This window comes from Papilio machaon, chromosome 9 (assembly GCF_912999745.1).
Source record: "Papilio machaon chromosome 9, ilPapMach1.1, whole genome shotgun sequence".
Classification (NCBI taxonomy): Eukaryota; Metazoa; Arthropoda; class Insecta; order Lepidoptera; family Papilionidae; genus Papilio; species Papilio machaon.
In genome coordinates, this window is record NC_059994.1 from 5,090,008 (window position 1) to 5,378,365 (window position 288,358).

At 32.8% G+C, this 288,358-nt stretch overlaps 6 protein-coding genes and 2 long non-coding RNA genes across 13 annotated transcripts; 3 read left to right on the forward strand and 5 right to left on the reverse strand.

Annotated features, from left to right (window-relative positions):
• The first annotated feature begins 714 nt into the window (after window positions 1–714).
• Window positions 715–19,779, forward strand: LOC106711872. The gene is made up of 5 exons (XM_014504291.2): window positions 715–891; window positions 17,160–18,641; window positions 18,764–18,939; window positions 19,086–19,300; window positions 19,426–19,779. The coding sequence occupies exons 1-5, from the start codon at window positions 852–854 to the stop codon at window positions 19,676–19,678; spliced, it is 2,166 nt and encodes a 721-aa protein (XP_014359777.2). The 5' UTR covers window positions 715–851; the 3' UTR covers window positions 19,679–19,779.
• Window positions 19,780–22,416: 2,637 nt separating this feature from the next.
• Window positions 22,417–38,461, reverse strand: LOC106711865 (sex determination protein fruitless). 4 transcript variants are annotated; one of them, XM_045679524.1, is made up of 8 exons: window positions 38,219–38,457; window positions 37,252–37,403; window positions 34,336–34,473; window positions 34,150–34,251; window positions 32,067–32,297; window positions 31,289–31,483; window positions 31,008–31,122; window positions 22,417–22,765 (listed from the first exon to the last, which is right to left on the reverse strand). In XM_045679524.1, exons 2-8 carry the CDS (start codon window positions 37,375–37,377, stop codon window positions 22,524–22,526), a joined length of 1,149 nt encoding a protein of 382 aa, XP_045535480.1. In that variant the 5' UTR covers window positions 37,378–37,403; window positions 38,219–38,457; the 3' UTR covers window positions 22,417–22,523. The 4 variants fall into 4 exon arrangements, with proteins under 4 accessions (XP_045535480.1, XP_045535477.1, XP_045535478.1 ...); XM_045679521.1 differs by lacking the exon at window positions 22,417–22,765 and adding an exon at window positions 24,947–27,427 and having other exon boundaries at window positions 38,219–38,454; XM_045679522.1 differs by lacking the exons at window positions 22,417–22,765; window positions 38,219–38,457 and adding exons at window positions 24,947–27,427; window positions 37,525–38,182.
• A 3,524-nt stretch (window positions 38,462–41,985) lies between these two features.
• On the reverse strand, window positions 41,986–46,094 carry LOC106711864. The gene is made up of 3 exons (XR_001357049.2): window positions 45,925–46,094; window positions 45,565–45,668; window positions 41,986–42,075 (listed from the first exon to the last, which is right to left on the reverse strand). It is a non-coding gene; the product is annotated as an uncharacterized LOC106711864 (long non-coding RNA).
• Window positions 46,095–50,454: 4,360 nt separating this feature from the next.
• On the forward strand, window positions 50,455–127,110 carry LOC106711863. The gene is made up of 8 exons (XM_045679478.1): window positions 50,455–51,913; window positions 54,230–54,447; window positions 120,814–120,901; window positions 124,100–124,987; window positions 125,128–125,240; window positions 125,393–125,601; window positions 125,701–125,830; window positions 125,942–127,110. The coding sequence occupies exons 1-8, from the start codon at window positions 50,455–50,457 to the stop codon at window positions 127,088–127,090; spliced, it is 4,254 nt and encodes a 1,417-aa protein (XP_045535434.1). The 3' UTR covers window positions 127,091–127,110.
• Window positions 127,111–130,538: 3,428 nt separating this feature from the next.
• Window positions 130,539–139,168, reverse strand: LOC106711867 (protein wings apart-like). The gene is made up of 14 exons (XM_045679518.1): window positions 138,592–139,168; window positions 136,417–138,377; window positions 135,759–135,947; window positions 135,393–135,497; window positions 134,755–134,898; window positions 134,339–134,460; window positions 134,132–134,258; window positions 133,608–133,823; window positions 133,063–133,258; window positions 132,673–132,791; window positions 132,259–132,416; window positions 131,869–131,981; window positions 131,455–131,639; window positions 130,539–130,891 (listed from the first exon to the last, which is right to left on the reverse strand). Exons 1-14 carry the CDS (start codon window positions 138,749–138,751, stop codon window positions 130,637–130,639), a joined length of 4,050 nt encoding a protein of 1,349 aa, XP_045535474.1. The 5' UTR covers window positions 138,752–139,168; the 3' UTR covers window positions 130,539–130,636.
• Window positions 139,169–175,379: 36,211 nt separating this feature from the next.
• LOC123721231 lies at window positions 175,380–189,363 on the reverse strand. The gene is made up of 3 exons (XR_006756184.1): window positions 189,107–189,363; window positions 185,391–185,393; window positions 175,380–175,390 (listed from the first exon to the last, which is right to left on the reverse strand). It is a non-coding gene; the product is annotated as an uncharacterized LOC123721231 (long non-coding RNA).
• LOC106711860 (homeobox protein abdominal-B) lies at window positions 182,948–258,985 on the forward strand. Of its 3 annotated transcripts, XM_014504272.2 has the most exons (7): window positions 182,948–183,065; window positions 205,962–206,008; window positions 226,691–226,750; window positions 245,189–245,281; window positions 250,711–250,757; window positions 253,422–254,024; window positions 257,909–258,985. In XM_014504272.2, exons 4-7 carry the CDS (start codon window positions 245,271–245,273, stop codon window positions 258,301–258,303), a joined length of 1,056 nt encoding a protein of 351 aa, XP_014359758.1. In that variant the 5' UTR covers window positions 182,948–183,065; window positions 205,962–206,008; window positions 226,691–226,750; window positions 245,189–245,270; the 3' UTR covers window positions 258,304–258,985. The 3 variants fall into 3 exon arrangements, with proteins under 3 accessions (XP_014359758.1, XP_014359759.1, XP_045535172.1); XM_014504273.2 differs by lacking the exons at window positions 182,948–183,065; window positions 205,962–206,008 and adding an exon at window positions 214,914–214,975; XM_045679216.1 differs by lacking the exons at window positions 182,948–183,065; window positions 205,962–206,008; window positions 226,691–226,750 and adding an exon at window positions 229,339–229,358.
• Window positions 198,826–200,453, reverse strand: LOC106711856. Its single transcript, XM_045679479.1, has 5 exons — window positions 200,309–200,453; window positions 199,879–199,998; window positions 199,379–199,600; window positions 198,976–199,132; window positions 198,826–198,903 (listed from the first exon to the last, which is right to left on the reverse strand). The coding sequence occupies exons 1-5, from the start codon at window positions 200,405–200,407 to the stop codon at window positions 198,848–198,850; spliced, it is 654 nt and encodes a 217-aa protein (XP_045535435.1). The 5' UTR covers window positions 200,408–200,453; the 3' UTR covers window positions 198,826–198,847.
• Window positions 258,986–288,358: the final 29,373 nt, after the last annotated feature.

Sequence of the window (288,358 nt, forward strand, 5' to 3'; positions counted from 1 at the left end):
AAAAAGTATAAAAAGAAACAAAAAGGTAAGATAAACGTAAAGGTAACGGAAAATATCAATGCAACCACGTGGTTATTTAGCCAATTATAAAATAGATACCAACAACGTAATTACGTGTCAAATTCATATTCACAAACGACAACAGCTACAAGTACAATGCCTATTTGTCTACTGTATGTTAATTGTGAGAAAAGACTCTCTAAATTGTTGGTTTTATTCTCATCTTTTTGTGCGCGTATGGCATATTACAGACACCATATTTTAGGCTCTATATTCAGGATATATTTAGTACTTTAAAGACCACCTTAATGTAGACATAAATGTTTATAAAAAAAAGGGAATAAATTCATAAATTATGCGAAGGAATGATATAAACAGTACAGATTTTTACCATCGATGATAAACATACATGAACAACATTCTAATGATTTTAAACTAAAACAATTCCGTGTAATCTCCGGATCGATTTTGAAAGAATTTTTACGGGAACGTATCTGTGGCATGCGGCAATATTAAAGTAGAGGCGACCAGTAGTATATTTTTAATACAAGGATAAGTTGAATCGAAACTCATGAACGTCACGATGAACTTCGATTGTATTGTTTAACCACAACTAAAAAGTTGTAGTAATAGATAAGTTTTTATTTTTTGAAAAGTATTATGCACACAGCTCAGTTCGTCGGTATAAACAAGGTCTGGTTTGGAGCGTAGCCGGCTGTATGCAGTTCACAATTCATTTGTACCGCGAAGCGCGCCGCACGTATGCGCGAGTTCAACACAGCCTGTATTCAAGTGTTTTACGTAAATAAATATTTTGCGTGTTATAAACTTTGGATTTTATTAATTTAAATATGGAGTACACATTTTGGTCTCGGATGTTTATATTATGTGGTAAGTATAAGCATTATTTAATTAATTTGCAAATTTAGCGCGAAATATTTATTTTGTATTTTTTACGTAACTACTGTAGATTATTATTATTGTTTATTTAGGTCAATCTCTGATCAGAGTTTTAATTATAACAAATTTTTGTTCTTGTTTAATATCATCCCAAAAAGTTTTTCTCTTGTATTAATAATTTTTTCGTTCGTACGTGATTATTTTTATAATATAATTAAAAATACATCTTTGTTACTATCAAATGTAATAGTTTTCATCCCATTGCCATTAATAAGTAGCCCGATAATTTTGAATCCTCATATCAAAACAGACATATGTATTGTTTGAAGTAATAAACATTGACTCAATGCCCTCGCCATTTGAAGCCCCTGACGTTATTACTACGTGCCTTAAGCCGTAAGTATACTACAATAATTGCTACGGTATGAAGTTTTTAACACTGCCTTGAAAGCGTTTTCTATTTTCGTGTCTCTTAAATTTGTTGCTAGCAGTACTCCCGTCGTATTTCAGGGTTACTTATTATGTCTCTACATTCCGGGTAATCTCCGGAACGGCTGGACCGATTTTGACGTGAATAAAGATTTTTTTGGTTCATTCAAGTATTTTTCAAGATTTCAAGGCAACAGATTATCGAAAAGGATCTATAAATTATACAGAAAATAATCAATTATGCATATGTTTCAGCAAAATAGAGAACGTAAGCAAATAAGCTTGTCAAAACACACGTAAAAATATAACGTAGCGTTGACGTACGTTAGAAACGGTGTCTGAATTGATTGTTACGAGTGCGGTCTCACACTTGAACTTGTCCTCGTAAGAAACTAATGATTTTTGTCACGTTTTACCTGTAGGCTTTGAAAATTTTCGGCAATAAAAATAATTGTATTTGAAGACATATCCTTTAAAATTATGTTCTGGATATCACCAAAGTTTAAAATTCCAGTACGTCCCCGTGTCGAAAGAATTAAGATACTTATAAGGTTTTTTCGTTTAATATGTTCTTACTATTTTATATAATTTTTTTAAATCTTTGTTTTCAAAAACATACACATGTAACTTTGCCCGAAGGAAATGTTATGTTTTTCCTTAATGCAAATTACGCGAAGTAAAAGTGAACAGCGAAATTTTCCAAACTTCATCTTTACGTAAACGTCAATAGCCCATGAATAAGGTAATTATGTATAATTCCTGTTTAATCCGTCGTAAGGAGCATGAATTAAGCCTGTGTTCATACGCGTAGTAGTTATGATGTAATTACGGATTGTAGCGTAACAATATGATAATGTGGATAAGTAAAGTGCAGTCAGGGGCATAACAAAAGCAATAAATTACTACAGATTATCATGTTAATTTTATTTTATTACGGTACGAGGCAAACACGATCAAAAAACAATGAAAACAGATTTTACAGTCGAAAAGTTTTTTGCACGTAGATGTCAAAGTTCCAGTTACTAAAGCAATAAGTGCCTTGTACTAGATTGTGTTAATCCATACTAAATCATGTCACAATTTCAAATCGGGATGACGAATAGTTGACATCTAAACCTAAATTTAAGAGAAAATCGTAACAAGGATAAGTTTTACTTTGGAAATTGAAAACGTCCAACTTTATACCGCTCTTGAATAATATAAATATAATAATATAAATATATATACATATTGTGATTGTCACCACATCTGACGTTAAATTATTCTCACCACCCACGAATAAAACCAAAACAGAAGCGGAAGCTTTGTTAGACTTAAAAAAAATTGTCTTTTAGTTTGTTGAGACCGTTTGGGAAGACCGTTGGTCTCACGACTATATTTTTTGGGTCAAGAACTTTCATCATACTTTTGTCCATCGGTGATACGTATTTGTAGATGGCAGTAAATAAGCTTTAGTTTTGCGGTATTGACTGAATTTAACACAAACTTTACCTTGTTTTCGCATTGGGAGCGTCCTTCACGTAACGAGTACGCAAAATACATCAATAGACGTAATAGGTTCCGCGTGACATAGACACAAAATTATAAAGTCGGAACGTAATGTCCGCGGGAAGCGTCACTTTCTCCTCGCAGGTCCACGACCCTGTCGACCTTCGGGTTGCGGATGCTTTGCCGCCAATTGTGTTTTTAACGATCGTGTTCGAACCTGACTCTAGAGAAAACCGATTGCGAAAACTTTAAATTTTTAGTTACGTCAATGAGTTATATACATATCAAAAAGAGATTGCGTTCATTAGCAAAATGTGATATGTTTTTAAAATGTATCTTTATAAAATATACTTTTTTTAATTAAGGAAGGATGTTATTATTGCATTAAAGAAATGAACATAAAACATTTCACTGGATAAGATACACTTATAATAATAATAAAAGCTTTTGCTAGAGGTCGCAAATTTTTTTTGATGTGTGTAACGTACGTGGTTCTACGAGTAGAGTTGGTACTGTCCTAAAAAGAGTCTTGTTGGTTGGCCATAGTTTTGACTCGTCTATGTTACCTTAATTTTATTTTAAAACCACAGTTTACCAACGAAAACGTTAGAAAATTTCGTAGATTTAAAATTTTACCTACAGACAGATATTACGTTAAATATGTAGTAAAAATTCAGGAACTATTCGTATATAAATCAAGTTAGATCAAGAACATTAGACATAGAACGGGTACCGTTATTATGTCCAATGTTCAACAATTAATTCTCGATTTGTGTCTAGCGTCGCAGCGTGTCGGTAACTTCTTACAGTATCACCTGCGTTTTGGTTCGCGGAAAATGATCGCTTTGCGCATGTCAGCCAGTTTCCGTGTTCCATTCTCGTGCTAATCGTTATGACGGACGTAAAAGTCGTAAGCAGAGCTGGAATGACGCCAAAGTATCGTACTGGATTAAACAATTGATTTGTTATTCAAGATATACTTATTGCTTGTCTAGAGATAGTTGGTGCTACAAGAATTTTAAAGCCTATCGAATAATTTTATCCTTATAAGACTACCTTTCATTAATCTCTTCTACAATTTGCACAAATTTTGGCAATAACATATTTTTTAAATGTATAGGCCAGTTTTCTCTTTCGATACAATCAATGAACGAGTAAAAAGAAGGTTATTATGTTGGTCGAATAATATATTGTTTTGAAGAAACACCAATTTCATACCTTACTTAGCAGTTAGAAAGGACGGTTGGATTTACTAAGCCCCGTGTTGTAGGCGCTAAAGGTACATTGCACAGAGTTACAACATATGGCTGCCCAGTTCATTATTATTTACATAGATTAAAGTCCGCCGAGTGACTTTTTTAGAACACGTTACAAGGATCCTGTCGAAGGTTCGCGTTTCAGTAAGGTTTTTAATTTGGAAGCACGTTTTGCCCTTTTGGGTTGAAGCGGATGGGGAAAAAATAGCCTTAGCTAAATAAATTACCTTTGAATTTTAATCACGTGACAATTTTCTCGGTACCTATTGGATTTATTAGGTACTGTATTAGATTAACCAATAAATGCATTGCAAAATTTTCTGGGCCCGGTAAAGTCTTGAAAGTGCAGACATTTACGAATCAACTTAAAGAAGTAATAAATGGAGTAATCAATGAAAAAAAAATATAATTAAATAACAACACTGTGGTATAAGGCTATAATATGGCTAAGCGTTTTAATTAGAACATAAAATTGTTAGTTGAATGCTTATAATTTTAGCATCGTGATTCTCAAGGTTTAAGCATAAAAAACTTAGACAATTTTTTAATTACACATTAGCTTAAACATATGTCGACTTTTTATCGCTCGCTGATATTAGACATTACCGGACTCTGACGCGGATTTTTGTTAAAATATGATTACTGTAATACGATTATGCGTAAGCTTTCGAAATGAGATGTTGACAAATAAATAAATAATTACTTTTACACAACACAGTTTTAGTGAAGGTTACAGTTTTAGGAAGTTATATTTGAGGGTAAAATATACTCTTTTATAACCACGTTCACAACCATAATATCAATCAAATCATAAAATCAATATCCGGTCAAAGAGTTAAAACACGTGTTTAACTAAACAGTGTCACAGTAATACTTTACGTAACTATATTTAAAATAGACTTAATATAAACGTTAAAAGGCTAATTAAATCATTTTTAGCGAATAACACTGTAATTAATTGACGTTGTCTATTTATAGATATATAAATACCGGGCAACTTAGAAATGCCATATGCTAGCAAGGACGTATCCTTACTTAACGCAATAACTACGTGATTTACTTGTATATCCTATAAGCACTACGACATAGTAACTACGTAATGTACAGCCTCATTAGTATATGTAAATGGTTAAAATAATATTACAAAACAAGTGAGCGTTTTAAACCACAGTTGAAAGGTAGGTAATTTTTCATTCAGGAACTGAGTGTTCACCTCATTTACGTATTATTTCAAGTTCATTTATAATATGCTTGGTTAAACATTAAGTAGGCATATAAAATTAATTAATTATGTATACATTTAAATTCAAATTTCCTATTATAACAGACAATATAATGTAGAAGTTAAATTCAATTAAATACTTAAAAACATACTATACTAAATCTACACAGTATCGTGTGTGAATCTAAAAGTAGTAGTTTAACATTCAATGATAACACTGGTCTGCAACGAAATCCTCCTTTGAATAAAAGTATGATACGTTTAAAGAGTTTACCATCTTCAATCTATATCTGCTTTTCGTTTTATGCTATCACGTGTAATTTTTTTTTAAACGTTGATTTTAGATTTTTAGAAATTATGTGATTTTTTGCTATACTAATTTTACTATACTATGTTATTCTTGCGTTAAAGCAACTTTAATTATTTGAGATTGTATTTGCACACAAATAAACGGTGTACAGTGATAGAAAGAGAGAAAAATATATTATCTGACGCTTTTTAAGCGAATATGAAACAAAATTATATGTGAATATGATGCTATTACTGCAAGAAATCAAAAATTCACAGTACGCATAGAACATTTGTGTTGATCTAAAATTTGTAGCAATTTTAACTGGACTGCAAGGTGGATTTCCTCATTGCAGTCCATTTAAAATCACCAAATGGTAAATACCAAATTTTGTGGTTTTTTATGTGAGTGCGACAGTCGCGCAAAATACAAACACAACATAGTAAAAAGCTGACCACAAAGAACGTTTTTTTTTTTTTTTCAAAATCAAAACCTCTCTAAGTTTGACTCCTGTATCTAAAAATGTAAAGGAATATCCTTTCGTTCCTAGTAAAAAAAAAATTCCACCACTTCATATACAGCTGGGTATTATGAAAAACTTTGTGAAAGCCCAGTACTTTCAGTACTAGAAAACAAAGTTTACCCGGATCAGGCGAAATTAGAAGAAGGAATTTTTGTAGGTCCCTAAATACTCGAGCTTATGAAGGACTTAAGTTTTAAAATAAATTTAAATCAATTCGAAAAAAGGGCGCAGACTGCTTTTGTAGAAAACTTGTGCCAAAATTTTCTTGTAAAAAATCAGAACTATCAAGAAATCAAACAAGAACTTCTTATTTCCTACGAGGCTAAAAAAAGTAACATGTTTTTTAAAATTCATTTTTTGCACTCTCACTTAAAATTTTTAGTTTTCGAATCTCAGAACAGTATCTGATGAAGACTGTGAGAGGTTTCATCACGATATTTTGCACATAGAGAGGACACAACGGGAAATGGTCCGAAGCACTGCTTAAACTCCATTATAAAATATGAAAAGGAAAAAAACGACTAAGTAAAATGGGATTAACAACTAGTAATGATATTGTCATTGCGTTTTAAAGGTTGTGTAATAGTGTACATTAAACATTATTTAAGTAATTAAATGAATGATAAAAATTTCATATTAAAAAATTGTTTTTCTTAAAAATTCTATACCAAAGAATATATACGTGCTAGAAAACATTGAATGATATATTTATGTTCAGTATTGTTGTATCAGACAAGATAACTGCATAACATTTGAAGGAGAGAAAAAAAATTTTTTTTTGCAGACCAGTGTAATTAGACATGCACGATGGACTTGCAATTAACTGACACTAGCGTAATGTAAATAAACGTAAATCGTGTGGTATGCCACAAACTGTTGGTGCCGACTCTCACCGACAGGTTGACTATCGTATTGCAACGGACACGAAATGAAAAGAGAATCTATAATTGTATTGAATACACTTTTGATTGTTGCTACAAGAAAATTATTTTAACTTAAATGGAGCTGTAAGAAATAGGATCTGTATTCTTTATAAGAATATGCACATTTAGAAATTAATAAGAAATCGTTTCTTTACTAAGAAATATAAATATTTCTATAGATACATTTTCGCACGTTCGAAAATTAAAAAAAAATATCTTACTTCTTACTAATTCTTGCTAAAATTTAGATGCGAATGCTTAAATGGATGGATGTCTGTTTGAAGGTATTTTCAGAATAGCTTAACGAATTTCAATGAAAGGTATATAGAACATAGTCTGAACGAACACAAAGCCTACTTATAAAGTTTTTTTTTAATTCCGTGCGGATAGAGTAGCGAGCGACAGTTAGTTATTTAATAATAAGAAATAGTGATAATAAAAATTTAGTGTTTTATATTTTAATTCTATTTTTTATTGTTCATACAATAAATAAAACAACTTAATTCGAAGCGCTGTCGTTTACACTAGCAGTTGCGCGTATTCGTAAAGTCCATACGAGTCGTATTCGCCGGCCAGAAAGTAAAAGTAACGTTATATCCTTGTAAGATACCTTATTTGCACAGATTGGTATGTAGGCCTCGTATCGAATTTTATGCTTTTGGTAGATTCAATTTGCAAAATTTTAAATTTTAAAAATTACCTATACACTATTATTGTTAACGTTTTTTTACTGTCATCAGGAATCTAGGGAATCAGCCTTTGTCCCACATAAAATTTTATAGTTTCAGTATATTTTACGAGTATAGCCTTTTTTGCGTAATATCTTTTAAATAGCTATATCGAATAACGGTGTCTCGCTATTTAAAATTTTTAGCTTCATAAAATAAATAGCTGTTAATACTGATCTGTCAGTGAGAACAAGGTCGACTGAATTATCTTTCCGATAATAGTAAGAACATTAGCTTTGAATAATGTGGGAACAATTGTATAATGGCTGTATTTAGTGTCAAGAACTTTGTGCTTGAAGCTGTCCGTATTCATATGGATGACGTAGATCATATGTGTTTGATGAAATTATACGATTATGTGTATTATACGATTATATGTATTTCAATATTTTCAATGTTAACTTAAAAACTTTCATGGAATAGATCTCGTGCGATACCGAAAGAAATAAGAAAAAAAAACTCGTTGTAATAGGGAATAGTTTTCAATAATCATTATTAAGATGTTCAAGTCAACAGTAAACTAGAACAACAGTATAACAGATGCCAGGTGACAGAGATTAAGAGTTTACTTTCTCTTGCTCGTTGTGCAAGTTATCGACAAAGACTGGACTATTTAAGGAATCTGGTTTTAATACACTAGTCTAAAGCCACATTAGTAGTAATATCTAGAAGAAGTAGTACATTGATAACAGTGATAAATAAATTAACAGTCCTTTTGTTACCTAGGGGGAAAGCAGCGGATTTTTAATTTGTACCGAATTTTTTGTGTGCATATTATAAATGACAATCCTTATTTCATAGCACCCGTGCCCATTTTACAAAGTGGACCACCACTTTATGATTCTGCATATTACTTCGATGATACGATGGCAAAATGATGCCTGGGTTAAATTCGAATTAATAGACTATATCACAGAAGAAAAAGTAAGAAAAATTGTGAACCTTGATTTGTAAATGTTTGGTATTGCTGAATGTACACCTCTTTACTTGTAGAGAATTTTAAATTCGAAAATTAATGTAAAAAAAAATAATGATCTATATTTCAATAAACAAGGAGACCTAGATATGATTAAAAAATTGTCGATGAACTGATGACAGCGTAACGGTAACGAACATTCCAATTTCATAATATTATCTTATGTAAGTAACAAGTATTAAGTAGAAACAAAAACTTGCAACACTGTTCTGCATAAAACTAGTTTTAAGACTGCAACGAGATGAACCTGATTCAATTTTGTATGCAGTTATTGGTTTTTTCATTATATATCACTAGCTTTTACCCGCGACTCCGTCCGCGCGGAATAAAAAATAGAAAACGTAGTAAAAATTATCCTATGTCCGTTTCCTGGTTCTAAGCTAACTGCCCACCAATTTTCAGTCAAATCGATTCAGCCGTTCTTGAGTTATAAATAGTGTAACTAACACGACTTTTTTTATACATATAGATTACATATCATTATTTTTAAATTTATAAATAACAAATTAATCAATCCATATCATATTAATTGCAATGGATTTATATAAACGATGATTGCAACGGCAAACGGTATTGCCAATTATGTAACTAATAAGGATCGGTTTTAATCTCACCTTGATATTTATCGTGTATTTTACGTTCTCCTGACACATTATAATGACCGGTTGTAGTTCATAAAAGAAAGTGTTTCAATGTGGCTTATATTTATCACATAAGCAATCCGTAATTTATTTACATTGTGTAAATATAGACATAAGGTATTATAGAGTTGTTTTTTGATTCGAAAACGATCGATGGTTTAGTAAAATAACATCCTACAGTCATGTGCCAGATGAAATTTAAGGTACTCGCATGGATACGTGTGTTAGTAAAATTTTGCGCGATTGACAATAGTCAAATGTTTGAAAAAAAAAAAACGTTTTAAAAACGTAATATTCAGAATCTGAAAATTAAAATTGAATTTCCTAAAACAAAGGCTCAGTGCAGCGATTGCAAATAGCAATCTGCTTTGGTCGAATTTTGTACTGTAGATCTGATAACGAGAGCGGGATTGTGCAGCGGTGACAGCATGGTCCAGTTGTGTTGCAAGCACAGCTGAGCTTGTCGACAGCCCGGCGTTGACCCATTGAATATAATCATGACTATTAACTTTAGAACACAAAGTAAAACATACTTTGTGATTTATTGAATCCTTATGCTGAGATTGATATCTTTATCGCCATTACAGTCGTTACCTTCCTGATCGTACCACTTTTACGCAACCCACCCATCTCTTTTTTTTACTCCTACGCCTACCGTTGTACATTGTACATTCAAATTTAAAGTTCTCCTTGTTACATGCATTTCTTCCTACCTCATAAAATAACTATAAATCCTGACTTCTTGATCATAAATTTAATTTATTTTTTTTTAATAACCACCACAGCAAATTGCCGATAAATTGCAAATTAATATTATTTTATTTACGGTCTACCGCTTCAATGATAGATCATTTATCGTATCGTCAAAAGTAGATCATATCAAACGTTCCATTGCAATACGTTTTTAATTGCCATGTAGATATTTTATTACTAGCCAGCTATTAAAGCATATGGAAAAGAATACCTCAGTTTCATCATGTCTCGGAACAACGAGTATAGAGCAATATGCAAAAGAAATTTTAGCTAATTGTCATTGACAGCAATAACTTAGAAGGTTACAATATATTTTTAATTCAAAATCGAATTACATTAATTTTATTACATAAAATTTAAATTAACCGTCGCGTCGCTTGTTGTAAGACAGTTGTGGACCTCAGTTTCCAACAGAGACATAATATGGGTAATATTTGTAAAGAAAATTGCAAAGTTCAAAGTTAATAGCTATTGTTATCCGTGGAAGCTTGCTATATCCATAAATAGTTTAATTAGGATATTAAACGCAAATTTAACACGTCAGTTCTTCATGTCTAAAAAGAAGTAAGCATTACTTCTTAAGAGAGTTATTAAAACCTTGACACACTTACGTATACGATGCAATTGCGAGTGTAGAAAATTATGTTTGTAATGGATTCGATTGCGTAAAGATGATACGGATTGTTTGACTATATATTTTAATGTCGTATAATTTAGATTAGCTGTAAAATTATAAAACTTAATTGGAATAAACAGAAGTAGCAATAACCTTAATAACATGCACTTAAAATTATGGGAATGAAGGTGACATTTACCGTCGTTTCATTTATAATGAACGCATGTGAAAGGTTAAATTTAATAAGATTCGTCGCAAAGTGCATTCAAGAAAGTCAAGGGAAACTCTGAGAACACGATACCGTACAAGTTTGCAATTCTTTATGCATTGTTTTCAGGATTACCATTCAGTTGGCACACGAAAGTGACATTTAGTATGCAAGCATTAGAACATCTAGACAAATCTAACGTACTTGAGCGAACATTAAGGAGAAATGTAAAAATATGTAAATTAAAACCGAAATTTGCTGCACAGTGCATTCAAAATAATGAGAGAAATTGTGATTAACATTTTTAACTTTTATCAAATTTCTCAAAATTATATTGGTTGACTGTTATTAGCTTTAAACAACAAGCTTTATAGCCTTTCAAATTTATAAATTACAAATTATTTAATTTTCTAATTGTCTAAAGCCCGCTACACACCTTCAGCTACGCGAATAGCTGTACCGTTAAACAGCGCATTTTAAACTAAAAGTGTGTAGCGGGCTTAATGTTTTTCTCGTAAACATGGACTAATTAAACAGGAATAATTCGGAAATATATCAATGGCACGACTCCACTTTCATGTGTATCTTATTAATACTTATATTAAACACGAGGTTTGATGGAAATTTAATTGACATGTTCGTTTTTATCATCTGTAATTCATGGTTTGTCTTAACCTTATGGTAATCAACTTTCATTTCTTTGACACAGAAATCGGTTTTGAAAAACTAATAATGCTTTTAGTGGTCAGAGACAAATTTAATCTAATGAAAATGCTAAGCAAGCAATTGTGAGTGTAAAGTTACTGGACCGGTATATAAATAAGCATTTAAGGGATCGTAAAAATGTTTAATTTATAACTTGTTTATTTTGTCACGCATGTGAAATAAGAAAATGTATGTGGATTGCATGAAACGCAATGTTACATCAAGAGACAGTTCTCAATACGCAAACAGCATGTTGTAATTATGTTTACATTTAGACCGTACTATACGTTCTTTACAAACCTTAAACGGACAAGTAAATATTTTAAAATTTGTTTTCATAGAATTAATTTACAATTATTTTATTATGCTGCTACTTTACTACTTTAAAAATGAAATTTTCACGAGCTCAACTTTTACTCTCAAATTTTATTCCAACAACATTTTTCATTCAAATGTCTTAATTAATGATGATATTTACTGTATATAACACAATGCTGGTCATAAGCAAATATTAGGTCCTTACATATGAAATTGGCGTTTTGTATGGGAGGAAAAAAAAGTCGAATATTTTTTAATATAATATATTTAATTAATCAAAGTATGAACCATTATTTTCTATGCACTTTTGCCATCTCATAGGTAGTTCATTGATCCCTTTACTAAAAAAACCAGTCGGACGGGAATCAATAAAATCTTTGAAGGCGATTTGGACTGCCCCATCGGAGTTGAATTTTTTCCCTTGCAAGAAGTTATCCAAATTTCGAAAAAAATGGTAATCTGTTGGAGCAAGGTCCGGGGAGTACGGAGGATGTCTTAGACTTTCCAATTGAAGCTCTTCTAATTTAGTAGCCGTCTGTTGCGCAGTGTGTGGTCTAGCGTTGTCGTGAAGCAGCAGTGGCGTGGAGCGATTGACCAGCCTAGGTTGTTTAGCCGCTAGCTTTTCTATCATGGTTTGCAATTGCTGACAATAGACATCAGCCGTAATAGTCTGGCCAGATTTGAGAAAACTGTAATGAACAATACCGGCACTAGTCCACCAAACGCTTACAAGTAACTTTTTTGGGGTTAATTTTCGCTTGTGGCAGGATTTGGCTGGCTGGCCAGGATCCAACCATTGCGCTGAGCGCTTCCGATTATCGTAAAGAACCCATTTTTCATCACAGGTAATGATTCGGTTTAAAATACCTTCATTATTGTGCCGGTTTAGTAATGTAACGCAACAGTCGACGCGCGTTTGCCGGTTTGCTTCAGTCAATTCGTGAGGTGCCCACCTTTCAAGCTTTTAAATCTTCCCAATTTGCTTCAAGTGAATTAAAACAGTTTTATCACTAACATCGCAGCCTGCAGCTAACTCGGACGTGGTTTGCGATGGATCCGCTTCCACAATAGCCTTCAACTCTTCATTATCAACTTGAGTCTCAGGCCGTCCACGGGGCTTGTTCTGCAGATCGAAATTTCCAGAACGAAAACGTTGGAACCAAAAACGAACTGTGTTTTCTTTTGCAACACGACCGCCATACACATAATTCACCCTTCGAGTCGTTTCCGCAGCACTAGTGCCACGGCGGAACTCGTACTCGTAAATAATGAGATATTTTAAGTTTTCCATTTTGTAAAATGAGTGACGCAGACAGAAAAAAACAGAAGAAAAAAAACAAATGAATGACGGTCATCGAACCACAAATACATGAGTCTATAGCTGTACAAATTTGAATTTGGAATTCCTTACCAAAGAGGAGAAATTCGTGATTAAAGTGGCCAGTACGAAAAACGCCAATTTCATATGTAAGGACCTAATATGTAGAATTTATATTAATTATTCTTTTGTCTTTGTAAATACAGATTGAATGTGACCGATCAGAAACTCATTGATCGATAAACACAGCGTATTATGCAACGTATTGTGGCGTCAATCCACCATGTGCTCGTGAATCACTTTCACTAAAAAAACAAACGCTTTCAATGATTTCGACTAAGCCCAAGCGACAGAGAGCGTGACGCGTGACGCGTGACCCACGACATTTTTGTTATCACGTTGATACATTAATGCTTACCATACAACATACATACCATTATGTACACGGTTTACTAACGAATAGAATCATTTTTCTTTATCTCACCTTTAAAAATGATGATGAGTAAGACAAAGATCAATTGCAGATCAATGACATAGGAGAGAAATAATGCCAAGGCATTTACTTTTAAATTACTAAGTTGATTACCGAATAATATAAAAATATGGTAACCAGGAGCTACTCTATTTACTATAATTAAATTATTTTTTTAGCCGACTTCAAAAAGAAGGAGGTTATCAAGTCGACTGTATTTTTTGTTCAACGTCATATCAACTGTTATTTTTTTTAATTCTTCACAATGTCGACAGGAATGTAAATATAAAATTCAAATGTTTCTCATACAATTAGTTGACTGTAGTGAAAGTGATTTCTTTAAAGATTTTTTTGTTGTCAGGATGTAAAATTTCCGTCATTCAAAGCGGATACCAAAGCTCGTTTTTAATACCACCAGTCAAGAACTTTGCGGTAGCAAAAAGACAAAGTTTCTTACGATTTCACATCCGTCGATCGATTTGATAACTATACTAATGTACGTGTATCTAAATCTGTAAATAAAATCGTTTACAAATGTATCTCCCACAGAATGTGTGAAAGTTATTTCCTCCAGTTTAATCAACATCTAGAAAGTTGTCGTTAAATAGTTATATGCACATCACATAATAATTATGTCTGTATGTTTTTTATAGATATTAGTTTAACATTATATCACCATCGTCTATTTGAAAAACAACGGAAACTATTAAATCCGAGGCCCCAATACATAACTAAATACTAATAGCAAATGTTATGTAGAATTTTGTTGTATTTGTTATAATAATATAATATTATTAAGAGGAAAGATTTGTTTATTTGGTTGCATTGAATAGACTCTGAAACCACCGAACTGATTTGAATAATTCTTTCACAGTTTGGAAGCTACACTGTCCCCGGTTGACATAGGCTATATTTATTACTAGATTTTTTTTTAATCCGCGCGGACGAAGACGCGGACTATTGTTAGTTAATAATAACATAGAGCTTAATTTTCATTAAAAAGCAAGGGTTTAAGTTAAAGAGCGATTCTATTATAAAAGTAATGTTAGGTTATTGAACTATGTTTTGTTCTTTTATTTTTACATTTTAATCTTGTTTTCATGGAATTCTAAATCGCCACTATCGAAAAGTTTTAAGAAAATTTATTTTTTATTAATCAGTAATAATAAGGGGTCATTTTTGTTACTAATTTGCATTAAACATATTCTAATCTGTTTGTTAACTTAGCGGATTTCCTTATTGTTTATTTATTGAAGTAAACGTACTTAGTTGTCACGAATTACCCTTGATATTATAAATTAAATCCACAGTCCAATGTCAATTTTGAACCTCTAGCCGATACAGAAAACATAGAGATTCAACGGTATTTAGTTCTTTTATAGCCAAAAAAAGCTATAAAATCGAAGAAAAACTTGTAACTTTTTATAACATGAAGGGACGCATGAATTTTTTAAATATATTTTTTCCCTTATTCTTAGACAGTAAATTATTTAAGGTACAGAATGAAACTGTTGTAAATTCTCTGGCATAATGAATTACACGAAGTGCAACTAAGGACAAGCTACAAAAAATCGCTCTATGATATTATGAAAGTGAACAATTCTGTGTGTGAACGTGACAAAGTGGCACAAAATAATTTTTTTTTCGAATTACATTGTAACAAAGATAATGAAACGATCAAATTTGCAAATAAATCAAAAATTATGGTAATAGTCGCCAATATTCGTGAGTAAGATATCATTTATATTAACTCTCGTGACATTATTAACTTTAATAGATAACCTTTTATAAATCGTGACTAACAAAGCTAGCTAACTTAGATGGAAATCACAGTTTGTCGTTGACAGAAATGTTTCGACAATTTTTTAAAATAATACTTTGGAGTGAGATAAGTTGATGTAAAAACTCAAATATGAGGTACACAATTCTTAAGAGATAAATAATTTAAACTCTCAAGAAATGAATGTAATTCGTTGAAGTCTTTTCCAAGGAAATTCTTGCACCGTCATATACATATTCTGAGGCGCTTATAATAATAAATCGAGTAACCTCTTTTGTTACTGCAATGACTCATGCATTAGGATTTGCTATAGATAATTTTGACGTATCAATGAAACTAAATCCATTACTCTTACCGAATACATCATGGATAATAATCATATACTTAATAGTTTTTGAGTAATGTAACTAAAGAATGTAGTTAATTCATTCATGGATTTTGTCATTTGCTTTGAAGTTTAATATTTATACTGAATTTTTCATCAAAATGTAATGACTTGTAACAGCAATTAATAAAATTATTTTGTTTTTAATTTGATTTATTTCATACAACAAGAGTAATGAATACACAACGGATATGCTTAGTGTGCAACCTGAATCATAAATATTTCCTTTCATGCAATCAATTTAAAATAAATAGATATATCTAGTTTCTAGACTTATATCCTTTTGAACTGTATAGTTTTTTCATCGACACAGTAATCCACTTGACAACCTTGTACAATAAAAAGTGTGACAATGAAATATGACCAACGTAGACGTAACAAACGGTTCCGATCGAATAACTTTTATTATAAAATGATATCGGTCGGACCTTGGCGGGTTCGTGTAACGAACTCTTGTTATTAATTCCGCCATTCACAATACGAAATTACACTTTTATTTTTTAAGAATCGAATTAACAGTGTCTGTTCTACATTTTAAGATCAGAATCTAAATCTAATCCAAGGTCAAAGTAGGTAATAGAATTTTAGTATTCAGTAAATTATTATTTTTTAATAATTTAAACTTATGTGAACACTTGTACCTTAATATGTTTCAAGGTAATGAAGGTACAAACAGAAAAATGCACTAACATACTATAAATGATATGCGATGCATAGTAAGTAGGCTAATCGATATTTCCAGCTATGGATCCGGTATATAAATATATTCTCGGAGCCATGTCCAATAATGATGATATAAATTGCTATTTCGTGAGATAGTTGTATTTCTTAGGCAGTAAAGTGCATAAGAAATGTATTTGGTTACGCTAAGTATAAAAATTACTAAATGTTTTTATGTTCTATCGAAGTTACTTATTATGGGCAATAAAAACGTAATGGTTACGACTGTAGGCAATGCTATGTAATAAGTACTAATGATGAATGAGATGATTTAAATTTTGCTTTATCGATTTAACAACAAAAACAGTTTTCGAGAATATCAGGTCGTTTGCTAGTTGAATTGAGAGCGTATTTGGTTTATAGGTCATTTCATGTTGCGAGAATAAATGGTTTGAGATCTAAATAATCAGTTCTATGTTTACATATTAACTGTGTGTTACTCTTTTTTAGTTTTAAAGAAATAATAATTAAGGGATTTTTTCTAATATTTAAAGTTTATATTATTGCAGTTATCCCGATTATCGTAACTTCAATCACAATATCCCCAAATGGAAACAGTCCCGAAATCAAAATGGTCGGAGGAGAGAGAGTCGACTTACAAAAAGGCTTTGTTCCTTCTAGAATAGAAAACGAAGGAAGTAATGTGAGGAAAAATCTTGAGAAAAATAAAAATCTCAGAATTAATTCAACAAAATTGGCTATAAATGAAAGATACAGACGATTAATACCATATATGACGTTTTACTACGCCAATGATCTAGTAGTGCCAACAACAGAGGCCTACAACAAAAAGAACGTTGAAGTAGAAAAGGCGCAAATAGTAGAAGCAGGTACACTACAATCTCAAATGCAACATGGACCGAAAATGGTATATTCTACAAACCGTCATCACAATATACCAAGATATCAAGGAAATCGTTTAACACACTTCAATATCGCCTCAGCAAATCCTACAAAGATATTTTATAGTAAAGACGGTTATCCTATAGTTGTACAAAATGTACCGAAACTAACAAGTCATTATAATCCATCAATATTAGATCACCTTGTCGCTGAACATGATCCTAGAAGATACGTTGCAAAAGAACCTAAATTTTCCAATGTACAATACACTTCGGCCAGAAAACCATACATAAATGTCCATCACAGCGAAGAAAATGCTCAATACTACTTTCCTGAAAGAGATGATATAAAATACAAACTTGTGCCGTATGATCAAACCCCGCCTATTAAAAATTTGCCTCAAATAGAATATGACAATGCACCTAAGAAATTTTATAACATTCCTTCAGAAGATCTAAACGATTCAGTATACATTAAACCCAGACCTCGTCCGCAATATCATTTTGATGAATTAAAAACTGAACATGGCAAAAATAGAAAACCTCCTGCTACAATTTCAGAAGTTTATTACGAAAAGCAGAATCCTTTGCCGATATCTGAACCTGTGATTGAAACAGGTTTTAAGCCTATTATAAGTCAAACAACAGAATCAGCTAATCCCCTATCATACACACAAACATTATCCGCTACAGACCTTAATCATTATGATGTTGAAAAACCTCAAGAATTACAAATTGAAAGCGGACCTGCAGCCTTAGAAGATAACGAAAAAACCCAGTATGAACAATACGTCGTCGAACAACCAACATACAAACCGCAACCCGAAACTGCTAATGCTATAACACTTGCAGATCTTTTGAACTCGTTACAGTTAAATAAATCTATCCCAAAACCAATTACAAAAGAAAATGTGGGTTCATCTATACGAATTTTATTACAAGCATTGAACGATTTGAAGGGAAAACTCCAACAAAGTGAAGTAGACCCGCCAGTTCTTAGTTCACCTACGCCATTTGTAGCTCCGAAACCATCGGTTACTACAGTAAAACCTGTAATACAAACTACAACTAGCCCTGCCATTGAAGATACCGGTTTAAGCGAAGAAGCTTATTTAGCGGAAGTCGAAAATCCATCACAACATTTAGACGGTTAGTTTTACACTATTTTCCAGAAACATTAAAAACTTGTTAAAATTTGACCACATTTCTTTGACGATGTGAAATTTTATGTATTATAATTTGTATGTAAAATGTATTTATTGGTTTTGCAGATTATACAAGTACCAGTCAACGATTCCCTCTACCTATAACATCCGACGAAGAAGGCGGTACACCCGGACACCCTGGAATTGATTATCCTATTCTTACAGTGATACCACAAACAAAATTCGATTGCAAGACTCAACGCTACAAGGGCTTTTTTGCTGATCCAGAAACAAGATGTCAGGTGTGGATTTAACTTCTTATAACAATTATCAGATCATTCATTTTCTGAATCTCGACAAAAAGAAAGAAAATAGGCTTGCTACGATTGGGGACGTTTACGTACACATATGTGGTTAAAGGTCTAATCGTGATTTTTTCTGCTTTTAGGTATGGCACTACTGCGATTTAAATGGTGGTCAAGCTTCATTTTTGTGTCCAAACGGAACTATATTTTCTCAAGCGGCTCTAACCTGCGACTGGTGGTTCAACGTCAAATGTTCTTCGACAGCGCAGCTTTATGTTCTCAATGAAAGCTTATACAAGTATATTTTACCACATTCACCGAAGTTCCCTGAAGATTATAGCGGACCATTAGTTGACAAGTAAGTAACTTCAGTTATATGAAATGGTATTAGCAAATAATAGTATACAATTTTGGTTTATGTATATCAGATGACGGAAGTGTATTTAGAAGAAATGTTCTATAATAGTTTTCTTCACTTTTCAGATATTTAACATTGAAGTTTAAAGAAATGGAGGAAGAATTTAAAAAGAACAAAAACAAGAATAAGCAGGGTGCTGAAGACAAAATTGACAGTAACGAAGATGAAGATTCTAAAGAGGATGAAAAGGATGTCTCCGCAAGCTCAGATGAAAAAGAAGATGAAATAGCAAAGAAACAATCAAATACAGTGAGCGAATCCAGCGTCATTGTAGCGACATCAGGTGCTAGCGGAAATGTCCAAAGGTTAGAAGACTAGATTAAAAGATGCGGAAAGTTGCAGGATCAATTAGATCTGCCAATATGTTAACATCAATGTACCTAATGAGGCAAATAAACTGTGATAGTTTAACTTCTTTATTAAGACTTTCTTCGTTACTTGTATATTTAATAATTATTTAAAGTTTAATCAATGATGTGTCAAAAATATTAAGTTTTATCTTAGACAAGATTCTTGAGATTATCTTCTAATGTAATGTTATTAGTAACAAGCGAAAGCTTTTGCTAGTTTAATACTGATATTACGTTATTTGCGCGTAAAGTACAATATAGTGATGCGATTCGTACTAACTGCAAGTGCGTTTTGACCAATGTTCCGTTAGGCCACCGCCGTTCCACTGCCATGACTGCAAGTTATTTTATTGCTACAAACACGCAAATTAACATTAAAACCTTCGTAAGTTTCGCTAATTATAAGAAGAACTAAGAATAAAGGTTTCTTTGCTTTTGGCCAGCTTTAATTCTTATATATTTGTTTGTATAATTATGTTACTTGAATAAGTCTTAAACATGTATGTTTCTTCACGATTTTTTCGTCCATCACCAATCAAGGTATTAAGGCAGCATACCAATCAAAATGCCTCATTAATGGATAATGAATATTGTTGGAAAATATGGCCATGCTCTATTATTTAGTGACTACCTTTCTCCAGTTTAGGACGTTAGCAAAACCCAAATATCGAGTTAGAGAAATTCGGTAGTTGTTAAAATTGAAACGTGCCATTTTAAGTCTTTAAGTGATGATCTGAAACGATTTTTTATACCTGTTTATTGGTATGAGTTATCAGTTAAACACACCGCTCGTTTCTCTTTTTGTTTTTTGAATAACTGAAAATAACTTGAAACCATATGACGTCATTGTGTGATGAATTTGTTATAAGAATCTAATGGGCAGTTTATATGTAACAATGAATACATAAAGGTTAGAGTATCGAAGGCAAAATAAATTAGGTCTGCCAAATATTTATAGATTTTGGTTATTTATAAGCAAATTAAGAATACCACGTTATTTAGAGTTAATATTAATGACGAATATTATTTGTACAGTTTTCATTAAGTAGCATAGGTTATAGATGAAAATACACAACATTTTTATGATGAACTCACCATTTTTTTATTGTTTTAAATATCCTAAATTTTTTTTACTATCCACCTTTTATTCTTTAGTAAACAACAAAAATCATAAAAATCTATGTGAACTATAAGAAAATAAATTATTTTAATTTTGTTGATTGTAGTTTTATTATTATATGTGCAAGATATTGATACTTAGCTTAGACAATCTAATTCAGATAAACTGGTTTGAAAATGGTGACAACAGTATATAAAAATTCATAGAACTCTGGATAAATTTATAGGGGATATAAGATTTACTTAGGAATAGGAAGAAAAAGGCTTACCATCTATAAAGTTTCTATGTGAAACGATGAAAAGGTATATAACTTATACATTATATGTTCAAGGTAAGATAAAATAGCGCTAAATGTTCCATGAATTTATTTACAGCATCAAATAGTGGTTCCGTATTAATACTAATTAAACTAGTACAGGTTTTGATTTGAAAGTCTCCAATATTCTGATAAGTAGATAAAGAAGCTTCGAAAATTAAATTAAAATTAACAAAAGAATGTCGATAAATGTTTAATTTTAAAAAGATTTCTTTAATTTTATTACATTCTTAGATTAGGACTTTTAACACCAAGTAAATGTACTTATTTCTATAAAACGGTTAGATAATGTAGTTGAAATATGCTAAAGATGTCATTTAAATATGCGGCGCAGGACATGAAGAGTATTTACAAGATAATGTTACATCAAGCAAGTTGTTCTATACAATATTAACATTTATTCATAATACCGATGTCATTGGACCATTAAAAGCTAAACAGTTAGTTTTCTGCAGACAATACTTATACAAAAATATAATTTTGGGATGAAATGATTCTTAAGAGATAAGTGTTTTAGTACAGTTTTAAATCGAACGCGTTGTATAATTTTTAATTTATTCTAATACGTCATTACATTAAAGGAAAGTTACACAAATTTGGCCTATATTGGTTTAAAATTACACTACATGACACACATAAGACCTTGTTTAATTTTACCATCATTCACAAGTTGTTGCCATCTCAGTCTTAAGCGTTTCGCACCATTTTAAAACATTTATTTTGCAACATCAAGTAATTGAAAACGCCGTTTCAAATTCTTAATAACACATAGAAATTACTAGTCTAAATAAGCTTCGCTTTTTAACCTGGTCTAAAAACCATACAGAAAAGTCGCTCATCGCAGTACCTAATAAAACGTAACTCAATTTACAAATTATACATACATAGTAACAACCATATGACCGATAACATTATCATCAAATTTACAAAAAAATTTAGTCTTAACAAAGTAGATAGTAAAATTAATTTTAATACATCCCTTAAATCCTCTTATCGATAGCTAAAAGGTAAGCTTCTTGAAAATCTTATCGAGTTCATGTCAATTTACCCTGTAAGTTATAAACATACATACATACTTTTTGAATATCGCACTTAACTAGAACAATAAATAATGCACGAAAACGTGCAATAAATTACCTACTGGTTTAATAATATTAATGTAAAACGTTACAACCAATAAAATAACGTCAACAAGAAATAAAACAGTTACATTTACAATACTTAAAGAAATATGTATAAGTGTACGTGTTTGTGTGTGTGTAGTGTGCGTGTGTGTTTCATGTGTGTGTGTATATGTTTTGTGTATTCGTGTACGTATTGTGTGTGTGTGTGTGTCAGAGCAAGGTAGAGGTCGGGGGCCGTTGGTGTGTGCAATGCCTAATGTTTGAGCAGGAGCGCGGCGTGCTTAAGGCGCAGGTGGGCGCGCAGAGTGTCGATGCGGCTGTACGTGGCCGGGCAGTAGGGACAGATGGAGCGCTGCGCGGTGTGCGAGTGGAAGTGGTGCCAGCGGTTGGACACCTCCTTGCCGCAAGATTTGCAGCGCCACAGTGCGGCGCTTTCGGCCGCCGCAACGAACATGCTGTGGTACGAGTACTGCACGGGAGCTGTGTGCGGCCGCTCTGCGAACAATGACGTCACGCCTCGCCGTCACCTTACATGCTCCTTGTCCGCGCAAAGCTTTGTAGCCGCCAAGGCTTGGGACCGATTGCTATAATACATTAATCATACGCCACATATTTTTAACAAAGATTCAAACCAATATGGAATATTAAAGTTTTGATTTCGCAATCCTTATTAAAATGTATGAGCAATGTGTAGGATTGAGTAAAATTGCGTCCAACTATTTCTGATTACCAGGCGCTTTTAAAAATGAACAAAAAAATCATGTATACTCATGTGTATTATTTTGGTAATCGGTAATTTTCCCAATGGTTTCAATTTTGGTAAATGGTAAGATATAGGTTCCTTACAAACGGAACGTATAATGTTTGGGTATATATTTCAGCGGTTTAACAAGATATAAACAATTTCAATGTTGTTGAATTAACTTTTGGTTCGTTTATTTTTGTAAGTGTTCAAGATAGAATTTGCAACAGCACACTTGCAAATAGTTCAAAAGACTATGGTCTCATTTAAATCTTTGTTAAAATTGAGAAGCTTTTTGAATCGGTCTCGGTCTCCAAATCTTGGGTTTTTTTTAAAGAGATCAGCAATACTTTTAAGTCGTTTATTTGACAGTATGGGCGCATGCATGCTCTGACATGAAGTGTTGCTGCTCCGTGTACAATGACAGCTAAATGTGTCACAACCCGGCGTCAGTGACCGACATACAATGAGGATGGGTCGAGTGACACGCACAACTGAAACTACACGAATTGTAACATAGCACAATTTAATGTAAAAATTAGTAATAAATACAACAGATAAATGCAGGAGTTTGCAACATGTTAAAATTGCATTACATAACATCAATGTGAAATAAAAAATTGCATTAACTGATTGCATAAAACAAAAAAAAAATCAAAATTAAACTTTTAATGGAGGCATCAAACCAAGATTATTTAAAATTATATCATAGACACAACAAATGTTTCATAAAATTTCATTTAAAAATATAACAACAGCAATTGGATAGTTGTTAGGTAGATTTGACACCCCCGCCTATTAGTATTTATACTATTGATACACGACACTATAACAAATTGGCTAATGTTAAAAATAAACAAAATAAACATAACTAGACCATTGCTATCCTGAAATAACCATAGCGCTCGTCCTGCACTCCATTGAATTCCGAATAACACCACATCGCCGTGATATTAAGAGGCCTTTATTATTATACAATAAATTGGAATATTCAATTAGATTGGCCAAATAAGTGACTAGGTCATATAGACCTTATTTTCAATAAGACTAAATTTAGTAATTCGTTAACCTTATGTGTAAATCCATATGGCATAATGTTAGCTTTCAATAAGTCCAATTACGTGGTCATTATATATTTATTAAGTTGCACACTTTCTGAAAGCTGAAAAGAGATCAAAGGGGTGATATTTTCTGAGCCAAACGATGTGATACTCCAAAATATTCTGGCCAGACACTATCATAGTATCCTAACCTAAAATATCTAAAATAATCTATATTACTAATCGATCGATTTGCTATAGCAAATTCAATATTCAAAATTGGTCTCGAGTGACAGTAATATACAAAAAAAAATGCATTCACGATTAGATGAAGTTTCGGGCGCGCGGCCGAAGAACGCCCGGCGCCCGCCCGTATCGGATAGCTATGATCTATTCATCAACAAATAGACTTTGAATTGCGCGACAATAATAAATTATTAAACATTAACTATTACGATTGGCAGAGGTAAACAAGCTAATCCTTAATATTACCAGCTATGAAACCTGTACAACACCGTAACCCAAACTGCGTTCTCTACCTACATACAAAATAGGAGAAGTACTTCCGTTTAATATAAAAACAACCTATTCACTATCTCGCTCTCTTTCTGCCTCTCTTACCTAATTGCTAGGAAGAGATAAACATTACTTTAACAATACAATTGAAATTAGAAAAGATTTACTCTATTGCAAGGTAAAAATATTTAAATAGAAACTAAAAGAAGTATGTACTTCTTAACACATAAAAGGAAAAATATTATATTTGCTTTTTAAAAAGCCGCTATTTGGAGGTAGAAAGTAAAAATTATTAACTTTAATAAAAAACAAAGTATAAATTCTCTTTGTATAAATTAAATTAAGGAATTCTATACTTATGTAAAAATATAAAAAACATATTTGCTGACATTTAAAGTTGATTGGTAGATGTAGAAATGAGAAGTACTTCACTATGTAAATAAAAAAAGTATTAGCTCCATTTTCGGAGACATTCATTACTTTTATAATATCCTTTAGTTTGGTTACGTAATTAAATAACTAGTAATATTGCACTGAGTATGAAATGCTATCAAATAATAAGCGCCCACGACGTACGACTGGTAAGTTATATAAACATCTTTTTTATCACTAAAATAAATATTAAAAAATCTTTGTGGAAGAAACGTTTGGTGATATTTGCATACCCTCTCGGGACACAGGAGCTTAGTGCTTATATATCAAGTGGGCCCCTATATTTAATAAGCAAATGTAAATCTAGTTATGAGTTATGACTATTAAAAAAAATTGCACAAGTGAAATTGCATGTTCACAGCTACATAAAACAGCATCGCCGCCACAACTTAGGAAATATGAAAAACTAAAGAAAACGGTACATACAACTGACATCTACTTTTTGGCTGAGTTGGATTCGATTTGTAAAAAAATCTCTTTATTATAATATATATTAAGTCAATTTGAACGTTTAAAAAAACGAAGGTAAAATTTCGAGTGATACTGTAATGTCTATTGGCGCGACGTGAACGTCACGTAAATGTGACGCAACGGACGCGACCGCAACTGGATGCTAGACGCCTTACAACAATGCAAAGTAACTAATCGTTTAAAACATTAAATATTACAAATAGGAGTCGAATCGTAGCGTGTTAACACTCTTGGTTCTAGCACCATTCCATTTTATCACATTTCAGTTACCGTACCACTCTAAGTGTTTAGCTAAAAATGTAACAATCTTAAATCTTAATTGAAAATACATACATAAACGCTAGGTTAGTCCCAATCGTAGAATGCCAATATTGGTTACTAAATGCGCAACCCTCGAACGTTCCACCCTACCTTAAAATAATTGAAAAGAGGTCTTCGACCTCAAGCACCGTTCACATGTGGGCTCTGGCGACCCTTTAAATCAACTAAACGTCAAAACATCTACCAACGATAAAATTATAAAAAACGTCAACAACGTTAACGACTGCCTCTCGCAGTGTATCGACTGCCGACTGAACATAACTAAGTCGCGAAGTGTTACCATATAGGTTGGATCAATAAAAACAAACAACACTGATAAATCATATACATACGTCACATAAATATAAAATTATATTAAATCAGACAATAGAATATATCTAAGTATAAAAAAACAATCTCCGTAAATAGATCAACTAGTCTAGTATAAAAAAAAATCTTTTCGTATGTTTCCTTAGGCGCTATCCGTTAATACATCACAAATCCTTAATAATTATCCATCTTGCAAAGGCCTCATAGAGTTACAAATGCATCTACACTGAGATTCAGTCAATATTTATATGTCGTTGACCGACGACAGATCACAATCTCTTGCCAGTCCTCTCAACCTGCCTGTTGTCATTCCGCACCACTCATAGGATATAACATAAATACAATTAGCTACAGGAAACTCAGAATTCCCTATCTAACGAATAAATAAAACAAGACGATGAATGCCCGCTTATGGGCAGCCGTTAAATAGCCAGAATAACTTCGCGGTCGCACCGCTACTCGAATATAGTGTATACTCCTTAAATAGCTTAAGATTTCTATTGATATAATATAAAAAATAATATGGTAATAAAAGTAACATCATATTATTGCTTTTGCCCGTTCCCGTATAGCGATTGGTATAGAAAAAAATTTGCTTACCTACATTAATAAACGCTTCGATTTATTAAGCGACATTTAAAAGGATTTACGTTTCGTTTTTGAGAAACGTCTAACAATTATAATATCCATTGATAGGATTCTTATAAAAGGTCACACTGGGGCAAGTCAAATGCACAACCGAGACAATACTAAAACGAGTGGCCCATCGTGGATGAGCATTAAGAACTGAATTTAAGGCCCGCTTAAGTAATAGCACTTCAGCTTAATCCTAAATAGGAAAGTCAACGCGAGACGGTCCATTAGAATGCAAACACACGAGTCTGTCCGCCGGAGCGGGGCGGGCTGGCTGTGCGCGGGCGCGCGCTCACACGGCGTCCAGGCCCAGCCAGTACATGGACAATCAATCGAAGCTCGCATCGAGGTGGTTCGCGAACAGCGGCGCCGCGTGCGTCGCGTGCGTGCCGTGTGTCGCGTGTGTGGCGTGCGCGGCGTGCGTGGCGTGCGCGGGCGCGGACACCGGCGGCGTGGGCTCGAACTTCCTCGTGTCGGGGTTGTACGCGGGGTGTTTGAACTTGCAGTGCGTGCGCAGGTTGTCGGAGCGCGTGTACGTGGCGCGGCACAGCGGGCACTCGAAGCGGCCGGGGAAGTGCACGTGGTAGTGGTTGCGTATGTGCGTCACCACTTTGCCGCACAGCTTGCAGCGGTGCAGGTTGAGTGCGCCCGCCACCCGCTCGAACGTCAGCCGCATGTGCCAGCCCTTCGAGCCTGCAACCACCGAGCCGTCACTCCCACCCTCGCCGAATGCCGTGCCATGCCGCAGTGCCAACTCACCTCACCCCTATGTACTCTTACAATACGCTACGATGCGATTATGAATGATTCGATCGATTACCTAATGCAAAGTTATTAAGAGAATTATATTCAAATTTATTCTAAGTAATATTTTATTGGGATACAGACCATTTCGGTAGTCGGATCTACGGTCTTTTTTAGCACGCTATTAATAATCATAATCTATTGCAAAGAAATTAAAGGACAAGAATGATTTGATGAAGGTTCACTTTAAAAAAAAATAGGAAAATAATAAAATAAATATTATTAAAAAACTTTAAAAACCAAAATTACTAATGGGAATAGAAATTTGGATTTCAAAAATATTCAGTCATCATTCATAATCGCATACTGCTAACGGTAAGTTGTTTGTTGGTTCTGCAGCATTTTATTACACGTCTTTGAAATAATTAGATTTTAAAAATTACGATATCAGTTAGTTTAATACAGTAGAACCTAGAATAATCAACCTTACATATGATTAAGTATTTATAAAATATAAGTACTATATTTTAAAAGAAAAAAATACCACTTTTTACTAGTCTTACAAAAAATTACAAGAGAATAGATATATCGAGAAGGCTAATATGTCAAAGTTCTACTGTCGGTCACCAAGAAGTTATTCAAAGATCGACAACATAATATTAGCACTAGGTTTTCAAAGCAGCATCGAAATTAGTTTGTAAATGCTAAACTATGCTTCTCCTAGCACTATTTTAAAAGCGCTCATTAATTAATAAGAAAGTCCATTAATCATATTTTATATTATCAACAAAACCTCCGAAATAAAGTTACTTAAAAATAATCATATTTCAAGAGATTCATGCAAAAATGAATCGATTATGGCATTTGAAGAAATGGTGTCTGTTATTTGTAAGTGTTGTTACAATTGCATGAAATGTTAATAATAGTTTCACTTTCACCAAGCCGATAACAGAATGCGATTTGTTTAGAAACAGGTTTGCTGTAAACAAAACGAAGCATGGAAGAGGATGAAAATGAAAAGAAAATAAGTATAAATAAAAAAGGAATATATTTGCAACGAACACACAATAACGATACTTACAAGTTAGTTGTTTAAAAATTAATAAATTATTATTTATAGAACGTTGTCCCAAAATACAAAATCAGTCTTGAACGCTTTGTTGTTTTCAACATTTGCTACGAGGAACAATAAGAGATCATAATATCGCCAGTGCGTCATAGCGAAGGTAGGATGTCATTTTATTGCTCTCATATATTGTACAATAGTACATTGAATTCTCATTTTTTTTATAATTTAAATGGATACGTCTTTACTACGTCAAAAATATATAGAGCACAGATAAAATGATATCCATCCCATACTCACAGCTCGTGTTTAAAAATGAGTATACTATTAAATATAAAATTCACCCTGAGAAGCTTCAACGTTACATAATTAATAAGAAATTAAAAAAAAAAATCAGTTGAAGCTAAATTAAATTAACATGAATATGATATCACAATTCTGAGATTTTATCACTATTTAATAATAAAATAAACTAGACCATGTCATTTGCTTATTTAAGTGTTAAACCAAGAGGTTTGTGAGATTTTATTATTAAAAAAAATAATACTGAAAATAGAAAGTTAAATAGCTCAAAGCCGAGTTAAATTTAGCCATACATTTTATACCCGTGTGACTATAGCTTACTGATTCTTAGCAGACATAACAAACACTAGTGAACCAAAACTAACATTCCGTTTCAAAAGAAAAACAACATCTTTTTACTCTATCCTTAAATAATACAGTGCTTGTTATGACTTGTTATAAAGAAATGAACACACCACACCTTATTACTAATTACAAAATGGAAATAGAACCTGTGAAAGCAATTCATGTTATAACAAAGAAATGTTAGTATGGGATATTTGGTTTTAGAAATCTTATAGCTATCTCTTTGGAGTATATCATGTATATATTACATACGCCTCGTTAGTAATGAATTTATGATTTAAGTGCAAATTCCCACAAGCTTTTACTTTAATTTGTAACATAAGTAATCAATTTATTTATGAACTTTTTATGTGACTATTTTTAGTTTAAAATTCATTGGATTACACACAAAAGAGATGCATAGATAAAACTAATGACTGTATCTAATATTAAAAAAAATTAAATACTACCCTAATTTCACGATAGAATCACAAATATAACTAAATTTCATTAATGTATTCCTTTAAAAAAATCCTATGTATTGTAAGAGATTATTATGCATTGGTCGCTTTTCAACATGTTGTTTGAATATTTGACATATTGTCAGATCTCAAGACGGAACAATGTTTCATGCGCAGGTGCCTTTTTAAATTATCAGCTCTAGTCAATATAATTGGACACAAGGGACATTTATGTTGTTCAGGATTGTGAGATTTCATATGTTTCTTTATGTTGCCAACATTTTTACCACAAATATTACAAGTCATAGGAATACTGTAAGGTTTGTTTTGATTTAGTGCCATTTTGTAGCTTTTCATAATGCTCTTAATATTCGATAATTTGTTGAATCGTTCGGGAGGCTTACTGTTTTCATCAACGCCAAAGTTTTCACCTGTAAGATATGTAATCGGTTCACTTCTAAGTTTATTTTATCGCATGCTTATTGCCTTCAATACACGTTCCTTCAGGTAATTTTACGCATTACATTATTTCCATTGTATCCATGCATACCTCAAAAATTCATATCAAACCTAATCAAAAAATTTACCGTTTGTTTACACCTAAATCTTATTATACACAATTTAATTTACACACACTTGTAATTATACGGAAAAAACTTTACACGACCTTTACTGGGGGAGCGCCAAATCTTACGCGATTTTATTTTATAACCACACCGATTTCTTCGATAACTAACAAATATATAAAAGCCAAAGTAATATAAAAAAAGCTATTAATAAATGGTTGGTGCAAATTAGAGAAGAATGATAGAAGCAAGAGTAAAAAGATCATGCTGTAAGGTGTTAATGTCATGCCCTTATAAAACAAACACATTTATAAGTAAATATTTGGAACTATAAACATTTCTTATTTAGATCGATTTATGTTTCCAAATATTTACGAAGCAGAATATCAAAAGCTGGCAACACAGAAAACATATAACAGATAAAGAAAACCTATTGTGGCAATGTTTAAAAGGTCAACATTAATTTATTAAGGCTTTAATTTTAAAAAGCTTTGCCACAGATAGCTCTCCTTTCCAAAGAGATTCAGACAACCACAAACTTTATTATGAAATAAATATATTTAATTTGAATTTAAATATGTTCATTATTTGCCCAATTGACAGGGTAATGTTTTTTGGGTATATGTTCCATTACAATCTCCGGTAACCTAAACAATTTAATGCATATTAAAGTATGAATAATAGTTGATTAAAGAATGGTCATTTGAGTTACATACAGTACAGCAGTCGGGATGATTGTATTTATTAACTATTGTTTGTCTATTATTGTTAATGTTTGTGGTCATCTCATAAACAATGCTGCGACTTACCATCGATGGTGTCAGTTTGATCCGGGTGAGGCTGCAGCATGGTCTCGTTCTCGCTACATTCGTTACCAAGTGGGTGCTGAGTCAACATAGATGCCATTTCATTAACTCCCATTCCCTGAAAACGTCATATTTCCCATATAGTATAGCAATCAATGACAAAAAAATTTAAGCAGTAACCTTTTTTAGAACATCCCTTTCCTTTTCTTTTTATACTTTTTATAAAAAAAAATACAGGTAAAAGATAGGTCGGTAAATCCTTCAATGAAACATATAGGACTGACCGTTAGACGTGTCTGGTCGAAGTGCGGGGGAGGGTGAAGCGGCGCGGGGTGAGGCGCGGCGTACGTGTCCGGTTCCTGCTTGACGTGCGCGTGCGCAACGAGCGGCGTCAGGCGCTGCGGCGTGTGCGCCGGCGGAGGAGTCGACGGCTCCGACCCCGACCCCGTCGACCCTCCCTTACCACCTTTCGCGTGCGACTGTACACGTACACAACAGACTCTATTTACCTCTGCACTGTACTACTCAACTAAATAGTATGCAAGTATACGAGTAGTGAGTCACTTGATATGCCAAACAAAAAGAACACGATTAAATATCAGAGACTTCGCATGACGACAGCACTTCACCTAACATTGCTGAGAGGCATGTCTATCAAATTAGCAGTTATAAGAAAACCTTACGAAAAATCGTAAGCTAATTAATAAGCTAAGTAAAGTTAAAACATTTGCTTCTATACTTCGAACAAAACAACAGATACAATGTTTTAAAACACTAAATGGTGAAGAAGGTGATGATGTGAAAATTGAAAGATAACACATTGTTTAAGTTATGTCTACTGGAGCTGTCATACATGATATAATATTTTTTTTTTAATAGACAATATTTATACATCAAAATCTTTACTAAAGTCAACATAGCTCACATAAGATTGCAGGTGTTAACTGAAAAAGGTCAGCAGGGAATTGACTTTTGTACCTTGAACTTGTATTCTTAAGACTAAAGTGATCAACAATTGAATAGATAATAGGTAAAGCGACACATTGTACTAATTCCACTAACCTCGTAGTGCCGGTATGGTATGTCATCGTCGCGTGGCAGAGATGAGTTCTTCCTGCGCCGCTTCTCCGGAGGTGCGGGGGGAGCGGGTGCATGGGGTGCATGGGGTGCGGGAGGCGCGGGGGGCGCGGGCAGAGGCGTGCTGCCGCCGTGCGCGTGCGCAGCAGGCGGGCTCGCAAACTCGCCGCGAGACAGGTTCTCCGCACTAACTGATGGTGTCGACCGCTCTTCCGTCTGCACAATATTTTTTATAGTTTTCTATAATCGTAACGCAAGTCAAATTGTAACGCTTATGTGATACGTTGCTATTAAATGCAATCAAGACAAAATAAAGAGATGTAACTAGATAACTAGTTGTGAGATTAATAGATAGGCTAGCATTTTCTAAATACCGATATGCAATGATTTCCATAATTTTGAGATAAATGTTTATTCCGTTTTGTTAATTAAGTGGTGAAATCCCTCCAACTTGATAGCTCAGACGACCGATATAACTTAAATTAAACTTTTACTGTTAATAATTCTTTTATTATAATTTATTCAGACTTTTAGGAGAAGTTCCGTTGTGTCATTAATTTTATTTTTATTGTTATTCTTTCTAACGGTTTTTTAGTGTGTACTAAAATTTGGAAGTAAGAGGAAAAATACTATTTATTTATCATGTACTATCTGCCGTTAGCTTTTTAATACCAGTAATATTATCATCACTTACTCTTTTATTTGCAACATTAATTCAGCCAAAACAGATTGAGAATAAAAATATATTGTTTCCTATTTAAGTTCGGCAAATGGTTTGATATATTTGATTCTTTCGACATTAGAAACATTCCTAGAGATTAGAATCCTATTGGTGGAATGTAAATTTTAGGTCGTCTGATTACGTAGGTCATTTTATTCTTATTTGATTTACCTTAATAAGTTTTTAAGAGTGTTTGCTAGTAGTACACTATCTATATACTATCATGCTACTATCTGCATATATACTAAGATAAAGTTGAAGAGTTTGTTTGATCGCGCTAATCTAAAGAACTAAGATTGTTTTTCGAAATTATTTTTGCCTTTGGCTCATCAGGCTTTTTAGGATAGTTCCTTCTTAGACAATTTTATTTTGAAAAGTAAGCAAAATCCATATAATTTGGAGCGAAGCATTTACTATGTACATCTATAACTTTTTATGGTGATCACTAGACTATTATTAAATTACGATATAAATGTAATAATTCGACGGATACTACATTTCAATAGCCTTTAAGGTGGTTGAACGCTAAATATGTCTCAAAACGGGCCTAAACTATACGTTCTGAGAATTACAAATCGAATATTTTCCATACATTGGACTATCAAAGTCATTAGATTGCAGTAAATATATAATGAGGACTCGCAGACACGTCGAACGGAATTTCGTTAAATTTCAATGTTTTAAATTTAGCGTAACGCTTGCAAATCAACCGGTTTGTGCAAACTAGTTCATAGAAAAGGGTGCACGTGTGCTACGCGATTCTAGCTGGCAGACTCTCGGCTTATCATTTGTCACAAATATCAAGGCCACGAGAAAATATGGCGCGTCAACAAGAGAAAATTCCTTAATGCGCTTATAATTATTTACTAAGACGATCTAATATTTTGAGCTGCACTTATTAAGAAGAAAACTGAAGGATGCAATATCAGTATACGTAATGCACATCCGCGTTCCATTTATACCATAACTGTATTTTGAAATAACAGTACAGCAAAAGCTAGAAATGTATAATGTTTTTCAGATATCTTGGCGGCTCTTAACTTCGCGCGAGTCGCTGTAGCGGGGTTTATGACCTTGGGCAGTCAAGATATTTGAAAAGCATAATACCATAGACATGATGATTAAGTTAAATATTAGTTTATTTGTCATATCGCGTAAATATTGTGAGATACAAGTTATTTCATTATAAGATTTAATTAACCTTTTATTGTTGGGACACTTCCCAATTTGCATTTATTAAATTATTATTGTAACCTCATATCTATATGCATCAAAAATTATAGAAGCAATTTTAAAAATAAATTAAAACAATAAATATAAAAATAATACTAATTTAATAATATTTACCTTAGGATTTAGTGTATTGTTTTCTGTCAAACCTCTAACTTGTAAGCTTTCAGCAGTCTTTAGGAACATAGGTAGCATATTTTGGCCAACATTTACTTCACCCTGAAATAAATCAAATATTAATCAATTAAAAATTCTAATTATTCTAAGTGTTATTAATATTATATTTTGTATATATTATGTTACCTTGTACATAAAATCCAAGAGCGACTTCATCTCTGAGAATCGCACATCTTTTAAAAATATTATGGGATGCGGATGAGAGTTCTGCAAAAATATGGTCTCAAAGTATGGAGAACATGCTGACAGAATTGTCTGGTGAGCCTGCAACAATTTGTAACACCTATTGAATTTAACAATACCACAAATTCTGTATTTACATATGTAAATATATAAAGACTATAATGTTTACATTACAATCTATACTAACGAATGTAATTTAATGAGTTACAAAAGAAATTTGAACATGTAATGAACTGTGAGGGCCTTATCATAAAAATACTTAGACAATGTTTCAAATAGCTTTAACATACTCTTATATATGTGACATGCAATCTTTACCAATAAATAATTGTGGTGATACATATTTATTGTGAAACATACAACCACGTTGACGTCAATAACATCAATCTGCGGCGGTCAAAGGGTTAAAACATGTGTTTAATTAAACTGTCTAACAGTATTTTTTGGAGTAACGCAGTTAAAGTCTTAAGTTTAGACACTTGTATATCTATTTATAGACCAAAAAAAATTGTTTTTTTGATAAAAAAGTTGTAGTAGGCTTGATGGTAAGTTTTAGAATTTCGAATTTAATTATGGCATTATGAGTTTAATTTACAGTAACTATTTATGATGTTTATAAAATTAATAGAAAGAAAAAAAAATATTGTATTCTGTAATTCTTTTCCTTCAACTGCTCAGGACCGACATACCAGGACTGATTAAAGCTATGGGTACCGACTACTTCAAACAGTCGATGTATCACTGCCCTAATTTATTTAAAGAAGCACGTAAACTTTGGTATTAGATATAACTGTAATACCAAATTTATTTATTTTTCAAAGAAATACATTGCTATTTATAGATTTCTAAATATAATTTTTTATCTATATTTAGAGAAATTTAAAACTCCTCTATAGTTTTTGTAAAATGCTTTTTGTCAGTATGAAAATGTTAATTAGCCTCCTTGCTCATTGCCGCGTAAAAAGTACTGATGATCTTAGTATGAAAATTACTAAGTAAAGTAAAAAAAATATATTTCCTTAGAGGAAAGATTTGATTGTTATTTGTTTGCAATGAATAGACTCCGAAACAACTGAGCCAATTTAAAAAGCTAGCCTATCCCATGGTGACATAAGCTATATTTATTACTAGATTTTTTTTTTATTCAGCGCGGACAAAGTCGCGGGCAACTGTTAGTCTCCCTATAAGACAAACTGATAAAATAAAGCTGGCCAGTTACAAAATTTAGATTTTGTTCTGTGTAATCACCAAAAATTGTCTGGCAATAATTGGAAATTCTATCCCAATGTATCAAATAAGGCACTATAAATATTTTTTATTAATCAATTTAATACTTCTATACATAAAGAACTGTTATAAACAGCAATAAAATGAATTACAGTCTGCCAAAATATATGCAATAAATTGGTCTTCTAGACCCTAAAACCAGACAAGCAAGTGTTATAAAAATTAGAAAGTTAACAACATGCAGCTCTTATGCAGACTACCTAACATACAGGCAGCGAATAGCACTGGCGACCTACAAACTAAATTGCATTTTATTAGCATAAAACTTCAAACTTTCAAAATTCGTGAATTTTAATAAGTCAAAGGAATAAATTGTTAAGTTATAACAACCAATAAATAACAGCACCAGAGAAGATGTTATTAATGAATTGCACAAAATAAAATTTCATATTAGCATCTATTGGCACAGACAGACAATCACATTCAATATGTGTTTGTCTAAAAATAGAATATTTTTTAAGATCGATAGACCTTTTGCATAACATTAATTTGTTATTTTGGATTTCTACTTCACAAAATATAGCAATGCCAAAACGGGGTTTGGCTAGTATTTAGTTATTTTAGTAATATAGGATATTTCTTGACCTGAGATTGAAATAATATCAGAAATTTCACGCACATTATTTGCGAACCTAAATGTGTTCATTATCAGGAGAATTTCCTGTGGATTAACATTGCTTTAGACTATCTGATGAAATAGATTAGAAGATAAAACAATTACAAACAATAATCATAACCAAAGAATCAAGTCGCTGGTCACTAGACATCATCGGGAAGGGTACTACTGATATCACAGATAATAGACCGGACACATATTCTTTGCTACTGGGCGAAGCCAGGGCAGGTTGTTAGTTAAAGACCTTAACAAATTCAATTATTTCCCTTGAAAAGCATACAACCTGTGTAGTTTATGCAAATTATATTCAAGATTTTAAGACGACACAACAAAAAACAATTTGTGTAAGAATAACCTTGCAGAATTAGCAAATATTTGAATATATACAATGTAGTCTGCCTTGATTTAATGGCTCATATGAAGGCAAATTAGAGGTGATTATGATTTTTCTGGGCTTCTACTATTTTATATTTTAAGTATTCTTTTGATCATAGAAGAAAGATTGAAGTTATAAAATACAATTACTATACTAAATTGAATGATTCATATTTATGAATTAACAGCTTAAATGTAAACTGTATTATAGATTCTTTGTGTTGTCTGTTACTCAACATTGTTTACTATTGTATGCAATTTGTTATGACATAATAAACAGCTGCTCTAATATGTCAACATAATATATTTAATTCATGAATGCAAGCCATATATCAACATGACAAATACAAATAAATATCTACATGTCACTCTATCAAAATTTCCCACATTTTTGGCAATATTGAAAACATCATTTTACATGAAAATTAAACAAATATAAAATAATTTACAAAGATCATAATAAATTTACTTATATTCTGGAACAGAACCTAAATTTTGGAATTGAAGAATTAAATTAAATGCCATTATAATGTAGAGTTAAGTAAGTATGTTTACAATTAAGTTTAATCAAGTTAACTTACCTTGACCGTTTCCCCATCACAGGCAAGAGTGACATCGCATAGAGCCTCACGCTGGAGCAGGCTTGCAAGCACATCAGTCAGATTGGTTGGATGGTTGTTCCAGCGCAAACAGAATTGCTGGTCCATTGTGGGTGCTAATGTCAGTGACCGTGCTGTAAACAATCACATTTTAACTCAACAAAATATGTTTACCGCCAGAAAGCGCCACAGAGAATTTTCAAATTTAAATTAAAAAGTTAGGAATGTTGTGTTGAAGACTTAGAAAATACCTACACCCATAAACCTTGGTAATAGCTAAATCTTCTGGGTAATTAGACACGTGCGCTGTTTATCAAAATACACATTAAAGCCACTATGTGCAAAAAAATCGCGGCCATAGGGCTTAGACAGTAGAACGCAGAGATGTGACATCAGCGGCTCGAATTAATAGGGGCCGCGGGCAGTGAGCTTACTGTACTCAAGATTGACAGTTAGCCCGCCGACACATATCTACTTGTTGCATGCTCCAACCGAGACCCCTACATTATGTAATTTAACTCCAGAAGACACACGGCGGGGCCACCGACCCTACGGGACGCGAAAACCACTAGCCGCCTCTATAAAACGAGTTTAGAAAAGTAGTACCGCTGGCCAAAAAAATCGCAACATGCTGACACCGTTATAATCGCCAAGCTGGATGTGCCAGTTGCTAATCAAACGCGTGCTTTCAGGAATTTGTAGGTGCACTATTATTGTACTTGTTACAGAACATCACGCATGCCTTGAAATTGATGATCGAAGGACAAACGGGATTTCTAAACGCGTAGTTGTGTCAACTTTAGCTATTCGTAGCGCCATTTGCCGATCCCGTATCTCAGTATCTTAAAATTATCAATCATCAACGAAATTTTCTCTAACACACCATTAATTCACTAACACAAATCAGAATAAACTTCCTTGTTCACAAAGTCAATAATTCCTAACTCACCATTTGCAAAAATTTTGCCATCACAAACGCCACCCGACCCCTACCTTGCACTGTCTTTTTGACCACACACACATCTCGATTTCCGTGTTCACTCACGGCACCTCACGGCCTTCGGAATATCTTTCACATCATAATCGGCCCGTATTCGCAACGCGAACTTCATTCGTATCTAAGCGTGGCGCTAAATTTAAAATTTGCAACTTTAGTTTGTAGCAGACGAGTGATTTTTGTAAGTTTTCTTTTGTTCAAAGTTTTCTTAAGCTGAGAATATGTATTATCTATCATTTAGAACAGTAAAATTATTAACATACTCTTTAAAACAGCTAAAACGTAATTCGTGCAAAATCCATAGATACCGAATTGAGGTTATGTGATGTAAAAAATAAAACGGAATTTACGAAATACTTCTTTAAAGCCTTATTATTTTTTTCAATTATTAATGATTACGTTAAAAACAATGTTTTTTTCATCACTAGAAATAGAAATACCAAGTAACATGAAAATTATTAACATTGGCCTTGACATTTTTGTTATCACAAATTTGCAGATTCGCACATCTACCTCGTTAGCGCCATCTATCAGCTAGCAATGGGAATCAAGTATGTTTCGTGTTTTTGAAATTCAAAGTAAGATGGCGCAACTAAGTTTGCACGTGTGCGAATACTTTTGTTTAGGACAACGACCTTTATCTACATTTGCTTGCTTGCCTACTTCGTTCAGTTTTTACGACACGACATCTTTTAAATTATTCGTCATGTGATCATTGATTGCTTGGATATGAAAAAATACAATAGGTTTGTTAGTTAGTTAATACAATAGTTGGATCATTAAAAAAACACTCTTAACTTTCCTAAACATGTAAACATGTATAAAAGAATACCTACATAATAAATTTCTAGTCACAAGTGTTACACCTCCAGATACATACGTGATCCAGGACGTCAGAAGCTTACACAAAAGCCCAACAACTTGTGACTGTAAAATTCTACAGAAATAATTAATTTTTGTATGTAACGAATTAACGATATATGTATTATTTTTAACTAGATTATTTTTAATTGCGCGCAGACGATGTTGCACGCAAAGGCTACTTTAAAATATGACCGTTTGTGTTTCCTTAACCTACCCACAAAAAATTACATTGAATTGTCTCGCACACCTACTGATATTTCGAAAATCGGTTTCATTTTGGAACGTTGACTTTATATTGAACATACATTGAGGAGGTTATAAATTTACTACTGAATGTAGTGAAATTAAGAAATAGTGACAAAGTACTTAATGATAAAAATTGACTTTTTCAAACACTTCAACAACTAACTATGAAAAAAAGGGATTTGGTTCCGGTTTACCTGGATCTAAAAGGTAAATATTTTATTTTATTCTTGATAAACATAACCATATTTATTATAACGGTATTTTAATTGAAACCACACACTCGCGACATAAATATGTTATTTGTCGAGTTTTGTTTATTGCTTTAATATTGAACTGTTCTAAATAGCAAATGGCTTTACATGAGTAAAATGTAACTACCTATAAAACCTGGATCACGTTATTTAACAACTAAAAATACCTGCATTTAGCTTTAATGAGACGTGTTCTGAAGTAAACATATAATTTATTTTTTAATACCACTTTTTTGATATAGTTTAAGATTATTTAAATCGCTAAAACTCTACAAAATAATTATTTTTTTAATATATTAAGGCATACACAAAATAAAATACCAAGCAGGTTGCCATTACATTTTAGAAATAACTTTATAATATATCAATGCGTGTTTAGTTTTTTAAAGTAATAGTAGATTGCCAGCATTGTGAATTTGGTCCACAGAAATACACCGTGCGTGCCAATTTAGAAATGTGTAACGCCGCCTAGATAGAACGAGACGGGCGACCTCATAATCATGAGTGGGTTATTGAACTTGGTAATAAATAAATCAGTGTATGGGGCATACGGCATACCGATAGCAGAAGATTGAATTTAGACCAGTCCAGATATTTAGATAGTACATTTTTGATAGCGAAGTCAAAAAACAATGCAGGTATTTTGACAATATTATTTGTACATTACATACATCGTTTGTAGAATAATTTATTAAATTTGAAACATATCCCCCCTTCAGATATATCTTCCCCTCCAGAAATACAGCGTAAAAAATACATTTATAGTGATAAGCCTATTTGAGCTGGTAAGAGAAGCGACTCTGTCGCGGTTAGTTCTGTCAGAAAGTATGTAAAATTTACATAGACATAGAAAAGGACAAAAAGGAAAATAACATGACAAAACAGCTACAGTACAAGGATCTTGACACTTTTCTGACATTCACAGGGCGCTAGTGTGCTATTATAATTTAGTTCGACTTATGCCCACCGGGTCAGATAAGTTTGTCGGTCTTTAATTCCATCGTAACATTCCACAACTTACAACTGTTAGTCTTGAGAGCGGGCAATGTCTTCTTAAACAAAAATTATTGAATAAGGACGAGTGGATCTTGTGGCCAGTAGTAAATCTTAGCAAGGAGTTTAGCAAAGCTTTCCGTTGATTATGATCGTGATGAGAGTGGCTGAGCGTGTCAGTCGGTAATGTAATGCAGTGCAAATGAGTCAATCTCGACGGGGCCGGGTGGTCACAGGACCATTAGAAAATCGATTCGTTCTCAACCCCATCTACATCTACGTTAAACCATTTCGATTGTCTGGATAATGGAGAACGCGAATTTAATTAATTATTACGTTCAATGTTAGATTAATACTTAACAATGCTAGTGCATCTACACATATATTCTGTAGATATAGCAACGGTACGAAATATAAGTAAGTAAGTAAGTAAGACCTAGAGTCCTAAACATAAGATTCACAGATGAAAATTGAGTATGAAGGTGAATCATCTTGTTAACAAATCTTAGAATGGTTAATGAGGATGCGTGTAAAACTGTTTGCAAAACTTGTTAGTCAGTCGTCCTTAAAAGATTTAAATTTGATCTAAGCGTTCGTTTTGTTTCATGGTGTCAAAATAACCAATAGGTCTTGACACACACAATTATAAATAGAACGAGATTACTCTGATATAAGAATATCACCAGAATGGAGGTAAGATCATATATATGTATTACTTGTATAATTCGATAGTTCATCGTCGGTGTTGCCGGCAATCTAATAATGACGTGAGAGGAAAGTCACGACTTCACTTAGTTTTCCAATCTAAACAATAGAAATTCATCGGGTGCGCGACCCGCGGGACGCTAATCCATCTCTATGTAAATTATGCTGAAAATAACAACTTGTACCTCATCAGGCGATCATAGCGCGTGCTATTATGGCACTTCTCTATTTTTCATTTGCTAGCTTTACCCAAAAATAACTTTTGACAGGAGTTTTAAATGCGATAATGAAAAAATCATTTTTAAATTTTGTGTAGGGATTACAGTTTCATATCATTCTTTGCTGATTACTCATTCGATTGTGGCTATTAATGCTTTATTTATCATTTTATAAAAGGTATACTGGCATCAGTATAATAAAAGTCTTACTTTTTGAACATTAGCAAAACTTTTTCAATCGTTTATTTGCCTTGTACTTATTACAGGCGCTTGAGGATTTACATAGTTTAACTTTTTGACATTTAGCTATATTTTTTTACATAGTTATTAGACTTACATAGTTATAATAGGTCTATTCTTATCTCCAATCAATATATAAACAGCTTAACGCTGTAATATACTAACCGTAGCCGCGAATAAGAAATAAAGTTGCTTTCGCGGTAGCAATGCGCGCACAGCACATCTTGTAAACACATCTGGTTCTCGTAGCAGTAGTTGACCTTGTTCATCTTCTCACAGGCTGTGGAAAGAACTAAACATTCTTTTATTGTAGGACACGAAAACATGTCCTACTCACGGTATTCGTATTATAGAATGGGAAAAATAGGATTATAAGGATGAGAAAGGATTAAAAATATTAAAGTACTGATACATAGATCTGGAATAATATGGCACAAAGCTCTCTCCCTTTTAGGATAATTCTATCATAATGTCGAGTAACATGTCTTTTCATAGTTACCTGAATAGTTAATATTACTTTTAGGTGGGAAATGTTATTATTTTTTAGCGTGTAACGGGAATTTTGAATCAGCGACAAATAAAACGTGAAATAAGTATTCCCGCGTAATTAACCCTTTAAATTTAGGGTGACACTGAAATCTGTGGTGCAGTGCCTTTAAGCTTGTAATGCAGTGTGGCGCTACTCATGACCGCGCCACATAAATTTCATTAAATGCAAGCGTACACGGTCGCCCGTTCACTCTTACATAGTGAAAAGTTTCATACTGACGGAAGAACTTATTACATAGTTTATATTAAGTTACAGTTTCGAGATTTAAATACTGACCGTTTATATAAAACGTTTTAAAATTTGCTGAACCCAGTCAAAATAACGTCTATTTACCAAATGTTTGAAGTGATCCTTCAAGTTTAAATTTTTATCAAAATTTTACAAGTTTATTTATTTTTAAAATTTACTGTTGTTCTAATTTATTTTAGTGGATTTTTAAACTAAATAAATTGTGCCTCTTTTTATATCATGGAGGTGAGAGGAAATAAGAGAGGACAGCATTATATATTTAGTATTCGCTTTGCCGTCGGGTATATTCGCTAGCACCTGTAAAATAAAGTTTTCGATATTAATCAAGATATAAAAAATATCGATTGCATCTAAATCAATATTTTAATTTTGTTTTGACTATATTTGCTATTTTTCTGCATTTAATAACAATGTGTAAATAACATAAACAAAAATGAATGTACATGAATATGTATATGTATACGTATATGAATATGTAATGTATATGAATACATGCAAGTTGTCGACCTATCTAGTTGTATAATAATATAATAAAGTGTTAAAATAAAGTTGCAAATTAATATAACCACAAAACTATCGCTATAAAGTAAGTCAAGTCAATTCAACAGCCGGTAATTTCGTTCTCTGTGACTAAATTATTAATATTTTAATTTCACAACCTATTTTTTCCTTTAGGCCGTATTTTATTATTTGTGTAGATTTTTCTCCAGAAACGTTGAATTGAACAACCTGCGGAGGTTTACACAAAGTTCAGTCAAGAGACGCCTCGCGGTTAAAAGCGATGCCGAGCGAAATATGTTAGTAAATAAGTACTTTGTAAATCAAATATATGAATTTTAATTTTAAATGGTGAATTTGTCAAAGTCAGACGGTTTGCTTAAGCGAATGCTATCAAAGGCACGAATAGTTACGCATTTTGCTTCCAACTTGTGTCTGCAAAATAAGTAGGAGCTATTTTTCATTCTAACAGTATGTTATGTTTCAAAATTAAATTATTTAACTGAATAAAATACACGATTTCTGTGAGGCCATTAATTTAAAATAAAGGTATTTAATTGAATTTTTCATGTGTAATTACATGACCAATGAGTTGGATGTATTAATTTATACAACGATTTAACATAAAATCGGTACGCCTCGTAATTTTACACTTCTTTATCATTATGATTTAAACATAGTCCATGTGTCGCGAACTAGCAATTAAACATAAGGTAATTGAGGTGCGGACATGTGTTGCAACGATCATATGCATTTCACTTTCCAGTAAGAAATTACAGAATAAAACAGACAAAAGAAGCAAAAAAAATTGTGGTAAGTGACATATGCTATCATAATAAATATATGTATACAAGAAGGAATGTAAACTATTGTACAGATCTGTGTGCTTTGTGTTTGAAACCATTTGTAATCATGAAAGTAAGTATATAATAAGGTCGGAGTACTTTATAAAAAAAAATTGAAAAAAGTCTAAAGTTTTAATCTAGTAATAAGAAGAAATATTATTTATAATGTTCCTATAGCCCCTTTGCTGGTTCTTTCAGCTTTCAACACCTCGTAATTAAAGATTAATATAAAAATTACTTCAGGTATTTTATTGGAATCCCCAGTACGCGTCACACTTGAGGATGACAACCTTTAATTACCTTTGCAACCGTTATTAACTGAATTGAAGACGTTTTCTTTAAAATCTTTCAGGATGAAACCCTCTTATTATACTTATTGGAAGCAATCACAAATACAGAGACGTTTCACTGGTTGTATTTTAACTGGTATTATTCAATATATAACGAAGGCAGACATTATGCATGTTCTTCGTTTAGCCGAATGGGCACTGTCGAAATATCTTGGAGCGTTAAGCTTTATTCAAAACACATTCAAGTTACATGAATTAGGGAACGTATGTTGATGCTCTTTTGTTTATTAGACATACATTGTATACAGAGTATGTCTAAGTTTCCGCTCTGTCGCTAATTGATCTGTTGTAACTAGGCTTAGATGATTATAATAATAAACATGAATCAAGCGAATTGATGTTATATGCAAATCTTTATCTTTTGACAAATTGTTTGTGTTCACTATAGTGTGATCTTGGATATGGATCCGTAGTACCTGAACATGGTCGATCGCTGATTTGTAGGTTACTAAATTAATCCCAGCAATCATCCCTATCGTGTTATCACGGTTTATCTTTTACTTAGACGTAAAAATGTGTATTGCGAATATTTTACAGCTCGCAGGAAAACTAGTAAGTGCATCTGTAATTGTGTCGATATTTGCACTCTATATTTATTCATTCTTGTATCGTTCGCTTTCTTCGATTCAATACACAAAGCGTCATAAGAGTAAATTTAAAAATACCTACATACCTTTGCATGTCTCACACGCATGTTTACACGTTATACATTTCCTAGGTTAATTTATAAAAAAAAATATGTCGCATGAGCAGAAGACCAATTGGGTGATTGGCCGTTATGTTTTATGAATAGCTTGATTTTACGAATTTTATTAATTTGATCGTTTACCGGGCTCATAAGTCTTAAATTAAATACAATATAGTGCCATATTTATATGAAATAAGAATATTTTTATATAATATCATAAATAAACAAGAACTTTCTAGAACGACTTTTCATTTTACTAGGTTTTTAATAACTTGCTTTGATGTAAGTTTGTTCTAGACAAATTTTGTAATCGATTTTAAAGCAAATTTCCGATGAGCCAGAAATTTAAAATTTTAATCAAAGTTAAGAATCGCATATTTTTCATCGTAGGGCGTTCTAAATTATTTCCACGTAAAAGTTAAATGTAAATGAAATAAATAAAATAAAAAAACTTAATTAATGTAAATGAGTAATGAAGAAAAATAGCAATTGTTGTGTAATTTTTAATTTTTAGAATTTAAGAATATTTTATAGTTTACAGTTTTAAATGTATAAAACATTCGCTCTGTTGCTTAAATATGCAATCTGCAAGACAACTCACCTTTAGTAGTTAAATTCATTCGTCCCCCTTCACCGTTTGCAACCAATCAGTACCGATTTACGCTGGCTGCGTGGTTATTAATTTTGGTATGCTGGCTAATTACCCTGCGAATTTACGAAGTATTCATTCAAGTATCATGTATTAGCAGCACGTGTGCATATTTGTGTTTGCGGTTTATGTAAGTGTACACCGAGGAGGACAAATGTAGCACCACTCCTTTACATCGCATACCAGGCGATCATAACTTCTGAAGAGCTTTTCGGTGCTTATGATAGTGTGTGCATGTTAATTTCGTAGCTGGTAGTTGCTTTACATCTGTGTGTGTTTCATAAGGACTTATTAGTGTGCTCTTTTGCTTACGTGTCCGTGTGTTGCCTCAGTGACGTAACAGACGCGCTTTACTTGGAGTTGAAGCTTGTTTGCCATGCTTCCGCATAGTTTGAATGAGAAGTAGTTATTCGTGCTTTTGCATGTAAAGCTAACGAAATCTGTTTGATAGTGTTTCACGTATGTACCGAATGTGAATTGATATTTTTTGCCTTTGATTCAAAACTCTTGACGTCTCTTCCCCGTGGGTACCTGGAACAAAATAGAAATATATAGATATCTATATTATTTTACATTACGTATTATACTTTACTTGATGGTATAACACTTAGACTAGTTAGTTACAAAATTAAACTCTTTAGTTGAAAAATTGGTAATACAAATAAGAAATGTGTTTAATTAATTAAATTATTATACTGGTTATAACAGTTTATTTGATAATTATAAGTAATGATTCATGTAACATAAGGGATTTGCTCTTGCCAACGACAAGCATTATTAACATGCGCATGTTGATAATATTGATGTTACAACGGAGAATCTGAATACAGATAGTTATGCTATTACATAGTTAAGGTTAAAGCGTAGGATGATATAACATAGTTACTAAGTCCATAAATGGCTAGACTTACTATCAATACTATGGGTTGATAACTTAGATTTTATAAAATCAAATATTATGTAAAAGCTCAATGTTTATTTGCTATCTTCAAAACATTACTTTACGTTAGACATGTATTTTATAAGTAGTCCATAGTATCTTTCACTTCGGATTTTTTTTTGCAGACAGTATTGTATACAAACATTCACTACAATATAATCCAGTGGAAACAGAAAGTAGAAATAAACTTTATTGTTTCATTATCATGTAGTACACTAGTAGTAATGGAAAATACCAAACAATATTGGTCGTCCAAGACAGTTTTATATCTGCTGAATAAGGGAATTACTCAAGTAGGGCTACATTAAAAGTAACAAAAAACGCCAATCATGAGTGCGTAGAGGTGTGAATTTCAACGACAAGATAGAGGTGTGCTAAGACTACGCCAAATAGAAATCCCTAATCTCTGCCTACCTACTATTATTAAATTGTAATGTTAAAATAACTAATTTTAATATTGTTAGATGTCTTGATTATACAGCAAACTGTATCGTTGGTGCAATTAATTCAGAGCCTCGTTAGTTGACATCGAGATGATGGTATAAAGGTGGTCTTGATAGAATTATCAAGTTGCGTGGACGTGACGGTGCGCTAGTGTCGCCACCGCGTCAGTTACAGCGATCTCAATCTATCCACTCGATCCATTTACTTCCGCTTCCCTCTGTCCGGTGTAATGTTATTATCGAGATTTGCATGTCACAGTGTATATTGATGCAAATTCAAATAAAGCCATAGTTTCAATATAACGAATTTGTAATATGTAAATAAAGGAATTGATGCTACCGTAGGTGAAAAATCTATTTTCCTATGTGACTAGCAGTTTCCAGCGACTTCGTCCGCTTCCCAACAGTGAAAGAATTTTTCAAATCAGTTCAGTGGTTTCGGAGCTTATTCAATACAAACAAACAATCAAATCTTTCCAAATTATAATATTAGTATAAATGGACCATATACAATATTTCTTTTTGATGTATATAAGATATGCTTGGTAAGTTTTTACATAAAAATTTTGACAGTGAAAAACGTAAATGAATTCACTCAAATGTAATATTTTTGAGAAATCAGTCGGATTACAATCGTTACTTAAGCACAGCTTAAGTTATAATAATAATGTAATGTAATACTCTATAACGTATTACATTATATACAGTTAGCTCTCAAAAGATCTTTAATTAATTGCTAAGTGGTTTTTAGATCCACGTATCTGTCCTGGTTTCGCAATTAAAACTGGACGGGTCTTTTATTTCGTTGCGAGGTACACAATTTAGCTGTAGCAAAAAGCTGTAACGAGAGTTACATAATGAGAAGTCAAAGCTTTAAAGTTGCGTTATACTAAAACTGTGCTAACTTGTTGGAACTTTTTTATTGCGATTGTAAACTAGTATGCAAAAGGCATTTCATAATTTAATTTCCTTTGTTCATTTCATTGTAAATTATACTTTTAATTTCTTGTTATTTAATTAATTAATAGAAATTTTAATTTACAAGTTAGTTCAAATATAACTGTGTTTGGTCTCCATGAGTTTTTATTAAAATAATTGTGATGGTAGAGACGAAATATAAGTATGGTCTTACATTAAAATTATATTTAAGTATGTTTTTAAACTTTAAAATGAAACAAAAATAATTGACTGACGGTTCAAAGGCAAACTAGGATATCTAGCCCGGTTAGAGAGGTGCTGCTATTGCTTGCTTCTGTCAGAAAATATGTAAAACCTTCATGAACATAGAAAACATGTGAAAGAGTCGAGTACGAAAACTATGTCGTGACATTTTCGGACACTGAGAGAAGGGCACTAGTAAGCTATCTAATTTAGTTGGAATTATTTTGACACTTCATATCCCTCCGTATAGTACGACAAACGTGTCTGGTCCGGCAAGAGAGGATCTGCTATCGCGGTTAGTTCTGTCAGAAATGTAAAATATATTTAAGAATGGAAAATAACAAAAGAAAAAACATAATGAGACAGCACGAAACAGGCCTAACACTTTTTCGATATTGACAGGAGGGCGCTAGTGAGCTAGCTAGCTATACAATTTAGCTTGACTAATGCCCCAAAACTTTGTCGGTCTCTAATTAATGTCAAGATTGATTTGTAGTAAATTATACATTTATGTTTTACATTATTAATCACGCGTGGTCCATGCATTCATGGAGATGTATACCCTCTTGAGATGACTGATTAAGAGCTAGGGGAGGTCTCCGTATAACAAGCTTTACAAGTCGTTCAAAGCTATTCAGAGGTTACGATCAGAAAATATTATTTAACTCCCTTCGTTCATAAAACTACTTCAATTAAATCTTATTTGCAGTATTTAAATACAAGAGGGTAGTAATTCTAACTCAATCTTAAATGCACAAAATATCTGTTTCCCTTTATTAGTTAATTAAACAATAATATTTGTTCTTAATAAACATTATTATTGTTGTTTTTTATACCATAAGGTGGCAAACGAGCAAGCGTTTACCTGAGTCAGCGTAATCAGCGATTCGACCGCTTACCATAGACATCCGCAATTGCAGATGCGTTGCTTACCTTTAATCGACAGAGGAGGGGACATACTAAAAGAGGATATATCCTATTCCTATGCGTCCCCTTTTCCGTCAAACCCACTTCCCCTTCCCATCCTTTCCTTATAAATGGTAGGAATGGAAAGTGGACTAAAATCAGGCCTTCGGCACCACACTCAACAGATGAAACGCGGAATTGCTTTCACTTCATGCCTGTCTTCTGTGTGATCGGTTACACCAGTCGACACGGCCTATTCGTGCACCCAACAAATATTATTGTTGCGGATCTACCACTGTTAAATTATAAGTCAATAATTTAAGGAAATTCCTCTACGCTGCAAATACATTTATAGTTTCATTTCTTTTGATATATCAATCCACCTTCTGTTTTATAAGACAGCCAGCCATTAAACTAATCAGAGTGGTTGTTAACAATTTTAATATTATAACTACCTCCATTTGTTTCCTTGCTGTGAAGTCATAAAACCCTTTAAATGTTTAATTCGTATCACCTCAGTTACACAGGCTCGTTACACAACGAGCTTCGTGCAAACAGGGGTTCCCCTAATAGAATTAGTAAGTCCCCAGCCAGCCGCTCCCCAGTGTCAGATTATGCTACAACGTTTACCAGATCGACATCACTAGATTATTAATCTGATTAGAAGCGACTCACCTCGGATTTTGACTGGGGATTTGTATTTAAAGATTTATGTTTATCTTGAACACAATAGTGAAATGGCCTGTCATTCTTTTTTAAAACTTTAATCAATGAATGTATTAATAGTTTTGTCGTGTCTGAACTGCTGCTACAAGTCTATTTTCCAACGTCCAAAGTTTCTTCTTCTACGCGTAATAAATCTCGAAAATTATAGTGATTGTACAATGTTACATAATGGGCATAACTTGTGATATTTATTTTCAATTGTACATCAACCAGTTAGCCATTATCTAGTTATATCTTTCTCGTCGCATTTATTTAAATTTTAACCCTGACCTCAATAGAGTTTAGCCAGTAATAATATGGAGTGAACACATGATCGATTAATTACTGTATTTATTAGCGTTTGGAGTGTAAAATTCAAGTGATACAAATTTCAAATCACGTTGGAAATTAATGCTAGTGAATAAACATTAAGTGCACGATTTTTATTAACACATGAAAAGTGATATTTTTTTCTGATATTGTCATTAGTTATTTACGATCACCGGCGACTGCATCAGTGTAGAATTAAAAAAAAAAGTATATATTCACGCAAACAGCTATACATTGCGGCCACTGAATCCGACACCTCCAAAAATATATGGACTGCCAAAAATCCACAAACCTAACTGGCCCTTACGTCCCATCGTGAGTCAAATAGACTCACCCACTTACAAAAGCTCACGTCACATGGCAAGCATATTACAGACGGTGACCGGCAGAACAACGAGCTTTGTAAGAGACTCAAATCACTTTATTCAATTGTTGAAGGACGTCAAAATCCAAAACGACGAGATAATGGTGAGTTTCGACGTGGCGTCTCTATTTACAAATGTACCGGTAGCGGAAACTATAAATATTATAAGACAACGCCTTATATCACACAATATACCTACTGATTACATGAGTTTAATAGAGTTCTGCCTTACGAGTGGCTATTTCCGTTGGCGAGGGGATTTTTACCTTCAGATGGATGAAGTGGCGATGGGCTCGCCAATAGCACCAGTTGCGGCTAATATATTTATGGAATACTTCGAGGAGGAGGCGTTGAAGCATGCACCTTTTAAACCCAGATACTGGTGGAGATACGTAGACGACGTGTTCGCTATAGTTCCCAGACAAGCCGTCACTCAACTACTAAACCATTTGAACGACGTACATCCAAAAATCCATTTTACTACGGAGGAGGAAAATGAAGGAACTCTCCCATTTTTGGACGTACTAGTGAAGAGGGAACCTAGTGGTAATCTAGTACACACCGTGTATAGAAAGCCTACACACACGGATCGGTACTTGAGGGCGGACTCTCATCACCATCCATCTCAGCTATCTTCAGTGCCGCGCACGCTTATAAGTCGCGCAATACGTTTATGCGACACTCAATTCCTGCAGGCTGAATTGACGCACGTACGGCACGTATTAGAGAGCAATGGATACAACTGGCGACAGAGTTACCGAATAGCGAACACGACCAGCAAACCACGGCCTCAGGTTGCAGAGCGGGTCCCGGTCTATTTACCATTTATGCGAGGGGTTACGGACAAAATTGGACACCTGTTACGCCGTAGGTTCAGCATCAGGACAATTTTCCGCCCAATGACACAGATCAAACAACTTCTGCGATCTCCAAAGGACCGGGATCCCCTAGATAGTCCTGGTGTCTACGAGATCCCGTGCGACTGTGGTAAAAGTTACGTCGGCGAAACGGGGCGCAATATAAAGTCGAGACTCTCTGAGCATATCCGCAGTATGCGTAAATTAGACGGCAACACCTCGGCGGTTGCGGATCACGCACTTAACTCCGGAACCTCGCATTATATTAGGTTCGACAAAGTTAAAGTGCTGGCCCGTGAGAGGAACTTCGTGTCTCGGAAGCTTCGGGAGGCTATTGAAATAGGTCGTCGACCTAATTTCAACAGAGACAAGGGGTGGGCTCTGCCGCGTACATGGGAACCCGTCTTAATGAACGCGGCGCGACACAACATCAACAATGCTGAAGACGATATTGTGGATATAATCAGTACATTTTGTGCCCCCGGAAACGCTAATAACAACACCAATACTGCTTTGGTATCAACCTCGTCAACGACGCCGGCGCACCCCGCGCCCCCCGCCCCCTCAAGACGCGCCCTAAGAGCGCAGGCGCGCAGTGAGCGACGGGCCGCGTCCGCGAAATAATACCAATCCCACTCACCCTGATGAAGAGCCCCCGTAGGGCTCGAAACTAGTCGGTGACGACACCGGATATATATACGTGAGTGTTTTAGCCGTTTCTATATAAGTTAGCTATACATTCCAGTCAAAATCTAGTCAAAATTTGTCTGGTTATTTTAGAATAAACACTTATTTCAATGTCTTTATCTATCTATACCTATAGATAGAGAGCAAAATATCTGTACTAAAGTTAAACCGTACAAATTATAAATGTAGGTAAACAAATGAATCTTGATGCGTAGAGGCATATCTGATTTAATTGCGTTATTGACCATTTAGCCTGATTCGAGTTACAGGTAACATGGCACAGCCGCCGGCGTTGCGACAGACGAGCCCCGCCGGCCGCTGGCAGAGGGGACGCATTGCCTTATTTGCATAACAAAGGCCTACGAATATGCCAACTGATAGATTTTCAACATGATTGTTATGAAAAAATCAACATATGTATTGTATTTCGCTTTAGAATTGTTTTTAATGTGATAAACCTGCGCCGTAAGCAAAGATATCTGCAAATTTAACGGAAAAGTGTATGTTTTATGGTCAAGCTTTTGGTCAAAAATACAAACGTAACATGATCGATATTCACGTTCGTGATATCGATACTGAAATATAAGACGATTGGTGATGATCATAGAATAATTTTGAAGTGTTTGTTTTAAGTCAAAGAAGTTTGGAAAACGGAAAAAATTATGAAAGAGGCGAATAAAAAGCCTATTTGTTTAATGAGTCTTCGTGATATATTAAATTAGGAATATTAACAATCCGTATGTCATTCGACTGTACATATCTACTTAGTCGGAGCACTTCGCGTCCTGTGACATGCAAATCTCGGTGATCGTATTAAACCGGACACAGAGAAGTATGCGAAGTCAATACGGATTGCTGTAACAAACGGCACGGCACGCGCACGTCTGAGATGTGATAAATCCATCATAATTCTATTTATTTCAATTTTTGTACAGTTGTATGTACAGTTGTCAACATTTAATACCATTCCATACTTTTTTGAACACTATTTTTTAAATCATTGTGTATGACAAAATAAATAAATAAGGTTCTGTTAAGCCGTTCGGAATAACTTTATTTACAAACACAGACTTAAAGAATTATCGTTAGATTCAGAGTAAAATTATCGTATTTTGAAAGTATTTTATATTTAATTAATTGTGTCAGATATACGTATTCCAATCTATGGCAATTAAATGTCAGATAGGGGTTAATTTTAGGAATTCAAAACTTTACCGAGGAAGGAACTATTGATTACTAGCTGTCGCCCGCGACTTCGTCCGCGCGGAATTAAAAAACTTAATAAGCTGCCTTGTGTTCTTCTAGACTATATTATACATCTGTGTCAAATTTCATCAAGACCCGTTGAGCCGTTCCGGAGATACCTTCTAACATCCATCAATCGATCCCTCTATCCATCCATATATTCATTTAAACTTTGTTATTTATAATATTAGTATGATACAAGGAAGGAATTAATATAGTTAAAAAGGTTTTCTTCGATAGCAAAGATCTTTTTAAATATATAAATAATAAGAATTCTCTTTTAGGTCTTTTCGTTGAATACGTTAGTTAATTCATTACTTAGTCCGTTTGTTACAATGAAATTCCAGAGCGATAATTTGACCTACTTGGAAATGTCTGATTAACTTGAATTTTATGCTTGAATAGCTGCTGCCTACTTCCTACGTTTTTAACAATTCATTATGATATCGATCTTCATTACATTATTTTACATTTTAACTCATATACAAAAAAAAAAACCAACGAGAGCCGAGTGTCTTTAGCGTTTGTACTTGTCCTATTTTATGTGCATGTACTAATCTTACAAAATATAATATACCCCATTATTTACATTTATAATTACCGTAGTACAACCCTAGAATCAAAGTAAAAACATGTTATTTTGAAGTACGGGTAAGTCGTAAATATGCAATACTCAGTAGGCTAATTTTTAGTCTGCAAAAATAGTTTTAAAAATGTTCGACGTAAATGAAGTAAAGAGGGTTTTGCTAACTTTGCCTAACGTGGATTGTAAAAAATGTTTTACTTTGTGATGTGAATTAAAAGTATATGTCGAAGTTGCGTAGCGTCGGAGAAAAAAGTCACGAATTGTTTGCAACGAACGGTAGTGCAACATAGATTTGACGCAAAATATTTTATACTCGTAAAAAAAAGAGCACGTCCATTTGGGGATAATAATATTAGTTTAAAGTAAGATGTTACACTATTCTTACGCTACCAGACACTCCCTTAAATGGTTACATATTCTGTTTTGCCATCAACATCGGACTCTACTTAATGACGAGCTTGAGTCCTGAATACCTGATCCTATATCTGTCTATTCGAACTATCGTGTCGGACGACAATTGTCAGAAAGCACTTGGTATTGAATTCCTCCACATACCTTCTCACAATTTACAAAACTACTACAGTGAATATTTCGATGAAGAAGGATCACTCGTATAGGTGTTAAAAAGTATTATTACGAGTATTTTCAGATTTAATGTCAATATATATTAATTTATTTGTATTAAATTAATTTCATTATTTTCTTTCCGATTTTCGTATTTTATCCCAATCCATCATTTCAGTTTCCTTTCTTTTTGACCATGTAATTTTAATCCGTATCTTTTTAAATTAATTTACTAGATAAGATAATTGTTCTTAATTTATTTTTAACACCTATACTCTTTTTGTACTTTGCATTTGAAATAAAGCAACAAAAAATGCCAAACCTTTATTCTTCCAGTAAAATAAAAATGATTAAAACAGTAGAAAAATATAATGAAATTCTACTAATTAGCATTACATAATATCTGTGCAGATGTACTGTGTACATATTCGCCTTCGGCTAGGTGTACGGGGCTTTACGTTGTTTATTATATGAAAAGGTTCAGTAGTTGAATAAAAACTCGATTAAGAAGCGTCTAATCGTTGAAGAAATAATTTTTCCTTTGCAATACTCATTTATTGAATGTATTTTTCATTAACGTCTATTGAATTGCCCGTGAAAGTAATTTTCACCTGCACTTACCATGAAATAAAATGAAACACTGGTAAATCAAGGAAAGAAAATTAGTATGATTTGGGGTAATTTAAAATACTAATGCTTTTACTAATATTTTATAAAATTATTAGTATTTTCACAAAATTCAATCAATAAGTAGAAATAGAAACTATATATTTTTTTTTGTTGATAAAATAAATAAAAAATAGAGATGGTACTTCTGATAAATAGTCTAATTTAGGAGTTGCGATCGGTACAAAGCCTCACGATGAAATATTTAAGAAAAAAAATTACTGCAATATACATCAACATATACGAGTATAGAGAATTTCTTGAGTATAAGTATTTTACCAAATCAAACATAACATTAGTATAGTACCAATATATCTAACAATATTAATTAATAATGTCAAAATTCAGATAAATTAATATAATGTTTTATTATAAACAGAAGTTTGTCAAAACAGACTCCATAAACTTTTAATTAGCTGTTATAGGACCAAACGAGACAAAGACGTGTCGAGCTCTTGCGTGCTTCAACAAATACGCTTGCATGTCTTTTTACCTAAGGCAGACAGTGAAAGCAATTGCTATATTTACTAGTGCATAAATATAGTTTTAAGCCTATCGCCGTACGCTTATTACGACAATTGTTAATGCATCGCAATATTTAAAACTCAAAAATAGAATTATGTTTTTGTACGACTTTTACCTTAATAGATGTCGAAAGACATTAATAGTGGTAGACGCCAGCAACAACATCTGTTGTACGAATTGGCCAACTCGCCCAGTAAAATGCCACAACCACACAGAAGACAGGCATGAAGTTGAAGTGTGCTGCCGGAAGCCTAATTTTAGTCTAGAAAGGGAAGTGGATTTGACGATCAAGGGGACGCATAGAAAAAGGATATATCCTCTTTCTGTGCGTCCCTCCTCTGTCGATTAAAGGTAGGCAATGCATCTGGCGACTGGCAACAATCGCTTCGCTATTTAGGCGTATTCATGTGGCGTTTGCTCGTTTGCCACCTTATGATATTAAAATAAAAAGATCGAAAAAAAAGGCACATAAACGTATTGGTGTGATTTAATTTACAATGATCTTTTACCAAGAGTTGCAAGATTAGTCTCAACTATATTATCAATCTGTTGTGCTTACGATACTAAAAATCGGTTACGTTAATATTTTTTATTTTTATATATCGTTTGATTTGAGGTTATGCGTGGTAAACCGAAATCGCTAACCGCACAACGCACATTCATTTATTTACATTTGGATTGATACATACTTAAATAGGGAAATTCAACTTTCGGGACAGACAATCATTTAAACTGTTTAATTTAGGTTTAAAAGTCAATAACTAAATAAAAATTACACTGGACTGTATATTTTAAATTACAAACGTGAAGTTTAAAGTTTCTAAAGCATGAAATGTGAATTCACAAGTTTAGATATCGAATATCTAAATAAGGTTTTCAAAACGTTTAAAAAATATTGTCCTAATCAAAATTTCAATAAAGTAATTTTTGAATGAACGGTTAAACTCAAGTTAATTAAATAAGTAGTATTTATAAGGTAAATGGAACTACGGTAAGATTGTACATAAACGTACATAATATACATATTATCTAATTAAGATTTATTATGTTAATTTGTTTTCGACTTACAAAAGGGTCGTGCGCGTTGTTCAAAAATAGACAAAAAATATTGGATGAAAAGATGGACAATGGGCACAATCATTGTCCAGTTTGTCGCTCCGCGAGTGTAAAAACGATTCGACTAACTTTATTAACACCGGGTCAGTTAACAAAAAAAAATGTATTGGTATACCTACGCTAGTTTTTAATTGTTTTTCTGTATACAAAATAAAACAAATATAAGTAAGGTGCGTGTTTATCTCACTGAAATGTGTAAAATGTTTGTATGTTGTGTGTATTGTGGATATGTGTAGATTTTATAATTAATTAGAACCAATAAAACCATTTTGATTTAAAGAAAATTTGCAATACCTTAACTTGGTTTATTCTTTTGTTTTGCTATAAATAACCTAACGTTTTATTTAAATATTATAAGTTCAATCTACATAATTAATAGAAAAAAGTATTTTGTTCAATACATTTGTGACAAGTTCTGCTGCATAGTGTGTCATTGCTTGTTCATATGAAAATGTGCTCTGTATGCATAAATTACGATACCAAATTATGCGCATATATAGATGTTTATGATCATCTTTCCGATTCTCAAATAGGTCAGGTAGGCGGACCTCTCGTCATGATTGACCTAATTTCATGTCAGCAAAAATAGGATGTAACGCAGGTTACACAACGCAGCATCGAAGTGAAAAAAGACGGCTTTTGGGTCAACTTTATTTCAAAATGTTTGCATTTTCTCATGTATTGCTCGTACTTTTTTTCTAGTATAAATATATGTTTTTTTTTAATATTGGACTATGTAATTTTAAGAAACTCCAGTAAATAAAATGAAAATGTGAAACAGAACGTAATCTAAGAGCCTAGATTTAATACTTCCATCACGTCTGTAGCTCCTAAGAAAAGCGCTCATGTTCAGCAATATCATTCGAATCCTTTTCAAAAGAGTTTATATAAAGAATATGAAGTGATATTACATTTAAACGATATTACATTTAAGCTATCATAAATCTGTAAGAAGGCCAAATATTTTTTTGTGTTTTTTATTTTAATGCGCAAGACATACGGATGGACAGATTGTTTTGTATCATTTTATGAATATGAATACGGTAAAAAGAGTAAAATTTACACTTTAAAATACATAATATTTTATAGTTTTAATATCTCTTGAAAGTATATAAATATAACGTTAGCCTAAATTTAAATATGTATTGCTGTTAATATGAATGCATACAAAGTATTTACAGTAAGATATATTAATCAGGGCAATCGCATGTCAATGTAAAGCATTGTTGCAAGTAATTACCGCGAAATTCCACTGTCTTCTTCTTCATCCTCTATCTTTTCATTCTCTTTGAAAAGAAGAGGTTGGAAAAGTACAAGTGTTTAAGTAGCCTGAAATCCACTGCTAGTTGAATATCTATTACGTCATTTTAATTTTTTGTTAGTAGTAATACACTTTTTTTTTTATATTTTAAGCATTACATTCGTACCTATCTCTTACTTATACTTAAATATAAGTAAAAAATCTATTTTTAAGTTATTCATATTTAAATCACGATATGATACGATATACTTGTATTTGTAACAATGCAACAAAATGATTGGATGCGTTGGCCCGAAAAACAATAGCCACAATCATGGATACTGTTTGACACTTTGTGAAGCGAAAACAAAATTTAAACATAGACTAAAACAAAATATGAAAAATGATTAGCACTTTTGTTTCATAATTAAATGTATAATTTAGTTGATTTTAATTTTCATATCAAAATACTGACATCATTTGCAATTAAAAATAACGTATAAACATTTAACGTAAAACATAAAGTAGTTATTACATTAAAAAGGTACGTTTTACAAGAAAAATGATCCGTCGCCACCGCCTTAAAATTCTTTTAGCTAAAGGAATGGTATATTTAATTACGGCACCTCGTAACTGAATGTAAACGCTGCCTTTTATGTAGGCTGCACTAGAGGGACCTGAGGAAGGAAGGTTTTTTATAGTTTTAAATGGGAATTGAGTAATTAATAGGTTTAAGCGACTATGGTAAATTAGGGTCGTGAGTCATTAGAGACGTTTTATAGACAAAGGACTGCATATTGTAGAGATTATTATCAGTTATTTTATTTCAAGGAAAATCAAGAATTGCTCACAATGTTGTAACGTGTTCCTTTCTTACGAAATAACAGATTTTTCATTGATGTTTTATCGATAAATATCTTAAGAGAGAAAATTTGTGTAAGTCTTCACAAAGTGACATATAAAGTAAAAGTTGTTTATACTTTTTTTTATTTTTAAAACAAAAATACTCAACAATGAAACATTCACAAACTTAAATTAAGTAAGAAACAACAGCGAACGCGAGTGACTCTTAGCATTAAAAAAGCACTCAAAATGTCTATGACTAGTGAGTGACGGATGGACTTTAGTCATTTTTAATGGACTGGGAGAACAACGGATGAGTATATTCTTTTTTAAATCCTGCAACGCAGAAAATGTTTTCTTAATGTATTGTACGTTGTTATTTTTTCAAGCTTCACCACTTGGTGTTGTAACGAGTAGCCGCGTCCTACATCCGCTGGGTTGCGGCCTTGAAGACGAGAGCGGTCGAGCATCTAGTTAGAAAGTTTAAATGACGTTATTTACACACAAATACAGACTTCATTCATACCATCCCAGTGCATTGTATATGATGATCCACATACCTGCAGATTTATGAGGTTAATGAGTATGAGTGAAACAAAAAAACTGAATGTATTTCATCGTTGTTTTCTTGATCGTGAGTTGTTCACTACTGACACACCTGTATAAAAATATTTTATAACGTTGTCCCTTTTATTATCTTTGATAAAATTGATTTAGTATTTTACAGGTACGTGGATCACCTGAATTAGATGAAGAAGCAAACTATGAATGAAGCATGTATTTTTGTCTATATTTTCCGTCATTGTATATGTATGTTGACATATTTCGTGTGTGAAGGTACATTTACAAAGTACGGTAGAAGACAATGAATTATATATTACATATAAGAAAGACAAGTCGTCATTAAAGTCGTCCAGATTCTTTCTACTTTTGTAAATCTAATGATTTATATATGAGTTAGTAAAGTATTCTATCCGTTAGTAATATTATTACGTGTTCTTGAGTCATTGTCATTGGTTGATGTTTTTTCCTTAGAAAACTAATTTGCATATATCTTGCTTTACCGCTATTTTTATTGCACTATTTTATAAAACGTTCTGTAGCTCCTTAAAAGTTCCGGTGTTTTAAGATAGCGTTCTGATACTTGATTGAATATTATATTTTCATGATATTAAAGGCTCAAGGAAATTGTTATGTTGAAACATTTTCCTACAATCTCGATATTATGTTGGTATAAATGTATTCATTTTAAAGATAGCTTTTTCGTTTTGATGAAAATGTTTTTATATAATCACAACTGACAGAAACAGACAGATTTACTCAACATGATTTTCTCGAATTACTATTTCGCTTTTTTAAATGCGAGATAATTTAATATTTGCCGTTAAAATTAGGAAGGAAGTTTAAAGTGTATCTTTAAAAATCTATGTGACAAGTTTGAGCTTTGCTTTATAAACCACCGAACTAGCGAATAAAAATTAAATTTTTTATTATGCGTTTTAAGTTTTATTTAGAATAACAGTCTGACATCCGTAACAATAAACGAACATGAAATACTTTTGGCAATACACTTTGGTATCGTTCTCCATTTGTTTTTAATTTTATTTTTAGAGCTCCCGTCATATTATAATGTATGTGTGTAATTTAAAATTATAAATAAGAATGTATCATAAGCAGTAACAGAAAAGTACTAAATTTATGAACTCTCTTACTAACATGGAAATAAGACTATCCATGTCCATGTTAGTCAAATGTTTTGTGCGAAAAATATTATCTTATTAATTATTAATATTATTAATGCGAAAGTTTAAATGGATGGATAGATGGATGTTTGTTTGAAGGTATCTCCGGAACGGCTCTACGAGTCTTGATGAAATTTGACCAAGATGTAGAGCATAGTCTGGAAGAACACTGGCTACTAATAAAGTTAATTTTTAATTCCGCGTAGCGCGGTCGGACATATTAAGGAAAGAACATATGAAAATATTTTATACTAGCTTTTTCCCGCGACTCCGTCCGCGCGGAATAAAAAATAGAAAACGGGGTAAAAATTATCCTATGTCCTATTCCTGGTTCTAAGCTACCTGCCCACCAATTTTCAGTCAAATCGATTCAGCCGTTCTTGAGTTATAAATGGTGTAACTAACACAACTTTCTTTTATATATATAGATTACATAACGCAGCCTCTTACATTATTGTTGGGCACGTATATAATGCATATCGACGTATCTAACGTAGCATTTTAACTACTGAAAATGAAATTGTGATTATTGTGCGGATTCTTCTTTTAAATAAACTTCGGAACCAGCTAATGTTTTATTCCACACGTATATGTAGACTTAGGCATTTGGCGGCATTTCAAGAAATCAGTTTAAGGGTTCACACTTTATTGAACTAGACTAGCAAATAATTGAATTAATTTTGTTTTCCTAATTCCATAAATTTCTATGATAAACATCAAATTCTGCGACACTGTAAATTATTTCCTAGTTAATAATTATTTTATAAAATATGTATTTTAACTCGACGTGAATGGAAATAAATTCTATGTGTATAAAAGCGTTGATGTTCTTATAGATGGAGAAAAAAACAGTTTTAGGACATAGTTGAAAACACACACTGTATTACTCGAAAAAATATATTTGGACACTTTTTTACTTAAAAGTGTGTTTTAACGATTTCATCGCCGATGATTGATATCATGAACGGCAACGTGGTTATAAAAGATCAAAACTGCTTCTGGTATAAGTACATACTTTGTTATTTAATTGTCAATATCGCATTTCTTAAGCCTACGAATCATATTTCCATAATCATGATTTCTGGTAATATCTATTAGTAGCGTGAGATAAAAGGCTTGATATTTGTTTGAGCTGAAATGTAATTAAAATACCAAGTTTTTTTGGTTAGGCCCACAATGTCCGCCTGTCTCTGTGGCACTAGACCTGGAGCTTCCGTTACAAAAACTAAGTACAACATTAGATATGCAGTATTAAATTTGGTTAGCTAAACTAGACATTATTGCTCTATTGTTGCGAAACTCGTGATAAGAGAACAGCGTAACGTCCTACACTCGACCATTATATTAACATACAAGTGCTTATATTGTTTTTACCGTGCTGAAAATATCTTTATATTAAATCAAATAACTTACAAGCACTAAGTATCTAGTATCAGTAATAATATATAATCGTGCCATTACAGTTACATTATTTAATATGTTTCTAGTTCAAGCTAAAATAAATATTTTTCAAAAATGTTATTTTATTTAGCAATGTCCCCTAGATTCATCGGTGAATTGCCTGCTAAATGTCAATCACAGCCGATATGTGCAAGTATCACGTACTTGACCGTTACGCGTTACCGAATTTAATTTATATCACCACAGAGCAATGCAGTTTAATATAATTAATAAATTTGTCCGATAGATGACGCTGTATTCACTCACTCAAAGAGTCCGCACTTAATCAACTGATATGCTCTATGGCTGACAAATATTTTACTATCTAACAAAATGCAGTGGATAAATGCACAACGCACAAACGACTTGTAACACTTCTTAAACTCTACGGAATGTCCGCAAATTTTATTTTATAAATGGAAAAGAAATAATAATACCGAATATACCACAATAATAGCTTGTAAGATGCCGTTGACTAGTAACTAGTCCAGCACCGCAGTCGTGTCGGTAATTCAGTGTGAATCGCTGGATGTCGCGACATCACTTAGTTTTTATAGAGTTTTGGCAACCCTATTGCAGTTTGCCTCGAAGTTAGAATTTCACAGTAGCACACTGAAGCGGTCCATCTTGTTTATTTTGTACTGTAGTATATCGCTGTAACCGCCAGTTCACGGTCACATGTGAAGCGGCTTGATTGCAAAGCCTTTACGGAGTTGCATGTATTACGTGACAAACGCTTTGAACGTAAGCTTATTGGAAATATACAACTTTTACGTATACATTTCATACGATAAAGTACAGTAACATAAGTAGTACAATTTAAAATATACTAACGTAATTTAAACTCATCTTTTAGATCTTGAAGAACTTAAAATGAAACAAAAAATCAGGGAGGCCAGGTTAACCGTGGGTTTCTAAGTCCGAAATCTCTGTAGAAAACAAATCGTCATCCATGTCATTATCTTTGACAAAACAGAGATAACAACAGAGATTTTGGCCTGAAAAATCCACTGTAAGTGTTTCTTATTTTCTATAAGAAAACCTTTCAATTGCACTCAATTTTCAAAATGGAAGAAATTCAATAAAAAAATTAAAATAATCGGTCTGCACCCGATAAATAGAAGCTTTAGCTCAGTGCCACAATATAAAATAATCCACTTTTATGTTTTGATCCGCTACAGAGTCCATGAGACAAATTTTCCACTTCAAAGTTCTCGCAAACAAGATCGTTTACAGCGACGGGAGAGAGGTACCAGGAGGCCAGCGCTCGCGAGGGAGTTACTTTACACGTGCCGCACGCACACAGCGGCTCCGCGCCTGTGTGCAGTGCACACAATTACAGACGTGGTAGACTGGAAAATGCATTTAGCCGGAAAAGATGCAACAAATCAATAACTTATCTATAACCGTAGCTCGTCAGCATAAGTTTAAAAATTAATCTCCGCGTTAAATTGTAACACGAATTAGGTCAGGCTTTATGAAAGTCAGTTATTGAGGATTAAATAAAGGCTTTTTTCAACGCGTCTGCGAAACTTTACAACACACGGGGAAATGAGAAAATACAACTCACTCGTAAACTATAAATGCAATGAAAACCTCCGAGTGAAGGTCTCGACTTTCAATCTAAAGCGCAGTTAACGACTTTCTAGCTGCGTTTCCGGATTTATTAAGCAATGTAAGCTAAAGGAACGAAACGTGAAGCTTAATTAGTAATTTGATTTGAAAAAAAATCTGTGCCTTTCAATTTTCCAGTTAGCTGTGCGGTTCAAACTTGTTTACAGGAGTTTATACGTAACTTTGGTCGGGGTTTTAAAATTTATTGAATTCTTTGCGCCGTTTATGAATTTTTTATATTCTATTTTGTCATATTATACGCTTTGCTTTTCAAATAAAGTGGTTTAACTTTCGCATATTATGATTTTACCATTTGCATAAACTTTCAAAGCTATCGATAAGTGTTTTTGAAATGGTTATGCAAGTTTTTGGATATGTTTCCCTATTTTTGGTAAATATTTTTACCAAATTAAATTATAGGTAAAAGATAGATTCAAAGCCTTACGTCGTAAATATAATAAATCATCTAATGATCGATTATCAAGTAATAGAGCCAGTAGGCCTTAGTAGTATTCAGTCCCTGGTATATGTACCTATAGGTACATGATTGTTACGTAACCAATGCATTGATTTTATGCTCACTGCGCACACTAACAAATATCACTATTCAAGTTCACTGACAATTGTGTTTGCTACAGTTCTCCCTCTTGATTCAAAAGCTCTTTGAATTTATAATAATTTTTATTTATAGGTAAAATTGAATTTTAGATTAATTTTTTAAAGCTAAGGCTTGACCAATATCTTTGATGATGTGAACGAAAGAGTGTTTGTAAAAAGTAATGGAAAATTTACGTAAATATAAAAAGAAAGCCAGAAAGAAAGTCGTAATTTGACAAAACAAACACTACAATAGTTTTTCGCATTTTGATAACAATGCATTTTACGCCGTTTCGGGTTTCCAGGCAGCAGCTGTCGTTTCTTCATGTATTTCTATTTGTAAATTCGTATTTTGTGACGAACAGTGGAGCTTATTTAGGTGTAAGTAGTTGATATAATTCGTTGATGTGTGTAGGTTAAAAGCCTATAAGTCTAAAACCCTAGTAATAAAAGTATGAACCCTAATTATATAAAGTACAATTTTTTCTTTTAGTGCAAATGTAATACAAATCTTCTTCCTAATTATATTTTGAGGAATTTAGATGGATTTGAGATCGCATCATGAATTTCTTTGGAAATAATATTCTGATGTATGAGCATCACGAAGGATTTAAATAAGGATATCCTTTGAATACATTATTTCACCAAAACTCCTTAAGAACTCTATAGCTTCGCCTTCCATCAAAGTTAACAGTGTGTTTTTTTCTGTCTTTGATTGTGGTAAAACTGTTCTCAATTATAAAATAAGAGGGTTACTGTACAGTCGATAGCACCTATGAATAGGGGCCAGGTCGTTACTCCAGTTATATTAATCTTAGTAGCATTATAAATGCGAAGGTTTAGATGGATGTTTTTTGAAGTATCTGGAAGAAGACATAGTCTACTTATTACGTTTTTGTTTTAATTCCGCGCGGACGGAAGCTGGTATACTTATACTCTGTTTTTGATTTAACTGTTTGATTGGTCGATGAAGTAAACAAAAAACTCGGGATTCCCCCGCGTATAAACTAGAACAGCCGTTAGACCTTAATACGTTTTAAATTGTGCGTAGGCACATAGGCCCTTTTACTTCAGCGAAAAATATCATTTATTCATGTAAATTTTTATTTTTAGTCCATGTTTTTAACTAAACTAAAAGTTATTTTCTAACATAAAAACGTAAAAACCGTCAACTTGTTACTTTGGCCCTTATTCATATGAGTAATCGAGATTAGTGAAGTTACCAGTTGCTACTTTCAATTTTAAAGTAAAACTGAAAGTGACTTGAATAAATCCTACAGAACGGACGGTATTCAACCATCTTTCCGTTTCGAAAGACTTCAATTTTAATATTTATGTTCGAACGTTTTATACATGTAAATGCACTGTAAAGTAGCCAATATGAGTGGGTATTGTTCAGATCTTTGCAAGTATTGTTAAGAAACTATAGCAGAATATTTTGCATTGAAAATTAGAAGCTATCCATAAAAAAAAATATCGAAATCGTTTATGAAAAATAAACCATAATAAAGTTGAAAAATTGGTTCTAAATATTTTAGGCCCTTAATGCGAAGCGCGAAGTACCGGACACAATTTTTATACGTTTTTTTTTATGGGAAAAGGTTGGTAACGGTTTACTTGATATCTTATACTACTTCCTTTGTCATATTTTCCCAGATAAAGTTTGTGTCAGAAAACGCAAAACCTTTATTTATATAAATATCCCTAGGAAGACCAAACGTTTGTCTGCGCTTTGATTTACAGATACGGCTTATTTGTAAATGGCCTGTCCTTATAAAACTTGTGACTATGTTTTTGTTAAGAAAAACCTAGCCTTACAATTTAAGAGATGTTAAGATTGATTACCAAAATATTTATGCATGAAGAACATGCTACAAAGTTTCATGCCATTTCAATAAAATATAAGAGAACCGCGACCTCGCTAAACAATATTGTGGAATGGTCAATTTGTATGTAGCCAGAAACCTCCGGGTGCTTAATAAGTGTTGGAATTGTGACAAACAACGCGCGACCGAAAATTAACAAGTTAAGTTACAGTTAACAAGCGCCTTGTTTGTGTAAACTCCGCTAACTAGCTGTTTTTACGTCTGTCGGGATGGACCCACTGAATTCGTATACGTCCCGCGTCCATAAACTTTCACACAATTGGTTCAACTAACGTAAATGGATAACGAGGTTTCCTTAGGGTTCGCTTGCATTTATAGACTAAAATTGTTCTAAAGTTTCGGCAGTTAGCTTATATATTTGTTAAAAAGTTGTACTCGGCTTGTTTATTGCTATTTGTCACAATCCCGTAGCCTAGATAAGCTGATATTTGATATAACCGGGAATAAAAATGCCAGATTTAGTGTTATAACACCACTTTTAAATTTAAAACAATCACACAGTCTCAAATTCATTCAATCTAAATAGTCTTTACATATATAAATAATTATTATGGTAACTGGAAACTCACATGAAAGCTAAGCAAAAGTCTACCACAATCGATATAAATATGTAATAGTGTATTTTAAATATTATACATATTTGTAATGATATGAAAACTTTCAGATTTTTTAGACCTGACATGTAATAATAATACATTTAAGTTAATGTTTAAGTTTAATTTAATTATCCGATAATAATGATCTTCAGATTATGATTTTCAATGTAAGGTTAAATTTATAACTCTGATTACGGATTTAATTAAATAAACTTGTTAATTGTGTTGTAAATAATGCGCGTGATACGAAATACAAATAAAAATGTGTATTGTTTTGGCTATTTACGTAGCACGTGCTCGTTAGCCTGCGGACAGATAATTGTCGAGTCGGGTACGCGGTAGTGCGGTATGAGCACGTACTGCGTGCTAGCTTACCGCCGCTGTAAATAATACTGCGGATTCCTTAATCCGTTTTTCAAGGCACCCCTTTTTAATTTGCTGTATTGAATCTCTGCTTTAATATTTTTATTTACAACTTTAATTTCATATACGTTCTTTGAACTGCTTAAATCTAACAAAATTGTATTGAAAAATATTGTAAGACAGACAAAGAGTAAACCGACAGAGGAGTCAATATGTCTTTGTTTTTAATAAAGATTTTCTACAGCATTGGAAACTCACAGTGAAAGATGTCGTTACTCGATTTATACATTATGCGTTATCAGTCTCATAAAACTAATTATGCATTCAGTTAGAATTTATGTAGTTTTAATACATTTTATTACTTTGGTGCAAGTCCTTAATTAAAACTTATATTTTATATCATCATCCAAAGTTAATTTCATGTGTCAAATAAAGTAGGACTATTTTATTCGGTGTCTCAAAATAAATGAAAACGGTCTGAAGTTAATGAAAAACTGGATGACGTCATTTAGAGGCTTTGTATTGGTCTATTGCAGTTCTGTATAGTTGCCTGTTTGAACTTTACACGCCTGTTACATAAGACCGCGATATGAACTCTTTCAAGTGGAACGCTCGATTTTTCGGAGCTTTATTGAACTTTTTTTTGAGATCCCGGAAAACTTTGTAATTTTCATGTAAGTAGGTAATTTCGCAAAATGATGTACAAAATTCTGCATCTTAACTTCAATTACTTCGAGTACTATTTATAAAGAAATATGAAGAAATTCGATTACTTTTAATTAAAATATTACTTTAACAAAGAAAATAATACTGTAATTAAATTTTAACATACTGTTATAATAAAGTGAAGCTTACATTTTCTCTAAACTTTAATTTTGTTATTTCGTAAGCTTTAAACTTATTTTAACTATAAATTTAAGCGGTAAAATAGATTTTGGAATAAATTTCTTAAGCAATCTAGGCTCCTTGTAACAATAAACGGCTGATGCTATCAAAATCTTTATTAAATTCCTTCCGCCAATATAGACGTAGAGGCTCTGTAAACGGCTGTCATCTGACCTGAGAACATCGTTACACTCTGACGACGAAATATGCAGTGTTATGATAAAATTCAAGAAAGTCAGCCTTTGTATCCACATAAAAAAACAGTTTGTATTTTACTACATACTACTACTATTTTCTATTCAGATCGGGAAAAAGGTGGATATAAAAAAATGTTTAGACTAAGTTACTGTTTCTAACAATAGAATAACTTTTAAAATCGGTTGAGTACTCTTTGAGATTATTGAGGATAATCAAATATTTTCTCTTCATAGTATTATGTGATGTGAAAGTGATAGCAATCGAAGTTTGTAGCTGTGTTTGATTTTTAGCCGACTTCAAAAAGAAGGAGGTTATCAATTCGACTGTATTTTTTTTTTTATGTGTGTTACCGCGAAACTCCGCCCCTGGTGGTCCGATTTTGATGAAAAATATTTTAATCGATAGGAAGTGCTTGCAGGTGGGTCCCATTTTTTTGTTTTTTTTTTAAATAACTAGAAGACTAGTAGACTTTGAATATAGCTTCAAAATTTGTTGTGAAACTTAGGGACATTTTTGCTTTCAGCGCTTACGTAGGCTAAACTATAGGACCTACATAAAAATGATGTATGGCGAATTGTAGCTGTTTAAATGTGCTAATTAAAAGTCCGCGATAGCATATATCTATATTTTATAGTTTTCTCACAATAATCATTTTTTTCTTCAGAAACATCAATTAAATTCATGCCCTATTTCCGACGCTATTATTCGAGTTCAGTATTAACCCTTATGTAAATAAACATGTTCATTATCAAGAGAATTTAATGTAGATTATATTTGCAATTGAAACTATATCATTCTGTCTAATAGTTTAGGAGATATCGTAAGAATAAAATTACGCGGAAACGAAAAATGCTACACGAAAAGCACAATTTTGCTTTCTGGGCTTACGTAGGTCAAACTATATGACTTACATAAAAATGATGTATGGAGTAATTATAGATCCTTAAATTTTCTAAATAAAAGTCTTCGGTGGCATATATCTATCATCTATGGATGTCTCACAAAAACCATGTTATTGTGAACAAACTTCGATTAAAATGCACACGAAAAACAGCGTCGTAAGCTTACGGCGCTATTATATTATATTCGATATGAATCCTTATCCAAATAAATATGTTTGATGGCTAGAGTATTAAATGCAGATTACATTAGCCTTTAAACTATGTAATTCTGATCAATAGTTTGGGAGATATTAAATAATTAAAAACTACGCGCATTCGAAAAATGCTACCTGCGGCGCGCGGCTGGACAAAATTATAGGCACGCTACGATGTATTAGTTCGTTAATTTTCAATTTGTATACCGATTTTGATAATTATTTCATTGTTTAAAGGATAAGTGGTTATCTGCTGCATTCTAAATTAGTTTTTGAATTGAATTACACACATATCAAATAGGAAAGTCCTTTTCTTTATTTGTCTTATTTATGTCTTTATACGTATTAACGAAATTTGTAATTGAACTTCAAATTCACTAAAAATTGTGAAATAAAACAAAAATTTTAAGAAAAAAAAATAGCCGACTTAAAAAAAAAACAATCTCAAACAAAATGCACTCAAAAGTAACCTAAAAAAAAGAATTTCAAACAAAATGCACTCAAAAGTAACATAAAAAACAATTTCAAACAAAATGCACTCAAAAGTAACCTAAAAAAACCAATTTAGAACAAAATGCACTCAAAAGTAACATAAAAAAACAATTTCAAACAAAATGCACTAAAAAGAAACAAAATAATGTCATGAAAACTCTCTAAACTCTAGTAGTTAGTAGTAGGGGCTCAGTTTTCCGCAACTCCACGACAAGCGCGTATTTTGCGTGTCTCTAAACTCTAAAGAAAGTTCTCTTCTTTCTTGTAACATTTCTATATTGTATAATTATTGTTATTTTGGAGTCGGTTTCGGCCTAAGTAGGGACATAAACGTAAGTATGTCTAATACATCTCAAATATAAAATTTTATCTATTTACTTCGGCCGACACCGACTGCGAAATAACAATAATTATATAATATATATAATATATAATAATTCATTTATTGCAAACTGTATTACATTGTTATAAAGTTACAAACATTTATAAACAGCTACAACACAGTTAGATACCCCTTCGGGCGTGCAATATGATGATAATGATGAGGTATATTTTTGTGTAATAGAATGAAGTAAAGAAACAAAAACAGAACAAATACAACAAGAGCAAGAACTTGGGAACGTCTATCAACAATAATAATAATAATATAGTTAATAAGTGTAAAACACAGACGCCTTTTTTTTTTGTTGATAAGTGAATTGCAATGTTAACAAGAATTTGCTTGCGGGTCGGTCAAGTCCGTATCTATTGCCACTATTTAGTTTTTTTATAGTTAAAAAATCATGCATCGAGTAGAAGGCTTGATCTAACAACCAGTTTTTTAGATTTATTTTAAAAACTTTACCGTTCATAGATTTTATCTTAATTGGCAAATGGTTAAAAACTCTTATAGCAGTGACATATGCACTTTTGTAATATATTTGACTTTTTATGTTAGGTAATTTAAGGTCATGTTGGTGAAAAGGACGTAAGTTACGGCTCTCAGCAGATTTAGGTTGAAAATAATGATGATTACTTTTTGTGAACAGACATAACTCCAAAATATAAATGCAAGTCAGCGTTAAAATTCTTTTTTCTTTAAATATACTTCTTAGGCTTTCTCGGTTTTTCAAACTATATATTATGCGAATACATTGCTTTTGAAGTACAAATGTTTCTTGAATATTAGTTGCATTGCCCCAAAAAACTATACCGTATAAAAGCAAAGGATACACGTAACCAAAATACGCATTCTTTGTTACACATACTGATGTTGATCTCGATAGTAACGAGAGTACATAACAGTAGCTAGATATTTTCTTATTAATTTTGTCTACATGTAGTTTCCAACTTAAATGTGGGTCAATTTTTATGCCAAGAAAATTTACGTTGTCTACTTCTTCTACTTTAATATTATCACATGTTATGTTTAAGTTAAGTGGAGAAGTTTTATAATTCCTTAAATGTAGTATTTTAGTTTTAGATAAATTTACCGAAAGATTAATAGACTTGAGAGACGTTATCATTAATTTTAAGGATTTATTAATTTCATTTTCAAAATCTACTTTATTTAAATTTTTACCTGAGAAAAAGACAGTAGCATCATCTGCGAACATTACACACAGATGTTTGGTGACGTTAAACAGATCATTGACATAGATCAAAAAGAGAGCAGGACCTAATATGCTACCTTGTGGTACACCGAGATTTACTTTTTGAAGCTTAGATTGAACAGTTTCAATGCTTTTTGTAGTTTTATTGTAAGTTGTTAAAATAGTTGCTTGATAGCGATCCTCTAGATAAGTCTGAAACAGTTTAAGGGCGATTCCGCGAATTCCCAGATTTTCTAGTTTCATCAGTAATATTTTATGATTTACGCAATCAAATGCCTTAGACATATCCAAGAATAATGCTACGCTTGAGTTTTTATCGTTCATGTTTTTCCAAATGTCATTCATAATTTTAAATATAGCTCCTGATGTATTTTTACCCTTTTGAAATCCGTATTGATTAGTATTTAAAATGTTATTTATTGCGAGAAAGTTCATTAGCTGATTACATATCACCTTCTCAAATATTTTTGAGAAGCCTAGTAAAAGTGCTATAGGTCTATAGTTGTTCAAATCTTGTTTCGATCCCTTTTTGTATATGGGTTTGATGAGCGCAGTTTTGAGACAACTGGGAAATGTTCCTGTTTCTAGCATCAAGTTGACTATAAAAGTAATAGGTTCAGAAATAAAAGATATACTTTGTTTAATTAGATACATGGGAATATGATCGTATCCATAACTGTTTTTAGGCTTTAAGGTATGAACAATTCTTCTTATGTCATGAGTGGTTACTGGTGACAAGAACATACTTTTATAGTTAGATACTTTGTCATTAATTTGAAATGAATTTGGATTTACGCTTTTTTGATTTTGCGTAATAAACGTATTGTTAAAAATTTCAGCTACATCCGTTGCATCTCTGTAGATTTGATTTTTATAATGAATGCTTGGTACGGAGGTGTCAATAAGGTTATTTTTATTCTTTATTAAGTCCCAAGTTGCTTTTATTTTATTAACACTTGATTCTATATAATTTATACTGCTTAATTTCTTTGATTGTACAATAACTTTTTTTAATGTTTTTTTGTAAGTTTTGTACCTATTTGATTTAGTAAATAATTTATTTTTAAGTGTATATCGATATAACCTTCTCTTATTCCTAATGGAAATTTTAATTCCTTTCGTTAACCAGCTCATTTTCTTTTTTTGGGAAATTTTAATTTTTTCTATGGGGAAACATAACATAAAGATTAAATTATAAATATCAAAGAATGTTTTGTAAGCTGAATTTACATCAGTCTTTTCATATACGTCACTAAAATTTATTTGAGATAGATAGTTGAGAAAAATTGGTAAATTTGTTTTGATGTTTCTTTTATAGATATAACACGTTTTATTTCTAAAATTAATGTTGCACGGTATTTGAATGATTTGAGCAGTGTGATCAGATAAACCCAGATTTAGAACTTGGGATTTGTATTTGTTCAAATTTGTAATGATATTGTCTATACATGTTGCAGAATAAACTGTAATCCTAGTTGCTTCTTGTATAGTAAAATGTAGGTTATATTTTAGTAATGTATTAGTGAAAATATTTGTTCTAGCGTTTTTTTCCAAGATATTTATATTAAAATCACCCGCTATAACTATTTTATTTTTAACACTGCGTAATCGTACTGTTAGCTTTGAGAGTAAAGTATCCATTTTTTCAATAAACATGTTAAAATCACTATCTGGAGTTCTGTATACGCATATTATAACAAGGTTGATTTCAGTTAGTATTATACCACATATTTCAAAATGGACATCGACTGACAAGTCACAAAGATAATCTAACTTCTTATAATTAATGTCATTTTTAATGAAGATGCAGACACCCCCTCTACTTCTAGATTTTTTAATTCTTGAGTAGTGTATATAATATATATATATATAGTGTATACAATATAGACATGTTACAAGAAAGAAGAGAACTTTCTTTAGAGTTTAGAGACACGCAAAATACGCGCTTGTCATGGAGTTGCGGAAAACTGAGCCCCTACTACTAACTACTAGAGTTTAGAGAGTTTTCATGACATTATTTTGTTTCTTTTTAGTGCATTTTGTTTGAAATTGTTTTTTTATGTTACTTTTGAGTGCATTTTGTTCTAAATTGGTTTTTTTAGGTTACTTTTGAGTGCATTTTGTTTGAAATTGTTTTTTATGTTACTTTTGAGTGCATTTTGTTTGAAATTCTTTTTTTTAGGTTACTTTTGAGTGCATTTTGTTTTAATTTATATTTTAAATATATACTAAGTTTATATTTTCAGCCACAACGGCATATTAAGTGCTGAAAAATGTAGTGCCTAAGTTTAAGAATTTATCAAAAAAAATTGCAATAGCATTTTACTTTAAGCCTTAAACTACAAGTATTAACTATGAAAATGTCAGATTGTTCGTATTTTTTATTTGATTATAGGGTTATGTAAATGAAAGTTTGGTTGTGGTGACCGTTGCCAATATAAATTTGTAACGTATTACATACGTAATGCGGCCGGGGGCGGCGCGTTTTGGCAAGAAACCAGTTCGCTGTTTGTGGAATGGCTACTGAACGTAGATAAGATTTTACGAGAAAATTTTACAAAACATTACATACAGATAGCTTATTTCGCAAATTACTTCCAAGCGGAACGACTAACACGTATTCCATGAAAATGTCATGATGCAATAAGATTTAACATTTGTTCAACATCCGCATTATAAAGCGTCAATGTGTCGCAGTTCAGAAAAATGTTTAAAGTTGTTACATTTGAAGGTTCAAATAATTATTTTTACAGATATTGAATCTGAAATAAATTATAATATGTCACTGAAATTACTCGAGCAACTTCCAAAACGAACACGTTTATGACATTGTATATGGCATTTTTTTGACTTTCTTATGACAAATATCTTAACGCTTTTACTTATTTTAAAAGAAAATCGCTATCGTCTATCTATCGTCACCAAACATTTAATAAGATTATGGTGTGATATTGAATTTCGCTCAATAAAACAAGTTGCACATTAGTGAAAGTCCGGTTTTGGAAGTTTCTAGATTAATGCCAAGACTGTGGCGGATAATTTCTTGAAGTATCCGAAACCAGCGTGAAGTATGCGGCGAATTTGACACAATCGACGAACTCTGAACAGACCACGTCCGCAGATTAAATTATAGTATAGCCGATAATAATTATAACTGGCTGTAAATTAAAAAAAAATCAATAAACTAGAAGAATACAAATCGACAAATCACTCGTCCAAATCGGTTCAGTCGTTTAGGCTCTGGGCCGTCACAATAAAATTTACATACATGTACTTAACTCACATACTAAGAACTTATATACGCGCGAAAAACATAACCCCGTTGTGTCAGTTGGGTAAAAAGCGATGATTTTAATATTACTAAATTATAAATTAATATGTTAAATGTCAAATTAATTAAGAACGGCGTAACTCACGTATGATTGTTGATGAATGTATTAATGTTTGTCGATAAAACTAGAAGCTACAATGATTGACTTAGACTGGAGAACAGAATTTGTATAGTTTTTAAAGGAGTGACGTCAAAATAATACGACAGCGATGCAAACATAGTTATGTAGTTACACGAGAGAGCGCTCGGCTAATTAGAGCGCTCGGAAGCTGTAAGTTTCCCTAAGCGGTGTGTTTGCGACTTTGTCAATTGACATTCCTATGAACATCTTCAGAAAATTTATCTTGTATAAATTCTTTTTTTATTTTAAACAAAATTTTTGAACATACACTATCATAAGTAATAGAAAAGATATGTTCTTAGAAGCAGCTCCCGTTTGTAATTTGCCTAGGCAAATTGTAAAGACTTCGCAGATTGGTTATCGATCGAATTTATTCTCAAATTAATGTGTTACTTGTGATAAACATATTTTTACGAAGTATTTTTTTAATCTGTAAAGCCTCTAATATTCTCAATAGACATTGACGAAGATCAAAATGTAACTTTGTTACTTACCTTCATACTCATAACAACTTATGTCAACTTACGATACAAACTTGTGCATAACTAAATAAACTCAAGTAACTTTGTCCTTGTTCCAACATGTGGTATTTTCTTCATTCATTGACTTTGATAGGAAGAACATCGTCACATTTTGTGTGTATATTTCATTTTAATCTAATCTTACATAAGATTTTTACTTTAAAGTATGGTTCTAAAAATATTAGAAGATTTTGTTAATTTAAAAATATTTCTACCAATCGTTTAAACTCAACTCGTGATGTAAGGATCATATTTTTGTCACCTTAGGAAATTTACCGGAATATGAAAATAGCATTTTAACTAAGTCATCAAAAAATTGTATACAACCCCTTTTTCTCTATGTATTAATGTAAAGTAACTACACAAAAAGATAGTAAATAACTGCGGAGAAATCTTTATTTTATAATTTCTAAATTAACACTATATACCTTTTTTCCACGTGTCGTTGATTGAAAATAAATAACTATCTATGTAAGCCTTTTGCACAGTGCTTTAAAGTTTGCGTGATTATGAAAAATAAATACTCGTTTTTAATTATATTAATACAAAATGTTGGTTTTTAAATTAGCTATGAAATGTTTTCTATTAACGAGTATAAACAGAAAATGTACAAAGTAATAATTAACAGTCAATGGGAATTGAAAATATATAAATAAGTTTGGTGAACGCACTGCGAATGAACTCTGATTTACATTTCTGCAGACATGAAAGGTTATTAATTTTGTAAATTACCCGCCGAGATTAAAACATGAGAACCACAAAACTGATTCAACATCTAATTACATAAAGCTTCAAAGCTTAACGCAGCCAGTCCACGCACAACCTTTTAACTCGAGTTTTGTTAACAGTTTCAAAATGTACTGTTTTTATATAAATGAATTTCTTTTATCATTTATCATTAAATTATGTTTGGTTTTTTGTATAGTACCTAAATATATTATTTGACATAAGAACGGCTGTTGACAGAAACAAAAGAAATTCGGAGAATGCAAGCGTGACCTTTAACGATAAAGTAGTGATTTTGATTGCTTGCGGTTTGTGTGATCCTATTTTTAAAATCTTGCTGTCGCTCGCGACTCCGTCCGCGCGGAATTCAAAAAACTCAACTCCAGACCATGCCAAGTTTCATCGAGATCCGTCAAGCCGTTCTGGAGATAGCTTCTAACAAACATCCATCCATCTTAACATTCGCATTTAAAATATTAATAAGATTGTCCATACATGTTAAGAATACTTATCAGCTTCTACAAAACTTGATGTATCTTGTCCTCAATTGAATAGACGTTGCGTGGGCGGTTGTCACATGTTAGACGTCGACGTCCATAATGTGACGCGCATTAGTTAACATCAATGTTATTGTTCTTGCTCCCTTGATGTTATGATAACAATATCTTGATATGACGGCTTTACAATAAGCCATTGAACATCCTGCAAGAGTCGATAATGAAAGACCTTACAAATTTTCTAATCATTAATATAATAGAAATTATTTACTGAACCATATGTTATATAAATAACGTTGAAAACGTAATAAGTTTTTTTGATGTAGAAAAAAGCTATGCAAGCACATTTTGAACTTTGGAAAAGTTTTACTATATTAGGGACTCCTAAAAGACTCTTTCTTTTTACTAAAATATTATTTAATTAATCTGTCCTGTCTTAAGCCCGCTATACTCTTTAAGTTTTAATTGTTTTAATTGTTCAGTCGATCTGTACAGTTCAAACTTACGTGTGAAATCAAAATTGAGAACTGTACCGTAATGAATGTCATATTATAGATGTCACTTGTATAACCGACAGTTAAGATGTTGTCTACACAAGTATAATTTAACTTAAGCCCGTTGCATACGCTCAGTTTTAACTGTACAGTCGGGCGGTACAGTTTACGTTTGAACTGTACAGTTAAAACTGAAAGACATACTTGAATAGTTTGATTGTACAGTTAAAACAGAAGGATTGTAGCGCGCTTTAATATTCCTGTTCTCATGTCATTAAATAAATTAGCGTCTACATAGATCACGTCATTGCTACCATAAAAAGGTTTTGGTTCTCGAAATTTGCACAAATTAATTTATGCATTTTGTTACGAGTACAGTGTAGAATATTCAACAAGGCCCTGTTAAATAGCTTGGTGACTGAAACGTTGCTCTTATCTTTTACTTATTCTGTGTTAAGTTACGAAAGTTATGCATGTTAACAAAATTGACCTTATCCATAGTGCTAAATTACTTATACTAAATGATTTTTATAGTAAGGATGAAGCCCAAACCATTACTAGATTTTTTCTTTTATTAAACTTACCATGTATTACTAAGCTAATATTTTGTCACCTAGTCTAAATGATCAGCTCCATTATATTGTTATTACAATCTGCGGTTAAAATATAATGAGATATTACAATCTGTCGATAACAGACCTAGTTAGTTTTTTTACAACACTATTTAAAAAGGCAGTTGACCTAGTCGTTATTGTAAAGTGAAAGGATGTAAAGTTTTAATGAAATTCACGAAACAGAAGAATACAAAATATTACAAATATATGTTTAGTAAAGATTTTTATTATTTTATAACTCAACTAAATGATTTTCATAAACAATAAAAGTAACCTTTATCTAAACTACGTAAAATTTGTTTCGTTATAGACCTTTAATTTTATTTTTTAACGTTTCTATCTTTGTATAAAACGATACAAATGTAATCATAGTTACTTTTAACCAACTTAGGTCGGCGCTTACGTAGCAAAATTGAGTGTAACTTAATAAAGCGAGAACTAACTTTGCTCGCCTTCCCACATCTCGTATTTATTTACTTCGACATAGTCGCCGCTGACGTCACATTGATTAAATTTCCATTGATAACATACATAGAAGACTTATAAATATTTACAAAAATATCTTTCTTTTTCAATCTTTTCTTCAAATTCAATGAAAGAGCTTACTTATAATAACACTTCTAAGAAATATTTGAATAGGCTGTAAAATAATAGGTATTTCAAAATCATACAGTGGTCCTTGTGTTGTTATTGGCGAATTGTATTTTTTTTAATTTAACGGCTATTTGCATTTAACATCACATACATATTGTATTGATAAATAAGTAAAACCTATACATACATATTAATTATACATAAAATTAGAGAGTCTGTATGTAATATCTAGAAAAAAAATCATATTTTGTACACGTGATATATTTAAGTTGCTGATAACGAAAAACCAATTTTTAACATTTTGTCTATTCGTCTGTATGTCTTTCCGCAAGGCTACGTTTGTTTCGGGTAATCTCCGGAACGGCTGGGCAGATTTTGAAGGCACTTCGACGAAAAGGTAGCTGACGCACACGGGCCAATTATAAGGCCACTTTTTTATTCCGCGATGATGAAGTCTTTAGTACAAATTTAAATATTATGCGTGGCTTACTTCACTGTGAAAAAATAAATGCTAAGCAGTGCACGTTACTTAGGAAACATCTGGAAACTTTGATATTTATTTAATTTTAAATATACAATATAAACTATTCGAAGTACTTCAGCTTAGTTGATCTTACAAACTTGAATCGTAGTTTCAAGTTAGATGTCATTCTTTTTCGGTATGTAAATCTCAACGTTAACTTCTCTTGTATATCATTTTTGAACCCGGAATCTTTGTACTTATATTTATAAAATACATATCATGTGAAAATTAATTTCTTACTTTTAACATATGGAACTGTTATCATCAGAAAATCTATAATGATTTAACTTATTATCAAACCAGAATGATTTTTTAATATTACTAGTATTCTAAAATTCTTAAGCTTACGTTCTCCTAATTTTTCTTATTGTAATTAAAAAAGTATCGTTTTGTGTCGGTACTATGAAAACTAAAAAAAAAAAAAACAGCTACAACAAATATTAAACAGTATCGTTGACTCACAGACATTTACAAGTGCATTCATATTTATAAAGGAAATTAATTGTTAATATTAGGTCCTTACATATGAAATTGGCGTTTTGTATGGGAGGAACAAAAATCGAATATTTTTTAATATAATATATTTAATTAATCAAAGTATGAACCATTATTTTCTATGCACTTTTGCCATCTCATAGGTAGTTCATTGATCCCTTTACTAAAAAACCAGTCAGACGGGAATCAATAAAATCTTTGAAGGCGATTTGGACTGCCCCATCGGAGTTGAATTTTTTCCCTTGCAAGAAGTTATCCAAATTTCGAAAAAAATGGTAATCTGTTGGAGCAAGGTCCGGGGAGTACGGATGATGTCTTAGACTTTCCAATTGAAGCTCTTCTAATTTAGTAGCCGTCTGTTGCGCAGTGTGTGGTCTAGCGTTGTCGTGAAGCAGCAGTGGCGTGGAGCGATTGACCAGCCTAGGTTGTTTAGCCGCTAGCTTTTCCATCATGGTTTGCAATTGCTGACTATAGACATCAGCCGTAATAGTCTGGCCAGATTTGAGAAAACTGTAATGAACAATACCGGCACTAGTCCACCAAACGCTTACAAGTAACTTTTTTGGGGTTAATTTTCGCTTTGGGCAGGATTTGGCTGGCTGGACAGGATCCAACCATTGCGCTGAGCGCTTCCGATTATCGTAAAGAACCCATTTTTCATCACAGGTAATGATTCGGTTTAAAATACCTTCATTATTGTGCCGGTTTAGTAATGTAACGCAACAGTCGACGCGCGTTTGCCGGTTTGCTTCAGTCAATTCGTGAGGTACCCACCTTTCAAGCTTTTTAATCTTCCCAATTTGCTTCAAGTGAATTAAAACAGTTTTATCACTAACATCGCAGCCTGCAGCTAACTCGGACGTGGTTTGCGATGGATCCGCTTCCACAATAGCCTTCAACTCTTCATTATCAACTTGAGTCTCAGGCCGTCCACGGGGCTTGTTCTGCAGATCGAAATTTCCAGAACGAAAACGTTGGAACCAAAAACGAACTGTGTTTTCTTTTGCAACACGACCGCCATGCACATCATTCACCCTTCGAGTCGTTTCCGCAGCACTAGTGCCACGGCGGAACTCGTACTCGTAAATAATGCGATATTTTAAGTTTTCCATTTTGTAAAATGAGTGACGCAAACAGAAAAAAACAGAAGAAAAAAAACAAATGAATGACGGTCATCGAACCACAAATACATGAGTCTATAGCTGTACAAATTTGAATTTGGAATTCCTTACCAAAGAGGAGAAATTCGTGATTAAAGTGGCCAGTACGAAAAACGCCAATTTCATATGTAAGGACCTAATATTTACAATATGACGTAACACATTTAAAGTGGTCTGGTATGATCTATTGTTCCCAAAATTTGATTGTTATACAGTCTTGTATAAGTCATAGTTTTTGCGTTTTTGTCGAAAATTTTAGCTTTGCTTGGTAACATAACATAACATCAGAGGGTAATTTGATGATTGCGTCGGTGTTTACAAGAAAAGAATGATGGGTCTTGAAAAGGTAAAGATCTCTTTACCTATTATAAATTACCCTTTAAGTGTCTTATTTGCTATTCATGTTTTCATCATCAAAATAAAAATAAGATGATTATAAAGTAGAAGGATGTGGAGTAATAAATCCTTTTACAAAAGAAAAACGCGCTTGAAGAACTTTAATTATCACTTTATTGCAAAAGTTTACAATCAGAGAAAGTCCAGTTAGTTTGTGTAAAGAAACTAGCTCAAGCTCATTCTTCTATGAAATGCTTCTCAGTGCTGTATTAACTTGGAGGTAATAAGGAAAAAAAAAGGAAGAAAAAAATTTAAAAAGCGCGTAGCTGACTTGTACGTTACATGTCTACAAGAAAGGAACCTGATGAAGCGAAGATTCTTTTTTCAAAGCACTTAGTGTTTGATGTCAATCCACCGTGATGGGAAGTGCTGTAGTCCATGATGGTAAACACGCTAACCTAAATAAAGCCTATTCAGTCTTGCCTTTAAGATACCCAAGACTAATCGTCGGGGAACATGCTGCCTACAGACGATTTCTGTCTTTTGATGTTTGCATTATAAACAAAGAATAAGAATGCTTTGTACGAATGTGCGGAATATCAACAACGTATGGGGCGGTAGCTCCCTGTGCTTCTTGCCGACTTACTTTGGTATATGGGAGTAGAAAGATGACGTTACAGACGGCCATTTTTACAAAACTTCATAAAGGACTTATATAATAAGTTATGTTATTATTGGGTTGCACACAATGTTATGCGATGTTCGAGTCTCGGTATTTATTATTATGTACATATCTAACAAACTTTCTGTGAAAATTAAGTATAAGCGATGCCATTAAACTTCCATCTTTTCATAAAAGAGTTGGCTGGACAAAAACAAAAGCTAGTTCCATTGGTACAACAGTAGAAAATTAACGATATTCTTACACGGTAACACTATTCTTATTTATATTGAAGGTAAATCGAGATAAATTAATTTATACACTACAAATTAATTTCAGTCTACAGACCGTAACTATACATGTAATATATGCAAAATCTTTCTTATTGTACTAAAAACTTTGATGACATTTAAGGAATATATGTTAAAAACAAAAACTCCTACTTCACATAATAAGATTTATCCTGTTATATTTATAATGTGATCAAAAATCATCAAAGTCTAAAAGCTAGTAGAATATTCGCATGTTTATCATATGAATTATAATTTTGAAACCTTACAGACAACATACATTATCTATGTATGTTGTCTTTCAGTTTTTATTTCTCCGTCCATTTCGAGCATGTTTTAACGAGATTAGGTACATCATAATTTGAATTTCCGTATTTGTACTGTAAGTATTAAGTAAATTAGAAAGGTTCTTTTATATCATAGTAATTTTATTATATTCTAACAGTTCTCATACAAAATTTATTTTTTATTTTCTTAACTTATAAACGTCGGATATGTTTAAAATTGGACTATTGACAGTGTCAGTTTTGTCAGTTTTGTGGATTTTTTCTAGATAACCTTTTCTAAAAGCAAGACTTCGTAAATTATTTATGCATACGCTGTTTGTGGCCACTCCACCGCGAATGATTCAATCATGATCGGTTAACGATTTCTGCACCTTTCCTCTCCTAACCAAAAAGGGTACAGAGTTCTGCTTTGGTTTTTTTTTTGTTTTATAATAGTTAATTTGTATTTGTAGCACATTCGTAAACGAAATACTCTGATTTATTTTTGAAATTCGTGGGTTTTTATTTAAAAAATGTAAAATAGGTCGGAGCATAACGCAGGTCTTTTTACTGATTACAAATAATCTTTTGTCGTATGTACGCGAGCAAATTTTAAACAAAGAATATGACAATAGGGAATAAAGTGGGTAGTTCATTGTAATGCTCGTAACTTTTACACAATGAAAAGTGGTTGGTTGTCTTGTCGTCGAATATGAGCGGCCTTCCACGATAGTTCGATGTTGGATTTTAATTTATGGGACTTTGTCAAAGAGTTAATTCCTCTTTTTCGTTGAAAAATTTGAAGCGGTGTAATGATTGTTAAAATTTTACAAATATTTATTGGTAATTACGAAAGTTAATATAACAAGTATGGAAAGATACGAGTATGTACATTCTATTAGCCTATTTTATTATTCAATGCATACAATTACTATATTGTGCACAGTCTACACCTTCTTTATTTTTGGTTAAAAAAGGGTATATAAATCGAAACAATCATGATTAACTCACCCATATTTTTATACTTTCCTGTGAAATGCTAAACAAAGATTTAATAATCTCCTTCTTATACAAACTTTATTCCATAAACAAAACAAGTTTCTTAGAGTTATATTACGAGTATGATGAAATATTTATTATGTAAACAACTCGTCGAGTCTAAAGCGCGGCAGTTTTTAAATCTATTCAACGTTAAAAAACAAAAGCTTTACTTAAAGCTTCAAACTACTAACGATGTACGCGCTCCTCCCGTACGCATGTCCCTGTAAATGAGGGCAGACGACGTTCGTTACCATGTAACTTTGCATACCTCGTCGCTCTCTACGTGCATGTTATTTAGCTAAGCAGTGCTCTGACAATATTTTGATGTCCTGGTACTTTGTACAGTCGCGTTGATTAGAAGTATATGAAAAAATACTTTTTCTTTTTACAACAACAAGAGACAAAATCAACTTTTTTAACTTTCATTTCAACTTTAACTTTATTAAAGCGTCAACACGCTTTAATAAAGTTAAAGTTGAAATTACACAATTGATACTTTACATCGTATAAATCAACATTAAATCATATTAGCAATGTATTAAAGTTAATTAGTGGTCGCAAGCAAAGCTTGTCCTGTTGTATGTAATAATCGTAATTTGTAATTGTAACTCAATCGGAGGTGCATATCAAGTTGGCAAAATTCCACGACTGTTCCCCCACGACGTAGCACTGCGCGAGTTGAATTTAATTTATGGGGTATCAGCGACAACAAGTATTGCAGCTCTTTTAACAGTTGCCACTTGAATATACTCTGTACAATGTAATAAAGCAGCAGAATTCGTTTCATTGTAACCTTACTCTCAAAATCTAACTTCTTCTTATTGTTCCTCTATGTCTAACGATGGTCAGTTCCTCATAGGTATCAAAATCTACGATTCATTTTTAAATAATGTTTTAGTATGTAATGTCGAATCGGAACCTACGACCCCATGTTCGGATTCGTAATTACTAGACTATTGACGCTTTCAATTGTTATTGATGTCCGCATTCACTATCAATAAGTTATTAATGTATCAGAGTAATCAACATTAAAATATGTTTAAATTAAAATATATTGATGGTAGAGAAAAATTAATCTCTCACGGGGTAATTTAAAAAATACGCCGCTTTAAAAAAAAGAGGAGTGAGTGCATAAAGTTCATATTAAGTGTATTACATTCACACTATGATGGCGGAATATTAATTTTGTAAACTACTCGTCGAGATTAAAACACGGGAACCTCAATCCAATTCAGCATCAAATTACATAAAGCCTCAAAGCTTCTGACTGCTAACTACGCACGCGTTTCCACGCACACAAGCGCATATAGCCGTGTAAACGAGCGCAGCCTTCGTCGGTACAATGTAACTATGCCTACGGAACGTTCTATCTATATCACCGTTCCGTTCAGGGGCGCACACTGGTTACGGTTCATGTCTGCCTGGTACTTCTTTCAGGAAAACGTTCAGTTTTTAACGTTACTGATGTATTTTGACAGTTTAGGCAAATCTAAAACATTTTTTTTAAAGTTTAAACTTTAATGGCTGTCAGCTCATAAATAATACTTAACACAATTATTTTGCGCAGTTATTACCAAATATTTAGTTGGAGTATAAAACACATTTAGTTAGAATAAATTTCATTGGTTTCTTACATAGAAATATGTAACTAGTTACTAAAATGATCTTTTCAGAATTCAAGGAATAAGTTAACCTTCGAGAAAGAGGTCAGAAATTGTCAAAAAAGCTGAATATTGATGTTGCTTGGTGTACTATTAAAATTAATTATTAGTTTGAGATTTAATTTCACTATTTAAAAAAGCCCTGAACAAAAGTTTTATACATTAAGCAGCTCTATGAGTCACGTATAAAGGTAGCACTCCTCACCTCCAGCGCTTAAAAGACGAGGAAAGCCGATTACATTCGGACTACATATTCCCGCGCGCATTGTGGCTCTATTGTAGCGACAGCTTTACTAAACGGAGGGAAGTATTTCATGTTGTGTTAAAATTAAACGCGGTTTCATATTATTTATTGTATATTATTTTGTAAGTGGATATTATTATTTCAAAATTTTAATTAAAAAAATGCCGTCGCAAGTATTTTGTATCAAAATAGTTATCGTTTTTAGAGAAGGAAATGCGACTGATGTAATTTTTTTAATACATATATTTAAATAAAATTGTATTGTCTGTATGTAATATCGAAAAAAAATTATTTCATACACATGATGTATTTGCGTAGATGATAACGAGAAATCAATTTTTTATAATTTTTCTTGACTGTCTATATGTCTGTCCACAAGGCCGCGTTTGTTCCGGGTAATCTCCGGAACGGCTGGACCGATTTTGATGCGACTTGGACGGACAGGTAGGTGTGACGCACACGAGCTTATTAAGACTTTTTTTAATTCTGCGCTGACGAAGTGTCGAGCGACTGCTTATTAAACTGTAAATTTGGTATTAAATTTATTATCTCAACTGTACTAAAGATTTGTAATGATTGTTTCTACGGCGTAGCACATTCTACGACGTAGCAATAGAAATTATGTTAGATTTTACATAATGTAAAATCCATGCATTACATTGTCTCTGTATTAACGACCTTTTGGTAAAACGTTTAACAGGTAATAATGATTCCAATGGATAGAGTAAACTTTCAACAAAGGTTTAATCCGCGATTGCCTAGCTGCCGCCGGTACGCCAACCTATCGGAAGATTTAAGAATTAATTTAAATTGTAAATCGGAAAACGATTTTTGTAACAGTTGTTATTTTTATTTATTTTGATATGTATATTTTCATTTTATTTGTTTTTAAAGTCGAGAATAATATTCGTATAAAATTTAACATATTTTTTAATTTATTCAATAGAATGTGACGATTCAAACATATTTAACAAATATCTTGACCAAACAAAATTTGACAGAAACCCTGCGCATAAGGAGTAGGTCTAAATTAACTCATACGCTGTATTGTTAGTTTACGTTAAAAAACATTGTTGTAAAAAGGAAGTAGCTAGTTTCGAAGAGGAACATTTAAAAATAAAAACTCTTTTTAAATTGACGTGAATACTTTCATAAATCAATCCTAAACCAAACTTTTGAGTTAATAGTACCCAAAGTTAACACATCTTATGTGCTGTAATAGGAAAATGCGGAGGCGGGCACGTGGGTTTACACTTAGGTAAACCACATATTCCCAGTAGCAATGCTCCGATTGAAAGCAATATTTGTACATAGAAATTCAAACTATTACACATATAACTGTTTAGTTCTATTTCTATATTTAATCAACACTAGTTTCAGTAACATAATAAGAAAGAAATAAATAAATAATTTATTCAATAGAAAAGGTGTTCATTCGGCGCGTATTGCATCGGATACTGCAGCGCCGGTTTCAAATGAACCCTAAATTAGGAGAATAGTATACTTATAATCACCAAAAAACAACAAAAAAGAGAAAAAATTGCATTCAAAATTAATACTCAAGTCATACAAGAAGAACTTAAGAGAAAAATAGAAAACTTATACGAACAAAAAGAACACACTGACCTAAAATGAAAAAGAAACACCAATAATTTATTGCACAAATATTAAAAAAAGTGTTGTCAATTAAAAGTGTTATATTATTAAGCAATAATTTGGTGATGACCACATACGCTACATTTTTGTGGATTGTAATACGAGTATCACGTTTTATTGGCAGAATTCCAATCACACGCAATCTGCTAGGTTACAATTAACCTTTTCCGAATTATCTTACTAATATTATAAATGTTTGGATGGATGGATGTTTGTTTGAAGGTATCTCCAGAACGGTTCAATGAATCTTGATGAAATTTTGCACGGTTGTAGAACATAATCTGAACACATAGGCTACTTATAAAGTTTTTTTCATGCCGCGCGGACAGAGTCGCGGACGACAGTTAGTATATAATATTTTTCTTTATATTAAAAGACAAATGAGCGACGATTCATTGGATGCTCAGTACAGTAAATTGTGACAGTTTACGACATCAGAGTAAGTTGACGTTCTTAAAAACAGATATGATAGATATTTCTTAAAATCATCATTCACTCAATCGTCCATTTGTTTATTGTTTACTACAGTTTAGTAGTTTAGTAGAGTTAATATGAGTTGTCTACTCTGTTTTCACTTCATGTACACTCGGCACAACAATTTTTTGTCTATTGTTACTTCTTTTTCATGGCTCACACAGCCTTTTCATATCCTGTATCACGAAAAGATTTTCAAGAAATAATAATTTAAGTCAGTTGTGGTCAGGTATTTTAAACAGTTTAAAATAACATAAAAGTGTCGTACTGCAGTTTTACAGTACAGTTGTAGCGTACCGAAGCGCTTTACAAAAAAAGATACGATTGCAATTCAGTTCAGTTCAGTTTGTAAAGTTGGTTTGAGTGTGAGCCAAATTGTGTAAGCATGAAGACAACGGGCCTTGTATTTTATGTAATTATTTGCTTTCGGACTTATTTATCTTTCCTTTCACGTTTGGGTAATCTTTAAATGTTAAAAATACAACGTCATTTTTGTCTTCCACCAACCTATCATTGCCATTAAAATAAACACATTCGAAAACAAAAAACAATCAATTTTAGTTAGATTAGAAAACCTATATGAATAGTAGAAATTAAAGTTAATTTTTTCTTTTAAATTTTTCTTACAGTTTTTGCTTGGTGTCGAAATCTTATCGTTTTTAATTTCTTTTAATTTTTAATAACAAGTGTGTAAACTTGAGACAATTCATAACAATTTGTTGAGAGCCTCAACGCCGAGTATATTTTTATTGTGCATTCTCTTCTGGAAAATAAGTCAATTTAATATCTTTGACTTAATTCACACTGGCTTTTACAAGAACTTTCTCTGAATCAAATAATAGTAAAACGTTGCAAAGTTGAGACGACAGGAAAAACTCTAATTCGAGTGTTATCCAGTATCGAGTTCGCTTTAGTATTTAAATTTTCAATCGACTTTTACATGAGCTTTTACTTATCTGAACAATGGAGAAACGATATAAAATATTAACTGTGGTACTTTTATCGCTATTACCTTAAAATTTCTATTCACCTTCTATTGTGACATATTTTAATTTAAATCAGGATAATTTAATGTTGATTTAAATTCCCTTTTGCAGTATAAAAATTGGACAAATAATTTAGAAAATATTACAACCACAAACAATAAGCGTAACCAAAAAATCAGCTTGTGGGCCTGTAGCGACCATGTTTACAAGGTTTTTACTACTAAATCAAAGGGACATCAAGGGGAAAGGTAATGAAATAACAGAAAAGAGATCAGACTTATATTCTTTGCCACCTTGGACAAGCGGGGCAGATCGTTAGTAATTAATAAATTAAGATATAATTTATTGAAACAATTAAAATACGATTAAATCATATTCAATTCATTCTATTAGTAAATGAACAACAGAATTGCTGAATTCGTGGTTAATGCACTCAAAAGTCTGATTCAAATTTATATGATCAATTAACGAAAGTCGATTTAAAATATTTTCGACGAGTATCATCGGACAACAATTTCATTAAAAGGTTCCATAATAATCTGAAACGATCATAACAATTGCATCACGAAATAATGAATTAAATCACAAAATAATATCCATAATACGTTGCTCGAATTGAGTGTAAACCGCAGCCCGAATGACATTTAATTTTAAACTATCGACTGGTCGGAGAAAAAGTGATTTTCGTCGGGCCTCTGAGAGGCGATTAAGTGGAGAATGAGGGTGCGTAGGAGGGCGCGGGAGATCCAGCTGCCAACCCGATTGTAAGGCCACTCGGAACCCGGGACGCCTGTAATATCCGCAACTTGCCGTTTATGCTCGCCTGGTACTATTTGGCATTGACTCGGGGGAGATATCTGGCGCTTTTGAATTAGCATCCCTTAAACTTGTGTACACGAGGCGATGCTAAATTGCAGCGCAATCTTGGTAATTTAAAAATTGTAAAACGAGAGACTTTTTTCATAAGAAATATAATAACTATGAAGGTGAGCACCCATTGCAAAAATTAATTAAAAAGTAACCTGATGACAGTTTTATCTTTTTGATTAGGTCGTTAGTGTGAAGAAATTACTTTACAGCATGTAAAGTAATTTCTAATATAATGTTTACTTAATTATATCTAACCATTTAAACTTTAACTTTAGATTACATAATTGTTATAAAATGTACAAATTAATTAATTTATGTGTAATCAGAAAGAGAACTGAAAGAATAATTTTATAACCATCTGACAAAATGTTTCACAATTTGAATGAATAACCTTTATTTTTATAGACTACACAATTATTATCGTTTTTTATTTAAGAAGATGTTTAAAGTGATATTTTATAAAACATTATAAACTTTTTAAATGACTGGAGTAATGCTGTATAGTAATAATACACTTGAAAAAAATTTAATGATTTCTATGTCATAGTTTATTTTTATTTTAAACTAGCTTTTACCCGCGACTCCGTCCACGCGGAATAAAAAATAGAAAACGGGGTAAAAATTATCCTATGTCCGTTTCCTGGTTCTAAGCTTCCTGCCCACCAATTTTCAGTCTAATCGATTCAGCCGTTCTTGAGTTATAAATAGTGTAACTAACACGACTTTATTTTATATATATAGATTTATAATTAAAAATCATGCTTATTAAGTAATCTCTAAAAAACAAACAAATATTTACTAAACGGACTTTTGTATAAATTTGTTTAACTCACATCTTAAATAAACTATTTAAACTATTGTACTGGATACATTTAAAACAGTTGTAAAAATAAAATTAACGTAATAAATATGTCTGTGTTGTTTATTACATCTGCTTCATCATCAGATATGATGTCTTGGTTCATAATGTTTGATGCATTCAAAAATCATGAAGTGGTTACAAATCGAAAGAGAGAGTAGGGACACGAAAACCCGCTTTCCCACATTCCGATGTTAAAAGGGAAAACTGCTTTAACTTCGCGTGCCGAATTGAAAGGGACGGTGATAAGGAAACTGTTAAAGAGCGACCGCGAGGCAAATATATTGTAAGTGGAACTTACCTCCTCGGCTGGCTGGTAACCTGGTAGAACGTTACAAGGCGCGTAAGGTTCGCGGGCAGCACGGCGGCTCAACGAGCGGGCTATTGCGGAGGCTCGACGGCGCGGACTGGAAATGCATCGCGTATCGCTGGGGGTGGTGCACTGTGCAAGCGAGACTGCAGCGCCCGCCCATTCGCCTCGTGCCTCACTTTCCCGCCCTACTGTTCTTGAAAACTTGCGCCACTTAACAGGTGGTGTGATGCGTTAATTACACAATTCAATTAGTGTTACACGCCGCGAATTGTCAAGCTTTACTTTTACTGAAAGTACGTAAAAGTCCCGGTAAAGAAAAGGCATTGACAAAACTTCTCAAAAAAGATCTCACCAAATCCGAATAGTCGTGACTGATATCTAAACGAGGTCTGATGACGATTAAATATCAAGTCTGTTTTCGTTACAAAAGCCGTGGGGCCGGGCCCGCCCGCCCCCGCGCCGCCTGTCGCCGAGCGCCCGCCCGTCGCCGCCGACACGTGTAGCGAATCTTCTTCTTTGTAATTTTTCTTTAAAGTAACCTGCTATTAATACAACATGTCAATATTCGTTCACTAACTTTAACACATTTAATGTCTTTTAAATGAAGGAAAGGTTCATTTAAAAGACATGTTATTTTTATGTTTTATAAATAATTAATAAAACGTAAACATAAGGATAAAAGTACCAAGTATTTATATAATAGTATAAATAATAGTAGGATGACTATCCACTTCTTGTCCTCTTTTCACTGTGTTGAATAAGAACATTTCTTTTTATTCAAAAAACAGTTAAACTTTCTTACCTTCAACACACAAACCTCTATATTTTTATTTAAAATAGAAATTCTATAACATGTAAAAATTCTACGAAAGAATCTTAAATAAATGAATATGCATTTTAGATAATTACAATTTACTTCTATTCGACAATTTGCCTCACTACACCTGTCGCAGTTTTTCGACATTTTCTTTTCTATTTATGAATTTGTGACTCTTTATACTTGAATGTCTTTGCTTTAAAAACTGTTATTTAATAACAGCACTTACGTTGTCTCCGTCAATAAAATTCAATTATGGAAGTTTTGAAGATCTTAAGTTACTTAGCAATATTTGCTTTTAACTTCATATGTTATTTAAGTTTGCACAATTTTAGTCTTTTATATGATAGTAATAGAGGCAAAGTAAAGCATTATTTTATTACTATCTACTAAGTTATGTACATTTTTTATTAAAAACGCTATTTACATTTTGATTTTTTTTATTACCTTACGTACCTGAATTTAAATAAAATGCTTTAATATGCAATTAAATGTGTTCTCGATATAAACATAAAATAATTAACTTAGACATCGCTAAATTAGTTGTCGAATGGGTAATAAAACTAGAAATGCTATGTCATTTAGGCAAAAGGCTTTGAAAAAAGTTTGAGCTTTTACTGCTTATTTGTAAATGTTTTTTTTATTTAATTTTATACATGTATTAATGTTAAGTAATGATCAACGCTAGCCTACATCACTTGTGAGCGTAATTATGTCACACAAATATTGTTAAACATATTTCATACGAGCGACTTAATACACCTAACGCGTTACCGTATCTATAAATTGAATCGACGGTGCGTAAACCATCCTTGTCTAAGAAAATAATCTTAAATACAAGTATAATCATGAACTGCTTAAAGCTAATTCAGTTATAAATACCTGATGTTTAACGTTTTTATTCATTCTGGGTAATTTACAGCACACGTGATGATATGACCTTATTGTAATAGTACTTTACAATTTTTAAATCTGAATTTTATCGTTGCTCTTTTGACCATGAACCAGCATCACCGTTAAATATTCCAAACGTGAGTTGTGAAAACAAATAAACTTTATAATCAATGTAATACCACTTTAAATTGTAAGTGTATTCAGTCAAATGTAATACTTTTACCGCAGTGGAAGTCTACGACATTATTGAAAAAAAAAACATACTTGATTTCTAATATAGTAATTTCTACCGTAGTAAAAAATTTAAAAGTAGATTTTTGATAAATAAAAAGTATATTTATGTTTGACATTTCTAAAGAACTCCAATGCAGTTTTTTTTTTAATTAGCTAGTTTATTGAGGCACCGTACATTAAAAGTTGAATGAAGTCGATTTCGAACCAACAAATTTTATATCAATCAGAAAAGTTTTAAGAACCTCAATAATAACTTTTAATTTTTTTTTGCATTTATTTGCGAAAGAGAAAATAGGAAATTTTCAACTATGGAGGCGAAAATCAATATTATAATTAATAATGTTTTAAAATGTAGCTAATAGCATACATACTCAGTTTCGTTACATTTCTGTGCAGAGCTATTATAGAAACTTGTATGAAATGATCTCTGAAATTTCATCGGTGACCAATTCTCACCTAAACTTGATTCAACGTCGTTGATTTGAATTCCGTACAATAACAAATATCCTTCTATTCAAAGCACTAGGGTTGTCAAGTCCTATATGAACGTGCAATGAAAACATCACTATGTTACCACTCCTTTCATAAATACCGTATAAATTAATACTATTCAATAGAATATTCAACTATTTCTTGTGTCTTTAGTTTTCCTTAATGAGCATGTTGGTTACCAAGACGCTCGGTAAAACAAATAAAAAGAAGCTAAATGAAACGACTTACAGAATGAGTCCTTGGCGTATTTCATTGAAGGACTTTGAATAAGATACTGTGGATGAAATCAACATATTAAAATAATTGCTACGCTGAAGACGAAAAACTTAAGTATATTTTTCTGATATTTCAATTGCGCATTATACGTTTGGTTTTCATTTTATAAAAATCTCTGACATATTTTTGTCTTAATTGAAATAAATAAACCTGCCCTTGTCCCAACAGGAGTCGGCACAGTATATACTACTCTTTCATGCATCTCTATCAACCTGATAAATAAACCTGCTGATGAATATAAAAACACTGCATTAGTTTTAATAAATGTAAACGTAATAAGGGAGATAAATAAATCCCGAAGCTGCAACTTTAATTGGAATGAATCGATTTTTGTGCAAATGTATCACGAGAAAATTTTGTAATGGCACTTGTTGGAAATTTTTTATTTTTTTTTATTTTAATCAATATTACAATCTATTTCGTCGACATAAAGTTCACATTTGATTTCTTTTATTGGTCGTGGATCTGATTTTTATTTACAAATTATAACACGATCGGATGTAATTATATTTACGTAACGCTGCACCCACTAATGAATATCTATACAAGTAAAAATGTAGTCTATTTATAATATGATTCGAGTGTAGATTTTTATGTAACGGGGTTTACGATTATGATTAGGGGATACGAATTTAGCTGTTGGTTTTGAATGGAGTGAGTGACTCTTGTTTAACGTTTTGCTAAACAAAATAGAGACTATTTTGTCAGAGAGATTGAAATAAATGGCAATATTATGTCAATAAAAAGTCTCTGCAGGTTGTACATACATGTATACACAAACACTTGGTACATGTACGCGCAAAGACGTCAAAGTAAACGTTCACTAAATTAAGGTTATAAAATTAGTAAATATAACATTATCCTGATACTCTAAGTCTGTCGAGTGTTCACTTATAAAAGTTTGACGTTTTGTTTTTTTCTAGAAACATCAACATAAAAAGATGCGTTGTAAAAATTAGAACCAGCCAACGAATTAATTTAATCGTTGGGTGTAAGTACTACAACTGTAATAATTGTGACAGTAACAAGTTATTAGCAAAGTTAAATTTTTAATTTTAAAATACGTAATAAATTCTTCATAGTAATTAATACCTATAGATAATTATTTGCTGAAAAAATCAAAAGGCCCTTTTTAATCAGTTTTAATTTCACTGTCCAAAAGCAATTCATGTGTTTAGTCAGCCCTTCCGTAAGCACACTGATGGGTACGCAATGAATAGTTCCCACAAAGATCGCGGCCGTGATGCCCGAATCGGGCTTGGTTATTACGGCCTGAAATTAGGCGGCCGATCGCAGCCCGAGGCACCTACACATAGAGCTTTATGCACAATGGCTACAAAATTGACTACAACTTAAAAATGAATCCTTAACTTTAAAATAAAGAAACGAAAAGACTACAGATGATGCAAAGAAGAATTGAGTCTTAGTTACGACCATTCTAACACTGAGCCTATATATGTAAGACTTAGATTTTACTCTTCCTGTTGCTAACTAGGCTTACATATGTACGCTAATTGAAGAAACATTGAGGATTTATGCTGAACTATATGCTTTCGTTTAATTTTTTAAATTCAGACGAGTAAGGGAGACTTTTAATATAAAATTAGTAAATTTCTTCTTTAGCAGTCTTTTCATATTGTGAAGTTATACAGTAATAATATGAAGGCTGGACAATGATTATGGTGTGTAGTAAAAGTATAACGTTACCTTTGTGAACGTGCCTTAGACTATCAGTTCGTTGTTGCCATTGTTACCATTTAAAATCTATTCATAATAGTACCACGACAAATCAGCTTAAAGATAATTCGTTAGTAAAATTGCGTGTACATTTGTAGCAATGCAATCAATTGCTGTTAATATTAATCCGTGACTAAGCGTAGTACTTAATGAATACTATAGTGTATTACTATTACTAACATATATTTATAGTTTTTATAGCGGATTTACACAAAAGAATGTACTCGTATAGGGTTCAGTTCAGGTCAGGACTACGAGTATATATATTCTTTTGTATTTAAATGGCAAAATATATTATAACCACGATTAGAAGCAAACAAAAATGCATTAAGGCGATTTGTTATTTTTTTGCGATATGATTAATTTTATTTCCTTATTATCTTTTTGCATTCTTGTTAAAAGGAAAAGTTTGTAAATAAAATGACAAAAATTATAACTTCACAATAACGTAACAGTTACTTATTCAATTATTATAATGCATATTTTGAAAATATGAAAAATACCAAAATGTTTTCCGCATAAAAATTAATAAATGAGGAATATCAATGAATAACCTGAGAATAAAATATTAATCGCTCTAAAAAGTTTTTTTTTATTTATGGCGTTCCCTCGGGCGGGATCCGCGGTTTACATGCGAATGTAATTCGAAAGCTTCCAATCATCGAACGAGTTCCGCTTGTTGTCCCGCTAATTGGAAAGTGACAATCCTATTTCGATGATTACTCGTGTCTGCGTTCCACTTTACCAGCATAAATATGTACGTACATTTTACGATAATATTTGTACTATACATGCTAAAGAGCGCTTGATCAGACCGGACCAAAATATATACGTGCAGTTTCAAATTTTCAAATTTTCATATTTCATAAGTATCATAAAGTCATCATCATCAATTCACTATACGTCCCCACTGAGGGGCTCGGAGCCCACCCTAAGGAAGAGATGATCATCCAAAAGCTTAAAGCAAAATACATATAATGGGGAGCAATATGAAGATAAATTTATATTGATACTATGTATAAAATCAAATATACCTTTGGACATTCATACGGTCTTATAAAATTGACGTTATCGCATGTTAATTCTTAACCTTCATAATAATATATAATAGTTACTTTTCGACAGTTATTTTTACATGTTTTAGATACAAATATCGCTTTGAAAATGAAGATTATTCCGAGGATCATAAAACATCTTTGTTTTTTGGGAATGTTTTGATATAATATATTTGTATGTATAATCTTAGACAGGTATTAATCTGGAAAAAATACTATTTTACCAAAACCGTTACGCTGCACGCGGTTATGACTAAATGTCATTACGCTAAGTCGATTGATGCTTGCTTGTTTTGAATGGTAATGAGTAGCACGGCTCACGTGGCCGCGGGCGGGTCCACTTACCACGGACACTCGCTGTTCACGGCCTTATTGTCAATTACCACGCAACATCCATGGAAATTGGTCATCGAGATTCCTGTTTGACTATTAAATGGCCTAATATTACTCTCTATTTAAACGTGTATTTATTGTCTTTGACAATTAGCTGTCTATGAATATTAAATTAGTTTATCGATATCAATCAATAGAAATCACTAAACAATTCTCAAATAAAATAACAAAGAATCTCAAGAAAAAAAATACAATTATTGCTGTATAGTCCACTAACAAACGTTATGAGCTGATACTTTGTTTGATTTTTTTTTCAATACTTGCTACGATATATAATACAGTATATCAAATATTATCGTTAATATAGCATACCTTTAATATGTTATTGTTAAAGTTTAGGCTAAGTTTGTTTTTATTTTTGTATGATAATTTATTCTTTAGCCTTAAACAATTAACAATTTATAAAGACTCCTAACAATTACATAACAAACTATTTAAAAAAAAAACTAAATCGTAAGTATGAATGTCGCCAGTTGGAATAGGATTTTCATTTTGCAATTAGCGATTTCTCGCGAAGTGTCGGCCCGCAACCACAGTGCCTCGCAGAATGGAAATGACGCCTTTCCTTTTACAATTTCAAATGTAATTGCAAAAAATCTATTTAGTTAAACGAGCAATGCAATAAAAAACAAATTCATTTAGAAAAAAACTTTATTACAATACTAGTCTTTACATATCATGATAATATCCATAGTGTAAACATTAAATACTGTAATTTTTAGAACGCGTATAAGCAACCCATTATTGTGGCTTTCTTATATTAAAAATACCTACAAAATACAATGGTAAAGGTATAATAATACAATAACAGACTCCCTTAGTGGCCTTTAATCCACCTCAAAGTCTATTTGAGATAGTATTAACGTATTCGAATTGAAAACGCAGAGCGAACGGTTGACATGAAGTAAAATAATCTAGCGGTGAGTGTGCACTCGACAATGGCTCGAGTAAATGAAGTTGTTCGAGATAATTACAACGTTCGAGTATCGGAGGAACCGGCTCTGTTGTCGAAATCAATTAACCTTTGATAACTACACTGACGTAAACCCCAGTTTTTCTTTATATATAACTGTCAAATATTGTTATGATTATTTTAAAAATATTTATACACTTTAAAATCAGCTTTATGACTTATTATATCTTTACATATTGTGAGATGGATTACCTTATACTTAAATAAATCTTGTTACAAATCTTATCATTTGAAAATAAAGCTTTAAACTCATTACTATAACCTCTAAGATAAAATAAAAAGAAAATCACATTTTTCTCATCTATTCAATTTTGTTTAACATTGGGTTGATATTATTTTGCTCTTAGCATCCTATTTGCATCAAATTTTGATAGTAATACTTTGATATCTAAACATAATATTTCTTCAACGCATGTGCGTGGTAATTTGATTCTAATCAAGGAATCTAAGGAAGAGGTCGTTTACAATTGTTGGTAAATTCCTGCCCCGTGAGAGTATCTGTCTTCATAACAGTCTCGAATACTTTACGGCGTCAAGTGACGTGCCCGCTTCATTCTTAACTCCTGGTACTTTTACAGCGTCGTATCCAACCCTCATAAAAACCATAATTAATTCTGACAGCGAAATTTGTATTACGTTCGTATTAATACTAAAGATCTTAATGTCCCAAGTTTAGTGCATCGTTCTTAGCTTAGAGCACGCTTTTTATAAATTATTCATTTTAACGTATCCACAACATAAGTTCTACGATTTCTAGCTTTGTTTTACTATTGGGTATAATGTTGAATTTTCGTTTGTGTAAAAAGACAAAAAACCCATTTGACTATATCCCTCTAAAGACGAATCGGAAGAGACCTCTCTCGGCGAAATTCGGTTCATGTGTTTTAGCTAAAGGAGGTTATAAAAATGTGACATGTACACAAATGTACCTGTTAGTCGGAAAATTATTGCCTCCTTGTAAAAGCGTACACTGGTTCCAGATTCAATTGGTACATCATTCTACAATAACGTATTTCTGTTTCAAATGATCTCAGCGCAGTGTTTGCGGTAATTGCTGCGTCGGATCCAGCCTGCACCGCTCTTTAGACTCCTCTCTATGCAGCTTTGTGTTGTGGTTTTGATTCATCACGACTCTTGTAAGTTTGGTTACACGGAAAACATGGAATCAAATATTACGATCGCTTTAGTGTTGTTATCATTTTCAATCTACACTAAGGAAGACTACTTAATGATTCTGAGTGAGTCTGAGATTCATGATATTGAATTTGAGAATTGTATTTCGAAATTAATTAAAGTTTAGTAAACTTTACATAAAAAACAAACTTTAAAGTTGTACTGGGCAGTTTTCTATAAGAAGCATCCATTTGCGCACTACACAACTCATTAAAATGCCAAAAACACTTTGTTAAATGTTATTTTGTTAAATATAGTAAGTTTCCATCGCAGTCAGTTGTGATGTACTGTACAATTCATCACAGATATAATGCTCCATTATATTTTTTGTTAATTTTTTTTTCTTTATTTTATATTTGATTTTTGAGCAAATCGAATCGAAAAGTTGATAGTTTGACTGAAAATTATTACGACAGAATGAGTGTGTCTCAGCTCTTCACCTACTTGCAACATTAAGTAAGAGGGGTGATGCGCTTGCAAGAGGTCACGGCCACGGCTCGCGAACACTATTTACAAGCTTTTAGGCGCTAATTTTCGTCGTAAATTTCGAGTCGTAAATTGATATCTCTTAGTTTAGATTTCTCCTACATGGTGGAGAAATCTAAACTAATGAATTTTAGTACGACAGTAACTTAAAGTTTTGTTTCATAATAAACAAGAGATATCGTATTTCGATTTATTATTTGACCTCGATACAATCATCATTGTTAACGTCTTCATACATGTATGTTAGTATAGAGATAGGTTATAATACTTTGTCGAACACAAGGTCTATGCAACAGCAATATAGACAGGTGATTGTTGCGCTGGTGCAGATGACGTTGTAATTATTGTGAACAGAGCTACCTCCTAGATGAATGATGTAGATTAAACAATGTCTTTGAGAATTATCTTTACCAATACAAATAACACAAATTGTTAACAATTGTTAGAAACACAATAAGCATAAATATATTCCACTTACTATTTTTCGCCGTAAGACTGTTAAAGTTTTTTTTTAAGAAATAGGTTGTTATTATTTTAATATTATTTTTTTTTGTTCACTTTATCACTAACAACAAGATATAGAAAATCATACCAGGATCATTACTCTAATTTACCAACCCTTCGGGACCGAAGAGCACTCAATGAGGCCAATCCTAATCTAAAAAAACATCAACGTCATCGTTAGTGAAAAAAAAAAATTCAACAGGGAAATTTGTAAAATAGTTGATAAAATAGTTTCATGCCGTGATTTTAAGAAACTGTGTCATTTACAATATTTAGAATATTTAAAAATACTAATAATTTTCTGTTTTAAAGTTTAGTGGTTGTGTTATTAATCTAAATTTAGAATTCTACATCATAAATTTAATCTTTCTTTCTGGAACACGTAAATTTTGTTAAAATCTACTATTAAACGATAACATAGGTTTTTGGGGATCACTTAGGGAACTTATAATCATTGGTTATCAGCAAGAGGTTACATTTGTTCTTTTTTAATCGCAAAAAACGTAAGTGTGTTTTTATTCCGAACGAGTTACCTATGTCATTGAAAAAAATGGAACATGTCTTTTGACCGTGGATTTCAGGGACCAATCCCGTTTAAAACATACTGTTATCTCTGTTTTGTCAAAGACAATGACAGGGATGACGATATGTTTTATAAAGAGGTTTTGGCCTCAGAAACCAACGGTTAATGCTTCCGATCCAAAGCTTTCTAAATGTATTTATAAAAACAAAAACAAAAGTATATTTCATAGGGAAGCCGCGTGCAAACATCTGACTAATAGTCTATAAAGGTTTCGTGTTCAAATATTTTGAAATACTCCCGCTGTTCACACGGGAATGCACCGAACCAATTTATTCTTTAACATGTGCAAGTGAATTTAATTTTAGCGGATATCAAAAGTAAATTAACCTTTTACCTTCCTTTATACTAAAAAAAAATAACACAAATTAATAACTTACTTGTCTATAATTAACTAAAATAAGCTTGAAATCTAAAGAATCCTTAAACAGTGTTTTTTCTACAATGTTTGTATTATGCAATATTTTAAAATGTAAAATTTGAGTAGCCGTTGGTTATTTTTTTTTCTGGTCGTGGTCGGATGATTGAACAAAATAACTTACACTTTAGTTACTAATTGGATGGCATCATTAACCAGTAATCCAAATTTCTGGGCAGAACAAAGCCAGTTTTCACGAGGGAAGAAATTGATTACTAAATTAACATATACACACATTCTACATATGACGTACACTACGAGTATCAAATTAAATCATTAAAATGCCTTCAACTAATTTCTCACATAAAAGTTATTTTTTGAAAAAAAAAAAATTAATACACGACACAATATTCAGAATTACGCAATTAGTAGGTGCTTGACATTCGTGCATCGTTTTCAGTAATACCATCGTACTTCTTAAAAGATAAGTGAGTTGCCATACGAGCGATGTACCATGGGCGTGGTGCCGATATGTGATGCTTTCCAGTATAAATCTGAACTTACTCATGGTATATCAAAACAATATCAGGCTCTACAAGGCAGTTTTACGCTAGGCAGTAAAACAAAGCATGTAGCTTCTCTAACTTTTGGTGTGACTTTGGCGAAATATACGGCGGTGCCGCAATTAGCCACTATCGCAACGATCGTATGGCATATCTCTACGGCCCGCGAATCCATTTGTGCGGAAATAAGGTCGGAGCTTGCGCTAATCTGTAACACTAACTGATGATACATTTATATGAATAACTCTCCTTTTTTGCGACGTCAAATAAACGAATACTTATCACGACCTGATTCAAAGATTGACGATGAAAATAATGCTAATTGATATCAAACGAAATTAAAAGTAGTAGTAGTAAAGACAAATGCTAACATCGGCAGCAAAATGTCTTTTATACTATACGTATTATATCACGTATCTGCGCTAAAATTTTAGCATTGAAAATTGTGCCTTTTAAAAATATATAAAAAAAAAAAAAAATTTGTATTTTAATTGTACTTTTGTACTAATATTATAAATGCAAATGTTTAGATGGATGGTGGATGGATCTTTGTTTGTAAGTATCTTCGGAATGGATTAACAGATCTTGATGAAATTTGACACAGATGTAGAACATAGTCTTGAAGAACACAAAGGCTACCTATATTTTAATGTCGCGCGGACGCTAGTAAAACTGTACAATAAGCGCGATCAAAGGAAAAAGGTATTTACGCTTCTAGGGTTTATACGATGAGTTTGATAGTGCTGCCCATACAACTAGAGTACTGTTTTTATGTCATTTTAATTAAACATGTATTACTGAATAATATTTAACACTTGTTTGTGAAATTTGTCGTAAATTCACTTTGATTCTCCAAGCCCTCTATAAAGACAAAGTTGGTTGAGAGCTGCCGGCCTCAAATTGTTCTATAGTTTTATTAAACTTACCATAGCTTTCAATGTGTAAATGTATAATAGGGTGGGTCAAAAAAATCAACTATTTTTTTTTTTACAATTAATACGGAAAAATGGGTTACTAGGCACCTTAAAAAAATTCTCACCAAATATGAACTCTTAATTTTAATAAGAAGATCCTCCGCGTCGCAGTTTTTCATTTTTTTCTCAGTCCAATAGAAAAAAATTCATTCCTCATCATTAATTGGTCGTACAGAAATTTTTTTTTAAGAATTTTGTAAGAAATTTAATGCTCTACAAAAAAGGTATCTTATGTTTTTTCCGTAAACCTCACCATTTCACTAATATTGAAGATTTAAGATTGATTATTTTAAGTCAAATGTCACTTTTGTTTATGAATTTTATAACTCGACAAGAAATGGCTATTATTGAATGCGCAATAGAAATTTTTGTAGCAAATTAACTGCTCTATAAAAATGGTATCATATGTTTTGGCGATTAAATTAAGCGTTCAAAAGATATTCATCATCAAACTTTCATGTATACCGATTTTAAGAGTTTTTGATTAAATAATCGAAAAATTTCAATTTAATCTATCAGTTTTGAGAAAATTTACACGAAAAAAATTTTTTTTTTATCAACTGAGAAACTTCAAAATGTTTTTCAAGCTTTTTTTTATGTGTAAGTATTTTTATCTACATTTAAAAAAATAAATTGTACATTATTATTTTTTTTATTGATAAATGATTAACTAAGCGATAAATAATGTACAATTTATTTTTTTAAATGTAGATAAAAATACTTACACATAAAAAAAAGCTTGAAAAACATTTTGAAGTTTCTCAGTTGATAAAAAAAAAATTTTTTCGTGTAAATTTTCTCAAAACTGATAGATTAAATTGAAATTTTTCGATTATTTAATCAAAAACTCTTAAAATCGGTATACATGAAAGTTTGATGATGAATATCTTTTGAACGCTTAATTTAATCGCCAAAACATATGATACCATTTTTATAGAGCAGTTAATTTGCTACAAAAATTTCTATTGCGCATTCAATAATAGCCATTTCTTGTCGAGTTATAAAATTCATAAACAAAAGTGACATTTGACTTAAAATAATCAATCTTAAATCTTCAATATTAGTGAAATGGTGAGGTTTACGGAAAAAACATAAGATACCTTTTTTGTAGAGCATTAAATTTCCTACAAAATTCTTAAAAAAAAATTTTCTGTACGACCAATTAATGATGAGGAATGAATTTTTTTCTATTGGACTGAGAAAAAAATGAAAAACTGCGACGCGGAGGATCTTCCTATTAAAATTAAGAGTTCATATTTGGTGAGAATTTTTTTAAGGTGCCTAGTAACCCATTTTTCCGTATTAATTGTAAAAAAAAAAATAGTTGATTTTTTTGACCCACCCTAATGTATAATGTACATTCCATTAAAAAGTAATTGCCTAAAACTTTTGTTCTTTATTAGAAGGTTAGCCAATTTTTTTATTTAAACTTTAATAACTGATATTTTAACATTTATCTAATATATAAAATTCTCGTGTCACAGTTTTTGTTCCCGTACTCCTCCGAAACGGCTTGACCGATTCTCATGAAATTTTGTGAGCATATTCAGTAGGTCTGAGAATCGGCCAACATCTATTTTTCATTTTTTTTTTAACTGCGCGCGGACGGAGTCGCGGGCGACAGCTAGTCTAATATATAAACTTCTCGTGTCACAGTTTTCGTTCCCGTACTCCTCCGAAACGGCTCGACCGATTCTCATGAAATTTTGTGGGCAAATTCAGTAGGTCTGAGAATCGGCCAACATCTATTTTTCATTTATTTTTTTTTTAACTGCGCGCGGACGGATTCGCGGGCGACAGCTAGTTATCTTATAAAATGGTATTTTTGCGCAATACACTTTTCTAATTTTCCAACTTTAATCGCATGATTAATAGGACCAGGTCCCCATTCCACAACAAACAAAAAATTGCGACGGATGTTCGTGACTATTTCAACATTTGAGTTAATCCCTGCGTGGATTATTACTTCGAGCGACGCCTACGTTATAAAAATAGTTTATAAACAAATGATAATACAAATTCCCTTTGGCCGTGTATCTGTGAATCTACTACTTGAATAGCGGACTTTTACAACACGAAATTTAAAAAGTTACTCTCGCACTCATAAGCTACATACCAGTAAAATTCCCGTCAAAATTGGTCCAGCCGTTTCGAACGGACAGACAGCCAGAAAAAAATTAAAAAATTAGGCTTTCGTATAAATTTGTGTGCACGAATAATGTTTTTTTTTCGAAATAATATACAGACACTTCAATTTTATAAATATATACTATTTTATATATATATATATTTATAAAAAAAAAAATGAAAAATAGACGTTGGCCGATTCTCAGACCTACTGAATATGCTCACAAAATTTCATGAGAATCGGTCAAGCCGTTTCGGAGGAGTACGGTGACGAAAACTGTGACACGAGAATTTTATATTTTATATTAGATGTATATTTACACACTTACAAAGGAAAGTAGAACATACTACACAAAATGACTTTTATTAAAAAAAATCCAATGATCAATTAGTTAACCATTTCATGGCTCGTCGGATAGAAATTTCAGTCAGTCAGATAGCATTTTCTTGTCGTTGTCTACCTTCATTTTTATGATTATCAGCTTTTAAATCCGATCTACATTCAGAAAATTAACAATTATTTTACGCATTGTTCGAAAAGTTTTGCTAATTGGTAGCTTAAAATTTGGAACAAGACATTTGTGTCTCATTATTTTCGTTTACACAAAAAGGGATACTTAACTCAGCGTGTTTCCTTTTTTTAGTTGAACAGAAATTAAGGGAGCACCGTTAGTAGGGATGAAAAAAATGACGTTTAATGACATAAGTAAAAAAAAAGCTTTAGATATTCGAAACAAAAATGAGAGACTTTAGTTGTAAAGCTTTATTTTTGTAAGTTTTGTATAATTTCAATTTCTCTGTATACATTTACATGACTTCTGTTCCTTTTAATTTCACTGAATCTATTTCAATAAAAAAGGTGCATGTAGAAATAAACTAATTAAATAACGGCTTAATAAAGAAAGGAAATAGAATACTAAAAAAACTTATCTGCTTACCTTCGTAGACAACGACTACGATGTAGGCGGATGCAGAGACGGCGTAGTCGTCGTAGCGAGATTAATGCTGCACTGTAACAACAACATTGTTATTTTAATTAGAAATGTCTGATTTTACATTTCTATAAAAATAATATGTCTAACATTTATAGAATTATTTATTGTCCAAAATTTTCTTTCTGTATTAATTTCTTTCTTGCAAACATAATTTATGAAGTTGAATTAAATTATCTCAGTGGTATGAGCGATGATTTTCTTTCTCCTTAAAACTGTAAATTCTTGACATCAGCTTTCCACTATATATATTTCAAAAAATAAATATTGAATGCAACCAAAATCTTTTATTTTAAAAACAATCAGTTCTATCATAATCCGTTAACTAATTTTCCTTGAAAGAGTCACACCTCCATTCAATCATTTGTCAGAATCATATCTACTCGTATAAAATTATTGGGTATGTCCTGTAGCGAAACAAAACAGATGTTAGAAACGACGTCGGTTTGTTATTTCCATGAAACAAAACGTATTAGAATGAATTTTTAATTTGTAGACACAGAAAACGTGACGTATACGTTACCGTGCTTGGGCATAACAACCAACTTTTAATCGACTTACGTATTTGTGCGAGGGTCAGTCGTTGTTTCACAATTGTTCGTCGCGACCAGAGAATTGAACTCAAATTAACTTTTCAGAAACCTGTTTTATTTGACGAACAGAATTGTAGTTACTAGATTAATTTTTCAGAAAATTATCGCGTAACGTTGATTTTGAAGTCATCTCGATGGCCGTCCAAAAAGAACCAACCAAAAATAAAATCACAGTTCTTATACGGGTTTGTTTAACTTTACCAAAAATTTTCGATTAATCAAGAGGGCGGCAACGATTCATACTTGTATTTCTAAAGTACTTGTATTGTTTCATCATTCGTGAAAACTTTCCCAAACCATAATATATCTTTTATTAAATAAATTGTATTAAACTAAAAATAAATTATTAAAGTCAGTAAACAGTTTCATCTTAATTATATATTCTAGTTGTGAAAAGTGGCGTAATGGCGAGGCCTGCAATAAGACGGCCTCCACGCCGTCACTTCTTTACAACATCAAGTGACGGCCACGATAGTTACATAATTTTGTCGTCTTACATTTTAAAGCACAATTTTAATAATCGTGCTCACTTTTGACCTATTTCATTAATCTGATTTCTCATTTACTAAAAATCAGTAGAAGTGTAATTTTATTAAATTTGTGTCGAAAAAAAATCCAACTCTTTTATTTAAATAATTTGAAACTTGTTTATTTAACAACATCAATAGATTTTTAGCTACGATAAAGGATTTAAGAATGTTGATTTGTAGCGCTCTGAATTTTCATACACGTAGTCAAAGTTATTGTAAGTTATAATGTTCATAGACTAATCTCACTTTTGCAGTTCTCGACAAACTTTGCACTTACATTGAGTATAGTCAAAGAGACTTTAATGGGAAAGTATCGGGCGTGTAAAATGCGTATTTTATGTTTTTCATCTCCTTTTCTCAGCACCGTTTAATGTACACAGATTTTTACTAAAAATATATATAAGTGGGATAAAAGATGAAGTCGTTTATAAGTTCTACAATAGTTCTATGTATAGAAACAGACTTAATGTCAAATTTAATTCCTACATTAATAAGCTCTTGAACAGTTGTCACATATTGTCAAACGTTTCCCCGTTTAAGGAACTAGCTAAATGTATTGTGTTATTATTCTGCGCTTCGTGATTTCGCAGACAACTTCCTGCACGTGTGCGCGCCAACTTAATAAAGTAGCTTTATATTTAATTCTTATTCATGGCTATGATTTTATACTTATGTTCAGATTGATTCATCAAATGTATTTAATATATACAAATCATTAGTATTTGAATTAAAAAAACAAACAGACAACTAATAGTGCGGAGTCTTGCTACAAGTTTAATATGTTATCTGTTGCTCAGAGTAAATTCATAGAGGATCTTCTTTGTAAGTCAGTCACTTTATGAATTTTTATAAGTAAAACAAAATATTACTATTATAATGAAAACAGTTAAAATGTAAATCTCGAAATAGAAACAGGAAAAAGCAAAAAATAATTACAAGTCTTCCTTTACAATTTCACTGGACTAACAATTCTGTCTTATGTATGTAACTTTTAATTACACAAAAAGTACGGACATTTCTACATGCGAAGAGCCATCTACGGTACAGTGGCTACGCATCGTAGAGAGTGTCTACGATGCTACGAGCACAGTGTATGTGTGTACACGATTACGAAAACAATACCTGACTGGTCTCGTTACCATTCACTCTGACAACTCGTTATTTTTACTATCATAATATTATTCCCTTTTTTCTCTCTTATTCACCATTTATTAAGCAAATTTGAATATTTTTTTCTAATATCCACCATCTAAATATGATTTATCTTTGTAACAGGTAATTTAATATCCTTTTAGTAGTTTAAATCCAGTTTTTTAATTGCAATTATTTTAGGAATAGATGCAGAAATAACAATAGTTTATTTAATAGATTTTTTTAAAATTTTAACGATAATTTTTTCTCTATGCGATGGAGACCCTAAACAAAAATAATCTAGTATTTATAAAACTATACCACCATAAGGGGTTTACCTACAATTTTATTAAAGCCTTTTGTTTGCATGTTCTAAAGCGTTATATAGGAGTGAAAATACACACTAAAGGATTATTTTCATATGCACGAAAGTGTCGCGTATCTATTTATTTTTTGGAATATATCCTGTGTATACTTCCAGCATCACAACCGAAATTCGTTATACTTTCACTGTTCTTTAAAACTTTTTGTATTGTATACATAAGGAACATAGTTATTAAATATGAACGAACGTCAGAGATTCAGATCTTGAAAAGAAACAGTACAGAGAAACGCACTATCCAATCTAGCATGTATATTCTAGTGGCAAACAGTTATCATACGCCGAGTCCTTTGACGCACCGACTGTACCCGCAACGTATTTGATTTGATACGATCATGTTTTCAAACTAAATATTGTTTTATTATTACTACTCTTGAGGTATACATACTAGATAAATGTACAGTCGATGTCACAAAATGAACAATCTTAAATTATTAGTAAATTCAGATTAAACTAAATTTAATTTTTACATGTGAAATTTTGAACCAAGTAATTTATTATGGGAAAAATAAAATACAAAGTCCCCTTTTATTTCCTCGTATTTACTTTTATTTCAACATATTAACAAAAGTGGAAATTACGAAAATATAATTTATAAAATAAAATATGCATTTATCTGAGCAAAACAATACTAAGATTAGAATAACAATATCAGAATTTGTATTTTAATTCGATGAGAGGAAGGTAAGACATCTCCGGCGAATGCAGTGGATAATGAAATGATGCTTATCCGGATTGAGTCGATCCATGTAATCTCCTAAGTTGCTTGAATTCTTAACTAGACGATTGGGTTTTATAACAAGTTTGTACGAAACAAATACTATTGCATATTTTGTTTTGCCTCAAATACGAGTATAATCGAAGAACGACATGTTTATATCATATCTTGAGTAATTGACGAGATATCTTCAGGTGTTATTTCAAAATGTGCATTTTATGTAATATAGCTATTCAGTCGTTCGTTTTAGTAAGTATTAAAAAAAGCAAGCGTTAGATTTGATTTTCCTCCTTAAAGTTTTAAATGTGCAGTTAAAGCTAAATATGTAAGAATTCTGTCAAGTGAAGAAACACAGAAAATAAATACGGATAAGTGCGATATTGGTATTCATGAATTTACCCGAAGCGATTTCCGAGTTCTTGAGATAGTGATCGTAAAGCTTTTCAAACTGTTGGTTTGATTAAACTGTTTGCAATTTAAATTTAAGTCCTTGTCGTTTCCTTAATAATTATTTAATTACTATTTGCATTTTGATCGAAAAATCACTGTAAGATACATTATTTTTATATGGCTTTTATTTTTTACGGCTTCAACTACATTATCGCCACAATAAGGATATGCTAGAGTCTAATTCAATTCTAAATTGAATTACAAAAAACATATGAAAACATAACATAGGTTTCATGTCTTCATTCATTCTAAATGTTTACAAAAAGCTGCATAAATAAAGAAATTTTTAAATAAATTGATTATACTTTTTTAAAATTAAAAACCGTTTCTTTAAAAAAGAAAATAAGACATTATAAATCTTCTTTTTATTTTTCTAAATTGTCAAAAATGGCTTCAAATATTTTTTGAAATATTACATTAATTTTTCGTATCGAAATTAAGTTCCGACTAGGTGATTAAGTGGAGGTCCAATTAATTAGAGAGCTGTTGAAAAATGAAATTATTTCAAAATTTAAGGTAAAAATGATAACCATAATTTTGGAGTTATTTAAAATGACTTATTGGTTTGTTATCCAAATCTTAAAAAGTAACATTGATTTACTTTAAATTCAAAATTAGTGAGCATTATAAAGTGTAAAATATTACACTAACTTAAAGTAGCACTTAGCTCTTCTTTGGTGTAGTTAAAAAATAGTAGACAATTCAGTTTAACAGCTTTCCTCTGACTGCACTTTCGGGCGGCGGTTCAAAGAATAGCACTTTGTGAAAATTTGGGAAGCAGCGTCTCTTCAACGTGAAAAGCTTGAGTCTCTAAATTAAAACATGTCAAGTTACCGAGCAACTAGTACTCAGTTTAAGCATTAAAAAGGGTGCATTGTTCTTTTTACCTGTTATAATCTTTCTTGCCCTTATTTGAATTTTTAATATAATATTTACAATTGATTGATCAGAATCGTCTTTTATTATTTATTGTATTCTATTTTTGCTTTGTTATTAACACAGTATATTCGATTGAAGATCGTCGATGGCTCAGGCGTTAAGCACTTGACTAGCAATCTGCAGATCCTGGGTTCGAATCCCGCCATGTACCGTGTTTTTCGATTTTCTATTAGCATATTATGTGCATGTATCCGACGTTTTTACTGTGAAGGAAAACACCGTGATGCAAACTGCATATATCTGAGAAGAAATTCAATGATATGAGAAGTCAACCAACCCGCAAAGGGCCAGCGTGGTTGACTATGGCCTAGTCACCCCTAATTTAAGGTAGGCTCCGAGCCCCTCAGTGGGACGTATAGTGAGCTGATGATGATATTCAATTAGGAATTGGTTATGACTATGGTCAATGGATATAAAAAAGTAATTAGGCTATCCTCATTTGCAGTTACATTAATTCATAGGAATACCTTGTAATTATTACTCGTGTATAGGAATAAGCTAAATTATACTTTGTGCTCTTTCACCATCTTTAAATTCGTAATTTACCATCAAAATACGCAATGCAAGATTAACAACTTGTTTATTTCCTAAAAGTTGCTTAAACTATGTATTTCATGGAAGAATAAAAGTTAATTAAAGAGCTTGTCAAATTTACCGGAGTAAAATTGCTTCAAATGAAAGCTTCTCGGGATTTGTTTAACTTACATAACTTCAAAAGTGAACAACTTTATACTTACACTAAAGTTATCTTCTTTAGTTGCGTTATAGGTAGTATAATAAAGTTATACAAATAAAAATCACTAATAATTTTTTGTTCGTCATCAATTTTCGTTAATTTCATCAAATTTCGATGAAGAACGTAATTTGTGAATTTGATATCCAAACAAACAATAAAAAGGAAACTGTAAATTCTTAAACACATGCTAACCATAATTTTCCTCCCTTAAGGAAACAATAAAGTTTGACTACTGTTGAATAGATTGTACGTTTTACTCTTAAAACTAAAATTATTAATATATTTTAGTCTTAAAATTGTCATCAATCTTGTATTCATTTATTTACTTATTTACTGTATAATACAGAATATTAAACGTAATAACAAAATATGTAATAAAAAAATAATAGTGTACGGGCTACAGAATTCCATGATTATCATTGTTAAAAGTGATATTAAAAAGCGGTTTTTAATAAATCAAGGTTCCTTACAATAATAATGATTTTGTTTTGTTTTAGAATCGAAAGAAACTTAATATAGTTGTTTTAACAGTACAACAGATGTATTAGTTAATTCAAGATTAACTGCGCTACTTTCCTGTTTATAGACACCAGCTCGCGGCGGAGAGGCTATTAAAACTTTGGAATATTTCGCGGGAACTGTTTAAAATCCACAAACATAAACCCGAACGGATTCTTTCCTTACAGGCCCGAAGCCCGCTCGTAAGTGGCTCGTTTCAAAGTGGTGTAAAACAAGCATATCGTAAGCTCGCGCGGCGCATGTGCTCTCGTTAAAAAATAAAAACTCCTTTAACCTCCATGATTTTCTTCTCTTTATTTTCAAAAAAGGACTTAAATGAACTGAATTTATGATTTTGTCAAATTATTCTTTGGTAGTACGAGTATAGTAGGTTTGTATAACTTCTTTAAAGTTAGTACTTCTTCTAGAATTGTTTATGAGTTTTGGGAACGACTCAGTTATGAGTTATTTGAAAGATAATCGTTTGAGTCTTCTTTAGCTATCTTACAAGAACCCTGTAGTTGGAACAAAATTGGATGACTTGTTCAAGTTAAAACTTGTAAATGAGACATTTCATGTAGAGACTCCAAGAAGTTTTTGCGGCGATATTTTTGGGAGATAGTGATAATAATTTTTGGGCTAGGTATACTTGTAATTTTTAGCAATAGACTTACCGTTTTCTCTTTTCAATACTAAATACTTAAATAGATGGTTTTATTTGGTTTGCTATCGATTACATAAAAAATATTGGATTCACCCACAATACCGTCATAATGGAAGAGTTTTCATATAAAGAGTATCAAAATAAAATAACTATGAATATACAGGGTATCAAAATATGGTGTGATAGAAATTTGCATAAAGAGATAAGAACCATCAAAGGATTGCTTGCGGAGTGGTTCACCTGGAGAACATATTTAAGTTTTCATGAAGTGAGGAAATGGAAAATAAATTGGATTTGAATAAGTATCTTAAAACTATACAAGATCTCTTTACTTTGTTTCGTTGTAGGTTTAAAAGGATTCACATAATAATTTACCGCGGGATGATAGAGAATTGCTAACAATTATTCTCTTTGCTGTTTTCTATCAGGAAATGCCTTAGTAATTATGATTAAGCCTTTAATGTTTCTTTGTGTCTTATTCTGCGTTTCAATTATAATATGAGGAATTGCAAAGTAAAACACTAGTTATTAAGGTAATTTTGAAGATATATATTACTTTTAGTTCCCCACGAGTATTTATATTGGTGAATTGGTACCAGCATGAAACTATCAACATATATGTATCGAGGGCGGCTATGATGATTATGTACATCAATGCTTAGTGAAACTTTTATCTTTTAAACATAAATAAATGTACATATATACATGATGAACATAAGGCGATACATTTAAAGTAGGTATTAGTTTTGCATGAGATATTTAATAAAGATCAAGTTTTGATACAAAGAGGAAAATGTATTAACACGGCAACTTCAGCCGGCGCGCCCGATGAGAAGTTTCAAACATTTTCAGCGGAACTTTTCTATATGCGAAACGGTATTGAAAGCTCACACAGAGATTAGCGTGCGCCGTGAAAATGAACGCTTAAGGATTACTCCCGCGCGAGTGTGAAGTTGTCTTGTTATAATGCGACCATTGTGCACTTTGCTATGAAAAATTTCTGCAAAAGCGAGAAACGCGCAAACCTGGAATATTTCCGTTACCTGATGCCGACGATACGAGTTGTCGCGAAATGTTCGTAACATTTAATTATGCAGATGCATTTCGCTTTCTGACACTCTTTTTTAACGTTCATCTACACTCTTTTAAAGGGAATTTAAAAACGATTAAAATTATAGTCATTTATCAGGATGTGAGTCAAAGACTATCTAATTTATTTGGATATAGACACTACACAATAAGAGGTAAGCCTATTTCACATTTACCAACAAGTTAATGGAGTGTTAAGAATTTTTTTTTATCAATAATTCTTATACATATATGCGACATATTCAAGACGTAAATATTAACAAGTTTCTGTTATTTTATTTTTAGCACATTTCCGCTAAATATTAACATTCTGTCTCCGTATTGACGTGTTTACGTCGGAAGCGATTTGCATTTATACATACTTAATAATGGAAAGTACGTTGAGTTCTATATCTTGCGACATGATAATTTATGTGCATTAAACTTAATTTAATTTAATTTAATTAATGTCATAACTTATTACAAATATCATCTCCATTAGTTAAATATTATTTACAACTATTAATGAAGTCCGTTAGACTTTTCAAAATCAGGTCGAGAGAAGAAAGCACACTTTATCACAATGTTTACAGTATTGTGCTATATTTTACTAAGAAACTAATACTGTTTGAGATTTGGGCTTTTTATATTAGGTTGAACTTATTTATAAAAGTGTTTTAGTAAATTCTATTTTATACTAAAATAATAAGAACTTTTTATTTCGTCGGAATATTATTGTAGGTATTTCCACGCTATCTATTACAAAAATATTTTTTAAATCATACATTACATAATATTAGGACAAGGTAGAAAGCTTGGAGACCCCCCTTAAAGCACCTCTTTTTGCTAGTAATAATTACATTCTGTCTTTCTTAAAAATATTAATCCACAATATTATTCCGATATAAGTGTAATTATTGCAACGTCTTGGAGTTGTGAAATTTTCTTAATATTTACTTATGCTTAGGGAATAAGTTTATTTCAACACAAACATCTAATAACAAATAATCTAAACATTTGTTGAGGTGTTAACATCGAACACGTCAATGAAGACGAGCCACACTAGGGGCTAACTAGATCTTTGAGCATAGTTTGGGCTACGGTTTGATCGTATTTGCACTCTGCTCACTAGTTAGACTTCCATTTGTCGATAGCTTCTTTGTGTTTCAGATTTCAAACTTGCTAACTAGCGGAATGTCACTGGATTGTGCAATTTAATTGATTAATTCAAGTTTGGTGTGAGATGAAGGTTGTAAAAAAATACTGACAAACTGACGACTGAAAACTGAACGCATGCTGTATGTAATTTTACTTCTTACTAATGTTATAAATGCGAATGTTTGGATGGATGGATGTTTATTTGAAGGTATCTCCAGAACGGTTCAACGGATCTCGATGAAATTTGGCATCGATGTAGATCATAGTCTGGAAGAACACATAGGCTACTTGTTATGTTTTTTTTTAATTACGCTCGGAGGAATAAATTTTAGTAATAGATCATAAGCTAATAATTTTATTATTTTTAAAGTAATCCTTCATAAAGCACAGCAAAAAAACAATTTATGGTTATTTTTCAGACAATGTTACTATGCAGGGAGCATGTTTTGACACAAACTGGTTATAAAACTGACCTTTTCATTTGAAATTTATACCGTTAAAATTTTTATAGAGTGTTTTGGGTCTTATGGTATTGACAAAATTACCTATTAAATTTCTACGCATAACTTGTTGTAACATTGCGTTATTATTTATAATATTATTCAACGGTGAATTAAAAAAGCCTAGATGTTTGCAATTACCACACAAATTTAACGGATGATAGTTTGGAACTGTTTTAGCTGAGATATTCAGAGAACCCAATAACGAAGGATTTCTTAATAAATTACTTCGAGTATTTATTGCTGTTGCTTCATTCGAAGAATAACGTCTTCTTGAAGGAATATGTTCCATTGGAGAATGATTTTCATCTTTCGTTTGCTTTATCTCAAGCTTTTTATTTAACAATTCTTTTATATCATTTTCATTTATAGAAGGGATTTGTTTTTTAATTGATGTCAAAACATCAGGAACTGTTTTTTCTATATTAACATCGTTATTAAATGCCATAGTTTTCTTACTTTGTATTAGTTTAGGTTGACTTTCAATGCTTGATAAATCGACAAACCCACTACTCATATATTGCTCATATGCCGGGTCATTATTTTCATTTGAATCTACAATGACAGGAGTTCTTAATTTGTGCTCTTTTTCTTGTTCTGGTTTGTTTTTATCTATTTTGTTTTTTATCTCGTGTAATATTTTCTTTAAGACATTTTTATTGTTTGTTGAGTTTAAAATTCTTTGTATATTTCTTTCGATTAAACTTTTTTCTTGATCAACATTTATTTCAGATTCTTTGCTCTTATTTACAGTTTTAAAATTATTTGCATAAATTGTTGAATTTGGCTGTAATGTCATATTATAAGTTTCATTTGGCACCAATTTTAAATATATAACGTTTGAATCATTCATTAATTTTGTACGAGCGTTATTTTCGGATTCTCTGTATTTTATATTTTCCTGTATAGGTTTAGTATCCGTTTGTGCAATCAACTTGTCTATCAAAGCGGACAATGCTTCAGAAGTTGCCGATGTTTCCCAAGCAAAACAATTCGATAGTGAAAAAATTAAAAGGAAACCTGGAAAGAAAATGTGAGAAAGGAAAGTTAATAGACACTTTAAAAAAATTAAAATTAACATTATAAAAAAAAATGCCTTACACCATATTGATCTCATGTCGACTGCCGAAATGAAATAAAACGATATTTTCTTATTACCACAATCTCTGCGAATTAACTCCTGTCACGCGTGTTAACTACGGCATTAATTAAGAGCAAAATTAGTAACACTTTGCAACAACACGTAAAATACTTAAAAAAAGAAAAAAATGAAAAAGGGTAAAAAATAAAACTTTGAACATGGCATTTTATGAAAAATTGTAAATAGTCTTTACTGTACGGAATCAACTATAGCAGGCAATAATAACGAATACAAATAACCACAGGGGGTTATCTAAATCTTTCAACAATTTTAAAGCATTTCAATTAACAGTTTTAATTCACACGAAAACATTTTACAAGTAAACGAAAACTGAAAAAAGCAATCTTGGTTAGCGTTGCCTTGGACGGCATCGGCATCAAGTAAACAGCCCGGCTCGTCCTGCATTTCAATCGACTCTATTTGTATTTTATTGGAGACGACTCGGTCCGCGGCGACACAAACCGAAGCTTTATGTTTTATTGAGTTCTTCTATGAGGCTCACTCAATAATGGACTTTGATATTAACAACGCTGCAGTTTAATTACTTCTTCCGTTCGCTTGTATTGTTCGAGATTGTTTTTTGGTTCCGTTGTTATTAAGTGTTGTGTAGTTGAAAACAGCATAAATATTTTAATAGAAATCGTGTCCTTCATTGCATCAAACTGAAATTTAAATTAGCTGTTAGAATGTGACAAATCTATATATATAAAAGAAAGTCGTGTTAGTTACACTATTTATAACTCAAGAACGGCTGAATCGATTTGACTGAAAATTGGTGGGCAGGTAGCTTAGAACCAGGAAACGGACATAGGATAATTTTTACCCCGTTTTCTATTTTTTATTCCGCGCGGACGGAGTCGCGGGTAAAAGCTAGTATTATATAATATCTAAGCATTTGGATTAAATTTAAATTGTCTAAAACAGCTCTTATCGTAGCCAACATGTTGACGAATAGTTATTTTAGAGTCGCGGCCGGCGGAATAATTGAGGTGTACATTTTCACTTTGTTCCGTTCCAATCGATTAAAATCGCTGTACCTCTTGTACTGCATGTCCAGTGTTTACTAAACGATTTGAACAGTTGGACGGTTTGCGCAGCCGAGCGCACAATTTTTTGTATGCGCTTCAGTGTTTCATATTCATAAAGTATTACGAAAAGTTTGCGCCTTTTTGGATTTATTACGTACTGGTGCACGATACCTAAGTTCATTGAATAAAAGGAGACGTATCTATTAAATACAAAAGTGATTCAGATTCAAAAAAACTAATTTACTTTAATAAAATTTGTGGTAACATTTTGAGAGATTATTGTATGTAAATAAAAAGTAATTGATTATGTTGTTTTCAATCGTCCCCGTCTCGATTAGTTATTCAAGATATTAATCGTAACGCAAACTTGGCTCTTTAACGTCTAAACATTTAAAGTCTCGTGGCAATTTAAAATATATTGGCTACTGGGTCTCGCGACTCGTCGGTACATTTTACGACCAACTAATAAAATTTTTATCGTGTAACAGTAAAGAAGCAATCAGTCCGCTGGATATTGGCTGGCAGGGCCCGTAAACACGTGCACTTTTATGTACGTCCGCTGTTCCCACCATCTCAACATTTCGACGTTCTTAAGATTAGCGTTCCTTTATATGTCATTTATGTATAACTGGAAAACGAATCTTAATTGAAGACATTGAAGATTCTTAGTTGGGTTACTTACAATAGTTTGACAAAATTGTCTGAAATCGCAACACTGTCTGAACGCATTCACAGTTTCGATATAATTTATGACATTACAATGACATAATTGTATTATAATAACAATAAATGATACTGTTGCTAGGTCAGTAAGCGGTGCACAAATACGATGGGTCCTTGTACCAAATACGCGGCGCTATGCAATGGGCAGCGAGGCTGATATCCCGCGGACGGGCGCGCCGGCACGCACACTGCACTCCGTTTGACCAGGACTTATCCACGTATACTAATATGTTTACTCCTCTCCTACATCTCTGTCAATACACAGTTATATCTCATAACCGACTTGTTTTATTATTATATATTGTAAAATGAATTATTGAAATATAAACCCAACAGTGACGTGGTTACTGCGATATTCTCTAAATTTTTAAATGTAATTTCAACATGTTTCAGACAATAAATATATTTGATTGTAATTTTTTTCAGTGTTTTTTTCTTATTTAAGATTTAAACAATAGCACTTTCTTGGAATTGAAATTATCAATTTTATGGCATTTTATATAGCTTCAAGGTGCCATTTTGACAAATAAAGTTAAAAGGTGTAGATTAATCTATATATATATAAAAGAAAGACGTGTTAGTTACAATATTTATAACTCAAGAACGGCTGAATCGATTTGACTGAAAATTGGTGGGCAGGTAGCTTAGAACCAGGAAACGGACATAGGATATTTTTACCCCGTTTTCTATATTTTATTACGCGCGGACGGAGTCTTGGGTAAAAGCTAGCTAGCTGTGACATGTTTCTCTGAACAGGAGTTAAAGCCCTTGTGAAGCCCCTTTAAATGTTATTAGATTTATGAAAGCCAATTAAAAGTATTTTTGCGAATGTATTCTAAGAAAAGTGTCTGGCTGACTGACGACTTATTACTCTCTGCAAAACTTTAGTCTGCGCAGATCCCATACCATATGCATATTATTTGATAAGTGGAGAGGTTTTATTACGAGCCAGACGGACGCGGCTAAGTACTGGAGCATTTCACGCCGTCTACGATATACGACTGAAATTATAATACACTTACCTTAGCGAATACTTTTAATATGGAAGCTTTATGATATTCCACTTCTCGTTGGCATTGTACTTTTCGCGTGTAATTTAGAATTTGTAGTGATAAAAGTGAGGATATTTATTTTTTAGAATTTTCATATGCTTCAATTTGCTGACAGTTTTGAAAATTGTCTTACAGAAATTAACCAGTAGATAAACATATTTTTTCTTTTACATAAAAGATAATAACCCTAAAGTACTTAATTAAGGTAAGAGGTAAGTATTAAGGTTCTAAATTTGAATGAAATAAATTTATTTCATTTTCAAAATATACAAGATAAATAATTAAATTATTATTTTATTTATTCACGTTAAATATTCTTGTAAACTTCTCATGGTAATTAGAAAAATATTCGCTTAGCAATTCATTAGCATTTTCAATATGTCAACCGTAAGTAAAGAAAACAATGTTCCTGGTTGAAAAGAAAAAAGCGAGCACAATGCTCCGCGTTGCTGTACAAGAAGAAATTAGCTGCCAATTTCATCGACACACTATTATAAGTTAGGCCATTGTTTTAACGTTTTTAAAACTCGTATGAAGTTGGATTAGACGTACTGTATTTGCATTTGTTTAATTTTCATATTATATCGAACAATTGTGCTCGTGAAAACATTTTTCAAATATTAAAAACAATTAAAAAAATTCTTCTTTTTATAAAATTTTCATTGAATTGGAATATATTGAACGATAGTTGTGCTGCTTAACCAAACTAATAATATAATGTGAGGAATCAAATATTGCTATTTTTAATGTACAAAATAAAACAAATCTTCACAAATTGTAATAAAAGTTTTCTTTAATGACCTACTTTATCAGACGTTAAATATGTAGGTCAAATTTCTCTAAACTCTCTCACAAACATCAACAAAATTTACAGTAAATATTCACGAAGGTTCGAATTCAATAGCACGTATTCGTCTACTCAGATTCAATGTAACTCCAAAGTATGTATTAGCTTCGGGTGGCATGTTAGCAGACGCGATGTCACGCATCGCAAAAATCCAAGTAATTCCTACAACGAAATCGTGTTGGAAATTCCTATATTCAAATCTCGGGTGGCGGTGACACAAACGTTTGATTTAAGTTGGCATTAGAACCGAATATGACAAATGTTTTTATTTGATTCATTTTGTTGATATAGTACAAATTCTTGTGTCAAAGATGATGTGTCCATTTGACCCATCTCAACTAATATACATATCATCATACTAAGTCTTTATGTACTGGTGTCGGATATCAAAACACTTTTAAAAGTTATCAATATTTTAAAATTTACTTTTCTTTGAAGGTCCAATCCCATATATTATAAATGATCATTTGAATATTTCATCAATGCAAAAGGTTTTGACAGCGACAAATAAAATTGCAGTGTGTTTAATGAATGTTTGATGACCAAATCATCAAAACGACCGACACACTCAGAGATGCGTAATGTAATAAAGATCGCGGACGCACCGCTTTGATGGATCAGCCATCGTTTTTACCATAGCTATTAATTTCATAAATAATTAATACGTCACATTCGGAACGGACGATGGGGCGAGTGGAAATACATTCGACAAATTGACTGAATACCGCAATCGGGGAATGGCTAAATACCTGCTAATGATAGACCGATTAAAGCTTTCAATGACATGTCTGTATCATCACGATTTATAATATTTTTTGACACTTTTTACAATCATTACCTTAAGTATGTGTTTTTAATTGTGATTGGACTCAATTTGAATCCAACGTTTTATGTAATTCGCACCGTTCATTTTCTTTCTATTATTGTGTAACATAAAGGTTAGTAATACAAGTATAATTGACTTGCTTGTGGTGGCAACCCCATGCAGGTTTCCGCTTACATCAAAGATATATTATATTTTCTCCACTTGCTACACACTTAATTTTCTTTAATTTAGTCAGTCCATCAAATTGATTACTTACTGAACTTACACAATTTATAACATATCAATGAGCAAATAAATTCTGCATTTAACGAACGTATAATATACGCCTTTTTAACCGTCAGTTTGCACTGCTGAAACACTTGTCCAAAAACATATCATTATCGATGACTATATGTTTTTATACAAATATTTCGGGAATGGAAACTCACGTAAATTACGCAATGTGCGTGCAACACGCGCGACCCTCGCTAATCAAACCTCATTACGTGTATTGACTCACCACTCTCAGTTACAATCATTTCTGTTGGCATTCTAGTAATCATATTTGTCATCGTTCGACGTACGTTGCACGCTTCACGTCAGTTCAGCCAAATTTTAGCTCATGCATTGCTCATACAATAAATTATTTCAACGCTCCTAAGTCTAATTGATATGTAAATAATTTAGTGATTAAAAAAATAGATTAAATAACTTCGTTACAATGATATGGCAAGAGTGGGTAAAAAAATTATAAGAGAGGGCAATAAAAGCCAAACATAAATCATGTTCACATAATATAACTACGCAATTATTAGATCAGTGTACATTGTCAAAATCAACGCAAATAAATTAACTTTCAAGTGTGATATTATTACAATGAAGTTTACAAAGTGTTATCAACATTTTGCCAAATGAAATAGACGGATAAATTTTAATCGAATCGTTTTGTGGGCGCACGGCAAAATTTGTACAAACAAATTAACGTTAGGTGCAAATGGAAAATTGTACAATAGAGAAATATGCATTTTAAATTTTAAACTTTTATTAATAATTATTGATTTATTTACAATTTGGCGATGTAAATGTTTAAATTCATATCTAAACTAGAAATACTACTGCTGCGACCTCGTTTTCGAGTTTTGCTTGAAGTATCTAAATTCAATCTAACAACAATTTGACTTTTTTTATTTCTTTTCAGTATGAGACGAAGCGTGACCACGAACTAGTCCCAGTTGCACCCTACCCGGGAGGGTCCCCAACTAGTCGGAGCTTACTTTGGATTGCGCGTTAGTTACCTGTTATTTCATAAGTTTATTTTAATTCCCTATAAACACTATAAACATAGACTAACCATTCACAGAGACTAAAAGAGAATTGAGAGGTGCTTTTAAATATTTCGTACAAAGTAAAAATTTGATAAAGTTTAATTTGCAAAACGAAACGGGTCCGAGTTGGGGCAACAAAAACTATTAATGCAGCCTCTCACGGCCCGCTGGGCTGTCGGTGCGTTTCGTTTGATAATTTCCGAGCGCGGGCGGGCTTTAATCAAATGAACCACTGCCCGCCTTAGGCCACTCCAGCCGCCCGAGGGCACAATAAAATTTGTTCCTCGATTATCGCACTGGAAAGACTATCTGGTTCAGTTGTGAGGCCTTTATGGCTCTTTTCTCGCATAACCAAATTGTTAGAAACCAATTTGAAAAACAACATGGTTTTTTTCACCAGTTATGGATACAAATAAAGCTATTTTAGCAAAGGCATCTAAAAGGGGAAAAAATACAGAAGAAATTATAAAGTATGTGATGGCGCCCGTAAATGATCCTTGATAGGCACACGACATATTGGCAATCGCCTCCGATGGTGGTATGTTGGTGATCCAGTTAGCGTCTTTTACAAAAATAATAATTTAATACAATTTACTATCAACAGTCGTGACTCCTCTAACTCATAGTTTGAGTACGATGCGTACACAATTTATAAATACAACATGGTATTTTTGATATTTACCGAAGGATGTTGCTAGCAGACTACTACTAAATTAAGCCCCACGGCAATTCCGCATCCGTCGTAATAAAACGCATGCAAAGTTTTTCTTTGCTAAGTCCAGCGACCGCGGCCTGGCGAGCGGCGGCGGCGGGCGGAAGAGAAGCAACAGGCTTGATTAAAACACGTATTTACAGAACGCACGTCCTTTTGATACAGATGCAATAAACGCTCGGCGGGTCAGCGATAGCACCGCTTCCGCAATAGTTTTGCTTATGTTTATGTATGCACATATTGAGTTTAACCAAACATTTTTTTACGAATCCTACCATCTCGTTTGGTTTGAACGATAAGGTGGCCATATTAAATCTACGATGTGTTACAACTATGAATTTTTGCATGTAAACATTGCGTTAATCAGGTTTTGAAATTAATGTTTGAAATTTTTAAATGAAAATTTTTAACACGACAAAAATATAAGCTAGATAGATACGTTAAAAAAGAATCTTATACGAGACGGTAATTTATAGCAATGTTAAGTGATTTCTTCGCTTCACCCTTACAGATAACATTACACAGATCGTGAGAGCGACTAATGATGTTTAGAGATACGGATTAGTTGACTGCGCTCTTATTTCCTACTCTGTGCATCCGTTCATTTTAATTTAATTTGTTTTTCTAATGCAAAGTTTCCAATTTAAGTCTACAAGCTCCTTTGAATGTTTTATTTAAAGACAAATAATAATAATAATAATAATTTTTATTTAAAGACAAATGAGGTGTCATTCCAAATTTTTTTTTGCAATAGACGACTCTACTCCAAACTAATTAATTTATGTTTTAATGTTGGTAATCACTACAAACGTTACTAAAAAGTGTAACACTAAAAATATTAGTGTAATTTTCGGTATCAGTCGGTATAAAAATTGATCGTTTTTGGTCCTACCCGCATATATGGGGTAAATTAAACTTATTAAAATCTTCTGAGTTACGGTGCATTTCTGCAGATCGCCTTAACAAATATATAAGTCAGCGCATTTTACGTCTGTAAATTATAGTTTTACGACCGAAAATCATTTTTATGTTTTCGGTAGAATTTAATATCGCAGCGTCTATGGTTCGCACATTCAATATTTTATTGCTCTGTAATTTTATTGTTCTCTCAATTTTATTAACTATTGAATACCTACTTATTTTCATGAAATGACGGCATCAATAAGTTTTTATTTTTATCGATGCAGTAATGAAGTTAAAAATTACTCAAATAAAATATATTTTTCATTTAAAAAAATCGGAGAAAAATTACTTAAAAATCCCCATTTATAGATTAACATATTCACGCTCATCTGTAACATAATGTAAGTAATTTTAATATTGATCTAATTTAGAATACCGGACTTGACAATTCGACAATTCTACAATTCGACAACATTGCACGTTGCATATTTTTGCATAATTTATTATTCCGATTATTTATAATTTAATTCCTTAACCCTTCAAAATGGTATCCTCGATTCAATCTATGTATTCTAATTATAAGAACCAATTTTTCAGATTTCATATCCTTTTATTTTTAGATTTCGGAAAAGAATTAATCTCACGAAAAAACAAAGCACAAATTGCTTCAAGAGCTCGTTTCCAGAATCACTACGAGTATTCTTTTGAAAAACATGTTCAAAGGAGTTTACAGTTTTAAAAGCTAAGCGGTTAATTCATTCTTAATAGAGCACCTTTCCACTCTTTTAACTATTTTCATAGTGAGCCCCGCGGGGTTGTTGTATGTTTTCCTTTATTATCAAGTAGTAGAGGCGAGCGAGTCTGCGAGCGCACCTAGTATACCTAAGAAATGTACTTGCAATTTACTTTATCGCCGAATTCAAGTACAACGTTCTCGTACATGCAATATGATGTGATGACATTTGATAACGTCAATTCTAAGTCTCATTTGTTGCATGTCGATTCCAATTTTACAAATATATATACATATATTAACAGCTTTTTTATGCTGCTGCGAATTAGCATGTATTCAAAATTAATCTCATCTAACCGAGGGTTCCCAAATGCCACCATATCTTTGTCAAAACAGAGGTAAGAATATGTTTTAAATGGGGATTCTGGTCTCAGTAACCCACGGTAACTCATAGACGCTTACCAAAAGTTCTTATGACCAGTAAATCACTCAAGTGTTCAACTAAGTTTGGGGCTTTCAATTGTTACCGTAAATAACTTTGAAATAAACATTATCCAAGCGAAATTAGAGGTTCATCGAAACCTTTTGTATCTCACAAAAACATTTTTTTTTTACTCTATGAAGTAATTGATGACAGTTACTTAGCAACCATCGCTACGAAAAATAAACAATTAATTAGTTGCTCAGTCCCTTTTTCTTTCATCTATTTAAAGTAATTTGTAAACATTTTCTCGGAGTTGTTTCTTTGTAATTAATTTAATTATAAAAGTGAAAATGGACGGAAATAAAGTGATAATCTCCATATCCCCAGAGCTCGGAGGTAAAAATGGAACCGCAGGCTGCCAGTGCGAATTGGGTCGCGACAAATTATTGACCGCACCGCCATACAGTCGGTGTCCCATCCAAGACGATGTACCAAAATCTCGATTTTCCACCGCCCCCTGTCGTCGAGACTTCGAGCAGTACAAATGCCCCGTCAGTCATACACTGGTCACTTTCAAATCTCCCATGCATCCTAACGAAATGTTCAGCAAAGTCTTCCCAAGTAATACACCTATAAAATTTGTAAAGCGTAAATTGGCAAAGCTGCTATCCATTTCAAACAGCAATTTACTGCTTACTATAAATAGGAGCATACTTAAGGAAACTAGTTTGCTATCCAACTTGAAAACTGACGCTCACGGCAATTTGACGATCGACGTTTACACAAAGGATTCCGAAAAGTTTGCGTTGTCATCCATACCCAAAGAGAACTACGTTCATGAACTTCTTCAATCGATCTTACCAAAGAAAAAGGCTCTTCCTTTTATAGCAATAAAATTTAGAATACGAAATCAAATGAGCATTTTTACTCGATCATATCACTCTGCTATAAAAATCCACGAGATTAAAAAGAATTTGGCTGGACTATTTCAAGTAGCTCCTGATAACCTTGTACTACTACGCGGTGAAAACCCGCTGAAAGATCGAATGGCACTTTTGGACCTGGACTATAACAAATACGGAATAGTTGAAGTCGAATTACTGACAAAGGACAGTAAAAAATTGAACTTGGACAAGTTGTATAAGGAAGTGCCATCGAACGATGTATTAGCCGTGACAGTGCCATTTGGTACCGGCTTAAGGCAACTAAATGTCGAAGTATTCTCAAGGCCAATTGAAAAACCTTTTCTGGGTGGTTTTAAAAATATACACACAGGTGACAATCTTATCTCCTACACGAAATTAAATATTTTATAACATAGCAACCACGGTAGAAAAATTGTTAACTGCAAAATTCTTAATAGACAAAAATATATTTTAATTAGTAAATAATATTAAAAAACCATCCCGTTTTAGGTGTTATATATCATCATGCTTTCACACAAACACCTCAAAAGCCGGAGAAAGTATCGCCGGAGAGAAAAAACTGCAGAGATACTCAAACTGCTGAAGAAATCGAAAGAGTTCTGGTAGGTTCTCAAATTTTTTGGCATAATCTCATGCCACATTTAACTTTGTTAAATGTGAAATTCCATTTCATAAATGATTTTTGCAAGAGCACAACGCTTTTTAGTAATATATAAATCATGTATTGATATGGTTTTTTTTTTTGAACCCATAGGAAACCAGTTACAGTCAAGCTACACAAATGGCCAATGAGAAAGTGTATATTCCTAGTGTGACCGATAAAATTATTATTCCTAAACGTTATGAGACTTACGAAGAAATGATAGCGAGGTTGAACCACAAACATTACGCATCTATCATACAGCGCGCCTTCCGACATTACCAGTTTAGACAAAAGGTAGAAAAATGGCTGAAAGAGTGCAAGTACGTGTCGCAAAGTTGACATTGTTTTCTTTGTTGTTGCTTTCGACAGAAAATTGTTTACTGAAACTTGATTGAAACCTTATTATATTTTGTTTCCAGAGAAAGAATTAGAAGGATGCAGGAAGAAGATAGACTAGAACGCGAGGCTATGGAGAGACGCTTACGGAGAGACCTCATCACGAAGACCTTTCCTAAGACACGAGAAGACTTCGATCAGCTTTACGCAATGGTATCATGATATTTTCTACACATTTTTAACTTTACATCACTTTTGTCGTAAAGTTTTTCATGTTGTTTGTTGCTAAATATATAAAAAAACAAACATTGCCTTTTTATGTAGGTCGACCGGTGGAAACATGGAGAGATATCGAGAATTTCGCGGCTGCATTCAAAAGGTCCCAAAATTGCAGAATTTACTTTGCTCCTAGACAAAGAAGTTGAACTGCTGCGATGCATCGAATCTTACAGACTTAAAGTGAGGGAAGACAGTCGTAAGACAAAAGAGAAACAGTTCTTAGAGGAAATATCAAAACCCGTTGCTTGGTTTGGCAGAGACGGTAAACTGATTACGATGGAAACCATAGAAATACAGAAAGCGAGAAAGCTTAAAGAATTGTATAATTCCTTTTTACGTGACGACTTGGAGGTCAACGAAAGGATCGAGCTTCTCGTCGATATGAAAGCCGCACTTCAAGAATTTTCACATGACTTAGTCGACGAGATCATAGCTCTGTTGGATAGAGAGTGCGACCTTCTTGTAAGAAGATGCGACGATCATCAATTAGAATTTTTAAGACGAAGGATCTCTGCAAGTGTATTACAGCTAATTAAAACGTCAGAGCTAAATTCGGGCGTGACGAAGTGTAAAGATATTAGAGACTACCAGAAGATGGAGGAAGGAAGGCTGTATTTCTGTGAAATGTGCCATCAGGTTAAGTTGCACACAGAATTCCCATTGAATGCAAAAATGAGTGGATTCCTCGTGTGCATGTCGTGCTCTTGGAAGGACGTCACCGAGAGACTTTGGATCGATATGACTCCTTACAGATTCATTCTTAGAGCCGTTCAGCGTGATGAAAGACGTCGTAAATGCTGGGGATCTTTGGCATTCGTCCTACAGGAGAAAGATATATTCTTCATTGTGGAGAAACTCTGGCATTCTCACTCTGCTATCAGCGAATGTGCTGACATGTCACAGTTGAGACTGTGTCGTTGGAACGTCGCAGAGGATTGGTCTCCGTGGAACTGTTTCCTGGTTACCGTTGAAGAAATGAAAGTGCATTTGAAATTGGAAAATCCGGAGGCGGTATACGATGAGGAGCTGGTGAGTAAGGTTGCAAACAAGCATAAGCTCGCCCGCGCTAACTTTGAGCAGTTGATATCAATCAACAAACGTTTTACCGAGAGCGGCGACTGGCAAGGAATTCGGGCACCTGCAGTCGCACATGTCAACGCCGTTGACCGCATTACTTTGGGTAAATTTGTATAGCTCTTACTTATATAAATCATGTTGATTTTGTAGATTGTATTTACATTTAAATCGATTGTTTTGTATGTCAAATGAACAGGCATGAAGGAAAACAATCGGGCTTTTATATATTAAATGAAATAGTAATGGCCATTACCGATTGGTTTTTATTGAAATGCTGTAATGTCCTGTGTTCATTTAGCGCTTTCGTATTTTTCTTTTGAATTAATGTATAGAGATAGCAGACTTTGCACCGCTTCGCTATTTAGGTCTCTAATACAGTGGGCCTAGCACGAATATTCGTAAGTACGTTTTCGTAACGCCATCGACAAATTTTGTATTAATATCTGTTTAGCGCCCCTACCGGGCGTAAAGTACACTAAATAATCTCATATATTTTGACATATTTTATCGATGACATTACTAAGACGCTTGTCGCAAATATTTGTGCTAGGCCCTCTGTTGGCTGAGATTCGAATCTTAGCCGTCTAGAGTACGTTCGCATAATCGCTGTTTTCATACAAACTTCAATATACGCTTTACAAATAAAATTATATAAAATTATTTAATTTTTTTCAATATTATTATTATTAGAATTATTTTATATTAACTATATTATTTCATTTTAAAATTAATAAACACGTATAAGAAGATCAGTTGGTTTAATTTACATATGGGTATAAGAAAAACAACCAAAGTTTAATGAAATCGTTCTTTTAATATTTATATTTAATACTTTATAACATAATTACAAGTTACATTTAAAATAATAATTCTCAAGATATCAAAAACCTCGCGACATTCAAACAACATATTTTAAATTCAAACAGGCGTGTGACAAAGTATTTTATAACGAAATGCGTTTTACATCTAACCTTATCAAATACATAGCGCAATAAATTACATAAATATAATTTTAGGTAATTAAACTCATTACAAATACACAACAAACTCTAAAAGTATCTACCTAATGAACCACCCAGAGAAATAATAAAGCCTTAGACATCTTTTACCCCATTTGGGATAAACAGCGACAGACTTAAGCTTATTACAGTCCAAGTTTGATAATCGAACCCGAACCCTATTTAAAATATCTCAAGGATACAGACCAGAAACACCAAAAAAAATACATAAAACTAAAACTACATATTCAGATGCAATCTAGAATTAAAGCGGTCATGTCTTAAAAATTAAGTAAAGCTGTCTAAAAAAATTTTTTTTTGACTAACATTGTCCGATCAAGTTAATAAAAAAAATCATAAATTTAATCACTATAAGCACATTATTTTTCGTCTGTCTTTAAAAAAAACCTAATATAAAAATCGGGGCAATTATACTAGCCCCTGAAAATATGTATAAAAAAAAACAAATTGTGACAAAATTTTAGTTATTATTTTAGCTAAGTAACAAGTATATAGCCATAAATATTCCTGTATACTTAAATATAATCTAATGGCTAATATTCAGACTATTTCCGTAATAACAAAAAAAAAAAAATGCCCACTATCTCAGTTAAACTGTTTGTCATTTCAAAAAAAATTTACATATAGCTTATTGCTTACATTTATCTTGTGTTAATCTTCAATTCAAAGTTTTTCTAATGAATAAATATATAAGAAGTGAACAGACAGACGACAAGCAATGTATTTAAAGTGCAAATCAATTACGGATTTGCTCATAAAATTTACGACAAAGTACGTAAAGTAATAAAAAAAAGAAAATATTTTCAAACCACGACAACTCTACAATGGACTTTAGAAATTGAATATTTTTTATGTGGCAATACTAAGGTTTTGTACATGGCAATACATATTAATAATGCTATTTTTTTAGCCGACTTCAAAAAGAAGGAGGTTATCAATTCGACTGTATTTTTATGTGTGTTATTTCTGTAAAAGATCACTTTTATGTCTTTATTGAAAGAGATGTTTGATGAACAGCTTTATCAAACATATTTTTCAAACATGTTTGATCGTTTACTAAGCGTTAGTGATTTAAATGGATATCATACAATTTTTTTTTTTTTACTCTATTCCAAATTATCGTGGTTTGACTATATTAAGCGTTTAAAATACAATATGTAAATCTCAAAACAATAATCTAATAATAATTTTTGATCATTTGAATGGCGCAATTAGATAGACGGAATCATGAATCAAGTCACATCTCGGTCATTTATAAAAATAGATTGTTTTCTTTTAAAACAGTCACATAAATGATGATCTTGAGACTATGTCATTTTACAACAAAATTACAACCAAATCATCTGAAACAAGAAACATGACAAAATTATATATGTATATGTTTACATAAACTATGTCTATTATATATAAACATATACAAACAGATTAATCGGTGTTTTATTTTTATACCTAATTTAATTCCAACATTAGATTGTCCTAGAATTATTTATCTAAGCGATACTCGCGCCATCTAATATGTTTGTACATAAAATACCAAACAATTTCATTTCGCTAAACTTTAAGGCAAATCCGATACGACATATGTCTAGATCTAAAATAACTTCAACTAACCTAATACATACAAAGGAAAGTCTATCAACGTTATCTAATTTATTTACAATAAAATTGTGCCTCAAAGTAACATCCGCAGATAAAGTACAAGGTGAGAACAATATTCACACGAGAATTTTTTTTTTTTTTACCATTTACACACTTAACACTACATTTTGCACTTTCAATTCGCCATTTGCAGGCTTAAACTCGGAATATCTCAATTTAATCAAGATCATAACATAACCCGATACACGATCAACGTTTCTATCTAAATATTAATCTAAACAAAATATATTTACACATTACAAAAGGAATATAGTTACAAAAATGTGGTTCTCACATTAAAATGGCTCATTACATATTAAAATGGTTATTAATGTACATACATTTTTTTTTATTTGGTTCATATTTACACTCACCTCTGTTTCCGCAGTTAAATGCAGTCATACACACAATTTAATAAAATGTCACACAAATTCTCTTTTCCTCGTTATAACTGTTGACATTTTTCTTCCCTTTACCGTTTCCGACATAACATTAATTAATTAGTGCATTTATTTATTAAAATATAATGTGCTTTTTCAAACTAACTATTGAAGATAATTGTTCGTAGACTAACAAAATACAAGCACTTTTATCGACCTCATAGAATATTTTAAAGAAATCAAGTAATCTTACTCTTTTTTTTAGGTTCAAAAACTGTGAAAAAAGAGGTATTTTGTCCCGTTTAATAATATATAGCATCTAATATATAAAATTCTCGTGTCACAGTTTTCGTTGCCATACTTTTCCGAAACGGCTTGACCGATTTTGATGAAATTTTTTGTGCTTATCCGGTATCTATGAGAATCGGCCAACATCTATTTTCATAACCCCCCCCCTCCTTTTTTTTAACTGCGCGCGGACGGAGTCGCGGGCGACAGCTAATATTTTATATATTTAACAGACCATGTTGTGGTCTGATTTATTTAGATATTACAATGCTACAAACCTGATTTACTTTTCAAATGTGTCAACATGTTAAATTATATAAATGAGTCTGTATATTGGATCAGTGGTATCCATCGACCTCCATAGAAGATGACATTCTGTCAGAGCTGGACGAGGAGTTCATGGTGTAGTTGAGGTTGCTGAGAGACATGTCTTGTGGCAGATCGGTACAGGGTTGGTAGTAGTTGCTGTATGGGCGAGGGTACTCAGCTGGAGGCTGCTGCGGCGGATCCTGCGAGGTCTCTTTGTCGCTCGTCTCCATAAACTCTATTATCCTCTGCGTCGCTTTCACATGAGCGACAATCGAAGCTTCCGCCTGGAAATATAACGAAATTTCGTTTATTAAATGTTCACTGCAATGGATTTATGAATTAAAAAATTATACGATATAAGATTTAGCAATTTTTTTTGCAATCTGTATAACTTGTTAGCTCAATCGTGATTAGTTTTGAAATATAGATCTTTAAATAAAAATAAAAACACAATTGAAGTCTGCCTGATGGTTAAAGATACGTTCATCCGATCACATGGTCGCGACATCAAATTTATATTTCGCCATTCCGTTATTGAATTGTCACAAGCCTAGAGTTTTTTTTTATAAGAAAAGGGGGCAAACAAGCATGGACATCTGCAACCAGAGGAATCGCGTGCGTTGCCGGCCTTTGAGATGGTGATACGGTCGCTTCTTGAAGGACCCTAAGTCGTAGCGGTTTGGAAATACCGTCGAGGACAGACCATTCCACAACGCGACAGTACGCAAACCGTACGGTTGTGGATTGCCAGCCATCGGAAGTTTAATTAGAATGGTTATAAAAAATATTAGTGAAATTCAATTAATCTGCTTATGTATTTAATTTAAAAAAAATGGTATATACTCACGCTGGCAGTGAGGGAGAGGAAGGTGTAGTACTTGCGCAGGGTGGGCAGCAGCGGCTGGTAGCGAGGCACGCGCGCGCGCACGGCGGCGGCAGCAGCGCGCGCGCAGCTCGCCGCGTGCCCCAGCAGCAGCGCGATGTACGCGCACACCATCGTGTGCTCCATGTGTGCACCTGCACGCGCCAACACTACCGCAACACAATTAATGTATCAAGCATACTAAAGATATAATAAACTAAGTGTAATTTAAATGACAATTACTGACTTCCAATTCAATAGTTAGTAAACCAAAAAAACTTATTTGGTTGACATTTTATATGCTGCAAATACCTTACATATCATAAATCATTAGTATATGTAATTTTGACAACGCATTTCAAAAATTAAAAACTATCCTAACCTTTATAGTATACTTACATTTATCAACAGTCTCTGCAATATCATCCACAGACTGCTTCTTTTTATCTTTCTCATCATCAGTCTCTTCTTTCTCACCGTCAAGTAGTGCATCAGTGTTTTCTTCAGCCCTCCTGGTAAATAAATATTAGTATTATAAATATTTTACTGCAATATTTTATCTTTCAAGATACCTAGAAAAAGTGGATACTTGTATTATATAGTACTAGCTTTTACCCGCGACTCCGTCCGCACGGAATAAAAAATAGAAAACAGGGTAAACATTATCCTATGTCCGTTTCCTGGTTCTAAGCTACCTGCCCACCAATTTTCAGTCAAATCTGTTCAGCCGTTCTTGAGTTATAAATAGTGTAACTAACACGACTTTCTTTTATATATATATAGATTTACCTTGCGAGCTCTTCTCGTTTATAAAACAAATCAACTATGAGATCCAAAGCGGGTGTGTTTGTTGATGTGTCCTCATTATCAACTGTTATGTGAACATCCAACAGCTTCTGTGTATTACTCTCATTGTTTTGCACCAGATTTATCAACAATAGAAGCACCTGAAAAGTATAACGATTTCACTAAAATAAAATAATGGATGAATATCGAATTTAGTCCATAAGATGAACCTACCCTAAAAAAACTAACCAATAATAGGAATTCAACATTAATTCGTTTCCATTTATTTAATTCCTACGTCTTATTATGTTTTATGACTAAAGCGATTAATTTGCAAAAATTTAAAAATTAAAAAAATCGTAAACAATCGAAAAGTTAATACAGTATTAGTGGCAAATAAATAATAAAATAACTTACACAAACACTAAACTCGAAGTTATTGTTGTCAGGTATGAAGCAGCCTTGATTGTTCAACATAATCAAACATGTCTCCATTATATACGGCTGCTCGCCGACTACTTGAGCGCCTATCGACGCTGTAAAACAATTACAAGTTAATTAATTATATTTATTTATAACCACGGATACTGTAAACCGATAAAAATCATACATATGAAATTTAAAGGTTAGAAGTAATAGCGTGAGTTAAGAAAGTTTATATTCGAAAGAGCCACAAATTACAATGGTAATGGCAAATGACCATGTTCCTGGACTAATTTTCTTTAGTCGAAGGAATTTTGCTTCAATTTTATATCACGTAAAAATTTACTACAACAGTTCTAAAGATATACGTAGAGTGTTACTTACCGACGCTGCCGAAGCTGTGCGAGAGGTTGACGAGCACCTTGAGCGCGGGCAATGCGGCGTCGAGCAGAGGTGGGCGCAGGGCGGGCTGCGCACGCGCCTCCATCACGCAGCGCCGCAGTAGCGCGGCCAGCGTGCGCGCACCGCCCAACGGCTCACCCACCAGGTACACCTGATTATCTTCGTTCTGCTGCGTCACCTGAACAGTACATAAACACTTATATCTGCTTCCTAACATTTATATCTTGTAAACATACGTAACTAAAATTTAATTAATAGTCGCTATGAAAAATCGATGACAATAGTGTTAATTCCATGGCAATAAATTTTAAGTATTTTTATATTCCTGGTCATGCTGTAACGTAAAGTCGCTTTACAATGAAGGTAATCTTTTTATGCCGTATCTTTAAAATATTTGTTTTATTACAGCGCCATCTTTTAACTGATATAGAAATCAACATGAGGCAAATTTTGAGAAAGTAGTTTTTAAAGGTTGTCAACATATTTAGGGACACAATTTCCTGCCTACATTAAAATATAAAACTCACATTCTCCAAGACCCTCATGCACCTATCAGCTTTACGCAGTACATCGACCTCTGCGCTGGACCAGGATGTGGCTGGCGCTTGCAGGCGAGCAGCGCAGTCCTGTATAGTGCGCACGATGTGGTCCACACCGCCCAGCACACGCAGCTCCTCCTTGAACCACTCTCCCGCGCGCTTAGATGTCAAAGATAGTAACGTTTCCATTGCTAAGTGACCAACCTGGAAAAAACGTAATAAACATACACCTTTATTTAATCCATATAACTGCATAGCTTATAAAATATTAAACCTAAAAAAATGGACTGTGACGTATTTAAAAGACATTACTGTCGTCCATAATTGTCACATCAAAATTGTAGCAGACAGCCAGAAATTCTTCTTACATGTTTTGATTTCGATGTTCTTTCAAACATGAATCAACAATCATTACAATGATGAGTACAAACTTATGTAAATCGTGAAAATAATTTGATATAAGAATGCAAATGCCTATTAAAAAACCTTTTAAAAATGATAAAACGACTTACAGTTATATTCTCCAAGTCCAAATGTGTCGCCTTTCCTTGGCTCTTGATCTCAGCACACAACTCCCTGACCCTTTCTTGAGTTTTTGCAAGTTGTGCCGATGTCAACCCACAATCATCCAAAGCATTCCTGAAAAGGAAACAAATGTAATCATATTAAGGACTATCGGTTATTATATACGGTTACTTTTTATCTAAAATGCTACTCACTTGTGAGAAACATCAGATTCGAGAAGATTCAGCATAAGTTCTAATGATTCTCTGTCCAAGTCCATATTTAGACGATCTTGTGACAGCACAAACATAACTGTAGCAGTACACAGGCCAAGACTCTGCAAAAAAAAGAAACATTTAAATCATATTAATGTTTACATGTTTTATCTGTGACATCTTTTACACTTTTAAAAGAGATTATTTTGTTCACTGAAATACAATTTTTTTTTAATTGAACAAAAATTCAAAAATTCAAAAAATTCAAAATTCATTTATTTGCCAAATTCCGTTCCATTACAAAGACCTTGTCCATAGCAGTATACTATTTTATAACATCATCAGCAACGTAGATTCCCAATAAAAAAAAATGACCCTTAAATATTTTCATAGTTTAGTATGGCTTTTATACTAACTTGATCATTGGTGGCATCATGTAGAGCACTGAAGAACTTCTGCACAGTGCCGTGTGCTCGCAGATGCATGCGGAATGCGGGCGCCGTGCACTTGCTGGCCAACGTGATGGCCGACAAGCAACGAGTCGACATCGGATTGTTGTCCTGCATAAATATTTATATCCACATAAACAAAACTAGTAATGTCAATACATGTCATAACTTAAAAATAAATGTGGTGACAAGCCAGGTTAAAAGTGAAAGAAATAGTAATAACTAATTTATTATAACAACCACACCTAAGATCTTGCAACAATATTTGTTGGGTGCACAAATGGGTCGGGTTGATCATTGCAATGCCACAACCACACAGAAAACAGGATGAGTGTGGTGCCGGAGGCCTAATTTTAATCCTCTTTCCCTTCACACCGTTTACCTATTATGAAAGGATGGGGAGGGGAAGTGGATTTGGCGGAAGAGGGGACACATAGAAAGGGGAAATATCCTATTTTTGTGCGTCCTCTTCTCCGTTGATTAAAGGTAGGCAACGCATCTGCATTTGCGGATGTCTATAGGCAACGGTAGCCTCGCTATTTCGGCACATTCAGGTGGCTGTTTACTCATTTCCCACCTTTTGATATAAAAAAATAATAACATACCTGCAATGCATCTAGAAGGTATTCCACATCATCATTGAACTCTTGGAACTCCCCAATTTCTTGAATTTGATGAGCTTTCTTTACATTTCTTACAACAGTGTAATACTGAAACCAAGAATAGTTTTAATGTATTAGACATTCAACACCACATAATTTAAAGCATTTATTGGATAATGCTTCCTTCAAAACCTTTATTTTGTTATTTCAATGTTAATAATGAGTAATAAATTGTATTTAGTTAATACTTTTTAAAAATGGAAATTAAAGTTTATGTTCAAAATAACTGACTAATATTATATACTAAATAATGTAATATATCAAATACTAGAATTGTATTCATTACTAAATGTATTTCATAATACTCACTTCTTTAGCTTCTTTGGCACAACGAACACTTGTATAAGGCACACCAGGCTCAGCAGCATCAATTTCAGCTATTATAGGATCAGGAGATCTGTATCTTGTGACTCTAGTTAAGGCTTCAGGTACTTGACGGACGGGATTACTCACTTCTGGGTTTTCTGGCCTGTCCGGTCTCGGAGTCTCATTCCCTTTCTAAAGAACAAAAAAATATTTGACATTATAGTCAAACAATACAGTAACTTATAGTTACCTATGAGTATATATTAATAACTTAATAATAGATGAAATTTTTGACACCAATTGCAATCTTTACCAAATGTAAAATAATAAAATGTTATTCTAATTAAAGATATGCATTTAAATTACTTTATTAAGGTAGCTCATGGATTAAAAAGTAAATATAAAATTAGAGTGTGAATGTACTCTATAAGTATGTAGTATTTTTAAAGTCCAACAAAGCAGTGTTAGGGAAGGTCATGTTCATGACTTGATGATGGTCAGTACATGGCAACTATCCAATCATATTTCATATTAACATTTCATGCACCAGCATGCCTAAGTTCCCCTTTCATGCAAAAAAATATTATTGGCATGGAATATGTTAAAAAATTTAAGTAGATATTATAGTAATAAGTAATTATATATTTTAATCTATACTCACATCATTAGCCCACTGATGCCTGTACAGGTGCCGCCTTTTTCTGGCTGGTAATGGAGAAGGGTTATCATTAACCAGAGACTTGCTCTTAAATATAGAGCCTTTCTTCTTTGTTATAACTAACTTGACACTTGGCTTATCATCTGTACCATCCAGCTCATTAACCCCATTTGGAGCTTTAAAATTATGATCAGCTATGTTTCTTTGTGATTCTTCTTCCGAGTTCTCATTGGGACAACTATTGTATGCAGAATCTGACGATTGAGTTGGTGTATTGTGATCTTCATTTGAATCTATTCCTTGACTTTCCATTTGACTCCCCGATTGAACATCTGATGGATGATTTCTTTCCTCATGTTCCAATGCCTTTTCAATCTGAGATTCTCCTTCCTTTTCTTCCTGAACTCCTCCATCATCTTCATAATCCATATCATCACTTCTAGGCTCATCTGCCAAATTTTCATCATCCTCATCATGACTTTCATCAAGTTGTGGCACATTTAAAGAATCTTCAGGAGTTGCAGATTGAATATCATTAGTAGAGTTCACTTGTTTATGTTTATTCTTTTGTTTTTTATTAACTTTTGATTTTTGCAAGTCATTATTAGGATCAATTTTATCATTATCACCTGACAGAATGTTGATCAGATCATTGTCATCATAATGAGATTCTGCTTCTTTTTCTGTTTCTGGATGAATCTCATTCATATCATTAGTGTCTGGAGTTGCTGCTACATCGAGTCTTCTCTTACTCTTTCTGACATCTTTTTTAATATCATTAACAGTCTTTGTAACATTTTTGCTTGAGACTTTTGATGTTAGCACATCTAAATAATCATCATTTTCACTGTAGTTAATGTTCGGCCTATTTCGTCTAGACCTACCCTCAAGTTGTTTTGGTTCAGGTAAAACGGCCTTAGATTCAGATTTAGGTTTTGTTGTTGAATTAGTAGAAATTAACTTAGCCAATTGTGCCTCTACATTATCAGCTTTTATTTTGCTGTTTGACTCCTCCTCATGAATGGGTGAAGCTAAAGTCTTATACAGATCATATGTATCAGTGCCTGGTAATGGAGAACTAGTTTTCTTAAGGGGTTCATCATCACTATTTTTGTGATGACGTTTATGAGACTTGTGGTGTCCTTCTTTTTTATCCTTCTTCTTTTCTTTCTTATTTTCTTGACTAAGAGAAGAACACTTTATTGTGATTTTAAGGCCTTCATGCTTAGGTGAACAAATTGTTTCCATTGAAGGACTCTTTTTATGATCCAAATCAGAATGCATGTCCATAGAAGAATGTCTATCAGATCCAGGAGATGTAAATCCTTCATTTGAGTCTGTGCTTACTATTCTTGATGTACCTTTTGATATTCTGAGTACAATAGGTGGTGGTTTACGTTCCTCATTTGATTCTTTACTGGTAGAGGGGCTGACTACATCTGTTACTGGCTTTGCTGGCACTGGACTGGAAATTAATGGACTAGCTTTGGGTGACTGTGATCTTGGTGGTAGTGATTCATAACGAGTCATATCTGGTATGGGACTGTTGCTACCATCCTCTGCATAATTTATAACTTTGCTACGGTTACGCACTAAATAACGTTTATTTGGTGGTTGTGAATTGTCACTGGTAGGCTCTTCTTTTTTGGAAGCTTTAGTAGCCACTGTATTTTTTTTAGTTTTTGTTTTTTCCGAGTTACGTCGAGGTAATTCTGGTGAAGAAGAATCTCTATTATATCTACATCTTTTAGTCGATTTCTTTTCCTTAAAACTTGGCGGATGTTCTGGTGAAAGTGGTGGTACTTGTTGGGGTGCATAAGCTATTTGAGGGACAGGTGGAAAAGTCTCAGCATTGCGAGATTTAAAAAACTTCTTCGGTTTTGGTGGTGGTTGTTCAGTGTCTACAGCTGGCACAGTCAAAGGACTATTTTGATCTTGCACAGGCTTTTTTGCATTGTTATATGCTGTAATAAAAAAATTTAGTTAAAATCTCCATAATCCCACATGTTAGTAAACATTACATAAAAATATTCCAACTAGACAGATGTTACTTTCACTTATGGTTATTGTGTGCAAGTACGAAATTATACATTTAATATTCCTATATTACTTTGCTCAATAAGGAGATAACCCTGATTTTAAAAATAAACATCTTAATGCTGAGCTTTTAATACATACCGTAAGGAGCGCTTCTGATTGATGTAAAACTGGTCATTCCCCATTTGCCAACAGTTCCCGCTGAACGGGCAGCTGAGGGACAATTGCTGTTTTCTCTAAACAGCGCACTGTCCAGCGGAACAGCCACGCTGCCACCTCGGCCTCTTCCCCAGCGTGACATTCTGATAATTTCATCAAAAACGTTGACACCTGCCTTAACTCCGTAAAACGATCACTGCTCCAATTGTCAAATTTGTAATCGGCACATGTTGTGTAAGTAATATACGTATGTTTCAACTCAATTTATCGATGATTTAATCAAATCGCATATACTAAGACTTAGTAATGAAATGAAAACACAGTCCATAAAGATAACACACCCGCCATTTTTACAAGAGCTGTATACTTTTTCCACCGACCCATTCGAATGTATAATTCACTGATAACTTCGTCTTCACTTTAACGAAACTTACATTACAATTACCAATTTTCTTTGTAATCTTGAGGTAGTTATTTAACGTTGATTGTAACATTAATAATAACAAATAGGACACAAACTGCGATGTTGTCATCTCATAACAGCAGCAGCGCCATATTGGTAAAGCAAAACAAGGAGAATTGTTAGCCAATAGGCGCGCACTTCAACCCATAGATAATGCAGTTATTCATTATGGATTACAGATTATAATAAATAACAATATTTGCTAGAAAAAGTTTCCACTAAATACGTACAAAAACTTTTTATTGTAATATATATTTTTTTAAGATTGTGAAAAGACTACGCTTGTTAAACGGTTAAACTTAACGTTATCAAAAACTGAAATGTGTAAACAAGGGGATTTTTGAGCTTAAAATTATCATATCGAAACTTGGAACCAAAATCAAGTACTTGCGTCAGCGACCGTACCAACGCCAAACTCTTCGTAATGCCTACGCTATACAATGTTCCCAATAATCATAAAAGTAAAATTGTTTGATTAGATCATTAATAGAATATTAGATTTAATAGTTCGAAGGGCCTTCTATGACTTGATTAAAAAAAAATAAAGTATATCAGTTACTGCCTATTGATAAAAACAACATAATAACGTTACAATCATGCATGAAAATGAATAATTATAAAATTAATTAATATTGTTAAATACAACTAACTTTCGCCCGCGACTCCGTCAGCGCGGATTGAAATAAAATCTCGATAAGTAGCCTTTGTGTTCTTTTAGACTATGTTCTACATCTGTGCTAAATTTCATCTCGATCCGTTGTGCCGTTCCGGAGATATCTTCTGTCAAGCATCCATCCATCTAAACTTTCGAATTGATAACATTAGTATCCATGCACGTCTGCCATCTTATAGGGAGTTCATTGACCCCTTTACTAAAAAAAACGTGGGGCCAAGACTGAATTGGTAAACTATCTGAAGGCGGTTGCCGCATCGGATAGAATTTTTTTCGCGTAAGAAGTTATCCAAATTGGAGGTTTGAAGTTGGAGAAAGGACCGAGGAGTACCGTGGACGTCGCAGGCATTCCAATCGCAGCTCCTCTAGTTAGCTGCAGTGGCCTAAAGTGATTGACAAGCCTTGATTGTTTAGCAGCTAATTCTTTCCTCGCGGTTTACAATTGATGAAAATAGCCTGCGGTAAGCGTTGTACCAAATTTTAGAAAACTGTAGTGAACGGCACGCGGCACTATTCCAGCAAACTCACAAGTAACTTCTTACCACTGTTGAAGGATTTTTATTTTTCCTATTGTTTTAAGTGGACTAATAAAGTTTTATGTGTCACATTGAAGTCTAAGCAACTACCGTTGAAAAATCAATGAAAAAAGATCCGCTTGCATAATAGCTTGATTCTTAGTTGTCAACTTTGCCGTCGGCCTTCGAGCGGGCCTGTTCGACGGCCGAGATTTGAAGCCTGAATGTCGAAATTTCTAGATCCAAAAACGTACCTCCTTAGTTTTCTTTTACGATACATATAATCGTTAATCGTATATATCGTTAATCTATCGAGCCATTTCTTCAGCACTGGTGCAGTGGTACTCGTTAATAATGCGATATTTCAAGTTTTCCTCTGTGCGAGATTAGCGACGACACGATTGAGGAAAAAAACATATACCTAAATTACTGGTTCCAAAACGCCCTCAAAAATTGTTCACTTTTGTATAACGCATAAGCGGTTAAAATTATTACAAATAGTCACCCTTATCACCTTATAATGGGAATACGTCGAATTACCAATAAGTATAGGTATAGGTAAGTTTGTTGTTAGTTAAGCTTAATCCTTGCATGTTGGTTTTCCCAGTTTATAAAATTGTTTATTACAAATGTGTTAAAAAGGTGTGATGTCGACAAACCACATAAGTGGTTTGGCGGGAACGTTTTATGTAACATTATTGTAATAGTTGAAATGATAATAAAATAAATAGAGAGGCAGATGGTAAAAATTGTAAACACGCAAAAGTTGTAGTCATTTGTAGAAATTAGATAGTATACCTAAGGCTTGGGCCATAATGGCTCGGCGGTGATATTTTTCTTAAAAAAGCAGAGAAAAAACTTGTTTAATCAATTTTTTCTAAGCAATACTCAACCAAAAAGTACGTCTGCAATGACATTTTTGCTGTGAATGTACATAACTGGATCCGTAGTATTCTTAGTGTCTACATACTTGATGAAGGCGCATATCTTCACATCCGGACGATGAGTTTGCAACATAGTTGTAGAAATATAATCAATCGTTTATAATTAAACTTTAGACGAAACATAGGTACAGACTTTTGAAAGAAATTCGGCAGCAAGTTCAATTCAAAATTTTTATTCTTATTACTTTTTGCAACGTTTTAACTAGAATATCTTCTTTAATATAAAGCCTATAAAGGATATTTTGTTCATTTTTTACCTACGGACGGGGACAGAATTTTGGATTTTGTTCCTATGTTTATTCCCGGTCGTAAACGACGGTTGCCATCTTTTACCGCGCTATCAAATTGGCGGGGGCTGTAAAAATAGCACAGCGCCATTCGTCCGACGGCAATAAAACTGAAAGGTCCCAGCGACCCTCGCTTTATCCCCACGCGGACAATTTAATAGTTTTTCATTACTCAAGTAGAGACGTCTATAAAAATAAGAATAAAGTACGCCAAGAAAATTGCATGTCTTGCATAATGCTGCGTGCCTATTGCCTTCCCTGGGATCGTAAACAGTATTGCTTTTGGGGTTTTATTTCGTTCGGAATCATTCCTTTTATTGTACACATATACAATGAAATCAATAATGGATTGTAAAATCAACGGAGACACAAGATTTTTTTGTATTTAAAAGAATGAAAGGAATTGCTGAATTTAATGCTTTAATGGTTTTAGATGCAGTTATGGAAAATTTAAAAATGAGATTAATTCAGACTATACTAGACTCTATCTTCTTTGAAATGTCGCATTTAAAACACAAAACATATTATTGGAATTTATGATATATAAAAAAATATTTGAGCAGATAAAGCATTTAATCAATGCAAAGGGAACCTAGCCTGAGTTCTGAATAGATTCGTTTAAATCTATCGTTATTCATCATATTTTTGTATGAGAGCTCTCTACCTTATATGTATGGCAACAGTTTGATTATTATCGAGTAATGATTGTAAATTATCGTAAATGTGATATGTGATAACTACAATTATGAAGCCTTATAACTTATCAATTTACTCTTCCAGTGGATTTCGTGGACGCAAAAACCCGACGGATTCGCGGACTAAGTCTGCGTTAAGGATATATAATATTTTGCAAACCCCGAAATATATAGCTATTCATTTGTTTGTATTGAAAACTGTTTTTTTTAACATCTTATTCTTTTTAAATACGCCAGCCAGCATAAGCCAGGGCTCCCTACACAAATGATTTAAAATGATCCAAATTGACAAATGATCCAAAGTTCTCTTCTCAAACGCCGACAGGTAATATTATGCCTACAGTGCCAGATCTAAGTATAATTTTTACTGAACTCGGACCTATACTTTTAGTGTTGATCACCCATATCAGTTTAAATCAGAATGAAATTGGAGGCAAATGGTAGAGAGAAATCTTTATTTAGTTATCTGCAGTAAGCACATAAATAACATTTATGTGCTTACTGCAGATTTATGTAGTAAACAGCACTGTACAGTACACAGCAACATTTATTTATTTATTTACATGGCAGACTTACAGCTAGAAAACAAACATAAGCGTATTCTTATATATACTTATACATAAGCGTACCGTATGCGTCAACCAATTACAGGCAGAATACGTGTGTGGTGCGTGCGAGCTCCAGTTTTAACATACTGTGCAAGAAGCATGATATAGACCCGTTTGCAACTAGTGTGTCTTCAGCGAGGAGTTGCCTTAGCCGAGATTTTTTCAAATAACTTGAGCAGTGATTGAATTACTTACTTTTATATTTCCTGTGCTGACTGACAAATTAGTTAAGCCAATGCTATAAGTGTGGACTTGTAATTAGCTGTATGTTAACTATCTTGTTTATGATACTGTTGTTTTCTAGCTGTAAGTCTGCCATGTAAATAAATAAATAAATGTTGCTGTGTACTGTACAGTGCTGTTTACTACATAAATCTGCAGTAAGCACATAAATAACATTTACATAACTAAATAAAGATTTTTACATATGATATTATGATTTTATACTGATCAATAACAGCATTGAAATTCAATGTTAGTTAGTTAATTGTAAGGGCTCGATTTCCGCAACTCCACGACTGGCGCGTTTTTTGCGTGTGAGCAGGATCTGGATTCACTCCAGCCAACCCAACTCTCCAAAGAATCCCAGAAACCCCTTGATGTTGTCAGTGATCTCTGGAAGTGTTCTCGGTGATCCGAGATGTTTTACCCTGTATTCATGCACTGCTGGGCAGTGCAGTATCACGTGAGATGTTGTTTCTTCTTCACCCATGCAATCTCTGCATTGAAATTCAATTCAAACATTTACTATTCAGTTAGCGACTATAAACAAACTCAGTTTTTCTAACAATTGTAATAATTTAATATAATCAGTTATCTTAACTAGCTATTGTACGCGGTCCTTACCATTAAAAATAAGCAAGAACGTTTTAAATTCCAGTTTTCTTAATTTAATTATATCAACCTATAGGTTATTCATTGGAAAGTTAATAGTGCATATATGTATTTATATCAACCTTTGTGTCTAGTCACTGCTATACATTTCTGTTTAGCATTTTTTCTGTTTAGCAATTGCATAAATACTATAGGTATATAAAACGAAATGTTCATAAGGATCGTATGTTGTCAAACTTATTATGTGTATGGAATCAATGAAGCTTTTTGTTTGTTTATTTTCCTGTCAATCTCGATATAATTAACAAAAATGCGTTAAAAAATTGTGGTTGGCAGTATTACATTTTTGTACTTCTGTAAATTTAATCTTCCATTATAAAAAAAGTTACACAGCGACTGCGGTAGATCGTTTGTGCTGATATAAAATATTTGTTTATTGTATTTATAGTTATTTGATTTATTGTGTTCTCAGTCAATGTTTCTCGATTCCATTACTACAATGCGGCCAAACAGTCTTGATATATGACATCGTAAATCTCAAATTAGAGGTTTACGCGCCTTTTACAGCGGCTCATATAAAGCGGAACTAATCAGTCTCTACGAGATATCTCTCGATGTCGGACCCTTGTTGTAGTCTATGAGAATAGGGGAGAAAATTCCCTCTTACGAGGGTAAAATATTGGAAAAAAGATCGTAAATATATATATTGGCAATGTTATATGTATCTGTGGGAAACACATCTCATTGTATTGAGAGAAATGTATTGAAATTCAAAAAATGTAAATCGCACATAACATGTCAGGAACCATTTTTACCAATTTTGGCATACAAATTTAATTTATAAAAATAATAGCTGAATAATTAAGACAAAATTCAAGTTATTCTTATTTATTAGCTGTGCCCGCAACTTAGTCCACATGAAATACTTTCTTCGGGTAGCATTTTAATTATTGAGGCTAATTATTTTAAGGATTAGTTTTTTTTCTTAACAAAGAAATGAAAAACTTCAGGAAGTAATATTCTTCATAAGGTAAAACGATGATAGACTTCAAATCAAATTATAAACAGCCATTGAATGGGTGGCAAAGTCCACTGCTGAAGGGTAGAACTTTGAATTTCTAGACTAGAACTAGAATTTCTAGACTTTGTCGCAATTTTTGTCAGCTTCCGTAATGTAAATACTAATGCAAGAGTTAAAATCTAGGTAAATATTTAATTTAAAAGCACTGATATAATTATAATAAAAAGTCTACAGTTCTTTATACCTCGTATATATCCATGTGCTCTGTTTTTATCGTGGCCATTCGTATAGCTTTTTTATTTTTATGAGGTACGTGTCACGCCGGCTACCGTCTCCGACAATTATTTATATGCTCAATAAAACTGTACATCTCCTACGGGACATAAACACGATGCAATATCGAAAGGAACTTGATCCGACTCGGGAAGGACCATTTTGCTTGTAGACATTAGATGTACCTACTTTTTTAACTAAAAAAGAATTCTTTCGTTCGGTTCTATTCAATAACTAGTTTTAAAGAAAAGAAAATCGTCATTTTTAAGTAGGTTCATAAATTCTTATACATATTTACGTATACTGTGCCAGTCTAAAAAATTAAGCAGTTCCAATTTATTAGATGTATCATTTAAATACCGTAAAAATATCAATTATTTAGGGCAAGTGATTAGAGCAATTAGCTCAAGAAATACAGGATCTGAGAATCGAAGCTCTATGAAAACATTTTTGTAATACCCATATAATATTTTAATACAGTGAAACTTGGTTAAGTGGGACCTGGATAAGTGAGAAACCTCCATAACTGGAACTCATGCTGAGGTCCCAACACTTTGGCACTGAATTACCTCTGTTAGTGGGACGAGGTAAACCTCTATATCTGGGATTTGTTCTTTCGATTTATCATCATAGTTACCTCTATAACTGAGACAGCGAGTAAATTTTATATGCATAAACCTCTGTAACTGAGATAACATTGTTTGTTTACTCATTCTTATTCAACCCACAAATTCCACACGTAATTCCAAGTACGTAAGTACAAATTTTGAGCTTTAATTACCTTTAGTTTTAGTTTCGCTTTACTATCATACAGATGTTTATTTGAAAAATGTCAAACTGAAATAACTGAAATAAACTGAAATAACCTGTATTCTCACCTCTATTAATGGAACCCTCTGTAAATGAGACAGATATTTATTTATATCTGTATATCTGAGACACTGGGTAAGTGGAATACCTCTATAAGTGAAACGACATTGCAGGTCCCTTGATGTCTCACTTAACCAGGTTTCACTGTACCTACAGGAGACAATCTGTTACCATCTTAATTTGTATTTATGTTCATCGTCGTATAAAATTTATTTTGAAGTTGTGTATTCATGTCCTAGCTATAGCAATATTTGCTAGGAATTCTAAAATTTTATCCACGATTCTGATATCCATTTTTAATATACCCGTGCCGAACAGCCGAAATCCGTCACTTTACTAAATCATAATATTATCACTATTGTCTTAAAAAGGGAGAAGGTTGATAATTTTATGGACTACGATTGTTTCGACAATGGAAACCTATGGTATAAATTGAGTATCTAAATTATCATAATCTTACTAATATTATAAATAAATGCGCGAAAGTTAAGATGAAAACAGATCGGGATGAAATTTAGCACAGAGATCGATTACTGTCTGGAATAATAACAATAATACCTACATTAGGCTACTAAGTTTGTATTTTAATTCCCTGCAGACTAAGTCAAAATCTAGTACCTAATATAATAATTGTAAAGTTTAGGAGGAATTAATGTTTATTATCCGATAACATAAATACAGATCTGGATGAAATTTTGCACCGCTATAGATAAAGGTATACAATAGCGCATATCATTTAACAGATGAGTAGTAAAGTATATAAGGAGATATAATATAGTATTATATCTCCTTATATACTTTTAATCCAGACACTTATCGGTTCCCGCGTGGTATTTTTGTTTTTTGAACGAATAATTCAGCGAACTAGTTAATGCTTTTTGACTTCACTCTAACGGACGAAGTCGCGGGCAATATCTAGTAATAAGTTCAGTGAAATATCACTTCAAAAAGCGACTAAAATGTTACATGTTGAATGGTTCTGTGATCCCATCTGAAGGTTTAGTGAGTGTATCTATATTTACCTACTTGATAGAGATGATATTAGGTACCTTCCTAAATTCTGTGCTGACACTTCATAGGCAAAAGACAGGCTGATGATGATAATCTTCTATTTTTTATTTTATATTTTTTATATTATTTTATCTTTTATTTTACAAAACCTATGAAATAAATCTTCAAATATAATTTCAATCGAAAAATCCTCATGTGCTTGTGGTAATTAAAAAAATCGTTCATTAATCACGTGGTGAATTTTAGTAACTTCCACCCCCATTCTGGTGATATACCCTAAATCACGTGTATTTATTATTGCCTACAAAGTACCTTATATTAATTTTAAAAATAATAATAATTTATTCATTAAAATTTACACATGATATTTTATTTTTGTCCCTCACCTTCTTGTAATGGTCCGTGATTTTTCCGGAACTCGTCTCCTCCGGAAGTTAAAAGACTTAGGAGCCTCACGTGATTAAAAGACGATCCCTAAATTTCTATTTGTTTCAAAAAATAATAAAAGAACTATTTTATAAGCGTTAAGAAAGTCTATTAAGTATAAAAAACTAAAATGAAAAGATTAAAAACTGGTAGCCATTTTATCAAATTGAGGTGGCCAGTACTATTTTAGATGTACCTATTGAATTAAAAATGGGACAGTGGTGCCCGCCCGTAATGTGATGGCGCGCAGTATCTCGGCTTGTGATTCGCCGCTCGCTCCCCAGCTTTCCGCGATATTGGAACCGCATTCCCTTTGTAAAGCAGAATCCAAGATGGCCGTCTCAAACTGTCACAGTCCAGGAGACAGTTTTATTTAATTGGACATTCTGATTCGTTGAAAAATTTTCTCAACGTAGTGTGATTGGTGGAAAATATTTGTTCTTTGCAGAAAGATGTAGCCATTTTGTGAATTGGAATATATTTGATTGTGTTGTTGTTGTTGTTGATCGATGGAGTTCAAATTGAAAAAAGGAAGCTATCTTCATATTTTAGGTAGGTACACAGTTTATTTTAAAATATTTTTTTAATATTGCTAAAAAAAAAATGCTTTTAGTATGTATTTTCTTAGGTAATTTCAAGAAAATAATTAAAAAAATGAGTTAGCTAGTTTTCATTTTATAATATTGCCGTTTGTTATCGTTATTTTTCAAAAATTTATATCCGTCCAGAACTATATAGGTGTCTAGGTACTCATCGTTATGTCTATCTTTTTTAATTTTACCTTATTTACACTATAAAAATTATTTTAGAGATGACTTGATAACATTTTCACTGAAGATCTTAGTATCTTTTAATAAAGAGATGTCTAGGTAGATATGTTTTGTAAAAAATTATGTAATATTTCGAAAATAATCTACTTCACCTATGAATTGTTTAGAGTACACCTACGTGCCTACCTACCTCGTGTGTTACGATTTCCATGTCAATTTTCATATTTCTACTTTAAACTTAATAATTCATGTAAGCATTTATTGAAGACTTAAGAATACAATTACCTAGTCTAATGATTTATAATTATATACAATTTATAAATTATATACAATTTAATAGGTAATTGTAAAAAATGAATAAGTAGGTACAAGTAATTTGAATATTTTCGTAATTCATCCCTTGGTGAAAAGCAGTCAGAATTTTTAATTGTCATCAATACAGCCTTTAATTATGCTTGATAAAAATTTTGATATTTTTGGTAGGTACCTACTGCAAGCTAATAATAATAATTTATCTTCGTTGAAAAGTTCAAATTATTTTACAATCAAAATTCATACCTTTGGTCACTCTGTTCCCCTTTGCTTTGCATTTTCAAACACTGATTTACTTTTTTTTACATTTTTAAACAAGTTTAAGCACGGTAAAGGTCAATTTTACTTTAACACATACCTACACTTTTGAATCGCGTTCGATAAAATAATACGAAAGACATTAGCACAATGTCAAGTCTAAACAATGACTGACCCATTTGCATTGCTTGCAAGGAGTAAACGCTTTAAACGACGTGCAGTAAGAACAAATTATCCATGATTTTTTCCACCAATCCAGCCCTCACACCTTGCTTAGTGATACAACAGGGTCGTATTTGGAATAATATTTATGAATAACATTTTAACTATACGATTATTTCCAAACTTAAAATGTGTGTTATTAACTAAAAAAAATTAAGTAGTCTAGCTTAAAATACTAGCTTAAAATACGATATACATATTTTAAAAGACTGTTAATATTGTTTGTTTTTTTTTTTGTTTTTTACGTATTTAACTGGATATTACGAAGAGCTTTCAATGTCTTCGTTGTTCATAATAATTTAAACAGCAAAGTAAGAGAGTATTTAGTATTTATGCTATCATTTAACTATTGATTTATCTATTGAAATCCTTTCAAATACTGAAAATTCGCGAGTGAATCTTCTAGCATTGCAGCACCTTTTAATCTGAAAGAGTTACATGTAATGAAACACGGTCACGTTATACATCCCTGTATAATTTTAATATCATTATTTAAATTTCCAAGTCCGACCCCTCAATTTAGTTTTGTTTACCCGTTTCGGGTAAAACATTTAGTGATGCAGATTTATAACAATGAATGGTGATAATCGGATGCAAAAATGAAAAAAGTTTACAGCCACTATAAAGTGTTACTGTACAATAGCTCTCAGCCTGCAGCCGATTCTTTAGGTACGTTTCGTATTATGCATCAAAAAGTTTGTTGTAAGAATGGGTTTAGTTATTCGGACGCACTACACGCAGATGTGGTTGCGTGGTTCAATTTAGCCTGTAATCTGTTCTTTATCTTGAACTATTGATTTTCTTATGTTGTTACAGATAAAATAAAATACATCTAATAAGACATAAAATGCATTGTAATACCAAGATAAAAATCACAGACAAAGATCAAAATATATCTTGATTTTTAAAAAAAAAGATGGGTTTATAGGAAAGAAAACCGATCGAATCTAAAGAGATACGTTTACTTCACTCTTTATTTTATTTTATTCTTAAACATCAGCCCACTTTACTGAAATAATAAATAACTTAATCGAGTTCGGGTTGAGCTATTATCGGATTTAATAATAAAAAAACTAGGGACTTACATTACGTATTATGAACTTACGAATCTACTTATTGTTCAAGGATTTCTCCTTTGTTTTTCTTTGCCTTTGACAGCTTAATATTTTCTGAAAGCATGATAGGTGTCGCTACTTTATTGACTGCAAATCAGATTAAGACACTATGTAGTTTAACTATTTGAATATAGGTGGCGCTGTTTTGTAATGATTTATTTCAGGGGTTTGAACAAAATAAAATGTTATATTAAAAATTTTGTTAAAATTGTATATAAAAGTATATTTAAGAATTAGTATAATTTTTAATATTATTAAGAAAGTGCGGACATGGACATGGTATAATTCAATCAGTTGGCATTGAAGGGTTTGCAGTTTGCAGTCACCGAATGTAGTCTGGAACCAACTGGATTATAGCCGTCTAAGTGCATTAAGATTTGCCAGAAAACACACGGCCCTATTTATTAAATATGTTTCGCTCTATTTTTTTTTTTGTCTGATTTTTTATTTTTAACTGGTTTCTTTTTGGTTTTCAATAAATATGTCAATAGTGCCATCTATTCGTGTTAAACAAACACACGTGTTTCTAGTGAAAGCGACCGATCGTGTTATTATTTTGTGAGCATAGATGGCGGTTTTGTGAGTAGTTTTTGGAGGATAGGGCCCAGTTTTAATACAACCTCAATTATTTGCCTATAATTTAGTTACTGCAGAACAAACTTCGAACCAAATATTAGTAGTTCGGAGCATAGATTGATTCCTCTAATTTTTTTTATAAGTTGAATGTATGTAGTAGTCTAGAGAGTGAATTATCTCCGACAATGGTAGAATTAGGTCCGAAAGAAATTGATCTCTACCATCTATGGATCTACTACGAAAGAGTTTGAGAAAGTTACACTGCCCAAATATAACACTCGATATATTTTTGTAATTAAGATGGCGTACAGATGTAAATAATTTTTTTATTATTAATCGTCTCATACGTACCAACTAGCTGTCGCTCGCGACTCCGTTCGCGCAGGTTAAAAAATAATAATAAGTAGTCTATGTATTCTTCCAGACGATGTTATATTTAAGTCAAATTTCATCGAGATCCGTGGAGCAGTTCTAGAGATACCTTCAAACAAACATCCATCCATATATTCATCTATCTATATATTCTCATTTATAATATTAGTAATAATAAATAACATCAAGCCATTTAAACAGTTAATAAATACTTGTATACCTACGTTGAATCTATCGTAGCAATTAGGCCTAAGCCTTAATGTAAGTTACTTATTTGTTCAGCAAACATTATTAAACGGAATGTGTTAGCTAAACGGTTTTGTTTGATTGTTTACTTGTAACTTATACAGCTAAATACTCGTTTAGTTTTACCAGTTACTGCTTTATGCTTTTCCTTTCAAAAGATTTTAGTAGTAACATTCTTGTGAGAGGGAAAGCTAAGTAAAATGCGTCAGACAAGTCGAGACTAGTGATGCAACGGATGTCTGTTTCCGTTTCCGCAAGTGCGGAAGTTCCGCATGCTTTTCAACATCCGTTTCCGCTTCTGTTTCCGCAACTTTTATAACGGAGATAAAACGGAACTTTACGACGGCTGAGAGATCCAAATGCGCGGCGCGAGACGCGCAGTCCGTACGCGGCCTTTCGGCACTTGTCGCATTTGTTTGTTTACGTACTTTTTCGTGAATTTAAGCGCGTAATATTTTCTGCTGCTGTTTGAAACAATCAGTTTCTCTTGCTGGAGTAAACTGTCTAGTAGTTGTCCATATAAAATTTTACAACTGGCAAAATGTTCCTATTTCATACTTTCGAGTTATTAAATGTACTTTTGAATAAGTGATAACCATGTAATATATCATCATCATTATTATCATCAGCTCACTATACATCCCCACTGAGGGGCTCGGAGCCTACCCCAAATTAGGGGTGACTAGGCCATAGTCAACCACGCTGGACCAGAGCGATTTGACTTCACACATATCATTAATTTTTTTTTCTCAGATATGTGCAGGCAGCATCACTATGTTTTCCTTCACCGTAGGAACGTCGGATAAATGTAAATATCTAAATCGAAAAACACATTGGTACATAGCGGGATTCGAACCCAGGCCCTGCAGATTGCAAGTCAAGTGCCTAATAATTATATCTTTTTGTAATCTAGATTTGGTGTTTATGATACTTAACACATTCACTGTTTACAAAATAAAAAATGTAACAGCTGGGAGCCAAAACTTTTTACGGTGAATTTTTATTTAGTATGTCTGGGAGTGTTTGAACATATAGATAAATTAATAATGTTTTTTGTATTTGAGCGCTAGGGATGGCAATGGTTTAGTTCACTAATATGTAGATATTTGTTCCACGATTGCATTTCTGTTCATATGTTACAAGATTTTGACAAAGTCAAGTTTTTCATGAAATTCCAGAATATTGAGTAAAACATGTAAGGATACTAATCAAAACCAGCTTTTATCTTCTCGGTTCAAGATCTTGTAACATTTCATACACACCCACACATACACATACGTATACACACACACGTACACACATACAGGACATACATATATTTAAAAAATATACATACATAACATAAAGTTCAGCCTTAGCTTCATGTGATACAAGATATTTGTATGTTTGCCTCCGTACGAACGTGGTCACTACAACACTGTAAGAATGAAACTAATACTCTTTTTCGTTAGTTGACAATATTGCCAGAGTGGCCACACAAAGCAACATGGACTCGCTTCAAACGCCGGCGGCTTACTGGCTACTACAAAGTGAACGGGCCTCTCGCTCGGATCCGAGGGGGAGGCGCCGCTACTAATAGCTCTGCCCACTCGGATCCGAGTGGTCAGCAGTGAATGTATTAATAAAGAAATATATTTGTCGAACGAACGTTTGGCGAACATTAATTTGTAAATAGTGTAATTTTGTTTCCTGAAAATAAATTAAAAAAATAAAAACGTATTTTAACTTGTTGCAGCACAGTAAAAATACATATATTGAAGGCTAAAGGACACCGATATCCAATGCCTTAATAAATTAAAAACGAATACAAACTGTTCTTACCAAAAAAAAATTTTGTAAATATGTTTTTTTATTATTATTTACACTTCTGTTTCCGCTTCCGTTTCCGTTTCCGTTTCTGCTAAAATTTATTTTTGACATCTGTTTCCGTTTCTGGTTCCGGTAAGACACTTCCGTTGCATCACTAGTCGAGACCAACTATATTTATGAGGGTATCTAACCAAACCATGACTTTACGCAAAAGTGACCATTAAGGTTTTAAATTTATATTAGAATTTGAGACTCGAACAATTGCTTGATAGGTGAAGTGCAGGAGGTTCAAAAACCCGTTTAGTTTTTCTGTTTCAATCTTTTTTCTTTTATTTACGTATTATTTAAGTCTGAAAGTAAAATAAGATTAATACAAAAGTTAGTGGAAATAAAACCAACATATGTTAATATAGTTTATTTGTTTTTAATATAGTTATGGGAGATAGTACCTAAGCCTACCATTGATTTGGTCACCAGATAATATTAGATAGTTAAGTAAGAAGGTAGGAAAGGAAAGATTAAGCCTGGCTTGCTTTCGTTATTGTATTTTTGCGAGCATGTGCAAGTAAATATGACTTAAAATAGAGTAAGCGTGCGTTTCCGTTATATCTAGGGGTCAGGGGAACCCTCCATATAAATCACGGAGGGTTTGTCGGAACGTGATATCCGCTTAACGACCGGAATTATACCCACCATAGCTTGTTGACCTCCGAACTAAATAGGTATATCCTGGGTAGAGAGGTCAACGTAATTGGAAGCTTGAAAGAGGGGAATGCACTGTGGAGGGTATGAGACGGTACATCCATACGTCCAATTTAAATATTAAATTAAGAACATATTTGCACGTGTTAGATGTTTACATACTAAATTCAAAGGGCTGTGGACCTTTGTTTATTATTTAAGATATTAAACCAGAGGGACTGCAGTAATTAAACATGGCGATATGCTCATTGTAAACTGTATTAAACTGAATTTATTGGCTAGGAACCTGCTTATACGACTTCTAAGGTAAAATCAAAACTTAACTATAATTTTAACCCTTACTAAGCAAGACAATTCAGGTTCCCTTTTAAGTCTAAACTTAAGTAAATATCGTTTTAGACGTTTTTTATTTAACCAACTTCTTTATTTCGATATATAAGCTGAATACCTATAGTTACATCTATAAAAGGGCAAAGAAAGCGGCATAGAATCCATTACCGGGCGCCTATAAAGGCGCATAACGCCGACTACCCGTCGCTTACGTAGCGGTGTAATAATTACACGTCCGAAGTAATCATTAAATCTACCCCATTCAAAGCATTCGCTAATCAACTATAAAGCTATTGGCACACAACTAGCGATACTCGCCAGTCACTCAGTGACTAACTCTTTTTAATTGTAATACATAAAATCAATTTTAACTAAAGTTACAGACGGAAACTATAGTCACACTCTATACATAGACATCGTCTTACTTAGAGTAAAGGCACAATAATCATAATACTTTAATTCTGATGTCTCCCTGAGGTATTTAACCCAATTGTGCCTTAGAAGAACTGCTGAAATTGAACGTTATTTTGATCTGTAAAATCAGTTTTTAAACGTTGATACGTGATACGAAGTGTATGTCTTGTTTAGAGATTTTACATTAATAAACAATTTACATCAAACCTTACAGCTTTTACAGAATACTATATATAGAATCGTTATCGCATTTTGTGTGCTAGAGTTTTAATGGGCGAGGAAATGCGGGCATGCTCCTTTCCTCTTTGGAGGGACTATTAAGCCCCGGGAACTGGGTAAGAGTGTGGAGATGTAAATGGAAAGCCGGGAAATGGTCTTAGATTACTTTCCATTAAAGTCTTTGTTCGCCATTTATTTAAGAATTTCATTATAAACCTTTTAATTCTTGTAATTGCTTTAGGGGACAGATTTATAATAATTTAAACTTAAATTAATTTATATCGAAATACCAAAAAAAATCGAGTTTTAAATATATTTAAAAAATCCTTATTTTACTGTTCTTAAAGTTAACATGTATGTATACATTTATGATATAATAAATTTTAAAAATTTTAATTTTCATCGTATTGCTTGAGTTAAGTTACCTCAAATTGAATTCAATTGAGCTTAAAATTGTTGAAATTTCTGTATAATTTGTGAATGCAAACTTATTTTTAGTTATTTAAAATTACAAAATTAAAATTTTCCAATGTATTCTAACATCTGCGAAAGGACTAACGAATAATATAATAGAATCTATCATGTAAATAGAACTATAAACATTTGAAATATAGTAACGAATATAAAATAAACCATGTTGTAAATAATAATAAAGTGATAACAATACAATGTCTTACTTTATAAATGTCAATGTTAAAATGTAACACACTTCTAGCTTTCACCAACTATAGATGGCGTCCCTTGATATTCACTCTTAAATTTTATTCTATTCTACTTGAATTCACAACACCCCAAGTCGAGTGCAAAACGCACCCCCGCTGCGCCATCCCCTTGCTCATTACGCAGCCTCCGCCATCTTGAAAGAGAGAGAACGATATAGAGAATCTCTATATGTGTAACTGGAACAAAAAATAGGGGTGCGAAACTGAATTCTAAGTTTAGATTCCACGCAGGAAGTTCGTCGGAGGGTCGATCCCATTGTGATGGCCGCTTGAAAACATGTTAATTTTCTTACAGGTAGACGTTATTATCTGAAAATGAAATGAAAGTATTTATTTTAAAACAATTTGATTTAACTTACCAACTAATACTTAAATATGTATAATTAAGGGTATTCCTTGATTAACACACTCGTTGTACAATAATTAAAAAGTACAGTAACTTTGAAATACAATTACAATAAAAAATCTAAAGCATGTATCATTAAAATTGTCGCTGTAAGAAGCAATGAAATCTAGAGTTTTCTAGGTGACCTACCCTTAATTAACACGCTACAGTTAAAAAGCATTTTTATAACTATTGTTTGAACATGTTAATAAAATGTAATTAACTCGACCTTTATGTAGGTATTGGGTTTAAAATGCCTCCACCTTTTATATCTTTTTAAATATTCAAATTCTTAGGTTTGAATTTCCTGCTTATGAATTAAATTTACTTAATTATATCAAGAAAAAAGTAAAAAAAAAAATAGTGAACAGTTTCAAATTAGTGTCTAATTAAATATTGAATGTTCGTGACCAAACACAACAGATTTAATATAATGTCATCTATAATATTAGAAATGCAAGTAAAATATCCTTATCGTATGTTCGCAGCCCCACGGAAAGCAGTCAAGTGAAATTCCCCGCCAGTCGACTTGACATAGGGTTTATTGTGCTCGTTATCAGGCCCGTTACTTTGCGTTATTTGATCACATTAGAGGGTGAATTGAGGAATTGTAAATAAGCCAAGGTAACTAAGAGGCTGTATTTACATAGAAAAAATGTATGTAGAGATGTTACAAAGATTTCTAGTACCTACCAGATATTATAGTCCATTGATGCTTTTTTTAAAAGGCTATTAATTATTTTTAAGACGTTTTAATTGTTTAATCTAAATGCATTTACAAACAAAGGACCCTGCTGAGTAGCGATTTTATCACTAATTCAAATATGATTTAGTTTCGTGTCCGCTACTTTAATATTATAATAAAAGCTTATACATAAAGAGGCGATTAAAATTTTAATTGCAGTTAAATTGTATTTAACTATGGCTTTTAAGTAGCGAAGCATGTATTTAAATTAAAATTTCGCATAAACTATTATCGTAAAGTTAAGTAAGTCCCACGCAAATAGTTTTGTTTGATAAATGTTTAAGATATTTTAAATTAGGCCTTGTATATGTCAAGGACTATCCATAATTTACGGGTGTAATTATTAATTTTGAAGTGGTAACTATGACAATAATTTCAAGCTTGCAATATTGAAGATTTTAATATGTATACTTGAAAGCAAAACTGCACAATAAATTGATAGCCCAGGGTAGGTTTTTCTTTTGAAAATATGCTCTTCTTGAAAATATGTATGCAAATAATACGATTAATTATGTCTGATATTTCATTATTCCGTGTCTTAAAATTTAAAGTTTAGATTTTAATATCTTAGTTTTCTCAGAGAATTTTTGTCCTCTCAAACAAAGTTTTTGTATTATTACATAATTAAAGTACAATCTTATGAAATGAATAACAAAAACAACAGCAATTATAATAAAGACGACACGTGTGGCTTAACCATAGTAATTATAGAATAACTTGGGGTACCTAACTAGGTAACCATAAATTATTATCTTAATGTCTATTTTTATCATTACATAACATGAGGGCTCTTTGAAGTTGTAGATTAATTAAGATTTATAATCATTTTATTAACTTAAGTAATGATTATATTAAAAGACAAATATTCCAATTGTCTCGTCTGTCTAGATAATAATTACAATAATTTTTAGATATTAAATAGTTTTATATTCATTTAAAAATGTTCAACTTACTCTATTAAGACATGGTTGAATTATCTTTTACAAAACTTTCTAAAGACATGATTAAAATTTCATTTACACATTCATACATCTTTGTCATAAATAATGAACTTGGTAGTAAGATCATGTTGAATGTATCGTATTTTTACTCTGTCAGTGTTAGGCTCTTGTAATTTAAATATAAGCTCTCACTTCAGTAAGTGTGGCCTATTGTAGTTCTAAATAGTACCTGTAACTTTATCTTGCCATAACGGGTATAACAGCATTATATTCGCAACATTCGGTTTCAATCATATGGTACGTAGTAAGTTTTAATGTATTCCGTCGGTTTACGACCCCGTCGGCCTCTCAGATGCCTGCGCTCGGAAACTCGGGACGTGGTGCGAGAGGTGAAGTTATGGCCGACGTGGCAGCCGCCCTTAACAGCCTCGTAATTGCGACTTGAAATTAAGTGTTATTTTTATGGTGATTCCTCTACTACTACTAAGTTGCTTTAAATGGGCGTTAAGCTTTTTATTAATTGGAATAAGTCTCGTAACGAGCCTATAGAAGTCTTTCCGATTGTGTGTAAAATTGTTGATGTTTGTTGTTTCGCGCTTTATGTTTGTACGCTTTGTGGCAGCGTTAAAATGATATTTAGTAATCATTGCTTAGCAAATAATCGTTAGTGTGTCTCGATCATAACATTCGATGCCAGTGTGTTCATAGAACCATTTTATAGGAGAGGATCAGTCACATTTGTACAGTTTTTTTTGGTTAATAAAGCTATGAATGAGTACATGCAGTTAATTCACACACGATGCCAGTACCAAATTATCGAACGTGAGCGCTAAAAGGGAGTTAGGCTATATTTACAACAATAGCAATCAAGGCGGCCGACGCGCATGTGCGAACTTGCAGGCATAAAATAACGCGTAAATTATATAGCCAACATTGTAATAGCCGCTGGTAATAGTAAGTAATAATAAGAAATAATTAACGCTAGGATCAAATGAGATGCACTTGAAATGTATAATGAACTTTATATTTTTAGTACAATTTACTTTTGTTCTATTCTTTCTTTGGCTTTTGATACTTGTAAAGCAAAGCTTTGTGTTTCTTAAGTGACAAATAGAATTCTCTTTTAGCTGTAGATAATAAAATTGGACATTCAATATAAATTCAAATATTTACATATTTTCATTTACGTTCGTACATTAATGAAATGTTTTTTCTTTTACTGAAATTATTTTCTATTGTCGCAAACATATATGAAAACTTTATTTCAGTAAAGATAAAAATGCTTAGAGCAACTCTGAGCGCTTATCTGTCTGCAGTTGGACCGTTAATTCTAACAATTCCCTCTTTCACATCAAAAGGGAACATTATCCTTTCTTCCAGGCGACCGTAAAACCCTTATCTGGGAGAAAGCAAGACGCGCAATCTACATAGAGCTGATAATAGCAGGACCAGTCGCGCTTGACCCCTCAACTTTCCTTACACCTCATAAGATTGATTTCGGTAATGAAAACCGGGAGCTTAAGTTTCCCTGGTCACAATAGAAGTAATCTTAGCGGAGCAGAGTGGGCGTTTTATGAGCTCGGGCGGGAAGGCTTTTATATTTATTAAGTAAGTTGGGCTTTCGGCGGTATTAATCCACCTTTATGGAGGGCGCCTAGAAGCTTGGTCGATGCTGCTCCACTTTGATAAAGTATTTAATTGCATTTTTAGTACTTTAAGTAAGTTTTTAAAAACTCGTCTGCGTTAAGCATTTTCCTGTAAACTCTACAAAACATACTTTGTATAATTTATTCTAGAATTACATTTTTTTTCCATTTTAGTTATGTCACTTAAGGTATCTTAATTACACAGAGATTCAAGGTAAGGTATATATGGTGTATAACTTACAAAGAGAAACAAGACATTTGTTTGGTTGTTGTGTAATTTTTAGTTTAAGTTAAAGAAAATGAATGCAAATAAAACTTACACTATATTAAAGATTGTATCTTTATTGTTGCTTAGGGGTTGTATGCGAAATAAAAATAATATGAGCTACTTCAAATAGATATGGATTAGAAAAAGTGGTGAGTTTTGTGGTTCATTTAAATAAAATCCAAATCATAACATCGCCATCTAGAGCCTGCCTTACATTCGTATCAAATAATATAACTACATACATATATAGTTATATTCTAAGAGAGCTGAATCCGACATTTCCATCGCGCCGGCTATATAATCCGCAATTCCATTATCCATCCGGAGGCCCAAGTTTACGACTCGCCCTGCGCTGACACGCAAATATATCTTCAGATTACGTTACACTAAGTAATTTCATTAGGGTAACGAACTGCCACCCGAAATGCAAGTCTCCCGTGCTTTTTATCAAATAAAGTAATGTCTTAAAATTCAGAATAAAGCTTTCCAATTGAATTAAGAATGTGTCGTGAAAGTGACGTTGGTATTTATTGTTCTAATATAATTTTAGAATAATATATTCTTTTCGCCGAGTTTAGTATTCTAGATCTCTTATTTGATGTTGAGCACTATAGGCCAAGTTCTAATGTTTGTGACAATCGCTATGGTATCTTTATCGACAAAATCTGTATTAAAATTTCTATAGCACACCTCACCACCACCAAAAATCTCATACTAATTTCGACATAATTGAATAGACGATACGATAGGGATTGTCACAAATATTCGTGCTAGGCCCACAGTACAGACACCACACTTTAGAAGCTGCGAAAACTAAACCAATATTTTTATATTATTTATTTATCACTTAAAAGATAAAGTTAGTTAGTTTTAAAGTAAATACGTACCAACTACGTATTCTTCTTTTAATTGTAGTTTACATATTGGGCCACGGAATATCGATCTAGCTACTTACCTAGTTTCACCGATTTCGTCTCCCCGCGTAATTAAGTTGGAATTAATGACCGTCGGTAATTAAGTTCTACGTTTAATATTCAAATCAGTGCACCTGTGTCGGGTAGTTCTGTTGGAATTTTAATGAGGCGAATTCAACTCTAATCCAAATTCTAAATCACACGAGGCGCAGTGCCACCTACCGACGTAAACGTTATCATATTTTTACGGGCTACGTGAAAACGCGCGCTTTTATTAGGGGGGAGTTTTATTACGTTTTCTAGATTAGAAATGGCGCTCCGGTACGCTGCCAGCTGAAATACGAAAATTCACGATATTTCGGACACGTGCTGCCTTTATTTACTACAGTGCGAATTGCGTGCAAATTGTGTTTATTTCAATTTACCACATGCATTAAATAATGTTTACAATGTAATATATTTCTGAAAATAAAATAAACTCAAGTAACTACCTACCTATAGGATAAAACTAGGATAAAATAGGATGGTGGGGTTTCTAATGGAATAGATAAAAAAGTAAAAGTTAACTTTTCTAAATAATACTTTTATCTGAACGAATTAAAACTTTATCTATGTAATTTTCAAAATTGAATTGAAGACCTTTCAGTTTGCCTTGTCTTTTTTGTTTGAACCTATGTTACTGTATCTATTTAGATTCGTTCGGGATAACGAAAAATATAGAGCTATGGCGCGTGAAGAAATCGGGCTCTTATTTATGGCGGGGGTTATTGTTTGAAACGTCTAAGTCGTAATTCCGCGGCATAAAGCAGGCAGGCTTCGCTTTGGGCGTCCTCCCCGCCCCCTGGACCACCCTACACCCCGCGGGATGCTGTTTTTCCCGTGCGAAATGGCCCGTTTGAAATTGTTGTTTTATGGAAGTTTTTACTAGTTGACTTTGCCCGGGGAAAATATATAGAACGCAATCTTTATGCTGGTATATATTACCGCTATATACAAAAACTTAATAATCAAGGGTATAAATCAATACGTACAACCTACTAACTCACCGCAAAGGAATATATTTTTTGAAAGCGGTATTTTGAGTAAGTAATTTTGTCAGAAATGAGATACGAGACGCCTAAAAAACTCTCCAAATGTGTCGGTCGAAGATATCGAAAGAAATATTGAAAGCACGGACCGATAAAATATCAAAATAACGACCTGTCACAAAATAATATACAATGAAATTATCTCCACCATTTTTAAAGTTGGAACGCGCGTCGCTCTCGCCTGCTATTGGTCGTCGGCTGACAGCTGAGTGAAATACGTCCCAGGGACGGCGCGGCGACGGCGGCGAACACAGCGGGCGACAACATGGTTCCACTAAAATACCCTAATGAAATTAAATTCCATACATTTGAACTTACTCGTAAATAATCCGAATATTTAATCTGCTGATTGATGAATATTATTGGTTTTTGTATTTTAAATTAAATTACAATTCTTATACAAAATAACTTTACATACAGAATTTTGTTTTTAAAATCTTTGAACATAAAACAGTTGTAGGTATTACTTAAAATAAATAAAAATATAAATTATATACAAGTGACTTATCCTCTTAATGCCGTAGTCAATAACAATAATAAATCCAGTAGACGTTTTTATGATAGTAGATAGCACACAATAGCTTACAAATCACGGTCATATATCTGTTGTGAGGTCTTACGCTACGTAGATATAGAACATCTTAGCACTTTAAAAGCATTTTAGATAAAAGTGCGTGTTCGGCCTGTGGATTTAGTTACAATATTACAAGTTTACGACGGGCGATATAGTTGTACGGCGGCTTACGGCACTCACGAGGAGCACTAAAGCACTACTTTACTGCCTCTACGATGATTTACTAGGTGCATTTCATTGAAAGATGCTGTTACTCAAAATATATCACGTTAAAATTTTGCTGTTGACAATTAAAGAATTATAAAGACTTAAGCAAGATAATTAGCCATCAATTAAAGTTGATTAATATTTTCAGGTTACTGAAAAAATACATTCACGGGTAGGCCTGAAACATTGTCGAAAACGATTTCAAAATAAAGCCATAGGTTTACTTAGTTAATTGATTGGGACAACAAATAATGAGTATTTTTTCAGTATTTACTTTAGTTTCCAAACGAAACAAAACTTTGTTTCAGACTTCAGCCCACCCAGGATGTTAAAATGAACGGCAACATATAAAGTAGGCGGTATAAATCATAAATTATAACGAAGAAAACCAATATTTCTTCTCGGCTATCATAAAAAATTCAAATGAATAATTTTAATAATAAATGCTAAGACAAAATATATTAATGACAGCCCGCGGTACCGAGGTACAGATTAATTTCCAATGCGACGGATTAAAAACCTGATCGTAATGTGAGTGGGTAATTTATGAAGCGACCGTATTAATTTACATAGGGATTTAGCTGACGTTTAGAGTACACCAGTATCCAGTTCCATTGGAATGTTTTTACATGGATATACGTATGTAGAGGTAGTTAGGTAAAAAGGGTCCACAGATCTAAAAAGTGATACAGGGAAGAAATATTTAAAATATATATTATATTTCTAAAAATTTGGTTTGTCTTAAATATAATGAGGAAAAGAAAAAAAAATGTTTTAAATTTTATCCAAAGAACGAATGTTTTATTACGATAGATTGAACGCCACAAATCATAAGCAATATAAAATCGATTATATTACTCAATCAAATCTCGATTCACATCGTATATGTCTTAATAAAATCGTTTCATATGTGATTCCTATATTTTCGTTTCTACAGACACATGCGCCCAAATCCGTGGGACGGTAGAGGATTTACGATCCAATATTTTTATGCAAAGTGCGTCGCCAAATGTGCCGCGTCGGTGAAAAAATACACAGCCACGTCCTTTCGCACGTAAAAAGGATGCGACAGAATAAATATACGGAGCCACCCTTTTTGTCCATTAAACGGGCGAGCTGTTTTTTCTGTGCCACCATAAACTCTGCCCCAATAAATATGTAAATCTACCGGAAAAAAAAGAATCGGAACGCTTCGTGCCCGGTTTTGTGAGTTTCACTTTCGACTGTCCGAGTTAATTGGTACAATTGCGGGACTGTCGACGACCTTCGTTTGAATCTCGAGAGAGATTTTTGGTTTGTTTTTGTGAAGTTAGACTACGAATTTTAAATTGTGACCTAACACATTTTGGTTAAGTTAATAACTATTTTTTTGTATTTAATTAAAAATAAAAACGTATCTACAGAATCATAATCTAAAAATATAACGGTAACATACATTTTAAGTAACTTGAATGATTGAATCCTAAGTTGTACTTAGAAGATTTTATTTTCACTCTTGGTTTGTCTTCAAAATGTCTCATTACAGCAATGAAGTTAAGGTTGTGTTGTAGAGTCTATGCAAGGAGCTAAATCGATCGGCCCGGGTCCTCTCTTAGGACGAAGGGTCCCTCCCTCCCGGACCCCCTTCACCCACAATCCAATCAAGAGAAATGCTACTTAAGAACATGCGAAGTCTTGGTGATGTTTTTTATGCTATTTTAATTGACATTAAGAACTTTTTAATGAGTAATTAATATTAATGTTTATGACTGGTGCAATAAAAAATTTTAGTAAAATTTTGAATTACGTAACAAAGAATGAAAAATTATTTTTAAGTCCTTAGAAGGATCCAATTTCCAATAAACATATCGGGGATAAAGCATTAAATTTTTGGGTGAAATAATTTAGTAAACCAATATGTTGTCAAAGCCAATTCAAATAGCAAGTTTTTATCATCACAGTATATATTTACAACGGTGATAGGAAGACAGTGAAGAGTGAGTCTTCAATAAAACAATATTTTTTTCGTGTTTTTTTTTTTACATTTAAAGTCAATCTTTTTAGCGATAGTTTTGTATTCATAAATAATTCAAGTTTCTATAGTTATTTTATTTTAAGCATTGGGTTCTTATTCATTCCGACCGCAAAAGGTTAAGCTGAGATACTTTTAAAAGGATACATTTTCCTTAATAAAAGCTATTGATCGATACGAACGTAAGCGTGGTATAATTTACGACCGGGTACCCGGTTCGCCTCGCGTGCACCGACCAAGGTGTGTTATTTATACCCGGTTTTTTTTATTTATGCCCCCTTTTTTCGCAGCTCGTAACGGAGAGTAATAAAGGGGAGGTTAATTTTAATTCCATGATTGGAAAGCTCGATTGGACGGTTATGTGGCTTAATGATTTTATGGCCAATGCTGTGGATATAACGGTCGTGGGATTATTTGGGATACGAATATTGGGACATTGATTTTAAATGTAAATTGGATTGCCTAATTTTAACTGCTTTCACAAGTTTTTGAAGAGTTTAACCACTAAATTAAACTGTCTTGTCTCGATTTATACTAATTACAAATTTAGAGCTATTTATTAATAATCATAATAACACTGTAGTTAGTTTTTTTTACTAATATTCTATAGTTATTATGATTCAATTTTTTTTATATACCTTTAGGTACATGTAATGAGTTAACAATGAACGATAGAGTTTGATGGCAGTATATTGTACAACTATTGCCATCTTATTAAGCTTTTAAGCAACCTTTCGAGATGAAAAATAACTTAAATTTAAGCGTAACTCCATAAATAAAACGCCACTTGAAGTCCGGGCTTCAGACTGGAGAAGTAAATGAGGTGCGCCGACCCTCGCGTGTTCCCACCATATTGAAAAAGATAAATCTTCACCTCACCCCGCCTTGCTTTTCGATCCATTAACTCTCGACTTTTTGTGCTTCGAGAAATACTACAAAAAACTTCAGTCTTCGGACCTAAGTACCCAACGTTCAGACAATAAATAAAGACCTGAACATAAGAACGGGTTTAGGCGGCCGAGTTCGTTACTAATTCAAACTTACATTGTATCTTTAAAAGCATCTCGACTTTGATTTTTATTAAATATGATAATAAAACACGCTCTTAAATGGCAAAAAGTCGTAGCTCTTTGATTTACACCTATCGCCTTTCGTTATACGCACTTACACGTATTAAGGGAAGTTTTTATTGCGTTTATTATTCGCAACATTGTATTACATCGCAGGGAGTCACTTAACCGAAATGCGTCGTATTAAATCGCATAAAGAAAACACTGTTTTCAGAAAAATAGTTGAGTATAAAAGGAAAGTTGTAATGGCGTCGTAACTTTGGGCATAAAATTTGTGAATGACTCAAAAAGAATCTATGGCGGGTGAATTGTTAATAAAGATATAGAGCGAGCAATGTATTACGGGACATTAGTGACGGTTTACGAGTGGGATGATAGCCGATGTGATGGATGCACCCGTATCTACAGCTACTATGATAATCCTAGTGGTAGGACTCTAATAATTTAATAAATTGTAGGACCTACAAAGTCAGTAGGGTCCGCAGAGATAAATAGGGATAATAACATCTGAAATTACTCGTCTCTAATAATTTATTGCTCGGGTTAATAGATTTGCTTAATAAATGAGCAGTCACAATATAATTTTTTTTTTCATTTCATTGTGTTAAGTAGTTACTAAAGTTTCAACTTACAAAAAATTCGAATTATTCTACCTACCACAAAATAAAAATACTTTATTAATTTGTTAAACAAGTATATACAAAACTGATAAATCAGCCAAAAGGTGTTTGTTATGCACATTATTAGAACAATACAATAAAGTAAGGTTTAAATACTTACTTAAATTGTGAAACATTAAACAAATTTACGTTCTTATACATTTAAATAATTTAAATTTTGTTAAAGTAGGTGTCCAAATAATAGTTGAGTACATATGCATATAAGATAGAGCAAGGAGGTAACCGACGCTCTATATAATATTCTAAAGATGATTCCACGGTACCTATCTCAAACCGGCCGTAAATGTCTCGACCGGGATAATATTTTACGACGGCTTATGCATCGCCGGAGAGGCGGAGATAACCGAACCCAACCAGCCCTTATCGTATACCTACACATGTGTAGCGACATCCAAATTTATCGACTTAAAAATAACCACCCAGATTAAAGTCGAGATATCGCTAGAACCTACCCGACCCGGCCCGGAAAGTATCAATTTTAAATTGGTGTTTTTAAAAACTCGATATACATGTATATGCAGTTATCTATATGCAATTATCTACCGATTGATTTGATTATATCTTTGCTTTACCTACTAACGCAAGGTGCATCCTTACAAAAGACTTGATATTTTTAATATTTATCCTTTTTCTGTTTTATTAACCTACTTGAAGAAGATGAAATATTCTTAATAAATGTCAACAGTAATTATTTTATTTTCAAAATAGTTATTAACAAAATACTTAAGTTTAATTGAAATAGTTAGTTTCAATGACACCACTATGCCTACCGTTTAAACAAGCGTAGTACCTTAGTGCGGTGCTTTTCAAAAACTACTAAAACCAACAAGAGTCGCGCACCACGAACTGGCGTGTAAATAATAAGACACTGGCAAAACATTTAGACAACATGTTAGGCGGTGCGTCGATGCTTTAATATTTAAGTTAGCCGTACAACTAAACTAAGTTAACTGTAAGAGAGTGGGTGATTTGTGTAAACAAATTAAATCAGGGTTTTCAATCCTGTAACTGCTGGTCTTGAAGTTAGTAAAACAGATTTGAGTTTATTAACGAATATCGTATATAAAGCTATGTTTGAAAGGTTTCCATAGATAACTTCTTACTTCATAATTAAGTTCATAATTAACTTCATAGAAAATAAAGTAAAAAAAAAATGTTTTAAAAAGTAATAGGAAAGTTTATGTTCAAACTAACATGAGCAAGTAAAACTCCTCATACAATGTAAGTTTCAGTGACCCGTTTATTTAACAAGCTAACAAGTCCTAGATTGAGCGGAGATCATTCCATTCAATTCTACAATGTAGCGTGGGCACGGGCGGCGTTTACGTTAGACAAGAAATGGCACTCACGCGACATCGACCATCATTCTCTTTCTGAAAGCTACAAGTCTCTAGAACATAAATGTTTCAATACTGCAGTTATCAGAAAGCTTGTCTATTCTGGTTTTCATTTTATAAAACGAATATCTAATTTTATTTAAGTATACATAATAGTAAGTGTAATGTATAATTATAAGTGAAATATATATTGTTCATGTTAATACTTATATTAGTCCCTAGCTTTTACCCGCGACTCCGTCCGCGCGGAATAAAAAATAGAAAACGAGGTAAAAATTATCCTATGTCCGTTTCCTGGTTCTAAGCTACGTGCCCACCAATTTTCAGTCAAATCGATTCAGCCGTTCTTGAGTTATAAATAGTGTAACTAACACGACTTTCTTTTATATATATAGATAGATAGATAGATTTACTAAGCGAGTGCTGGCAATCCTTCGGTCGCATTACCACTTATCATAAAGTAGGTTTAAGGTCCAAGGTCTAGCTAATTAGCTATAAAAAATATTTTATTTTTTATTAAAATGACAAAAATTAAATCATTTTTTAATATTGTACATTAAAATGACACGTTGAGAAAAAACATCACATATTTGTTCGTATTCATGAATTCTCGCTCACCTTAAACATGCAGCCTCTGAGAAAATGCGGAGCGGCACCTTTTCGTAAGAACAATGCCACAGATTCGAAGTTAAAATTTACTTTTTTAAATGAAACAAATGTCGTTCGTTGACCACACTCGGTTGTGTTTCAAATTGGACTAACTGGCTGGTTCTGTTGCCACGGCCAAGTTATATGAGGCATAATAAACCAGACCGCATCTATTATTCCACCACGGGCCTGAATCCGACAGCTGACGTGGAATTTTAAATACGCTTTATGGTCCGAATTATTAAACCCGACTGACCTATTTCCGCAGCGGTCATATTGAAACTTTAATTATGTAAAACACGATTAGGCTGCATTGAATTGATTAAAATTGTAAAATTTAGAAACTGTTGTTCTATTTGGAAATGAAATATGATGATAACCGTATAAATTCTATATTTCACGTTAGACGAACAAGTATCACTTAAAATACAAAAAACAGATTAGAGAACAAACAATGCTGCCAGACATAAAATGACACCTTGTCGCAACTGCGAAGTGTATCAATAGAACCGCCGCCGCCGCCACATCGTTCAAAAGAACACGAGCAATAAACAAATATTTGTTAACAAATATCGGTCCTAAAGTCTTACACACACTAAATATTGGAACTCGAGTTCGTTAAGCCGCCTCGAAATGATGTAACGTAACGCGCAAACATAGATTGTGTACCAGACTTATTAACAGGTCTTCACTGCACGCTACATTTGGAAACGAAAAAGTATAACGACTTATAATTTTACCATTTGAAAATGAACCATAACCTAAGTGATTAAAGTTTAAAATGCAAATGCGAAAGAATTGTTCGAAATGCATTCAGATGATCCGGTCAGCGTTTATTGCACCCTGGGGTAATTCATCCCGAGTTAACGTTTGACTAATTTGTGAAGTATTTGTTAGAGTCTCATAAAATATGATGATCTATCAGCTGATGGACGAAACGAATCGAAAGTGAAAAAAAGCGTAAAAATCACTACTACGATTATAATGAAATTAAAGAGCATATTAGAAAATTACGAAGAGCGCTATTGTTAATTAGCAACAATTTGTTAATATTTAATTACATACTATATACACCTACAACAAAACAATTTTCAATTCCATGCAGTTTTAAACATAATATTAACTTTTGTAAAGAAAGTTACAGGATTCCAACAGAGAACCACAACACACTCGAGTTCGTACAGACACGTCGAAATGGTTTACGTTGCACTTACTTTCCCTAATGAATGAAAATATAACCACGGACACTTTACCACTGGTTATTTGAATGCATTTTGATTACACTTAAAATTTGTTTTATCTATAATTATTTTGACGTGCTATGCGATAGCCACCAAAATGTCAACTGACCATATTGCCAACAAGTTTACCTTGAACCCCGTTTTCACTTTTCGCGCTCAAATAAACAATTCATTGTTTTGGTCAGTGTTATGCAAATTAATACTATCAACAGTAGCTAAATTATGCAAGGGTTTCCGAAAAACTAAGAAAAAATGTTGAAAGTGAAAGCCAACTGGATGCATATTGTCTATTTGTCACGCTCCAAGCCTTTGTTAAGATAAATATTTATATTACGAAATGCAAAACAGTTTTTTCTTCACAACTACCGAATTGAATCCTTTTTTCTGTGGAATCCTTTCGGCGGCAGAGGCGTAATTGTTTATTGATCTTTGATAGTAAGCTTATGCCGGGATGTGTCGAATTGGGCGCTAAACAAAATATTAAACAAGCTTGTCGAGTCCGACCCTTCTTGATATGGTTACATGAGATTTTACTGAAGCTTACAACAAATATGCACACAAGCCTGTGGTCCAAAGTAAGGGTAAGTAGATGTGTTTAAAGTTTTGTTCGGTGCAAATACTAAGCTTTCGTCTTGCTAAATAAACAATGAACTGTGGTAAACCACGCAGCGGCTGTGTTTCCTGAACCATTCATAATTCTGTGAGAAAACATAAAATAAATATAATTTAGAATAGATACATGATACATATTGAGCCTACAAAGATGGAGGAAAACCGAAGAAATTATGGATAGATTGTGTGACAGAGCATATGCGCAAGAAGGGAGTGATTTCAGATATGCCGACTGATAATGAGATAGCAGTAGTCCGTACTGTTAAGACCCTCCGTAGGGACAAGGGCATAATACATAGGTAGGGAACAGCTAACATATAAGTATCTCAGTGACATGTATACCTATTCAAAATCCAGTAAATTCAGCTTCTAACCGGACTATAAAAGCACGTAAGTGATCTAATATTGAAGGTATTCAAAGTAGAAATGGTATTGAGTAAGATAAGCACGGCCACGGTAGCCGGTCCACGGTATAAAATTTACGACGGCGATGCGCGACGTAATAAAACCCGAAATAAATCCAATCGGGGACCAAAGGAAAACAATCCACTTCGGGAATTACACGAGATAGGGATTCGTTTGGAAGCTTACGAATTCCATTGTTCAAATGACTTCTATAAATTAAAGTGTACCAGTTTGTTTATTTTTAGAGTTAATGTTTGCTTGTTGAGTCACAATGTTATGAGAATGCACAAATACTTCAACGTTTAGGGGAGAGTGGGGGAATTGCGGACGCGGGGTAAATACGGACTAGCAAGTATCTACTCATTCCCTCCCCCCCGCGGCAGCCCGGTGCTGTCATCTGTTTCTTTCCGCCATTTTAGTGCCACGCAAAAACTTACGACAGCCGGCTACGCACAGTTTGAAAGGTAAGTAAAATTAAAAAAAAAAGTGTAAATTGATCTAATTTTTAGTGTTTTTTAATTCGAGGGACAAGTCTGTATACTAAGTGATGGTAAAAAGTGATATTTTCTATGAATAGCTTTGTCAATGGAGTTTGAATCGCCAATGTTTGTTTTTATGGAACGTTTTAAAAAACTACAAATTTCTCTCTTTGATTTAAAATACCCAGTTGGGTTAATTGCGGACAAGCCTTGCGGGGTAAATACGGACGTCCGCAATTACCCCTTATTCAATAAACTATTATGAAATTAATCAATAACTGCTCATTTTTAGATGCCTCGGAAATATATAAGAAAAAAAAGAACAATCATACACCATCGAATCATTACAAAAAGCTGTGCAAGAAATAAAAGACCAGAAGATAAATTTTCGTCAGGCGGAAGAAAAATATGGTATTCCTAGAGCTACTTGTATAAAGGTCCCAACTCTACAAATTCATCGTAGCAAACGGGCAGTAAACAAAATGCATTCCATTATTTTTACCAGTACACCGGAAAAAAAGAATCTAGAAGCTAAGGAACAAAAGAAATTAGACAAGAAAAGAAAAGCTCAAGAAAAAGAAAATAAAACTACATCTAATAAGCTAAAAAAGTCAAAACTTTCTACAAGAAAAGGATCAAAGGGTGTAAGAAATCTGAATAATTTTGAAAATGAAGGAAATGTTGATTACTTTTGCATTTATTGTCAGGAAAAGTACAGTGATCCACCCCCCGAAGACTGGATTATGTGTTCAAAGTGTAACAAGTGGGCCCATGAGACCTGCACTACAGGAAGTTCTTCTAAAGGCTTTACTTGTGATTTTTGTCTATGATGTGGACCTAGTCCGTAAATACCCCATGCTGTCCGTAATTAACTCAGGGTCAGTCCGAATTTACCCCGAGCGATACGGGTAATTACGGACAGACAAGGTTTTGTTTTTGCCAAAAATATTCTATTTGTTGATCGATCTCCTTTAATAAGTATAATTGTTTTTGTAGATGTATAACTAAAGATTAATAATTAATAAAGTCCGACTGATTATTACTGATAGTAAGAATGTAGTTCGTTATTTACCTTCAGCGTCCGCAATTCCCCCACCCTCCCCTACTACGTAGTTTAGTACGCTATTTTTATCCTTGACTTTCAATGAGTAAGAAATACGCACTAACTTGGGCTAGCCACTGCTAGTTTTTTGAAATCTCAAGCGGAAAATATATTTTTTTGATTAAGCTCAATGGAAGAAAATATTTAAATATAGTCATTTTTAAGTTTTTATGAATAACAATCGTGATGAATTTAATAATAACCATTGACCACTTTAAGTTTATTCTATGTAGCTTGTGAGCCTGTGATAATAATTTACGACCATAGTCGAATAGCTAATACAAACCTCTGAACTTCGAGGTGTCTAAATCATTATGGTATTGTAATTTAAGTGACAGCTAAAGTATACAGGCATGAATAGACGATCTTTAATGAATATTCTCACTAAGAACTTCATCTTAATCTGACAAAAGCTTTGGAAACGTTGAAACGAAATAGCTCTTATACTAGTAAGAGGAAGTACTCTTCGGTACTATTTAGTACTACTAGCTACTATTTGGAATAGAACACTTACTTCTGTGACGCCGCATATATTTTCCTTTCTCTTTTCCTGCCTTTTCATTTCTCTCTTTTTCCTCAAAATGTTGTTATTTGTTGTCACTTCACTTCCCGGTTAAACGAACTGCCACTTACATTTATTTATTGATCTGTTTTTTTCTGACCCAATGTTGCGTTAAGCTTTCTTTCTGTTTTGTACTTAGGTAATTAAAAATAAAATCATTTATAAGATTGACGAATATATTTAGAGTGGATATATTGAAATATTTCTTTTCGGGTAATTTCAATTCAGGTCGGTCGTAATTTATTGTAAGCCATGTCTCATGCACCTTAGCCCTTTCACTCCAATCAGTTCGGTTTCGTTTCGTGCAATAAATAACTCGATTATTCATATCGATGTGTTTGGTTCATTTATGGTCGAAGTCAAATTGTTTTATTGTAAGTCAGAATTAAAACTGCGATCAAGGCGAAATAAAAAAAATGTAATTGCGAATATTTCATCACACAATAAAAAAAATTATTGAAGAAAATATTAAGCACGTCTTTGAGGATTTTAAAGAAAAGTATAATCCTTCTTCAATAATAACCGGCAACGTATGGAACTAATAACCACCATGCAAGGAATTTGACGTTCATCTGTAAACTTAATTTCTGTGACAGATTCAAATAGAATCGTCTTATTAAAATTGCAGATATTTAATAAAGGGTCAATAATTTTTCGAATTGTGGAGAACAGTTAACAAGAATCAACTTGAAGCCAGTTAGGTGACTAGGAATAACTGTATACCGTACATAATGAAAAGTTACTAGTACCTACTTACGTTCTATGTACTGTTCTGAGGTCAAGTGTGAGATGTTCATGTTATTATTAGTTGGTGTCGACAAAAGGCTCCATAAAGCATAGAGAGGGCGATTTCAATAATTTAGTTCAAATAATTTTATATAGTTTAAGAGGAGAGTAGGTTTAAAAGATACATGTGTGGTAAGAATAGATTTTATTCGTAAGTATTATCTCCGTGTAAAGGTGTAAAAATGGTTCTCATTTACATATAAGAGATGGACATTGTAAGGCTCTATATTAATTTTAATTGATATACATAAAATGGTCAGCACATATAGCTAAATTCAACATTCAGTAGTATCAAGACAAGAAATTGGTTACTTATTTATTACCACTTGTTTTTTAATCGTTTTTTTTTTGTGCATAATATAGAAATATACAATTTTATTTATGAACTCTACGTATTGCATTTTATGCAGCAATGTCTAATTATGCGATTATTTAGCTGGTCGGCGTAGTTGCGTGTCGGATCACAGGGCACAATGGCGAGGTGCAAGAACATCACAAAGCGACGCCTCGTCAGCAATTAGCGTTGCACTTCGTAAACAGCGAACCTAACATGCGATGCACGGTGCACAAATTCTGTATAGAAACATTTTAAATTTAATGTTTTTGAAATTTGTGGTTTTGAAGGTAGTACTTTTGTAAATTTTTGAAGTATTATGATTTTGAAGGGTATCTGTCGTCCTTGCTGTATTTGTTTTTTTTTTTAATTTTACCTGAAATAATACACCACTTAATGTAGCTGGTGTAGGTATGTGAAATCTACACTTAACATTCGTTTAGGTAGCCATTAAACAACTCTGAGTAGCAGTTCATTTTACTTCAACAAAATTACAAATTAAATTTTGTGTCCATATCAAATTGTTTTTTTCTGACCATACTCAGTAAAGGCTGGAGCTAGTTCGCGAGTTACTTTGCGAGGCGAGACAAGTCAACAGTACGAGGAATGCGGCACGCGAGTCCATCTGCAGCGTCTACAAATATCCTGCATGCCTTGAAAGGTTCACAGATTCAATGCATAACATTCAACATGTATCTATGTGTAAAATAACTGCACTTTACAATTACCTGTAACTCGAATGTTTGCTAGTATATATACTGTGTTTTTTTTAAACAAAAGTGTTGTAATAGCACTGATTTATTTTACCAGAAGTGCTAGTAAATTAGGGTTATTCTTCATCTTCATTAGGTATTCTTCACCTTTAAGTTATTCACAATATCCCACTAAGTATATGAAATTCGTCTTCTTAAATTCTCACCTTTACTGTTTCATAATGCTTACATACATATAAGAAAAATACTTCAGATAGATGGGAGATTCAGTTTATTCCACTGGACACAATTCACACACAGTATAATATTCTTAGTCTGCACAATTTTCGGAGTCAAAGAGCCCCGATTCGACTAAACATCATCTTTTATACTTTTTTCTCCCACCTCCTCAATCCTACCCTCAACATAATTTATTCAGTGTTGCTATTATAATGTCTTAATATTACATTGAAAATATTAGAATTCTTTTAGATTATTTTGTTTATACAATTTTAAATATTGAATTGCTTATCAATAATTACTTAAACCTAACACTCGACCATCCTGACATCGTGTTCGCCCTCGAACACGAATCAAGTGATTAACCTAACACTCGGCCTGAATAAACACAGGATAGGTAGGTATTCACAACTCATCGGGTTTCGAAAATGAAAAATTGTAGTACAGAAAAAGAATATATATCACGTATCCTATTATGTGAATACCAACCTAAGACAAATCAAATTTAATTGGAAATAAGAAGTTTTTCAAAAATCTAAACATTTACGTCACAATTATTATGATATAACTAATACTTTACTAAACTAAACTTTTACATAATTGATCTCATTAATTTATTTATTTATAATAATGCGCAGTGTTTAACAATTTTATTCCAAATAATGCACATAGGTACAGTACTAGTGAAACTATAGATAGAGGTTATTAAATGGATATTATTACAATGATCTGCAAACCAATAAATTCTTGCAGATCTCAAGAGGAATAGTCATCGTTATTTTCAATTAACCAAACTAGTCAATTCTAATCACTTTATCTCAATCTCAATTCATATTCAATGTGTATTCAATTCGTAGTTAATGACGAACCAATCAATTCTCGTCCATGACCGTATGTCGTCTCTGCTTACTTTCATTCATTTTCATTTAAGATAGAGACACGAACCAATCACTTCTCGCGCTCTATCAATAAATTCTCGTCCATGACCGTATGTCATCTCTTCTTAGATAGAGACACGAACCAATCACTTCTCGCGCTCTATCAATCAAATCTCGTCCATGACCGTATGTCATCTCTTCTTAGATAGAGACACGAACCAATCACTTCTCGCGCTCTATCAATCAAATCTCGTCCATGACCGTATGTCATCTCTTCTTAGATAGAGACACGAACCAATCACTTCTCGTGCTCTATCTGAAACAATACAGAAACACTATTTGTAGTGAAATATATCAATATCCTAATAAATAAAGTTGGCTTATTTACAAAAGATTTAGTTTGTTATTACGTTTTAGGGTCGTCGTCGTTACTTTGTTCGCTATCACTATTAGTTTCTTTTTTGTGACTGAGTAGTCACTGTTTGGCTTGAGGAGGCATTTACAGTTTCACCGGGCTTGAGGTGGCCGGTCGCATATGGCGCTTAACCTAAACCTCGTTTAAGAGTAACTAGGCTCGAGAGCTCCCTCAGGAGCCTCGTCTCGGGCTGTTATTTCATTATTATTACCGGATTGGAAGGTCACCGAGCTCTTAGATTGCTTCGGTGGACGCTCCATGGAGTGACTGGGGTCAAGGGCCCCCGAGAGGGGACCTCGGCTTGGGCGGTCATTCAATACGCGTTTATCATTCCGATTCAAGGGTTGCTCGGTTGCTATTATCTGATTGCTATTACTAATAAAGCCAACATTACTACCACTTCGGGAAGCGATAGGAGAAAACCTGCCTGCTATGAGGGAGGATATCGCGAGTTCACTATTAGTATCACTTGTATTTAATTTACAAAACGGAAAAAAATTGTTGTCCTCAAAAACATAATTTTCCTTAATATATTGCAAGCCTTTCCGATCTAGACTACTATCCAAATTATCCCTAATTATTCTAAGTTCTGAATCTCCAAGTTGGAGGGTGTTTAATCAGCCGAACGTTGAAGCAGAATTTTTATTATTTTCTTTTTTTTTTTCTATTTTATTTTATTTAATATTCGGACAGTTAAAATTAGGTAATGAAATTCACTTCGTTGTTTTTTTTAAGCTAATCCACAAAGTCCTTTGTACTCTCAGTCATGCACTGAAGAAACGGTTAATAAAAATTGTGTTATTTTAAATGCTGACATGTTAAATATGTCAATATGATCGGAGATTGCATTATAACATCTGCACGCTCGTACTAAATAACTCCCTATTATTCTTAACTCGCGGTATGTATAATACGTTGTGTTCACGGGAACGAAGCCCACACTTGGGAACAATGATGCCTACTTCTTCGAGGAGTTCAGAGCAATCGACCACGCCGTTTACAATATTGCTGAGAAAAGCTCAGTCTGCCACGCGCCTTCTCTCTTCTAGCGGTAATAGATGAAATTTCTTACAACGAGAGTAATAGTTGTAAACAAATGTTCCAGCACGGTATTGTATGAACCGAAGAAACCGTCTTTGTACGTTTTCTATGCGGTTTTTGTAGGTGTTATAGCAAGGGTTCCAGACTTGGGAAGCGTACTCCAGGTGGCTACGTACGTATGCACAATATAATATTTTGAAGGTCTGTGTAATAGTTTGGAATTCAGATGACATTCTCAAAACGAAACCTAATGATTTTGAAGCTTTATTAATAATTAAATTATTCAAACTTTCGTGAGACATTATCATTAACTTATATAAACGGCTAAAACACTCACGTATATATATCCGGTGTCGTCAAACTTTATTAATAACAGTGTTTATATGAGTATCAAATCGTAGTTTTGCATCAAAAACGACCCCAAGGTCTGTTGTATTAGTTAAGGTGCGGAGTGTAGTATTCATCAGTTGATAATTGCCCACAATAGGATCTGGTTTTCGCGTGAAAGTATAGACGAAACATTTAGATACATTTAAGTCTAGGATGCCTTCGATACCTACCCTACTGGCATCAGTGTGCAGCTTAAGCTCTGCTGATGGATCGAATATCTCGACAATAAGTCTATAAAGCAGTTTCCTGATTATCGCCCCATTCCCATGGCACACCTTTTTATAATAATTTGACGAGTGAGAATGCTAACAAATTGAAAGTAAGATTCGCGCACTATACCTGCTTCTAACATCTTATCTACGATTGAACGGACCTACGAGCGCTCATGTTATGACAATCGATACGGTCGGTACACAACGGGACTTTGACTGCTTAGCTCTACTTTTATTTGAGCAACCTTAGTACAACCTAGATCCCTAAAGGATGACGCAAAACAATGCTTATACTTTCTGAGAAAACAAGGTAATTGATTCCTGGTATCATCAGGTACCTTTCGGCAAATGCTAACCTGACTTTCATTGAATTTACTACCGGTTAGCCCACTCATTTGTTCAAGTGTCTCAACGACAACAAAAGACCCTTTGGAATCAAGCAGAAATTAGCAAGGGGAATCACAAATATACTCACACGGCGATTTGTCGCATTACAAAATCCGCCGCAAACAGAAAATTGCTGATTGGGTTTTCCTATTACACTATTTCTCAGAAAAATCTGCCACTAACGGTAGAATCAACGCTGGCTCTGATCGAAAAGGACTCCTAAAGCGCGAACCTTTAAACAATTTCCACTTTCAACTTCAACATCAGAAAAGGACAATTTATCGCAGTTGTCGAAGAATTTCAATTCAGAAACATTTTTATAAATAACTATATGGGGAAGTTCCGTATAAGTCTGATCAATTAACAAAGGTCTCTCCAAAAAGTCGTCACACAAAACCTTACAAGTAATCCTGGCACTATAAGATAGCTTTAGAACAATGTAGAAAACTATTCCCCTGTGCCCCTTTTTATAATTATAGCAACCACTAGGCTGACTCGATCTAGCTATAAATTTAGGTGCTCTGTTTTGGTTATAAGTCTGATGTGTAGTGTCTAAAAGTTTACTATGAAAATGACCGCGGTCCGCCGAATGTTATTGCTCACTGAGAACTGCAAAAGTTGGTCAGGGTGATTGCAACGTAATGTCAAAGCATCTGATCTAAACGTCCTGTCTGATAAGCCGCGAACAACGCAGTCCACGGCACGCTTACCTACTATATCGCATTGATTCACGAGAGCGAGCTTTTCATAATAAATCTCAATAGGCTCATTGCATTTACTCTTTCTTTTCAGTATATCTTCCAAGGTCTGGCCATAATTTTGTTCATAGGAAAATGCATTTATCAATTTATCTTACCATTCGTTCTAACTGAAAAGAATGGAATTCAAGCTTTCGTACCACATTTTAGCCGGGTCTTGGAGTTTCTGCATGGCAAAGTGAGTAGTAGTTCGATAGTCCCAACCATATACGGATGCACATTCGTTGACCTTTTCAGCCATATTCCAATACGTTGATTTCTAGTTGAAGGGTCAAATTTAGGCAATATATTTTGGTGGTCTACCACATGAGACGACTGTGCATTTCGCGTATATGGTTGTGACGACAAATCCTCTTCCAGCAATTTTAAAACATTAACAAGATCGTTCTTAGAAAAAGATGGACTACATGACCTTATATTCTGTCCTGCCCGGCTCTGCCCGACGCTCAGCTTCCCGACGTTTGGAGGGCTCACGACGCTCGCTGACGCAACTCCATTCGACGCTCGGCTTCTCGATATCCGGAGAAGTCGCGGCACTCGCTGACACGTAGTTCTGCCCGACGGTCAGCTGGCTCTGCCTGATGTCCGGAGGGCTCGCGGCGCTCGCCGACAAGATGACGATGATTGACGACGGTCTTCCGTGTACGCCGCCTGTAGTCTCGTTTCGCTCGCGTCCTTGCGGCTCGTCCTTGGTCTAAAAACTCGCAGACAAGGAAGGTACATGTATATTAATTACATTTTCCAAAAAATATGTTACACTAGCTTTTACCCGCGACTCCGTCCGCGCGGAATAAAAATAGAAAACGGGTTAAAAATTATCCTACGTCCGTTTCCTGGTTCTAAGCTACCTGCCCACCAATTTTCAGTCAAATCGATTCAGCCGTTCTTGAGTTATAGTGTAACTAGCACGACTTTCTTTTATATATATAAGATTATCCACCAAATTAGCAGATTTTCGTATCCTTTTTATTAACCCTCATATAATGATAAACTTGATAATGTCAGAAACTTGTTAAGAGACACGCACAACATTAATACAAAAAGAGATAAAAGAAAGTAAAATCTTTAAAAATGCTTTTCAAGCCGCCTCAGTCGCGGTGCCCGCTGCCCCGGTCGCGGTGCTCGCCGTTTCGGTCACGTTGGTCATCGCTTCACCGTTGTTCAGACTCTTTCCATATCCTGGAACTCGATCATAAACAAATATTAGTTTAACAAATAATTACAATATGACCGTGTCTAATATTGAAAACTAAGTAACCAAATATTTAAGTAGTAATAAGTAGTAATTCTTAATGTAAGAAGTTTAATCATTAATCTATAAAGCAAATAAATCCTGTGATATATTATTAACGCTAACCCAGATGGTGCTTTTGTTATGTTTCAATGTATGTAGTTCCTATGTACTACCACAGTACTACATACCAACTTTAGATATACAATAGGATGTAATCGGTAATACTCTAAAGAAAAGACTTGAAGCTATAGTGTAACGATTCTACAGGTATGTCTGTCTTAAAAGCTATAGCTAAGCTATATTAGCAACCGCTTTAATAACAGCCGCTATAATGATCTTGACCCGGAGTTATGTTTATTGGTTGATATCTCGGAAACTATAAAAGATAGGCCGTTTTTAAGCAAATTTTCAACCCCCTTTATAAAACCCCTCCGATGTTATTTATCTATATATACATATATAATAAATATATATATATAATATACTTTTTTTTTTTTTATTGCAGTAGGTGTCTCGAAAACGCTTTTGAAATCCACTAATACGCACCAAAATCATTACCCTGTACGGGAATAGGCCTGCGTCCCAGCGGCGGGGACGTAAAACGGCTACAGATAAAGTTTGAATTTTTTCGTACCGTAACCGTAACTAATTAAACTATAAGAATGAGACACAACTCTAAACATCGCAACGGAGGTATAAAATATAAAATATAAGTCTGGATCTTAGTACCATAACAGTTAGTGGCTTGGATGGAAAACGCATGGTCTTATTAGGAATTTTTAGGTTTCCCCAGCACGGCCACGTGCCATGAGGCACTTCCAATTTTTACGCGCACTCTAGTAACTTGATCACTTAGTAAAGGAAAACATCGTAAGGAAAACTATCGAAGGTGTTTTGAAACTTGTAAACAGGTAGGCCAGTACCATGCTGAAGAAGACTGGTGCTCACCATTCACTTAATAAAGGAAACACTCTTGCAACAACGTGGCAGTCATAACGTGGAGAAAAATCACGTTTAAACAATTATTGATTGCACCAATTTTACTCTACACTTGGCTATTGCGATGTTAACACCAAGTTAAAACGAGAATTGTATTGTATAATATAGACAATTAAGAGAAACAGATTGTACTTACACTTTTGTGGACGTACGAGTATCCCACTTCTGAAGTATAAGAAAAATACTTCAGATAGATGGGAGATTCAGTTTATTCCACTGGACACAATTCACACACAGTATAATATTCTTAGTCTGCACAATTTTCGGAGTCAAAGAGCCCCGATTCGACTAAACATCATCTTTTATACTTTTTTCTCCCACCTCCTCAATCCTACCCTCAACATAATTTATTCAGTGTTGCTATTATAATGTCTTAATATTACATTGAAAATATTAGAATTCTTTTAGATTATTTTGTTTATACAATTTTAAATATTGAATTGCTTATCAATAATTACTTAAACCTAACATACATAACAATACAAGGTTAGCGTAAAGGCAAATTCGAATCTATTTGTTATTTTTTAAAAAATTTTGATATATCCAGCAGCTATTTCCTTATGTAATTTTGATTTTCGATTCTAATGCATACTCGCTAGTTTACTGCACTTTTTGCAGTCTGCAAGATGAAAGGTAAATGCAGACGCTACTAGGGGGCCATGAAGCGGTAATAATTCGCCATATTTTTACATCGTCAGCGTAAAGAATCTTATTATGACGAATTTTGAAAAAAAAAAATTACAAATGACGTTTGCAGATGTTTATGAGTTTGAATAACACACTAATCATAGCCAGACGTCTGGAGTCACTTATGCGACGGAAATCTTTAATTAACAGCAATCTGTTCTAAGGCGAATTCAAAATATTACTCAACTACTTACATATTACTTCCTGTCTATGAGTACATCAAAGAATAATTAATAACACAATATTTCTAGTCAAATATCCACTCTCAATACGTTATTTCACGTTTATGAATGAAAAGCTATGCTTGAACGCATTGTAAAGCGATATAAAAGCTTTCAAAACGATCGAGCAGCTTCAACAACATAGAATTAAACGTTATTATATGTTAACAATAATTACCGCATTAATGACTTCGTAAATTGACTCCACTAAAGCGATTTCATTATTTTTCAACAATGAAATTAATTGTTGGTACGGTGGCCTCATCATTAAGCCATTACAAAGCAAAAGCTCACCATTAAAACTGTATTAACAACACCTTAGATCATTTCCCGCTGTTTTGATAACAGTGGATTTAATAAATTCAAATCGCAATTATACGCAATAAACGGAGTCGGACACGGATTTCTTATTACTTAGTGTTATGTGTGTCTTTAATAACCAACTTTAAAATAAACCTTTAAGCTTCTTTTAAAATAGTATTTTGGTTAATTCTTAGTAGATTTTATTATATAAATATTTAACCAAAAGATTTACCAACGATGGATCACGGTAATAGATATGAATTGCCGATTCAAACCTACAATTTCATATTTCGCTGTATGAAGGCATTATTGATTGTAGGAAAATGTGCACACATAATGCTTGTACTTTTATAAATTTGATATAACGCAATCGCTTTTCCTTATTTTCTCTTAAAACGTAAATAAAAAAATCGTACTGTACCTCAAAAAGGGTGCTAAAAGCTAGTTTATGTGTGAGGTTTATAATATATGTATGAAAATCTTCTTTAAAACCCACTTTAAAGCTATCCAGGTTGCGTATCTAGGAAAACAAATTGTATGCTCTTTCCATTAGAGGTTGAAATCGCTAATCAAGTTGCATTTGTTGTCCATATTTTTATCACACACGAGTTCACAAAGAGCTGTAGCTATCTGCCCTAGATGTGAATGGTAATCAACGTGTGAGGGCAAATTATTAACCGCATAATTCTTTATCTGATGAAAAATTATGGACTCCTAATAAAAAACTCATACAATACCGGCATAAAAAAGTAATTACGTTAGAAAGTTGAAAAGAATACCATGGTTTTTACTACTTATTAAAAAAAATAGTACGATACCGCCAAAAATTACCCCATTTTAATTATGTATTTATTTGGAGTGACATTAACGAAGAGAAAAGAATCAAACAACTTGTCTGCGTCCAAACACACCTCAAAAACTCCTATTAAAAAGATTTAATTTGGTTCCTTACATAATATGTTATCCATAGAGTTTTATAGAAATTATCTATAAAACTAACTCGCGAAGTATACTTATACTGAAGGAATATTACTCAAGAAAAGACCCTCCTGGGTCTACATATGAGGGATGCTCCGATCGGCGCGCGCTTCTATACGTGACCGCTCCGTTCTCGCTTTGTACTCTATTCACAACGTCATCCGGCACCGACGCGAGCAGTCGCGTACCCTCGCGTACTCTCGCGAACCATAAAGAAGTGCAATTAATTTACAACACCTATAAAGTGATGACATTTGTTTATCTATAAAGTGCAGTGTTGTTGTGTACACGTGTTGCAGGTAAGTGTTAATTGTTGATATTTGGACTTGGTTCTTGATAGTAAACGTTCGTACAGATTTAAAGACTCCAAAGAATTTTCTTGATCTGATTGTTCGTCAGTTCTTTTTATTTATTTAAGACTTATTTAGGTACCTTCTAATTGTAGAGACAATGGAGATTTTTCCAATGGGAATAGGAATTTTTTGTAGGGCATTATAGTTATCTTAATCGTTCATCGTTACAGCATGTATTCTACCTTCAAATTTGAACTATTTTTTTTTACGTATTAGAAACATTTCAACGACATTTCTGATTTTTTTTTCATTTTTTAATATTTATTCTGTAGACATTCTTATCAATAATATATTGATCATAATCGAATTCGTTTTTGATGAAACATTAATTTATTGCGATATAGCTTTATTGCGATTTAGCTTAGTAGATTAAGAAACTTTGACATAAAAGTATTTTTAAATTCACTTGCTGGCAGTTTGATAACTCGTTTTATTGTCCAGTGGCGTCGGAAATCGAGTGATGAATTTATTAACTAAAGTAGATGATAAATAGCTAATAAATGAACGCTCTACCCGGAATCATGATCTTTCATCAGTTAATGGATCTTAGAGGTTTTAAGTGTTTAAATAGTGGATTTAATTTACACAATTTCACAATTTTAAAACCTTTGAAGTTTTACTTATCTAATAAGATTTTATGTAATTACAATTTACGTTTACCAAACTCTATAATTATTATTTTTAAGTCAAATTGCCAAGATTGCAACTTTATTTTATAATGAATCGCATATTTTTGCTGAAAATTATTCTCTTCTGGTAGTTTTTAGGTGGAAAATAAAGTATTAAGTAACCTACAATTATCTTTCATAGAACAAGACGGTAAAAACATTTGAGGTTGTATTTGTCTTTTTAATGCTACCGTATTTAAGTATCCGTGAAGACTTTTTTTCATATTTATATACGAATATATTTACCATTTAGATTTCTAGAATTAGATTGAACGTAGTTGTTAAGTTTTTGAGAAGTTAACTATTAATTTTATCTGTCGTAATAACTGTACGAATCCATAGTATTATGTTCTCCGTTTTTGTTTTTTCAAAGAGAAGGGGAGGAATGATATTTTCTTTTAAGTTTAGTGGCAGTGAAGATTTAGGGGTTTTTCATTAAAATACTACGGGCTTTTATTAAAGCACGACTGCTTCCTTGGGGAAATGTTTTAAGGATACCTGCCTTTTTGGACCTACAGTTATATCTTTGATTCCTCCTAAGTAATATCAATCTTCCTGAAAGAATTTCTTATAGATGTATTAATCTTCAGTATAAATGAACAGGTGTAGTTCGAGTTTTATCTGTATAATTTTGTACCCACCAGTTACGTGAACGGAAACAGACGACAATAAAATTGAAACAGAAATGCTTAAAGATACTATATTAAATATACCTGTTGTCTTAGTCTTGTGATAAAATATCACAGATAATTACCGTCAAATCCGGTCATTGATTTCTTTTATAAAACACTAACTTGGTTTTTTTATATAAACAGTTGAAATACGTCGGTAAAGCCTTGAATTTGAAATGATCTTTTGATGACTTTGTCAAATAATTTTTTATAAGCGATTTATAGTGTTACTGAGTGTTTTTACTGCGAAACAGCCACTCAGAAATATAACTCTAACTTTAATTTTTAACTTACTTAACTATGTTGTATATCTGAGCGATAAAACACTCATATTCTGTGTAAAGAAAATATTTACACATCGAAAACCTATTTCGTTTATACTGAAATAATTAACATAAACAGTGTGCTTTATAAAACATTCCTTGTTACGCAATTTTATATTATTTTACATGCTACCTACAATTCTGTACGTCTCGTGCGTATCGCGGATACATCACAAGTCATCTCGTAAACCATGCGTTGTTGCTATATTTAAACCGTGGTACCACATGCCCATCCGTTATTCAGTCACAATCATTTTACCGCGCAACAGTTTATTTTCGTATAGCAGTGAAATTTTAGAAATTTCGGTTAAATTATTTTTGTTGAAAATACTTTTTAAAGATATCGGTTCGTATAAAACATAACTCTAACTTACCAGCTGATGGTAGAAGTGTGATCAAAGCATATTTTGCATAGGTTAACATAGTTGCACATTTAGGTACTTTTACTCGTAGGTACTTTAGGTAGGTACTATTCTTATTTCTGAATAAGCCAGTCATAAATGGTCGATAATACTACCCGACACTTTATTCGAAACTTAAAGATGAACTTTTATTTGAACTAGATACCTAATTAAAATAAATTAAGACATTACCAGTGCTGTAGGTAACTACCTCGTACAATATACATATATCAAAACTCTTCCGTCCATTACCAATAAAACAGTCGAAATAAAAAATAGAATTAAAATCAAATCGTACACTAACTCGGCCAATTCATCAGCCGTACAAATATCATAAAACTATAACAATAATAACAAATCGTAAAAGCTCGCGTGTCGGAGCTTAAAAATTGACCTCCGTGCCTCGGCCGCGCGTCCGGACCGCTTCAAATTGTTTTATGGCGCATTGCACAAGACTATCGCTCCTAATCCACTACTTGGGTGTCTAGTTTTACGTCCAGCGCTAAATAAAGTGTAATAAACCGTGTCTTTGAATCAACGTGCTTCAGATATAATTTTAAGTATTTTGAACCTTAATGCTTTAGAGCTTTGCAAAGAAATGATTGCACGTGGGTGAATCTAAAGCATTACGACTTTACGGCCAGTGTCATTTTATAAAGTGTAATTATACTTTAAAATACATAAATGTTTTGAATGAAATAGTATTGCGTGCACAATTTTAATTTACAATTTAACTTATTCCGGTCATTTAGAAATAAAAATAAAATCATTTAGAAATAAAATCTTGGTACATATAATACATTACGACGTAGTGTATTAAGTTCGAATAAAAAAAAATAAGGAGCCGGCTAGTTATTACTTACTTTCTGGCCTTATCATTGCTTTTTTGCCGAAAAAACTTAAAAGTATTTGATTTTACTTGTTATGGTGGCTCACAAATATGATTGTTAAATTAGCTCAAGTGCCCCTTCCTCTTCTTTTACGCCCCACAACAACTAAAATTGTGTTCTGCGATTTGTACGATATTCAGAACTTCCAAGATATTTTAATGACAATACCCTATATCATAGATATTTGTTATAAATCAACTCAAGTATTTATAATTATTTTCAAATGTTTATAAAGTGAATTCCTTTAATGTTAACACAGTAAACATATTTAGAAAGTAAAGTATGTATGCCACTATACTATTAGGCTATAAGAAAAACAATGTATAGGTACATAATACATGAATACTTCAGCCCATGACACAGCCCGATCGATGTTTTATTTAATAGAAACGGCTCGTAAAGCTCACGTAGGTAATTACAATCGTGTAGTGAGTGTAAATTTGTGGTGGCACCATGTTATATACGAAAAGAATCGACATTTAAACAAGTGAAACGGTGGTTTCTAATTAATATCCAATCAGCGGACGGCAGTAAAGTTAACTAAGCGGGAAATTAACTGAGCGAGGGCTCGACCTCGCCGCGTACCTGCCGAGAGAGCTTTACACTCGTCTCTAACTTGCCTTTACTTAAATATACACATTAATTTGTTTGAAAAATATTTTTAAGAATTATCTTGAAAAAAACTCTAAAAAAATATTATTATCATATCTTTATTTGCGACATTGTTCAAAATTTAGATGCCTTACAAGCGCTTGAAATAAGGAAAATCATTCCTTAATGATAACGTTAGATAATAATTATCTTTTATAACCTTGTTCAAACGATACCTATATGACTGAGCATAGCTTTGAAGCTAGCATGAAGCTTTTTACCTTACATTTTGCACAAGGAATAAATAACTAAAGATAACGATTTAGGAGTAGTAGGAATTCATTATTATTTTTTCTAGAATTATTTTATAAATATGAAGCTACCGGCTACCAATTATCTTATGATAATTGGTAGTTCTTAAAAAGTATTTATTTAATTGTAAATACTTAATTTATATACCTATGTACAAATATACGTAAAGTTATTAAATATACCAACAAATCGGCAACCGTTAAAAAAATAAACGATCTAATAATGCACTGAAATAATTTAATTTAGGTAACAAAATTTAATGACGATTTAGGAATGTATTTGAATTTACTATCAATTACGTGTTGCCCTTTAATACTATGTTTAAAGTGTATTAACAAGTAGGTAGGTACTTGAACGCTAATACATGCTTAGTAAATAAGTACTAAAACAGAGCTGCAATATCAGCTTAATACAGCAAAATAATCACATGAACTTATAGTTAAGATATAACTAAGTTGAATGTTTTCTCATCAAGCCTCTTTTAGTTTAATTATACCTACCTACAAATGGAAAATAATATTAATGACTTGCAACGCATCTGTAGTTCCTCTGATATTCCAAAGATGATCACATTCCTTCCTTTGCTTCCTTCTACTATAAAAAATGTTATTGTGTATTCAGAATCTTTTTGGGTAATGTGCAAATTAACAAAATCAATGTCAAAAATAAAAAATCCCCCCACTTTGTAAGCTAGTATAAAAAAATGAATGTATTCGTGAGTCAGTAAATTTGTAGCATCTCGTAAACTGTTACAAAAAATCAGTAGACATCATTTGGGTCAGGAATTTTTATGGGCATATAAAAAATTCCTGATCATGTGGAATCGTAGCAAAATGTTGTCGAATTATCATTTTTATTAATTTCCAATACAAAGTTTTTTGCAAAAGCTATTATAAAAGATAATAATTTTGAATAATCATACGAATTTTACTAAAATAAAAAAAAACTAAGTAGTTTACTAAGAAGAAAATAAGTACAATGCAGTGTGACTGTTTTTGCTAGCTACTAAAAATATTAATGCAAGAACAATGGTATTGGCACTTAACATATAATATTTATTAATATCAAATTAAACTGTTCTACAAGATTGAGAACACGAACAAAAAAATCAAGAAACCTATTTCGTATCATTGGCGGCCATTATTCTAACTTGACTAAGTTCGCCATCCCTAAACAAGATTGGAGGAAGATCAAAGATGGCAGCGGGGGAGGCGGTTTCGGTTGGGCGGGGCACGACCGGCCCTTTGCAAATGGCGTCGAAGCCCGCCAATGACAGACAACGCGGTTGCCTCACTGTCTCTTCACAGGCCACTCATATTCGATGTCCTAAGTTCCCGCCATTATCATTATTCAATCGTATTTGTTATTCAATTGTCTACTGGAATTATTTTGATACATAGTTGAATACTGTTGTCTAATTTCCGTCTGCTAAATAAAGTTGTAAAATAACAAAATTTCTTAGGTATTTAAAATTTTCTTTTTGAAAATAAAATGTGGGGAGGTGCTAAAATATATTCAAGTCCTTATTTTATTAATTATTTTAAAATTTTGCGAACTTACAATCTATTGCTCAAACATTCAGACACAATTTCCATCAACACAAAATCTGACAGGGAAGCATTCAAATATTTTAAATCTTAACTAAACGAAATAAAGTGCATAATAGCATGTACATTTTGTTGGCAAGGATTTTAAAATTTAACTTAATAATTAGGCTGGTTTTACAGTCACGCCGCTAGACGCGCCGTTGGACAGCGCGCTGTTGGACAGCGCGCGTTTGAACAGCGGTGCACCAAAAACGACATTAGTACGGCGCGTTTCGCTGCTGTGATACAGTCGTGTACAAACAGATACAAAATGAACGGCAATGCGGTTAGAGTACTGGCTATTTACTTTTTATGGAAAAAAAGGCAACAAAAACGTCGAAGAACAGTAGGTGTTGATCCTTATAACGCTACAAGGTTACTGAGAGGCGAACACGTAACATCTTTCTCTGATTTACGAGAAAATAGTTATAAATTTTATAAATATTTTCGCCTATCAACCAGCAGTTTCGACGAATTACTGTGCAAGTTAGAGTTTTCTTTACGAAGATCCAGCATACGTCGCATCCCAATAGCTCCAGTGGAACTCGACCCGTATCGATGTGATTCATTTTGTACACAACAGTACCTAACGGCACGTCTCAACGGCGTGAGACTAAAACGCACAATGGCCGTAGAAGCGCACGAGCGGCGCGCGCTTCGACCGCGCCGCGCGAATAGGACGCGTTCAACGAACGGCGCTGCTCAAGCGCGCGAATTTGAAACGCTACTAATACCCCAATACATATCCGAGCGCGCGCGCTCCGACGGCGCTGCCGAAACGCGTGACTGTAAAACCAGCCTTAATTTTTACCCGTTTTGTTACATCTCTTAAAATCATGAATGTATATTAACCTTATCATAACATAAGAAATCAGTAACTTTTTAATCGAATTATTATATTCAAAACGACATCTAGCTACAAAATACACAGATTAATTATTTAGAAAGTTCCGTGAGCTTTTACGAGACATGAGCTTTTGTAAGTGTAATTAATTAAAAATAGATGGCGCTGATCTTCATGTGCACAAGACGAAATTGGGAGATAACAAAAACTTTGAGGGAGGAAATTTTGATTTAACATTTACCTTGTTGATTTCGGAAACGGCTAACAGAGGGCGTCTCACGCTAGCCAAATGTTTATTTAGGAGTGAACTAGATGGCGTTATAAAGCAAAATCTTTGAAAAATATACAAATCAATGTATTATTTGTCGACTTGTATATTGCGCTCGTCCTGTAAACTAAATTTCTAGATAGATTGTGGTAGAGTATTCTGAGAGTTAAAAAAGGTTTTGATGAACATAAAAATATTTTTTAGTTTTAATGATTTTTTTGCTTAAACTGAGTGCATATTTATGGCTTTACATTAATTTTGATAATAAATATTCGATATAAATGAAATTTTTGAACTTCAGGTACGAGGCATTGCCTGTCGGGCCGACCTTTTTGCTCTTTTTAACTATAGCCGAATGTTTTTTTTCCCGCTTCGATGACGTGTCTCGAATTACATGTGTTTCTGATTATGGGACAAAATAACATTAAAAATATGAACAGTAAACATAGAATAGATCTGTAACCGTGGATTTCTGAGACACAAATCTCCGTCTAAAACATATTTATACTTCTGTTTTGTCATTATAATTTATAAAGAGATTTGGTTTCAGACTCTCAAAGCTAGCCCTTACCATCTTAAGACCTCATCATCACTTCATCGGGTGGGATCGTAGTCAAGCGCTAGCTTTTTCAGTATAAAAATGAGAGCCATTGTTGTTGATTTACTATTGCCAAAACAGACGTACAAAAACATTTACAGAGTACTTTGTATACAGAGTGAGTGGTACTCTGTGTAGAGAAGGAGAGTTATGTCAATATGTTTTTTTTTCGGAAATGAAATTTCATGATAGCTGATAACAAGAATTGTAATACTAAGAGTGATTTAGTCACTATAAATTCGATAGTTATTCTTTCTAGAATTTACTAACTTGTTAATCTAATTAGTACCTAATAAGTCATATAACTTCATACGAGGTTTAACGTTAATCATATTGAAATTAACCAGTTCTGATTCAAAGAACAAACAATAACCCGTTAAAAGCCAACTTTAATATCAGAGATATCCCGAACTAAAACAGCCCGTCAGCAAAAGTACTTACGGCGAACAAGCTTATGTATGCCGATAACAACCTAAGTACCTACATATATTGTCTCTATCTGCCCCGTAGGCAAATATACCCTCTCTGTATAGCTAGACAAATAAAAGATACGGACAAGATTCCTGAAGAAAGTAAAACTAGCTTTCGACTGTAGGACATTGTGTTTGAGTTGAATTTTCCTTGGATGGGGGAACACCGCATAGAGCGGGTAATGGGGGGAAAACAGGGTGGCATCATTGTATTGATCGGCGGCCATCTTTGATTCGCGCATGCGCCCTTGCGAATGCCACGCTTTAGTTATTTTGTTGCGCTAATTGCAGAGATGGCGCTGGTAATGATATTTGCAGATTTTTTTGTCAATTTATTTAATTATCAATTTTTCTCTTAAAAATCTTTTTCTTCTTAAATGAACCTACCTTTGCCGGAAGATACGAATATTACATTAATGATACATTTACGAAACATAATGTGATCTTAGTTCTGAAAAAAAAACAAATAGGCATGATCTCTTAGTTGTTCTCTTAAAACAAACAAGCAATTAAGATAGAAAAGTTAAATAGGAAGTGGTTGTAAAAATGAAACAGTTCAGATACCTACAGTCAAATAAATTTATTGTATCTAAAAAATATTTATTTATCATTAAATTACATATACAAATACTTATAAATTTATCTTGGATGTTCATTTTTGATAAATGTTCTAGCTCGAAGGAAGTTTTTTTCCGACGGCAATTTACCGACGGCGCGGCGCTGGAAAAACCCGGCGTAGAATTTCCGCATACAATAGAATAATATTTCTCTTCGACATCAATATGTAAATTTTAACAATTGCTGACATGTTTAAGGAACATATTACTGGCTTATTGGCAGATGGATAGATAAATAGATTTAAATAAATTTAAACTAAAACATTAATTCTATTATAGTTAGCATAATTTGATATTTTAAATGTCCCAGCTTTAATACAATTACCAATGGAAAAATTACTTTATCGCTAAAATAGATAGAATGTATTATCATAATGTATTTATAACTAGTCAATAAATTAATCCCTCGGTCCTCAGTAAAGCAAAATCTACTTATATTGTCAATATCTTGTTTTAGTTGACAACCATTATAAAGTACGAATTTTGTTATTTTTGATTTTTTGGATTAAAATAAAGATGAAAATAAAATTATGTATCTTGAATAAGTTTTATTTAATTTAAATATATTTAAATAGTATAATTCTATGTGACAAAACGGGTTCTTCTACCTAAACAGAATACAAAATGTTCAACGCTGATTAACGATCTTTTATTTACTCTAAAATTATTTCTTATAAAAAAGGACGGAAATAAGTAAACACTTGTATTACGGTAATATTCCTTCCAAAAAATTTTATTTCGTTCATTTCTTGTGTGCGTGCTGTAGGCCTAATTTAAGTCTTCCCTTTTAACCCTTATCTTATAAAGTATAGAAATATGAAGTGGATTTGGTGTAGAAGGGGACGAATAAGAAGGGGAAATATTTTTATTTAATTGATTAAGGATAGGTAGATCTGTAAATGCGGAAGCCTATGGGTAGTGGTCACTTCTATATGTTTAGTGAATTCAGGTAGCCACTTGCCAGTTTTGCGTCTTATACTATAAAAAAGAAAATTATTCTGGTATGGTAATATTTACAGAAATCGAAAGAGGGTGTGTTTTACTACCGTTATGAATAACCGGAGGTCGACAGTCCGATATTACCTTTGCCGATCCGTTTTGTTTTACATAAGATTACTTGCATCGGGGTCGTAAACCTATTACGAATGTATTGGTATAATATCTATGAATTTTGTTATTTTACCGTGAGTTTCCACTGCTAAAACAAGTTTTCGAAGATAATGTTTGTTGAACTCTGTTTTTCATAGAGAATAAAAGTGATATAGGTATTTTTGTTTACTGAATTTTGTCGACTACTAAGTGGTATGTAGGTACTTAAGGTATTTTAAGTTATTAAAGACAAGCGAAATTAAAGTTACTTAGACTTTAAAGCATGGAAATATATTTACTACCCAGCCGCTGTTAGATACGTTTGTACTGAATTACCAAGTAGGTACTTATGTTTATATACATTTTTAGGATATAGTTAAATCAAAGTTTCACTGCATTATATTGTAATAAATTTAAATGCAAGAGGCCATCGACCTCCGCTGTAAAAATATCTTCGGTGCAGAGTCGGTGGGGCGAGCGGCGCTGCAAGCAGCTGTTACTGCATTTTACAGTAGTTTTGACTTCACCTTCTACAAAATTGTAGTATCATTTTTCAAAATTTCAATTTACATCTGATGAAAATATTACTTAGTAAGTTCAGTACATAAAAATATTTGTGATACATCATAGGTATATAAGTATACTGTTTCTTGCACTATATATGTATTTCTATGTGAAAAAAGATACTTGTACAAAATGTAGATTCCCATGACTTCATTTTCTCAAGCTAGCATAGAAACGAGTCTGCGGTTTGCGGTTCAGTTATGAGTTCCTAAGTCAAAAGTGTAGCAAACTATAAACTAAAAAATAAACTGTTTGAATGTTGTTGACCTTGAAGTATCTGCTTCTTTAATTTACGCATATTCTTAAATGATAAAAGAAAGTACTGTATACCTCGTTTATAATTGTGCATTAATATATCAATTTTATTTATTTTTAACTAGCTTTTACCCGCGACTCCGTCCGCGCGGAATAAAAAATAGAAAACGGGGTAAAAATCTTTAATTTTAAAAACATAATGGTTTTAAATCTTACATTTTAGGGTAAGCTTTATAGCCTTCAACTAAAACCAGCACAGTATTATATAGACCAAAATTCTCAGAATGATGTTAGAGTTGTCTAGGTCCAATATGTTATCGATAGATAGGGAGAGACTCTTGAATATATTTTTAATTTATGTAGTTAATGATATATAGTACTAATATATTTTAAAAGAAGGCATTTTAGTCTTCAAAGTAAATAAATATTGTAATATAGCAGCGTTCCCGGCGCGGCCGTATCTTTGTCCGGGTCACGTGCTTCGCGTAATAAAAGACGTGGCTTCACAAACACGCTATCTAAGGAAAGTCACTTTCTTTATACTTTAATACTTTCTCGTTTTTATACAATTCTCCTTTTACGCTTCCTTTGGGGACGGGGACGTGATGTAGATATTATTTACAAAGAAAATACTGAAATCTTACTTATATAAATTGAAGTCCTTGAACACGTCTATTGTCAAATAGTTTTTTGGTTATACAGTGGAATCTAGATAACACAAATATCAAGGGAAATGCATTAATTCAAATTACAGTCAGATTATTGAAATTTGAGTGATCCCTGAATACCTACGCAGGACTGCTTTTGGTCCGGATTACAGTCTAAATAATTTGAGATACCGAGTAGGTAATTGATGGTTCTGCAGAAAGTAAATGCTTTTTTCTTCGACTTACTCGTATACTCTGTGGATTTCAACTTAACAAGATTTGAGATATAGATTCCACTGTAAACTTTAGGCACACTAAACTGCTCAGAATTTCTACTTAACAAAAATTTTTGTAACTTTCGTACAATAATACCTACATCATTCTTTCATATGTTATTGTTTATTCATATTTCATTCTAAGAAGGAGAATGATCAAAAATAGGTCAAGTAGATTTACAAGACCAATCTAGTCATATTTTTTTTCAATCGATATGACTACATAAACTACGAAACCTGGTATTTCAGAAGTTCATTTCAATAGATAAATGACGTAAAACTATGTAAATGAAATTCTTATCTGATTAAGAATCAAGAATGAACGATAAAGCATCGAGCAGAATTAAAATGTAACTATTAATATTAGATATACAATCTGAATTTAAAAATTCATGAACCGTTGATAAAATATTTGAGCTTATTAGATTTATAACAGCGAGAATTCATCTTATCTTAAAAATTTAATCTAAACACGTTAATTATAAAGTTAAAATCATCTATAAAGCATTTAATAGATAGAAGTTATTTCTGTTTAAAAGATTTTTAGGTATGACTATGTTTTTTGTTATATGCAATACCGTAATAAAGGCTTAAATAAAAAATGTTTTTTTTTTAAATTTGAATTCAGCTGAATATTAGTCATTTGGGATTGTTAAAATCGATTGCAAATTTCAAACTGTATGTTAAAAGGGAAACATGTTAGGGTCTGTATCTTCATTTTATTCAAATGATGTTACAGTTTTACGAGATCGACGCGGTGGGTCGGCCATGCGGCGGTAATTAAAACCTTCCCGGAGTGACATTTACGCTGATGCGTGGATTCAGCCTTAATGAGCGAGGGCGGGAGCTTTGACCGAAACTTCGGGACCCCTTTAATTAACATTTTCCACGCAGCCTCTCGTCTCGCTATGTACATAAAGATATATAGCGCCAATCGCCTCTTAAATTCAAAGTAATTAAGTTGTATATCATACGTAATGTGAATAGTAAATTCCATTCTTAGAAATGTATGACTAAGATTGACTTATGTATGGTTATAAGGATTACTTTTAGTCACATTAATGAAATTAAATTTGATTCAATCTAGATATTTATTCTAAATAAGGTTATGAAGAACATTCTTCTTCACCAAAAGTGCTTGTATAGTTTACATTATATTTCTGTAACTCTTTACGACTGCTAGAAAGTGGAACCAAACTGAAAAATAAATTGCGATTAAATTAATTCATAACCGACCGACCTTTTTTCGTAAATGCACAATTTAAAGCTACGTCCTATTATTTATTATTTCCTTATTGACTTCTCAATGCATACGAAACGTTCAAACGAATGTCGCTTTAAAGATGGCACACTGCTAGTTTCACTGATAGGAAATGATTCAAAAAAAAAATTAATATAGACAAATAAATTCATACACACGAAAAGTCATAATTTTTGACTTACTTATGAAACTGATAGCCTGATGCAATATATGTAAGTCGAACAAACTGCAGCAAGAACATAGCAAGCCCACAATAAGGGCGGTTATAACAAATGCAACGCGGACTGTTAGAGAAAACAAAATCGCGAACATAAACCACGTTGCAGTTTCCTTTATGCCCTGGAAAAGCGAAAAAATACAAATAAGATCCCAAAAAACTATGGTACTACAAGAGTTTTTCTTTTAAAATCGCTAAACAAGTGCAAAACGACGAAATTAGCGACAAAGAATGATCCCACAATATTTAGATGGAAAGTGGACTTACGATCTAAATTGTTTAGTCAACAAAAATAGTATATTTAATTAAACCAAATGCAATTTAGAAATATACTTACCCGCAGAATTCCGTATAGAAATATTATGCTTGTAACCAACATAGCAATATTAGAGATGAAGCACACAATAGTAATTATGCTTTTGAGAACATTCACGATACTGTTGGTACTGTTTGGACAGATTGGATACATAGTGACCATTCCAATGTCTGAACAGTCAAGCTGTAAATACAATAATATCTTTGATTTTCTTTATTTATATTAAGTACATAACAATGAAGGTTGCTCATTAATTGTTGAATTAAAATGTTGCTCATTTTTGAAATGGTCTCATATTTTATAACTTTATCAAGTTATATTAAATGGGATTTACTCATTGGTTTTTGAAATAGTTTTTAAATGTTAGTACCATTAAATGTAAAAATATTACGATACGACTTATACAGTTGTAACTTATTTTAATTTACGATTAGCTATTTACGAGGAGTGAGGTAAAGGAAAGAAATACAGGGGGGGTTAGATAGATGGGACTTGTTTGCTTGGGATATACTTACATATTGTAATGGTAAAAATTGTTATAAAATCTATCTTATGATTAATTTACTTACGATTCCATATATAGCTATTAATATACAACCTAATTTCAAATCAACACAGAAACAGCAATATTTCACAGAGGATATATACGAAAAATCTGACATTTTAATTTCTATTAATAACTTATCGTAAACATACACTTACAATGACAGCTATCAATTATAAAGAAGACATATTTAAATGGAAGAAAATAAAGACCATAGAAAAAATAAAGGATTTTTTTTATTAAGGATGAAACTATCAAATGAAAATTTAAAAAAGGTCAAAAATTATTTATTACATTCATTACCATAATATTTATTTTCTACTTACTCATTTCATTTATACTTTCCTTAAAGTTATTTTAATTTAAATTAACTTAACTTTTATTTTATAATAATTTTTGATCCTACAGTCAAATTACTTTAGTTTTGAGGGACGTAGTTGAATTTCCAAGGTTAACACTGTATTATAAATAAATAAAAAACATACGGAATAATTTTTTTTCTATGTCACAACACCAAAAGATCAGTATGTATGTTGCATATATTAAAAAAATATTTCTTACTTCCGTCTTCAAATTTTCAGTCATCTTATTTTCATATCATTTATAGTTTTCCTTTCTGTATGCATTAATGACAATTTGAAAGTAAACCCATCCTGGAAAAATCATTTTTATGTAACAAAATAAATTTTCTTTTAATTCATTAAGTAAAAATTCATTACCTATACAGAAAATAAATAGATTAGTTGTTGTACCAATATTTGTGCACATAATTCTTTCCGATTGCACCATTACAAGTATTGTGTATGGAAACAAAGACATCAGTGATGAAAGCAAGAACAATTGAAATGGGATGACCAAAAACGGGTGTTTCTAAAATGCACAGAAAATATATTAGGATCATTAGGACTGCTCTCCTGCTTAACCGTGAAAAGTTTAGAGAACACAGTACAATAAAGACACAGCATGTTTCTGCCAACTGAGTTATAACAACAAGAAATCAAAGCTATTTTAATACCATATGCAAAATGGCTGTTTAAAAAAATCTGAATGGCTGTATTCCTTGAAAAACAATGAGGCTTTAATATCTACATCTCTGTTTAAGCAATTAGTTGAGAATATAATTTAAACTCAAATGAAAAATTACTCACAAAAAAGAAAATATTCAACATAAACACGAAACAGCTAACCATCAGACCCAACACAAGTATGAAAAGAGAGGCTTTCATAAATTTTAGAGTCTCTGTGAGATTTGTATGTGGAGTATATAAGTTTGAACAAGATGGGTTTGTGATCTCATTTATTATCACTATACATGACAGCTGAAAAAAAAAATATTGACTTCGTTCTTATTTTATGAGACATGAGATGACATGAGCTCGGTTAACTTCTTACTGCTTGTTGTTAATTTAAACTATATCAAGTGTTTTCACATTTACATTTTTTCGGTAGAAAAAAAACTTACCATTGTCAAGAGAATGATTAAAAGTACTGCAAGTTTCATATTTTTTCCACAACAACAACAAGATTATACTCAACATTATGTTTCCCATTATTGTAACTAAGACGGCTAGTTTTCAGCAAGCTACCTACAATAGTTTATGTACACCAAACAAATAAATAATGATACATAACGTTAAAATACTATCTATCATACATATAATTTATCGTACTAACATATCAACATGGCCAAATGACATTTGACAAGTATAATGTGACAATTATGTAGGTTTCATATCAAACTATATTAATAAATGAAAATACGCCACTGCTTCTTCATTAATATGAATGAATAAATGAATTGTTATCATATCTAATATTATTACTAAATCTGTAAATCGAAATTATAAAATTACGCCATCGGTTGAGATACCTCTTACTTTAGAAGTTAAAACAATGGAAATAGTGGGTATCAAATACTTTATTAATTAATCAACAATGCAACAACATTACATACATATTAAAAACGTCTTTATTTCCAAGTTTATTATAAAGGAATATTTTCGAAAATCAAACAGCTCATAATGTTATGGGCAACAGAATGATATTGTAAATCAATCAAGTTCAAGTTACATTTAACCGTAATGATCTGGATTCATAAAAATAAACGCAGGGTTCTTAAAAAGAATAAACAAGCAATACTGAAGCAAAACTTTTTAACGTCGCAGTTAAGAGATGAGGGCTAGTTTAGGCCCTACAACAAAATAAATTGTAGTACTGTTTAGTATATTTTTCGTAGACTCGCTCCGCGTTATTCAAGTTTGTTCAGTTCACATTAGGTACATGTTTTACTAATATAGTGTTCTTAAAAAAATACTTGAATTTCAGTTTCCTTGTGCTTTCCTAAATGACTTTATAACTACGATAAAATAGGACCACACTGAAAAAAAATGGATTTAACACAAAAAAATAAATTAGTAAAAAATTTTCGTTTTTCATTTTTTAAACTTACCCACTAAATCGATCAATGTGAAAATAAACTCCAAAATTGGGAAGCCAGTCCCAATGGAAACGCATACGAATATGTAAAACATTCCATAGATAAATGCTAGTAACGTTGTCGCAATTGCAGTATATAAAAACCATTTTACTGTTTTCTTATTCATTCGCTGAAAAATGAAAAATAACATGTAAATTTATTTTTGTGATATTATTCCACATAAACAATATAAACTACATAAACATAACAACTGGCGACAAATCTATATTTCGTAATTTGCGTGTAATAATATCAACTCTCGAATATGTTGATTTACATACATTTTTTTTTTGGTTTTACAAAAATAATTGATAATGGAATAAATGATTATGGTGTGAAGCTATTTATTTAAAAATTGATATAGAATCTAATTTACCCGGAAAATCCTAATAAGGAAAATAATGCATGTAACCAAAAAGACTACATCAATCAAAAATACAAGAAAACCAAAGTATTTCAATGTTTGAACAACACCGAGATCGTAAATATTTGTCGAATTCACACTAAGTGCATTATATTTCAAATTTCGTAAAGAAGTTGTATTCATGTTAAAGAATGATCTTTCTAGACCAGCATTTGCACTTAAACCAAAGCTGAGCTGAAACAAAAAAAGTACACATTAAAGAAAGCTGAGCTGAAACAAAAAAGTACACATTAAAGCTAAGTTGTGTTAAATCATTTAACATACATTTAGTAAGTTATATAAGTTTTATTACTGATCTCATTGATTTATCGAATAACTATACTTACTTCAAAATAAATGTGAAAGCTTATTCAATGAAGCATCTTTATTTAATTAAAGTAAAGCTTATTTAGTTTGACTAGAGGACAACTTTACTATATACCGAAAATATATATATATCGTGACTAACTTACAACATAATGAAAGTTGATATCGACGACGTCAGGTTTCTGAGAACAGGTGGTCATAATACAGGACATACGGATAAGGTAAGTGTGTCGCACGAGGGCCCAAGTTACCGCCGGACATGTTACCTGAAAATAATATAAAGTATAAAGCAAAAGCAAAGAATCGAGATCTATAGTATATAAATCAGTTTTCCAAAATTGTCATTACTCATTCACTAGTACATAATAAGCTTCAGACTACTTTATATTTATTTATGTTGACCTTATATAAAGAATATAGAAAACATTATTATATTTGTTAAACCAAATTCATTTGAACTATATTCTTGTGGGTCTCGATAGTAATATTATCGAAATATGTTGCGAGTTTATTTTTAAATGTAAGATGTTAGGTGTGTATGTACTGTAGGTAACATTTAATATAACATAAATTTACAATCCCCAAAACTGCAATAATAATCACTGCACTTCTTAAATCTGGTATGCATATACAACAACTTGTAACGTCTGGGATTCTGCTATTCAAATCGGACATAATTTAAATACATAAAAATTGTGCTATAAAAATTTAACACAATCAAAAAGTCAAACTGACATAATGTCACAGATTATGCTAAGATGTTGCTTCTACAAGTTATTTTATTTTCGCATATCATCTTTTTAAACTATTCATGTAGGTATTTTGTGTGTCTTTTTAAGAGTTGTACCTTACTTTTTAGTAAAATCTTTTTAACATTATATATTCATAGAAAAGGGCGTACGCGTAAACAAATAGTAATTTATCTTAGGATTCGGCCGTAATACGCGGCTTAGTTTAAGCGCCGAAAACCGGGGATTTGAGCATTATTGCTTACTGCGCGGGCCTCAGACGGGGTAGGCGGTGCGGCACCCGGGGGGGGGGGGGAGAAAGACTCTTAACAAGATTACACTGAGATAAAAGTGCCTGGGTAATGGCGCCGGAGTAAGCCGGCCCCGGGCTGCGCTCTAAAATTAAAGTAAAATTGAAAGGCACTGGCTTTTGGAAAATGTCGGCTGACAGCGGCGTAGTTTCGTAATTGATTAAATATAAAAGATACAAACGATGACAAAATTGACTCTTTTCCCACCGAGCCAGATAAATCTGTCGCACTTTAAAATTTGTATCTTTACAATAAAAGACGAATCCAAAAAAAAAACAATTTCTAAAAAAACATTAAAAAATATTCGAGCGAATCATTTATTAACACGGGAAAACTTAATTTAAAAATACGTAGGCTTGTATCGATCGATACAAGCGGGCAGGGCTTGTTTCAAATTCAATTCGCAGAGTGGGAGGAACAATAAAACTTGATCCGCCGGTATATCTCCGCCCGGCATCACCTGCGGCCCTCTACGTGGCCCGAATGCTTAAATTTTTGTATAAGCAAGTATATAAGGCATCTTACTGTGTAGGTACTATTTACTTATAAGCAACCTTTAAGCATCACCTTACACCTTATATGTTATGAACGGTGACAGAAAGTAAAGTGTTTTTGCTAACTTATATTTAGACAATTTATAATACATTTACCATGGAATCGAGTGGCTTTTGCCAGTACAAAACAGAATACCATTTGCACTGTTTTCTAATTCAAATAGTGTACAAAATACACTTGAGGTTGTTTATTAGATAGGGTAAAGGCGAGATAGATGCCTCAGTGGGATAGATGCCTCATTTTCATAAAACCTAACTTCCCAAACTCGCGACTAAAAATCAATAGTATAACTAAGAGCCGCAGGTACCCTGCACCTTAGTTAGCAATGGGCCGTGGTGCGGTGAAGATGCATTTCGCTTATTTGTGGATTTATGTCCGCGGCGAACTTAACAAACACGTCAAAGTTTTAAAGGTAAGTATTTGCTGTTGTATATCTTTATAAGTAGTTATTAATTCCGTTATATTTTTTATTACGTCAATATACTGATTCATCAAGTATGCATCTAGATGGAAATAGTAGCTCTTTTGTTTTTTATTTATTAAAAAACTACTTGGGCATCTATCCCTATCAAAAAGGATAGATGCCCTGATTTTCCGCGGTATAGGTGCCCCTAGGGGCATCTATCCCTCCATTCACCAAGTTGTACTGAATGCGCTTTGAACATATTTTTATGTTCTATTATATTTTATATGTGTTTATGTATATTTATATTTAGAATTTTTACTGATTGTAGCAGAACTATGCCACGAAAATACAAAAGAAAGTAAGGAGTCCGAGCTCGAGTATGTTCTTGGACTAGAGAACAATTACAGTCAGCTTTCGAGGAATTGGACAAAAATACAAATTAAGGGGAAGAAAACTAAAGGTTGCTTGCCGGTAAAGAGAACTAAAAGAGATGAACAGCATAAGCCTAAAGATACAAACAAAGATAACTGCACAGAATGTTTTGAAAATTATAAACATACGAAGTCTCAATACGAACTGCATACATTCTTCAGAAATTATTGCTCAAGATGTGGAAAACTAAAAGCTCTATCCGGTTAAGTATCATTTCAGTAGAATTACAAGATGAAGATTTTTTTGTGTATTTTAATTTTTTTAAGTAAAGGCTTTTATGAATACGCGTGTTGAAACTTAATAATTAATAAGTTATAATAAGAATTTAGAATTTCTGTTTTTGTTGAACAAATGATGTTAGAAATTTATTATGATAATTTTATTTGATCTCATAATTAGAATTAAATTGTAAAGATGACAATTAAAAGATTTTAAAAACTGCAAGATGCTTTTCATTATAAATAAAAAAGACAAAGACACAAATAAAATGTTATAAATATTATAATTTTAAAGTATGAAGGGCATGTATCCCGCGCCGCAGGCATCTATCCTTGTTAGTATTTTCATGGTGGGGCAACTATCCATACGGGAAGGCATCTATCCTCAAAAATCGAGGTCCACAAAAAGCTAAAATCTGCAAAATCTGTCATTTATAGGCCCAAAAAGACAAATCATAGTAAAAGATAAAGAATTAAACTAGCTATATTAATAAACACTATTTATATAAAATTAATATTTTTTAAATTAGGAGTATATTCCAAAAAGTGGGGCAACTATCCCGCCTTTACCCTATATTTTTTCGTGTTCCATAAATTTATTTAATTTTATAAGTCTAAGATATAAGTTGAACCTCAATTTATCTTAACCAGAAAGGCAGTTTCATTTTTCATATCCGTGGAATAAAGTAAGACACGTCTTTATATATATTTCCAGGAACACTCGCGCTCCGACACCGTGTCTACCGAGAAACGTCAAAATATTTCACACCAAAGACCTTTGTAAACATGGGAGGCGGCCGCAACTATGATATATCTCTATTTTTTACATCAACTTTCGTGACACATGGCAAAAACGCGCTCCGGTCCAGACTCACGAATCCGCAATATAGGCCCCGCGATAAATCTTCAAAGATTCCACTTTAATTTATTAAGTTGTGTTCTGTTTTTACGACGAACCGCCGCGGGGGCGCTCATTACGACGCTCCTCCGTGATGAAAAAACTTTTCCCCTTCTTACAACATTAATTACGAAAGTCGGAAAGTTTCTTCATTCTCCGACTGCGTCAGCATCACATAAATATACCCACTTAACTTTCAGGACCGCTCTCCGCTTTTACGATTCTGTTCTGCGGTGAACAAAAAAACTCAGACCTAGTTACTTCGTAGCGCTGATAAGAAAATATCAAGAAAATATAAGCAGTAAAAAGGCTGAAGACATCACGTAGCAAAACAGGTCTCGGAGTTTTATGTCGGCAATTCGGGGCGTGCACAAAAGAAATGCTAACGTCGATGCGGACGTGACTTACCCCAGAGCGCTCCAAATGTCCCGCCTTGTATTTGCTTGCTATAGATATAAATTTACTTGAATGCCAGAGAAATAGAGGTTTTATATTTTTTAATAATTTTCACAACAATGACACAAAAGGGGTGTTTGTTGCTGGGCCATGGAGCACCAAACGAATGGTACGGCTAAATACGGAATTGCCGTTTCCAGAGAATTTTTCAATTCAATTCAATTGTTGGAAATTTATTCACATTAGCATTATATTATCTAAATCTCAGAATTTTATTCGGATTTTTGGAAAATACTTGAACGCGAGCAATAAGCGATAATATAAAATTCAATCACATTCACCTTTTCATGATAAATAAGCAAAACGAAATAAATAATGAAAATTTACCACGATTTGTGTAATATTTCGACCATAGTTGTGTTAGTGTAAAGATATAGTCGACGGAAACGCGATCGAAGGGCGAACTCCATTTACGTGAAGCAGAGGGCGTATCTCGTGTTTTTAATTTATGCTACTATAACTCAGCTGGACGGCCGCTCAATAGGTAATTTAGATGTTCCCGACAACATTGTCGTAATGAGAGCAAACTTTGGTAGGGTACAATTTATTGGTTCGGTTCGACCGATTCAAGTGAGCAGTGATGTAATCTGATGATTTTTATGTTAATTGTTATATGACTAATGATGGAGATAATAATGTTTTGAAGTGTTCTTAAATTAGATTTAAAATCAATGTAAACGTATATCAAAATATTGTTGTACATTTTTCATATAATAAGGCACATGAAGTAAAGGCCCCGCAGTGTATACAAACAAGAAAACTTAAAATATCGACCTCAATCTGCACATAAATTTGTATGACACCGTATCGCACGCGGGGGCGTCGTTACATTTCCTTCTTAAAATTAAGTCTAATTTTTATGTTTATACAAGTGTTTGGATTCTTCGTGAGATCATCCTAAATATAAAATGTTTCTTTATTCAAATAAGCTGGGCTTTTTGTATCTGCATCTCGACATTGCTAACAGTTAAGTAAAACATCTAAAGGGCGGTTTACGCCTTCTCTTTGGACGTCCTACTGAGACGAATTACATGACCGAAAATAAGCTTTAAATTCTTAAGTTTAAAGTTGATTTTCGTCTATCATACTAATGATTATACGACTTTTTCAAACGTCATTGGGATGCTCTGGCTTAAACGAAAAAGCTCATAATATACATAAGATATGGCATCATGTGGCAGTTTGTTATGAAGTTTATAGTGGAGCCAACTCGGTTCTAGTTACAAGCTTACGGAGAAAAAAAAATGGTGGTGGAATATTATATGTAATAATTTAAAGATTCAATCGCCGTGTTCTAAAAATCTTAGTCGAATTATGAATACAGACATGCGGAGTAATTGGATAGTTCGTATTTCATGTTTATAGTCGTCGGTGGGGCGTTATGATAAATGCCTTAGAATATTTCGGTTACTATTATAGAGCACGATGATTTTATGCTGCTTAGATTTTTATTCAACTTCAATCATAAACACGACTATGAATCGTTTTGTTCCTTTTTAATCTTTGACTAATGTTTTTTAAAGTACTTTGTTGTGGCTAGTTTTACAACGTGAAATACTAGTAGTTTATTTCGTAATTGACAGCATACATATATAAGTAGAATATAAATAGGTGAAACGAGAATATTTTGTGGATTCATGTCTAGATATCATTCGATTTAGGTAACGGAAACAAATGCTAAGTAAATATACGTTAATGTAGAGCGATCAAATTTGATTGCTATCGAATAGTCACGATCCTAGCGGTGGAAATAGCCGGCTTTACTTCCGAATTCCAACTGGCAAGGGATCGATACTCGATACCAATAAAACGGCGTCGATTCGCGAATACATAAAACGTCGGATTCGAGTCTCGCTCTCTGTATAAAGCTAGGAGAGAAGGGTTCCAGTTTTTATTACAAGGAATTTGCATATAAAGTAACCATTCAAGAAAAGCGATCTTCCATACTTTTTTTTTCGCGTATTCATTGTTGAAGGTCGGAGACGCACATTCAGTTTTATGACCTTTGATGCTTTTTTAGCGTGTATAAATAAATAATTGTATCAACAGTTTTTTGTTGTCTGTGATTTATCTGAGAAAGTATTAGAAATGCTTTTATGTTTTGACATGATACTTTGAGATGGTTATTTATGTTGGTAATAAATAGTCGTTATCGTTGTGATAGGTGTGCGGAGTGTGAACTAGGTTTGCGTTCATTACACTAACCAGTTGTTGTTCTATTTCAGATTCATGGATCAATGCCAGCTGACTACACTATGGATATAAAATACTGGTAAATTATTTAATTTTTTAATTTTTAACCTCTTCGCGACTTTATATTTGTGATTTTAATAAAAGTGAAATCAAGGCAAATTTACCTATATATTTGAAAATATTTTGGAAAAGTTACAGTTCACATTTGAATGACTATAGATTTTTGTTCGAAAACCTATTGTGTGTAAACGTTAAGGTGGTTTCTATATAACAAGATACTCAAATGTAAATAAAATTTATAAGCTTTCAGGTAGTTTTTATCTTAAGAAAAGCATACATCTATATCGATTAATGATTTTGTTTTACATGTAGTACTAAAAAACTAAAGATATACATAAAAATAGAGATACATTTATGTAGACATAAAAAACGCAGTGACCACGGGGCGTACCGGCCCATTCCTAATAAAAATGATATTTAATTGAAGTCGATAACATGTTGTGCCGAGATGTCCAATAAACCGCCTTTATTATTGCTCTGTTAAGCCGCCCGACGTCAGATAAAAATTACCATTGCCTTACTTCTTAACTCTTTCAAATAATGGACTCTTATTTTTTTCGTTTTTTGTATTCGTTTGCATACCTTACATTATCATGGTGTCATATTTCCCGCTTTTTTATTAACCATTTTGGAATTTAATCATTTATGAAAATAAAGAAGCGAAGAAACGATACGAAATGCGAGATTTTCTGGTACCTACATATAATTATAATTACACATTTGCACTGTGCATGTGTGCACTGCAATAAAATTTAATCTTATAAGTTCTGTCTACAGTTTTTTGACCTTATTTTTAATGTTTTTACTAATAAAGACAGAAAAAAATACGTTCCTCAGACGACCGAGACGATACGATCGACTCAACGGGTCTTGCTGAAATTTGACTTAGATGTAGAACAAGGGCTGGAAGAACACATAGGCTACTAATTTTCTTTTGCGGATGGAGTCGGTGGCAGAAGCTATTTTAATAATATTTTTAACTAAATAAATATTTATACATGCAAATAAGTAAGATCTTCTAGTCTGGTCATTATAAATAATTTATTTATTTAAATTCCAAGACGTCGGTTCCCATCTGATCGATATCAACCTGGCCATAAATTATCCACAAGCCTTTAATAGTTTCTTGATAGCGCCTGGAATAGTATCTCGTTTGCATCAATTTTCGCGTGGGATATTGTAAAGTTCCACAATGTATCGCATGCGTTCCGACGGCAGTCAAGATAAAAGATGCTGCGGAGCACAATGGCGTTTAAGTGATAGTTATGGCAGTTTTTATAGGCAGTTAGATTTATTTTTACTGCACTGTTTGTTTTAATGCGTTTTTCGCGAGTCGAGAGGTCGCACCGATTGCTCCTTCATTCATTTATCGCCATAATCTTTCACGCGTCTGGTTTACTGACTTACCGACTTAATGTGTGTTTAAATCGCTTTTATTATTTTAAATAGACACTTCAGCGTTTTAATACTCCCTTAATCATGGAAGTTGAGCATAACAAATTGAACATGTTAGTTATAAACGAAAACTTACCTAAAGAATAACTATTTGTTATTGCTTCCTATGGACCTATAATTATCCATAATAACCGAGTGGATTCTCAGAAATAGTTGTAGTTTTTTATTACATTTTTAGTGTTATTATTTGTAGAGAAAATTTTACCAATTTATTTAGGTTACCATCTAATATTTGCCTAAATAATTGTACAAATATTTATAGAAGTATAATAACGTGAACACGTAGCGTTCTGTGTTTGTGCTAATAATTCGATCTCATCCGCGTTTATTAGCGCGAACTATGACAGCGCGAAGTTCGGGCGGGAAGAGAGAGGGTCTAATCAGAAAATATAGGGTAATAAAACGCCCCGGTGGCGCGCCGACTTAATCAAATTGTCGAAATGACCAATGGAAGTAGGTTCCGATACCTATTTCTCGGTATAAAGAAATGTATGGATTGACATAGGTATATATTTATACTTTGAATAACAAAAAAAATTGTGTTCCAGCATCCTTAATTTTTAAAAGGTACTGCGGATGAAATTATTTAGATTGGATTTATTCACTTTTTTATTGGCGTTAAAAGTGCACTGTGCTATGGAAGATAAATCGATATTCCCATCTGTCTCCGTTATCTAAAAACAAAGAACTCTTCAAAAATTCAGCACGTGACTCTCGGGATGTGTCCAATAAATCAGTTTTACAGCATTCCTGCGTCATTTCAGTCGTCGAACGGCATAAAATGATAATTTTACTGCGCTCCCCTTCCGTCTCCAGGAGTTTACGACAATTGTGAAATGTATCGACGCATCGACCGTCACCTATAAGGTGGACTACACATGCCATAACCCTCTCAAGTTTCTCAATTTTCAAAAGCAATAAGATTCAAAATCGCACATCGGTTTTAAGCCGTGGTGTTTCGGCGGCCATCAACGACACATGGCAGCTTCTTCCTTATCCCTGATATTTTTAGAAATGTGCTTCTAAACTCATCAATCTTTCAGGTGCCTATAACGGTTTACAGTTATACACGTCTAGTGCCAATACTTAATTTTATAAGAACTGAAAATCGTAAGTTGTTTTTAAATATTTTTAGTACAACTAAATAACATTGGATTATAAAATTTACCTAAAACGTATTAAAGTCTTAATCTAAAATAAGCGACAGGGATTGTTAAAGAAGGTAACGCAAATCAATGTGGAGCGAACCAAATTCCTACGCACTGATAAAATACCTACCTACGCTATGTAGGTATGTATTCGTTATTCTTCGCATTTCACTTGGAACTATTTCTGGATAACAATTAGACAATACTTTCGTACAAAACCTTTTAAAGAAAATCCACAAACCAAGTTAAATTTGTTTGAGGTGATAAGTAAAACTGTAAATAAATTGTGAGTTATTTGTTATGTTAATGAATCAATTTGGAATGTTATTTGTGTTCTTTTGTCATGCAACGCAATGTGTCTATTACAATGAAACGTGTTTTGTTTTGAACGTCATGAATATTCTAATATCCCAAACTTAAAGTAACAATTATAATTCTTTTGTTTGTAATGTTAATTTCCTAAAGACCGATCAGTCCTTGAACATTGTTTTGTATCTCATACTACTATGAGATAACTTAGCTAAGTTGTTCAGGGTATTAGCATAAAAAACTTAGACAGTGTTTAAATAAATATCTTAAAGATACAAACGGCAATCCTCTTGTACCGTGACTCTATAGCCTGGCTCGGATTTTTGACATTATGGCTGTTGAAACATTATTGTAATAAATGCTATTCCGAAAGTAGGAATTTATGGCACAACATAAAACCACGAGGACATACACAATATCAAACACGTGTTTAACTAAACAGTTTCTAACTATATTTTTTGGGGTAATACAGTCACTGTCTGAGGATTTAAATATTTTAATTAATGTGTAAATTAACAAAATCTTCGAAGTAAATGTTGTTTCATAAGTCAACAACATTTTAAATCTGCCTTTTATTTAGGTTATTAAAATAATAAAAATATGATGACAGAAGGATCTTTCGTATTAAGATACCAAAAAAAAAATATATTGAACTAAATCTACTTTCCGTACCTATATCATTAATGTTATGTCCAGACTAATTTATAACTTAATTGGAAGAATATAATTCATACCTTTTATTTTTCCCGAAGTTTTAAAATTACATTCCGTTCCAAGAATTGAGTGTTTTTTTAATTTTTTTTCAAAGGTTTCATTCAGAATATGTTTAGTAAAAATATGTGTGTAAGATATGTAAAAAGAATAAATAAAAAAATGACCACTTTAAATATCTATATATATAAAAGAAAGTCGTGTTAGTTACACTATTTATAACTCAAGAACGGCTAAATCTATTTGACTGAAAATTGGTGGGCAGGTAGCTCAGAACCAGGAAACGGACATAGGATCATTTTTACCCCGTTTTCTATTTTTTATTCCGCGCGGACGGAGTCGCGGGTAAAAGCTAGTAATATATAAAAGAAAGTCGTGTTAGTTACACTATTTATAACTCGAGAACGGCTGAATCGATTTGACTGAAAATTGGTGGGCAGGTAGCTTAGAACCAGGAAACGGACATAGGATAATTTTTACCCCGTTTTCTATTTTTTATTCCGCGCGGACGGAGTCGCGGGTAAAAGCTAGTATCTATATAAACTAACTAAGAGTAATTTTTAAGATGTCAAGTTAATTTTGGTATTTATTGCAGCAAAAGTATTGAAATTTTTTGTTTACCCAAAGGTAAACAAAAAATGTCAATACTTTAGCTTTAGAATGTTTTGGAAGGTCCTAAGTATTATAACTTTAAATATGTATTACGGACCATGGCCTAGTACATAAGCATAAGCAAGGGTTAAGTGGTTCGACACCCGGAGTTTACAGTCACTTTACCGCTATAAACGATCTCTATAAAACGTGAAACCCCGCGCTCTCATTTTAACCTTTTAAGTACTTTCAAATTGACGTTTATTTAGTTTAACACAATTATTAAGTGCAAAAACATTTCAATAAAATATGTAAGTACGTGTTGTCTTTTTAACGAAGCACTTGTTTTATTGATACGAGATAAAAAAGTAGATATCCATTGTTTATAAGATTTAATACAAACTATAACTTTTTCTTTATCTTTTTTGGGAGGCAGGCTTTAAATACATAATGTTGTCCAAATAATAATTAGTAAATGACTCTTTTTCCACTACCATATAATATCGTTGTTTAATTTGACTACTCTACCTTTAGCGAGTTCTGATTGTAACAACTGTAATTAAGACGTAAAGATAGACGAGAAGGGATAATTATTCCCCTCATGCATATATGAATGTGAACCTTTGTTAAATCACGACTAGCGATAATGTGAAAGTAAGTAAAGATAGGTCGTCGGAAAGGGGAAATTCCGTACGCGGAAAATCATCTTTACCGAGGAATAAGAAATATTTATTTCTTTTACATAACTTACACATTAAATTTTAAATTATTAAGATGCTCAATTATTCAAATCGTTCATTATACAAAAGTACAAAATTTCAACTTAGTTAAGCAAGTATGATATTGTCTAAACAATTTAAAAAATACTAAAGAATAAATACGTTTGACTTGACATAATTAACTAATATGTTTTCTTTGGATTTTTTTATTATTTTCACTAAAAATGCTTACCTTCCAACATGACATCATTACTACACGTATAATATAAATACAAGAGCGACGCACACACGCAAAGCGGTCCGGTCCCGGTCGAAGCGTACGGACTCAGTCAATGATTCTCAAACTGCGATATTTTTATCTACTATTCTTTATTGTACAATTTGATAAAATTATTATAATAGACAGAACCACCATTTTACTTACAAATTTTCAATAGTTTATTCAGTCTCACACGAATTTTTTTGAAAAAAAAAAAATGAAACTGTTAACAAGATTAGTTGGTCAATTTGTATTAAAATGTTACTAATAATTTTCTATAATATTAGGGCCAACTTTTATCAACGTATTGTTTTTTTACTTATTTTTCATTTAAGAAATTTAGCTTTCGCCCGCATCAGGAACTTAAATTTTAAGCCAAAATAAATTTAATATCAAAAGTATCGTTAAAGTTTGGGAAGTACTGCATAGGAGCGGGCTGCCTCGGGCGAACGTCACAAAATGGCGGCTGTAAAACAAGTGAAGAGTGAGTTACGGTCGGCGGGGAGAGGCTGGTGGCGGGCGGCGCGCGCGGCGGGAGCCAATGGCGGCCAAGCGTGCGAGGCCCCGACTTTGCTCTTTCTTTTATGGATGTCGTTGTTTTTCCTTGCTTCGCTTTTTCCTGACTTTTTGCGAAGCCGTTTTGTTTGCTTTGTAAGAAGCGACGCATTGCAACAATGTATCTCAAAATTTTTTACTAAGTCTAACTAATATATGGGACATCCTTTTTATGTGTAGTTCACCAACATTATCTGTAAGAATAAGCAAGATTGTAAATTAAATTATAATAATTTTAATTTAATTCTGTATCACTTTAATTATAATATAAACTAAATTAAGGTAATTTTGATTGAAGCAACTTGCTGAAATGTTATCGTAAGATGATAATGGTGGTGGTTTAATGGCAGTTTTATTAACATTTATGTAATTCTTCAATTACATTAATTTTTAATTTATTTTCGTATCCTGATATTTAATAGAAGTCTTTTTATATAAATTAAAAAGTAGATGATTTTTCTGCAATTTATCATATTAAGATAGTTATACTTGTATTGAGATTAGCTTACTTTTATTTAGTTTAAATAATTATTTATAAGTTAACTGATAAGACTGGCAAATGCTGTAAAGTTCGTCAGATTATAATTAAATTAAAATATTTTTTATAACTCATCGTCGGATGAGTACCGTAAAAACTAAATACTCTTAAAAACAAAATTAATCCAACAAAGATACAAGAAATAAGAAATTACTTTTGTAGCAGAGAACTCATCAGGAAAACTTCCTAAGCAATAATTTAGTTGAAGACAGAGGCCACGTCTTAACGCCGTGTAATATCCCCCACTGACATATTTATTGTTTTTAAAGGGGCGGGGGTTGCTTCCGCGAAGGGGAACTTTGTCTTCAATCTACATAGGTAAGGGATGTAAGGGATGCTTACGACTAGGAATTGATATTAAGATAAATGTTCTTTTTTCTTGTCTTTCAGATCTACGATCGTCAACAATAAATTAGACACTGAAACGTTATCAGTTTGATCAATTTTTAAGAAACGATGGAGTTGTTATAATTTTTTTTAATATAAAATCCGCTTAACAGGTAATTATTTTGTTTCCACAAACGAAAATTTTACGACTTACGATATAGATCTCGGTCGCTGTGTAAATCTATGAGGCTTCACGTATAAATATTTTAGGTTACTTAATTCCCGATCCGACATAAAAGTACAAAATCATAATAAAAAACATCAAATATGTCAAGTAAAACTTACAAGATATTTGGAAAATAGCAATTAAGCAATAATTTCTTTGGCCTATGTAAATTGTATCACTGGTTAAAATGAATAAGTTTCGTAGGTAAGCAATATCTCTGTGTAACTTAAGTAACGACTGTTGCTATACTATGTTTAAGAGTTTGTTTATACTAGCGTCTGTCAGCTGCGAAGTAAAATTAAAAAGCGTCCGCATGGATTTTTCACAGGGCCATCAAATGTGAAACTGCTACCACTATTTTTTTTTAATTTCATGTAATACTAATAGAAAATAACATAAGATAGAATAAGAAAAGGCGAAAGATTTCATTTGTGATTATTTTTTAAATACTCGTAGCTTAAATTATATCAATACCTACTTAAATATCGTTTTCTTTCGCAAAAGCTGACCAAAAGACCTTCTTCCATTTTACTAAGGGTCATTTTCACAATGTCCAAATAAGTCCTGAATAAACTACTTGGAATTTATATGTGAAATAAAGTCGTTTTTGACGTTTCATAATCTTGAAGTTGTGGAACGCGAACTATTTCAAGGGAAGTATTATGTGTTAGTTAATTTATTTCTTAGGAACTATACTTGGACGTTGGGTAACAGGCCCTAATAATTTTTTCTTTATTATGTGCCTATTGTGTAAAAAATTTCCTTGGCCAGGGTGAACAAATTGCATATTAGTATTACGAAAAGACTCCGTGTCTCTATGTCGTTTTGTATTCTTAATACATGCATTTACTTGGTAGATATAGCAGACCGTCTCGTCGATAGGTATACTCTTAATATATAATGGAAGGTAATTATCTTTCTGGTATAATCGACAACCCTATACGACAAGCAGGCGTGGGGTTCGGGTCGTCGACCGGCCGCCCGCGCCGCTCTCAAATAACGCTCCGCAATATCCCGACCGGCTTAATCCCGCGCTGCGCTGCGCTAAGCCTTATAAACGCTTTTATATTTATAAAACAAACCTTACATTATTTAAATATCGAAGTTAATATAAATTTTAATGTTAAATTATTTTATACTACGTCTCGAAAGAAAGTCAAATCTTGATCAAATACCACATTATTTTTAAGTATCAAAGTGATATTAAAACCGTTTTTGTTTCTTTGAAGCGCTAGTTCTTATAGAATTCAGTAGTGCCATGATACAATAAATATTTATTTTTCACTTTACGAGCTTTTGTTAGAAAAGGATATTCAAAAATATAATAAAAGAGACGTTACTTACATACTTAGACTTAGTATTAATCTAACAAGGATTTATAATTAAAAACTATTAAATGTAGTTAGCAAACTATAAAATAATACATCCACTTAAATAGAACAAATTACGAAGACTTAATTAAAATATTTATTTTTATGTAAGATGGCACTTCAGTTTTTTGGATATGGTATTTGTAACAACGTATAAGGTTGCTGCCGTATATATTTATAATCCAATTGAATTTAAATGTATAAAATGTATATAATATATATAATAACCTGTAACTATAACTATGTTTTTGAATAAAATCAAAACAATTCAACGAGAACCGGGTGTGGTGTGGCGTGGTGTAGGTACGAGTAGGGCTGGTGGACGAATTAAGACGTTGTGTCGACCGCAAGGAGCGTCGAGCTGGACTCCGTTGATTATATTTACATAGCTACTAGCCTATAAATAAATACCGGCTCGCACACACGTGCACAAATGACGTTGTTTTAAGTTTATTTTATTTTTACACCCGCCAGTGGGTGCGCGCGCAGCACGTAATTTCGCGTTAGAGCGCGCGCGCGCACGCTTCCCCGCAACATGGCGGATGTTTCTTGACACTCGTATTTTTTAAAAGAAATAAGTGTAGAAAACTTTTACGACATTATTATACGAAGAATGTGTTTGCTTAAACTTTTTGTCACATAAATAACTCTTTTACAAGAGCTTATTTAATTGTTCGATTAAATGTTTAGTTTCGTGGTCTTTGAAATTGCCTATAAAATTAAAAATAATTAAATACAATGACTATGCCGTGTTTCCTCGAGGATATTGTAAATTAATGTAAGTATTTATTCAATTCATTCAATATGCTAGCACATTTTATAACTGCACAACAACAATTGAACAAGATATTGAAATTAAAAACACTTTACGGTTATTACCTAAATAAGTAAGTGCTAATGTGCGTTGTACAACGATAAATTTAATTTTATGATGTATTAAATAATTGTTAAGATTTACTAGTAGTTTCTTAATATATTTTTTAAATGTATGTGGAAATGTTTTACAAATTGTGTGATGTGTGTGATGAGATATTGAGATTAAGTAAGCCAATCTATTTTCACTAACCATCTAAAATCTGCTTTTACTAACGTCGAAGTCAGCATTACGCTTGAAACCGAATTAGGTACTAAATATTATTTTAAAAAACTTGCACGGAATTTTATTCTGTTAAATAAAGATATAGATATTCTGAAATCTGTAAATGTTAATTATTTTAATATCGAATTAACATTCAGTATTCATTCTGTATGCATATGAGTTTGAAATGTATATTTAGTTTTTTCTATTAATCTTATATATAAAATTCTCGTGTCACAGGGTTCGAACTTGAACTCCTCCGAAACGGCTTGACCGATTCTCATGAAATTTTGTGAGCATATTCAGTAGGTCTGAGAATCGGCCAACATCTATTTTTCATACCCTTTTTAGTTTTTTTTTTTTAAATGCGCGCGGGCGGTGTCGCGGGCGACAGCTAGTATTTTCTATAAATCTTTTAAAGTTACTTAATAGTCACTTTAATATTAAGAGAAAATGTTATAGTAGTTACCAAATATATTTCATCGAGCATCTACTTCTAAATTTTAATTTATTGTCCTTTTATACTTTAGCATATTAAAATTCTAGATCGTTCAGACAATTCATAGTCTAAGTATTAAAAGAATTTATAGTTCACCAGCGTGGCGTGGTGGGGCAGCGCCATCTGTGAAAACAAACGTTTGATTGCGAAAATATAAACTGACTAAAAAGGACGCCGCAAGATTTAGAATCTATAAAATCAGCAATGCGGTAGTGGTATTCTTAAATGTGCGATGCACATGTTAAATCAATATGAAAGGAATAAAATCAATTAAAAACATATATATTTTCAACTCAAAAGATAATATTAGAAATTGTTTCGTGAGCATACCAGTGATGTTCCTTAATCTTTTACATTTCATTTTCCTTACAATTAAATACTCCATCCTCTTCAAATAAGATTGTGCGCCATTGCTGATTTGGTGATGCATAAAATATCGACGGATAATGTTATCCTTTCAGCCATCCGAATATTTTCTTTGCAGTCGAACACGAACAACTTGTTAATTAGACCTTCAGATGCGTGACTGGAAAGCTATAAACTGCAATATCTTCACGACTGAAACTCGTGATCTCGATATAGCATCGTGTGCCACGTTCGCTCTACGGCTTTACTATATACTTATACATATATAAGTTGTGATATGAGTTAGCATTTGTCATGTATGTAATATGACTGTTTATACACACTTAAAGTATATAGCTGTATGTGCTCCTTGGTATGGCAAAATTTTTATCGCAGGCCCGTTATCGTGGCCGATCATAAATCTGTTTTCAAATCGTGAGTCGCCATTGCTGGCGTGGCGTCTTTTAAAGTCCAAGACGAAATAACTTCGCAAACGATATTAAACCGTTACGTTAATGTCGTAAAGCTTTATTTTCGCTAACCGGTGACCTTAAATTCGCACGTTTCGCTATCGACCCGGTTTATTGTCGCATTGTACGTAAGTATTTGCCAATGCACGTAAAATACTAGGCGAGGTTTACAAAATGTCAGTCTTATTTACGGTCTTAGAGCTTCGCCGTCGTTATAAAGAACTGAAGCTGGCCAAGACAATATATCTATCTTTGAAATGAAATAAATAACATATTTATTTACGATATTTGTTTTTCACAAGAGTGTTCTTTTTTAATCGGGACCATATTACCTAATTTAAATATCTAGAGATATTTAAATAAAATTCGAAAAGAAATGTAAGGATTTCTAAGCATCGACTTACAGAACGAAGAAAACGGCGAAGTGGTTCAACTTATCAAAGATTTATAGAGACAAGCCATTGTATTAATTGTGAGAGTTTATCGGCACTCTCGATGACCATTTATTGCTCTCTCAGCGAGAGTCAATTACGATGGATTAACTCTCCAAATGACTCTGTACGTGTGAAGCAACGACCTAGCTTATATTGATTGCTATCCATTAGAACACACAGTTAATTTAACAAGAAGTTATAGACTTTTTTGTACCAGAAATTGTGATTTATAGAAATTATTTCAGTAATGATATCGTATCTTTGTTTTGAAGTTTTAACCTTACAATTGATATACACTTCATATAATATTACAGGACATAAAAAATGAAAGGCTTTTAATTAGTATTTTGATCACAAGACTTTTAACTGTAATAATAAAATTGGTAGATATTCCGTTCGTCCTTTTGAAAACGGAATTTGTGCAAATCTATATTAACGTAAATGAGGTCAGTAATATTTTCACTGAAAGATAAAAACCACGTCGTTAATCCTACAAACAGACCCGAAAGTTCAGTCAGTCGGATTTAACGACACAAAAACCGACCTATAAAGCAAAAATTGTACCCGCACACAACCGAAATGTATGATTTATAGCAGCTCCGGGAGAGATCTAGTGCAATTAGAGTTAGCCTGCGGGCTACTGCGGGTTTGATTTATGGTGATTCATAGTAATCATGTCCGGACAGCCCGTGATCCGGACCGTTTCTATTTTATTACAGACTCCCTGATGTATGACTTCACTCTGTGTGGTTATCGACGCCATCTTGGATTCGATTCGTGGCAAATGGCGGTCGGAATTGACATTTAAGAACGGATAACATTTGCGATTAACGTTTATCTAGATGGTTAATTGAAATGTAATTATTTAAATTTTCTTCAAGACAAATATTTGCTAAAATTTGAAGCTTGATGATTATTTTTTTAAATTATGTTGATCTTACATTTTCAATGAGAGCGTCGGTGGCTCAAGGGTTAAGCACTTGCCTTGCAATCTGTAGTTCCTTGGTTCGAATCCTGCCATGTACCAATGTGTTTGATTTTAAATTTACATGTTTACATCTATTCGATGTTCTGGAGTGGAAGTAAAACATCGTGATGCATCCTGCACATATCTGACAAGACCCGATATGTGTAAAGTCAACCAACCCGTACTGAGGCAGCATGGTTAACTATGGCCTCGTTACCCCTAACTAAGAGTAGGCTCCGAACTCCTCGGTGGGGGACATATAGTGAGCTGATGATTACATCTTCTAGTACTTACAAATGTTTGGGGTCTAAATAAAGAAATCCAAGTATGTAGATGCATATAGTTTCCTAGCAAATGTTAAGATCGAACATACCTTCCGTCATAGTTGTTTGGAGCGCTTTAACGTAACCAAAAAGCAATAAATGGGGCACTAAAGGTGACACTTACATAAAGAGATCCACATAACAGCGTTGATACCGCGTCATCGGCTGTCGTCGCGCCGCTACGAGCGATAAACAAATCGTCGGCTCCACTCACCCGGCCCCTCTATCGTGACCGTAAAAACTTAACTATCCGACAACATGAACGCACCTGAATATAAATCACAACAACTGGTAAATGTACTTATCGAGATATGTACGACACGATCGCTTTTCACGTATATTCCTTGCGTGATCCTTCGATATCACAAGTCGAACGCAAAAATCACGCAAACTTCACAAAAGTCGTAAACGTTACATCCCAACTCAAGCTCACAGTATAATGAAAGCGGTTTGTGCAATTACTTTCGTTTCCCACAAAACTCAAAATATTTGACCAGAAATGAATACTATGCAAATGTTACCCTTTAACAACGGTGCTCTCATTAAAATATCGGAACGCTTTGTGCATTTTACACGATAAAGTGAAACCTCTTTATAACAAAAGACGCTCGTAATTTAACTAACGCACAGATAATTTATGAAAACGTATATTGCTCTATTGTCGCGTCACACTCTCGGTTTCAGCGTACTCATTTGCATAACAGGACGCTCATACAATGCTCGGACACCCTTTCACGGACAATCCTTTTCGTTTCACTTTTAAAATTCGTTGCATTGTTAATATTGCGTGTGAGCAATAAATAAATCAGGGCAAATTTACACGGTCCGGTGCCGGTGGTAAATTGTAGCACTTTGTTGGCTTACATAGGGAACTTTATTGCGATTATGTACAAAACTGGTATGTAATGAAACAGAATGGGGGATGATTTTTTATTTAGTTCAGTTTTTTAAATTTGTAATAGAAAAATATTAGTAGTATAATTTACATTTTGGGAATTTTAAAGAGCTACGAAAAGGTAAGTAAAAACTACCGTACAAGAAACAAGAAAAACTAAACATCCTCGAACCTCCAAAAACTAAACGGCATTTTATAAATGTTTTATAGAGAGAGGCGGAATGGTCACGTGACTATTGTTTGTAGCCACTAATTTGTGTTAATTAAATAATAATCATAAACGTTTTATAAGTGCTCATTGATGGTAAAATGGTTAGAATAAACGCCAATAACACACGTCATTATGGCGTGTAATATCGTTTTACAACTTTAAGGCAATAAATAAATTGACTGCCGTTCGTACATTTTATTACGATTTAAAAGTCGTTGACTGTATCAATCGAATAATTGATTTACATTGGTTATTAATGTAAATTTGATACTGTGTTGAATAGTTCATTTTGTTTTTTATATTAATCGACCTAGTTTCTGCACCTTGATCGTCGAGTAACTTAAAAATATTGCTTTAGGTTTTGTTCAATCGTTTTCGTAATTTCTTATAACTTTCCCGAAAAATAATTTAAATATGTTGCGTGTTATTATTAATAAGAAGAGAATAATTCTAATATATTATTAATTGTTATTTCTTTTAATCAGTGATATCGTCTTATTAAAATGTTACATAATTATATATATATACATATCAAATTAGGACTTAACTAATACATGTTACATAGTAGAAAAGCACATGAACAAACGCTTCGAGAAAGCATGGGCAATTAGTTATAAGTTAAACCCGCGGGGCAGTATAACTGTAATACATTAGAATGTTAATGATCGGACTTTTGTATGAATGTTTTAGTCTTCAGTCGTTTAACACGTGTTAATAAGCAATAAAACAGTTTAGTGGTGTATAAAAAGTTGAGATTTATAACGAATAGGTAGCCAGTGCATTATGATCGCTCGGCGCGTGCCTCTTTTACTATGCGATTAAAATCTACGCTATAGTTCTATGGTTCACGTTTCATGATGTTTACTTGTTTTGTCTAGAGAATGTTTCCGGTAGTGTTCGAATTAGACTTGTATATTATGATGTAAGATTTATGTTATGTCTTGTTACAAATTATACGAGATAATCTTAGACTACAAGTTCAATTTACAGATATCAATACTCTTCTAGCTAAAAATCTATCGAGCTTTTTTGCTTAATATTAATAAAATTTAATAAAAAGAAATCACAAAATACCAGACGTGAAAAAACCGCCTATATAAAAGCGTCGGTTCAAACAAGATTAACCTGTATATGATATCTACCTTAACATTTCCATTTCCATATTAAAATGGGTCCCGATGCTTCAGTCAATGCGCAATAAATGTAACCCTCTCTACCTGACATGATTCTCCACTTAATAACACACGCGAGTATTCCCAAGTTCAATCAAAGAGCTTCCCAATGTTCGTTAAGAAAGTAATATCGATAAATTTTGTCCAATGTTATTTCGAAAATACCGTGGTCTGAATCGACTAACGGGAACTTTAAGAGAATGCCACATGATCATGAATCAAATGTAAGACTGTTTTCTTTTTAACTTATCACTGGAGATATGCCAGGTCATTTATGATACTCATTTTAAAGGAAAACATTGCGGTATAAAATTAATAACATTGAATACAAAAATAAAAGATTTCGTTTTTATTAATAAAAGAGACATATTTAAGTGTTGAATATAATTTTGTTTGTAAGTCGTTTTAAAATGGTCTTATAAGGTTCGATGCACCGTTCGCCTACGCTCGTGTGAAGGGACTTTTGCCGGCGTGGGAGCGGTATCTGGGCCGGCCTGCTCTGGCGGCGGAGAGTCGTAAACATACAGAATTAGTGCTCCACCCGCTAACCGGTGGAAGAAAAAGGTGTTTTATATTTAGAAGCCGTTGTAATCTGAGTCCGACTCTGAATACCTAACTACTCGGGAACGTTACAAACGTGACCAACGTAGATATATTTAAACTAATCCTATTAAAACTGTACAAAACGTACCTACACTATTTTTTATTAAATAAATACCTATTGTAGTTTTGTCTCTAGGTGGTCTATAATCGCTCTAGTCACGGTAAATACAATAAATGAATAAATAAATAAAATAAGCATGTATACAGTATAGCCGGTTTATTTTATAAGAGCGTACCTCCTGTGGATTTATAGTCTTTTTGTAATAAAACTAAAAACATCTAGAAAAACCTTTTAGCATACTTGAAGGGTTTTATATAAACGAAATTTCACCTCTTAAATATTACATTAAGTTATTTTAATAGGGACTTTTCACTTCATTTTATATGACCATAAGTGGTAGTAAAGAATAATGCTAAAGTTCTTTGGTATAATACTTTATTGTCAAAACATGAAACTATATTTCAGTCTAAAATTGATCTGCTGGGACTAATTATAGTACGATTACAATTATAAGCCCCCATAGTGATTATAACTTTTCCCATCAAACGATCACACCCAAAATTAAAACATAGAATACCCCTATTCGCGATTCGATTTGATATTTTTATAGCCTTGTGTAGGGTTATATATAAGGGGTTAGTTACTAAATCGATTGTATCCATTTTTTGTAACTGAGTGAATCTGCGGGTTATTAATATTTTTGATTAAATTAGGAAGGTACGACAATAAATATAAGGACAAATAAATGGTTATCTTTTTATATAATATCGAAACGAAACGATAACGCTATGATTCACTACATAAAGAGACCATAATGTACTACACTGTAACCGAAGTTTTTAGAGGAACTTAAATAAATATTCAAGTTCCTCAAATTTATTCAATACACGCCCCAATAATCTTTTACATCCATCCTGTTGGTTTGATAACAGATCCCTTTTAAATATTATGTATTTTAGACTTACAATATCAAACTAATTATCTTAGGCTTTGAGCAATGGTTATCGTCATATATTTCCTATGCATAACTTCGTAGTTAAGTTCTACGAAATAGATGTTTGATAATTATAACATTAAAAGATATTTCATATTAAATTATTCGCACCTGTAGCTATCACCAAGCTTATGAATAAAATTAGAGAAAACTTTAGCTTTTATATTCAACGCTTTTAGCTTTCAAAAACTAATAATCTACTATTTACCATATTAAACTAAGTATGAATAACGTCTACTCAATGTCGTCTGAAAAAACACGTATGTAAAATTATAATGTTACAAACCTATGTAAACTTATGCGATATCTATATATATAAAAGAAAGTTGTGTTAGTTACACCATTTATAACTCAAGAACGGCTGAATCTATTTGACTGAAAATTGGTGGGCAGGTAGCTTAGAACCAGGAAACGGACATAGGATAATTTTTACCCCATTTTCTATTTTTTTATTCCGCGCGGACGGAGTCGCGGGTAAAAGCTAGTAGCTTATATTAAAGAAGATACAAAGTTATATGTGTGGTATGAATAATGTACGATGTTAAAGTTTCTAAAGCATTACAGACCATTGCACCGGAACTATAGGCTGGTCAGAATTATCTCTCACGGAATGATAGGGGACATCCATGGGGCGCCCGAATATTTTTTATTATTTATGTAATATTTCGCAATTTTTTAAACAGAAGGGTGTATCCCCTCGCTAAAGGGTGGGCCCGGGCTGAATGAATTTATTGTCCTTTGTAGATAAACATATCAATTTGTTGGTGCTTTGTTAGCGGCATAAATATGTGCTACAATTGTTGGTGGGCCGATGCGTTCAGTTGCCCCGATGGCTCATCCCCGGCCACACTCGGCCGCGAGTCTTCATTTTATCTTTATTACTACTATCAGTTGAGTGTCTTAAAAAGGTTTATTTCATTTTAGAAGATTAAATTAGGTAAGGAATTATAATTTAATATTATTAAGTTTTCTTCATGTTGTATCGCGCTTTAAGGTTGTAAAAGCGTTCATGTTATTTTTTTTAATGTTTTACAAACACACAATTTACATTTTATAAAATGAAGTAGGTATTGAAGGAAATGGAAAATTGTTATAAGATTAAGAATTACTGGCTTAACCGACTTTTTAATAGTGCAAATATCATACTTTTAATACTTTTCATCATAACGAAATAATAATTTCATGTCAGAAATATATTTAAAATAATTAAATTCAGTTTATTTAAATAAGAATACATACTTTCATCTACTTTAATAGGTCAATAATTTTTAAAAGTTAAATAGTTCATGAAAAAAAAAAAATAGGGTTGGGCCTTAATATCGTCGATGCGAGGCACGTTGTTTACATCTTTCGTCCATTTTTCTTCCTCCAGTCGTATCCGCTAACCACTTCCTACAGAAAAAAATCAGAATATCATAGTCGGTGCGCTACTCCGCGCGACTTTAACCATGAATCGATTAGAAAGCGAGCGAATAAAATCGATTTTCCTCCAAATCTTATAGCCGTAAAACGTCGGTAGCAGCAGTTTTAACGTTCGGATTGTTTACACGGCGGCGTCGCGAGTGTAAACGATTGTCGATAATTGATGATTTGATTTACAACATCACCAAACAACCGGTGTTTGGGCGATCGGCAGCCGCGCCTTTGAATGGAACGGAGTTACAGGCTACTGTCTGCCTGCCGTAGATCGTTCGCGTAGCTATGGTTCAGCTGTTTATATGCTTATTGCTACAAGGTTGCTGAAAATGAGGGCATGTATAAAGGTACATTTCTTTTTCTTGCTCTGTGTGTTAAAACAAAATTTACTAATTATTATTATATTAAATTTATAATAATTAATATTCTATTGGATACAATTTATAAATATTAAGGCCTATAACTGTGAAACTTTAATAAAGTTGTAAAATGTTAAAATCGAACAGAACATAAAATTCTTTACAATAAAACAACGATCCATTAAGGCGAATAAGAAGGAACGGCCTCTTATCGCAAGTCGACAATAAAATATTAACAAATATCCATTAAAAAAGCGTAATCAGGCGATTAAAGGTCAATACACTGCGGTGCTCTCATAAACTGTACGGTATGTACTATAAATTTTATACGGTAAACAATGAAACAATCGACGTTGTAATGTCAAACTTTTGCGGTAGGTTATGGAGCATTGTGACTCCTTCCGTGTGTTTTATTAGGCTGTTATTGAGACACCTCGCGGTCCGTTTGATGATGCAATATCATAGATAATTTGGCATTTATTTTTTGTTGATGATTACTTGACTGTAATAATGACTTCGTAAGTAGGTACCATACAGCAGAATATCTAGCAAATTTATGGTTAGTGTATAGCAATAATCCTATATCTAATTCTCAGCACACAATAAATTTAACTCTAACTAGTTGTTCCACTACTCAGGCAATCTTCGTCATATCACTACTTATTTAAAAAATTAAGCACGGTTAACAACGGTAATTCGCATAACCTTCTTTGTAATATATTCAAATTAAATTATAATAATTCATGGTCATTGAAAACAAGAGGAATATAATTCTTTACATTCAACAGTTTTTACGATATGTATATATTCGTATGTATACATCTGTGGGAAGGACGAATGGTGTATGTTATGTTTTTTCACTTTTACTTCTGCTTAATTATAATCTTTTATATTGTATTAATCGCACTCTCAGATTCATTTAGGTGGTCTCTCTTAATAGATTCGCTTAATGCTTGTCCTACGATTTACATCTATATATATAAAAGAAAGTCGTGTTAGTTACACTATTCATAACTCAAGAACGGCTGAATCTATTTGACTGAAAATTGGTGAGCAGGTAGCTTAGAACCAGGAAACGGACATAGGATAATTTTTACCCCGTTTTCTATTTTTTATTCCGCGCTGACGGAGTCGCGGGTAAAAGCTAGTCTATTTATATAAAAGAAAGTCGTGTTAGTTACACTATTTACAACTCAAGATCGGTCGAACTGATTTAGCTGAAAATTGATGGGGAGGTAGCTTAGAACTAGGAGACGGACATAGGAACTTTTTTTATCTTGTGCGCATTTTTTTTATTCCGCGCGGACGGAGTCGCGGGTAATAGCTAGTATTTTACTAAATGAGCTCTTATGTGTCGTTACTAAAACGCTTATAGAGACACTTAGTGTAGGTTCTCCTACTAAATACTAAAAGACATCATTTAAAATTTTTGAGTGCTGCGTGTACTATGTAAATGTATCTTATTCGAGTTGGTGTGCAATCTGTCCATTAAATAGAACTAACTTCGTATTTTTAAGAATATGATTGGACAGTGTTTATACGTTAAACTGCGATTATGATTAGCCATTAAGAGCCAAGTTTACGGCTGTATTGCAATAAATTCAGTTTATTGAGTGTATCAATCTCAACTTGCGATGACGTTGCGTGCCCAAGCGCATGCCTCATGCCTCTTGACCTGCTCCGGCCGCGAACCATTGTAAATTATATTTTATTATCCACAATTTAACTTGTTGCTGCGATAAAGAACCCCGTTTTCTTAATGGTTTTATATTAGCGTGTATATAATCTGCCTTATAATTATTTTGAATGTCGACTTGATTACGGTTTCGTTGTAATCATTTAATGTCGTGTGTAGGGAAGTGAATGCTTTTCATTTAAATTTTCAATATAATAACAGTGACCGTTGCTTTTAGGTTTTACTTAATTATGATTAGTTAGCAAGAGATATGCTAGGAGAAATTGTAAGCCAGTACCACTATCCTAAGTAGTTGTTATACTATGTGTCTTATACCATTTTTTAACGAAATAACTTTGAGCATTTTATTTTTTTATTTCGAAACGAACTAAGACGAAGGGCGTACTAAGATAATCTAGATGTTTGCATACAGATAAGTAAATCGAAGTCGTCCAAAATTGTTAGTTGATTTCTCTCACTTTTATTATCGGTATTGTATTTATTAGTCGGTAAGTTGTACTAAAAGGTTTTATATAAATAACATAAATAATAAAATTAAATATAAAGCATACATATCAGGCGTAGTGGTTTCCGCGTGGGCGCAACACAACTTAGGACCGCCATCACTTTAAAGGCGGGCCGTAAATTCTCCGCCATTAATATTTGCTTAACTTACCATAAAGTAAAGTGGCGGGCACCGCGCCGACCTGTAAAACGTGCACTTAGTAAAGATTATCTCCGCGGCGCTGCGAGGCTGTAAATAATACGCGTTACTGCACTCCGTACCCTGTACCTGGCACTAATTTACGAGACGACTACATATTGTAGAGAAAAACTAAGAAAAAGTTTAATTTAATTAAAAAGTAATTTTATAGCAGTCTGTAAATGATCGATTTTTGTGTCTTTTTTAAATTGTTAAAGTGTGAAAACATTTCAAATATGGAACAAAAGCCTTACATCAAATAATGAATACAAATAGATAAATTAATTATTTACATAATTTTAACTATCATCCTGAAATTAATCATATTTTATATTTTATTGTTTGCAGATCTCATCAAGATGGTGTAAAGAAAATTCTTTGAAGCATCTGCACGACGTTGCCTAAACGGTATGTTAAAATAATGAAATTTAATTCTTACAAAAAGTATTTATTTTTTAAGAGGAAATATTCCTTAAATGAAACAACAAGACTAAGAGATTTTTTCAATTTTGTATATATTTTTTGTAAGTAAATCCAATTCGGCATTCATTTAATTAAAATCGAGCTTAAATTTAGTTGAACTTGCGGAGTAAATTCCGGACGACAAGAAACTCCGGCCATATTTTTAGTTTCAAATATTTCATTCCCCTCCTCGAATCAAAAGAAGGCAATCAGCCTCTTCCTAAATGCTCATGTCTGTGCGAGGGAGATAGTGAAATGCGTTTCGTATTTAGCATTTGATACGGTCATAAGAGCGATAGAGACAAAAGATCAACAAGTATGGCGTCGCTTGATCGACGGAACGTGCTATCGCATTGGAGTGTCTGATGCACACATGTACAAAAAATACTTTTGTTTGCATTCCAATAGAGTTCCCGTTCGTGCAAGATGGGTGGGTCTTAGAGTCAGTTATATAGAACATTTGGCAAACTTAACTGATTTTTTTTCCAAAAACTGATATCTTCTTTTTAAGTCATTATATTTTACGTTTAACGAATTAAAAATTATTTCGATATCTGTTTTTATTTTCAAATTTTGCTACCGTTGAATTCTTTTAATATTTTCTTAGACAAATATAAATATTTTATAACTGAATAACTAATATAATAAATGTAACCCATTAAAAGTTTTCTTGTTTGTATCAACATTAGATGTTATCGAGTAGTCAGGTTACAACCTCTTTTGGTGTATGTAGATTAAGTGTCAAATAATGAACAATAAGGGAACGCTTAAGTAATCATAAAATTAGTCTAAACGCCGTTAGTTAGGCGTAGTAGTTTGTTAATAAAACATTTTTTTTAATATTAGGTCAATTACACTTTCTGTAAAATTCACCAAATGTTGAAGATACATGTAGTGTTAACAAAGCAAATAGTAGTAGTAGTAGTACGTTGCATAAAATATAGATGGCGCTATTCTTCAACCCCAAAAAGTTAAAAATAAAAATGGTTAAATACAAAATATTGATTATAAACTTGCGTAAAATAATTCTGAATTTTCACCTAGTTGTGATAATTACTTGCAGTCTGATTTATACAGCGATTAAACGTCAAAAAACTCTGTTACTGGTAACGAAAATGTTGTGTAAAAATAATTTGTTATCCATCCCTTTTTTTATAAAAAAAATTGAAATCCCAATATGTTACATAAATACAAGTGTAAACAATACAATTGAGCTGCGGAATTTCAAGGTATGCTACATATTTCCTCAGTACGTTCCTTTACTTTAACTTACAAAATATTCAAAAACATTTTAACTTCAATTAAGTGTCCAAGTAGAGTTTTAAATAGAAAAATCAGTCATGAAGAAATTTAAAATCAAAAACTATGCAATATAAATTTTGCATTTATTACAACACAATCATTTACAGATATAGCTATGAATACGAGTATCTTGATAATATTTTAATGCTTAGTCAAAAAGCTTTTTCGTACCTTTATAAATTCAAGTTCATTACATTGCCGAAAGATGGCGTTTATACCAAAAGTACTAAAATTATTGTTTTAAATTATTACGTGAAAAGTGATCTCATTAATTACAATAGTACCTACTCATTTAAAATAAATACATAAATAAAATTATGGACCCTTTCTATTGGTAACGAATGGTTTTCACTGGTTCCAATTCCAATTAGACGTTGCATATTCTTGTTTAGATTAAGTTTTAACGTTCAAAATTGCTTTTGTTTTTTTTTAGTTTCATACGATTACGATTTTCAGAATCATTTCAAAACATTTTTGAAATGGAGCAACAAATTATTATATATAAGACATACTACGCGAAAGTGCTTTTTATTTTACCTGGATTAAGTCTGGGAGTAAAAGTAAAAATATAATTAAAATTTCTATTTTTGTCACTTTGTCATTGCTTATTTATGCCATTATGCTCAGATATTCCTAAGCCCATAATTTTTTTACAAGTAGGTATGTTGTAAAATTAGTACATCATGTTACTTGAATAATGTTTTACACATGTGATACCTATGTAAGGACATGTGGTACCTATGTAAGGTACCACATGTCCTTAATAATTAATATAATTAAATTTTAAACAATAAACAGTAAATTTAAAAGTAGAACATATTCACAACATTCAAAAGAACAAAATAGAAGATTTATTATATTCACCCAACAATATAAGTTGTTCCAAACAAATATTTTAACTATCGCATAGACAAAACCCCTGATATGAATATGAAAGCAATGTTTATGGTAACCGTTGCGCAGACGCTTCTAAGAAAGCCGATTCGGCCCAATTTTGAATGAAAATTCAAATTAGTTTTTTTGCCAACAAAGAGAAAGCTGTTCGACACACCGTCAGTTTAGTCCGAGATTTACTGCGTGAAAGTAGTGCTGTGTTGTATTAAACATGTTTAGAGTCTGTGATAACTTTGTTTTAGTTCTAATAATTCATTTTAATGTAAACACGGCGCGGATGCGAACTCGCGACGTCTGGCTGACTGCCAAGCGTCGCATGACACGCACCAAAACCAAACACCGATGGAGGGACAAAATGGTAAACTATTTTTTTTATCGCGTAAGATAAATTCAACTACAAAAAGTAAACATGTATTTGAAATACCTTAAGCTATTTTAGGTACCACTAAAACTCAATCTGTATAAATATGCCTACTACAATGTAACTTTTATGTGGCTTTAATTTGCTCCTCTAATCATGTGTCTGAATGTATGTTACATCATTAGTCACATATCTTCTTAACTTTTTTTATGAAAACTTTAACTATAGTGTACCTATTCTAGACAACTGTAAATGGCACGACCATCTATAACTGTACACTATTAAAGAACTTACCATGTGGGTGGTACAATTAAAAAACTCATATGTATAATTTATTAAATACCTCAAAATAAAATGATGTAGAGAAACAGTTAAATTGTTGCAGCTGAGCATTCCTTACATTATTTTAATAATGAATTAATCCGGTCGAAACAATTCTCAGTGTGTGGTCGAAAGTTACGTTGTTGTTAAAATACTTGATAAGTCACGCAGACGATTGGGCTCCGTCGATGTACCTACATAATTTATAACATTACATAGTACATTATGTATCTTCGTTTATCTTAAATGAATATGGTATGTTCTGTCACAAATATAATTTACACACTTTATACAAATTTAGATATGTAATACGAACTCCAATATCAATAAAGTGAATGAAAACAACTAGCGCTGTATGTGGGAGGTCTACAAAATGTTCTTGACTATTGATCACGTGGACCTATTAAAGTCTTGAAAGATAATGAATTTAATGTTAGGTAATTCTCACTGTATTTTCAATATAATTTTGTTCCATAATAAGTGAAAATTAGTTGTAAACATTGGTTAGAACAATAGCTATTGAGGTTTGTTCCCGAACGATTAGCAGTCGGAATCCGAGCGCCTTAATTACGCTAATTAAAAGGGAAACAGGAATGTAATTTCAGTTGACTTGGTTACGGTATACCAACCCGACTTAGGAATGTTTATTGTTCTGTTTCTTATTAATAAAATTCTACCTATTTCTGTATATATATTTTAACTTTTATTTTAATGGAATTTAGGTTATTGAATAATAAATGTGGCCGACAAGGCATAGGACCTCTTTTTGTAAAAAAAACCACATTTTTACAATAATGCTGTTCATATGGAAAAATATCGTAAAATTAAATTAAAATAATTTGCTTTTTCTGGTACATTTTTTTAAATTAATTGATATGAAAAAAATAACATTTTGGTGTCATTAATGAGTTACAATTATTATTTTATGTTTAACGCCACAACAGTTGCACCCGTAAAACTATCTGACGATTCCATCAAAAGAGACAGATACGAACAGATAATACAATCACATATCGTAAATTGTCTGCAACTTTAATATAACTTAATAAAAACATAGTTAATAATAACCCTAAGTTTTTATCGAGAAGTGAAGCAAGTTTAACGAGAATTAAAAATAATTGGTGATGATTACGAGGCAACGCGGGTGTTCTGATGACGGCCGACGTTTAAGCTACGCTAATAAGCTGCGCATTCCATTATCCATCTCGCTTACACCTTAAGTACGTAGAGATATAAACTCGTATTGGTTAGCAGACTAACTGGTGATCGTTGTCTTCCTCATAATATAGAAGGGTAGACATAGTACAGTACTAATATACCGTTAAACCTATCTTTAAATATGGAAATATTTTATATTTCAATTTTCATCAAAAGTGATAAAGGAGATAAAGAGCCCAAAGGGCCATACACTGAGTTAAAGCAATCGGCATCAACAGATTCAATGAGTTGGCATTGGTCGTTCAGCAGTTGACGATCAACATTTGCCGGCCAACCGGTAGCACCAATCTTATTTTCATGTAATAATACAGCGAAATGAGTTTGATTGTATATTAATAATTAATTATAACACATTTATAGAAGTACCGCTTTTGAAGCATAATGTAAATGACCTTAATCTATAAATGACATGTTATGCAGATTTTTAAACCTCATTTCATTAAAATGTGTACGAATTAAGATGATAATAATCATGCTAAAGAGTTACGTTTCAACATTTTAAAAGAAAAGTCTTGTGTCCAAGGTTACGCAGTTAAGTAAATGCTTCAACGATCGAATAATAAAATCGAACGAACGGATATGTATCGATAGCAAATAACATCATTACACCATATCGATATCAGAGAAATTTGAATTAAATTCCAATTATCTTTTATTATCCACATCCTCTGATAATGGTATTATGACATCCAAGTAGGTTTTATTTACATATACGATTAGCAATGATTACAATTATCACTTATTTATGCATGTGTAAAACTTACTTTAATGTCATTTTTAAAAGTTAGAAAAAAGTTTAATGTAAGTTATTCCTTGGTATACTAATTATAGATTTTTTCCTTTTATACTTGTATGATATTTCCTCACTGGGGTGTGAGTGAAAACAAGACCGGAAGGAGGGAAATCCATGCAATAACAATAATTCATAGCTACGTCTGCCCCCGCTAGATGGCGCGCCGTGGTGCGGACACGAGTAATCCATTTATTCTCGGGGCGAGCTTTATGTAGCGAACTCTTAAGCGCCGCGATATATTGTTTCACATTATTACGTATAGTTAAATACCGCGAGCGTGCCCACAGACCCGCGACGGGGATTAAACAAGAAAGATACTTCCTACATTTCTTTGACTTATGTAGACAATATCAAAACATTGAATTTAATGAAATTTCTAAATCAATTGTTTCCACGTTTTTTAATTTCAAGGTAAAGCTATCTAAATATCTACCTCAATTGACTATTTCACGTCCTTTATTTTAAGATAGTCTATTAAATGTTAAAAAATATATAAAGTAGGTATGTCTACTGACCTTTAATCTGCTAAGCTTTGATTCTTACGACTTCTAGGTACTGTAATCAAAAAAAGTTTCAACTCCTATATGAGATTATTTATTTAATTTTAGCATAATAATTGAAAATTAATAATAATTTAACTATTTATTATTGAAATAAATGCAACGAAGGGACTTGTAAATGATTTTACAAAATTTATTCAACTATTAAATACGTATAACGCGAAAGGCATTCCATCTAAAGCAAGAATACATTTGCCGGAGCTAAGTATCCCAAGAATTCAAAGCGAGCCATAACCCAAGAGAGTAACAGAGAGAGCGAGATGTACGAAGGTATCAAGAGGAAAGGGAGGTTTAGAGTCGAAAGTTTCCTTGGAATTTTGCGGATGAGCGTTTTAATTGGAATCTCTAGGGAATATTTTGTAATTGGAGGCCGCGTCGGTGGATTTCGTAATTACTACGCCTGCGGAGGTAGATACCCGTATCTGCCGCAGACTTAAACTGCTTAGTTCAAATATTTCACCTTAAATAACTAATTAAACTTTAACAGAATATTTTACCAGATGTTGTAAGAATTAAAAATAAAATTAAATATAAAATAAAATATATAGTATTTTTATGATGTAATATTTTCACCGTAGCAGTGACTACATAAAGACGTAGATAATTTCAGTATAAACTTAAATCTTTCCAAGCTTAGATATTTTAAGTCTAATAAGGCTTAAGTTTTTGTTGATCGCAAATTAAAATAGATTTTTAAGGAAATATTTCACTCATACTAACTTAATTCTTACCAGTCGTCATTACTTAATGTAATTCCTTATCTCAAAGAGAATGCTTGCAGTAATTTCCCGGATAGAAATGTTCTAAGTAAAGAGTTTAGTTAGCGATGCTATCGACTAACAAAGTTTTTATAGCTCAAGTTAACGCTGCGAGGCGCAATCGATCCTGCTTTTCCAATTTGAGCAAATGTTGTAGTAAAATCACGATCAGGTAAAGAGGAATAATGTACTGAATTCAACCATTACCTTAGATGTGTTTTCTGTGCTGAAAATATTACGGAGTAGGTCGACAGAATTTGACGAATATTAATGAGAAGTCATATTCATTGCTAAGCTTGGTCAGCCCCCTCTAGACAACGTGCATTCGCATTAAAGAGATAAGACGTGAATTTCGTTGTGGAATTGCTTCGAAGCGAATTTACTTTGTCTAAGAGGAAGCCAGGTCTAATACATAAATACATAGCTAATTACCATTTTGCGTTTTTATAGTACTAAAAATATTTAATATTAAATACAAAACAATATTAAAAGTATTCTTAATTTAATTTCAAGGTATACAGGAAACATATTTCAAAAATTTCAAATCATGCTATCTTACAATCTTATGTTTAATGTAGCGTCTCGAATTCGTCCTTCCTACAACAATATAATCCTTAGCGGACTCAATACGAGCTCCATTTTATGTTTGAATTTAAATTGGAACATTTTATAATAATGCCTTTGAACGACGCCGCCGCCCTAACCCTCGGAAACTTTCTTTTTCCCTTTTTATAATATAATTTTTCCAAATCACCATTATTTCATTCCCGTCCCTTTTGTAACCTGTCTTAACACCCCCTAATTATTACGCAGAAAAAACTACATAAAATTCCGTACAAAGGCTTTATCAAAAGGTATTTAAAAGAACGGCACATTTTAATGCCGTAATACGAAAGTAAAGATTTTGATAAGAAATGCTTGTCTCTTTGGTAATTTTTAATGATGCTGTGTTATTTTTTTGTCCCAAAAAAGAAGTTGTTAAAACAAGTAGGTACACCCACGCATAAAACTTGTGTAAATAAAGTTCAATCTTAATTATTATTGTTAATTTCTTAATATCTACACAAACAGCTAAATATTAAGTAGGGATATGTAATATTCAGGTACCTTTATTAATTATTAAAATGTGCAGAGTGAAATTCACTTAATGATATAAATAACTTTCCTTCCATGAATGTATTATTATTTTTTTATTAATTAAATATTAAGTTTAATTATAACAGAGGAAGAATTTTAATAAATTTTTAAACGGTTCTCAGCAAACATAAAATAAGTAATATAATTTTTGTTTTGTGTAGAAATCGCGGCGTAAGTTCCAATTAACGAATGCGTGTACGCGATAGAATAGTGTAGTGTAAGACGCGAGACGGGTACCATCGGGTCGTTCACCCCTGAACATCTGTTCTGATATTACTCGCTCACTTTATCACTGGAGTGGAGTTATATACCTACTTCTACTTACAACTTGCAATCGTATCAGTAATTAGAATATATTAGCGTAATTAAACTGCGTTTCGTTATCAATAAAACAACTAACAACTTTCGACTTTAGTTCAAGTTTAAATGCATAAAACTTTTTACTTTAAAGTAAGATAAAAATATCGAAAATATGCTACTTCTCAAATAAAAATCAATTAGTTATCGGCGGTAATGCCAAAGCATCTTTGCGAATTTTTTATTTACAAACCAATTTATATTTCCATCATATAAACTTTAGAAAAAGTTCGCCGTCTTCGTACTCACTACGCAAATCCGTTCAGATTATTAGTAAGGATCAGATCTCATAAGGTTATTTTCCTAAATACAATTTCTATACTCCAAAGTTTGTCTGACGGCCATCCTTTGTAATATAATAATAGGAAATGATAATACACTTCAGTATCCGCCATGTTTGGCGCAGCGCGGGACGATCTGTGATTGGTCCGCCGCGCAACATGGTCGCCGTCGGCGGATATTTTTAAAGATCTGCGCCCGAACTAACTCGTTCCGTTTTTTGAACTTGGAACAACCTGTAGGCGACCGTGCATCTGACTCTCCAATTGCATTATTTCTGTATTCGTTGGGTGTTACAGTTGAATATCCGATGTTAATTTGACCTTGAAGTTTAAGTTAACTGCCTACACTGATTTGCACTAGGATTGGAATAAGGATAGTACACATCTATAAAAAAATAATTATAAATGTTTTGTATGCAACGGATTCGCCTTAATTTCAAATTGATAGGCTTTATTAGTGTTTAGACATTATTTTTTGTAATATGAATTCGAATAAAAATTGAATTGTGTTAAAAATGTAATAATAACTATATTAGAATAATAAAAAATTCATATCCATAAGTAATTTAATTCATTTATTAGTTATAAGTTTAATATATTTAACATATCAGAGTAAGAAATATACATATACTTAATGCAAATTAGGTAGGATGTACTTTTTGAATAAAAACGTTCGTTTGTTGTCGTACAGTTATCGTTCCGTAGTCGTATCGCGTCGTGTGGATGTTTTCATACGTCGGTGCGATCGCTAGATTTACGAGGCACTTTAGCCGCTCAGCGATTCGGTACGATCAGCGGCCGAGACCGTAACTGACAATCTTTTGTCTCGTAATTCTAGCGTATTAGGGCCAATGTTTTTTAATCTGGATGCTTCCAGATACTTTACATTATTTCAATCGAATATAAATGATTTTTGTTTACTCTTATTTTTCCTTCAATGCCAGCAAAAGATAAAGTAAGTAACTGAATGGAAGCAAAAGAAAAATTTTGTATAAAAAATACAAATACATGACTTCATTTGGTCTTTAACTGAGATAGTCATATTATAAGTAACGTTTAAGTCCTTCATGAAAAAGAATATAAATTTTTCATGTTTTGCCCAGGCAGTTGATATTTAAGAAATCCTTTACCAGATATTATTTTTGTAATATTTTCTTTAAACAGAAATAGAAAACAAGTTTTAAGTAAAATCGCTAGAGTTTTAGTTTTGTGGTGACCACTTTATTAGTCCTTGAGACTTGCTGAAGGAACAATGCTATTCCAGATAGACTAAAGGGTCAACATTTACCCAACCTTTACAGAAATTTATGCCTTTTAAGGGTACAAAGAAAGACGGGTTTAGCTTGCAGGCTTTATGTTATTTATGAGAGAAGAGTGAAATCGTAAAGTAAACTCGGAGTGAGTTGTTTAGTCCAAGTTAAGATAACGTTTCCGGTGAGTCGGAAGTTGCGGCCGTGGTATTTCCTCCATTGTGCCTTCAAAGACGAAAATGTTTATATAGGTTTTGTTTTCGGTTATACACGGCCTATAGAAAATACCTACATAAATTTCAAAAGGCATTTATTTATTTTGTTATCCATTAATATTTTTCAAAGAACATCTCAGACTCATAGGAAAAAGTTGAATACATGGAAAAAGATTATCATCTTTGTCAGTCGGGTAAAAACACAAACGTCTCTCAGTATATATATGACATTTGATTAAAATACTTGGGAGGTTATAAATGAAATACTTATGCTACATGTCACACTCCGGTTCTAATTAAGGCGCGCACATAAGTGCTATTGTACGCACAACACGTATTAAGCTAGACCTTTATTTAAGAGAGGTGCGGGCTTAGTCCGTGGTCCGCTTTGATATGGGGCCTTTGCCCGAGCAATTTAATAAATACCCGGCCGAAACTCGAGGGAGCTCGTTGGACAGAGGAAATTACCCACGCGGTGGAGTCGAATCACTTGCCGCACACTAAAACTCCGCTCAAATGATATTTGTCGCAGAGACGTTACATCGCTGATTGCTTTTGTTTTAAATTAAGTTAATTACGAGATTTATTAGGAAACTTGTCTATAGATATAATTACTATATTAAAGTTATAAATTCTGCGATAGTTATCTTACTACTTACTAGTAAAGAATACAACTTAAGTTAGGTATAGTTACTAATGCTAACTATTTTCTAAATTTCTATTTATTAAGTAATTTTTAAGAGAAATTGTGGTGAAATTTTTTAATCTACTAAAAAGAGGATGGTAACCTATATTTCTGAACGTCATTTCCGTTTATTGCGTGGCCCAATTTCAGTGAGCAATTCATTCATATTCATACCGACTTCGAGCTTACGCCCTTTGTTCTGTGTTACGCAACCGCTGCATTGTTACCCCTTTTTTGTTTCTTTAATTTACTGGCCTTTGCTGCTTCTGTTATTATTTAAAGCCAAGAAGGCAAATGCTGTCTGTTTATCTTTTACTTATTAGTTAAACCAATATAAAATATTAATTTTATTTAAGTAGGTAATTTGTTACAAAACCACGAACCTACTGCTGAAAAAAAAAGTTTAAACTATTTTGTTAAATAAGATTTCCGTATATTATATACATTATTCCACTTAATGTATTTATGTACCTACCTAATTCAAATGAAAATTATGATCCTGCCCGCCGTATCTCGGGATTCAAGAGAAACCCAGAAGCCTTATGAATAAAAATAAAAATATTCCAGCGTTATCGCATCTGTAACGAAATGATAAAGTCCCCGCTGACTGGAGTTCTGTGGAAAATGGCCGATTTGCATACGAATGTTAATAACTTGGACTGGCTCTCAAACAGGTTTACGCTTAAAGTTTTATTTAGTCAGACCTGGCTATATAAGTTATGTAGGTAGAACTGGGAAGATAAAGTCGTTAGGTACAGTATTTTCATTTAACTTGTAAGAGAATATATACGAAAGTATTTGTGATAAATTTTGTTTTCGTTCTGAGAAGTTAAAATATGTCAATACTATAATATCTGACTTATGATATAAATAATATAACCTTATTCATTAAAAATCTTGATTTTATTATATGATTGAAAATTAGATTAACATTTAGGTTATAAAAAATGTTTTGAGTTCATTTGCCCGATAAGCATCTATTGAATATTTTATTACATCAACATACACATTTACATTTGATACACATCAATTTTCAGACTTAATATAAAATATTTAAAATTATTTAATTAGGTCTCATATTTCTAAAAATCCAAGCGACTTTAAAACAAATCAAAATGAAAATATACCACATTGAGAGTTGCTTAAGTATGTACATATAAATGTCAATTAAGAATTGACTTGTTTTTTTTTCTATTTTAGATTATAATTTATTTTTGTTACCAATCTATCAATGAATTCAACACCTTTACTGTAATATAACCTTATAACATGTATCATAAATTAAATGCGTATGTAAAAACATTTCCTCTTGATGTTCCAATCGTCTCATATGTATATTAAAAAAAGGTTTTACATTCAAATGATTACTATTAAAAAAAACTTTCTTAATCGTTCTACATTGATTCTTAGGGTACCTTAATTAAAAAATAACGTAAAAGGCATCGATTTTATTAAAAAAATGCATTTTGTAATCCAGTTAACAACTCACCTAGTACAACAACATGCATGAGCATCGAATCCAATCCAATGTACTAAACAATATTGATTAATAAAAACATTTTGTTTTTATCTTGTCTCTGAATTAATAATAAACATAAACAAAGGAGGCCGACATGCGTATGCAAATAGATATTGCATTACAGAAGATTTTATATTAAGTCACGTATACATGGAATTTCTTTATCAACCTGACGCTAAATAGACAGGTTTTAGCATTAAAGCTGACATATCAAAAGAAATAAAATGTAAAATTTTATGAATATATACTTTTAAAGATATCATTTGCTTAACATAAATAGTTACAAACAACAAAATTATTGATACAATATCAGTTTTAAACCGAAGTAAATCTAATATATAAAATTCTCGTGTCACAGTTTTCGTTCCCGTACTCCTCCGAAACGGCTTGACCGATTCTCATGAAATTTTGTGAGCATATTCAGTAGGTCTGAGAATCGGCCAACATCTATTTTTCATAACCCCCCCCCCCCCCCATTTAGTTTTTTTAAGTGCGCGCGGACGGAGTCGCGGGCGACAGCTAGTTTTTACTATAAAGTTATATTCTTTTTTAACATTACCTGTCTTTTTTTTAATTTAGTGAGTGCTAAGAATGCTGCTTTCTGCTTTAAGAATATTAATACAGAAATTTACATTTTCTTGCATCAACATCACAGAAATGGCGTACTTCTATGAAAGCTTTTGTATAACCCCTTTTCAGAGGGGTGAGGCCACTTCATTGTGTATTGTAATGAAAATTGTAACAAAAAATCAAGGCATTATAAAAACTGGTAATATACTATCTATGGTATTTGAAAATTTTTAAGAAAAGAAATATTTTTAAGATAATGTTTGTAATGTATGATGAAGATGTTTAATACAAATAATTTTATTGCATAATTCTTCTAAAAACGTAATTTATACGCCTAATTAGAAGAAAAAAACATATAAATCCTTTTTCATGATTTAGGCCAATGTAATTCTGTTTACAAAATATATTTTTTTTTTGCAAATTTATGAATTACAAGCCAAGAAGATTTTGATCTTAATCTTTCTTTATATAACAATGTCCTCATTTTGTGTGACAACAGCTACGTTATTAGATATTTTCGAGCAGAATAGCGTAATATAAAATATCTATGTGTGTATTTCTGTGGAAGCATGTCGTCAGGGCTCACAAACTTCATGAATCCCAATGTTCCGGAAAATATAACAAGGCGATTTATATTCGGGGGCGGTTCGTGGCTCGCTCGTTTTTCTATCAGAGAAATCTGGCCCGAGATGAGAGCGCACCGTAAAAATATATCAAGGTAACCCTCTCGCTTATTGGAGTTATTTGTGGAATGGGAAATCTTGTTGGCCTCTCGCTATTCACTGAGGACAAAGGAATTATAAAATGTGTTTAAAACTACCCATCTGTTTTTCGCTCCATCGAAGTTGCGGGCATTCGCTATAGTTTATAAGCTAGCGGTTTACTAGTAAACTAATTAACTTTGAAATCGAGACTGAAATCCATATTTTTACGTTATCGATCGAAATTGTTGTTAAAATTGTCCCGAGAATTTGTAATCCGTTATACATATATAATTGTATGTCTTCTTATAATTTGTGTCGAGATATATCTTAAGGGCTACTGAGGGTTTTCGTACTTATTAATGAGGCAATTCAAAGTATAATCATGAAAAACAGTTGCATCCTGTCAAAAGCTCGTCACGAATGACAACCAAGGGGGTGGCGACAAAATCATTTCTATTAGGAAAGCGGCTGCCGCGCCGAGACAAAAGGTTTACGTTAAGGGACGCGTTATTTTTATATGAAACGACCGCTGAATAACAACACGCCGCCTTTTCTTCGTAAATATCTTAATAAAAGTCGGAATTGTGAGATTACATTCTGATCATGCGCCATCCGGCTTCCTCTTTTACTTAAACCACTGCCTAAACGTTTTCTTTTATTTGATTTACGTTTATTTATATTATAAAATTTATCTGTATTTAAAAGGATGTTCACCAATTGTTTTCCAAAACGCTTCATGTGTATTTGATCAAAATATAACGTTTGTTTAATATTCTAATGAGGCCAATGGAATGAACAAAATATACGAACGAAGCTCATTAATCGTTCGTATATTTTGTTCGGTCCCTTTAACTTGTGCATTCATTTTAACTTAATTAGACTTTATAGAGCGTTCCTTCCCAATTTCGTTTTACACTCCTCTGACGCACGCCAAGACTTATTCATTGCAGGGAGAAACCGGGAAGGGCGAGGAGGAGGCGGGAGGGATTCTTGGCCCGAAATAGCAAATAAATGAGACGAAAATGTAAATGTAGCGCTTCAAAGATGAAAAGCCCCGCTCGCCCGTTCTTGTTAAGCTCATCGCAAATGTACCAGAATTAGGTGCGCGGCTAAAATAATTTTCAGGCCAGATGTAACGCAATGAGATAGGTACCTGCCTACATTTACATAAATATTTATTCTCGCGGTACCTGCAGGCGCGTGTTTGTTTTGCCTAAACATAAAGACGCTTGTTCCATGCAGCTCGTAGCCCGCTGCTTGGCAAACACGCGACCGCGCTTTCGCGAATATTTTACTCTTCGTAATAAAATCAGACGATATACACAAATCTGCCTATTTAAAGATGAGCACCGTAAATATGACAATATATCCTGACCTGCTCCGACGGTTTTTTAATGTATAATTCGTCTGTTAATATTTTACCAAGTCCTTCCTTACTCGGAAATGTTATTTTGTAAGTGAAACACGTCTCTGTCGAAAACAATAGACCCTCAATAACCATCGTAACTGAAGAACTGATCTCTACAACTTTATATATTTACAAAATAATTTTATAACTTCTTATGGCAATAAGATTTTATTGTAACAAACGAAATATAAGATCATTGTTTCTAAATTATTCACTGTTACTAAATTAAGTAACCTTTTAGACAATCTGCTAAATAAAGTCATAAAATATGGCTGGTCGTTTACCGCCGTGACGTGTGACGCCCGGCATGAGTTATGTGGTTCATATATTGTCCTGTATATTTCGTTTAATAAAAGTCCAGCAAAGACGTCGGGCGACATATGTCGCAGCGGATTATATCGAATCATTGCGGGCGGTCGAATGTACCCTCCATTTCCTCGCTTATCTTATATTGCAATATTTTTGCAGTAACCAATTCCGTTGAAACCGATTCGCTTGTACGCTTACGACATCCAATTCTATACGAATTTTACAACTCGGAAAAGATTAAAAACGATTCTTATAATGATTGCGTTCCAAATTGGAATGTCACATCGATTTCGAAATTGCGGTCGATGTTAAATTACCAGCATTTTTTAAATTGCCTCGGTTAATGATTTTTGTGATCTGAAAATTCGGATGAAAATATTAACGAATCATACTATAATTTTTACATTCATAATAACGGAGTGTGAGAATTTTTTACATTTATATATAACACACTCGTAGATATAACGCAATATATAATACAATTATATCTCTTTAAGCATCTTGAACAATTTTGTTCGACGTCAAAAGATTAGATGCCATCATAAATTATTCTAAACCTTTTTAAGTCATTTTGGAAGTATGATGTGATTGAATAATGTCTCAATTCTGATACTTTGAATTGTTTTATCAGATCGCGTGATGTCACGCAGTTAGACATTCTCTTTGGGGCGTTGTACAATTACGATGTTTTAAAAAATATACACATTTTTAGTGCAGCTTTAAGTACCTATATCACGTCACTGAGGTTACACGACGGGTGCAATAAAAAAGGACATAAACTTTGCGAAACAAAGAGATGCATTCATCTCCGTCCCTAAATATGATATTCAAGTCTATAAACGTTATAGTGCACTGGCATGTATATGTAGAGTATTTGGGGTTATAACCTAGCTAACCACGTTCTTAGATTCTTTACTGCTGAATCATAAGGTTCTGTCATAAAGTAGGTAATTTAATCTAAATCGATAAAAAGGTGTCTACAAAAACTTATTTAAAACTAACCATCGGTATTAAGGCTAGGATTAAGTAAGGTTTGAGTGTTCAAGAAATATTAATAATTTAAATGCACATAATGGCAGAATAGAGAGTTGTACGTGATAGGAAATACAGTTTATACTTATTATCGGAAGTAATATAACGACTTGCAGACATTTTGCTGTATTAAAGTATTTAAGTTGTAGTCGTAGGTATTATAAGTTTTTGTATGTATTAAGAGGAATCGTGTGATTATGCGAGGCGGCACATCATATCGCTGAGTGCATCGTTGCATCCGTAAGGTAATGACTGACCAACGCCCCGAGATCCGAGATACGCTGTTCTCGGAAGGAAAAGTACAATGCACTTGTTAATTTTTGCATTGCGTTTTTGCGAGCGAACACTGAGACATTAGTACCTACTTACTGAAAAATAAAAAGTTATTTTTTGTACCTAGATCTTGAGTATTTAAAATATCTTAAAAGTTATCATACAATACATGTCTATTGTATTTTTAGTTAAGTATATAAATGTTTTTAATAATTGTAATGTCATTCAATAGTATTTTTTCTTCTGTGAATATTTTAGAAGCATCTTTATGTATTGAATCGATGAATAATTTATGGCGATGGATATAATTTCAAGAAGAGAAATGAATTAATTTGTCGAAGTGGAAAAACAAGGGCGTTCACAAATCCACTCCTGTATTCATCCGAACCCCGTAAATATTTTATTGCCCCGTAAGAAAAAAATACGCAGACAAATTACGGGGAAATATTGGGAGCGTTTTTCAATCTTATTCCTTAAGTGGTACAAACGATAAAAATAAATTTAGCGCTTGCGGGGCATTTATTGCTGAGATTTCTAGAGCTTTCCCAGTCGGAGGGTTTGAGCGGTACGCCATCGCTAATGGAGGCATTAGAAGGACTGGCACAAAATAAATTTACCAAGTACTCAATATATATACTCAAATATAACAGTAGAATTAAAAAATACAACAAAAGATTTATTACAAACAAAATTTTGGTTTGTCAGTCGGTACCGGAGCTAAGGTGTTAATAACAAAAAAATAAAAATTAATAGTAATTTAAATAACTTAACTAATCAGCCAACAATGTGACGTGCATGTAACGGTTTTAAAAAGTTAGGTGGTCTTTTTATATTCAAAACCATATTAAAAGCACCGACACTACAAAGCTTTCACGCATTTCTGGCTTTGTCGCTTTCTTACAACACACAATTACGTATAATATTAACCATGATTAGAAATGTTAAACAATTTCATAACAGTGTTCCAGAGCATCCAATTAGAGCGACGACAAATTTATGTCGACGACTTATTTATTTCTATCCGCCATGTCACATACGTTATACTTTTATAACACGAAAATCAAAACCCATGATACGTGGGCGTTTCAAAAGACATTTTATTATTATGGTTACGTAAATTATCGGTGTTGACTTTCATAATAAAAAAGACGATTATATGACATTTCATTTTACGCACGTCGAAACAAAACAAAGAGTTTATTATAAAATCTTTACATTGTTGCAGTATATAGGGAAACGAACCATTTATAGGTCGGGTGACTTTACATTGAATTTATAAGTAAAGGCTTCTGTGTTTGGTTGTTTTAAAATGTATTAACATTCAGTCACCGTTTGTTGTCTTGATTTACTGTAGCAATGATTGTAAAAATGTTCTTTAAAATGCGTTCAGCGACAACAATGTTTGTAGGTTGAATGCAATAATAATAATAATTAATTTATTGCATGAAACTTGTATGAACAATAAACTGCATTTATTATATTATGCGTAGGAATACAATAAATTTTAATGTATATAACAGATTGTTAATAGAACAAATTAATGTCAAATTATAAACATATAAATTAACATATTTTATTTCTTTGCTATATTTCCTGGTGTTTCATGACTTTATTTTTTAATGTATTTGACTATTTGGTACATGATTTAATCTTTCACTGTACAAAATGACATTGACATAGTATTTTAGGTAATCAATATATACATAGTATAAAACAAAGTCGCTTTCGCTGTATGTCTGTATGTATGCTTAGATCTTTAAAACTACGCAACGGATTTTGACGCGGTTTTTTTTAATAGATAGAGTGATTCTTAAGGAAGGTTTGTATGTATAATAAATGCATAATATAGTAGAGAAACACTGATAAATTTAAAGTTTTCTAATGTGATGTCGTAAATAAGCACGTTTTTTTGCGCTTATATTGCAAACGCTGGCTGAACCCTACGAGATAGACCAAAATAATGTACTACAGTATTGTTCACCTTAAAAAGTTCAACAAAAAAGTCCGCGATGGTATATGTCTATCTCTTAGGGATAACCCAGCATAACCATTTTTATTCTTTTACGAAGTGATTTTAAACAATACAGCATTAATCCTTATCCATTTAAGTACCTTAAATAAATTGTGCATTTATTCTGTAGTAGGTATATTTTGCATTGCACCCGTGCGAAGCCGGGGCGGGTCGCTAGTTCTATATAAGTTAATAATCAATAACAAATTTTACGGTATTTTGTTAATAGAGTTCATTTTAGGTATAACGAATCTTTGTAGAGACGCCATTTTCGCTGCAGACTTAGACTTAGGCTTAGAAACTTAGGTAATGAGATATTAGTTAATACTGATACTTCCACAGTATAAATGCAATCTTAAGACTAATATTAAGTATTGCTTGCCAATATTTTCGTATAAATTATAACATAGTTAATATTATTTCCAGGCATATTGCGAGTAAGGCTCGGGCGCGGCTTCCACGCGGTCGACCTTACTAAACAGGTGAGGCGGCGAGCGCCACACAGAACATGATACTAAGGTTTGAATTTTGAACTTTATTTTTAGATCACTAGAGCGCATATTCAATTGCATCGCATGGTTCCAACCTGGCTTCAATTGACGCTTTTGCCTATTGATTGTCTGTAATAACGTACCGACATCTTTTTTAATTAGCATTTAATAGGTTTTATAATTTAATGCACCTTCATTAAAAGTTTAAAGGCTATTAAGTTTGCAAATAAATAAAAAAATTGTTTTTTTAATACATAATCATGTTAAGAGATTATGCCTACTAATACATTTGTAACGCATACATAATCTTATGTCATTCATTAAAAAACCTAGACCTTTGTATGAGTTTAATACATAATATGTACATTTAAATTATTTACTTTTTTCTGTAGTGATCTCAAAAAATACATATCAAAGTAGGAAATATTAGTACTTAGGTAATGATGACTTTCGGCTAATTTACCTTTTTCCTCTCTTTGTGATAATTTTTTTTACAATATAACTTAAGAATAAAATGCTTTTTACTTGCATGCATACCGTAACTTTGGTGTTGGTTTCTTTTAGAGCTTAACACGAGCACACGAGAGAACGTAAAACTAAAAATAAACTTTTTTTTTAATGGACTCGGTCGTGCGTTTCAAGTGCAGCCAGTTGTTATGAAAAATGTTGTGGAACCTAAACTATACGTTTAGGTATACAGCTTCGGTACAAGTCCGTTTAAACATTTTGATAACATTTTCTAAGCATTAACCATAACTTGTGTTTCCACTGTTGACATACATGTTAACATGTTGTTATCTCTGTTAAGATAATGAAAGGGACTACGACATGTTATTAAACCTGTCTTTTGGCAATGAAAACTGGTTGAGTACCTACAGTTTTTGAAGGCATGTCGAGTGTTAATTAATGTAACAAAAATTATTATTAGGTATATATCATATGTGTAACTAAGTTTAATTTGCAACTCAATTATTTGAAAATGCATAATGGAAACATTTTCATTTAATAATTATTTCAAACTAACATTGAAAGCAAGCTATGTATCTGGCATACTGACAAAACACGAAAATACCAACTGCGCAAATGTAAACGTTTCCGTTTGTAGATAGATTATACAGATTTGGCAAACGGAATTGCGTTTATTGATGACGTCACAAACGAACGAATCGATTGTCGATATGTAGAAATCCAAATAAAAACAAAAGGCTGAACATATTTAAATGCCAAGTCAAAAGAAAATCAAAAACTTAACAGCCATTTGTATTCACCGACCTGTCAAATTAATTCAATGCTTTAATTTAACGTATGGGAAATACAATGTTAGTAAAGCAAAAGATCACGAAACTTTGTAGCGATGATTTGCATGATGACATATTAATTTTTAAAGGCATATAAACACTTCGTACGAATGTTACAATAAAGGTATAAGCACAGTTTCCAAAGCACGTCTGGTTCGTGAAAGGATGACACACTAGAACATAATATAGATTTGCTCTGTTAAAAGGAAATGGTCTAGTCTATACTCACCTTAAAATATATGATACTAACGTTGGTTTCCACTGCTGATAATTTAAGAAAAACAATTTGTCATCCCTCTCAATAACTTTTAAAAAATGACATAACAATAATTTTTGTAACGTTCTTTAGGCAGTGGAAACTCGCTGTACATTCTTAGGTGTTGACATTTTTATAAACGATATGATAAAATACATCTGACTTTATTATACTTTAAAATCTAACAGCTAACATGGGTTTTAATATAAGTTTTTTTTTTATCCCACGTCTAAAAACCACTTAGCCTCATGCATTATGGCAGTATTTCAAAGGTTAAGGTATTTTCAACACGTTTCGCGTTTTATTGAACTTCTGCAGCTCTGCTTTTACAATTCCTATTGTGCTCAAATAACATGTTCAGGATAATAAATGAAGTCTAAAGGAAGGAAGAATTATAGTCACTTGGATTGATAAAGTAAAGAACAATGGTCAGTATAAGGTTTCTGCTTTTAAATGTTTTATAAAATAGCCTTTAAATTTGAAAATTCATTAATAAAGTTCACATTTACTATATTATGAGTATGACTAAGGTTACCTACTTCCTATTTCTTAAGCGTAATCGGAAGTTCATTTAACGATAACGGATTAGGGTCTCCTTAAAGATATCCCAACAAACCTTTCAATCCATTTACGCAGCTATATACCGACCTTCTCTTTATAGTGAGTCGTTTACCCGTGGAAATTTCTTCGTCGCATGAAACCTTTTCACGCAAAAGCAACATGGGACGCCGTAGACATTTTAATTCATCGATCGGGCCTTATATCGCCGGAGCGATCAATTCCGGGCCAAACTACGAATCACAATATGTGTCCTTGAAGATAACATCGGGCCTGTGGAAGCGAATCGAATACTAAGTGATTTAGACCACCGACCGATCGATCACCAAATGTGTGAATATCAACGAACTATTTCAAATGTGGGCATGGGAAAATATAATGTACGTTATATGCTGATGAGATGATGAGTAATGTTGGTCTCTATTACGTTTTACTACGGCTCAAAATGGTATGCTTTTTTATCATGACTTGTGTGGGCCGTTTAAGATCAGAGTCCCGTAGTTCTTTAAAGATTTTAAAATCAATGTATTCAATAAATGGATATATTATTTAAATTACTGTACTTTATCTATCTTCAGTATTATGAACACTTTTTTAAGGTGCATTCTTGAGTATAATTTAAGTTTTATCGTTGCCTAAAATACATAGATTCGTTTCATTTGACACTAATACTATCGATAATTCTAACATATATCGAATAAGATTTGTTCCTAAGCATTAAGCCACACCTAGTTCCGATAAAACCCTTACTTAAGAAATATCGTGAAATATAATTTCAAACTATCCTTTGCTCTCTTTATGTGCTGACATTTACAGTTTGAGAGATGTATGATAATAAATGATGTGGCATTAACAGCAGTTCCTCACCAGTCAGGGTACGACTAGTGCCGGACAATCGTCGACGAGCAGTCGCTAAATCGCAGTTAGAATTGCAAATGAATCGGCCGTTTTCTCTCGCGTCGTAAAGCCTGGGATATGATCCAGTCAGTTCTCGCGCCATTAAACTCTCGGACTTACTCCCACTCCCTATCACAATTACTGTAAATATGTCTTTATGTCGCGTAAACAGATCGATCCACACGCCATCTTGCTGAATGTAAACTGCCGTGTCTTTATATAAATGTTGACATATAGACGAGAATATTTGTATATTTATATCTGCATATTTCATTATGAAATCCGTGAAACGTAAAAAGAAATTTATCGTTTTATAAATATTTAATATATCGAAGTATTGGCTCTAAAAGCAAATGTAAAAGAAAAGACTGGCAAATTTACCTACAGTAGGGTTATAATTATTAAATACCTACCTATCTTCTTATACATTCCTTGAAGAACTATTTTCCATGGAATTAGAGATTTTGGGATGCCAAAACTTTCAAGAGTTTAGTCTTAGTCATTTCAGAGACGAGATACCCATTGCATACTATTTACGCCTACTTGACTGCTCGATGACTATATAGGTGTAGAATGCAAATAAATAATACTACACATAGTTCATTCCGAAATGGACCGTTTTGTTCAATCAACCGTGGGAGAGCCTCTCCCTTAAACACTTACTTGTGGCTTAGATAACAAGACCTGACAGATTACAAGCGTCCAAACTCGTCCTGTCACCAGCGCTGTTGAAATGCTTTAAACACCATTATAAAATGACCTGCGTGTGTTCCGTTATTGGTTCTCGACATTTGCCTAACATCAGTGTGATATGTGTAGGGGTAGATCTGATTAAAATGGTGCTCGATAGCCAAACGCGGCCTGTGCTTTGAGATTGAGTCGTAAAAACATCGACTCGAGTGCTCTGCGCCATCGCCACGCTTTTCTATTCACCCATACAGAACTAAAAAGGAACAAAAAAGTTAACGAAACGCCCGGATTACGATTCCCGAGTTCCAAGTTGGAATGGATATAAACTTAAATGAATGTCGACAAAGTTTGATACGACTCAAGTTTTGCTGACTTAAGTAAACTCGTTTTGCTCTGTGCGATGCGCATGTAACTCTCCTTTATAAATCCCTCAACTACTTAGATCTTTTGTATTCTATTTCTTCAACAACACATTTTCAAATATAATACTAATTTTAATTTCACTAAAGCAGCATTCTTTACCAGAAATAACAAAAAAAATATTGATTTGTTTATAAGCGATCTGCGAAAAAAAAATTAAGCACTACAGTTTTAGGTTAAGGCTTTTGCCTTACAGAGGCAGAAAGCGATGAAAAAAGATACAAAAATAATAATAATTATTATGCTTGCAACTTGATGTACTAACAGAATCAAGTAGCAAAAGTTTTAAAAAGCTGTCCTGTGTAACTTTAAATCATTACTAAATAACTGCAACTTACGTGATTGTTATATAACAGAACAGTATTTACGAGCGCCGACACATCCCCGCTAAGGCAATGATCGTTAACCAAAAAATGCCTGTAAACATGTTTTTTCGCGTTCGAATATAAGTGGGCCGGTGCGTTCCACACCCCGAATAGAAAGAAAGAAAAAAAACCGTGGCATTCGGCGCAAATCACCTATTTTATGTAAACTTCGTGACTATGCGCCATATCGAATGACTTAGAAAGGATTTATTTACGTTCCTATTAGAACGAACTAAGGCTAGGAAATAAAACAGCGGAACTTTTGTCAATGAGATGGGAGTGGGTGGAGCGGCTGGGGCTAAAATAAGACCAATATTAAGTACACGAGAATTAACATCCTGCGATGATTTACCGTCGTTCCAGTGGCTTGTTAGTCACGTCATTTCACAGACGAGATATTAAAACGACCCTATGATACTATTTTTAAAATAAGAAAACTTAAGTCATAAATTAGTATTTGTTCATTTACAAGGCTTATTCTTGTACATATTAAATAAGATTAAATCGCAATCATAAAGTAAGTTCGTGTTCTGATATGCACATCTTAATTGCAAATTATTTATTGCTTCATAAATTTTAAACAAAAAAACTGTTGTAAATTACAATTAAAAGAATAAATTATAATTTTCCGTAAAACCTCACAGCTTGCATTTAGTTTCGAACACACCTGACTGTGACGAACTTTACTTCCCTCTATTGGACGGCAGTGGGCAGATATAGTTTTTTTCGTGAATTAAGATATGATTATAAGAATGTATTATGATTTATCTACCCATATAAACAAAACTTGATATTATATTTTTTTTATCAATTAGAACCTACATTTTAAACCTTTTTTATACTTAATAGGCCTTATAATTTATACCTTTTTTCATACATTTAAACCTAAGAGAAGTTCATGTTCCTCGTGCCCATTGGAGCCTTATCAAATGATGGTACGAAATTTGTTATGAAATGTTTATTTTGTTTACAGGCTGCCGTGCCCGTTCACACAGACGTCGCTAGCGAGTTTAAGACAAGGTGAATATGATTGAATTTTGTTTTTTCTTTTTTTAATTAAATAATCGTAATATTTTGCTGTATTAAATGTTTTAATATTCAGAATTTTTGTTTTAGCTGAAATCTCGGTAAAAAAATAAATGTCTGAGTTGAGGCACCGACAATTATCTGAACTTAGTAGTAAAACTTTAAAATAATAAGCGCGGGAAAACAAAATTATAGGTTATGTGACTAATAATTCCTCTAAAGCTAGAGTAGTACTAGTATAGGTAGTGGTCCAGTTGAAGTATTTATAAATATGAAATTAACGATAGGTACAAAAGCTTTTGCTATCCGCGAAACTTCTTTTCAGTCTGGTAAAATAAATATTTAGATTTACCTGAAATATTAATACCTATACCTGATATAAATAGTGTTATAAACGCGAATATAACTCGTGACTGTGGAAATGTGTATATAAAATATGTATAGGTACATTATTGGAGCGTTTGCGCAACTCGCACACATGTCGGAGATAAGAAAGCGTACTTTTATTTACGTGCGCGATGTATGGCCGACCATTGGCCTGGAGAGTTTCCTAACGTAAATATTTATAGACGGGCCCCGGCTCAGGCGCACACTTGTCTGTATGTTTGTTTGTGTCATTCAACGCCCGCCGCCGCGCCGCCGCGCCGCCGCGCCGCCGCGCCGCCCGGAGTATTGGTGTAATGTTACTCTCCCCACAAAGCATCGAGGCTTCCTTATTAGCTGTAGTCTTAAAACAAGACGTCCTATATTTACATGGATAAAAAATAAATAAAGCTGCCGAGACTTTTTAATACGATTGAGTTTATCTTTTCAAGTCATTTATCCACAATGATATTGATCGCTAGATCTTGTTTCATATACATAATATATTCATTCATTATCTCCTTGCCATTTACATAGTCATCATGATTCTATAGACTATCGTGGCCTATCACGTACAAAGATTGACATATAAATTGCAGAACAAATAAAAGATTCAGTTCAGATTCAGTGACAAATAGTTTATTCAATGACTCATAGTTCAGTATTACAGAAACAGCCATCCAAAGCGACTAATCCTGCTTAATAATTTCGTTAACACGTCCATAGCTCGCAAATTTATCGCTTACAAATTCAAACAGCCATTGTCGTTCAATAATTACTCGATTTGTATAGAAAGGGTGGGAAATTAGCTTTTTGTATTTGACGATCACATATTTTATTTCCACAATTCGGTTTCAATTAACATAATGCCCGTTGTAAAGCTTTCAGACGACTTGTTAACACGAATGTTAGCATTACTTAGCGAGTTATGTGCTTTTCTTTTGTTATCCTGATGTGTTTTATGGCCGTGTCTTGAGTAAACAGAACATCGCGTTGTATAGGTGTGAAATATTGTAAGTAGATTTATCGGTATATTGTATTGTTCATTTTGACTCGTCGAGCGAATGAAAGAAGGGGCGTCGCGTACTTCTTAGGGACATCGACGTGGGGACTTCGCGGAATTGTTATGGACGTGAAAGAGGTTAATCTAACTTCGTAGAGTTAAATGCAGGTGGAAAATACATTCAACTTTCGTAAGTGAAAATAAAGTCAACACTCCGCAACCTTGCCATTGACATAAAATGACATAATCTGCGTATTACCTAGGATTATTTGTGGTGAAATTAACAGACGATAAAATTAAGTTTATACTCACAATAAAACGTGAGTGAGTTGCCGTCATAAAGTCTCGCGTTTTTTATTGGTGGCAACTCGGCGATGGTCGAGTGACGCTTGCAGTTTGGTTAAACGGCAGTTTATGGCTATTTTGCCTCCATTAATCGCTTTACTACGCACCCGCGCCTCCGACACAACGATACAACCTTTCGGGCTCGAGAACATAAGCGTCTCTACTGCAACATTTTCATTATAGAACATATTTGGTAGAAAAAAATTAAAAAAAAAAACACTACCACTAAACATTTTAATTATTAATTTCTAAAGTAAGTTCCATAACTTTGCGGCAGGTGTCTATACTTAATTTTTTCTACTTTACCAAAAAAATTGAAACGAACATGTATAGATATAGCTTATTATTGAAAAAATAATAAATCAATATACGTGTCGATATTTTAAAATATGAACCGAATACAAAGCTTTTCTTATAGAAAAGCTTATATTTAGTTTTTGTTGAAAGTCCTGTAAAGTGAGCGCGTAGTTGTGTGCGACGCCCCCTGCCGCCCGCCGCTAGATGGCGTCGCGCAGCGCGCCTGTGTGCCGCCGAGCATCCGCGCGCCGCCACTCCGCGCCCAGCCGCGCCGCCGACCGCGCGTCTCGCATATTGCATCTCGCGAACCTCACGACGCTACGTACTCGTGCCGACACTACGTTCGCGCAAACTACTTTCGGCCGGTGGCGAACTTAGTCACTCAACTTATTTATCATCGCAATTTTTCTGCTGCTAGTGTATTAGTAGTTGACGAGATCGAGCATCCGACCGCCGGCTAAATCGAAGCTCGCTTAACTTTCATGTGCGGCTGGTGGTTGCGGGACGCGTGTGCTCGCGGTGCGATGTGCCCGCGACGCGCGTGAACGGCCGGCGACGTTCCCGCTCCCCCGTGGCTTGCCCGGCCGCCACCCTGTACCCTGACAACCATGTCGGGGGCCTCGGCGCGCCCTGCGACGCCGCCTCGCCAGCGCCCGCCTCCGGCCACTCCGCCGGGCCGGCCTGGTGGACCATGATGAACGGCGTCGGCGGCGCGCTGTACGAGGAGGCGCACGCGTCGCCCCCAGGTGGCTCGCCCCCGACAGCGCCGGCCGCCGCGCCGCCATCAGCCTCCAGCGCGTCGCCGGCCTCCGTTGGCTCCAACCCACCGCAGCCGCTGCACATTCCGGCCAAGCGCTACGACCCCGAGCCGGGTGTCATCCGGCACGCGCAGCAGCCCTGGGGATACCCGCCCGACGCGCCGACTGCCTTCGAGCACCAGTACCCCGCTGCGCCCACCTACTATAACCTGCCGGTCGAAAGGGAACGCAAGTCGCTGCCCTTCTGGCCTGCGAGCGGGGGTGACTACAAGCCTTACGCGGACGGCGGCTGTCATCAGGGCTTCTCTCAGCCCTGCTGGAACTACCCGTATGGAGCACCTCGCGGGGACCAGCCACTGCCGTATGTGGGGGGTGAAGAGCGGCGCACGGCGGTCTCCGAAGCTTCTGGTTTCTCCCACGACGCGTACGGTCTCCGGAACTACGCGCCCGAGACGGTGTCCAGCGCACCTTACCCACCGCCCAGTGGACTACCCGGTTAGTACCTGTTCTATTAAACTGTTCAGTTCTCATCGCTCCTCAAACCCGACCCTCACGTTATTAACGTCCGATCGTGACCGTACTGTTTATAATCTTTTTACTTATCGCTTCTCTGACGTGTGCAGTGTACTACAACACTTCACAAGTCTCTAGAATTTGTAAACAAATAACTTTAATTTACGAACTCTAGCCTAGTGGTCGGGGTTGAGGCCATGGTTTTTATAGTTAAAGATCAAATTTTGTTATGATATTTGTATATTTCATGCATTTTTCTGTTTTATTTGTAAAGTTTTGAAGTAATTTTTCTATGGGTTTATCAACCTTGACCCACTGAGTTGTCAGCCTTTGGTCCCTAGATGGCGGTGCGGCGCAGCACACAGCGGCGTGGCGCTGCATGTGTGCGTGGCGCACACGAGCGCGCCCGCTTCCACCCGCACTCGTTGCGCCAGTGAGGGTGTCATTATCAGTAATGCACTGCACACTCACGTTCTTAGAAATGTTTCTTTCTCTTGGAAAACTTAAATCGTTTTTATCTTCGAACAGTTCTAACTTTTGAATCCCTTGCAAAAATATGAACGAATACATTTTGTTTCGTGTTTTAAATTAAAACTGTGATAAGGCAGTAAAAGTAATGTGATACGAAAACGTACATATCTACGTAAAATAAAGAATTTATTTCCACACAAAACTTTAAAAAAAAAATTACGATGAATTTTAAACCAAGAATTTTTTATAAATATCCGCAAAACATCGCGGAAGTAATGTTATCATTACATTCGAACGTCCGTCTGAGTAACGTAAACATGCCACATTGTAACCTTCACGCGATCTCCCAAAAATGCCTTGAGCAGTGAACCACCGCTTCAATCATAACATTTTCCCACAGACCACCATAAATCTGATGAATGAACGAAACACGTGCTACCAATGTTTAAAAACGAACCGTAAGCACCATTTTATAGGCAATGTAAAACGGCGCTATACAACCAACAATAAATTAAAGTTTACGTAAAATAAAGCGCCAATAAAAATGTATAACTAATAAATAAACACGATACCTGAGCGTTAAAACAATAAACTGATCTCTCAGTAGTGGCAATAAACCAAATATTGCCACAATAAACACATTATAGGCTGATGAGGCGATAAAAAATGTTAGAGGAAGCGGCCGGAGGCTCGCCGGCTAGGTCGGTGCATAAGATTCACTCGGAGATGTATATCACTTTTATGATATCGTAAAACCGCGGCGACGTCAGACATGCAATAATACTGGTTCCCTCCCCAAATCGCGGTAGTAAGTAGTAATTACGAAACTACAAGCGTCATGTCAATATGAGAGCAATAAAAACACTCCATTCATAAAGCCGCGCCGCGTCGCTAGTTCGCTTTCGATCGCCGCCTGACCATAAAGATGGCTTTATCGCGCTTCTGCAATGCCAGAGGTGTAACTTGACATAATTTTGCGTAAAACGCGTATATAATGGCCCATTAAAGGGAAACAATTGTTGAAAAAGTTGTACCTGCAGCGCTGGAGGCGTTATTGTTGTGTTTATAGCTTGGATCGGGTTGACATTGACTTTGATTTCTGTATTTATTGCTTTTAACGGTAATGTCTACGATTAGCTGATTGCCTAAGTTTACAAACTCTATTTAACCATTGAACAATCCTTGAAATTTTTCGAATAGATCTTAAATCATCTTTCATATGTCTTGTGATTTTTTTTAACTTCCTTGCATTATCGAAACGCAACAAACAAGGCATTTCATAAACATTTAACTAATTTCAAACAACATTTGTATTCGAATTTCAACTCTATTTCAGAAGACTAAGAACCATATTGCTATTTATGGTTCGCAGAAAATTTTCTCAGTGTGGAACAAACCCGTGTACGAATAGCTACGTTTTTATGAGGGAAGACAACCGCACTTTTACTGCCACTGATCGCTACCTCTTTTTATAATTGACATCTTCGCTTCTCTTTACACTTTTAAGACACTAATTGCTTTTAAACGTAACAAATAAAAGACTAAGATCAAGTTTGTGTTAATAACTTTTTTTAATACTTAACTTTATATGAAAAGATAGAGATTTGTTAAACGAAATTATTTCGTAATTTTTTAAAAGTTAAAATAAAACATACATTTTTATACATACCTAATTTGTAACACACAATTCTGTGAGGTGTAAGATTTAAATATTCTAGTTTTATTTATAATGAACAATTTTTACTTTTTTATTTAAATTAAAGACTTTTAAGTGAGATGAAATAAGTAACGTTCAAGGCTGGACCGGACACAATAATTTCATTTGAAGTCCGGAGCGAAACTGACGCTCGTTTCAACTTACAAGTTATATTTGTTTCACGAAGTTTCAGAGAACATTCCACGAACTCTACAGTAACCGCTTGCGCTACAATATAATTCTTTATTATAAAAAGACGCCAAACAATTCTAACATCAGACTCGATTCCTTTCGCAAACACTATTTCTTTACCACTTATTGAAAATGTAAAATAAATGATAAAAAAAATTAAATCATTCATACTAATCTGTAGGTAAACTAGGAATTTCAGGTATTACAAATACGTTTATATTATTGGAACAAATTAGGAATTATTTAAAGTCCGTGAAACATTTTGATCTACACCCACATATCTTGTGCCTGAACAAATTAGAATATAGAAAAAAATATATCACCTTTAGATTTAAGAATTTATAAAGTTTATTATGTTTAAGTAATTAATTGCATCAATAAAATCTGATTTATTAAACCACATTAAAATGGTTCATAGTAAAAAATATATGAAGTTGAGGCAACGCAATTCGGATGTTGTGGTAGGGCAGTTTTATGTTACGCTTAGATATGTAATGGACGAGATGTTCGCTACTCTGGGTCATTTTGAACGGGCAAGTAAACTGTAGGGTCTACTTTAAACTCTGCTCAAAGCTTAGCTTATAATGTAGGATTGCGAAAGTTTTGAGTGCAATTTATCCTTTGTTTCTAAATGTGTTTAAACATTTAAAGCTAAAACAAAAAAAAAAACAATATTTTTTACAAATGATCCAAATACAGCTCAGTTCAAATCTAAAGATTTATTTTTTTATTATTTTAGTCTACATAGTATTTATCACAATATATACAAGCATTATTTTTAATTTAATAATATTAGAAATTTTCATGTGTTGCAATTTAAGGTATAAATATGATGGGAAACATCCCTAGATTTTATTTCATTATTTAAAAAATATAATTTAGTACTACAGACTAATAATTTTTTCCAATGTTAATGAATGAACAAGCACACATTAGGTACTAGGCAGAGCATTGGAATTTAATGTCTTACCTACATTTTCTAAGCTATAAACGTACATGCATGCCTAGTACTGACTCTATTTGTAAAAACATTGAATGGTTCGTCGTCTCGTTTAGACAATACGGTGTCTATTTCGCAACATTTGCTGTACCGTTTTGAATAATAGGAAATGGTGCAGTGTGCGGACTGCATCGAATATCGAGAAGGTTGCGGACCTAGCATACAAAGTCCGCCGATGATCTCATCAAAAGGACCGCTCACATAAACCGCGCCGCGTGTTACTTCTATCGCCTCGACCTGCGATTATTTCTCTTTAGCTTTGCATAGAAATTGCTAGTTAACTACATGTTCCGCTGCGCTGCGGCGATTCGGGTTTCAAGGTTATTGTAATTAAAATGTATCGCTTTGCAGTCTGTTATTGTTTAGATATTCGTCAGCCACCAATGGGCAGATTAATAATAATACTCGGTAGTAGGTTGAATCTCTTCATGAATAATTGATTTTTACTGAAACTTTGATGAAACATAGAAAAAATTTGTGTTAAATATTGTGTATTTCTTTATGCAGGTTCCCTATCGATGTCGGTGGGCGTCGGTGTAGGCTGCGGCTCTTCGAACCCCCTGGACTGGACCGGGCAGGTGACGGTGCGCAAAAAACGCAAACCCTACTCCAAATTCCAGACCCTCGAGTTGGAAAAGGAGTTTCTCTTCAACGCTTACGTCTCGAAACAAAAGCGATGGGAGCTCGCAAGGAATCTGAACCTCACGGAGAGACAGGTCAAGATATGGTTCCAGAACAGACGGATGAAGAACAAGAAGAATTCACAGCGACAAGCAGCCCAGGCGGCACAGAATAATAATAACAATTCGAACGCGAATAACCACAACCACCACGGCGGTCATCATCACGCGCCGCACCACGTGGCGTTGCACCATGCGCCGCCTGCCAAGCACCATCAGTGACCCGCGCCCTTCTCTGGGACCTACCCGCTGCACCACGGTATAGCCAGCTAAACGCGAGGACAGATATAGTGATGTGTCATGCATGTACTTAAGGTTCCGAGGTTTTATTCGTGTCCGGAGTGAACGTTGCTATGCCGCTTCGTACGTAAAGACAACGAGTCCCAGAGAATCTCAAAGTAATATTTATCGTGCTGTCGGTTTGTGTATAGTGTTAATTACGAATTGTTCTTGTAACTGTAACGAGACTTAGTACGTGAGCAGATAACGATTCCTGATATTATTAATATCTAGTTATAGAACGCTGATTATGTATTTTGAAAATTATTTAAGTAAATATAAATGTAAAATTAAACATGTCACCGATGGATTGTAGATCCTAGACCTAGATAGTTTGTCGCGAAGGGATTTCTTGTAATATATTACCTGAGACTGCTTTATCGTTTTATTCGTATGCTGTTTGGTCGGTGGTTTAGTCTTTAATCAGTTAACTTTTATTTTTGTTACCAAATTGTTGAATTACTCGGGTCGCTTTGGTGGCAGTTATAGATATGTTTGCAGCTTGTAAGATGTCAACAGACTACATCATAGTTGCTGGCAACTTATTGTTTATATTTTATGCCGCTTTTTAAACATTAATGACAGTGATTGCAGCCCGCATTATGATCAAATATTTATTACTGTTTAATTTCTTATCTCGTAAATCGTAAATTTTGTTATTTTAAATTATGGATTTCTGTCAAAGCTTTAACTCGGTTCCAGTAGATTTACATTAAGTTACTGTTATGACTTTTTTGAAAATATTGAAGTTGATGTTATAATCAATATATAATTAGGTAATATGGGCAAGTGCATTAATATTGTCCTCTATTGACTCATTGTACTGTTCGCTTAAGCCTGTCTATTGCTTTATATATTTTTTTTTGTTTTAGTTGAATATTTTATTATTTATTTATACACAAGTATAGTTACAGTATATGGAAATAACATAACTTCTTCTATTTGTATCTCTTTCTTAATACATCGAATTTTAAAATCTTAGACTTACTATGTACAGATTGTATGTCGTTTCTTTTAAGTAGACAAAAATATTTAGAGACGGAATATGTGTCTCGCTTAGATTATCACTCCCAAATCTTTCCTACTTCATATATTTATGTAATGAATGTATTATTGTAAACTAAGTAGTTTACACTCATCTAATTCATTCAAACTGTATTTTTCCGTAATGTTAAAAATAAATTAGAAATTTTGTACAAAATGGCGACCTCGTCTAGGTGACCGAATTTCTATATAAGTGCAAAACATGTTTTAAATAGTCAGATAAACCACATTTAATTTTTACAACACACAATCATTTTAATACAGTCTTATAGGAAAGAAATCTTCATTCATACCTAGTCCTAAGACGTGGCTTTGTTCTAATATTAATAGATAATGGATATTCGGAAATTTGTATTTGTAAATAACTTAGACGATGTATTAAAGCCTTTAGTAATTATGGTTTTACAAAAGTTATCTAAATTATTTAAAAACAAGTGAAAATGGTAACCGCGAAAGCAACTCAAAATGTCTGAAAAGCTTTATATGAATAGCCACTTTTTATCAGTTAAAATTATATCTTCAAATGTTGCTTTCTCTTTAGTAACGTTTTAACTATTCTTCCTTTAAACAAAGTATTTTCTTAACGTTTGAATATTGTATTGATTGCTTCAATTTCAAATGGTAAACTATTATTTTTAAGTCAGTATTTTACATCATCGGTATAGTTTTTAAAAGATTTCCGCCTTTGAAATTAAAATAAAATGTATTTTTAGAGTAAAGAGAAAGCAACTCAACATTCGAAAGTAATGATACTAATTGGCAAAGTACTTATTGGTCGTATTCATTAATAGTTAAGGTGTAGCTTTTCAGACTATAACCTGCTTCCTTCTGATTCTATCTTCATGTCTCAGTAGTTAACTTATATAACCATACTTACCTAATATCTATATCTAATAATTAAAGGTCTCGTAATTATTATTGTACAGATAAATTAATGTAGTTAATTACACGCCAGAAAAAATGTGAGTTTTTTTGTTAAGTATAATGTATAATTATAAATGAATGTGCTCTCGACAGTTTTATGACGAATTCAGAAAAGAATGTATGAAAGGGAAAAAGATTAAATATTTCGTCGTGTCTTGGTTTCTTTTACTTTATTCCTGAATCTGAAATATATATTATATGTAATATACATTTTATGTAATGGAAAAATGTAAATAAAATGTCTTATAATAAAATAAAAGAATCACCTTAGTATAATACGTTATACTAAAAACTTATATCAACCATTTTCGTAAAGTCGACGGTAAGTCTTGTCTATTATATTTTAAAACATTCCCCAAGCCTGAATTCATTCATAAAACCCATCAAATCATGATTGAAGACCTAAATCACAATTACTATAATACGTGAGAGAGAAAGCTTCAGACATTTCCTTACTGAAGTATAATAAGATTGAGTATTTACGAAATTGTGCTCTAAAGAATGGATATAAGGTGGAATATTAAATGTCCTATAGTTGCATATTCCACCATGTGGACACAAATACAATAAGATACAGACAGAAATAACCGCTTACCTACGCATGTGATTTATTCATTCTTAAGTCCCTGAAGTGGAACAACCAACAGCTCGAGGGCCTCATTACGCAGTCGTGTATGAATAAGGATCTATAAATCATAATTAAACTTATTGCTTCTTTACTTATGTATCAGTCATATGAAGGTAGAGCTTGTAACTTACACAAAGCTAATACAAACATGGTGTAAGTTTAATAAAGAGTAATGCACATTTTGTTTAATGTTAAGTCATAAGTCAAAAACTTGTATAACAATATATTGACATTGTAAAGATCATCTTGATATAAACCAGAGAGAAAACTGAGTCGTTTTTAATATTGATGCATGGATTTTTTTTCAGAAATAATTTCCTCGTTAACCTCTAAGTTTCCTTGCTGAAGGGGGTCTACATGCGAGCTTCTATAAATAAAACCACTTTTTTTCTTAAAATCATAATAAACGATGAGTTCAAAACCAAATTTTATCTGGTTACCAATACTGGAAATAGTTGAATAAGAAAATCGTTGTCTCTATTTTTTTTTTATTATTTACTCTTTACATACTAATAAAAGCATTCGCTTAATTCTTTTTAGAATGTATTTATCATAAATGCATCAAGTGTAGTCTTACAGTCAGTTTGCGTAATTTTCTTTCGTAGCGTGCTCCTTAACGAATCGTCGTTAATAGCACCTACGTGCTAATGTAACCGTTTTTCTTACAATACGGATGCTGTCATAGAGACTCATTGTTTACAAAAACATGTAATTCTATTGTCTATAGACGACACTATGCACGTAAAATGTCTTTTCACTATATTGGAAGCCAAGTTTAAATTCTCAACATGTCTTATTTATTTATACATGTACACACAAGACAACAAAACTGATACTCGTAATTTATCCAATAACAGGTTTACAACATTGATAGAAAACAAACAAGAAATTTAAAACAAAAATATAGAACTGATATGAAAAAAAGAAAAAAAAAACTCAATACAACATTGTGTCTAGGTCTGTGCCCCTGGAGGTGTGGAAATTAGTTTTTTTGAATTTGTGTAAGGATATGCAAATATGTCTTTGAAATTGATTCTTAAAATATTGTAAATAAAACTGTTCTATACTTCAATCTGAGATCAAACGGTTCGAAGAAATTCGTTTGAAGCTACAAGATAAGCGCTAATCTGCAGCTGCTTCAGCTCTACTACTGATGAAGTTATTTTGTCTCGGTAAGTATAGTAGAGGTCGCTCTCCCTTTTTGCATCATTCAAGTCCACAGTAAACCCTTGGTTTTTCTTGTAATTTAAAAAGGAAGACTAGGTAGTTGTTGAAAATAGAACATGCTTAGTTATACTATCCGTAGATCCTTCGTAAAATAATTCATGTAAAGTTAATCATAGATTAATTATTATTTATAGCTACAAAACTAAACCTTAAGAATCAATATTTAGACTAGCTGATTTTACAGGGTCTTATTTTTAATAATGTCATTTATAAAATTCTAACAATAATTTGCTTCTGGTATAGGCCGAATATTTAACTTGTTTCAAATATTTTTCACCGCCATCTATCGTCAACTTTATTACATATATATAACGTACAATACAAACTTTTCAAGTAATATTTTTAAAATTTCAATACTTTTACAATGAGATGTATATTTTAAAAAATGTCGAAAATTTTCTTGATTATATAACGTGATGTAAAAAGCTTGAACCTTTGTAGGTTGTTAGCATGTTTAAGGGAGAAGAAAATAAGATCCTAGGGGGCGCCACTATAACGTGACTAACTAAACCACAAATAATTTCTAAGAATTACTACCAAAATTCATTTTGGAAATAATTTTTCAAAGGTTTTTGAATAATAAGGAAGTTTATTTGGTTTTATTTGATAATAGAACTTTTTATCCAAAAAACACATCCATCCGTATAAAAAAAAATATTATTGTAGATGTTCAGTACAGATGCACTGTGATTCGTCATCTTCAATGACTGATTATACTTTTGAATTTCGCGGTTTAGTGTATACCATATTCCTAGCGTAGGTACAGGGTCGTTTAAGTTTACGTTTTCGCGTTCAGTTCGACAACGACGCGTCTATAGCGTGCTTATGGGAGTCGGTCTATCGGGTGCATCTGGAGGGTAGCATCGTTGGCGCCTAAAGACTGTTTGGTTGTGACTTTTTTTACTCATCTGATCCCGACAGATTGACCTGCAGGCGGTGAACGGGGCATCGAGTTGGTAAGTGCCACTTCATCTATTTACAATATTAGAGCATGTCCCAGGATGCAACACGTAGGATGGTTGTGTCGCGGGACCTGAACCCGTCGTGTACGGCGCAATTCGATAGTAGCAGAGCGTCGTCACGATAACACCGCGTAGTTATTTATATTCAGGTTATAAGTGTTTTTCGGGTACATATTTCATTGCTTGGCGTAATATTGTAACGTTGTTTCCGTGTAAATAACAGTAGGAAGAAATATATTTAGGTATAGAATAAATTTCGACTGTAATTAAATTGAAAAGTCTTATAAACCCAACACAATGACAGCGTTATTTTAAACCAAAATAATTCTTATTAGAAACGTTATCATGAGTCTTTATAAGTTTGGATTTCCTCAGCATTTATTTACACACATTTTCTTGCTATACACAAGCAAGCGATACAAAGTTCAAGGTATTAAGGTCGTTTTAATAAAACAAGCAATAATTGTATTTCAACTTTATTATTTCTATAATTACCACCTTCGTCATATATTGCAATTACTGAGGTAATAGTAATAAATATTACTATTATTTAAGAAAATAATAAAAATGTATAATAAATAAAATATAAAATATTTACATAAGATAGATGTAATTTCCAATGTATATTCCAAATGGGCATCCAAAGATAAACAAGCCAAGATTAATTTTAGTCGCAAGCCTTCGAAAATCGACTAATTAATTATCTAATGTCGGTTCAAAAAGAAATCATTATTTTGGTGAAATCATTGTTAAGTTTCTTTCATTAGGTACCAATTTAAAAAAAAAAATTGACGCAAAAAAAAAACTATAAAGACGAGTCTGAGTGAATTTTCAATTACCTCTAAGATTTTTAATATCTTACTTATGATTATTTTTTTCAACGATAATTTTACAAAGTATCGAAGTCAACAGCTATGTACCGGTTTTACTGGAAACATGCCGCCTCCTCTCTCATTACCATATAAATGATTTCAATGGAGACAACTGTATACATTACAAATATATCAAGACCCCTCCTGTTTCCATACCACAATATTCCTACATAGTAATTCGAATGTCGTGAGGTGGTAAAAGTACAATTTACGTATCAAATAAAATTGGACGGTATAAGAACGTTTTGTTGTTATTGGTCAAAAACACCTAACCAGCTCTTAGTGAATCGCCGCACTCGATTTCCACTCGATTATCGCGATGAAATATCGATAATAATTTTCACTTCTGAATCCGTACTGATAAATTAAACATTGATATTTAAAGCAACATTGTAAACTTGGCCCGTATATAAAGTGAATACACTGCAGACGCAATGAAATCAGCAGTTTAGTGTTATTGGAGACCGAGTAATATCCCGTCTGCTCGTTAATATTCAAATTTCTGTTACCTTTACACATATATACTGGATTAAATAGTCTTCTCGAATCCGTTCGTTGTACTTGCATTGAAGTTATACATATGAACAATCTGTTGTAACTATAGTACAAACACGGCCATTCGAATTTATTTTTTAATGGCGACATCTAGTGACAAAGTTGAGTTATTTATGTGCCATAGAACTGACAGAAGCAAATGTTTACCAGTTTTTAATTACAAGTTACAAGTTGTGCATATTCTTTCTTTACATGAAATGAAAACAATTAACTTTTGGGCATACTTTCACATAATCGAAAATAAATATTTCAATATAATTGTAATTTTAATTAAGTTAATTGCTTATAGTAAGGAACAGTTCAAAGATTTAAGTTATCTAAACACTTGCAGATAAACTTTATAAAAAAATGGTAATTTGTCAAATTTGAACTCGCTATTTCGTCAGTATAAGATTGACTTAAACATATTGACATAACAAAGGAGTGCTTTGAAAATAATATAAAAGTGATTATAGTTTAAAAAAAACTCGTTTTGTATCGTACAAATATTCGGTTTGTTTTTGTTCATCAGATCCAATCAGGTGTTATAAAATAAAACTACATATGCCATCTAATTTCGAAAACCCGTAGAATTTTCTTTTCCTTTAATGGTGCATAAAATTTTGAAAGGCATCGAACAATTACAATAAAATATGATGCGATCTTTGACTTGAAATGACAGGACCTTTTAAAAGCGTGCCTCTGTCAAAGAACGAATACAGTCAAAACCGTTTATAGCGACATCGTTTAGAACAACATACCGGTTAAATTGACCAAAATCAAAGGTCCTGGCTGAATGTTATTACATATCTTTCCTATTAATACCTGTCACCGGTTGTTACAACTATCGGTTTTTACGACTCAATATGAGTAGTCCCTTCGATGTCGTTATAACAGATTTTGACTGTAATAAGCTCTACACTTGTTTGCGTGTGTGCGCGTTTTGTGTAAGTAAGTACATTTTTGAGTCAGTATGCGGTTATAATTACTGAAGCGTCAGCATAATACGCACATGTGTGTTTGTCTTTTTACCACCCTCGCCTGAAAAGTGGCTGAATTTATTTAGTACAACAGCGGCGGTAACTCTTTGTCTGGACAAAGAGCAAGCGCCGCCGTTGTCTAGTCCCTTTTTCTATAGTCAAAGAAGGATGCGATCCAAACCGACTACTCGGCTGCATCGTTCCAATTTAACACTGTAACAAGCTATTCATATGAGGATAAATTTCAGACTTTAAGCTTATCGACGAATCCAATTAATAAAAAACGCATAATACAATGTTCGACGATTTAAATTTTAAATTAACGATAATAGGATCAATAAGAAAACTCTAATGACTGTTTAACCCCAAAAAGGTAAACCTGTTTTCATGAAATGCACAAGGTTGCAATTAGTATGGGATACATATATGTATATATACTTTTTTTAATTTAAAAAGAAAATCGGCACCTTAACCATCAACATTTAAAAGGTCGTTGGATATTTATTCACCAAGCAATTTTTTCAGACTCAGTCAGGACAAGTTTTCATTTGCATTTGAATTTTGATGCAAGGCATTGTCAAATTAACACACATTCGTTTTCCTTTATTAAGGGTTTATTTAGTTTTTATCTGTAATTCGACTTTGTTGTTTCATGGATTCAAGAGGGACAAAGTATGTAAATATATTATTTTATTTAGTTTTTATGCAGAATGTAGAAAAAGATAAAATGTTACTCCAATTTGTAACGATCACAATGATTAGGTTAGTATTTTGAATGGTCCTGGTGTATGAGAATAGCCTAACCTGTTTGGATTTAATAGGCTTATCAAGATATCTACAGTGTCATCCTTGGCAGCAATGATTTTGAACTTAGAACATTAAAATTCAGTAAGAAGAAGTCAATAAGAAGCACATGCAGTATCTACAATGTTTGTCTTCATACAGTCAACCAATATGTAGAAAAAAATCCCCGAACGTCATTGACAGGAAGGGCGCGGAAATTTCTCTGTAAACGTTTATCAGATAATGTAATTATGTACTGAGTGTTACGGGACACCTCCGCGCACTCCGCGTAATTGAGTGAGCCCTCCCCTCCTCTGCTCTGCTATTAGGCAAATCGAATCTAACCCCCTGCCCCATCCCGCTCATGTGCCCCTCCCCCGTAGCGCCGGATGAATATATGAGACTGTTGGCTCCGTACCAAGGATTCAATTTACGTGAATGTAAATAAAATGCCTCGAAGCTCAGCGCTGATTCCTATTTTATAACTCAATTATCTCGGTTATTTAAGAATCGCTCGAGATTTCGGGAAATCAGAGTTTTTTAAAAATAAATGCAGGGAATTGCTTCCTGATATTTTGGTTATCGTTTAAGTTTAAGAATATAATTGCCTTTAATTATTTATTTAATGAATCCTACGTCGGAAATGAGATATTAACAAATACCTGTACCTAAAAATTACGTTACGGTGAAGATTTAACCTATAAGTATGTATCTGGTTAGTTATTAACTTATTTAGTAATTTACTCTCTGTGTCTAAGAGTATTTTCACACGCTCATTTCAAACCACAGTTAATGACAATTGTTCTATTAAAAGAATAGAAAACAGACTTTACGAATAGAAGATCAAAAATGATTTACTTAGTTTAATTATTTTTATTTCTACATAATTAACTTAACAAAATTATACCTACTTAAAAAAGACCATGTCACTGTAAAGTTTAGTAAAAACATTAATATTGAGATTGTTTTTGGAATAATTCATTGTCAGTTAAAATTACCTACTAGAAATATCTATTGGGTAATTACCATTCGTAATAAAAAAGTAAAAAAATCTTATTATAGTGTACGAAAATATATACATAAATGAATCAAACTATAACATTATGAAATCATCTATAGCTAGGTTAAAATATTTTAGCGTCGCGTTATGTTTGCTCACAATAAAAGAATCCGCCGTACAAACATCCCTGTTCCCTTTTTTCGTATCCCCATCCCTCTCCGGCGGGAGATCGACACGTCCATACCATAACGCATTTGATGGTCTACTCTCCAATGCTGGAGGAGGCGATATAAAGCAAGATGTACGGCTGCGCTCTGGGCGACGCCTATATTTCCTAAACATCTTTCGTGTTATAACACCGTGCGGTGTGGCCTTGATGGGACGTTTTCTAAAAATTCATTCGTTTTTCACACATTTACACCTATTATAAAGTTCTAATATAATAATATGTCGGTAATAGATGAAGTATTTAAAAATTTTAGGTGAGTTGTCTTTGACTTTTAAAAAAATCTCTTATGTATTCTTGCACATTCCCTGAGTTTTGTTTTTGTAAAATATTTTTTTTTTGTTTTCCTCTGACAATATTAGTTATTCAATGCAAGTACAATCGGTAGTCATGTCTTTTTGCATTATTCACAGCACGCCTCTACAAGGTCACGTCGCTTGAAAATATGCAACACGACGCCGGTACGTTTCGGAGTGGATACCAATTCTATCAACAACCCATAAACCGCAACCTTTCTTTGTCTCACACTTTACCGGGCGCACCGTGCGGAGCGAGATAGAAATCTACGAGTTTAATGGGCCGTTACGGGAGAAAAAATCAGTCCGCATTCGCGACTGTAGATACGCGAGTGATAGCAGTAAGACGGAAGGATATCCGCGGGCCGGTGCATAGTGCAGTGGTGACACGTGGTGCTGGGGCCAGCCAACAATGTTGCTACGCGGCTGTCAAGTAAGTACTTAGATATTGCGAAATATAACGAAGTCTACTCTCGCCCACGTCATCTCTCCATGCATGACAATGTGATACTGCGCGCTGCAACGACCGCGATCTTAGAACAAGCCAATAACCGGTTACTGACTGGAAAGGCAATAGCTATATAACAGTTAAATATTATTTTTAGCATCTAGACTTAGCTTCATTTTGTTTTATTGGCGACCTTATTAAGCTCAATAGCCGTCTCGCCGTGATTAGGGCAAAAGTAGAGCGTTTGAGTAGTTAATTAAGTGACAACTGCCGATTGAATCTATTCAACTTCAAATATTTATATTTGTTTCGTATACAATGAAGTTTATAAGATTTTTCAGAAATAAATTTCTTCAACCATAAATACAATATAACAAGGACAATAAGAACTAATACTGAACTAAAATATATACCTACTATATTTTTAGATAAGAGTGATTCAAATATAATTTTTTGTTAAGAAACAGATACAAATGTATAACTTACATTATGACTGAAGATTTGTAACTAAACAAATCTAGTTACATTTCAACTGCACATGGTGTTGACAAGACAAATTAAAATCCTCTAAAAAGGTTTCGGGTAAAATCAGGATTAAGTTTTTATTTTTAAATATAACCGAAGTCATTAAAATATGTATAAAATGAAATTTAAATTAAGGATAAATGAAAAATTACATGATTTACTGTAAACTTGAAATTAATCCATGAAGTTTATAAGTATGTAGGTAGGTGTGAACAAATGTTTATTATTATATGCAGTAATCGTCAACTGGAAAATAGACAACAGTTCGAGAATTCATAAAAAAATATGCAAAATTTTCTTACGAACCTTAGCATAAAAGCTCTTGTAATTCATGTCAACTTTCACTGTATTAACATAACAAAAGACGGTTGACGGAAACATTCCGATAGAGCAATTCGTGAGGGTTATTGTGTCACTCATTTTGTCACTAACAATTTGCATAACACTAGAACATAAATAAAACACAACTCAAAATCTTTATAGAACCTTTGTACATTTATTGTCTTATTTTGCATTTGTACAATAGTTATTAACAATTCTTGAAAGAAAAGGTTATTTTATTCGATATAGAGGCTCAAGTCTGTCTTTGTGCATCCATTCATTTGCCTTTAAAATTAAACTGTTGGATATAAGAAAAAGGAAGGCAAGGACTTCCACCGATACCACATGTTTGAAAGTTTCATTTCAACTCTATTTTTGAAACCTTAAAAACATCAAGTATTTTAGTGCTTTGAAAAAAAGACAAGTTTCTTTGTCTATTAGTAAAAGGCATGGCCAACGCATAATTTTGTAAACAATTTTTCTTAATCATTGGCTTAAGATAACTAGAAAATATACAATATACATGTTTCTTTTCTTGTATAAATTATAAACTTCTACAAAATTAAAATTCTGAGGGAAATGAAAAGGAATTGAAATTAGGTAGGGTCATTATGTCCAAAAAAGCCTCGCTGTAAGTAATGTCCAAACTAATTAGGAAATGACATCGATTAGGTTCCTAAGATAATAACCCTTCGTCGTTCTTCTCTAGAATGTAGCTTCTTTATAACACACTAGTTACATTCCATAGATTGAAAAGATTGATCAAGGAACGTTCCCTTCTGTAATCGGGAGGCGACACAAAAAGTGGAATTTTGGAAAGTTGTCCGGTTGTTTTTGTAGGCGTCGTCGAGGCCAAGTTATTTTCATGCAAATCAGCTCTGACATGATCTTAAGTTTCCTTACGATACGTTGGAACTTGAAGCTTAAATAAAACGTGTCCGATGTTCGATTGTAACACAAGTGTATTTTACACACAAAGTTATGTCTCTGTAATATGTTTGTATGTGTTTTTAAATGTGTTCAAGTGAGTGTAATTGTTGGATATATTTGTACATACATTTTGTGTAAGCGAGTTGTTGAGTGTTATTTGTTTTATCATGGTTTAAATAGAGCAACAATAATTATGCAGCAGTTAGAGGTAATAATAACTTGAGGTACCTACTCTGATATTAATTATTGTCTATATTTTTTATTTAATTAAAAAACAAGACAGACACAATTAAACAAGCTTCATTTAAATTCCAAGACTAACCGTTCGTTTATGAAACCAAAATCTCTGTATAAAACATATCGTCATCCCTGTCATTACCTATACAGAAAACAGAGATAACAATATATTTAAATTGGAGATTTTATTCTCGGAAACTTTCGGTTAATTTATATTGAAATAAAATGTCATAAATAAATGCCTATATGTTTTTTTCATAGAAGACACTACCTATTCATTCCGTGTTTTTCTACTTGCAACTTCGCTACTCCTTAAATATACCTATAGTCGTCTTATAATTACTTTTTATTTACCATATGTAAATAAGTGGCCAGTAACCATGAATTAACATGAAAAAATCGACCAAGGTGTCTCAGGTCGATTAACAAGTTAATTTACTATCTAGGTTTATATTTTCAAATAAAAGAAAAAGTTTTGAAGTGCGAAAAGCAATGTCCCGATAAAGATAAAATAAATTTGCACCAGAATCAATATATTTAACAACATTGTAACATAGTACTTGTTAAATGTCAATGCTACGACGCCATTTCAAAGGCGTGTAAACGATTTTATATGAATATATTCAATATTAACGCCATAAAAAACTAAATACATCTGCGGAATGCAACTTTGTATAAGGATCGCTCGACGAAGTTCTTGTCTCTTAAATTGTCATAATACCTGATGGCGATCGCATTCAGTTCCCTCTCTGGATACATAGCGTGCATTGAATATCATACATGTACACAGGGCGAATGAACTGAGGAATGTCTGGTTATATTAACAACTGATTTGGAGTTTTATGTCAGGTGATTAAGGATTAATTTAGAATGTAATTTTTGATATGTACACTTTAAGGTGCACTGTACACGATAATATTTCGTCTGGCATTGCGCTGATATGTTTTGTTTCTCAGAATCGTTGAACGTGTACGGGCTGTGAGTGAAAACGAAAAGTTAACAATAATTAATATTATAAATTTCATAATCCTGTAAAGACCGTTCATACAACAACTTTTGGTAAGATTTCTTTTTACTACACATGTATTTGTTGCTTTAATATTTTTTATTAAATTACCTATATTATTTAAGTTTATTGAAATCTTGTTCAGACAGAAAGAAAGAATTATAACGAGTTGATAAGTAGCTTTATTCATTAAACAAATTTTAAGTTTATGTTTTTGTATGTGGGGTTTATTGACAATTATTAGGTTTTAATGATAACGAAAAAATAAATCATATGAAATATACTAACAAGGAGTAATAATCTCTACTACAGTAGGAGGAATAAAAATGTCACTCTCCTTTCATTCGGCCCTATTTAAAAGTAACACTTTTAACTAATTAAAATACCATGTACTATATATGTACATAAGTTTATTTTAAATTGACACAGCTTCGTATTCTTTTAATTTAATACATTGTCCCGATTGCTTTGAGACCCTTTACTAAATGGATGAACAATTGAAACACGACTGGGTTGTCTCACACAATTGTTTCAATTATGAATTATTGACATATCTAATTAAATCATGTACGAGAAAGAAGTTCATTGACATTAGATCAATTGCTGGTTAATATAATCTGATTGCCATATAAGGTTACAATGTATCAAACAATTAAGCAAATATATATTTAGTGTATAAAGAACGAAGAATTAAGTAAAGCTCATATATACTAACATTATTGGGAGGAAAGATTTGATTGTTTGTCTGTTTGCATTGAATAGACTCTGAAACTACTAAACCGATTTGAAAAATACTTTCAATGTTTGGGTAGCCACACTATCCCCGGGTATAAAAGGTTGTATTTATTACTAGATTTTTTTTTAAATACCGCGCAGATGACGCCGCTGGCAACTGTTATATCTTGTACCGAGCTTTACAAGTATTACATATAACTTTTCATTCATGTAAGTAAATTTTTGAACTTATTGAGAGTCATTTGCCGTCTTGTGTAATTGTCTACAAAAACAATATTTAAGTAGTCCTACATAACTTGACAGAGATAAAATAACCCATAGTGACGTCATGGGTACTATTGATTTTAAAGTAAAAGAAATGCACTACATGTCCAGCTATACAGTCCGATGTATCCCCCTTCCCCCGCTGATGCAAATTCTAGCCACCAGTATCGCTGAATCTTGCAGCGCGCATGAGCACACCGTATATCCGATCGTAAAACTGTTACAGCCGTACTTACCTCTCCCCTGGCCTCCTCTGCTCAGTCAACGAACCCCACCCCTCGATGGCCCGTCTGCCAACCTCTTTGTTTTTGGCAATACCTCCGCTGAGGGAACTAAAATAGGACTAAACCTTAACACCCTTTAATGGTCGTCTTTAAGGTACTCGCTCTTCCTAAGACTTTCAGGGTACAGAAGGGTTGGGTGTTTTATTAGATTTTGCTATCTAGGATTTAACATTATACGATCCTTAATATATTTCCATAATAAATTTTAAACATACTTTCGTACTTAGAATAAATCGAAAATTTTATCATTTTAAATATTATTATAAAATACGTTTCCAAAAAGAAAATCGATTTTTTTATGAGATTTATTTGGGATTAATATTTGTAAGACATGACAACGATGAAAATAAAGAAAGAACACGAAAAAAATATAAACCCATAGTTACATACTACAAATTAATTATGTTTCGCTACTATTTTTGTTGTGGTTGCGTCGTCTTCATCGTATGGTTTCGTCGACGAATTCAACAAGTTAACAGTACTAAACTTTGATAACGGCAAGGGTGTGCAACATATGTACTAGTAAGCTAAACGTAAGTAACATGTGATCGATAGCAGGCGGCACCTTGCACGTCATTGAGCGTCCCACGCTCCGTACACTTTAGGTCAAAAAAAGGTATCACCTAAGACTAAAGACAAAACTACTCGCGTCCGTGATAAAAAGAAAACGTAGATATTTTGTACTGTTTGCCATAAAAATCATGTTTATAATTCCATATAATTATTTATTAAGTTCCTTCATGAGTCACTTATATTCGAAAACCGTTTGATTTTTTCTACGTTTTGTGGCTCATGTAACATAACAAAACTAAACGCCACAAAACAAACAAAGGAACGAATAAAATAATAATTTACAAAAATAGACCCAACAAATTGGTTTAAAGTGTGTGGTTAGGTATGAATCACCGCCATGTTCAGTTGTGTAAGAGAAAGCGCTTACAAAATGCACTTATAGATATAATTTATTATCTAGACTTTAGACAAGAATTTCCTCCATGACAAGTTGTTTCTCATAGCAATCAGCTTTAAGGCTGACATTACATTTTTACATTTCCTATAATTTATTTTAATTCTTTGTGATTCTACAATCAATGTTTAATTTTTTTCATATTTCTAATTATTTATTGAATACAAAACAAAGATGTTTTTTTAATCTTGTAATTTATTATTAATTTAGGAACAGATTTTTTTTTAAGGGTATAAATCCATACATATTACATACCTACAATTATTTCTTTTATTTTAATGATTTAAAAGGAACAATATGTAATTGTTATGTTTTCTTATTACATATATATCTCAAAGTATAATTATTCCAAATAGAAAATAAAAATAACAACCTAAGAGAGCAAGTTGTTAAAATAATAACAAGTAACCAAAGCCAAGACATTATGTAGGTAAAGACATAAAAGTAAAACGTGTAACTATTATATATTTACCATTATATATTTCATAGGTATATTTTTATAGTCAAGATTGACAAGTTGGGTGGTCCGCCAACAAAGTACAATCTACATACCCGGAATTCGATTTCCCAAGTGATGATAGCGTTGAGTTTACTTGAATAATAAGTAGAAACTAAACAAAATAAAAATAATCTTAATAAAAATGCTTGAAGATAACCTACATTCCACTAGCTTACCATTTTATTATTATGTTTTTTTTTACTTAACGCCTATTTATTTCACTGCATATGTACCGAAATGTACTACAGATATATAAGTACCAAGCAATAGGTTACCTGCATTCGTAGACCTACCTTGTAAATCTTAAAATGCATTGTGCTGATTGAAAATCGATCTGCATATCTATAAACTACAATAGTATAACAGTTATTAACTTATACATAAACGTTTATTTAATTTGTACTTAGTTAACTTTATCTCAAACATATGGGTCCTATAAAGCTACCTAAAGTTTTATGTCGCTAACTACTTCGCCATTTGATATGAAAAATTCAATTTGAATATTGTAATAAAATAAAGAATCTCATATTACACCTATACATATCGAAACAGTTCATGGACGTATGATTTTCAATTAAATTATCATAGATTATATAGATGGGTAAATAAGGTGTCAGGCGTCAGTGAAGCTCACGCCTCTAATGGCGTCCGACACCGAATTGTTGATCATTAGTAACTAATCCGTCTCATATTCAATCAATACCCAAAACTTTACCCACACACCTCCTGCCCCCTCGTCCCTCGTCGCGCGACATTTAATGACACCCGTGCAACGACCCGCGCAAGCCATTGTGCTCTTTACGCCAAGTACACAAGAGCCAATGTTCTCCAAACACGCCCACCGCGTTATATAGCACCGAGGATCTATAAAAGTTACGTCTGTAATCTAACATAAAACTCGGGCCGTTTAGATGCGAACGCGGCCACGGACGACACATCTCGGGCTCGCTCCGCACTTTTACCGAAATGTGACGGTGTTTTTTCGTGTGTTACCTTGTGTTTTTCTGTGTGAAAAAGCGCATTTGTCAGCGTTGTGGCGCGAAAGAAGTTGCACGACGGCCCGGCGCGCTCGCGCGACAACCTGCTGCCGATTGACATTTCAAAACAACTGTGAGTAATACATTTGAATATTTCAAGTAGACGCGGTTTGCATGCTCCGCTCATTCAAAAATTCACGCACGGCTTTCGTTAGTCAATTTTACTTTAGTTATATTTCAAAGTCCCATAAATCTTGGTAATTATCGCTGGTTATTCGTTAGCTTTAAAATGACGGCTATATGATGCGATTCAAAGCAAAAAATAAAAATGTACGCTTTCATTGGGTGCGGTTCTTCAGTTTCTTTTTTCGTACTTGTATCCATATAAAGAAGAATCGCTTTTTGTCGAAGGAAATGCAAAAATCTTCGTCTTGTATACTACTTGATGATAATATACTTGACGGGGGTATAGATATTCCAATGTAATAATAATAAAGCCTTTTTATTTCCACATCTAAAATAAACTATTTACAAGAGTAGTATTTTGTTAGTAATGTTAGTGTTTTGCTTATATTTATATTAGTATAGTTAGATTCATACATTTAGATATGGACCCCACTTTGGGTGAGGGCCTCCTCCATCTTTTTCCAATCAGTTCTTTTCCTGCCTAAAGTTATCCAGTCTCTACCTACTTTAACTGTTATATCATCATCAGACCACCGTTTATTTGGCCTACCTACATTTCTTTTTCCACTGTAATATACATATTCAATAAATATGCATTACTATAGTTTAAATGTGTTAACTTTAAATGTGTTAACCTACTCATATGATATTTGAATAGTTAATTCCCATTTCAAATGATATGAATATATTAAACTATTATATTTGAAAGCTATAAAGTAGGTAAATAACAAATTGACTAATGTAATTTTCTGCGTTTGTGTATTTAACCTTGTTTAATTTTGTACTACTTACAGTGCTGGTGAAGAAATTCTTATATTTTTGTATTAATGTTTGTTTTTCTGCCAATATGATAAAATGATGATTATGTATCTACCTAATATTCACAGCCATGCATCTTAATGTTATATTAATTAAGTCTTAGGTACCCATATTATAGTACATTAATAATCTTTAAAAATAAAGCTTTATAAGTGCGTGTGTGTGCCTATGTGTTCTTGCAGACTATGTTCAATATTTATGCCAAATTTCATCGAGATCCGTTGGGCCGTTTTAGAGATGCCTTCCATCTATCCACCTAAACACTCGCATTTAGTAAGATTAGTTGAAAATATTGCATACTTAATAATCTTCATCTATAAAAAAAAAGAATTTTATTAAATATAACATTAAATAAAAGAACGCTTAAGTCTATCTGTGAAAATATAAAAAACACATTTATTTAATTTTAGGCTCAATAAAAAAAAATCGTGAAAAATAGATTTTCAAATTTGATACTTGTAGCGCCATCTATTACCAATCGACCATAATTTTCAGTGACAAGTGCCCATGAGTATAATGTCTACATCTTCTTTAATTTCTAACTTATGCATTTCCTATATGTCTTTCCTTTTCCAACAAAGATTGGACATGTAGAGGGATAGAGTAAATAATGCAATGTAAATACAGCTTTAACGCACTCGAGATAAAGTTGCATTTGTAATGCCAAGTAAATTTCTATTTCTGTCATGGAAAGCAACGCGAGCTGCATTATAAAATATTGTTGTCTCGCTTGCACATGTCACTTATCTCGGTTTGGTGCATGTGTTTTAGATATGGATATCTCTTTCGGTATGAGATGAATAGTTATCTGTTGGTTCGAACTGGTTATTTGATGTTTGAAAGGTGAAGCTACCACCATGATGGAATGGGCGGGGCTTGTTAGTCGGACATTTAGTTCAATCATGGCGAATGATACGTGCAGAGAAGTAATATTTTTAAAACTGTAACCATTTAGTATTCGAAAAATTTAAAATACCGGTCAGAAAAGGCTATTAAATTAAATGTGCGCTTTTGGAAGTACCTAATTTGTTTAAATATAAGATTTTGTGTATTTTGATAAGGAATATAAAATGTGGAGTTTTATCTTAAAATTTACTTAATAAAGCATGTGGCCGTGCTAGTTGAGTATGGCAAGACGTACAAAATTCACAAGCATACATTATAGGTATATTTCAATGTAGTTTTTTTTCTTTGGTTCAAATATTTATGTAAACCAAGGTATACCTATCTGATCAATATAAAAGCAACATTGAAGGGCTTGGAATCAATAGCTAAGTATAATCTTGCAAACCATTTCCTCTCTTTAATATAAATATTGCACAGCTATAATTTTTCAGTATTCATAATATTAAAAGATATACAAGATTAATATTAATATTCTATATCTTTTGGAATTGGAATTTGGAATCTTAATTGAGGTTGATTTTTTTATAAAACTCTTACAAGAATTAAAAACTGTCTAGAACAACTTAACATAGGCCTCGTTATGTTTAATTTGCTATTAGCTTAGTATATAAGCTTAATTCAGTTCCGTTCCTATTAAACTCATAACACGACTTTCCATAACTCTAACAAAAAATCCTACACTTTACACAATATCGTTGGTTAAGCAAACAACCACACAAAGCTACCTGAACATAAATGTATTGTGAACAAAAATTATTTTCCAAATAGAGCATACCTGGTGAGCAATACTTGGTAACGTTTAATTTTCAGAATTTTACCAGTGACTCGGTAAACAGATTTATATATAAGATTTATATATTACATAGTAGAGAATAACTTGTATCCTTTGATATAAATTCTAATAAGCTTCGTCATATTTATTTATTACACTGATTAGGAAAGTAACGTTTTTTGAGCGTACGTATGTAAGTATGTTTTATGTATGTGGGTTTGTGTGTATGTAAATTTCATTGTGACTAAATGACTGCCCCGATTGTGACAAGTGAGGCGTCATACTACACGTGTTCTGCGAAGAGTCATAGGGTTTACTTCATTGGTATAAAACACATATAGAGGCCATGAGAGATGAAATTAAAAAATAAATAAAAGAATGAGTTCTAATCTTACACGCCATATCTTTTTTTCTTTGCTTAATCTTTTTTTCGATGTTTTCGAGTATATTCTAAAATAAGATAGTATTACATATAATAGAGTTTTTTTGTTTAAAATACATTTAAATAGACATTACTTAGCGCTATTTCATCAATTAGGGTTAGGTTATTATGTCCTTATATTATCACGTGCATTATAAAGGTATTGTCTTTATTTATCATTATGACCAAAAGTTAGTATTTGCCTTTAAAAATATCTTTTTATTACGTGTAGAATATACTTGAGTATATTAGTACAAAACTTTTTTTTTCTTAAATAGTATCTCAGTAGTCGATTACTTATCAAGGCGTTAAATTATCTAAATTTTATTTCAAGTACAATCGCGAACCTTCCCGGTGTTCCACCTCTAGGGCTATAGTCGTTTAAACGTTTCGTACGCATTGAGACTACGACGCGGAAACAATAACCAATAGGGTGCAGCCTTTAACTCTAATGTTCGAAACCGGTCTGTGAATGGTCAGCGTTGTAACAATAGACTCAATAAAAATATTATTTTCTTTGTTGTCGTTCGAAACGAAAGCAGCGTTACTTCGGACTCCATTAATTCATTTTAAAATTATTCTGTTTTAAAATAAACAACGTAAATCATCGGAAGTTTTAATTTTTTTTCTACCAATATTTACTTAGTCTTATATTATTCTTGAATTATAAATAACAATAAATATTTATAATTTTAGCAACATAATATTGTATAATTTACCTTGTGTTATCTTTCTTGGAAACATAATTATGATTTAAAATTTAACCTGATTTAATAAATTTATTTGAGTTCAATTAAATTATATTATTTTTAGTGACATAACATGTGTCATGTCGAATGAAACGACGAGCTTAAAACATTAAATAGACGCTATAAAATAAACTTGAATATGTTTGATTTTGTTAAGGAATGATAGTATTCGAGTATATAATAAAAAATCATACTTAGAGACTCTTTTCTGTGTGGTTGTGGTATTTCACTGATCGAGCCGTCTCACTTGTTGATGTTGTCACGCTAACAATTAATACCAAAATCATAATAAGCGCTCTCGCAGCAGCTTTATAATTTAAATTTATAATTTCACGACTTGATAATCGCCCATGATTAGCGCATGCCTATCAAAAGGTGATACATATTTTCAAAATGTCTTAAGTCATTAATAAAATATGTTTAATGATTACTTTAACCAAGATATGTATACCATACTATAACATTGAAAAATATATGATATGATATAAGAGAATCTTTTTTGATTCTCCGTTCCGCGTAGAAAGTCCCATTTACTTTGTTCTAACATTGCACTTATGTTGCAATTTAGATATCACGACAGTTACCCTTTATCTTAAAACCCGCCTATCGTGTCTGATCAGCCGAATCCGCTGAATGATAATAAAATCTTTTACAAAGAAACATTTCTCCTTGGTATCAGATGCAACAAATTATGTTTTATACGGCTGTGTGATCATTAGAATACGGATCGGATTATGATGTTTTTGTTACGGGATAGACTACAAAAAATATTATAGGTGTTCGAAGAAAAATATTTTGCTATTTGCAGTTTATGACAGTCTAAATTACTATTTAGAAAAATATTTGCAAAATTTTCGAAGAATGCCGCAGCAATAACAAAAGATTACTATCTTGTTATTGCTGCGGCATGCTTGTATCATTGTTTACTGTAGAAGCATTTACTACTTGCACCTGTTGAGGCGGCTTTTTACCAAGTGCAACCGATTCAAGGAATAAAATAAAATAGACGTGCCGGGTTGCCAATGTATGAATATTGCATGCCAAGTAAACATTGAATAGTTAATATAAATATATTTCAGTATTAAAAAAATCATTATAGTGAGATTTTACTGTAACTATAAATGCAAGCGTTTATAAATTTTCAGTGAGTAAACTATGGTATTGACTCCTGGTTAAGTAAAAAATATAATTATTTTTCAAATCATTTATTTCTACTTTAATATTAACATTTTAAAGAGGAAAGAAAGGTTGTTTTTGAAGAATGATACATAAAATGTGAGTAACATAGATTCAGCGTCTTCAGCACATTATCAAAATCTTTGATAATGTGCAAACTATAGCCATAATAGGTGTTTCATACATGTGCTGCGAAAACTGGAAATATAAAAAAGATAAACAATATTTAAGAACATGTCAATATCTGTAAAAAGTATAAACTGTAGTTGTTTGTCAACTTGTTATGATTCTGAATAAAATTAAAAGTATACAAGAAGTTGTAAGAGATTTTTATTTTTTGTGCGGTTGTTTTGTCCTAACTGCTATCGTAAAACAATAAACAATTTTAAAATGAAGCACCCGTAATGCCGCTCAGGTGCGCTAAGCCTAAACAATAAGAATAATAATTGTAATTACCATCTGTCCGGGGGATTTTAGAATTCACAAAAAATGTTCCAACTAGTTTAGTTGTAAAAAAATGAACACTTACGCTAAGAGATGTGCGCGCAAATTACAATATTAATATTGATATCCTGTGATTCGCATCATCGCGTTTATACTTTAATTTATTAAATACATATTTTTAAGTATAAAAATAAAACAAAAATAATTAATTCTTTAATCTCACTAATTCATTCATTCAATTAAAAAAGTTTTGGGACGGATGGATGGATATTTACAAAAGATATCTTAAAGAAACTCGATTAAATTCCGCCTAGATGTAGAATTTAATAACAACCTTTTTTTCTCAATTCCCTGCGGACAAAATTTCGGACCAAAGTTAAAGATGAACTTAAGATCGAGCAAAGAGTCAAAGTATAAAAGGTTGACATATGATTAAGCTTAACTGTTACTACATACTAAGTTTGTTAGTAATGGTAATGGTAAGGCCTTTAAGGTTTTCTTTATTTAGATTTAAATAAAAAGCTTATTCGTATTTCATTCATTTTATTATATAATAAATATGGTTAATAATTATAAAGTGTATTATTGGGTTGACATCGTTTTTACAAAATGTTTAGGTTCTTAACATTAACATTTAAATAAATTATAACATGAATCTATATAAATAAAATTGAAATAAATATATTTTATACTAATATACGAGTACTTTTTATATAAATATTAGAAACATACGATTCCTATGTTATACGTATGTTTCTAGTATTTTGTCGGTCCACCATTCGCAGCTATGACGGCATCGCACCTATCTCGCATAGAGAGGACTATGTTTTGACATAAGTCTGATCCTCTAAATGATTCCCAAATTTTTTCACAGTGGGCTACTAGCTCTTCTTTGCAGCGCTCATTTCTACTGTCCCACTTTTGGACCATGAGCGCCCACAAATTTTCAATCGGGTTGAGATCCGGCGACTTTGATGGCCACGAAATCGTTTGAACTTCGCTATGAGACTCAAACCAGTCCCTGACCACGCGCGCACGGTGTATCGGACAATTATCTTGTATGAAGTTAATTCCAGGAAAATCTTCGACGGGATACACCGTGCGCACTGTTGGTAACATTACGTCCTGTAAAATCTCTCGGTATACGTGGCCATTTGATCGCCCGGGTATAAAAACTAGCTCCCCGGGTCCCGCGGAACTCATCCAACCCCACATATTTACTGTTATTCTGCCCGACTGGGTATTTGAAATTACATTTTGAGGAGCATACCTTGTATTAATTGCTCGCCATAAATTCTGACGTCCACATTGATTGGACTTAAAACATTTTTCGTCAGAAAATATGGCGTTTGAAAAATCGAAATCTCTAAACTCTCTAGCGAAACGTAGTCTTGCGGTGCGATGCTCTTCTGTTAATCCAATTTTTTTAGCTGGTGTCCTATTATGGACACCGTTTCTGTGTAGATAATTGCGAATGGTTTTTACCGAGCACTCAAATTTTTGAGCAAAAACTTTTGTAGCAGTGAAGGGCTGCTCGGAGTAGTGTTGCAACATCTGATTTATTTGGGGCTGCTGCGCAACACGCAACGGCATGATTCGTACTCGATCTAACAGCGAGCCTTCGTTCTCGTAGCGCTCCACCCACCGGCGTACTGTAGCTCTCTGTAAAATAACTTTTATATTAAACGAAAGACAGAAAAATTAAAATTAAAACATATGTAACGTAATATATCTGTAATTCCAACTGTTGCATCTGATTTTTATTTTAGATAATATGTTTATAAATTGATTTAATAAGTTAACTAAATAAACAGATATTTGTATATTTAACCATTATAAGACAATAGAGAAAGGTCTTGTTATTAAGTCTAGGCTAAAAAATAGTTTTAGATAAGAAGTGTTTAAGTATATAAAAAAGTCAATGTGGTTTGTGATATTTTTTTCTTTTAAGATTTTTTAATTTACCTTGCGTTGCCGGTTATAATTTACATTGGGTTAAGCTAAACCTAAGGTTATAAATATATTTGTATACACATATAAATTTGAAATATTTACGCTGTGTAATCTTTACATTACGAACTTACGGAATTGCTGATATTATGGCTTTTAATTAAAAATCGATATTATCAATCTATTATTACATTATTTCCAAAAACATATAGTATATAGTCTAATATGGCATATTCAAAAACATGTAGTTTTTAGTTTTTGAACGATAACTTGTAACAATCAGAGAACACTAAGTGGCAAGCAGATATAAACGTGTTCAAAGTAATAACGCTAATCAAAAAAAAAAAAACCTACAATGAATCAAAGTAATAAATACAGTTCTTATTTATTCAAAAGTTTTGAGTTACATATTTATAACTAATCAATTACGTTTCATTGTCTATAAAAACATATTACTTACTGCAACATTAAGTTCATCCGCTATTTGAGAGATGTTGAAACCTTCCCGATGCAAAACGATGATTTGTTCTCTTTCTTCAGCAAGAAGATTACGCGGCATTATGTTAAATGATTACAGATTAAGTCCAGGGTTCTAGCACAGGTAAACGTAAGGCGATCTATCAGTCCGGAAAACAAGCAGAGGTCACTAATAGGCACAAATCACAAAAGTCCAAAAAACAAACAGAGGTCGTAAAACTTAAAACGCATAACAAAGACAGCGGCAGTAACAACACGCAGGGATGCAGAGCAGTACGCAACTGATTGTTTTTACTATTATCCAGTCGCTTGCGCAACTCATTGCTAACTCATTGGCTATCCGTAAAAAGGGGGCGGAGTTTGTTTCGTTGCACGGTGCAAGGCATATTTTCGTTAAGTGGAACACCGGGAATTTCCGCCATTGTACTTTTATTTCCTAAAATGAAGGAAAATATAACTTTATCTAATACTCACTTAACTAAAAATAATGATTATCTGAAGGGTTTTTGATTCCTAAATTTATGTTCTTACAAAATTTGGACACATAGAAGTTTTATAAAACTTTTGTAAAAGTATAGTAAAGCATATAAAAGCCTAATAAAATGTCTGTTTATCTAAAACATTCAGCAAACAGTTTGACACGCTTTACCCGTTGCTTATCATCTTAACACATAGTGAAAGAAGGCAAAGGGCGAATCGTAAAGTGCCTTGACATTTGAAAGTTATGTGTAGGTTATGTAGACCAATCTTAAATATAGTTCCTACATTGCGACTTTGACTTAAGACTCCTTTTTATTTAAGTGCAAAACAGCGTGGCTCTTAGTGTTAAAAGATTTCCGACGGCCATGGACATTCGTAACACCAGAGAAGCTGCAGCTATATTACCGAATTTTGAGTATATGTTATATTATAATTATAGCGCTTTACTAAGATAATAATGTTAAAGGAATTCCGTGTGAAACATGCTTGAAAGGTGTCCTATAATCGAGATTAATACTTAGGTTATTTAATAGTTAGGTTAGTTGATTTAAAGTTAAATCAATTTAATGTTAGGGGGAAGGGATTGGCTCCTGAAACACAGGGCTTTGCCCTGGTTTAGCAACCAAGGCTTCCACAAAATTGTGTATATGAGTGTTACAATAAAGCAGTGATTTATTCTATCTATTGTTATTATTTAGTTATCTATTGTTATTATTTAATTAACTCAATTTAATTGAGAATTATTTGATTCGGAAATGTTTAATTATTATTAGCATATAAGAAGCATATAATGGTAATATTTTTGAGGAAGTCATTTGCAATTTGTGGCAATGACGAGATAAATCACGTGAAATATTGTTTATAACTTATTCAAGGACATCAACCGTGACTCCATAGTCGTCATTTTACGATTGATCACGATTAAATCGTGACTGAGATTTATTTACATAAAAGGTAAAGTCATAATATGATCTTTTTCACCAGTAGTTTAAATGTTATGCATACAAATATCTCGTGCCACTTTGTATATCCGGGATAAGTTTCGAAACTAATTTATTTGTAGTACAAGGTGGCAATGAGCAAGCGGTTACCTTATTTAGCTAAAATAGCGAAGTGAGCGCAGCATATAGATCTGCAACTAGTGGGAAGGTCGCTGATCTATTGCTTAACTTTAATGGACAGAGGAAGTGACGTATAGAAAGAGGATATCTTACCTACCTATGTAACCTTTCCAAAAAGAAATCTAATTTCCTTGCCCATATTTTCCTTATAAGAAAAGGGTTGGGGGAAAAGGACTAGAATTTGTACTCAACCGATAATACTAGGTCAATTTTTCTGGATTCCAACCAAATTTACGCTAAAATTGTTATTCTAAAATGTTTATCTCACATAACCATTTAACTTAAGATACTGTGAGGTGATTTTGTAAAATGCAGATCACTCTAATGCAGAATTTTCATAAATTACTCAATAAGTCAAATATCAATGTCATGTATGGAATTTGACGTGTCTCTGTGTTGATTTAATTTAAGAAATGCCAATCAAATATCAATAGAAACGAAGGATATAGTGTGAGACTGTCGTTACTAATGATAAACTGGCACGTTATTCTTATAACAAGGGTGTAACGAGAAAGTAGAGATTGTATTCACTGTAATCGTGAGTTTACATTGTTTTAAGATATAAAAATATTTTCAAAGAGTATGTAACATGAAAATATCTTATTTCTCAGGTATTTTTGCAAGTGTACAGAGGCTTCTTTATTTCACAACATCTTCTTTCCAATGTTATGACTGGCAACACCATATAGCTGGCGTCATATTCCATAGCAAGGGAGGAATAATAGAAAAAAATAACTGAGAAAGTTTTTGGTGCACCTATTAAATAAAATAGTCTTTTAACCGTTTCCATTCTTATAAGAGTTTCAGTGGACTCTGTACTTTACGTTACATATATTACGATCGTACAAATATTATAAATGCGAATTTCAAGATGGATGGATGTTTGTTTGAAGTTATCTCCGGAATGGCTCAACGGATCTTGATGAAATTTGGTAGAAAATTTGATAGAACGCATAGGCTACTTATTTTTTTTTATTCCGCGCGGACGGAGTCGCGGGTGACAACTAGTACATTATATATGCTTGTATCTACTTATTAGAAATTATAATTGGATGGAAAGTCTGTTTAAGGTAAGTCATACTTGTACGTTATATTGTTAATTCCAATGTTCCTCAAATTTTTAAATGTCCACGAATATTCTGTACAGAAATTGCTAGTACCTATATAATCGTTTATTAATATCAACCAGGTTTTAGTAAGCGGATACAGTACTTCTAAGGGCTGAAAGAAGAACAGCTTAGAAACTTTCTGACAACGTTGTGACCATACGGCTAAATAGCGACCAATAAGAATGCCTAGGAAGCTAGCAGTTTTCAAACTATTTTATAAAATTTTTAACAATAATGTTAAATTGCCTTAGACGCATGATTAACATTTTAGTAGAGACTTTGCTTTGACAAGTCTTTGCTGTCATGGTGTATGATAAAATCACTGAATTATTTTTAAAATCTTTCATTAAAAAATGTCAGAAAAATATTTTTTATATTATTTTTTTTAATTAATTTATTTTATTATATTAAATACTTGTTTTATGATGGCTTGTTTATTGATGGCAAGAAGTATTGACAATTACCCATGCGTCGCCAGGCAAGAACAGCCAGGTTGTTTAGCTAGAATCTTTTTTGTAGCAGAAAAATTCTGAATTTAAATATTACTGATTTTAATTTTTATTCCTAACGAGTTCATAAAACATTTAAATACAAAATATTTATGCAAAAAGCATCTTTATTTCTAAAGACATACAATCTAGTATTGGAAAACATAAACTCCTCTTAATACCTGTTACTATAATGAAACCATGTTTAGTTCCGAAGTTTTCCGTTCAACATATTTTGGCGCTGGCGGAAAATAAACTTACAAATTTTTTTCTAGTATAAAAATAAATAAATTGATGATCTATTTAAACTTTTTTTACAATTGTTAAATCTGAGAAGTGTTTTATTCATTGCAATTCATAGCACTGTGTACTGCTAAAAGACAGCGCCATCTCGTGTCGGATGGCAACATTATGTAAAGATGGCACGCACACTTTAGCACTTTGATGGAGAGGGGAGACCTTCACTTCATTTTTATATTTTGTGTATATGTATGTATAGATTTATATAACATGTATATTAGAGTTCTCTGTCCACTATTATGGTGTGGTTTGGATCCAAATGACTAGAAATATGACTATCCGAACAATCAAATTGAATTCAGTGGTCACTATCGTAAAGCGGGAGTTAGACGAAACTTAATTTTTTTTGCTTAATTAAAAATATAATTTTATCATATTCACATATATGATTACGTAATTATTTGTATATTAAATAAAGGTTAATTACTTTTTTTATTTAATTCAATTTTTTTTTACATAGCCGTCGGTAGCTGACCGTGCGTTGTAATACGAAAATATTAACAAACTACACGATAAGACTTATAACAATGACCAGTAAAACTAAAATATTCTTTACGTTCTTGCTGATTGCGTCTTTACCCAACACAGAGAGAACTGTTATATTTTTAATACCAGAGAGTAATAAGAGAGATCGTTGGCCAAAGCCGTGTGCTCGGCTAAAGTTCTCAGTTTTTTTTAAACCCGACATTGAGAACAGTTAAGTTTTTACTAAATGACTTCTTTTTTCGTTGCAAGTCGACGACCATTGCATTATTTTGTAACTGCGGTTGCGGAAAAAAATAGAGCAAAAAGCTCGCGTAAAAACTGTTCCTTCGTAACCCAAAGGGTTAAGCTACAATGCCGCAAGGCGAGTCGGTAATAGGGCATTATAAAATGACAATAGTAACACTGACTTTTTCTAATGTTCACTAAAATGTGGTCGAATTTTTATGTAAAAATGTTCAGTTCGTATTTTTAACTAACGGAGTGAGGTCATTATTAATGTTAATTTGATGAGATTTTTATAGAGTAGTCGGTTGCCTTATAATTAGACGTCTCTATTTCGACTTTGGCTATGGCAAATAGAGGCCGTTTAACACGTATTTACTGAGGATTTCAGTTGCCACAAACGTCTTGTTACATCTAAAGTACAATTTATTAAGTGCGTGTAACAAATTCAATTTAATTTTTACAAGTGTATGTGATATAACTTAAGTGGAACTAACATAGGTTTAATAGTGTTTAAGGAGCAAACGTGTGTGCTTTCTTGTGCTTCTTATTTTTTAAATTAAGAGGTAGGTAAGTTATTTACACAATTTGTTGGAAAATGGCAAATTTTCTGTGCACCTAAGTTACTAAATTTGTGTTACATTTAATGTTACAAAGTATCGAATAATAATATTAGGGATTACAACAACTTAATAGTGTTATTCTGCGATAATTCTATAAAAAAAAAACTTTTCCACCTACAATTGATACGTCATCGCTCATCACACCCATACATATTATGTGTTATAATGTTTGTAAGAATTCTTTAGAAGTGTTCACGAAACCAACACATAAGTGCGTACGTTTCATTCATGTCACATAAAGCGATAGATAGCATCGTTAATAAATAAAAAATGTCCGACGAAAACAATTATATTCACACCCGGAATCGACGCAAACCTATTGAATAAAAAATATGAATATTTTAATCTATTACTTGTATTTACCTATATACTTATGTAATTTTATATAACAGTGTCTGTGTTAATTAAATAAGTATAAAAAAATTATGAAGTTAAAATAATAACAAAACTAAAGAAGTGAAACACATCAAAAAAACAATCCTATAACCAGTAACATTTTTTAAAAATGTTTTTTTGTCAATTAGAAGATTTTGTCTTTTTAAAATTAAAAAAGTGTGTTTTTATATACAGAAGATACAAAATAAAATGTTTCACTTCAGA

What these genes read in the sequence shown, in the direction of transcription:
- LOC106711860 (XM_014504272.2), top strand. An exon ending in GCTAGCGAGTTTAAGACAAG is followed by an intron (nt 250,758 to 253,421) that starts GTGAATATGATT and finishes CCGCCTCGCCAG; the next exon opens with CGCCCGCCTCCGGCCACTCC. An exon ending in ACCGCCCAGTGGACTACCCG is followed by an intron (nt 254,025 to 257,908) that starts GTTAGTACCTGT and finishes TTCTTTATGCAG; the next exon opens with GTTCCCTATCGATGTCGGTG.
- LOC106711865 (XM_045679521.1), bottom strand. Translation starts at nt 37,377, where the DNA reads ATGGACCAGCAATTCTGTTTGCGCTGGAACAACCATCCAACCAATCTG. An exon ending in ACAATACACTAAATCCTAAG is followed by an intron (nt 32,298 to 34,149) that starts GTAAATATTATT and finishes AATATTGTGCAG; the next exon opens with ACGGAAGAGCGGTCGACACC. An exon ending in TACCATACCGGCACTACGAG is followed by an intron (nt 31,484 to 32,066) that starts GTTAGTGGAATT and finishes GTACGTGTACAG; the next exon opens with TCGCACGCGAAAGGTGGTAA.
- LOC106711863 (XM_045679478.1), top strand. Translation starts at nt 50,455, where the DNA reads ATGGCAAGCATATTACAGACGGTGACCGGCAGAACAACGAGCTTTGTA. An exon ending in GAGCTTACTTTGGATTGCGC is followed by an intron (nt 120,902 to 124,099) that starts GTTAGTTACCTG and finishes CCATATCCCCAG; the next exon opens with AGCTCGGAGGTAAAAATGGA. An exon ending in AAGAAATCGAAAGAGTTCTG is followed by an intron (nt 125,241 to 125,392) that starts GTAGGTTCTCAA and finishes TTGAACCCATAG; the next exon opens with GAAACCAGTTACAGTCAAGC.
- LOC106711856 (XM_045679479.1), bottom strand. Translation starts at nt 200,407, where the DNA reads ATGTCCGATTTGAATAGCAGAATCCCAGACGTTACAAGTTGTTGTATA. An exon ending in ATATCAACTTTCATTATGTT is followed by an intron (nt 199,601 to 199,878) that starts GTAAGTTAGTCA and finishes TTTTTGTTTCAG; the next exon opens with CTCAGCTTTGGTTTAAGTGC. An exon ending in TCCTTATTAGGATTTTCCGG is followed by an intron (nt 199,133 to 199,378) that starts GTAAATTAGATT and finishes TTCATTTTTCAG; the next exon opens with CGAATGAATAAGAAAACAGT.
- LOC106711867 (XM_045679518.1), bottom strand. Translation starts at nt 138,751, where the DNA reads ATGTCACGCTGGGGAAGAGGCCGAGGTGGCAGCGTGGCTGTTCCGCTG. An exon ending in GGCATCAGTGGGCTAATGAT is followed by an intron (nt 135,948 to 136,416) that starts GTGAGTATAGAT and finishes TTTGTTCTTTAG; the next exon opens with AAAGGGAATGAGACTCCGAG. An exon ending in ACTTCGAGTTTAGTGTTTGT is followed by an intron (nt 132,417 to 132,672) that starts GTAAGTTATTTT and finishes TATACTTTTCAG; the next exon opens with GTGCTTCTATTGTTGATAAA.
- LOC106711872 (XM_014504291.2), top strand. Translation starts at nt 852, where the DNA reads ATGGAGTACACATTTTGGTCTCGGATGTTTATATTATGTG. An exon ending in TCGGATGTTTATATTATGTG is followed by an intron (nt 892 to 17,159) that starts GTAAGTATAAGC and finishes ATATTATTGCAG; the next exon opens with TTATCCCGATTATCGTAACT. An exon ending in ATCCAGAAACAAGATGTCAG is followed by an intron (nt 18,940 to 19,085) that starts GTGTGGATTTAA and finishes TTCTGCTTTTAG; the next exon opens with GTATGGCACTACTGCGATTT.